Source organism: Thunnus thynnus, chromosome 22 (genome assembly GCF_963924715.1).
Source record: "Thunnus thynnus chromosome 22, fThuThy2.1, whole genome shotgun sequence".
Classification (NCBI taxonomy): domain Eukaryota; kingdom Metazoa; phylum Chordata; class Actinopteri; order Scombriformes; family Scombridae; genus Thunnus; species Thunnus thynnus.
Genome location: NC_089538.1, coordinates 8,324,729 through 8,613,086, shown reverse-complemented (window position 1 = coordinate 8,613,086; position 288,358 = coordinate 8,324,729). Strand labels below are relative to the sequence as shown.

The 288,358-nt window shown below is 39.6% G+C and overlaps 14 protein-coding genes and 13 non-coding genes across 48 annotated transcripts in view; 4 read left to right on the top strand and 23 right to left on the bottom strand.

Moving 5' to 3' along the window:
- slc8a4b (solute carrier family 8 member 4b) overlaps positions 1–91,261 on the bottom strand; it is a 101,735-nt gene extending 10,474 nt beyond the window's left edge. For 2 of the 3 annotated variants that reach the window (XM_067579555.1, XM_067579557.1), the window contains exons 1-12: positions 91,126–91,261; positions 45,316–45,566; positions 43,488–43,627; positions 43,221–43,373; positions 42,900–43,127; positions 42,385–42,801; positions 38,789–38,899; positions 38,512–38,664; positions 36,061–36,157; positions 35,671–35,862; positions 33,636–33,828; positions 4,183–4,289 (exon numbers count right to left, since the gene is read on the bottom strand). In XM_067579555.1, the coding sequence (XP_067435656.1) occupies positions 4,183–4,289; positions 33,636–33,828; positions 35,671–35,862; positions 36,061–36,157; positions 38,512–38,664; positions 38,789–38,899; positions 42,385–42,801; positions 42,900–43,127; positions 43,221–43,373; positions 43,488–43,627; positions 45,316–45,487 (1,963 nt within the window). In that variant the 5' untranslated portion in view covers positions 45,488–45,566; positions 91,126–91,261. The remainder of the gene's footprint in view (positions 1–4,182; positions 4,290–33,635; positions 33,829–35,670; positions 35,863–36,060; positions 36,158–38,511; positions 38,665–38,788; positions 38,900–42,384; positions 42,802–42,899; positions 43,128–43,220; positions 43,374–43,487; positions 43,628–45,315; positions 45,567–91,125) is intronic. The other variant, XM_067579556.1, reaches the window with a different exon arrangement.
- A 15,211-nt stretch (positions 91,262–106,472) lies between these two features.
- badb (BCL2 associated agonist of cell death b) lies at positions 106,473–112,430 on the top strand. Its single transcript, XM_067578964.1, has 4 exons — positions 106,473–106,647; positions 107,363–107,515; positions 108,724–108,944; positions 109,166–112,430. The coding sequence occupies exons 2-4, from the start codon at positions 107,371–107,373 to the stop codon at positions 109,301–109,303; spliced, it is 504 nt and encodes a 167-aa protein (XP_067435065.1). The 5' UTR covers positions 106,473–106,647; positions 107,363–107,370; the 3' UTR covers positions 109,304–112,430.
- A 209-nt stretch (positions 112,431–112,639) lies between these two features.
- On the bottom strand, positions 112,640–114,848 carry zgc:101765 (uncharacterized protein LOC450036 homolog). Of its 2 annotated transcripts, none has more exons than XM_067578961.1 (6): positions 114,731–114,848; positions 114,273–114,582; positions 113,798–113,943; positions 113,447–113,586; positions 113,200–113,358; positions 112,640–113,109 (listed from the first exon to the last, which is right to left on the bottom strand). In XM_067578961.1, exons 2-6 carry the CDS (start codon positions 114,515–114,517, stop codon positions 112,930–112,932), a joined length of 870 nt encoding a protein of 289 aa, XP_067435062.1. In that variant the 5' UTR covers positions 114,518–114,582; positions 114,731–114,848; the 3' UTR covers positions 112,640–112,929. The 2 variants fall into 2 exon arrangements, with proteins under 2 accessions (XP_067435062.1, XP_067435063.1); XM_067578962.1 differs by having other exon boundaries at positions 114,273–114,561; positions 114,731–114,820.
- Positions 114,849–114,880: 32 nt separating this feature from the next.
- Positions 114,881–125,389, top strand: LOC137174000 (membrane-anchored junction protein). 5 transcript variants are annotated; one of them, XM_067578957.1, is made up of 10 exons: positions 114,881–114,966; positions 115,330–115,437; positions 116,482–116,527; positions 116,730–116,805; positions 117,120–117,230; positions 118,135–118,163; positions 118,377–118,516; positions 122,244–122,307; positions 124,284–124,501; positions 125,021–125,389. In XM_067578957.1, the coding sequence occupies exons 1-10, from the start codon at positions 114,896–114,898 to the stop codon at positions 125,058–125,060; spliced, it is 903 nt and encodes a 300-aa protein (XP_067435058.1). In that variant the 5' UTR covers positions 114,881–114,895; the 3' UTR covers positions 125,061–125,389. The 5 variants fall into 5 exon arrangements, with proteins under 5 accessions (XP_067435058.1, XP_067435057.1, XP_067435059.1 ...); XM_067578956.1 differs by having other exon boundaries at positions 122,241–122,307; XM_067578958.1 differs by lacking the exon at positions 114,881–114,966 and adding an exon at positions 114,977–115,061 and having other exon boundaries at positions 122,241–122,307.
- A 2,228-nt stretch (positions 125,390–127,617) lies between these two features.
- gpha2 (glycoprotein hormone subunit alpha 2) lies at positions 127,618–133,786 on the top strand. Its single transcript, XM_067578965.1, has 4 exons — positions 127,618–129,753; positions 132,078–132,210; positions 132,460–132,644; positions 132,729–133,786. The coding sequence occupies exons 2-4, from the start codon at positions 132,090–132,092 to the stop codon at positions 132,831–132,833; spliced, it is 411 nt and encodes a 136-aa protein (XP_067435066.1). The 5' UTR covers positions 127,618–129,753; positions 132,078–132,089; the 3' UTR covers positions 132,834–133,786.
- A 1,710-nt stretch (positions 133,787–135,496) lies between these two features.
- LOC137174471 (glycoprotein hormone beta-5-like) lies at positions 135,497–138,844 on the bottom strand. 2 transcript variants are annotated; one of them, XM_067579769.1, is made up of 3 exons: positions 138,407–138,844; positions 137,155–137,359; positions 135,498–135,808 (listed from the first exon to the last, which is right to left on the bottom strand). In XM_067579769.1, the coding sequence occupies exons 2-3, from the start codon at positions 137,356–137,358 to the stop codon at positions 135,620–135,622; spliced, it is 393 nt and encodes a 130-aa protein (XP_067435870.1). In that variant the 5' UTR covers position 137,359; positions 138,407–138,844; the 3' UTR covers positions 135,498–135,619. The 2 variants fall into 2 exon arrangements, with proteins under 2 accessions (XP_067435871.1, XP_067435870.1); XM_067579770.1 differs by lacking the exon at positions 138,407–138,844 and having other exon boundaries at positions 135,497–135,808; positions 137,155–137,400.
- A 1,020-nt stretch (positions 138,845–139,864) lies between these two features.
- ppp2r5b (protein phosphatase 2, regulatory subunit B', beta) lies at positions 139,865–184,032 on the bottom strand. Its single transcript, XM_067579887.1, has 13 exons — positions 182,497–184,032; positions 160,564–160,760; positions 158,559–158,660; positions 157,766–157,858; positions 157,129–157,259; positions 155,800–155,859; positions 152,379–152,487; positions 148,513–148,566; positions 147,284–147,334; positions 147,026–147,145; positions 146,725–146,852; positions 145,870–145,971; positions 139,865–144,692 (listed from the first exon to the last, which is right to left on the bottom strand). The coding sequence occupies exons 1-13, from the start codon at positions 182,687–182,689 to the stop codon at positions 144,464–144,466; spliced, it is 1,569 nt and encodes a 522-aa protein (XP_067435988.1). The 5' UTR covers positions 182,690–184,032; the 3' UTR covers positions 139,865–144,463.
- A 4,573-nt stretch (positions 184,033–188,605) lies between these two features.
- On the bottom strand, positions 188,606–197,782 carry batf2 (basic leucine zipper ATF-like transcription factor 2). The gene is made up of 3 exons (XM_067580270.1): positions 196,574–197,782; positions 194,719–194,838; positions 188,606–191,677 (listed from the first exon to the last, which is right to left on the bottom strand). The coding sequence occupies exons 1-3, from the start codon at positions 196,658–196,660 to the stop codon at positions 190,511–190,513; spliced, it is 1,374 nt and encodes a 457-aa protein (XP_067436371.1). The 5' UTR covers positions 196,661–197,782; the 3' UTR covers positions 188,606–190,510.
- A 4,949-nt stretch (positions 197,783–202,731) lies between these two features.
- On the top strand, positions 202,732–206,842 carry arl2 (ADP-ribosylation factor-like 2). Its single transcript, XM_067580276.1, has 5 exons — positions 202,732–202,930; positions 203,265–203,375; positions 205,467–205,629; positions 206,062–206,142; positions 206,293–206,842. The coding sequence occupies exons 1-5, from the start codon at positions 202,866–202,868 to the stop codon at positions 206,425–206,427; spliced, it is 555 nt and encodes a 184-aa protein (XP_067436377.1). The 5' UTR covers positions 202,732–202,865; the 3' UTR covers positions 206,428–206,842.
- Positions 206,843–207,278: 436 nt separating this feature from the next.
- LOC137174793 (uncharacterized) lies at positions 207,279–248,464 on the bottom strand. Of its 11 annotated transcripts, XM_067580274.1 has the most exons (19): positions 248,401–248,458; positions 247,793–247,829; positions 247,517–247,548; positions 247,035–247,078; positions 246,796–246,852; positions 246,557–246,612; positions 246,125–246,171; positions 245,881–245,929; positions 245,614–245,676; positions 245,180–245,223; positions 244,790–244,842; positions 244,553–244,608; positions 243,418–243,477; positions 243,140–243,200; positions 241,387–242,966; positions 239,713–240,051; positions 239,474–239,566; positions 239,171–239,263; positions 232,835–236,672 (listed from the first exon to the last, which is right to left on the bottom strand). In XM_067580274.1, the coding sequence occupies exons 15-19, from the start codon at positions 241,442–241,444 to the stop codon at positions 236,542–236,544; spliced, it is 714 nt and encodes a 237-aa protein (XP_067436375.1). In that variant the 5' UTR covers positions 241,445–242,966; positions 243,140–243,200; positions 243,418–243,477; positions 244,553–244,608; positions 244,790–244,842; positions 245,180–245,223; positions 245,614–245,676; positions 245,881–245,929; positions 246,125–246,171; positions 246,557–246,612; positions 246,796–246,852; positions 247,035–247,078; positions 247,517–247,548; positions 247,793–247,829; positions 248,401–248,458; the 3' UTR covers positions 232,835–236,541. The 11 variants fall into 11 exon arrangements, 3 of the variants coding, with proteins under 3 accessions (XP_067436375.1, XP_067436373.1, XP_067436374.1); XM_067580272.1 differs by having other exon boundaries at positions 239,713–242,966; positions 248,401–248,464; XR_010925467.1 differs by lacking the exons at positions 232,835–236,672; positions 239,171–239,263; positions 239,474–239,566; ... (13 more) ...; positions 247,517–247,548; positions 247,793–247,829 and adding exons at positions 207,279–207,583; positions 207,759–207,816; positions 208,031–208,090; ... (9 more) ...; positions 211,500–211,531; positions 211,783–211,819.
- LOC137175279 (small nucleolar RNA SNORD31) lies at positions 207,653–207,725 on the bottom strand. The gene has a single exon (XR_010925607.1). It is a non-coding gene; the product is annotated as a small nucleolar RNA SNORD31 (small nucleolar RNA).
- LOC137175276 (small nucleolar RNA SNORD31) lies at positions 207,884–207,955 on the bottom strand. Its single transcript, XR_010925604.1, has one exon. It is a non-coding gene; the product is annotated as a small nucleolar RNA SNORD31 (small nucleolar RNA).
- On the bottom strand, positions 208,655–208,727 carry LOC137175274 (small nucleolar RNA SNORD31). Its single transcript, XR_010925602.1, has one exon. It is a non-coding gene; the product is annotated as a small nucleolar RNA SNORD31 (small nucleolar RNA).
- Positions 209,417–209,542, bottom strand: LOC137175281 (small nucleolar RNA SNORD22). The gene has a single exon (XR_010925609.1). It is a non-coding gene; the product is annotated as a small nucleolar RNA SNORD22 (small nucleolar RNA).
- On the bottom strand, positions 209,750–209,819 carry LOC137175272 (small nucleolar RNA SNORD30). The gene has a single exon (XR_010925600.1). It is a non-coding gene; the product is annotated as a small nucleolar RNA SNORD30 (small nucleolar RNA).
- LOC137175270 (small nucleolar RNA SNORD29) lies at positions 210,001–210,065 on the bottom strand. Its single transcript, XR_010925598.1, has one exon. It is a non-coding gene; the product is annotated as a small nucleolar RNA SNORD29 (small nucleolar RNA).
- On the bottom strand, positions 213,360–223,337 carry LOC137174795 (uncharacterized). The gene is made up of 5 exons (XM_067580275.1): positions 222,672–223,337; positions 217,082–217,420; positions 216,869–216,937; positions 216,581–216,673; positions 213,360–216,025 (listed from the first exon to the last, which is right to left on the bottom strand). Exons 1-5 carry the CDS (start codon positions 222,859–222,861, stop codon positions 215,946–215,948), a joined length of 771 nt encoding a protein of 256 aa, XP_067436376.1. The 5' UTR covers positions 222,862–223,337; the 3' UTR covers positions 213,360–215,945.
- Positions 243,034–243,106, bottom strand: LOC137175278 (small nucleolar RNA SNORD31). The gene has a single exon (XR_010925606.1). It is a non-coding gene; the product is annotated as a small nucleolar RNA SNORD31 (small nucleolar RNA).
- On the bottom strand, positions 243,268–243,339 carry LOC137175275 (small nucleolar RNA SNORD31). The gene has a single exon (XR_010925603.1). It is a non-coding gene; the product is annotated as a small nucleolar RNA SNORD31 (small nucleolar RNA).
- On the bottom strand, positions 244,675–244,747 carry LOC137175273 (small nucleolar RNA SNORD31). The gene has a single exon (XR_010925601.1). It is a non-coding gene; the product is annotated as a small nucleolar RNA SNORD31 (small nucleolar RNA).
- On the bottom strand, positions 245,422–245,547 carry LOC137175280 (small nucleolar RNA SNORD22). The gene has a single exon (XR_010925608.1). It is a non-coding gene; the product is annotated as a small nucleolar RNA SNORD22 (small nucleolar RNA).
- LOC137175271 (small nucleolar RNA SNORD30) lies at positions 245,752–245,821 on the bottom strand. Its single transcript, XR_010925599.1, has one exon. It is a non-coding gene; the product is annotated as a small nucleolar RNA SNORD30 (small nucleolar RNA).
- On the bottom strand, positions 246,014–246,078 carry LOC137175269 (small nucleolar RNA SNORD29). The gene has a single exon (XR_010925597.1). It is a non-coding gene; the product is annotated as a small nucleolar RNA SNORD29 (small nucleolar RNA).
- Positions 248,465–250,948: 2,484 nt separating the features above from the next.
- On the bottom strand, positions 250,949–255,332 carry sb:cb1058 (uncharacterized protein LOC394209 homolog). Its single transcript, XM_067579633.1, has 2 exons — positions 254,638–255,332; positions 250,949–252,376 (listed from the first exon to the last, which is right to left on the bottom strand). The coding sequence occupies exons 1-2, from the start codon at positions 255,328–255,330 to the stop codon at positions 252,248–252,250; spliced, it is 822 nt and encodes a 273-aa protein (XP_067435734.1). The 5' UTR covers positions 255,331–255,332; the 3' UTR covers positions 250,949–252,247.
- A 13-nt stretch (positions 255,333–255,345) lies between these two features.
- Positions 255,346–265,793, bottom strand: b3gat3 (beta-1,3-glucuronyltransferase 3 (glucuronosyltransferase I)). 2 transcript variants are annotated; one of them, XM_067579632.1, is made up of 10 exons: positions 265,606–265,793; positions 265,151–265,258; positions 264,643–264,823; positions 264,358–264,541; positions 264,095–264,256; positions 263,866–263,952; positions 263,311–263,514; positions 262,948–263,040; positions 259,869–260,078; positions 255,346–255,434 (listed from the first exon to the last, which is right to left on the bottom strand). In XM_067579632.1, the coding sequence occupies exons 2-9, from the start codon at positions 265,242–265,244 to the stop codon at positions 260,076–260,078; spliced, it is 1,008 nt and encodes a 335-aa protein (XP_067435733.1). In that variant the 5' UTR covers positions 265,245–265,258; positions 265,606–265,793; the 3' UTR covers positions 255,346–255,434; positions 259,869–260,075. The 2 variants fall into 2 exon arrangements, with proteins under 2 accessions (XP_067435733.1, XP_067435732.1); XM_067579631.1 differs by lacking the exons at positions 255,346–255,434; positions 259,869–260,078 and having other exon boundaries at positions 261,227–263,040.
- A 916-nt stretch (positions 265,794–266,709) lies between these two features.
- Positions 266,710–278,427, bottom strand: naa40 (N-alpha-acetyltransferase 40, NatD catalytic subunit). Of its 3 annotated transcripts, XM_067579204.1 has the most exons (9): positions 278,232–278,425; positions 278,039–278,098; positions 274,949–275,044; positions 272,873–272,925; positions 272,554–272,649; positions 271,831–271,989; positions 271,601–271,684; positions 271,020–271,097; positions 266,710–270,534 (listed from the first exon to the last, which is right to left on the bottom strand). In XM_067579204.1, exons 2-9 carry the CDS (start codon positions 278,042–278,044, stop codon positions 270,387–270,389), a joined length of 720 nt encoding a protein of 239 aa, XP_067435305.1. In that variant the 5' UTR covers positions 278,045–278,098; positions 278,232–278,425; the 3' UTR covers positions 266,710–270,386. The 3 variants fall into 3 exon arrangements, with proteins under 3 accessions (XP_067435305.1, XP_067435304.1, XP_067435306.1); XM_067579203.1 differs by having other exon boundaries at positions 278,039–278,425; XM_067579205.1 differs by lacking the exon at positions 266,710–270,534 and adding an exon at positions 270,556–270,768 and having other exon boundaries at positions 278,039–278,427.
- Positions 278,428–280,452: 2,025 nt separating this feature from the next.
- trnal-aag (transfer RNA leucine (anticodon AAG)) lies at positions 280,453–280,534 on the bottom strand. Its single transcript has one exon. It is a non-coding gene; the product is annotated as a tRNA-Leu (tRNA).
- Between the last annotated feature and the right edge of the window lie 7,824 nt (positions 280,535–288,358).

Below are 288,358 nucleotides of genomic sequence, written 5' to 3'. Positions count from 1 at the left end.
AACCCACATATAGGAACTTTTATCTTATATTTACAGTAGAAACATGTTCAACGCAGGGCTATAGCTGCCAAAAAGAATACTGAGATCATGTGCTAAGTATTATGGGGAATGTGGAAGATTAAATGCTGTAACTTCCTACCAACTATCAATTAAGGTGGAAATGTGACAATTGATGACATTAACATTTATACTAAAATTTGGACCTCAGGTCCAGTATTTGATTTGGTTTCAATTGACTACCAGAATATTTTTATAAATTCTATCTTGTGTCCCAAGTCGTGTACTATTTCACTTGCATAACACAACATAACATTTAACCAACCAGCAAAACAAATACTACAAACAAACACTGCATCAGACATTATGAATAAGATGTGGCAGTGCAATGTCATTTCCTGTAGTGAATATGGCATTTTATAACTATATTTTTTTTGTTTGTTTTTTAATTTTTGGTGTGGTTGATGGCTAAAAGGTCAAAGATGTCATACATGATTCACAAAATGAAGGTAACGTTATTTTATTATATACTTCACCATCAACTGTTTTAAAGGACCTGCTTTCATTGCTTCCATGCACATGTTTTTGAAATTTTGACTTTTAGTCACTTTTTTAAAAACTGTAAACCTACTAGTTAGTCATTTTACATATCAAAGCAGGCAAAAATGCCACATATAAGTTGCATTATCTCAGTATTATTATGCAGTCCTCGTTCCAAGGTGTTAAATGCAGAGTCTGAAAGCAGTAAGGTATTATCTACAATCAGAAGTTGACTCATCTCCTGGCATCCCGCTGTTTTCAAAAATTCATTACCAACCACTCACTCACTGACATACTGCTGCCTTCACTTATGAAATAGACTGTGTGGAATAACTGAAGTCCTTTGCATTTCAATTGAGAAATCCCTGGAAACTGGACAGTACTGTCTGTTCAGTTCACTAGTTGACTGGTCACATTAGGACAAAACGACATGTTTTTCTTAGACTGAGAAGATTCGGATGGAAGAACAATTAGCCAAACACTGCTTTATTTATTTCTCCCAAGAAAAAACTTACATCATGATGTTACGTAAACAAAATGTCATGAAGCAAATGAACTCTTAACTAGATTTCACAAAGCTATAAGCATTATTCAGCTGCTTTTACACCAACCGTAAAACCTTGCCATCAACAATCTCCATAAAGTCTGATTCATCAGTGTTTGTAAGCCATCTGAAATCAAATCATGTCATTTATTTATATCATTGGCCTTCTTTTGTGAAACTGGGGTATCATTTCAGTGAACATGTGCAAGCAATCATGAAAGACCATAATGTAAATGCTAATATTCAAACCCTGATGTGCCACATGGCAAATCCAAGCTATCAAGCATCCTATGTAATTACAAATATAAAGTAATTTCAATTTTCCCCCATGAAACGACTTTTTCTATCTCTCCATTATCATATGTTCCACCACACATAACACCATTCATCCATATGTCTCCTCGCTCACTCTTCACACACAGTGACAGTCATTAATTGAGTCAACTGTAGATTTTCTGTAATTGAAAAGCAGTGTACAGTACGTGATACAGTATGTGTGTGGCTGAGCGTGTGTAAATGTCGGTCCACTTGCTATGTGACAGTGTTATAAAACCAATTATATTTCCTCTGTAAGGAAACATGCCGCGGGCTGTTGGCTCCTCATGTCTGACATGTAGAGTGTGGACCCTCGCTCCACCACGAGGACTCTGTATGTGTGTAAGAGAGAGCGAGAGATAAAACACTCGTCGACCACCATGGAGAGTGGGGTTTCAATCCCTGCTGGGGGGGTTTCTAACTTGGCTGGCGCTCCATCAAATACAACAGCTACTGTTGGCACGTACTGTAGAAACCTGATGAGGGATCATGCCCTTGTTGTGAACAACTTCTACCGGTTGGTTGGGACACCTGTACTGAAGGGATGCTTGAACCTCTTTACTAACAGGTGAAAAGAAGTGGATGGCAAAAGCATGCGTATCATATCAACTGACAGAAATGATTCAAAAAAAGGTTTGCTTATCGATTATGTAGGGACAATCAAGCAATTTCAAGATATCATTTTGGGTTCTGGGAAATTATGATGAGCATTCTGTAGTATTTTTTTGAAATTTTAGACTATTTACCATTAGCTACACACCATCCACCTCACATACTGTTGCTGCATCTTCTCAATGGCCCGGTGCCACAAGGGATCTTAAAGGACTAGTGTGTAAGATTTGGGGGAATCTATTGGCAGATCTATTGGCAGATCAAATATTTATTGGAAATGGAATAAAATATTCATAAGTGTGTTTTCATTAGTGTATAATCACCTGAAAATAAGAATCGTTGTGTTTTCGTTACCTTGGAATGAACCCTTTATATCTACATAGGGAGTGGGTCTTCTTCCACAGAGCCTGCCATGTTGCTCCACCATGTTTCTACAGTAGCCCAGAATGGAAAAACCAAACACTGGCTCTAGAGAGGGCCTTTTGCGTTTTTCATGAGTTTTGTGGCCACTGCAGGTTCTCCTACATGCTTGGATGGGGAGGGTTATTCAGTTGGTTGCAATTTGCAACCTCACTGCTAGATGCCACTAAATCCTACACACTGGTCCTTTAAGGGAGCTTAGCCCCCCAGTTGTATTTTGTGTCCCCTCTAAGCTTTATGTGTCTATAGAAAAATAGCAAAAACAACAAAATTATTGGCTGAGATACATGTGACTATCAATTATCTGTTGTTTCAGAACCATGGACAGCGCCTTTCGTGATTAAATCATGATTAAATCAATGAATATTATTTTATGAAAAAAATTGCCCCCTCGCAATTTTTAACAGCCCCCTCATCAATTCATCCTGGTGCCAGGCCTGCCTTTTCGTTCTTGCACAGCACATATGCAGTTTATAATGACTACAGTGGCAGATTTATAACTCCATCCAATTAACAATTATTTGTAATTTTTTTAAACAACGTGTCCAGCCAGCTAGAAAATCAAGCTAATGTAAGCTCAATGAGTCGGCTGGAAATGCTGACACTAGATTACGTCTTACTCTTTCCAGCTAACTTGTTTGAAAATGAGCACCCTGTGAAAGAGTCTGAAATATTCCCTTGATGGCTATTATCGTGGTAAGAGTTTGAGGCTGAAGCTTACAGGTCCCAGCCATGTTAGCATCCTCACTCACTGATGATCCATGTAGAAAACACGAAAACAAAGACACAGAATTCTTCTTGTCTTGCAGAGCTAGTTAGTCCAAGTATTATGAGTATAAGAAAAGAATGTAAGGTCAAATCAATTGATAATATAAAATATCATTAGATGCAGCCCTACTTTTGTATAGTGGGATGAATTTATGTATATGTGTGAAAGAGCAAGATACTTTGTGTGCTAGAAATTAGATATACAGTATGGGAAGTATACGAAAATGTGGAATTTATTTCAACAGAATTGTGAAAGCAGAACAAACTACAGAAATCACCTTGAGTCACCTGCTAGAGATAATGAGGCTTTTTAACTTTACAACTAAAGCATCCAACATTTTTGAAAAATACACTGAAAGTCTTAGATGTTTTAGATTCATGGTGTTTTTGTGGATTCAGAGAGTTGAAATGGCAGGGCAGAACTGCCATGGAGAAGGGAACGTGATCAAAATTGGTCATTAGGGAGGAATGAACTGCAAATTGTGTTCAGTCTGCTCTCTTCTCACGGTTTAAGTCCCTGAAATATTTCTAATTATGACTCCAGAGTAAACATGCAAACAAGGAAGCTTTCAGGCTATTTATTCCAATGTTAAACCTATTTATGTATATGGTAATGAAGTGGACCCAGTACTGATCAGGGATAAGTTATTATTCCTGTTTTCCTGACTGTCTGTGTGATCCGACACAATGTGACAAAGAAGACGTCACTTCAAAAAACACCTCACATCTCGAGCCCACTGCTTCTCAAATCCTCTCCGAGCCAAGTCCTTCGTAGTTCAAAGTTAAATGTTTCCTCAGTTAATCTCAGTTTAGATTAGACGGCTTCAGACAATCAATGCAGGTCTCGCCCTGTTTGAAAGAGATAGGTGTGCAGGAGGTCTGAGACTGGTGGCAGTTAAATAAAGACTCCATTCTGTCTGTCACTCTGTCCTTATCCCTGTTCCCCCCCGCCCACACACACAAAGTAGACAGGCAGGTAAACCCACCATGTTTCTGTCCTATCTCCAACAGGATGGGCTCCCCCAGCTCAATGATGAAGGTCTTGTTCTTCTCATACTCTTCGTCATCAATAATCTTCACCTCGATGATCTTCCTGTTAAAAAGAAAAGAGAAAGATGAGACTCTGTGAGTGTATTCAACATCATAAACCTATTTAGCTTCATGATCTTCCTCATAATAAGAGGGTGTTCACAATGTGTACAGAGCAGACAGCTGCATGGGTAAGGACTTCTACATTGTCCTTATTTCTATACTATCTGAAGTAATAGTACCACTTTAAGCTAACTGACCTTAAGTGACAAAAGAGATTATATCACTAAAAGCAAAAAATGAACATAATTATGTTGAGAACCCTATGCAAAGATGAAGACTGATGCCAACGTTGACATTGCTCAGTAGGAAACTGCATGAGGCTGCTAACTTTCCCCCCAGGCGCTAGCTGAGAACATTTTTTCTGAAGCTGACAGGAATGCAATGTGCAGCACAGCCACAGTTGAGACATTTTCAATTAGGAGCACCCAGGGGAGAGACCCAAAATGCAACGCACATAGTTTTGAGGAGATGCATGCCTCAACTGGACCCTAACAAGTAAATTGGAAAAAAAAAGAAAAAAAAAAGAAGGCGTGGGCATATTCAAAAATAGCCGTATGTGCAGGGTGAGCAGTGATTTAGTAGACTAAGGCTGCATCTGAAATCACTCCCTATTTACTACATAATGCACTGCATTAACTGTCTGCCATTATATTTGAGTGTTTGAACTCTGAGCGTGAAATTTATGCACTACTATGAATAGTATTGGAACAAAAAAGTAGTATCCAGTAGTATCTAGTTTCTGCTCGCAAACCGCACAGAGCAATGCTCACAATAGTTCACTACTGAGTGTCTGTTATATCAGGAGTAGTGAATGATTGAACAAGGTAGAGATTTCAGACACAGCCAAGACTAAGATTATAAGATGACACTGTTATCAGAACAGTATTGTATTATTGTGATTTCAGACTGTTGCTTAATTTAAATGTAGATACTGTACATTGGACAAAGAGGTAAAAGATAATGTTACATACGGTGTCATTATATCACTTGCAGAAAAGCCAATTTGCAAATAATGGGAAGAAAGATAGCTTCTACATTATGTAAGTCCTATGCTAAGGGATGCTGCACATTACTGAATACAGTATACTGACGGATATTAACTCAAGTGTAATATTGTCGATTTCCTTTGTGGCGTTTTCACATTCATTGGACAGCGGACAGTGTCGAGGCAAAACAGGAATTAACGGAAGAGAGAGATGCCAAGAGTATGTGGATGATAATATACTGTCATTATAAGCACCACAAAATATCTGAATATGTGAAGTGCCACAATATATATACATACATACTAGGGGAACAAAGGAAACACCGGCTAAGAGTCATACTAGAAATGAAATGTGATTTATTCCCTAATTGTGCTTGTAGTTTTTGATAGTCTGCAGTAACTCCCACTGTAGAACTGACACTGAAAGTATTTCACTGCTGTGTAATTGGTGTTGTTATGCTAATTTCATTCAGTATTGGCAGATAAAGAAAACCTCCAAACCACCAAAACGCACATGACATGTTGATCGGTTGTGGTGCTTTCATGAAAATCGCATCAGTTTTACACAGAGTATATAATCTTCATCTCCACAACCCATCTGTATCTGACAGGTCGAGAGGAAGACAGAGCATTCACTTCCACCTGGTTGTGTCATCATATGCTTCACTGTCAGCCATGTTGAAGCTGCAAATAGGCTTCTCGGTTCAACAGAGAAGAACAGGAGGGAGGAAGGAGGGATGTGAGAGGGAGTGATGGAGGTGTGGAGAGGTGGAAGTGCATTGTTTTTCATTGGTGAGCTGTCACAGCAACAGTGGGTAGAACTGGCCGGATTTTACTATTTCCAGCATTGTGTCAGCCTGAGTGGCCAACTACCAACAATAGCTGTAAACAATATGAAAATATTGTTTAGTTGGATGTGAAGCAGAGGAGGAAAAACAACACCTACATCTACTATTTTTTTCCCTTTATTTGTCGTTAATGCCGGTAGCATTATAATATACATTAACTAACACTAAACTGCCTCCATATAGAATAAACTAAACAAAATTACAAGAGTGGGGGAGGGAGAGATGAAAGACAGAGGAAAGGAAAAAGAGAGTTTGGAAAAAAGAGGAAGAGGAAAGGGAAAGAGATGGAAGGAGCAAAAAAGAAAAAAGAAAGAGACAGAAAGAAAGACATCTCAGTGGAGTGTCATCTTCCCTGACATGTGAAGGGTTATGACACAATACACACACACAGTTCACAAAGACAAATAATATTTCCTACAACAACACACACACACATACATATTATACACACACACACACACACAGTTGACAAGCCCTTAATGCGTCTCATGTTGTACATTATACAAATCACATAGATTGCTGTTGGTACAAACAGACAGCCAGCCACCCACACATAAAGTACACTCATGCTTCACATGAGATACAAACACACACACACACATAATTCAGTCCAGTGTACACAACAATGGTACACATGAAAACATGTTCCCAGTAAACACTTGGGGGATTCATAAACATATGGATGCACTAATCTAGCCAATTAGCACATGCAGACAACATATATAACACACACACACACACACACACACACACACACACACACACACACACACACACACACACACACACACACTGACTGTAGTGCTTTCATTATTCATAGTCGGTGCTGGTTGTAGCAGCACTCTCATCTCTCTCCATCTCCATCTCATCCCTTGTCCGTCCTTTTTTAGCCCCTTCTTCATGCCTTTCTCTCACTTGCTGATTTTTTTTCCAGCTCTCATCACATAAACATGGCTAGAGTCTATCCCAGCATCAGCCTTCAATTATACTCGTGCATATATTGTATCTGTAATCTATATTAAGGATCGGACCTTTAACACCTTCCATGATCGTCTATGTAGTTAAAACAGGGAGTGTTTGGAAAACTGTTCATCTGTGATGCATTTGAGTACTTGTGCTCCAACACCCAAGAACTGAGAGTCAGCAACTAGAAGATTCTTCTATACGGGTCCCATGGACTTTTAATAGGGGTCCAGTAGCCTACTGTGTGTGAGGACAAGCTTTTAAGTTCAGTTAAGATTATTTTACAGCTTGAGATGGGGGACATGAACTCACACATGACTACAAAAATGTAAAGGATGGCAGAATAAACTCCAAGACTTATTTCCATTGTGGTCCTTGATGTAAAGATAGAAGGGGACTAGATGACAAAAAAACAGCACAATAAATACCACATAAGACATCATCAGTTAAACCACTCAAGTTGAAATCACTCTGGAAAAAAAGTGGTGGAACAAACAACCTGCAGACTGACATTAACATCCATAGAGCTATGTGACCAGCATGGCTAAAACTGACAAACCAATTATATGGTTTTAAGCTTACATGTCCAAGTTTACTGTGAGCTGTGATTTGATTTTCTTTTAAAAATTGTCACTTATTTCTGATGGAGCTGGACTTGCTATTTGCCAACTTGTGCTCTTGGATTCAAAGGCAACAAAACCCTGAATAACTTGTTCTGAGATATCTGTGGTTTCTCACTAGATTAAATCTTCAGCACTGAATGGGGAACCATGTCATTGTGAATTTGCATTGTTTTTTTCCACTTTATCCATAATCCAGAAAAGCTTTTTCTTCTATTGAAAGGATGTTGTTACAGTCCTACAGTATATGCAACACACTACTTCATTCTTCACTCTTCTCTCTCTCTCTGTCTTACCTTCTCTTTATATTTCTACCTTGTTACTTTTTGACACCTGCTCCCCAGAAAGTTCCTCTGTCAGACAGTAGCCTCGGTGCCCCGGACTGTCAAGATACTGACATAAAACACGGACACACACATACCAAGTTCAATGAACACAGAACTTGCACTGCCAGAAATAGAGACTGAGAAAGGCAGAGAAAAAAAAGGAGTGACAGAGTGAAAAAAGGTCAACAAAAGGTATTGTTGATTGAAAAGCCCCAAACAGAATCAAGACGGCTGTAAATCAATTTAATGGATAAGTTTTATATTGCTGCAGAGTGTGTGTGTGTTTGCGTGTGCGTGCTCGTGGCTCTAAACTTGTTCTCAAAGTAAATGATTGAGTGACAGTTTGATTTGATTAGCTGAGACCTCATAGCATTACTTAATGGACACGATCCCTCTTTATATCTCTGTCTCCATCTCTTTCCATTTTCTTCTGGCTCCAGTTCTACTTTTGATTTACAACCACTGGACGCCCTGTGCTTTTGTGTGTGTGTGTGCCTATGTGTGTTTTCAGGCAATGAAAGGCTGCCTACCATAATTTTGGGTGCTGTGAGCATGTGTGTGTGTGTGTGTGAGAGAGAGCGAGAGAGAGCGTCTTGCAGCAGCAACAACTCATTTTCTTGAGTGAGTTTGATTTATATACACACTCCAGTTTTACCGTTTCTGCTTCTGGCAGAACCTCTAAATCTCTCTTTCACACACAAACACACAGAGAGTTGTGAGAGAACTGCCTCAACACAATAAAACTGAGATTGTAAAAATGTTATAGTTTAAAGTGAAAAAATTGAACAACAATGCAGGCCATAAGGCCATTGCTATCCTAAAGTGAGCCCTGTGGTCCTTGCTGCTTGACTCTTAAGTCAGATGGGTGGAAAGAGAGATGAGGAGGAGGAGGAGATTTATTTTGAAAAGACCTTTACCGACCAGCAGGGCTGTACTGTGGAACAACAACGAAAAAAAATCAACAACACAGGATTACAGGATTAGAGGTACACTAACAAAATTTCCATTGTCACAGTTCCAGGAAGGTTGGATTAAGTGAGTGATATTTAAGTTCTAAAACCTGCTGTGTTCAGACCTGCCCAAACTAATTTCACCAAGAGGGAAAAACGACCCAGAGTCCGATTCAACTGGACTAAAAAGTGCAGGTCTGAAAACGCCCTTAGTCATCTAATGCATCTTGGTCTTAATGTCAAAAGTGTAAATACATCCAAGAATCTTTCAAGACGGACTGAGAGGTGCTGTAAATTCTTTAAATCTGGGCACAAAAGATGTGACACTGATTTAAGACTTGATTAAATAGTTTACTGGGGTACAGTATGAGTTTGTGACGGTTAAAGTTGCTGATTCCTTCGTCTGCTCCTGTGGTGTCAATGATTCTACAATTACTCTGCAGAAAGCTTGATATCAGCTGGTTCAGTTTTGTGTGGGGATGCACAGATCTGATATGCCTGGATTTGTATCAGTGGCAATACTGATCTTTTTAAGCGGATCAGCCTTGACATGACCGATCCACAGTCAGTTGTCAGTGTCATTACAAAATTGTGTTTCTGCTAGTAACATATGGGAGCAACATTCAGAATCAGTATCGGATGAGAAAAGTTTGATCTGTGCATCTCTAGTCTTGTGGTGCTTACTTCTGAGCTCTGGGGACAGTTTGGTTTAAAATAGGCATGTTTGGTGTCAGTAGTAATAGTAATTGCAAAAATAAGCACTTGTCGTGGTGCTTCCCTCGGATAGAATGAACGCCTATTTTCTTAATCTACTTGTCCTTAAATTCATGGTTTTCACTGTCCAATTTGCTTCTACAAGCATTGCCTTTTTCAAACAGAGCTAAACCTCCTACCTCCAACAACGAGCTTGCTAAATGCTGCTACTAGCAGCTAAAAGATGACAGATGATCTCTCTCTCTCTTGAAATTAAGTTGTATTTTAGTTTGGATTGCATATGCATTGAATGTACCTCAGACTGCAAACACAAATGACTTGTTTGAGCTTTGACCCATTTGGTTAATTGTTAATTGATAATCTAAGAACTGAGGCTTCTTTCTGCTAAAACGCTTCAAATGTTAATGTAATTCTACACTATCAGCTGTTACACTATCAGGAATGACTTCAGAAGTTAATAAATCAGTGTGACAAGTGTTAACATTGGGGTTAGTGGGATTTGTTTTTTACGGATAGTATTAAGTGCAGAAAGGTAAAAATGTAGAGCACAGCTGTGCGCGATCAAATGATATGACTCAGTCTGTATCTCCTCTTTCTGTCGCACACACCCTCACACACTTCTACACAGGCAGGTAGGTTGGAAAAAAAAAAAAAACCTTCGTTCAGCTCATCTCGTCTGAGCGGAGGCAACACAAACAAAACAGTTTGAGGGAGGCCAACAGAGAGAGTGAGATAAAAAGCTCTTAAGGGGAAAGATATTAGCCCTCTTAATGATATCACAGAATGCATAATGAGAAAGTGCACAAGACACACACTCCATCTCTCCCACATACACACTCGTGCTAAGTGGTCTCCAGCTGTGGTGAGTAATAAAGTTGCATCTCTGGTGTGTGTGGGCAGACAGAGATGGATAGATGCATAACATGATTTGAAGAGGGACGGAGGAAAATATAGAATGAAAGAAGGATTAGGCTATGATATGAAGTGACCCTCTGACACTGTAAAAACACAAGAATGAAACAGAGAAAAGACACAAGATTACAACCAGGACACGATTGGTTTTACATTATAGATACAGTCACAACAAAGTCTCCAGAATGAAACTAAAACTGTTGTTGCAAAGAGTTTTGGAGCTGGTGTTTGTTTACATGGGAGCAGTTGCTACTGATGCTACTTTAGGGCACATTTGACTCAAAAAGTTTTGATTGTTGAAATTAGGAAGTCAGATGCGTCGTCAAAATGATACAGGTTGCCGAGAAAGGTTATAAGGGAGGCAAGAAACAGTGGTGGACAGTCACATCAGCTTGGAAACAGTAGTTTGACGAAGGGATCACGATTTGCGCCCCGTATACGACCTCATGATCAAAATCCATTATGATCGGTCACATGGTATCAACTAAACCATCTCCCTAACAACTGAGCAACCCCTTCTGCTGAGGAAGAACACGAGATGATGTGGTTGAAAGCTTGTATTGAGATTTTTTTTTTTATCAAATTGAAGACAGATGAATGAAACTTTGTGTATTATTTTAAAACCTTCGACTGATTGTGGGCAACGTTTCTTCACAACGCAAGATTAAACTGCCATGTTTTTGAATATAGTTTCTTCATTTTATACCTGTAAGATAAAGGAACATATAAGGGTTGCTTGTTACTGAGGGTATAAATGTTTATTTGCTATTATTAATTTTAAAAAAACAACAACTGATGCCTGATTGAAACAGCAATAAAATAATAAATTAAATCTCTTACAGTACAGTAAACATTAGAAAAACCTCAGCAAACCAGAATATATGTACAATTTGTAATGCACAACAATAACTATAACAGCTATAATGCAATTCCTACACCAGAGGCATCAATGATCCCTCAGATCGCCTTGATGTAGAAGCACAAACAGTTTCAGTCCTCTCTAAACTCATGAATGAGAGCTGAAAGAACCTCAGCTCAGCCTGTAGTTCCTGAACTACACCCTCTACTGGCCTCTGGGAAAGAGAGGAACAAGAACTGAAGGAAAGAGAGATGAGAGAGGATGGAGGGCTGTTAGAATCTGAAACACTTACAGGCGGTACAGTATAGAGGATGTATGGTTGGCATGGAAACCATGGAGACAGGAAGACATGAAATGGAGTATCAAATACACAAAGTACATACTCTCATGCATGCACACACACACACGCACACAACCACACACACACAAACGTACATGCTAATGCTCTCGTATCTGCATTAAGTTGCGCAGGATTAAGCACATCATGCTACATTACCACACACACACACACACACACACACACACACAAATCTGCATGATGCTCTGTAATCCAGAGGAGCTACTCTTATCCTCTGGGAGTAGAAGAGAGAAAGGGGACAGAGGAGAGGATGAAGGAGAGGGATGAGGGTGAAGGAAGGAAAAGACTGAAAGAGGAAGAGATAAATAGAAATTAAGGATAGAAGAAGGGAGGCAGAGGAAGAAGAGAAGGAGACAAAAATGGCATGGATTATGAAGGAAGAATGGGATAAAAAGAAGGAGGAAGGAGAGAAACAGAAAAGAGTGGGAGGTGTGAAAGGAAGGAGGAGAATAAAGGTAATTAGAAACAGCTGGAGAGATTGGTGAGACAGTAAAATCTTAAGGGAACAGATAAAAAAAATGAAGACAAGGGATGATTTTGGTGAGAAACTGGCTGAGTGAAGAGAAAAAAAGACTGGACTGGATTCAGAAGGAGGGAGGAGGAAGCTTCTGACGAGGTTTGATCTCAAACGACGCCCACATGATGGGCCTGTACTACTACTTCTCCCACCGGGTTAAAAGTAGAGTGGATCAGATCGGAGCTGACACACACATACATGTACACACATGCAGAGTGGCAGCAGTACACTGCACAGTCTGCACAGTTGCACGAGACACTTGCATTTCTCCCCTGATCATCATCTATCCCCCGCAAACGCCTCGACCCTCCATCTCAATTCAAATTTAACATGCTTCATTTGCATGTATGGGTTTAGACATTGAAGAAGGCCTATGACTCTACATTGGATTTACATGGGAGGATGTAATCTGCAGATATGTGTTATTTCATTACAATTTTCTCTGATATGTTCATATTTCGAGCAGGAGAGTAAGAAGTGCTGCTCCTCTCTACTTCTCTATGTGTCCTAATTGCCAATGTTTGCATAACATCCGCCTCTCTTTCTACCTCTGTCGCGTATGTGATGTGTTTGATGGAGAGGGTCTCACGAGGACAAGGCTGCACTTAACACTTTTCAAGAGGGAGCAGAAGGAGAAATGAGACAGAAGAGATGAAGCAGAGAGGAAGATGGCATTAAATTTGAAAGGAAATAAGAAAAAAATGAAGGAAAGGATGTGAATTGGTACATACAGTAAGTACATCGTGCATGTAGGTGTGAATCAACTCTACGGTATTAAATCACCATAATACATTCATAGCAATGTACACTTCATTAACACTTTTGCAGAATTTGATTCACACTGTCACACTGAATATTTAAGGTAGGTTGAGACACGCAGCCAGTCATGCCATCACCCAACACTCTGTCAGCTATCTTTGCCTCCTCGTGTAATTTGTGTCCATTCAGAAAGAAAGAATTCAGCTGGATTGGATCCAGAGGACGCTCACAGTTTTCTTCCAAAAGGGAACCGCCCGTCCTCATGAGAGCGCATGAGTCCGTGAGTCAACTGAGAGTTTTCTGATGTGGCTCGCTCATCATGGGTCAGGGGTTTGTCCAAACACTTTCACTTTATGTAATAGTTTATGTAACAGCTTGTGTTGCTGGCCATTTCGCATCTTTCCCAGCAAGCATACTGGGTACAGCTCAGTCCTGGGAAACGGGAAAGAGACGAGGAAACGTCACCTGAACAGTGACGACTAGCTTGTTAATTATTATTCATACATAGGAAGAGTGATTATTTTAGCCCTTCAGGCATGAGAAACTGGCAGGTGTTAGTTTGTGAAAAGTGAGCAGAAATTTAAGATTTTCACAGCGACTGAATCACCTCATGCTTGTAAAACTAATTGGCTTTGCAGATGCAGTACAACCAGAGAGAGAGATCTTTTTCTGCTTTCTCATGTTATTCTTATAATATTCTCAATTTTTACATAAATAAGGAACTGTGACAGTCTGCCTACTGGTGACAGAAATCAGTAAAGTGGATTTTTTATGAACAAATTTTTTGGACTTTAATGACCGTATAATAGCACAACTTGTAAACAACTGCATACAGTACACAACATCAATCTAAGACTCTTTAGCTTGACAGTGTTACAGCTTGAAGCTGTCATTAGGGGGTTGTCGTGGTGATGAAGATGCATAATGGCCACCCTGTTCTCCCATTGTTGTGTTTCAGAAAATACAGTTAAATGTTGTGAGTGGCAGCTCTGTTCTCCCCCTACCGCAAACCCTTTTACTAGCTTTTAATTATACATTAACAGGGAGGAGAGATGCACGCAGAGATGGATGGATGGATGGAAATGAGGATAAAGAAGAAGAAAAAGAAGGGTTTGGGAGAGTAAACAAAAAGGGGAAATTTAGAAATAAAAAAACGGACCAATAAGTGTAAGGATGAAGGATGGATCAGTCAACAGGGACCAACAGATGGAGAGATTAAAGTCCAAAACAAAGACGTGGCAAGCAAAATGCATGGTGGGAAAACGATTTTCAAAGATGGAAAACAACGGCTGCGACGAGCTGGAGAGACGGAGGGAAAGGTGAAAAATGAGACAAAAAGGCAAAGATAAATAGCCAGACAAGCAGACATTACTTCATCTTAATTAATCCTTATTCATTCTCCATCTTTATACTGGATGGAAAAATGATGAAAAATAACCAGTGTTGAACACAAAGAGAGATAAATGAGCAACAGACACTTGTCCTTCCTCCTCCTCCTCCTCCTCTGTTGTCATCCCTTCTTCTTTTATACCCCCTCCTCTCTCTTTCTTTCTCTCCCATCTCATCTGTTCTCATGTATGTTTTAACATCTCTCATCATATATTTATATTCTGGTCAAATAGGGAGCTGCCATAGAGAACCAAGCTATTTGAAGAGTGCCATAACACACGCTAAATCACCCTAACACAATCAGTTTCATTTGCATTCATGTTGTTTGGATTAAAAATGTTACAATAGGTTTAATTTAACATACAGCTTTACGACTTCTGCATCAGTTTATTCCAGCTCTTCATTAAAGAAATATGTTTACACTGAACTATTCAATCCCACTCCTTGTAATTATGGCTGCATCATTTTAATAAATGACACCATGGTCAGATTAACCTCCTAGCCGCAGAAAAAAAAGAGCTGTTGGGCTCCTATTAACCCTCTCGTTCCCCCATTCTTTCTGCATTTCTACACATGGTTTTACGCTGGAAAAATAGTCGCCCCCTGGTTTACTGTGTGATAATTTGACTGAAACGGGGCTGTGTGATATCTTATATTGACTAGATTAATTGGATTTTTTGTTTTTGCATGAGGCGTAAAATGTCTACATTGACAAAACTGAGTTGTGCACAAAAAGATTACTTTTAGTCAAAAAGTAACATAGATGGTAGCGGGCTACATTAGCTGTTTTGAGTCATGACAGTCACATAAACTGTGAAGTGATAGTTACACTATATGTAGTACCGTGACTCCAGGTGGCTAGCTGTAATGAATTTAACGGTCGCATCTACGAGAAGGAGAAAACTGAAAATGACTCTGCACACTGGTCTGTGCTCTCAATTTTTTTTTTGCTGATCAGGTATCAACTCTGGTTACGAGGTCTGAAGTCAACTGAACAGTTTCCAGATTCTACATTGTACAGTTTGTCCCTGCTGGGTATGTAATATTAAGCTATAGGCTACTATGTAAGATAATTTTAAAAATATGTTGTTTCAGGCCTGCATTGACTATGCGCAGTCAAACAAAAATCAATTAAAATCATTAATCAGAGAGAAAGAGATTTGATTTACTTTTGGCCATATCGCCCATGAAAGCAAATTAATGTAGGAATATGCTACAAGAAAGCATAATTCTGAAATAATGAAGGTCTAAATTTTGACACATGGGATTCTTTTCAAGATCTCAAGATTATGAAATAAGCTAGAGCCACCTTAAGAGGGGTTAATATTGCAAACTTAATTTCAAACAGTTCTGATAGTTGTGGCGGACAGAGAGGACTTTTACAGCTGCAGGTGAAAGGAGAGGGAAAATGTGGCTAAAATTGTACCGAAAATAAAGAAATGATGAGAATTCTGAGATACAGGAACTATAGTTCACGATATTTCAAAAATACAAGCAAGATAAAAGATAAAAAATGTTATATAAGCAAATTTTAATTTGATTGAACATGGCATTTTGTTGGGAAGGGGTCATCCTCTACCCTTCAAGATGTATATTTCATGATTGTAATGGATTTTGTCATCCATTGCAGTCATGGGACTGACTTAATCCTGCATATTCTGCATGTTCTGAACAAAACTTTAATCAAATAATCACAAACCATTTGACACACAATAAGCCTGCAGCTTTCAGAGCCTCTGGAGATCAGAGAACTCGGGGTTGTTGCCCCATTTGCACGGTTGGCCCAGCCTTGATCTCCTCCAGAATTTAAGATACAGCTCTGAGGCTTTGAACAATATTTGGCTGCACAGCGTGAGTTTGTAATGAAAGAACCACTGATGAAACGCTGCTTGTGAAAAACTTAGTGGCTGGAGAATAAAGGTAGTCAGTGGTGGTCCTCACAAATATATATGTGTGAAAGTACTGTCCTGTGCGTGCTCGTAATGGCACCTTGGTTCGACTGACTGGCATTAGTGGCTCAAGGTGAGGGCCTTTAAGCAGTTGGATATATATAATCGTCATGCCAACCGCTGCCAAGCTAGCATGTGAATGCCTGCCAAAGGCTCAAACACATATACACACACTCTTCTCTCTCTGCCCCTGGCAAAGGAAAAATTATCACTCCTCTCTTTCCCTCCCCTCAATCTCCTTCGCTCCCTCCTCTCTTTCCCTCCTCTCATCCCTCCATTCACCACCCAGGATGCCAACAGTTGGCCTTACCAAATATGAACCATTCTCCTCATCCATTGTTCCTTCCTCTGTTCCTCCTGTCCTATTTGTTTTGCTTTCCTCCCTCAAGCCATCATTTGCTCTCATTCTCTCTGTTCCCACCTCCTCTTGCCCTTTCCTCTCCCTCTTGTCTTTTCTCAGAGCGATTCATCCGTCTCTCTTTCCCCCCCGACTCCGTCTCTGTCTGTCTTTCTGCCTTGCCCCCCTCCTCCGTCCATCCATCTTTCTCCCTCTCTGCTGCGCTCTCATTTACTGCCTCTACCTGAACCTATTCATCTTCCTCTGACACCTTCACTCTCCTCCTGTGTCCCCTTCATCTGTCTATCCGTCTTTTAGCAATCACTCACAATACCGGCGCAAGTGTGTTTATTACCTGGAGGTTGTGAGAGTTTTTTGTAATCATTGACCATCGGGGGAAATTAGAGCGAGGAAAGTGACTGAGCCACAAAGAATATTACTGTGCATCAAGTGGTACTTTAATATTTGTTAGCTGCTATGTGCACTAACTATCACAAAAGGAATCACTTAAAGGAATAGTCCAAGATTTTGGGAAATACATTTATTTGTTTCTGAGTGTGAGATAAGAAGATTGATGTGGCGTGTGTTATCTGGAGTTGGAACATGTATAACTTAGCTTAGACTAGAAGCAGTGGGAAAAAGCTATTGGCTCTCTCCAAAGCGAAAAAATAAAATTGTATTATTTACACACTGCATCCTATTTAACCTGCACATAAACAGAAATGTAAAAATTGCGATTTTAGGATAAGCAGATCCACTATGTCTTCTAGCTAGTTGCTAACTTTGTCTGTCTGCTGCTTGGTGCTGGCAGGTAGTGTAAAGTAGGTTCATCAGAGCCTTTTTTGCTGAAAAAAAAAACTGCCACGTGGCTGGAAATGATGTTGATGAGAGCTGTGAGAGTGAAGCAAAACCGGCTGTAAAACCGAAACAATGTGCTAAAAGACACTAAAACACTGTTGAGTCAAGGAAAACAGCAAAATTGAGCAACATTTCTTTGTGGGTTTGTTACTCCAAGTTACACCTTTCACATTACACATAGGAGTTTGACTCATTGTTAATATAAAAATATTGATTACTGCAGCTTTAAGTATTGGACAAACTAAGGTAAAATAAATTATTTAATTACACTTTACACACATCCAAAGAACAAAAGGGACTGGAGCACACAGATTGATTCACAGCCTTTAAGTGGACAAAGACATGAGGCAAACATATGTAATCAACCTAGACCATGTGTGCAGTTGTCACTAGATAACTGGTTGACCAGGATTTCAAATCTAATCTATAATGAATCCAAAGGTGGGACTTGCACAATTTAAGGCTGTGAATTTATCTGTGTGCTCCAGTCACTTTTGCTCTCTGGAAGTCTGCTGTCCTTGAACTGAGAAGCACCGGATTCAGCTGCATTTTGCTGAAAGATGCACAGAAAACTGTTTCAACTAAACTTTACACACACTTCTCCTTCTCTCCCTCTCTTTTGGTTCCTGTTTCTCCCATAGACTGTGTATTAAGATGGAGAGGTGGGATTGGAGCGAGGACCTTCCAAATAGGGAGTGTGGGGTGTTGCCTTTCACGCTCTGGAAACACGCCCCGCTTCCTCGGAAGCGAAAACTAGCTTACTGGGAACTCTGAGTGTTGCACAACTGCTGGGCCTGGGAGAGCGGGAGGCCAACAAACTTTCAATCAATGCCCATATGATAGACATCAAAGCCCACTATAAGTCTTCAAATCTTAATGGAGCAATAATTTCCAATAGGTACACCAGCATATTTACTAGAGGACCCGAATTTAGTGATTGAGACCATAATGACTTTTGAATTTCCAGAGAGAAATTGACACTTTTCGAAAGAGAGTCTATTGGAGCCAGGGATTTTTTGGAGTCAGCATCTAACAGCTGTCAGTGGCATTGCACTTCCACTACTACTTCCATATTGGCTTCAGGCGTGGTTTTGCCCTCCCTACTTGTACCTCCATCAATCTGCTTGTCACCTCTATCCTGTCTTTAACTCTATCACTCTCCCCTCTTTTTGAATCACTCTCGTTTTACTGCCTCTACAATATTTCTTCCCTCCGAGACTCCTCGTTTCTGTGCGCACTTAGATAAATCTTTGCACTCTGTAGAGCACCATGTGGGACATTTTTATTCTCCTTTTGTTTGTTTATGTTTTTCTCTCCTCTCCACATACGCATCTCTCTCTCCATTTTACCCTTCACCTCCTGTTCTTCTCTCTATTTGTATTTACCGACCATTAAAACCCGAAAGTCATCTCTACACTAAGCTTTATTGGCAAGGTATTTCTGGCACGCTGAAGAAATCGATAATCACAAGCCATGGAGTACACTAATAACTGCTTATAAAGATGCTGGAGTGTGTGTGTGTCTATTGAAAATCTGGCCTGCGCTGACCTTTTAAAAGTGTAGAACTTTTGTAAGCCCTCTTTCTCTCCAACACACACACACACACAAAAAAAACCAGGAACACTGGAGAATTTAAAGGAAAGAGGGAGGCAGGAGAGAGGATGATAAAGTGAATGGTGATAAAGATGGAGGGCAAACGATGAAGCGGTGAGAAGAAGCGATGCAGCAAAGGAGAGAGCAGGAGAGGTGAGAAGGAACGGATGGGCGAACAATAAGACGGCGAGGGATGATATATCATCCTGTAAAATGAAGAGGGAGACAGAGAAGATATCTATGACGCGAAGAATAAAAGCGGAGAGATGACAGGGCAGGAAGATGGATCAAGCTGAGGTGGAGGGCAAAAAGAAATCCAGAAAGTAGTAAAAGGAAAAAGGGATGAGTGATAGACAGATGGATGGTGAGAAAAGAGAGGAAGATAATGGCAGGATATTAGGATGGAGAAGGAAATGGTTGGAGGAAGATGAAGGAAGAGAGAAGGCATGTAGCTGATTGTTAAATCAATGAGATGAGCTGCTTAGTTTGTTGTGTTTATATGGCTATAGTGTGTATGACTATATGTGTGGTGGAGAGGGAATAGGCAATGCTTATGCTGGTGTTAATGGAGATCCTAATAAAGAAAGAAAGAAAAAAAAAGGATAAAGTGAGTAAGAGAAGAGAGAGTAAGAAGGAGAGAGAAAATGGAGGGACAATGAGTTAAATGGAGTCTTATGGAGAGAAGGAGCAGTATTGGAAAGAGGGAGGGTGAGAGATGTGAGTTGAGACGGAGAGCTTGTGTGAGTCACATCGTCTCCTCCGCAAGCTATTAGTGATTTAATCACACTGACATCACAGTGTGTGTGTGTATGGGGGTATGACTTAAGTCACTTTCAGGGACATAAACCAGACTTAAGACCAGTTGAATAGGGATGGCTTGTGCAATTGGGGACAAAAGCCGTGTCCCCAATTGGTTAAAACATCAATTTTTGGGTCATTGGTTGGTTAGAGTAAGTCTCCAGGAAATGAATGTACGTCTATGTAATGTCCCCAAAAGTGACCATGATCTGATATGTGTGTGTGTGTGCGTGTGTGTGTGTATCATACCAGATTACCCTGATCTAGTGCAGTCAGGAACTGGCTCATTATTCTTGCACAGCAGTGCGCATTCATCATGTCCGAGTCAGGTTTATCAAGCTACGGGTTGAGACCCAAAACTGGTCGCAGGTTTATCACCGGTGGCTCTCTACTAATCCTGCGCTCACTGATCTATAGCATCTATGCAAGTTATAATAGCAGTGTGATAACTTTCTGCTGCAGTTCACTGCCCTGAGGCAACAGAAAGTCTTTTTGACCCTCACATCCTCCCATTCATAAATATTCTATTTTTAAACACTGTAATATCTGATCTATCTGAGATGTAAAATAGTGACCTTGGTCAATGTTTTTTGTTACTGTATCGTCTAATTCTCACTGACAATAATGGAGACAGGGATTTGATTGAGTGGTTTGGGTCTTTTCCCATTAATAGTGAGGACAATGAGCTTGAGGGTTATCTTTTTTTTCTTTATGTTGAAGCCTTTAATCATTTTTCATTTAATGTATTTCTGTCTATCTTGTCTTGGGTTTTTAGGAAAGGTCTTTTAGCTTGCAGCCTCTGCACAAGTGTTTGTTCACTTTGAATTCATGTTGAGCTGAGTACATGTAGTTAAAGGTGTGTTTTTATAATATGTGGATGTCCTTGTGTAAAAATTTTTTTCTAAAATAAAAAATATATCATTTTAATGTGAAAACAAAATAAATAACTTACAAATACATTGTGTATCTCATGTTTTATATTTCCTACGCAGAGGCAGAGTGTTGAATATGTGATACTCATCTCTGTTTCATGACCAAAAGCGAGAGCTGCCTGAAGTGCTTCACAGAAAATGAAGACTGAGGTTCATAAAATATATTTGAAAAAATACTGAATTATTAAATAAAGAAACAAGGACGATATTCATGTTCCAATACGACTCGTGTAATACATATAGTGTTTTTATAACATAAAAAAAACGTGTGTGGGTGTGGTTGATCCATTTTTTGATTGGTATATTATCAGAATCTTCTAAAAAATATAGTAGAAATATATTTTTTCACAAAAATATTGAACACTGTTATCATAACCTACAACCAGCATTAGCCTGTTTTTCAAGACAAAATGTAGGAAATTACTTTGTTCAAAGTCCAACCCCCTTTCTCTTCATATTAAATTCCTCATTAAAGCACCTTATCGTCTGACCACTCCTGATTGCTGCATTCACCACTTTTTACAATCAGATTATTTCTCATCTTTGCCGTAAAATCTAACCAGCGTTTCTTCTTGTGTACTGGACTAGAGTTTGGTAATCCTTGCCACGGGACAGCACCGGACAGTCTGAGGCCTCATCATCATTTCTCTTCTCTTCATTAGTTTGATACTGCCATCAGAGCAGTATCCAATCATGCAAAAACAGAGGTCACTGCTCTGATTGAATTTAACAATGCCCTCTGACCAATCAGAGGGTAAACTGTTGGGTGATATGAGGTCACGCATGCAGTATGTCAGTAATAATGATCAAAGCAAAAAGGGAGAAGACACAGCAGACAGACTTCCCTTGCCAAAATTTATCAAAAGTGTGAAAAAAAGAGTTTAAGTCTAGAATTAACTGAGGAAAAAAGAGTTTTTTGAAATTTAAACTTTACTGCAAGTATTGAGTCGTGATTAAGTTCCAAAATGAGGTATTCAGGTGCTCATAGGGTTTCAATTACTGCAGCCTTTCTTTGCTTCCATATGCAAGTATCTCTTCAGCCTCTGCACTGCAGTGTCTACTAATACATTGGGACGTCTGTTGCATTGCTTTGAGGCACTACTGTTCTTTCAAAGCAAATAAACTTTTCTGAGTCTTGTTCAATGGCAGATGGTGGAAGGACTGAAGAACTGATTTACTGTAAAAAAAAAAAAAATATAAAGAAAGACATTTCTCACAAGTTTACCCTCTTCGTGACAGAAAAAAAAAGAAACAAACACACAAAACAACGAGCACTTGGTTTATGGGAATGTTGTTTCTTCAAAACCAAAGGCAGTGGTGTGAAAAAGAGGCTACGCACATGCAGATCGCTGAAAAAGTGTTTAAAACTCTGAGAAAACTTGTTACATAAATGAAAAGATGGACGCCCAGTTGACTCGCCTTGGAGGTTCTACCCCGGCCTCCACGGTCAGTGAACTGAGCTCTGAGGCCTTTAATGTGGTCTTGGCGTGGCAGGGTGGTGGCTGCTGGTCCTCCAGTGGAATAGGGAGGCCCGGGGCAGATGTGGAGCTGGGAGTGAAGGGGTGGAGGGGGAGGTGGGGGGTAGGGGGGGGTAAAGCGGGTGTCTCTGTTCCCTGTTGAGGCTCTAATCATGGGCATGGGAGGGCTGGGGACCGGCAGCCCGTTGCAGCTCACGGTAGGTCTCTGAGTCGTGATTACAGGGTGTGTGAAGTCCAAGGAGGGTTTGATCACAGGGATGCGCTGGCAAGAGTCAGTGTGCGCTTGTGCTTGTGCTTGTGCTGTGTGTGTTTGTGCGCGGGTGAGCGCAGGATCCTGACCAAAGGGTGTGTTTGTGTGACTGTGTGTATGCTTGGCAGAGAAAATTGCTGGGACTGCAAAGGCTAAAAAAACAACCACAGGGGAAGACGCAGGGCTAAGAAGTTCAAAAAAGAGACAGGGAGAGAGAGAGACTGAAAGAGAACAGAAACAGGGAATGACAGGGATGCTAAATGGTGGAATTGTATAACAAAGACATAGAGGCATGAGGATAAAGAGCAGACAGGGAGAGTTAAAAAAAAAGGCAGACAGCCAGACACAGAGAGAAGCAGCAGCGTTAGCATTTCAAAGTCGCTTCAACTGAAAGCTGTTTTGCGTTTTAGCGTTCCACCTTCCGATACCTGTCGAAACCACTGCTGTAAAACACTTAACTGCGACTTCAACTTCACCTGTCAGCTTGTGGGTTTCATCAAGACCCACAAATCAATAGACTTTCCTACAGTTAAACAGAAGCACTGAGAAGACAAAGACACTGAGACAGAGAGAGAGGAGCCAGAGGCAGGGATTAAAAATGGGTTAAAATTGTGTTTAGAGGAAGCCAGAAGTGCTCTGCAGTTGTGTGTGTTTGTGTTTGTATGTGTGTGTGTGAGGCCTTGCCAGTCGAATTACTGTAGTATGGAGAAAATGTCAATAGGCAAACAACAGACGGTGGGTGCCACATCGATTTCAATACACGGCTGAAACATGATACTCACAGGCTCACACACATGAAGGGAACGGACGTGCAAACACACACACACACACACACACACACACAGAAAGCTTCTAAAGTTGTTGAGGATGTTGACTTAAGCTACTTAAGTTTGACTGCTGTGACATTAGAGGAGATGAAGAGAAAGACGGAGAGAAAATAGAGAAGGATGGAGAGGGAGGAGGAACAAAAGGAGGCAGAGAGGAAAACGAAAAAAGACAGCGAAAGAATCTATTTTTTCTTCTTCTCTCTAATGCATCTTTATTTTTACTCTGTCATTCAACCCCTCACTTTTTTTTTTTTTTTAATCTCTTTCTGTCCTCCGTCTTTCTCTCCGTCATGCAGACCATGACTGCGCCAGAATGTGATTTGCTGTTTAATCTTCGTAATCCATTTGGCCAATGAATGTTTCCCTTTACTAATTAAAGAACAAACAATGGACGTGTCTCTCTCGCAAATGAACGCGCGCACGCTCGCTCGCGGTCGCAGAGAATGACGGCATTTTCACATCTGACAATAGACGCTAGAGAGAGGGAATAGAAGATGGAATCAATAGATGGTAGCGGATAGAAAATGAAAAACGGGAGGAGAGAAATAACATGTAGCACAGAGAAACAGCGGGAGACGGGGAGTGTAATGTAACGTTCATAGTGTTGAAACTTTCAAACACGACAGCAGAAAAACAAATCCTTAGAAGAAAACGAGAGATCAAAAAAACAACAAAGCTCCTGCTTCTACTCCCATAATTTCTCCCTTTAATCTTTTTCTTTCTTTCTATGTTTCTGTCTGTTTCTGTCGTCTCCCCTTTGTTGTGCTTACAATGGGTAGGATCAAAAGTTGCTAAGGCAACAAACAGGGAAAAAAGACAACCCTGTCATCGTTATAGAGACGGAGGAATCCAATAGAGAAGGGGGTGAGGGGATGTGGGGGTGTAAAGGGGGTTGAAAGTGTTTATCTGCCCATTAGCAGGTTGTTATTTGAACCTGAAAGGATGTAGGGAGTGTGGGATACATCAGAGGATGCAGGATTGAAACCTGTCCTGAAAGGTACAATGTGCCTTCTGACTGTCTAATGTTATGCAAAGCTCAAGGAGTCTTAATTTGTACGGTACCTTCTATACTGGCAGGCTGTTAAATCCTGCTGCTCAGTAAGTTTTAACACAGACTTTCTCCTTGTGGTTGGAAAAAAGGTGTAAATGACATCTAAGCTAGTTTAAAGTGAGACTTATGAAAGAAGAAATGGCACATTTTTCATCTTATGAATGGGGAAGTCATGCAGGCAAAAAAGCAATTGATCTTTTCTAAGGAGACTTTTTTTCGAGTTTGGTGAGGGTGGTCTACACTGCACTACTTCGATGCCAGCTCTGGCCTTCTCCTGACGACTCTGCTTTTATATGTTACCAAATTGACTGCAAGCAATCAAAATGGAAGCAACCTTAAACTCACTCTCAGCACTGTGTGACAAAGTTTAGCTTGTTAAGCAGTTCCACTGGTGACTGACTGACATGTTTTCCCCTTGGATATCGTGGCTTTATGTGCCGCTGAGATCTTTCAATACAACAAATTGTAGACTGTATATAAAGATGACGTACCAAAGTGTGACGTCACTAATTGGTTTACATTGGAGCTGGTTTAAAGCCCAGACTTACTGCTTATAGTCAGCAGCATCTTTCCTGTTTGGAGCGAGGACCTTCCAAAGAAGGAGCGCAGGGTGTTACTTTTCATGCCCGAAGCTAACGCTAGCTTCCTGGGAACACCAAGGCTAACATTAGCAAGTTTAGCTAAATTGTGCTATCAGGGCAGGAATCGTAATCAAGTAACAAGTAATAAGTAATAAAGTAATTGTATCAAAATATTATAACAATAGTTCAACTATAATTTCCAAAATGACCATCAGCCTATTGAGGGCCTGAATTTAGCGACTGAGACCACAATGACTTGTTGAAACAAATGAAACTTTGTATTTCTAGCAAGAAGCTAACGCTTTTTGAATGGGAATCAACTGGAGCCAAGCATTGTACTTTAAAGTACTTCCAACAACCTCAAGACGTGGTAGTTACTGCTTGCTACAAACCTGTATACTCAACCTGACATACTCACTGCCAATCTGCAGCTTGGGGGCTAACATTAGCTAACTTAAGCCAAACTGAAACTAGATATTCACTGACATTACCGAGTCAGTTTGCAGCTTCAATTGTTAAAACAAAGTTGCATTGTCTCATTTTGAAAATATCATGTTTGTCCAGTTACCTTTAGAAACAAAAATACACTGGCAGACACAACAACATGGCCTCAGAAATGCAATATAGACTGTATTACCAGAGGCTGTTTTTAACCACATTAAAGGGTTTTAGGGTGGATATTTTCTAATACCAACTCTGGCATATAAATATACCCAGCAGGAAGCAGCATGCATACTAACCAACCAGAGTGCATGCTTTGCTTGTGAAATATCAAACTACCACTTGACAATATCAGCGAGATTCAAAATATGCTAATATCCCAATAATAACATGTCTAGCGTCGAATTTGTGTGTTTGTACTGTATGATGGGGTGAGTGTACCATCACCCAAGATGCAAAGCACTTAGGCTGTTTAACTCTGGTGTTTGCACAATCACAACCACTAAACAACACACGCTTGGACTTTCAACAACACTGAAGAATAAAAAAAGCTGCTGTCTGAAACCAGTTTTGTCCAAATATATTGAAATGATAAGCTGTTTATTAAGCAATATACTGATAAGCAGGAAGGGCAGACATGCTGATTATTTGGAGAATGCTAGAATGCTAAAGACGTTTAGGAGTGTGTGCGCGTATGTGTGTGTGTGAGGGGAAGAGGAGATGTTGTGACACTCGCTAGATGAGCAACAAACATGACTGTGAGGAAGTGCAGCGAGCGGTTGTCCACACACACACACACACACACACACACGCACCTGCAGCAGCAAGCAAGCTTAAACACTCACACAAACATGAATGCATCTGTATGTGCGTACACAGACAGACACACGCACGGTACGCACACATACAACAAGCGGCTCTCGGGGATTTGGAGTTCAAAGGATGTTTTATTTTGGGAACAGCTTTGGGTTAGTCACCCTACTTTGGTGACAGACGGAGAAACAGGTTGCAAATATCAAACACTTTACAAGCACTGTGACACGCGCAAACACCCACCCACACCCACACGAGCATCCGCAAACATGCACTCTCGCTTTCCTTGTAGTTCCTCCGCCTCTCTCTTAATTCCAAGAAACATCTTGCCAAAGGGAGAATGTGCTGCTTAAAACTTACAAGCTGACTTCTTCACCAGCAGCAAAATATGATCACAGCTCTTCTGACAGCTTTGTCAAAAACACTAAGAACTTGTGTTTGTGCTTCATTCACACATAACAAAACATGGCAGGATGCCTCGATTACACAAGATAAACTCAATATTGTGCAATGGTAATTTTAGCTAGTGCACTTTTATGATGTTTAAGTCCTAATAGAAGAAAAAAACAGATTCTTTCTCCTTCATGTAATGACTGAAAGGTTGTTAAAGCTTTGAATTTCTCCATATGTTGATAGCAGTTTACACAGGGCCGTAAGAGCAATACTCTGATTTAAAGAGTTTAGAGAATGCTGGTTTTTTGATACTACATTTGTTTGTGGGGTTCCAAGTTATGTTGAAAAGAAAAAAACTGGAAGCTATTTGAGTTGACGGGAACGTTAAGCAGCTTTGTCTTGTTAAATTTGGGAAGTCTGGCTACACTTCAACAACACCAGCTAATGTTAGATTTGCAAAACAAACAAGTTAGTCCTCATCCTAAAAGTGTTTTCTCTTGTAACGTCAAAAGTGAAAACATTCTGTTGAAATACAGAAACACAGGTTTATATTACAATGAGATCATCAGATTTTACATTTTTCCTTATCGTTATTATAGGAATAATTAGTTACACTACTCTCTTAACTGGTGAGGATACTGACTTTCTGCCTGGGACCTGTTAGCCTTAGCTTCAGTCTTTTAGCATGATATTATGATGTTATGTTACGATGATATCACGTGTGTATTTGAGATCCCTTTTACAGAGTTCTCGTTTTAAAATTAGTCAGTTAGAAACATTAAAAAGTCAGCTGGAGACTGTGGTTTACACACATTCTTATAGCTAATGTTAGCTTAATTAGCTAGCTGTCTATAGCTCACAAAATCTGCCAGTGACAGTCATTTTAGCCGTCAAAATTGATGGGTGCTGGCCAGAAATGAGAAGCCAGTTTTTGTCTACCTCTTTAAAAAATAAAGGTTTCAAAAATGTTTCAAAAATGACTGAGACTTTAGATTGTAAATCCGCTAACGTTATTATTGTAAGCTGCATTACGTGTCGTGCTAGAGGAGAAAGGCAGCAAAGCTTGTTGTGTGAAAGTATAAAAAATGAATCCATTAGTGCAACTTTTAGGAACACAGAAAAAGGTTAGGTACAGCTATATGTGTACAATGACATATTGAAATGTTTCAGTACTCATGGCAATAATTCCCCAAGAAACTTTCATCTACCAAAAAATGCTGGAGGTGGTTTGCTACGTAATGTGAGCGCATTCACACGCACACACATAAATACACATACATAGGGCGATGCAGTAATTGAACAGATGTTGGCACAGTTTGGTGGCGACACCTGTTTGAAATTTATAATGAGCAGCCAGGGGAGAGGACCACACACACACACACGGGGAGTCGTCTGTGTCTTGGCTGTGACTCTGTTGCAGGTCAGAGGAAGGCTAAGAATAAACTGACCCTGCTGAGTCTCTCCTTCTCTGTCTAACACACACACGCACACACACACACAGTTCACTTTGAGTTTGACTTCTGCATACACATGTCCTCTGATTAACAAAAACAACAAGAGAGAGAAAACAGATAGATTGAGAGAGAAAACCAAGAGAGACTCATCAGCTCTGTTGGCAAACAGGAGAGGGATATAAAAGAAGAATTAATTGGCTGAACAGAGTGAATTCACTCGTTCCTGCAGCATATTCAACACAGTGAATAATGCAGATTCAGTTATCATATGCATGAATAGTTATGATAATATCGATTCACAGATATCACAGATATGCACTGTATATCTATACTGTATGTGACTCCCCATAGACTGATACTGAATGAATTCCACAAGCGAAAGAAGAGCGCACTGATAATAACACACTGACACAAGCACATTTTTCTTTCTTTCACTCCCTTTCTTCATCACCTCTGTCCTCAGTTAGTCATCAAATCATGAAACACAGAAATCTTCTTCTCCCTTCTTCTCATTCCATCCTTCACTCTTCAACTCCACATTGCTTTCTATTTCCTTCCCCTCCTTCCTTTGTATGAATGTGTAGTTAAGGACTGCATATCAAAACACACTTATCATTCCACTAGTATTCATGCCTCAAGCAATTTTTGTGGTGCTGCACTGTTTTCCCTCTTATGTGAATGGCAGGATGGACTCCTGGTGAGCACACTGCCTGAAATTGGGAGTTTACAATTTGAAGTGGTACTCTAATAATTTAGTATTGCACTTCCATAACGTTGGGGGATGTACACAAGACAGATAAATAAAATGAATGGCTACGATCAAAGCAGCAAAGGCATATTCCGATATTCTGAATTGTAGTCCAAAACAATGGATCCTACACTTCCCATAATGCAACTTCATAGCATCTGTCTGATAACAAGTCTTCCAAACTGCACACCATCAGTTTATTCTGTAAATTTGTAGCCTTCAAGCCCAAAGTGAGATTACCCTGATGATATCATTATGACATCATCAGGGTCATTTTCTCAGACTCGAGAAAGCACCTCTAGAGCCACAGGAGAAAAAAAACACATCTGTTTTCACAGGCTGAGTATCACTCTTTATTACCAGCAAACTGACATGTATGCATAAAATTGATGGAGTGCCCCTTTAAAACGATCCACCTTACTGAAGTGTCAAATAGGAAGATGCTGAATGAATTCGCTCCAGGGAAAACTGACCTGAAACCTGACCTTTGATCTCTAACGAAGGTTAAAAAGGGGAAAGTGGATTTCCTACAGGGTACATCACTGTATTTAACTTGAGCTGAAGCTTTCTTCTCCTTCTCTCCCTTCCTCACACCCTTTTCTTCTATCTTCCTCTTTGTCTCCCCACCTTTCCCGCGTTCAGCTCCAGTGCCTTTTAGATTTTCTGCAAGATATTTCACTACCGCCGTCATCCTCCCTGCCTTTCTCTCAGTCCGTCCTCCTACTTTTACCGCTTTACTTGTTTCCCCAAAACTTTTGAGAGAGCTCAGTCAAATAGACAGAATAAACAAGAAAAGTGACAGATTAATAAAGGGTTGCTAAAAATGCAGGAAATAGACAAAAGGAACGGGGGGGAGGAGGCAGAGCGGAGTAAACAAAACTATTATGCATGAGTGAAGGAAGACATAACTGTGGGAGGGACAAGGCAGAATAGAGGGAGAGTGTGGACGGTGAATTATGTCTGGGTTGTGATCCAGCTAAATTGCCTTGGCAGTAAGTTCCTTATTCTGAGTAAAGGGTTAGATGAAGATGGATGGATGGAGAGGAAAGAGAAGTCAGAGGAGGAGAGAAAGAGAGGTGCGGGGTGAGGAACAGACAACATGATGGGATGAGGGGTGTCAGGTAAAAAGAAAGGGGAGACAAAAGGGGGATGAAAAGTGTAAATAAGTAAAGGTGAAAGCCAGAAAAGGAGGAAGATGCTAATGAAGAAGAGTGGAGGGCGATAAGGGAGGGAGGAGAGACGTGAGATGACAGAGAGGTGAGGGTAGAGGAGAAGGTGAAGAAGGGAGGGATCGAGGGAGGATGCAGGAGGCGGATGACAAAACTCATGCTGCGTGGAAGAAAATCTAAAAATATACAAGACAGAAATATGGGGGGATGGGAGAAACAAGGGGAGAGATGACAGAGAAGAACAAGAAAGAAAGCAAGAAATGGGCATATAGAGCAAATCCAAGGTCAATGAAGGCTGAAATTTAATGCGGCTACGACAGAAAAGAGGGGAAAAAAGGGGGATATCGAGGGAGGAAAGGCACAAATGAGCACGGTGGATGAAAGGAGGTTTACATTAGTGTGGGGGAAGGGGGGATTTTTTGACAAGAGAGGAGAGAAAACACACAGGGAGCTGCAGCAGCTAGAAAAGACATGAAAAGAAGAAGAAGAGTGGGATAAATAAATAGAGAGAAAGAGCTCATGGGATATTGATAATGAGGGAGGTTTTAAGCCACCTTAAGCCCAAAGTGGAGACTTGATTGGACTTCTCATGAAGCAGCAGTGGATAGATGGATGGATGGATGGATGGATGGATGGATGGATGGATTGAGAGGATATGTACAATATGCCTGGATGAGGACCGTATCGCATATAAAAAGTATAAAAGGAAATACTACAGAGAGAAACAGACAAAACAAAACAAGGTATAAACTCAGACGAGACAGAGAAGACAGCACAGGAGAGATTAAGTGTGAGGGATAAAGAAGGAGGTGAAGAAAAGAGAGAGTGGGGGGGGGGGGGGGGGAGAGAAAAACAACAGGACGACTAGATCAATATACCAGAGGGGCTCCTCTCCTCCACATCCCGCTCTCCCTCTCCTCACACTCCTTTACATGGAAACATTGGATTATCGATCCATCGCCTCCCTTTCCTCCGCTGTCGCTCCTCTCATCCAGCTTTTCCAAGGCAACTGCTTTAAAGCCTCTCAGTTTTCTTCAGTGTTTGATCCCGACCGTTCGATTTCGTTGATCTTTCTTCATCTTACTGCCTGGCTTTTTTTTTTTAAAAGATGGACAACCCAGACGGAAAATCAGAAGGCAAAGTGAGCCAGCGGGAGAGCTCATGAGGGCCTATGTTAGAAGATCTGGAAATTCCCTGTTTGGAGAAAATATCTAAAGATTTTTAATGTTTTCCTCATCTTGTTTGTGCAATTTGTTTCTCTGTTTGACGAAAGAATCTTAACTGAAGGTCCACTTACTAGCTAGAGTCTCAAATGTATCATATAGTCTTCATCAGCAGATGGAGTTTGCTCAGTTGTCATGAAGACAGATCTGTTTGCAGTGCAGTTTACACATCTGCTTTAGTACTTGTTATGGTTTCATTTATAGCACTTTTAGGACTTTCTTTAGGACTTCATTTAAAATTTGTAGAATAATATTTCATTCTTGACTTTGGAAATAGTAGTTTGACAAAACTACAGCTGTACTTTTGTGATTACTGGAACTGTTTAGTCAAACTGAGACTAAACTTTCATGTTTCACATTTTAACTCGTTTTTATTCCGGTTTGTCCATCTTTTCAAAAAGTCAAAGAGAGTAAGGGTATTTTCAAACCTGTGTTGTTTAGTCCAGTTGAATCGGACTCTGGTTCGATGGTGCAGTACAACCGTATCGACACCCTGTGAGGAAGTGGTCTTGGTCTGGTCCCAAGTGAGTTCTGGAGCGGTTTGTTAGTGGTGGACACAGCTAACCAATGAGCAGAGTGAACATTCTCACTTTTGTTGATACATTTTGGTTTGCTTGGATTTGTGAAAAGAAACTGAATCAACGGGAAACACGTAAAGTTTAGAAACTCATCCACTGATTCGGACCACAGCAAACAAATACAGGTTTGAAAACAGTCTAAGAGACACTTATACAGCTGAGTGACAGCAGATCAACAATAGTGCCAGGGCACTATTACTGCAGCAGAGACACAATCCCATTTGACTGAGTCTTCTTATTTTACAGTAAAATAAAAGGCTAAGATAGTTAAGCCCAAGATATTGTCCACTGAAGTAAGCTGCTTAAAAGAAAACAGATGAGCAGTAATATACGGACAGGTCATTTTAGTACTTTTATAGGTTTTGGCAAAAAAATGTAATCTCTGCCTGCGTTTCGTCATATTATATCTGTTTTAAAAGCCTTTTAAATGTGTTGAATCTATTGTGTAACTGCTAAAAAAAAGAAATGATTTCAGTCATTACATGATTACATGAGTCCTGCTTGCTGAATGTAGGTGTATGTGCCCCAATCAAAAGTCCTTTCATTGTGATTCTCAGATTCTTCATAAATACAAGGCCCGCACCGCTAGTCTAGCAGAGGAAGATGCTCACCGTTTCTTACTGTTAACTCTTAACCCACATAGTCCCAACCTTTAATGTGTAAAATATCCTGTTCATACTTACCTCTATAATCCTGTTGTACAGTAGCAAACACACCAACCGTACCAACCTCTGATCTGGTGCAATCTCTACAGTGTATCTCTCTCTCCCTCTATAGCCCCCCCTCACTCCTCTCTCATCCCCTCCTGACCTCACTGTTCACTAACCGGCATTAAAAGTAGTGCTTGCGTCAATGATAGTACACAATTACGCATACATAGGCCTAATTATGCTTGAGAGGATACTCACGCACACATGCAAACACACACTGCCCTTGTGGTGACACTCCTACCTAGAGGCTGGCTGGTATCAGCTGGCAAGCCTCTTGCCCATTTGTAAAATCTAGTCTCTAGGTAGACATACAAATTACTGTTCAACCTTAACCCGTTTCTCACCTCTCACCTTGCCAATCAAACAGCACCCTAAAGGAATGGGAACTGGTCTAAACTTTGCTCCTAACATCTGAAACTGAAACAGACACACAAACAGAGTACCTGCTTTATAGGCACCAGGAGGCGCTGAGGAAACTGCATTCCCAACTGCTTTATGTATTGGTCAATTTAACACTGCTAACATCAGCATATTAAAAATGCATGTGCCCAAGGACGCAGGAGCAATTTTGCAAGTGTGTGTGTGTGTGTGTGTGTGAATGTGGACACATGTGTGTAAGCATTTTAATGCAGAGTAGCCTACCTTGAAGAGTGGCATTATTACACTGTTATCTCACTAATAGAGCTATTTATACTGTGAATGCATGTTAAATGCTCAATTAACCCACACAGTGATTTCTGAATGGGAGTCAATCACACAGAAAGGAAACTAGAAAGAAGAATGTGTCACTGGTAATCCAAAAATATGTCAGTCACCTTTAAGTGCAACAAAAACCATCGTTTAGGGGAAATTAAGGAGTATACCGGGGTTTTCCGAGATGTTGTTCAAAGGCAGCTTTGGAGATTCTCCGATGTTTCGTTTCAAAGATTGCATAAACAGTTACTGACGATGTCTTTGTACTCACATAGTCTCGTCATTTTGAAACTCCAGCTTGCCAGCGGCCAGTTCGTAGTCCTCCCCTCCTTTAGCGGTGCCATCCAGGGTTCGGTAAGGGACGGCTACCAGGCCTCGAGCCCCTGATGTCCGGAGCACCTTCACCTCCATCACACCAACGCTCTCACTCACTCTCTGACTGGCGCTCTCAAAGGTAAAGATACCTGAGGAGGAAGAAAGGAAGAAAGAAAAAAAGAAGAAGAAGTGTTGATAAATGCCCACGCTCTCACTCACTCACTAGCTTGCTCTCCAACGTGTACGGTATACTGTTTATAGTGAGAGGATAATAGATCACCACCCACTCTCTCCAGATAAAAGATAATATGCTATTAGGTAAACACCCACTCTTCACTCATCCTCCCACACTTTCATTCTCTCTCGGTGTTCATCAAAGTCCTGTAACTGAAAAAGTGGCGACACTGAGGGGACTGGAACTTTTAATAACGTTCTTATGATACCTTTTTGTGGATAATGTGGGACTACATGCTGAAGCAAAGCAATTAATCTATCTGAAATCAACACTAAGCTACAGCAAAAAAACCTGCTGCTGAGGTGCACACAATCTATTAAAATTATTTTAAATTATTACAGAACCAGTTCTCAACATCTAACTTGTGCATTTGTCACATTGTCTGTTAAGCATGCCCCACTTTGCCCAAAAGATTAAAGACAATCTTAAATTAAGATTCATTTTTCCAGAGAAATTCTTGACTTGTGTACATTTTGGTCTAAATTATAATGGCCAGAAAGAGAAAGTATAACTTTGATTTATGTTTCTATGACAATGACAGAGCTCACTATATTTGTGTTTTCTAGAGGGTGTGAATTTTGGGTACCACTCACAATGTTGGTACTGGTAATCTGGCAAAATATCTGTGTGGCACTGAAAATAGTTTCCTAATATCATTTCAGTTCCAACAGCCACACAGGCAGCTATACCGCTGGGGTGTGTGGTCGTTGCTTATAGTGCTATCAGTGATTTGAGCAGTCCCCATACGTTACTCTGTGACTTTGTATGCTACTTTATGTCATAATTCAAATTATGGTGTAATGTACAAAGTGCTGAAGTTACAGGACTACTTGTTGCTGTGAGTTTTGACAGTCTGGTCATTTGCTATCACCACAACTGGATCCATGAAAGAGAGACTAGACACAGTCCTTTGTATATTAAACACAACACTGAGTGTGCAGGAGCTGCCGATGACTCAGCATGTTTTTGATAACATGAACGAAAAGTTAAGTTGAGTGAGAATGTGTGCTTAAGTTAGCTGGGATAAGTACAAGCAAGTTAACCCAACTTGCTAGCTTCCGATTGGAACACAAACCTATCAGCACGATGGGTACAAATGTTGTAAAAGGACAGACAATGTCTGTCAACCAATGTCGTGGGAAACGCCCTCTCAAAGGCTTAAAGTATATGCTGCATTCACGTATTTGTGTATCAGTCACACCATAATTATGAGCTGTCAAGACAGAAGAACTGTACAGTACCAGGCTAAAGTTTGGACACACTTTCTCATTCAAGTGAATGGGAAGGTGTGTCCAAACATAGCCTCCTATAGTAGTTTTAATTCTGACTCAGACATATTCAACATCTTCCACTTGGGGAAAAGGACTACAGATGTGGCAACAAAGCAGTGTAAAAATTGGTAAATAAAATCCAAAATCAACACTTTTACAATTGATTCAGCAAATTTAAAATGTAAAATGTGTTTAAAATGTGCTTCATTAACTAAACTTAACAAGACACAACAGAAGGAGCTAATTTAAGATATCTAAGTGATATGACTTCGAGGCAAGCAGTGGGGGTAGCCATCCTAGAATAATGTGTTCCAAAAACAGTTTTATCTTGCACAATGCACAGTATTTGCAATATCATTTTAATGAATATTTCTTTAAACAAAGGGGAGGGGAATTAAAATTCAGTTTATAACTACAAAATGTAAAGACCAAATGTATTCTAAGTTATAAACAGTAAAGATACACAACTCCTGCGTCACTCTTACCTGCGTGATCGTCATCGTAAATGGTCACTGTGGCTGTGTGGTTGTCACCCAACACGGCTTTGGGGGTGGCAGTGGCATCCAGAGGGGCAGTGCCAATCTCAGGGTAACCAACCACTCGAGGGTTACTGAGGTGAACGTAGAAATACTCATCCTCCTCAAAGATGTCATCATCTATCACCCCGACTGTGATCTCTGTTAAAACAATAGTATGTCACTTCAGGATGTTATTTTTGGTACAAGATAGTTATGCAGAAATCATATTTTAGTAGAAGCCAGTGGGATGAAATCTGCCTCTGGTGCTGCAGATGATCTCTCTTATTTGAGCCTCAGTCTCACCGACATGTTTTTTGAAAATATGTCATGAATTATTGTTGTCACCGTTGCGTTTACCTTTGAGGGTCTCTCCTGGCTTAAACAGCAGAGTTCCCTCAGCGAACTCATAATCTGAACCTGCGTTTGCTGTACCGTCCTCTGTGCGATAATCCACCTGGGAGAGATAGGAACACAGCGAGATGGGAAGTGGGGTGAGACGAGGGGGAGGGAGCGAAAGAGCCGTCAAAGATGAAACAGAAGTGAACAGATATGAAAAGGGCAGATAAACACAAAGGGAGAGGGAGAACAGAGAAGAAGAGAGACATAGAGGAGGATAGCGAAGGAAGAGAGGAGAAGCATTTGGGGAGTTAGGAACAGAGGGTGAGAGAGAACAAGAAAAACAGCTTCATTAAACCAAGCCCTCTGGTCAGATACAGTCTGATAATAAAGACTTTGAAGCTAGTGCAACAAAACCTTCCCTGTATCCTCCCCTTTATCTCTGTCCTCTCTGCATATGCCCTTATTATTAACCCTCTCCATCCTATACAGAGGCTTACAAACTTACTTACATCACTTATAATCAGATCCTACTTTAGGATACTTATGCAGGCTTTTTGACAGCAAAGTTGAATCGGTGACTCAGTGTTGCTGTTGTAGCTACTCTCATGGCTCTGCTCTATTTTTAGCTCTTCATGAAATGTATAAGTGAAACAGCTCTAAATGTACTTTTGAATGCATCCATTACACCGGCGGATAAGCTTGGTCTGTACTGAAGGTTGAATATTTTAGGTGTTTCAGATATGAGGGTGTGCTGCTTTTTAAATGTTAGATTTTAGATAAAAAATGTGAGATATTATATATGATTGTCAAATAATGATAAATTGAGTCAAAGTTATTTATATAAGGATAGCCTATCAGTCGGTATTCAATCATAATGCTTGAGTGGAACTAACTCTTTAGAAACTGTTTCACCGTAGGTTTAGGTTAACTATTCTACAAAATAGCAGGTGAGCTAGCTGCATGAAAAGAACACAGGAAGCCTAGGAAGCCTGTATGTGGCCATTTCTTGTTATGAAAAAAACACTCTTTTACACTAGTCAAGATCTGTGTACTTTTTCTTAGACTGGCTGCTTCATCCTAAAACTGCTAAACCTTTTAAGAAAATGAAGTACTTTCTAGATTTATTTAAACATGCAATGGCTGATTTTTTGGCTACTTGGGCAGTTGAAACAAACTGTGAACCCAACACTGATATATCCTTTTAAGCTGATATGGCAAACTCAATAGCGTACTCGTTAGTGTAAATACCGTTGCTTAGAGTATTTACACCCCTGAAGATATAGAGCAATATTTTGACTTGTTTTGGTCACCTGACAAACTCTTCTTTTAGCTTTGGTTTTGGTTTCCACCAACTCCTGACAGAAATATCTGGTTGTTAAGCTGCTAAATGCTCCTTTACGTTTACCAGCTACAGTAGCTGCTAACTAAACAGCTGCCTGCTGCAGCCAAAACAGTAAAGTTGTGGGCTGTATAACCAAAATGATGAGCTGAAAGACGCTAAAAAGCTCAGTAGAGCTGAGAAAACTGCAGAGTTGGGTGATAATTCTCTCTTGTTAATTACTATGAGTGACCCCTTTCACATTATTCATTTAATCCACTGTAATTCTAAAAATATTGATTACAGCTGCTTTAAACCATATTAAACATAACTCAGATTGCAGTGCGATTGTGAATAGGTACTTGGAGCTTTTGACAGTTTCAACAAGTGCCAGCAGCTGGTGGTAGATATTAATTTCTTAAAAAATAATATTTCTTAGTCTCTAAAGCGCTGCTGTGACACTGAGCCTGGAGAGCCTCTGTGTGGGCCAAATACGCCACTTGACTTAACAAAATCAGCCTTAAGCAGACGGCAGACTGAGGTCGTGCTGTCAGCATACTTCTACAGATAGCACTGATGTTGCATCAGAGTTTCATTTGTATACAAAGAGAACAATAAAGGAGGAGCAGCCTTGCAAAACCTCTGTAGTAACGGCAGATCAGATATCATTCCACTGACACAGACTCTGCAGAAGACTTGAAAGAAAATCTCTTATTCAGAGTATCAGGCCACCGTTAAGCACAAAATCAATGAGCCTTTGCAATGGATATGTTTTCTTTGAGTTACAACCTGAGCTGAAATCTAAAATCTGGAGAGGAAAGTGTTTGCTATCGTGTCTCTTCTGTTCTTCTCTTTACCAGCATCCAACCAGAGAGGGAAACAAGAAATCTCAGAGCTTCCAAGGTGAGAACATGCTATGAGTGAGAATCAGACAAAGACTAGGAAAAGTGCCAAAGATATGAGTGAACTCAGTCCAAAACTAGATTTTTGTTTCCTCTGGTGTCTGCTTTTATCTGCCTGAGTGTCTCTTGGCATCTCTACCTCTCACACACACAAACACACACACACACACACACACACACTTTCATAAACACACTTTTATTCCTGTTCCTCTGAAGAATTGACGGGTGTTGCATTAATTCCACACACACCTTGACAGTAACTCCGGGGTCTCCTCCGTGTCTACCAACTGTCAGCTTTAGGGAGCCACAGTTTTCAAAGCACTGGTACAAAGAGGGTTCAAAATCCATCCTGACAGTGTAAGGGTCGTCCTCCTGGGCCTGGGTCTCGTGGCTGCTCACCACCTGGAAAAAACACACACACACAGAGTCAGGACCCTCGCTGTGAATATCAGGTTAAATGGCAATGAGGGGAAATGTGTGTGTGTGTGTGTGTGTGTGTGTGTGTGTGTGTGTGTGTGTGTGTGACCTTGCGAGCCTGGTCGGCGGCGTGCTTCTTGAGGATGTTGCCAGCTCCAATCATCATCCTGGTTGCTTGGATACGGTAGAATGCTCTGCTCTTCTGCTGCTGCATCAGGACCTGATCAACAAAACCAATCAATTAATAGACTGATCTACTATATTTATGATGTTAATTTATATCTTCATTTTTCCACATTAGCCCTATTTTTATAAAAGCTTTCACTTTTAGACTGACAGCTGCAGTTTAAAGGTTAAGCAATGAATCTCCCTCAAGAAACTCTTACACCTTCACACGGAGGGTAGGGGTCAAAGGTCAACTACAGATTCAATGAGTTACTGCTGTTTGTGGCACTGGTGCTTGATTCATGCCTCAAAAAGCTGCAACTGTCTGTTTTTTGACAGAGATGCTGCCAAGATGAACCAGATAAATGAGCACTTCAGTGAAATCCGACTGACAAGAAATTATTTCATATTGTCTGCGCCATTTAAGTATTAATCTCTTGGTGAAGCACCAGACTGTCCCGTAGTTTCTCTGGCTCTCTTAGCAGCAAACTTTAGATCTAATTAACCTTATCTGTTTATTCTTGATCTATAAGTAATGATTTCAATAATAATGTACGAGTGAATAGTAATTTAATATCCTAATGATCCATCAAATTGAAAATTAACAAATTGGCCACTGTAGATGTCAAGATAATTGGATTAAATGTGGTCTCAGAGCTTGAAACACAGCGATTTATTTAAATTTACGGGACGTGAGATGGCAGTTTTACCCCAGAATCCTCATAAACTCTGCATCTCTTTAAAAGGGATGCGATCCGTGATTGTTTTTTTAGTTAAAAACTTGATCCGTTTTCGCTGAGAAAGTTGGCCTAAATTAATGAAAGTTCACAAAACTATTTAAATTGCCATTCGGTGATTCATGATGACTGCAATAACACCTTTAACCTTTATCTACTCATTCAAGTTTAATCCACAGGGTAGCTGTTGTTCTTAATTACAGAACCAGGCTGCGGGAGTAGCCACAGGGCGAGGAAGGATTGAAAACAAACATCTGGGATTTTCCCACTGCACCTTGGGGTGCCTGTCAAACTCCTTTCCTTTCCTCCTTTAATACAAAAAAAATCACAACAAGATATAATTTGGAGAGGAGGCAAGGTAAGGAAGAGAGGAAAGCAGAAAAAGGGAGAGCAGCACAGACTTGGACAGCTTCTACGGTTAAAATGTGCAATGTGTTTCATGATTAGTATTCAATTCAATTCAATTTAATTTTATTTATTTAGCCTATATAGTGCCAAATCACAACAAAAGTCATCTCAGGGCACTTTTCATATAGAGTAGGTCTAGACTGTTCTCTTTAATTTACAGAGACCCAACAATTCCCCAATGAGTAAGCACTTGGCGACAGCGGCAAGGAAAAACTCCCCTTTAACAGGAAGAAACCTCAAGCAGATCCCGGCTCTAGGTGGGCGGCCATCTGCCTTGACCGATGACTCAATGAATATCATTTCTGTGAGTAAGTGTGAGTAAATATTATAGTGAGGAGGTATGTGTGTGTGTGTTTGTGTGTCTGTCCATTACAGCCATCTAATAGCAGCTCCTTTTTGTTGACGGGGATGAGATTAACCGACTTGTCGATTAATCCCTGGATGGCGCACTTACAATCGAAGCTCAACTAAACTAATGCCAAATTAACCAAAAGTCAAATAAAGAACGAAGCACTAAGTTTCCATCAATCTAGATTTTCCCAAAAAATCTTAACCCAAGGTCCACTTACTTGCTTTTTTCAGGGCACTTAACGGCATGCCAGTCTTTCTCAAAGCACTGAAATTTCTGTGCGAGATGCAATTGAGAACTCAGAATAAAGGTAGTAAGTGGATGTTGAGTTATGTTTTTTTTTTTTTTTAATGAATGAACGTTTCCGCTCATATACTGTATCTAATGTTCATATAACTTACCGGGCAAAAAATCATCTGGATGGCAGAGGAGTTGCATGTTACAGTGCTGTCAATGAGGTCAACTGGCACCTTCCTCTCTGCAGACTAGTGGTGTGTCAGCACATAATATTACTGTACATGAGGAGTGTCCTGGAAAACTCTATTTTACTCTGTGTGTGTGTGTTTATGTTTATGAGAGAGTTCATGTGTAAGCTATTTGATACTCTACCAACATAATTAACTTCTCCATAACTTTGTTTGTATTTGGTGTGTGTGTGTGTGTGTGTACTTGTCCATTTTCTAGAAATGATCGCTACATTAGAAGAGATGAGTAGAGAGTTTAAGTCTAATCAAATTTACAGAGCTAATTATTTTGTGGCTATCAATGAGAAATGCAAATGACTTTGTTAAACAACTAAGAAGCTGCTCTGGAACATCATGAGTTTTTTCTCTCGATAATAGCTGTGCGCTGTCACCTTCCTGAAGCTATCACCTAAAACACCTTGTTCTTCACAACTGAATGCGTCAAAGCGTCATTTCCAACACAATGTCACCCTCAGATGAGTCACATATGATATGTGATGCATAATGCTGCGTTGTCTACTGTTTGATTTTGTTGTTAGATGTAAAAAGACCTTGAAAAGCTCAGAAATCAAGTCAAGTGCTTCATTCATGCTTCACAATTCAGTGGCTCATTGATCAGCTGGTTGGCTACCAGCTGACTAGTAACATCCAATCACACTGCAGCCTTTGTAATCTCACACTTCTCAATGACTGCTCTAGTGATCTGCTCACGCCACCGTAGTTTGCTGTTGTGCTGTAGCTCCCTCCATCACACCAACCTCCTCCGTATGTGCTAGGTTTTTTGTATGTTGACTAAACATAAGTGTATGTGTTTGTTAAAAGAGTAGTTTAACATTTTTGGAAATTAGCTTATTTGCTTTTTTGTTGAGTTAGATTAGAAGAATGCCACTCTCATGTTTGTCCCTTAAGGGTGGAAGCAGGAGGAAACAGCTAGCCTGGCTCTCTTCAAAGTTTAAAATTTCACTTACCAGCACCTCTAAAATTCACTAATGGAAACGTATATCACACAAACAGAAAAGCTGTCAATTTGTGGATTTAGAGGGAGTTAACTTGCTGTAACGTTAGCTATTTTTTGGCAAACAGCAATAAACAGGAGCTCACTGCACACGGCAGCTGGGTGCTAATAAAAAGCTACAGCATGTAACTCCACATAAAACCACAACTTTCCCCAACAACCATTACATTTCTGTTTTCACACAGACATGTTAATTGGTGAGCTTTAGAGATGCTGGTAGGTGTATTTTTGAACTTTGGACAACGCTAGGCTAGCTGTTACCACCTCCTTCCAATCTTTATACTAAGCTAAGCTAATCACCTCTCAGTTCTAGCTCAATACTTAATTAACAAATGTAAGAGTAGTATCAATCTTCTCAACTTACTCTTGACAAAAAATTTCTCAAAATGTGGAACTATTCCTTCCTGCTTTGACTTTCTGAGAGCTTCCTCAAAGAGTAGCGCCTTTTCCACCAAAGCTAACTGTAATTATTTGCTAGAAATGATGAATTACAAGTGTCTGTTCAGAGGGCAATGTCTGATGGTTGCATATCACCACCACCAATCATTATGCATACATTATGCTAACCTGGTAATTAGCCATCTCAATCAACTGCTCCATGTCTTTATCTGGGTGCCTCTGCTTCAGCTCCTTCAGCGTCCTCGCCATGTCCCTCCTAGCCTCATCCTCCTCGTCCTTTGGTCCTCTGTCCTCCAACATCCCTCCATCCATCCCGCTGTGACAGTTCAATGCCATCTGTCCATCCAGCTCCAGCATGTCCATTTTGGTGAATCCTCCCGGACCCAGCGCTCCTCCCCCTATACCTCCGTCCATACCCCCTAAACCTCCATCTGCACCTCCTTCTGTCTCGATGATGATGCCGCGGTTCTTGTCAGCACGGTAACGCTTGCGGACGTACTTGTAGAAGAGGAGGCGCCTATCGGCCACCCAGGCCTGGACCACACAGAGGGGGAAGTAGAGGAAGGTCAGCACCGCCTCCCACACCTACAGGAGAGATAGGAAGTTAATACCTCATTACTCAACCTTCTCTTCCTCCCACATTTCCACTTATGTCAACAGCTTTCATTTCTTTCTGTCCTCACCTCCACCTCTCCAGGGGAGAAGACATTCAGAATCAGGTACAGCCAGATGTAGGCAAAGATGCTCCAGGCCGCCGTGACAAAAAACACTCTAAGGTGTTTGATTTTGCGCGTCTCTCCGTCGGGAACCACGTAGACACACACAGCGATGATGACAAACATATTGAAGGCAGCGCTGCCCACAATAGTGCTGGGACCCAGAGAGCCAGCTTCAAAACCATGGCCGCAAACCTATAGGTGGGGTGAAAATCAGATTACCGTGTTCCCAATACTCGCTGTATCAGTTAATCTAATGTGCAACCACCTAGCTTATATTATACCCACCTCAATAACAGACAGCAGTATCTCAGGGGCACTAGAACCCAAGGCCATTAGAGTGAGATTGGAAACGGTTTCGTTCCAGATCCTGACCGTGGCCGTGGTGGTCTCACCGTTCGACCTCTTTATGGTGATCTCCTTCTCCTGGGAGGTTATGACCTGGAGAGGAGACGAAAGGAGAAGAAAGGAAAGATGCCATCATGCAGTCATGAAAACTTGTAATGCTGTAGCTCAGTAGTAAAATAACTGTCTGGTTATTCACATGTCACCTACCTCTATAGAAGACATGAATCGGTCCGCTATAATGCTCATGCCCAGGAACATATAGATGAGTGCTACGAAGTAAACAATGGCCCGTGCCACTTTGTCCCCTACAGAAGGGTTCTGGGGGTTCCACACAGGTAGCACCACTCCTGAAATTGATAATCAACTTTGAGTTTTGCAGCAGAGGATCACAGGCAATATGTTGTTGGAACAATTTTGTGCAATAACCTCACTAATCTCCCTCTCTCTAATCTTGTATAGTCTGCCACAGTGGACATTTTTTAAAAGCTCAGTGGCAGTGCACGCTGATTAAGGATTATAAGTGGGATATTTTCCATATGGTCCCATTTGTCTCACTAAAATGTACTGGAATGGATCAATGCGCTCTAGTTTTAGGGCAGTAAATTGAAACATTCAGCCAATAACTCACCAGTGTTGCCTTTTTGTCAGGGAAGTAATGAAACATACATCTCTGCCATATGTGGCGGTGTTCCTTATGTGGGTGTTTTATGAATATTCTGTTGACATTGTTTAACTCTAACTAGTGCATTAGCACCTGGCTTTTAACAAGTAAATTTCTTTCCTGTTACTTGAAGAGTCTCTGGACAGAGTGCACAGAATGAGTTGGCAAAGTACGCTGTAATCAATAAATGCCAAGAGACTATGCTACTTCAGAATTTACGCTACTACTACATCAAGAGTTTCAGATCCTTCTGGTTCTCTTTTTAGAGTCCCATTAGCAAAAACTAACGGATATAAAAACACTTTCAACCCCTCAGCCATCTCTTAACTAAACACTGTGAGGAAGAAGTGACTTGAGCACACAAACCAACTCAGAACCCAAATCCCAAACACCACAAAATTTTACATTATTTATTTACTTATATTGAAGCAGTTTGTTTTAAATTGTTTTCATTTGTGTACTCTGATTTATTTTGTATTTATTTTGATGTTTTTATATTTATACTGTATATATTGTCTTCATGTGTTATGTGTTTTGTGTTTTTATCCCTTATTACACTGCTGCACAACCAATTGCCCCTTAGGGACAAATAAAGTAATTGATTGACTGAGATTAGAAACTAAGGAGTCCTCATGAGAAATATAGTAGCTACAAAAGTATATTACCACATGATATGATAAAGAGAATGGGATACACCATAAGAATATACTATAGAGCTTTAACTGATTAAGTGAAGGAATGCTTCGTCTCTTCCGCTTGTCTCAACCAGCTGAATATCATTTTTATGTATAAAGTGTAGTCTCATTTTCTCTGTACAAACCTCTTTTATACGTCCTTGATGGATAATACTACCTAGATAATGGAGGCTGTAAAAGGCTATTAAATCTGCAGTAAGTAAAATTACAAATGCATGAATGCAGTCAAGCCATACATTATAACACATCTCTTGCCTCCTTCAAAACACAGACATAACAATTGATCATGAACTTCATGCTTAATTATGGTTTCTTATATAAGAGGGAATATAATTAATTGAATAAGCCACTTTAGAGAAAAAATACTGAAAATAAGCCTATTGAGAGCTGGAGGAGACAGTGTTTTCTCTCAGATTAGGCTGAATGTTTTGTTTTTGAAATCTGCTGGGTCTCAATGATGAACTGAAACTTTGCTGATCTAGCTTTAATAAAGATTCATGATATCAGTAGCTTATGTGTCTGCTGTGCAGACAACCAAACTAGAGGCTTAATCTTCTCCCTTACTTAACCCTCTCTGCGAGCTGCAGTCACTGAAAGGGTTAAGCACACAACTCTATACCGCATAATCCTTCCTGATATGCATTCAACTGCAGCGTGCTCACAGATAAGGATGACCCACCTTCCTGACAGGGGTCTCCACTGGCTGAGCAGTTTTTCTCAGAGGAGCCTGCATGGACTGACCCGGGGTACGACAGCAGCAAAAAGAAAGAGAGCAAGAAGAGAAGGGAAGAGGAGAGGGAGAGGCGGGAGGTGAGGGAGCATGGAGGTGAGGGCATGGCTGCTGGAGCCATTTCTGCTTATGCAGACAGGCCTTCACTGGACTCTACTGGGTTCTGCTGGATCACCTCAGTGTGAAGTAACGTCCAAAACCTGGAGGTAGACAGAGACAGAGAAAGAGAGTGGAGATTGAATATTAGGGGTAATAACCTTTCAATCACCTCACCATACTGTAGTGAACATTCAAGTGAACTACTTCTGTTAGTTGTAATTGTATTAACTATTGAAATATTGCTTTTATATCATCTCAAGTGCCTTTAATTAAAGCATGTAGAAAGCAGTAAAGCTTTGATCTGTCAGTAAAATCTTATATCTGTAACTAAGAGTAACATCATTCTTTATTTTTCAGAGAACTCAATAGAACACAGTTGCAAAGAGCTTTATGGTGGATTAAAACATGTTAAACCAAATGAAAAAGCAATAAAAGCAATAACGAAAGGTCATTACATAAAAGCAAGTCCATATAACTGCTGTAAATGAAGATACAGTTGGGCCTGTATCTGTAATAAAGTTTCAATAATAAAGTCCATAATAAAGTTGAAGTAGCCAGCCTGAGCTCCTCAAGAGCTCAGATAAAAAAAAATCCATCACCTCTTGTTTTTAATCTGGACTGCAGAACAGTCAACAGGGGCCTTTTTTTTTATCTGGACCACAGAGCAGATAGTATCTTCATCGGTACTTTAGGAACAGATTGAGTTCAATTATACTTTATGATAGAAATCTTTCCGAGCAGCACAGACTATAAAGTGGCTCATACAGGGCTAGAAGGTCAGTAACACTTCATTGTGTTGGACCTTCCATCTCTTACATGTGAAAAGAGGACTCCTGAAATCAACTGTGATACTGAACGTATGCCCAGAGTAAATAATGAGGTGGGCTGATATCATCAAGGTAAGTGTGAAGGGTTTATCATTCAGGGAAGGGCACAATGAAGCTAATTGGAGTCATGGCTATTACAGACTAATTTCTATAAAATTCCAAGTTTTCAAGGCAGAAAAAAGTATAGAAAACATCCACAGAAACATCCCAAATCAGTCTTGCAGTGTAATCGACCTCTCCGCTGTCCGTCCAAATGCTCACATTATGTCCCACATATTCATAGTTTAATTATATATAATTTGCAGATTTAAAAAGATACAACATACAGTGGATAGAACGGTTATTTGTTGCCCACAGCAATGCCTGCATGCAGATCTTCCTTCGAAGAAAATGTTTAGGTTTAGGTATCATATGGTTAAGGTGAGTATTAAGAATATGGTTCTGTCTGTCAATCCTAACGATGAAGCCAAGACTTGTATGCAACTACGGAGGGGGTGATGCCTGAGAGGCTTGCTCAGGGCAAAAAAGTACCACAGTGTACTTGCTACTGCTCATGAAAGTCTTTAACTTTGATATTTCTTTTAGCTCAGGGCATTTTCTAACCTGCATTACGGTAGCTGGGCAGGGGGAAAAGACTAGAGCAAACTACATTAAAAGAAGTTGGGTAAAAGTGCTTCCCTACATTCCCCAGTGGACATTATGACCTTGAATCTTTTATGGGTGAGTCTTTACACACAAGTCATTATAGACTCCTGCACGTGTGATCAGCCAGCTGTAAAGCTGTACTTGGCTGCAGATTTCATGCAGCATACAACATTTGGCAGAAAACATGAGCCGAGCTGAGAACAAGCAGTCGACAGCAGAGATACGACAGCAATATGTTCCCACGAAGAGGAGACAAGGTGGCTTTTCATTCGGAACAGAGTTAATATGTTGTGAGTGGAAACGGACTAAAAAAGGAAGAGAAACAGCTTGAACTGGCAGTGTTAGGTCAAATGAGTGCACACACAACGCAGGGGGAAGATACACACACACACAAGAATCCACACACGTATAGACAGACACACAAACAAACACAGTGTCAGTCAGCCCTTGTAATGCAGAAGTTGCTGACCTTGTACTCACACACACACACACGCACACACACACTTCCAAATGCCGAGACACACAGACTCTCCACATTCAGGGTTAGTCAGCCTTGGATGAAAAAATTGCTGACCCTGCCTGTTTACACACAAACACATACAGCACGCGCACACACACACACATACCTATACATGCACGACTACAGTTAGTCATCTGACGTGACATTAGCGGGGAGTTGCTGACCCTGTCTTCATCTATCTTCCAAGGTCTCGCTGCTCTGACAACAACCTGTCACTTCAATACCCAAGTCGCTCTTCACCTCCGCCATCTATCCCTCTACTGCCTCCCTCCCCTCCCTCAATCTCTCTCATTTCTTTTTTGTGTTTCTTCTGTTTGTTTTTTTTTAAATAGTGAGAGATATTTGAACTTGGAGGCAATATTCTCCATTAACTATAAATCTTCACCTCTGGCTGCAATTTTAAAAATCTCCCCAAATCCTTCCCATCTTCTCCTTCCTGTCAGGCTCCCTCACCTCCTGCTCATCCTCCCGTCTTGTACTTCTTTACGTCTATTAATGTCCTGTCGTCCTCCGTCTCTCTCCGCCTACGCACACGCTCACCACTTCACGTCTCTAGCACCTCTCCATATCTCCCGCTTGCTCTCTCTTTTCACACCTCTTCTCCGTCCATTCCTCTCACGATGCTCTCCAACCTCATTGCTCCTTCTGTCTCATCAACATGACAGAAAGATGTCTGTTCACAGAGAAAGTTAAAACAGTAAGAAAAGGAAAAGTTATGCAGAATCAAACCTGACAAATGGAATTTTTGCTGTAAAATAATAAAGGATGTATAGGAGTATTTGCAGAGGATGGTTCACTAATTCATTATCGTGAAGTGAGGTGGAATTGTTTAACATTTAGTTTGGCCATTAGATTTAACCATCCAGAGAAGTTGAACACTTTCATGTTTGGTAGCAGTGAGTTCAGGACTTTTCATATAATCTTATTTAATTTTAATATAAATTATGAAAGGAAGAAGAGTGACAAAGAGGAACGAAGAGTCACATCTTCATTGTCTTGGTCCACTCACACCAGAATGTCTTAGATCAGGCCCAAAGCTGGAAAGTACATCTTAATCCTTGTGCATGTATGTGTGTATGTATCTATGTGGGTGTTCCTTATTTCCACGCACACACCATGACCTGTTCTGACTTTTATCAAGACTGACACTGATGCTCATGCGTGTGCATGTATGCGTGCAGACACGTATGTAAACACAAATATGTGCATATGCATAAACACACATAATGAGAGTGACACATGTGCACATGCAAACTGTACAGTCCACTGACACAAAAACACCAGACCAGTATCACGCCAAGGCATGTAATACACTCACCGATCCGTTAGAGGATACCGTGTCAGTGTCACGTTTTGCCTCGCCTTTCATGACAAATACACGCATGTACGACTTTCAAAGAGCCTTTTGTGCAGTTCAGATGACGTGTATATAAGGTGACAAATTTCCATATTCAGAGGTGGCAGGTTGGGTGGATGGATAGAACCTAATCTACAAGAAGTGGACTTAGTGAACCGCTGTTCGCTTTCCAAATACCAGTGTCACGTTTCCAATTGTGAGTTGGAACTCACAACTCTACAATTGTTGTGGTGTTTACTGTTGCTATGATGATGAAGGTTGCCTAACTTTAAAGGACCAGTGTGTAGGATTTAGTGGCATCTAGCGGTGGGGTTGCAGTTTGCAACCAACTGAATACCCTCCCTCACCCTCCACTTCCAACCGTGTAGGAGAACCTCATGAAAAATGCGAAAGGCCCTCTCTAGAGCCAGTATTTGGTTTGTCCATTCTGGGCTACTGTAGAAACATGGCGGTGTAACATGGCAGGCTCCGTGGAAGAGGAACTGCTCCCTATGTAGAAATAAAGGACTTAATCTAAGGTAACAAAAACACAATTCTTATTTCCATTGGATTATACACTAATTAAAACACACCTATGAATATTATATTCCATCTCTGCCGATAGAGCCTCCTAAATCTTACATACTGGTCCTTTAAAGCAATAAAAAAAGAAAGGAACAGTACTGACTTAAAGAAATGATCTGCCTGGAGAAGCAGTAGTTGAGTAGAGCAGAACAAAGTTTGCCTCAAAAGTGTATTTGAAAAATGTTAAGTATAGCATGTGCCAGAGGGGCAGGAGAATGAGATGAAGGAAGACAAAACACATATTCACACCCACTGTGAAGCACATCCAACACACATAAGCTTGGACCCGTTTATTGAAAGCAGTAAGAGCATTGACCATGGTTGTTGATTCATATCACATCAGCTGTGCTTCGCTGCCCTGCCTCATTTGGTACCATGAATCACTGCATACACACACACACACGCACACACACACACGCACACACACACACACACCGCAGAGAGCTAATGTTGTCTCAGGGTTAAATGACATTTGATTCACCACATCTTCATGGGCTCAGCTAGCATTCCTGCTTTCATCAGTCCATCCCTCCCTGTCCTCCCTGTTTGTTTTTTTCCTCTTTTACACCATCCTTCCATCCTTCCACACTGCAAATACTGCCCTAACAAGTCATGTGACCTAATACTGAATTGTGAAAAAAGAAAAGATCACATCATAGTTTTTGTGCAAATCACCTGTGACTCCTCTAACACCCTGAGGAAAGTGTGAGCTACAAAGCGTAAGTAGTGTTTTCATTTTTGTTATATCTCTTTGCCCTTCAGATTAGGAGAGTTTACAGTATATAACAACACAATAGTGACTCGGCATGGATTTATATACTCTCTGAAGACTAAAACTATATTTTTTCATTGCTTTCTCTTTCAACTTTATTAACAGTTATACTCTGTATAATCCTGTTTTGTACTGAACAATAATAACAATACTGTGATGAGTGAACAAGAATGAGATTTTATGGCATTTTAAAAAATGTATTTTATTTTTCGTTTATATTTTATTTCACTCAGTTTTATGTCTTTTTCTAATGCATTACGTAAAAAAAATATATATATAATAAAAAAAATGATGATCACTAAAATTCCCTTCTCCATCTTTCCACCCCACCCATCCGTCCATCCTCTCACTCTCCCGTCCCTCACGTCCTCCCCTCCTCTATCTATCCCTTCCTCCCTTCTTCCCTCCATCTCTAACAAAGTTATTATCTCTCCTCCACTGAGAGGGACCAAGATGAAGCCAGCGTGTCTGATCATATCTTTAGTGTGTGTGTGTGTGTGTGTGTGTGTGTGTGTGTGTGTGTGTGTGTGTGTGTATCATAGGCTGCTTTCAGGGACAAATTCCAGACTAAAGACCAGTTAATTGGGCACGGCTTGTCCAATTGGGGACAAAAGCCGTGTCCCAATTGGTAAAACGCTGATTTCTGGGTCAGTGGTTAAGGTTAGGGTACATTCATTCTCTAAGAAATGAATGTAACTCTATGTACAGTAATGTCCCCAAAAGTGACCTAAGCAAATGTGTGTGTGTGTGTGCATGCGCATGTGTGCGCGCGTGTGTGTGTGTGTGTACGGGTTGTTCCCTGCAACTTTACTGGTGTTGTGCTGTGTGTGAGACTTTGCTGGGTGTGAGCATGTGCATGGGTATGTATATGTAGTGTGTGTGTGTGTGCGCAAATGTGCATGCGTGACTGATCTTTGGCTGTAGCCGTGGAAGCTCCAGGCATGAGGGGAGGAAGGGGGGGTGGTGGTGGTGGTGGTGTGGAAGTGGAGGAGGGAGGCAATGAGGCAGAGAGGCGAACCCAGGAGGGAGCAGTTATTGTGGGAGGGGGAAGCAGCGGCTGCCTGTGGTACACAGAGCTCACAGAGCTTCTCTACTTGGCTAGGACAAGATTAGAGGAGAGATGAGGGAAGGATGAGGGAAGGAGGATGACGCAACAAAAAGAGAGAGAGGGGGGGGGACGGGGGGAAGAGGGAGGTAGTGAGAAAAAGAAACGAGAGCAGTGAGATAAAACCCAAGAAAGGCAGGGAGGAGATACTCAGAGATAAAGAAAGAGGTGGGGAAAGAGAGGCAGTGCATGCGTGAGTGTGTGTGTGTGGCTCTGGGATTACAGCTATCGAGCGGCTGAAGAACTGATGAGATGCGTAATTAGACAGATTTAAGGGCGATAGCGAGCGCGCCCCACTGGGCCGTGGATACAGCTGTCCAAGCATGTTAGAGAGTGTTGCAAAGTGCTGCCCATGCTCTGGAGCACAGTGCAGATTTAAGGCGATGGCAAACGCAACCCAGTGGAACGAACAGAAAGACATCAGGGATGCGGCCTAGCTGTCCCCTCCAAACAGTGTTAAAAGTCGCTGCAGAACGCTGTACATGCATCAGTGAGCTTTCGGGTTATGGAGTGTGTGTGTATGTGTACAGAAGAGGATGCAAAATGCAGTCAGAGATGCACAGCAGTCCTCTGCATCTTTAAAATAAGATGTTAAGACATTATAGATTTATCATTTATGACCAAAAAAAAATGCTGAATCTTATGAAAGATTTAGAAATTTAGGGCAGATTTTAAGATTTAAGATGTGAGTGAAGGCAACCCATTGAGTCTAAAAGGTCACAGAGGAAGCAGCTTTTTTAGACAATTTCAAAATGTCACACAAACTGTGGAGCGCCGCACAGATTTACAGCGCTTGCAAATGCATCCCTCTGGAGCTGCTAATGTACCTTTCCTTTCTCTACGTTCATTTTTGGAGACTGTTGCAAAAATGTTCATGTTAGTCATGTTGAGTAAAGAAGGTGCCAAATTTTGTCTAATCATTTCTGGGAGTCAGATGTAATGAAAAGTGCAAACTGTCAATATTTTACATTTAAATGATATGCAGTTGAAGATAGATTGTATTGAAACTAACAAAAATACTCGCAGACTGTCAGTAGTGTGTGTGTGTGTGTTTGTGTGTGTGGTCAGTACCCTAGTGGTCACTCAGTGTTTCTCCCTAAAGGACTGCGCTCAACATCGATCTGCCAGCAGACTCATCAATCACTCTGAGGACAAACACTTTCATGCACACATGGCCACAGGACACATGCCTATGACTGAGCAATCACACACTATGCAAAGGAAACCCTGTACTGCACGCACACAGCAGCCAAAACACACACAAACATCCGACATACAAACACAGATATACAAGCTTGCAAATTGATAAAACGTAGAATCAGCAGAGTTAAGTGCTGTACACATGCTGAGGGCACACACACACAAACACGCAGCATCGCATGTTATGTATAGATGTCAGCTTTAGTCATATGATGTGTAGAGAGTCGGATCAAGCCTCAATCCAAGGTCACAGAGGTTAAGACTGAGAGAGACAAAGAGCGCGTCTATAATCCGACAGGCTTTTCGTCCCCACTTGACTTTCTCCGTCATTCCTCTCCTTTTTGTTTCTGCTTTCACCCTCCAAAAAACTTCCTCTTAATTTAAACGCTCCCTGTTCCCTTCATGTGGGGTTACTGCCCCAGAATAACTTAAGGAACAGGAGAAGGTGAAGTTCAGTTCACAAGTAGAGAAAGGGGAAGTCTTGCTGTTCGCCTGCTCCCAGAAGAGTCTGGCTCTTTCAGCTGCAGCATACAGATTTCACCGCAGGCTACCGAGGCAATGTGGGTTAATATTCTCCTGCCTCCAGCAATAAAACTTCTAGATTATTCTCTGTCTTTCCTTTCATGTTGAATTCTTTCAATGTTTGAATGTTCTGGAGATAGGAACTCTTTTAAATGCTTTTATGATTTCTTGTCATATACATTAAGTGTGAAGATATAAGCCTGCAGCCAGAGTTCTCACTTTTTTTTTTATTTATAGTCATTTCTTTCTCTTTCTGTCCCTTTATCAGCACGCTGCATAAACATGTGAAAGTTTGTGTAGGCGAGGACATCAGCCAAATGGGGTTAAAAGGGTTTTAATGGGCTGTGACATTAATACGAGAGAAGATGATGCATGATACCATGAGGCTGGCTGTATGAGTGTGTTTGTGTATGTACATGAGGTTGCTGGGGTTTTTTTTAGGTTTGTTTGGTTGTGTGTGTGTGTGCGTGTGTGTGTGTGTGTGTGTGTGTGAGTGGCCAGGACATGAAAATGTGATAACTCTGGAGGTGGAAATGAATATTTTAAGAATACTTTTTTATTTTTTATTTTTTTGTAAATCTCAACACCAGTGCATAAATAAGCTTCATTTTAGCCAGTGTGTGTGTGTGTGGCGATGGGTGGGTGGGTGAGAGGAGGTGTGTGTGCACCTAATCAAGCAACACGCAAAGACAAATAAAAAGCAAATGTGATTTTCCTACAATCAAACTGTAGACATAATCATGCATGTTGGCTTTTTCAGAGGAAAGAAAACATCTGGTTGTGGATACTGTGAGCGCTACTGTATGCAAATATTTCTTTGAATATTCATGTATTTATAGTAGTGTGTATGCATGGTTAAGCTTTATGAGTCTCAATCATTGTAAAACTGGGTGCACAAGCTTGATTTCCACTCCCACGTTAGCCATAAATGAATGTAGACGAAAACACGCTTTGATTACCTGTTTGCATACCAACACTTCTCTCTGCTTCACTACTTTTTACTCAATTTCAGCGACTGTGTCACATCAGCGAAGGTCTCCAACAGTGCCATGGCAGCCGTTAGCGTGACTCTGGCTAATTATTGCGCTCGTATCATTAATTCCTCACACGTACTTGCGCTGGTGATATTTCAATAACCGTCATTAACAGGCCCCTTACTGACGATGTGGACAATGAAACTCAACGTCACTGGGTCATGTCTGCATGCATGTCATTCCCCTTTTCTCTCACCCCTCAATTCCTGTCATCTCTCTACTTTCATCTTTCTAATAAAAGGCATACAATACCCCAAAAACACCTTTAATAAAATTACACACCAGAAAGGTGATTCACAAGTCAGAATACAAGATAAAGTTAAACACAGAGGATTGAACTGATACCTCCCATGTCAATCACAATCTTTCACCTTATTTTGCCTTTATAAATGTCAGTTTAAGTGTGAGGAAATGGTGTACGCTTCGTTTATACATCTGGCCCTGATGTCTTGAAGTTATTCTGTATTTCTGCATAAGAGAGTTATTGTGAACAAACGACACATTTCACATCCAATTTGTTGAGATTTGCTCGGGAAGCTTGTGAGATTATCAGAACTGAAATAACTCAGACGAAAATAGATGTGATAAATCACACTCACAAATGAATAATCTAACATTTATGATCTGCTCTGCACCCGCAAATAAGACTGATTACTATTTATTTCGGTAGATTACTTGAACCTGACACAGTGCTTTTAAATACCTGATATATTAGCATGAGGACCGATTACTGCTTTATACCAAACACAACTAGAGATCCAAGTTACATCTGTGACAAAGACTGCCAACAAGAAGCGATTGAGGAGACAGTGTGTGTGTGTATGTGTGTGTGTCAGAGCCAGTGAGGGTGAAGAGTTTATCATCACAAACATCCCCTCAATGCCCTGGGCTTGTTTCAGACAAATGATGCAAGTTTCTCTTCCTTCCTTTCCCTTTCTTCCCCATCGTCCTCAGCCGTTTCTCCCCATTCCATCTTTTCTTTCTCTCCTCTCCTCCCCTCCCACTGCTCTCCTTTCCCTCTCTTGTCTATTCTCTCCTTCGCTTGTTCTCTTCCACCTTTCAAACTCCTACAACCGTTTTCTTTCTCCTCTCTTCCTCCCTCCATCCTTCCCTCTCTCTCTCTTGCACTCCCTCTTGTGTGACAAATACAATAGCAGTAATCTTAATAAAAAGGCTACAGAAAATCCCCTTGTCACCGAGAAGCCGTTTGCTTGCGCGTGCACGTGTGTGTGTGTGTGTGCGTGTGTGTGTTTGTTGAAGGAAGTAAGAGGATGAGGGAGAAAAAGAGGAAACACAAGAGCAGTAATTGGAAGTTGCTTTAACCCCCCTGATCTCTATTTTATATCCCTGAGTACTCAAGTAAGTACAAATACACACCCAGTTAGTACATACCTGTCAATGCACACACACACACACTTCATCTCTACACAACGTTCCTCTCCGTGTGCACAAGTAGTCTCACTCCTTTAAACACACTCTTATCTTTATCTTTTTACACACTTAGACCGTCACCCACACTCTCCAAACTATATAGTAATAATAAGTTTGGTATCCCATTAGTCACAGCGCTAATGGCATAGGGCCAATCATGTTCTTTACACCAGCCATTTTCCACACTCTCCTGCCTGTCGTTGTCACTTTTCAGCTTCTATATATATATGTACTGTATCTCTCTCCTCTGTTCCTCTTGTCCTCCCTCTGTCCATCTATCCTTTCTCTCTGCTTGCCATTTCTGGACAACAAATGTCTGTCGCTGGGTTTCCATTTAAGTATTTTCATAAAAATTAGTCTATGTACATCTGACTTGAATGGCTTTGTGTAAGGGGATAGAAAATTCCACAAAACCACAAAGATTAAATCGAGGAGGAAATAAGTGTTTCTGTTACAGAAAAGCAGTGACTGAACTTACTCAAGAAGTGATAGCAAGTAGCTCATGATATGTTATCTGTAAAGTAACAGACCATAATAATCTTTTGTCAAGTCAACTTCTTTTTTGTTCTCTTCATATGAAAGGGTAGTGTAAGGGTAACAATACCAAAAGAGGAGAAATACGCTTCCAGGGAACTCAAACACTGTAATTTACGTGTTTTGCATTCTTAGGGGGCTTGCTAACGTTAGCTATTGGGTTAACATTTGCTAGCTGTTCATAGTCAGTAAATAAATGTAACAGGCTGGGTGTGGAGGCTTTAGAGTTACTTAAAGGCACCTTTAACTGAAGTAGACTGAGTAACAGATGTAATGTAATGAGTAACTAATTCGTTTTCAGTAAGTAATATGTAATGAGTAATTGCTCACATTTTTCAAGTTATCATATTGGCCCAAATATGAGATTTTATTCTGTAAATTACATTTGCAAAAGTGAGGGTTGTCTCATATTCAAGGACAATTAGACAATTATGTCCATTTTTCATTGATGTATTTTTATGAATGGAGAGTGTAACAACTGGCTTCCACGGAGAGTTTTGAATTACAGGTTGTTTATAGCCTTATTGTTGCTAGGCTAGCGAGCATCTTCAATTCCGTCTTTTAGAATCAGTCAGCCTTAAATGTTTCGTTAGCTCAATTTAACATTCAGGAGTTTCTGAAGGCTCATGTAGTGAGGAAATAAATGAATGAGTGACAACAAGTCTAAAGGGTCTTTCAACATCTTTACTGCAGAAACAGATTGCAGACCGAATCATATGTCAAGGATTACTGCTGTCACAGATTATGAGGAGCTCAAAAAAACAAAAAGTCTGAAAAAATTAGTCTGAAATATGCTATTAAATTTGACTGCTTTAAAAGCCTGAGAGGAGAGTGTGAGAATGCATGACAGATAGACAAGCTACACAAATGTGGGGTTTATGTTCTGCTTTCTCATTTCTCAGGCTTCAAGGATGAGGATGACTCTCTTTTACTTGGACTAGTATTATTTCAGGGAATGTTTTCCAACAGGACTAGTGTATGGTGTGTCTTGAAAAAGTCTTACATAAGTCAACTTATGTTCAGGCCATTACAGTACTTGTCCAACACTGGTTACATATTAGTAAGCTCTTACATGGACACACGTAGGCATGTACACATAGTTGAATAAAACTGTCACAAAATGGCTTGAAAACACTGCGTATCATATAGAACTGTCAACTGCATTCAGACAGCTCAGTCTGTTATAGTTTTTGTTTGTTGTTGACTAAAAGAGTTCAATAAATGGCAAAGAAAATGAGGAAAATGTACAATATGCCAAATACACAAATGCTAATTCTTACTCCTCTTTAGCCTCTATGTAGACAAGAAGGACAACTCATACTTTAGGAATTCATAATCGAAAATATTGATTAGACATTGCTGCAACTGAATCAATCAGACAGCCAAATATACAGTATACTTCTGAAACCTGTGCCTTGCCCTCAAGTTTGTGACTCATATATGTCAATTAAAAATTCATAAAGTACAGTTGCAGTGAGATACAGTCAAAACCTCTAATTCCAGTATTAGTGCTGCAAATATTTTGGCAGTAGTAGTAAACGATGACTTGAACAGCACTTATCTCAAAGTGCTGGTATAAAAGGAGCAAACCTGTCACAAGGTGTTATATCCAAATGAAAGAATGGATGATGGGAGAGAAAAAAAACGGGAGACTGAACAGGCTCGGTGCTGTTGTGGCGTTACCACAGTGATTAATGGGATAGGAAAGTTATTATCATTATCATTGAGTATGAAATGAGTGGGTGATGCACTCAGTATGTGTGTGTGTTTGTGTGTCAGCCAGACAGGAGAAACCGAAGAGTAATGTTAGCCGATTATTCATACTAAGCATTAACTAAATCAATTAGATAAGAGGCTTTTCCTCATACATTAACTGTTAAATGGAAATGACAATAACAAGCTGAAGCACACTGCCATGCCCACACTTAGTCCCACGGAATCCTAAAATAAAGAGCGTTAGATTTAGTGGAAGTGTAAAGTGATCAAGGTTGGGCTGTGTGTGGTAGTTTCTATGGTAGGGCAGTAGGGTCAGAAGGCTTGTTGGGCGTTCAGGACATGCAATTCATAGAACTTTAGTACAAAGTCAAAGAGGTTGTGATATGTAGCACAAAAAGCTAGTAAAGCGCAGTGGCAGCTGTACATGGAACTACTCTCCAGAGACTGAAAACGTGATCACTGTTATTAGTCTTTAGAGCCGTTTCTAAACAAACTAACGTGACCGAAATCTTCATAATGAAGGAACATATCACCCAGTGCAGCGGTGGGGCTCAATGACATGCTTTTAATAGTTTCTGGACACAGAGGTCTATGGAACAGAGGAATATGATCAGGCTTTGAATACACAGACAAGACTTGTAAGTAAGATGAGTTCAATGTTGGTGACGATAAGACAAATATAGAAAATCGCCAGCCTTTATCCTTTTAATTGTTTTTAGCTTGCCATCATCATCAGTGACGGGCAACCATGTTTCAAATGGAGATAACAGCGCAAACTTTCACAGTCTTTCCTCAAAGGCATTCGTAGTGTTGCACTCATTTATATTCATTGAATACATAAAAAGTGACAGAAGTGTCTGTGTGAAGAATGAGAAAGGAGCTTCAGAGAGAGAAGTTCAAACCCTGTGTACTTTCTCTCCTCTGTGCACCCAGCAAGTCACTGCATAAAGTGTATGTGCTTGTCTGATTGTGAGTTTAAAAAAGTTACAAACAATGTCATACACAACCCCCCCTAATTTCAACCTCTAAAAGATGTGGCGGAGGAGGGTTTCAGACACAGTTTGACAATCAGACAAACTGCATATTTTTACTCTAACAACGCTATAGGCAGATAGTATTTTTCCCTTGTCCACCCAGATACTGAGAACCGAAAGATGCCAATTAACAATCTGCCCAAACGTGCTAATAAAAATCAGCGAAAACGTCCCTGCTATAATTGCAAGGGGGATTGTAGCTCTATTCATGTGCGTAAGAGTGTTACTGGGTGTGTGAGTGGGTGGGCATATGTACTGCGGGATTTAGAGTGAGAGGAGAAGGAGCTCTAATATTTCACTGTTGCATAGACAATCAAGCATTCGCACACACTTACACATACAGACAAATGCTGGTCGGAGACAATGTGAAGTGGTTGGAATGAACCTTTACTGCTATTATGAAGAAGAGAATAGTCACTGTTTCTGCCAGGCTGAATGGCTGGTTGGCTTTAGCTGTAACAGGTACACACACACACACACACACACACACACACACATCAGCTTATATCTTCTTCATACGCACTAACAATGACTGTAGAATGGAAATGATTGTGGATGGACATTTACTGTCAGTGTTGTAATGACTAGGACAGTTAAGTGATGGGGTTGGCAAGAGTTTTAACAAGTGCAATTAGTGGAGTAACACACACTCACACATGCACACACATAGTAGCACAGGCTTAGCCACAGATGAGCGAGGCTGACGGTTAAAGCCTGTTTGAGAACAAACCGCAAGGCTGGGAAGAAAGGGATGAAGACAGACAGAGAGGGGAAGGGATGGAGAAGGGAAGGCGTCGAAAGAAAACAAGACGGGGAGAAATTTAGATTAGGGGGTGAAAATTTCGGTCTTGGCAGTGAATCAATTCTCGGCATTACCAGCAGCAACGCCAGAGAGATCTGGCAATCAACAGCTGAATGGACCTCGTTACCTCAAGGTCACACACCTACCCACACACATACACGCGCATACACAGAAATGGAACTAGACAGCAGTGTGAAAGATCGAGGACACAGCGCTGTTTCTAGGGACCTACAGTTTCAACATGCTGTCAAATGAATTCGCTCTCTTCAACAACCTCAGCCACCTCTGTCAACAAACCTCACTTCTATATCCCCTCGTTGGTATCATCACAGTTTGATTCGTATACTCTCATAGTCGTAGCACTCTGCCTTTATTGACTTTTTGGGGAAAGGATAAGCCTGCAACTTGAGTGAGCATTTATTAGAGTGCAGGACTTAGAGATTCCTACACTGAAATACTGCCTTATGTTCCTCTCTTTAAAGATACATCTAGATACTCCAAAGCCCCATTTACACTTGCCATGTTGAGTGTTTCATAGTTGGATAAAATCCAGAAGCAATTACTACAATTTTGTTCACTCTTAGCCGAAGCATGTGCAGAGATTTGCAAGATCACAAATATCATGGCATCCGTCTTGCGTTTTCTGTGCAAGATGCAAATTTGTGTAGACCATGGACTTATTACATGAACTGGATTCTATTTTTGCAGATCACGCCCCATTGCCAGTTTTCCTGTGAAAGTTTTTCAGTGGGCAGACACACCGAGAAAGATTTTCAGGCTTCTGTGTTTTTAAGCCCATGGAGCATGTGCACACATGAATGGCACGAATATGATCTACTGGAGCTGTTTTCTTTCCTGATGATTTAATGTTAATAAGAGAGAATGAATATTGGACGATTCCACAAAAGCCTCCATTAAATTCATGACATTGACAATTTTACATGTTTATATATTCTTGCTTTTGACAATATCAAGACATAGCAACTATGGTGTGGTTAAACTTAGGAAAAGATTGTGATTATGGTAAACAAACTAGTTAAAGTGTGGTTAAGGGTTTAGGGAACAATCGTAGTTACGGTTAATAAAAGCGCAGGTATTAATTTCAGGTCTGTGACAGGACATGATCTTCAGTCTCCTGAGTCATTGCTATACACATACACTAAAGGACATGCTGCTTGGGACGCATTGGACATCCAGTAAATCATGAGATGAGGAATGATGGACGTATTTCTAGAGATCCATGGACTGGGAGAAATAAGGCTTATGTCAGTGCAATTTCATGGTCACTTCAGACACTACAACTGATATAGCTGCACTTGAGGTGAGAAAAAATTACACATTGGAGAGACAGATGCCTTAACACATTTTCAACATCTGTCTAGAATGCATTTAAGGTTGCAATCCATCTCTAATGCTTCTTTTTAGATTGCATTTACACTTGACTTCTTTGACAGTGTGAATGGGCCACAAAAGAAATGTGAGAGAGGTGGTATCATATGTGGGGTTGAGGGGATTACAGAGAAGACGGGGATGAGATGAAGAGACCGCTCTCCTCCATGTGATTTGCTGCGGTCTCGACCAGCTGACTGTTGCATCACTGGATGAACAGCGGGGAGTCTCGCTGCTCTGACACCCCCGCATACACATACAGACATTTCTGAAACATAAGCTCCATTATGCTCACAAGTCCCTCCTGACACTCTTTTGTCTGTGAGGCAAAAGTTGGCCGCAGAACCCACTATTTTCCAGCCGTTTGGTGTAAAACCTCGGTGGTCTACAGCTGTACTGTTGTCACGATCATACTCAAATCAGCCGCGGCACGATGACCAGGCCCTGTAGTCTGACTACAGTTTGATTATTTTGACCTCATGATTGAAGGTCTGTCTGAAGCATCACAAGTAGTTGTTTCTATTACTGGAACAAGGTAATCAGTGTTTGCTTCATTAGAAATAAATTCTGTTAATTAACGGGAGCCACAATCAATAGAGGACAGGCTGAGGAGAGGAGATCAGAAGACAACAGTTTATATTTACAATGGGGCTGACAAAAAGAGGAAGGAGAAAGCATCAAATGGAGCAGTGAGAAGAGGAATTGAGGGAGTGCAATAAAAAAAGGAGGAGACGAGTCGTCAGGAGCTAAAGCAGATATATAGCCTGACTAATATGCACGGTGTGGATTTCCATTCTAACCTTGGGAAGGAATCAAAATCCTACACACACATAGACACACACAGATGCACACAATCTTGACTCATATATAAGCCTCTGGTAAGATGTTGCATCCTGCACGAAATCCTTAAAACCCTCCAATCATCTATGAAGTGAAAAACTACAGCATGCAATATACACATCTATATCCTTCTGTGTTGAATTGTTCTATGAATTGCAATACACTGTCTGATTCTGTCTGAAATTTCTTATATAGGACAATAAAGATGAAGAAAGAGATCTAGACAAACAAAAAAAAGAGAGATGGGATGGAAGGGGCAAACTGCATAGAGCCCCCAAAAAGCTAGAAACGGCCCTGGTTCAAGCATAATCTGTGAAATGGCCTGGTGTGCCGGCAGAAATCAATTTCAGCAGCAGCCATGCAGGGCGGCCTGGCTATGGCCTTCATAGTGGATCCATTAGCCCAGCCTGGAGTAGTCAGAACAATTTCACCCAATTTGTCTGGCCCCTAATGCATTCATCTCTGGCTAGCAGGAGAGCTAGGGATGTTTAATTTTAAAATGCAATCCATCTCAGATTACCCATTACATGGTGACAAAGTGGAATCAATACTGTAACCACAAGAAAGAGCTACGTAAAGTACATCAAGTAAAATGTAAAATCTGATTATGTTAAGTTACTTTTGGACAACTTTGACTCTGAAATCAACTCAACGAGCTGAGAAACAACTATTGTGCTTGCTAATTGGAATTTGAAAACATGTAGTCATTATTTTTGTCATTGCTGTGTCTTCTTTTCAGTTTCAGACAGACAAGCGACTTAAAACTAACATTTAAATGATGTTTTTCATTTATCTTTAAGTACACATAGCAAAATTAGTCAACACTGGCCCAACACTTTGGTCCTACCTGAAATATCTCAACAACTGTTGGATGGATTGCCATGAAATTCGTTGCCAATATTCATGGTGTCCAGAGGATAAATCCTAATAACATTGGTGATCCACTGACTTTTCCTCTAGCACTGCTATGAGGCTGACATTTGTGGTTTTGAATGAAATGTTTCAACAACTACTGAATGGATTGACGGTACAGACATTCATGTTCCCCTCAAGATGAATTGCAGTCACTCTGGTGATCCCTTAATTTTTCCACTAGCGCCATCATTGGGTCAAAATAACTACAAAATTAATGACATTCCCATCAGCAACTATAATTCATATCTAGTGTAAATGTTAGCATGCTAATAAGCTATCTTAAGATGGTGAATGTGGCTAATTTATACCTGCATCTGCATGTTAACAGTGTCACTGTAAGCCTTTTAGCATCCTGACGTTAGCATTTAGCTCAAAGCTCTGTAGTGCTTAAGTACAGCCTCACAGAGCCGTTTGCGACGCTCGCTGTTGATTCTTAGTCTTGTTCATGTTTGTTTATGTCACTACTCCCTAAAGTCTGTGAAGTAGAAAAGGGAATACTAGGTTTTTCATTCTGTTGAGAAAATAAAGATTAAAAAATACAGTAAAGATAAGGCAAGGAGTAAAGTACTGCCACAAAGTATACCACAATAATCAAAAAGCTGCCAAAAAATGTCAACAAAACAAAACAATATTAATGTGGCTGCTCTAGAAAAGACTGACTTGTGTCTCAGTATTATTGCAAGAAAAGGTCTGATTTTTTTCTGAAACCCATTACTCTGGTTTTCAGACTGTTCACAGACCTTTATACAGTATGTGATATTTTACCTCCCGGTGAAATCTGTGGGAACAATCTAAACCGCTGATGAAATGGCACTGAAAATGACCAATAAAGTCATTTAAACATTTAAACTATTTCCTCTGACACACCTGGAATTGTCTCTTATTTAGAAAACGTTTTTCATGACCCTGGTGCCCAGACAAACTATTAGTGATACTTTGTGAAATGTCAAAAGCACCTGGAAGAAAAAGGAGAGATTGGAGAAATACCTATTTTTGTTCTGTTTTTTTTTTTTTTTACCCCAAATTATCACAGTGACCCTCTTCAAAATGCCTATTACCATCTCCAGTGTGAGAAAAGGCTTCAGTATTTTCTGTCAAAAATACACAAATGACAATGAAGAAGATGTTTCTTCTATTCCCTAAAAGATCTGAGAGTTTCCTGCTGGACACTTGATGATGCAGAGACTAATTGTCCATTATGTAGGTGGGAGCGTCCGATCCCACCTCGTTCCTGTAATGATAATGGCTTCTCGCAGTTAGTTGTTAATTACTGCTGCTGCCCACATGTGTCTGTGTGTGTGTGTGTGTGAGTGTGTGTGTTCGTTCATTATGCTGAGCACGCTCAATGAGTGTGTGCAGCCATGGGTGAAACCACCCCTCTGCTGTGGAGAGACAAAGAGAAAAAAGGAGAAAGAAGACAAAGTTAGATAGAGACTCTTACAAACAGGTGCGGTTAGTCCCTGAGTCACCCTCACCTTTTGCTTGGTCACCACACACACATATTTACAAAAACACACGTACACACACTCACAGTGCGTCTGTGCGGCTCGATGTGGTGTGGTGTTGTCAGAACAGCTCAGTGGTCTGCACTTGACACCACCATCTGGCTTAGCTGCGTGGAGCCACACACACACACACACACACAAACCAGAAGACCACAAAGACAACCCACTTAAATCCCTATATCTGACACTAACAGCACATAGATTAAGAACACACACTCACATGCACTCACTGTTACTATAGAAACACAGATAAAACTTTTAAATACAATATCTCGCTCAAAAATCATGCCAGCAACTAATACACACACATTCCTACCTACACATGAATAATTTATTTATGCTCACATAAATTTAAAAAATATCCAGGCTGAAATCAATTAAGATGCAGATGCCCTTCTCTCTCACAGCTCCCCAACAAATCTCCCGTGTGTCGCCTTGCCTTTGCCCAACAGAAAAATATATGAGTCTCTGGAGCTCTCGACCAAGTCCTCCATTAAATTACCAGCACTGAAATATTAAATGCAGGCATTTGAGAGACTGTAAACATCCAAACACAGGGCTGTGGTGATTGTAAAAGTTCCTGCTGTTGTTGTGTCTCTGCGCTGCACTTCCCAATATCACTTGTCATTTAGCCAGCGTGGGCGGGACTGTGACACAATTTCCTTTGAAAACAGACATGTTTTCCTTGTTGGTTAAACTCCCATAGCTATCATTGCTCCTGCTAGCTACATAGTTCATTCCAATCTAACTACTGCTGCAGCTGTCAGGACAATGAAAACGCATTACATCCTGTGCAGCTAAGAATTTTTCCCAAGAGTGAGTCACTACATACCAAAGAGACCTTTTTCACTGGAAACATGTTCCATATGGCATCCGAATATGTCTAATAAGTTTTGAGTATGTAGAGTGTCACGATATGCCCCTGCCCTGAAGCAGAGAACAGGCTGTAAAAATGGAAATTTATATTCTGTTGACCTCTAAAAAGTCAGAAAAGTTAGTGTTTTCACTGTAGGAAAGGTTGAGTAAAAGTTACTTTGAGTAATGGCTTTGAGTACATTTTAACCTGGTTTTATACAATACTGTGATGTAGTTATAACCGAAAGCAGAAAAAAACCCCACTGATTGGTTTGATTACTGTTCTGTAATGAGCTATTTGACATCCTCTGAATTCTAATAAATGTATTTTGTTAGTGGATTTTTCTAAGCGAACCTAAATTCTACTTGTGTTTAATCTTCACAGCAAATATTCACATCAAATTCTTCCTCGTTTTCAAATAGTTATCTGAAAAAGCAAACATGGGATACATCTATTTAAGGATACAAAGAGACATTGAGGGGCAGATGAAAGAAGTACGAGCATAATGGTTGGCAATCTGATTGACATCTGTCAGTTCTAGTCTTGTGTCCTGTTTCCTGTTAGTACAGAATGTACTGTTTTTTTGAGTAACTGCAAAAACACTACACAGTGACTATTAGTATATAGTACAAACTGTATACAGTTAGGATTCAGTGAACTGGGACACAACTCAAGCAGCAAATGAGAAAGCTTCTGAAAACTGGATAAAGGTTAAATCACTTTTGTACTATATCAATCAGCGCAGGGCATCAAAATGGACATCTAAGTCACAGTTGATCACTTTACCCTTCATCTAGAAAGGTTGATTAAGCACAGTTTTTTTTTAATCACGCTCAATAGTTCTGCATTGTCGGCCTCTGACAGGACTTTAGTGTCTTGTTCAAGGGCAGTGTGATGCTAGCTGTCTCCGCCTCTCTCCCAGTCCGCACACTTCCAGCCTCTCCCGGGATCCCAACTGACAATCTTGCAGTCACAGCGTCACCTTATTAACCATTAGGCCCCTGTGTCGTCTCCGCTAGAATGACTTCTGTGCAATCACATTGCCAGGCTGGGGCTAAATGTTGTATTAAATGTAATACACAAGCTACTCCAGATTCACATCCATTAAAGTCCAATATTCCGCTCTACAGTGGCGTGAAAGTAATGGCACACGTACATTTCCACGCATGACTGTGCACACTGGAGATGGCGGCAATGACTGGACTGTTAGATATGCGGCAGTATAGTGTATGTGTGTGTATTTAGCGGTTAGCGTCCAGCAGGGAAATATGCACGAGTGACTCAAGATTGTTTAAGCTTCCTCTGCTTCAGTCAGCCGTGTCTGCCTATTAAAGGAGCGCTTACCTGCATACACACAAAATATATACTGTATGAACTCTAAAGCTGGTTAAAACCCTGTCCTCTTTCTGTGCTGCCACTCCTGACTCATAAAGTTGAGAGACCTCTGTTTAAACCCTTGATGTAGATCTTTCTTAAGTGTCACATCATATAAGACAGCATGTCTCCGACTTTCACATGATGCTGATGAGCAGAGCGGGGCAAGGTCAAAGCATGCCGTGGGCAAGAGCTGAAAATATGTGCCGGTCGCCAACCACACACCATAACATAAATCATGTTTACGACCAACACTGAAACAGCATGTATTTTTCCAGACCATTTGAACCAGTTTAGCAGTGTCTTAAACAGGCTGTGCAGATAAGTGAGTCCACACGACACCTAGTTTTGTGTGTGTGTGTGTCTGTGTGTCACCTCTCATGCTAACTGCCCACCTCTACGTCTACAGCCATGCAGCTCTGTGAGGTAGAACTGTGCTTTGAGCTAAAAGCTAATATCAGCATGCTAACATACACACGACAATGTTAACATGCTGATGTTTACCATGTATATGGTATATATCATTAGTATCATTAGTTTTAGAGGTACTTGGTCATAAACCAAAGTATTGGAGTAATTTCGACCTGCTGATGTTGTTAGATGAAAAGTGAGGGAATCCCCAAAGATAGAATTCATCCTCTGGGCACCATTGTTATCTCTTCCAATTTTCATGACAGTCCATCAAATACTATTTCATCTAATAGCATTTCACAAGGTGGAGGTGTCCATCCACCTGTGTTTATTCACATTTTCAATTTGCATATAAAAAACCTGAGTGGAAATGACAAAATTCTGAGGTGGAAAAGTTGGTGTATAAATAAAAGCAAAATGTGACAATAGGAACAGATTTAGCGATTAAATCATGACACGTGTGACTGAAATGAGGTTTGACCGGCGCTCTTAATTACATCATCTCGTTGCGCCCGCTTCTTCTGAAACGCTTTAATTGTCCCAACTTGAAAACTAGTGCTACCAGCTGAACCAACTCGAAACATTCACAAAACAGCAGTGGATGGAAACGTGCATTAGTTCAATGTCTTTTTTTGATGATATTCAGGAAATTCAGTAAAACTGGCACCAATTTGGATGGACCTGGCTACTAAAAACAGAAAATGCTCTTGGTGTGACCTCTATTTCTCTGTCAGCATCATACTGCACCACAATTCACCTTTTTTGGTCTTTTTGCTCTTTTATCTGTCTCTCTCGACCTTCTTGCTGCATGTTTTGTCTGCAGTAAACATATAGATCTCTATGCTATACACTTCTCATTTCCAATATTCACTGCTTAACAGATTTGTCTTATTTATACTCTTCATCTCTCTCTATGCGTTTCTCTGCTCAAGCCTCACTTAATCCATTTCAACCTTACACGGGATTCTCCAAAAAATATGACCCTGGTTAGAATCAGTGTTATTCTTCATTAAAGAGCTGGCCTGTCTCCATTCTTTATCTCCAGCATAATGGCTTCCATCTATTCGTTTCACCTTACAAAGTCATTATAATGTTCTAATTAGATTTAATCTTGTCCCACACTCCATCTCCATAGCAATCATCCATCTATTCTCTGCCTTCTGCAGCCTCTCATCCCTCTGCTGCTTCTTTTCACATCTTTTACCTCTCACTCCACATCTTCACCTCTATATCTCCTGCTTTTTCTTCCCTCCACCTCTTCCAGCCGCCTCACTCAGTCATTCTGATGTTGTTTCTTTAGCTCATTGATCTTTTTTCTCCCTCAAAGGTTTTACTGTATTTCTTTCACATTAGTTTTTCTGTCTCTACCTTTATTCTCCACCATCTATATGCCTCTGTTCCCTCTCAGTTTTTTTTTTTTTTGCAGTTTGTCCATCCATCCCGCACCCACTTCCACCTTTTATCCGTCTTTTCTCTTTCCCTTCCACTGCCTCCATCTTTCATTTTCTTCTGTCAATTTCGACTGCTCACTTATCTTTCTTTCAATGTATTCTCTCTCACACACACTTCCTCTTTTCTTCTTTCTCTCTGGCCTTATAAATTTACACATGCAAGAAATGCAATGAATCAACACCATCTGCGCACATCAACGTCTTTGGAACATATGGCTACAAATTAGACAGCGGGTAAGTCAAGTTCAGCAAAACTAATTATGTCAACACAAGAAAGAGTTGCAATGCTAAATCATTTGGAACCAAGAAAGTCATTCTTAATTAAATATATTATATGGAGAGAGTTCAGTGGATTGTTTTCATGTAGGAGACAAAGAAAGAAAGACAGAAAGAAAGACACTCATCCATCCATTCATTTTTAATTATTCTGACCCAATCATGTTTGAAGGACTTAATTTGAATCTGACTCACCTTTCGTCCCTCAGGGAATGCATTTCAATTACTTGCTCATGTATTCATTATTGATCCTCTGGTGAACCAATGCAAGGATTCAAATATTGATCACAGTCATGATCCATATGCACAAGACGAAAACTAGGCTTGTAATAAAACCACTAAACACACTCAAAGAGCTATAAGACAGCGGTTAAAGGGTAATTTCATTAAAACCGTGAGTGTTTAAATGACCTTTGACCTGAAGCCAGCTGGACAGACATTTCTATTCCATTTGTCTCATTGTATCTTTGCCCATTTGACTCAATTCAATTCATGACATTGCGATGAATTATACATGAATGATATCAAAAGTCGCACAAATTCAACTCCAAAATTAAACATTTATGTCGTTCTTATTCTCTGTTTCTCTCTCTCTCTCTCTCGGTGTCTGCACATTGTGAACACTCACACTGACACACACACACGCACACACAATGAACAATGTGTGTGGATCTATAGCGGAGCAGCGGTGTGCGACGGACCGAGGGAATTCCAAAGGTCAAACAGAAACATGGAGCTTACTTTTAAATGCAGTCACAAGCCAGCACACACAAACACATATTCACGGTTTTCACATCCAATATATTGTTTGCCAACACAGAGACATGTAGCTTATGCAACACAAGTACAGAGATGCACATAACACACACACAAAAGAAAGAAAAGAAAACAAACACACAGACAATATGTGAAATGGAAGTCCGGATATATAAGAAAGACACACACATAAGTGCACACACATACACCTCTGAGTGTGTTGCAATCTTGTCTAAATGGCACCGTATTGAGTCGCGGGTGACTGAGTGACTCACTGTTGCAGCCGACTGCCTGTTTGGCTGTCTGCATTGCCAACTGACACACATACACAGAGAGTCAATAATCTTTGCGAGCACACACACACACACACACAGACTGAAAGGTTGTGCAGCAAATGTTCTCAAGGGTGTGCAAGTCGGCTGAAGGGATGACTCATACCTGTCTGTTCTGTCACTGTTCACAACAGGGGGTTTGACTTTGCCGTGACCCGGCTGTGTGACCTGCTCAGTGTGCACATGTACTTTTGCTACTTGGTCAAGTATTCAAAAACATCCTTGAATGCTCTCTTACAGTGTTGCTCACAGCCTTCTTGGAGTTATTTTGAGATTTATGATATTTGGGAAATATTTTTATTTGCTTTCTTGCAGAGAATTGGATGAGAAGATTGATACCGATCTCATGTCTGTGCGAAAAGTAGCTAAGACTAGAAGCAGGAGGAAACAGCTAGCACTTAACTTACCATGAAACCAAAACATGTGATTTTAAAATATACCTTACAACATGTCAATTAGTGCACTAAATATCAAACTATTCTTTTAGAGAGATGTTGCGTCCTTCATATCCACTGTACATAGAAAATTCTATCAATAGTAAAAATGTTGTCAACGGTGCAAATAAACATATATTTTTACAGGGTTAAAGCTTTAGTTAGACAAGCTGCTGCTAAACTGACACCATCCTTATCACTCATTATGGTGTTAGCTTGCCAAGCCATTGTTATACGGCTATTTTGTTGTGTAAAGTCGTCAATCGGCCAGTCATCCAGTTTGAAGAGGGAAAAATGGTGAGCTAATGGTTAGTAATGAATGAAATGAAGCACAAATAGTCCACAGTTAGAACTCACCAGGAATTGTTACATGTAAAATGCAACACCAGTAGTAACAATATAGTAACAGCAAGTGGAGCTGTTAAATATTTTGTCAAAGCACTTTTCTGTCTACCATTCAGCACCCCCCCCCTCCCATTCTGCTTCATGTGCCCGCAGGAGCACTCAATATCAGCAGCCAGGCGGGTCGGCGGATGACAGGTCTGACTGCAAGTCATCTTGTGTTGATGTCTTAACTTCAGCAGGACCAGGAGGCTTAGCTGCCTGACGCCAGGCCACTCCGTTTATAATCACACAATCTAGTCAGTTTTTTTGCTGAATCACTTGTGTTTGTGGAACTAATCTAAAATGTGGTTTCGAACTGTTTTGTTTTGTTGTATTTTTGTTCTTATTGTTTCTCACTGAAGAATTTGCAGGTTGAAGCAGTGGTCATTGCGTGACTTGCACAGTTAGAGGTCATTTAAGGAGGCTGGGTGCTGGGTATCTCGCCTTGGGCTCCAAATATGCCAGTACAGTCCCTGTCAGGAGGAGATCCAGAGACAAAAGCTTCACATCATAACCCTCTTTTTCTCCAAACACAACAGTATTCTGTTAGAGAAGAAGAAAAATACACTGAATTCAAGGCAACAGGTGTTCAGAGTGGATGTTTCATACCAAAAAAAAAAAAACCTATCATACAATTTGATGAGCCAAACTGTCTGGTTATATTCTGTTTGCAAAGGTCACATCCAAAAGCTCATTCAAGCTTGTGAGTCAGTGCGGGTGAAAAACATGATTGATATTCCACCATAACAACACCACTCTGGACTTGTTATGGATTTTGTCTGAGTCTGAAATCCCCATTCCCTGCTGAGACCCCCCCTTCCCCACCTTGCACCTTCAGGAGTACTTTGATTTAATGTCTTTCAGTCTGCTGCAGCAGGAGAGTATCTCAACCAATTTTCAACCAGAGGACATGAGCTCTGTGATAGAAAGCATCCAAGAATGAAGGCGCTGAATCCCTGCAGCTCTGAGAACAGAGTGAACTAAGAATGAACCTGCTGAAAGAAAGTGACAAAATTAACAAGCTACGTTGGTGCGACTTGGCTCCAACTTGGTTCTGTTGTTAACTATCAATAAAAGGCACAAATTCCTCCCAAAAATCCAGAAATCTGCCATTTGTAAACTGCACCTAAAACCAAACCAAACTGATTGGTCATGTGAGACGTAGGACTGGTTGTTCTTGATTTTCACTGAAAAATTAGAAATTTAAAAGAAGTTCACTTTAAAGCGATCTTCACACAGATTTTTACATGCCCACTCATCCAGAAGCCGTTGTGCTTTCTTTGTGACAATGCAAAGACAATGCAGGGCAGCTGCTGATTATTTAACACATGAACAGATAAAACAACACATAGTGAAAGTACAGTGTTGAGTTGTAAATGGCATCTTTAAAATAAAAAATGTAACCATATTTTTGTATTATTGATTTTCAAACAGATTTTTTTAATGCTTTCCACACTATCTTTTTAAATAAAAATAAAAAAATACTAAAAATATTATTACTTACTTCAACTTGTTTTATTTATCATTTTAAATAATTCTTTGAATGTATCCTTCCTCTTCAGACTGTACCGCAACATGTATCTACAGGGACAATAAAGGGGGATTCAGTTTTGCAAGCCAACTTTGTGATCAGAGAGGTGCGTTTTTGATATACCTATCATGCTTTGTGCAGCTATAAAGGTAAATTAATGGTTTGGATGCAAAGCTAACTCTGCACACCTCACTTTGTATCTGTGAATACAGAAGAACAGAGTAATTCTTTACATAATTACTGTACGTAGTGCCGTGCAGACCTCACATTCCTTACTGTTTTGTGCTTTGGCTGGTATGAAATTGTTTGAATAAATCCCTCAGGGTGAAAAATGCACATACATATACAATCAGTTGCAGGAAGACATACACACACACACACACACACACACACACACACTATAAATGAATCATGTAGTGTACACTCCAATAATATTTGAGTTCCCATCTGGTCTTGCTCAAAGACATCTTAAGCTGTTCTCACCTGCTTTGCACTCCTAAAACACACACACACACATACACACACACACACACACATTTACACAACCTACATAACCAAAGATAATTCATATTACCTAGTAATGTGGATGCCCCTGGAGCACAGACACACACACACACACAGATGTAGCACCGCTGTGTTAACAATGTAACTCTGCCTTCAGGGGGTTACACACCTGCCACAGCTTCCGGCAAACACTCACTCATTCTGTTTCACCCACACACTCTATAGCTGTCTTTCCCACACACACTCACACACACACACACACGCAAAAACAATCCCTCAGAATCCAGCAGCACATCCTGCAGCAACAATGAGTGTGCATCAGCAGTATGTCACATCCAATAATATCCAATACACTACCGAATATAGATGGCTGTATAGTGAAGGAGAAAGGAACAGTAATCTCCAAGTGTGTGTGTGTGTGTATGTGTGTGTGTGATAGAGAGAGAGAGAGAGAGAGAGAGAGAGTTAAACAAAGGGAGAGTAGAAAGTAGGTCCAATACTGTTGCCATGGTGATTAATGAGATACAAAAGTCTTTAACGTTATCATTACGGGTATGAGAGGAGTGGGTGATTGTGTGTGTGTGTGTGACGGGGAAAGAAAGAGAGAGAGAGCAAGACAGAAACCAGAGAGATGAGAACTGAAAGTGAAATGGGTTTAGTATAAGCCCTCCGGCTGCTTTTCTATCTTTGGATCGATGATGTTTTCCTGCATCAAACCGGGACATCGTTTGACAGTAGGGGGGTTAGGGAGGTCAGTAAAAACACACATGAAATCAACTTTCTACCTGCCTGCTGTTTCTCTCTTCAAATATGAATTAAACTGCAGCTCCTGACCAGCAGCTCCAGACAACACGGCTCTGAGAGCAGAGAGAGGGTCACCAAGGGACGACGGTGGCAGCGAGGTTAAAGGAGTGCATGTGGGCTTGTAAATGGAAGGTTGCCAGTTTGATTCCCATGACTGGCTTGGTAAATCAAGATTTAGAGTTAAGGCACCAAATGTGTACTACTGTAGCATCAACAGTCCCCATATAAAAACTAGTCAAAGAACTGCTATGATGAATCTGCTGATGTTCTGAAGCATAATGAAAAGTTTTAGACTGATTTCCTATCTCACAGTCAGCCATCATCTTCCATTACTTACAAAATACACAAAAAAAATCAGCTCAAAAGAAACTCAAATCTTGCCTGAGATAGGTAATCCACAACAGTAAACATTTTATAGCCTCTACTTTGTTAGAAACTGATATACATGGTAATGTAGTTGAGAGCCTGGAAAGTTTTCAAGACTCTCCTTTGTGTTGGATTCAAGTTATCCAGTATCTAAGATTTGAGATTAAGCTGCTTTTCCAAAGCAGACTGCTGAAATGACCTTGAGCACAACAAGAAGCTGAGTTTTCTGTTTACAACTTTATTTCCAGTGATGTATATTCGACAAAACAGTTTGTCATCTCAAATATGTCAAACAAGTCCCTGCAAGTTGATTTTCAAACAATACTAACATGAACTATAAGGAATGGCTCCCCAAAAGCTTTAAGCTAAATAATAAATATTTCAGTATGGACAATTTGTCAAATGACCGCAGGTGTTGCTTTGTAGTGACAAACCCACAGTGAATCATCACCTGATGCTACAGTTCCATGTAGCTCTACAGGGTGTTTTAGCCTCTTTCAGTTCATTGTTTTGGTTTTACGACCCACAACTTTACTGTTTTGGTTCACTGCTCTCATCAACCTCTTTTCCAGCTGCAGCAGGCAACTGTTTTCAGGAAGAAAGCTCTAAGGCTACATCTTTATTATTTACAACTTTATTAGATAATAACCACTGACCATATATAAATATGGACGACACGTCTCCACTTTCTACCACTATGCAAAAGTGAAGCCAAAATATCTCCTTTCCGGGAGATGCCATCTTGCTTGTGTGACGTCATTTGCAGCCAGTCTGCGCAGTACAGTCGGGAGGAATGACAGGATACGCCCCTTCAGCCATCCCACCGCCTGACAGAGGTTTGAGAGTGGCTGTCACAGCTGTCAATCATGACATCAAACCCCCTTTTTATATTGTCAAATAACTAAAAACTAAAACAAACTTTTCAGAGAAATGAATACTTGAGCAAACAACAGCGTGAAAAAAAACTACTTTTCCCAACTACTTTGGGAAAAATTTATTTGATATGCACTTCGATTTTTTAGTTTGGTTCATGTCCGTTCTGCTAACATGGAGGGGGCGGGACTTATGACCTGTACTGCAGCCAGTTGCTACGGGACGATTGAGATGCTTTGACTTCACTTTCAGGGAGCTGTTATGACGTCCATATTTATATACAGTCTATGATAATAAAATGTCAATGTTGTGTTTACAGGTTGTTCTGCTGCCCCCAAATGGCCAAGAAAATGCTGCTGCTTTAATGAGCTAAAAGCAAAACTTGTAGTATGGTCATTCACGTTATAAGTCACTAAAATTTTTCTTTGTACGAGCACTGATATTTTAATGGTAAATTTCATAATATTTTCATCAAATCCACAAAGAAACATTATACAATAAGTGAGAAAAACTGGTGAATAATGTGCAAATAAAGACTTAGGAAATAAATTATTAAAAATATGGAAAAGGTTAGGGAAACATGATAATTACAAATAGGTTATAGTGTTATTGACACTGCTAAAGAGCCTTTCCATCACAATTTCTCACATCCCTTAAATGCATGTGTGCATTCCAAAGTTCGGTTAGGGACTTCTTGCCTCCCCAAATGAGTCAAATTAAGGCTAGTCAATCGATCCCCAGATCCAGAGGTCGATGCGACCTAACTGAGGCAGGCATGAAAGATCTTTTGAAGCGTTCGACCCTCGCCCGACATCCTACTCAACCAGCAGATCTGAGAATAACAAGCATTCATTACACACGCAATCACACACTCAACTGCACACAGACACACACACACACACACAGGTTTATGTTCTCTCTCACACGCAGGTTTGCTTTAATGTCTCTACTCTCACTTTTACACATTTTTTATGTATATGCATGTCAGGTCTGTGTACTCATACGTGTGTAATTTGAGTTGGTGGAAGTGTGTGGGTGTGCATGTGAATATTCAGAGATAACACACTCCTTTGGAACAAGGCAACGCACAGCATTTATTCAGTCTTTGAAGCCAGTAATTGGCAACACGCTCATTGTGAGGGTGTGGAGATGCATGTGTGTGTGTGTGTGCTTGTGTATGTGTGTGTGTTAGTGCTTAATATCTACTTTGATCCATCTAAAAGCATGTTTGAAGCGGCGATTCAGATTTAAGCAAGCAACAGATTGTCATGCTGGTAATGGCAGAGGAGAGGAGGAGGAGAGGGGAGGAGGGGATGTGAGAAAAAAGGAGAGGGAAGAAAAGTAAAAGAGGATACAAGGATAAAAGAGGAAGGAAAAATAACAGAAAGGACATCGATAGCAGGAGAAAAGAGAAGACAAAAGCAGAAAGATAAGAGAAAAGACTAATGGTGGAACAATACAGAGATGGAGGAAATGAGAAAAGTGTCAGTGTCAGTGGGCCCTTCAGGCTCTAAAGGCCAGAAAGGTTTGGTAGTTCATCAGTAGACAGATGAATGGTGAAATGTGTATGAATGTTTCATTCTACCTCTAGATTAAGCCTACATTAGAGAATGAACTTAATGAACACGGCCCTGGGGCTAGAGGTTAATAACTACACTGCATTTATAAAGACATGATCAGGGATCAGGGGGAAAATTACTGAATGAAGCCAGTCTATGTGTTAGTTAATGAACATCCCAGAACAGTAGCCAAGTCAAACTTAAATTGAATTTGGGATATATTGTAGACTGTACTTACACTTGGTTATACTGAGAGGTGGTTGAAATAGTGATATAAAGTGAGTTGCCAAAATATTAGAAACATTCTTCAGCACTGATTGACTGACTGAAACCTTGCAGGAGTGCAACAAAAATAGCTACAAAAGACAAATAAATGATTAAAAAAAGATATCAAACATCCACATTCATCTGGTGGTACTGTTTCAATAACTGAGGAAAAATGTGACTGAAATGTAACAAGGTGCCAAGTAAAAGAATTTTCTGAAGGTTATTGTTAGGTGCAAATTAACTAAACAGCTGCTTGATTGAGACCCAGAGGTGGTCTTAATCCCAGGGATTTGTACAGCTATGTACAAGGCTTTAGAATCAATGCCTAATTAGTAAATAAACTGCGGCCCTCATGACCATAAACACACCTCTCCCAAACATTTTCAACAAAAAACTGAACATGAAAACCTTCATGATGGTAGGATTTATTCCAGGGCTGTTGTAATAGTTAGTCCATTAGTTTTTTGCTTGTGAGTGTAGCTTCATAATTTCACTAATCGAGGGTTTAAGGGGTACTCCACTGATTTAGTACAGTAGTAGTTTATATATCAATAACATTGGGGGACTGTGAGAAACGTCAAAATCAACGCAGGAGAAGTTAAGATATCCTGTCCCTTGTACGGTTCAAGCCCCAAGAACACTGGATCCTACACTTCCCATAATGCAACGCAGTATCATCTTTTGTTAGACCCTCCCTGCCAGATAAATGCTGTCTCTTTCAATGTCATGCTCCTAGTTTAAACGCAGGCTTTCTGTTATATATTTGCAGTGTTCAAACCCCAGTCAAGAAAACCCTGATGACATCATCAGGGTTATTTTTTCTGACCTTGAGAGGCTCCCTCCAACACCACAGAAGACATCATCCAACTGTTCATAAAGGCTTAGTGGTGCTCCCCATGACCAGTAAATTAAACCTGATGTGTAAAATCAGCGGAGGCCCCTTTAATAATTCCACAAATCCAGTTTCATGTATTATTTTGTCATTAGATGCATGTTTCCAAGCTTTGTTCAGGCTGTCAAATCAGTAGCATGTCAAAGGCAAAATGCTTGTTATACGTTGTTTCATGTTTTAATGATCACTTATCATCATCATACTACACATGAAATCTTTTCTAATCTGGGTATATCCAGGATGTATGTCCTTTATGATGAATTATACAGGGGCATGAACGATTATTATTGGCTGGTGGATGTCGAGGATTTTGTGTGATGTAATATGTACTAGGAGGCGTTTGATCACTCATCTACATGAATGTATTTGATCGTGAACGGTTATGTGATGCCATGTGTGCTCCTCGTGGGTGCATACAGTAATATGTTCAATGCACATAGTGTCCAGGTGTTTTATGATTTCTAATGAGCCAGAAAAAAAAAAAAACAACATAATAGCCTCCATGCAGCTGTGGAGTACATGCTCTGAGAGAGCATTAAAGCCCTCCTCTAACTGGCCCTGGCAGTTTGACAGATTTCGAACTGTGGCTTTAGATAATCCCCATAATGTAATGTATGCAATCTCATAATGCATATTACACGTTTGGTGTTACGTAATACACAATCAGCATAATCTCTCCCCAGCTTTCTATGGATGGGAAGTCATGGATATGTTTTGTTCACGCTCACAAACACACACGCATTCTGCTCTCCCCGAGAGCAAGTCATATTGCAGATGTTCATATCCAGTATCTGCCAGCCTCCGTTTGTTTGTTTTTGCCTCTGTCTGTATGTGTGTGTGTGTCTATGTGTGTGTGTGTGTGATGTTGAGAGGTACTGGCAGCACGGTGCTTAGACTTCCATCCCTTGCTAATGTCACACACCGAGAGGATAGCAGAGAGAGCCTGAGGGAGCAAGCTAGCTAAAGCAAACACACACACACATACATACACACACACACACACAATTATCATGCATAAATAGATGACTATGAACACATAGAATGAACATTTAAACTTAGCATACTGACAACAACGCACCATGCTTCCACACAGGCTGTTCTATAGTGTTCCCTGTCTCGTATGGATTTCTTTTTGCTACAGTGACTTAGTCTCACACACACACACACACACACACACACACACACACACACACAAGTCTGTGCAGGCTGTTCATTTAAGTGTTATTTTTCTGCTGCTGGGCCCTTGATGACACACACACACGCACTCACATGGAGTTCACAACTAAAAGTCGTCACACCATTTGAACACATACGCTTTCCATCACATAGACCTATACATAGAAGCACTCTCTGTCTCTCTAACACACACACACACACACACTCAATTCTAGCCGTTCTAGCCATCCTAAGGGAACCTCAGTCTTTGAGTGTTTGCACTATACGCTCACCCTGGATGCCTTTACACCTTCACCTACAGCTTTTCTCCATTTTAACACCATTGCCTTTGCTGTAGCTGAGGCGTTTACTCACAATTGTAATTACAAAGGGTAAAAGAAATCAAGATTTAAGGGGACCAGTTATCACTTTATGAATGAAGCTTCATGAACAGAAGTCCAGCTGACTTGTTTATGAATCAGTGTGTTTTGGGAAATGCCAGGAGCAAAAAGAACGAACGTTTTTTTGTGAGAAGGGGATAAAATGCTTCTCCTGCTACTGCAAGGACAAAGATTTGCGAAGGTGGTAGATGCAGTTCGGTTTATCTCCATACTCATCTGTCATCATTTCTTTATTTTATCCCACAATGGTTAACTCCTCTGATCTCCTCCATCTTTCATCTCCTTTCATGCCTTCTCTTTCACCTCTCTCTTAATTCCCCCCAAATCTTATTTTCATCATTCCTCTTCCAGCTCCACCACCTCCTCACTGCTTTCCTCTCGCAAAGAAATAAGTGCACTTTACAACTCCTCTGGCTCTGCGCTCAGCCATATTCATAAAGAGTTGGCGCTCATCCTCCTCCATTTCTTTAATTTCAAAAGTAAATACCCCTGTGGTGATGAGAAATTACTGCTCCTTCTAGTGAATGCCAAAAAGAGGTGTGTGTGTGTGTGTGTGTGTGTGTGTGGGCCTGTGAGCGATGCCAAGAAGCGGTACAGTTTGATAACAGAGCAGATGGATAACACTAGCACGTTTGATTTGTTTGTGTTCAGGAAATGGGAGCGACAGAGCTGTGGTAAAACTAATGAAGTTAAATGGAAGCGAGTCTTTCATTAGCTCAATGCTTTCCCGTATGATAAACCCCCGCGCTGGCCTTTCTTTTATTTCACAGGGCAGCGCAGAGAGGAGAACGCCCCGTGTCCGAAATGTATTTTCAAAGGCGGCTATTATTTTCAGGGAGCAAAAGAAGAGATAAAAAAACTTTATTTCCTGATTCACGCTGACACCCATGCCCTTTTGAAATCAGTTGCACTGAGGTCTGAGTGGCTTGGAGAGGACATGAAACTTTCACAACACAAAGACAAACCAGAGATAGAAAAGCCGGAGATGTGCATCGAGTGTGTGTGAAAGAGAAAAACAGAGAAGCAGAGAGACAGAGGGAGGCAATAGCATGACAACAGAGTGGATTATGGGTATTTAGAAGTGCCTGTCGTACACTCCTGCTTCATTTTATTTATTTATTTTATTGTTTTCCTGTCTATCGCTCCATCGCTTATGATCCCCATCCCTTCTTTAATCCAATCAGAAATTCACCAGACACGCCAATCCTTCTCGCGCACACACACACACACACTCCAATGAAGCTGACACTTGCAAGACCTCACAATTGCACATGCATGCACTCGTGAACACACCGTCACACACTCATTGCATGCCGGAACGCCCCGCAGTCATGCATGCAACGTGGCTGGACAGACTGTGTGCGTGTGCGTGTGCGTGTGCGTGTGTGTGTGGACTCTTATCAGATTATATAAACCAGGTTTGGGTTTATGCTGCTCTGACAGATTACACAAAAATGAATAAAAGAAGGATAGAAACAGACAGAACAGCAAAGACTAGTACAAAACAGACTTATACAAACAGTAAAGTAAAAAGGAAGCATAATATAAGATGGATGTTTTACGGCAGGACAGAGTAAGATCTCTAATGACTGAAAAGAATGTAGGACAGGTCAGTAAGAGACTGTAATAAGGACATATGGGAGGGATGGTGGAAATTGGACAGAGAAGACAGAGGAGAGGTGAGGCAGAAGGGATAACGGTAGTAAACAACTTGGGAGTGGAGTGACAGACAGATGATGAGTGGTGGAGGGAGGAGGAGGGCACGAGGTGAGGAGGCCACAGAGAGTAATGGGGCGAGCTGGGAAACAGAGGCAGCGAGATGGGGAGAGAGGGATTTGGGGGGATGTGAAAGGGTAGAAGCAGAGAGACACTGATAAGGGAAGACAGACAGGAGCAAACCTGACGAGAGGGGAGGTAATCGGAAAAAAAGATGTGGGAAAGGGAGTCAGTGCAGAGTGAGGAGGAAAGGAGAAGAGAAAGTGAAAGCAAAAAAGAACAAATGACTGATTTTAAAGCTGCACTAATCAATATTTCTATAACTGTGGATCATATGATTATGTAGCGGTCGCACTGAGTGGCGAACCCACAGAGACTTATCACCTAACAGTACATCTCCCCTCAGCTCTATGTGCTTTAGCATCTTTAAGCTAACTGTTTTGGTTTTACAGCTTGCAAAGTTAACGTTTTTGTCTTACTGCTCTCATTAACCTTGTTTCCAGCTGTTTTCTTCTTATGAGCCTTCTGTACTCTACAGCAAACAGACAAAGTTAGCAACCAGCAGATAAACATAGCTGAGCATTTTTAGCAGCAAGCAGCTCTGGCTCTGTAGGAGGATGAATATTGGACTTACATTCATTCAAGGTGGACAGAGACACGACTCCAAATGAATGTTAATGTTGCTCTGTGTCTGCTGGATGTGGAAATCTAACACCTTAGCAATATGTACTTGATAAGGTGATAATACAGTATGCCAGTGTTATGTTTACAGCTTGTTGCGCTGCCCCCAATCAGCCAGAAAAACAGTTAATGCTGCTTTAAACACAGATCTGCTGATAATTTATTAATGAAAGCGTGTCTATTCTAATTTTCTCATTCTTCTGGTTTCATTTACTTTAAATTATGTGATAATATTATTAGTACAACAACAATTTGTTCAAAAGAGCAGTATATATGAGGTAGAAAAAACAAAACACTAACCATACTGAATCATGTGACCCTCTGTTTTTGAGCATATCCTCTTAACAGCTTTAATATGTCCGAGTGGTTATACTGCTGTTTTAATACTTCAAATGCAGCTGTATCGGCTTGTTTCTGTGATTTGAGGAATGGGAGCATTGTCATTGGACATTTAGTTGTTATGTCAGGGCGGTCTAATGCACTTGATGCTCCACCTGTTGAATGCTGCTCTGCACTCTGATTGGGGGATGGAGGCCTGTACTGTATGTCTGATTAAGATATTGTACTTGCATAGTTTTCATTTAAAGGTTTTGCACTCTGCTTTGTTAACACTTATTCTAAAAGATATTTTGCAACACACAGCGGGAGTATAAGCTGCCACTTGGAATAACCTGCTGCAGCTGAAAAAGAAAGAAGTTGATCCAGTTATACAGTATTAAACATTTCAAGGTCGGACTACAGTAGTTTGTAGTATGATCGGAGAATAAGTATATTTTTATGGGAGTAAATATGTTGTAAAGTAGAATTTGTACACTTAACTAGAAAAAGGAAATGTTCAGTGTTTTAACAGGAAGTTTAGCAATTGTTTTATTTTACGTGTTACAAGTTGCTGCAAGAAGTGTGGCCTCTCTTCACAAAACGCAACACAGTGTTAGAGCCAATACACATGCTGAAAATCCTGGGTTATGTTTTTTACCCGGGGGAAATAGGGAGTTTTCCTAGGATGGAGATTTTCCAGGAAATGCTGTGATTTCAATTCCTGGTGTTCAAGCCTAACCGTTATATGTGATAAACTGCCTTGGAAATGGTGAATTTAATGCCAATATACATGGAAAGACAGAGGAAAGCCAAAGTGATGGGAGGATAGATTGAATGAGACAGACATGGAGAGAGGAGAGATGGAGAAAATTAGAGAGTGAAAGCCATGCAAACAGGATAGAGAGAGAAAGAAAGCGAGAGAGAAATAACAGGGCAGAGAAAGAGAGGGAGTCAGACATATACAGAGAGAGAGAGAAAAACTACCAGGAAACCAATGGGTACGTTTACATGCACACTAATATTCCACTATTATTCCAAATATGACGATATTCTGAATTTGATACGAGTCATATAAACAGCATACTCCGTTTGGATATTCTGAATTAGGCTTTATTCCGAATGTAGCATTTTCCGATTAAGACGTGGGATATGCCGGTATTATTCAGGTTTTAGGAGCATTCTTTGGACATGTATACTCCGCATTCGGAATATGCATCTCAACGGGGGTTTGTACCTCATTTTGCGACACATGACCCTCTTGCCTGTTTACCCCTGCGGAGGTAAAATGACATATGCTGGAGCAGGAAGGCAGACAGAAGAGAGGAATGAAAGGAGAGTGGAGAGCTGCTCTGGAAAAGCAGAGTGCATCTTCTCCATGACGAGGACAACCTAGGTACTGGATGTGCCTATAAATTTATAATATCAGTCATATCAATATCACTTATAAATATCAGGCAGCAGCTCACTAATGTTTTTCACCTTGCCGGTTTACTTCACTGCCTGCGGAGAGCTTGTGATTCCCGTTCCCACAGGGGCAGAGGGAAACCCTGAAAACCCTCTGCATGTACACGGGAATATTAGTGGAATAGTCATTTTCATTGGCCATTTAAACAGCTTAGCAGGAATATTGTCTTTTTCGGGATACCATGTAAACGTAGTCATTCAGAAACAAGCGCTTCATATGTTTCACAAGCAATAGCCACTACAAAGTGCTTCATGTTTTCCTCAGTTTTGCTTATTGCTTCAGAATTTCTCCTTAAAAAGAACACACAATGCTTTCTGCAACTGAACTCTTCAAATGAAGCCTATTCAAGCCTATCCGTTCAGAAAAACTTTAAAAGGTCACTGTATTCTTATCTGTGCCTGTTTTCACAGCTAATCGGATAAGTCTGTGATTGTCCGTTTCACGTCGTGCATTCCATTCATGAATTCAAAAGAGCAGATTGTGCTGAATCTGGCCTCAGACAGCAACTGTGAAAAAGACAGAAGCAGCTCGGGTTGTGGGTTTTTTTTTTCTTCTCCTTTCTGTCTCTTCCTCTATCTTTCAGAAATCATAACCACCTTAGTCACTTTTCTCCACTTAGCGCAGTCTCACGCTGCCAAGCATCAAGCCATCCCTGAAATGTAATTTAAGTCAACATCGCCAACAACAATAACATCTCCGAGACAGTCTGCCCTGTGAATCATCACACACACACACACACACACACAAAGACACAGACAGAGTAAGACAGTGTAAGACAGATTCACAGACACAGTTACTACCTCTCACGCACACTGTCACCGGTTTGCATGTGTGGTTCATATGCTGAGGTTACTCATAAAACAAACGGCTCCCCTCCACCTTACCGTTTTCTATTCTTAGCAGCAGCAGCAGGGTGAGTCTCTCTGCATATCAATGCCCAGCTCATCTTTAAACATCATCTGGTGGGATGACAGTGATGACGGCGCCATCAAGTGTGTTTGTACATTCATTTTTTGTGAGATTGAAGTTGCTCTGTATTCACTTTTTGCGAGTCTGAGTGTACTCATTCTAGTTTGTGAGTGTTTTTGCATATGTCTGAGTCTGCAGGCATGCTGGGCAATGATGGTAACTACTGTATATGCAGACCTGAGGGCTCAAGGACACTGAGATGATGAGTGCAGCAGCAGTCATGTGGGATTGTAGCTAATCTTTAAAGATCAATGAGATAAACTAGTTGAGGGGTTTTGGCAGACTGGTCCCTCCATGACTCATTCTGCCCAGGAGTCATCAGCCAGCAGCCATGCATGACCAGAGACTAACATGGTACATGTTAACCCTATTTCAAAAATCTGTATTAATTTGAAAGTGTTTTGAGAAAATTGTTCAATTATTAAATGACTGTTTAAATAAGCAAGTCAGAAATTACTGACAAACTACAATCCAACTCTGAACAGTGCATTCTAGAGAGGATTTTAGAAATACTGAGGTTACAGTACAAGCCCGAGTGCCCCCGTCCCCCAGAACATTTTTAATATTTAGCTGTTTTTAAACATTTTATTTACTGTAACTGTTCAGTTGTATTGTCTGTGACTTCTATTTCCAAACATTAAGAGAAAATGCATTTTCAAAGTTGTGTCCATGCTGACAATAATAAGATTCTAGTGGCCATACAGATTCTTGGACTGACTCGGTGCGGTAATGGTTTCTGCCTTCAGATAACCAATACCCCCTGATGGCTATCCTCTACCTCTGACCTAGGTATCGAACTGGCTCCCACAATCTACATGCGAGACCGCCTGCTTAGCCTGCTTTGGGAACCAAGATTCAGCCTGGCTTCTATGATCACCAGCTGTCGTTGAACCATTGAAACCTATTTATTCAAGAATGCCTGACAGCTGGATTACAACGAAGATGTGTGGGTGCAAATAGGTGTTGGAGGTTTGAAAGTACCCCAAGATGGCCCTCTAACAGGTCATCATTGGAGGAGGCCCACTCTGACGGTCGACAGCACTTGCCCAGTTTTATAGGACTGCATCAATGCCCTGGCCCTAACAGTTCAGCCAATTAAACACATTATAGTGAACCTTCCAATCTGATTCTGTGCAGAAATTATACCTCTATCACAGGTGTATCAGGATAATCTCAATCAACAAATCTAAACCTTTCCAAATCTGTTAATTAAAACATTGGATGTTTAACCTTAGCAATTCCCATCATAAATTTTCAATATAAATGAATTTAGATCTCATGTCAGCCATACCCCAGGAAGGCAGCTTCTTAATTGGAAGGAGCTACCAGAGGACCTCAGAGATGAGCACAAGTCAGGCACAAAAATAAGTAGGTATTACAAAATATTTAAAAAAAAAAAAAATAATAAAAAAAAAAAACTTGAATGTAAAAGTGAAAAAGAAGAAAACCCCCTCTAGGATTTAAAGAAGTCAAAAAAGCCTTAAAGTCAAAAAGGCCTAAAAGCAGCAAACCTCCAAAAGGCCAAAAAGCAAAAAAAGGCAGAAAAAGTCAAAAACAAAAAAAGCCCAGAGACCTCTCTGGCCTCTGCTTTTATATCATTCGTCTTGGAGCATCTACATCTAAAACTCCATATATGGTCACCAACCAGAACATCAGCAAACTATTGGATAATTATTGTTTGTGTTGCACAATACCATTCTTAGAACTCTAACAATACAAGACTTAGTCTTACTCTACATCTTTGACTTAGATGAAGGATGTAGAGTGTCTGTGTCAGGGGCAGAAACCACAGCTTGCTTTGTAGGCCACCAGCTTCCTGCTGATCTAAGCAGGGGTGTTAACTTGTACTTGCACAAAAGTTTAGTTACAATTCAGCTCAACTGAAAAAAAATTTCCATCATGTGTTTTAGTTCATTGTCAATTTTCACTGAGTCTTTGCAGAGAATTATTTTAGAGGTAGGTTTGGGTGGAGTGTGTCTTGGGTATACCATGGTGAAACCTTCAACAGCGCAATCAAGCAACACTTGAAAACTGCTCTTCCGTGAACACCTCAATACTTGAACCTTTTAACACTCTGTTGATTGTTTCACTACTTTAAACACTTATCTACTTCCAGTTGTTTCTTACTTTTTGAGTCACTGTATTCTTGCTTTATTGCCTTGATTTGCCTATAAGTTGCTTATATAGTTGATAAAATGTAATGTAAATATAGTGTGGAAATACTGAAATGTTTATGTATAGGCCTAAAAATAGAGGAATTATATACAGAGTGAGTATAAAAATACTGCAATCAGCCTGTAAAATATCAACCAAGTGTGTCTTGTCGGTTGAGGACTTTGCCTCTGCCATATTTTGCAAGAGGTGCAGTGAATATATGCCACCAATAAGTGATATATAACCACACATTATTGTTGAGAGAAGAGAAATATTGAAAGATCTAACTGTTCCTTCTATGATCACACTCCCTAGTTTGGTCAATATGTGGACTAAGCAAAATGGTGCAAGCCGCATTCAGCGCTACCGGCTGTTAAGACTCAGTCCATCATTGGCCACCTTCCCTCTGAAGGACTAAGTGTGAGGGCCAGATCGGTCTGCTGTGCAAGTGAGATCACTGTTAGTACATCTAAAACTGCTGCCCAGCTTGAAAATCACAGCATTTGGCAATAAATGTGTCAAATGAATCCCTGAAGTGATGCTTTGGGAGTGATTGGAAACTGAGTGGAATGAATGATGTGAGGCCTGGCCAACCTGTTTGGCCCCGTGAGGGAAATCAGGGTGATATTAGGTCAGCACTACTCATCTTTATTGGATTTTTTTTTCTTTAATCTCAGAGGGGTGTTTCATCCAGAATATATCTGAACTCTATATTGTTGCAGTCCTCTGTGTAAGTGATTATTGATTTTTTTAGCAGAGCATTTAGTTTCCTTTGATATATGATTGTGGTGCTTTACTTTGATCTTACATCCTTCTAGGCCTTAGTCACATTGTATAGAACTGATTTTTAACTTTTCTTTGTTTCCCAACAGTCTCCTGCTGAAGTCAACTCTTCCAAATGATATCACTTGGTCATATATGACTGCACTGACTGCACAGTTTCAGGACAGACAGACCATGTTGCAAAAAAGCACCACCCTCTGGCCTTTATTCACAGTAGACTCTCCACCAGTGCAGCGAGTGTTGAGGTGCCAATATGTGATGTGGCGTTTGGGCAGAGCAGGCAGCGTATTGGGCACCTTCCATGAATGTCAAAGACTGCATCAAATAAAACGGGATAGGCCAAAGGCTTTGTTTCGCAGCCAGACAAGAGATGAACACCGTGATATATCACTGTCCTCGCATTCTATTGTAATAGTGACTTAATTAATCAACCTGTAGGCAGGAGGCCATGCTGTTCAAAGCCTCGAGGGGGAACTCGCAGTTAGGTTGCAGTAAGATTAAAATGCCTCCTGAAATTATCTCGATTAAAGCAGAAGTCTAAACAGATGAAGGAGATAGAGTGGACTTTCTAATTTTTGGATCGAACCACTTTCCGAACACAAAATAAACTTAATTAAAATGTTTTTGGCGAGTTGGTCAGAGAGGTTGAGATAGGAGCTGAAAGTTTAATGATTCCTGTGGTGGAAATGCTTGAGCACACAGGTTGTATTTTGCTGCACACATCAGGCAAAGGCCAATATCTTAAAAAAACATGAAAATTATGACTTTCAGAATCAATAAGGAAAACATCATCAGGGGCTGAGTCTTTTTAGAGGGGGGGCATGAGGGGACCATATAAAAGACTTGGCTTGTGTTAAAGAGTCACTTAACGTCAAGCTGAAAAGCAGTGTTTCACTGCCCTCTCTAGTCGAAAATGTCAAGACGGTTTCTCTGAGGCATCTCTGCCGGATTTGGTTGGCAGTCTACTCGGTTGCGCCTGTAACCACACCCATCAGTGATGTCATGGTATACTGACATGCCCAGGAGTACACCTCTACATCACTGGAGGTCAGGACAAACAAGACTTTCAGGGGTTTGTTAGTTATTCTTTATTTAAAGAAACAGCTTACTTTTGACTCATTAGTACTACTTGTAGAGCCCAGTATTACGATCGTTACAATATTAGACGATTCTGCACCTCATGATTGACATCCGTGACATAGATTGACTTTCATGCGTCAGACATATAATTAAAACAATGTTTCTGTTTCCATTCAGTGTTTCTCACCAAAGCACAATGATTTTTTGAACCTTTTAAAACCTACATTGTTTATATACATGTTTACTTGCTATCTGGTCTTCCTTCATTACTACATGTGTGAAACCACTGGTAGGATTGTGTATTGTATCACCTGTGTCCGCATGCATGTGCATCCTTGTGCATGATGCAAACAAAACGGGGACGCACTCACTCATAAAAACATTGCTCCATTGCACTGCTAGTGGTCAAAACTCTACAGGGTACCTTTAATGTTTCTTTTTTATAACCTTGACCACAATCTTTCCGTAACCATAACCAAGTGTTTTACTTGCATAACCTTAACCATATCGTCTTGGAAAAAGAAGCTGTTAATCTTCTTTATTTCTTCTGTTTCCACTTTCCAGTCATTGCCAATTACATCTTCCACCTGCCACACCATTCAGAACACAAGAAATCTGTCTCCGGGGATAACAACCCCCCACTGACACTACTAACAGCATGAAGCACACACACAAACATAACATGCACACACACACACACACAGGAGAGAAGAGGATTATGACCACAGGGACTTTCCTATCCCTCTCAGCGAATGGCCAGACATGCTAATGCTGACAGTAGCGGGATCCCCAGGTTCAGTAACCAACAACAACACAGGTAACCAGAGACCGGTTCCAGCGATACACATAACCAGATTAACATGGACAAGAATAGAGCCAAGATGTGGGTTACCTTCTTTCCAGCGAGGAAGTGAGTGTGTTGTTTAAGTCATTAATGGATTAGTTGAGGATACAGTCACAGGAAAGGAAGACACAGACAAAGAGGTAAAGTCTTGGATATTTTTGGCATCAGCACAAACACATAGAGACTTAGAAGGTACAGAGGCAGCATGCTTATGCGCATATAGCACACACACACCTAGAGGCAAACTATAAATATGACAGGGTTAGCCTGACCAAATCAATGTCAATATTGACATTTCAATATCCTCCCACAAAGCAATGAATAAATGCATGTGTTTTTATTTCCAAACACCTGGTTTCTCTGGGTAGGCAGTCATTTACTGTCAGTGCTCATCCGGGATGAATAGCAGGACAGGTGGAACAAAATCAACACAGATGACACACAAAACAAACTGTTGCAGTGTGCGAGATAGTTACAAGCAGAAGTAAACACAAAATGAACTCTGCCGCTGAGGGAAATCCACTCAGAATCATCAACAAAGTGTCACATTGTCTCAAAAAGTTGTGTCTGCGTCATGGCCTATAAAACAAGGCAACTTTTCAACATCTTAACTCAAAGAAGTACCCTTTTTTTTAAAACTTTGATTATTAAATCATTAAATCTTGCTGCCAGAAAACATTTAAATAAATGAATACAGCTTCGTCTGTGTTGTCCAAGATGTTGCCTCATGTATCACCACCCTGCAGACATGACCCACACTGGATTGTACAGTCAGTAAATGCCCACTGGATCATAGCAGCGAGACGACACCAAAGCTGCTTAACACAAAGACTTATTGTTGCTGATGTAAGCTGAAAAATGCTTTGAGATATGCAAATTAATTTATAGCCTACATTTCCTTAGACAGCTTGGCTCTTTGAATTATTGAGTGGGCGACATGTCTTTAGTTTAATTATTTATCATTGTTGAAAAAGTCATCGCCATCATCATGCTGCCCTCAGTTCAAATACTGTCATTAAACTTCCACCACAGTCATCTTCATCACCATCACCATTATCATCTAACAACCATTTTCATCATCACCAGCACCAACGTCATCATTGTCTTCCTAACAGCAGCCTCATCATCATCATCATCATCATCATCATCACCACCACTGTGCTGCCATTCGCTCAGCTGTCATCCCTGTCAAAATTACCATCTCTAGAATCTTCATCCTCATCATCACCAGTGCCATCGTCATCATCGTCATCATCATCATCATTATCACCACCATCATCTTCCTCATCACCAGCCTGCTCCTCTTCATCCTCATCGTAATCACCAGCACATCAACACCATCATCATCTTCATCACCATCATCACCCTCATCACCATCTACTGTATATTATGGTCATTCATAAATTACAAAAAAACACAACAACGATGATGACTACCTTCATCATGATATATTCCCGATGTAATCAATATGATTAATTAAACCAACTGGTGCTAATGTGCGTTCCAGTTTACTCCATCATCATCTTCATCTTCGTCAATCCAGCCTCAGCGTTATTTCCTGAACTCAGATTCAATGTATCTTCTGCTTGGCTGTAATTGTCCCTGGTGCGTTTCTCTAGCGCAGCCTGACCCGGTGCGCAGTTCTCCGGGTATGTTCACTAACCCCTAACCCCTAATCTCGTCCTCCTCCGCCGCCCACCGCTCGACCCGCTCGACCGGGTTATACCCCCGCAGCTTTGAGGGAATATCACTCACCGTTTTCCACCGAGGCTCTCCCTCCAGCAGAGAGCATCACTCTGTTCAGCCGGCGCCGGCCAAGATCTCCGGTTTACGCACGTACGCTGTCTCAGTAGTGGAAGATTCGCGCTGTATAAAAGCTGAACAGGAGCTCTAACTGAAGGCGTGCCTGTGTACCGGACAGGGCAGCACTCTGCTGTGTCGCGCACACCTGAAAACCCCCCCGCGGTCATGCATGGCAGTCCGGTGCCCGGTAGATTCCTCCGCGGTCTCTCCGTCAGCTACATGATTGTTTTCTCTGTGATTCCCTGGCGTTCACCCTCCGTCTGAGCTGATCTCTCTGACAGGTTTTGTGCTCCTCATTTACGCACGCACGCACCAATCTGTGCAATTGACACCACTCTGCAATTAACGAAACTGTCAAAGTGATCGCACCTCGTGCATCACATTTCTCTGTATACTTCTTACACACACCGACTGTCTCCAGTCACACACGGCTCAAATATGACAATGAGAGCAACTAAAACAATTATATATAATTATAAATGCATATAAATTCACCGTATAATACACACGTTGTTTGCGTCTTCTCACCGGTTCGGTGCACTGGAAGAAGCCCAGATCTGGTTCCGTTCATTCAGTTATTCACTCATCCCTCTGTCTGTTCATCCTTCCCTCCGCTCCGTCCCTCATTCAGCAGCTGAATAAACGGATCTTCTCCTCTGAAGCGGCGGCGGCAACGACAGAGCAAGCGCACTTCACCCGTTTGCTCTTGCGCCCTCCTCTCTCTCTCTCTCTCTCTCTCTCTCTCTCTCTCTCTCTCTCTCTCTCTCTCTCTCTCTCTCTCTCTCTCTCCCTCTGTAAAGGAACATCTCCCTCCTCTTCCTCCCTCTCTCTAGTACAGAACAACAACACAGAGAGACGAGGAGAAAGATGTGGAACTAAGAAAGAGGGGAAAAAAAGAGATGGAGACTGAGGCTGGATGAGCTGATGTGAGCAAGAGTAGGGGGACAGAGAGCTGAACTGTGTGACCGTTACTTTGTGTGTGTGTGTGTGTGTGTGTGTGTTTGTGTGTGTGAGAGTTGGGGTCATAGGATGAATATTAACCAAAGGAGCGTGCACTGCCAGCAGCATCTCCACAGCACTGCACTGATAAAAAACATAGATCGTTGGAGGAGAGGAGAGGAGAAGAGAGGAGAAGAATTACTGAGCTGAAAAGCAGCAGAGGTGAAAAAACGTAAGACAATGATGGAAAAAAAGATGGATGGAGGGAGGTTTAAAGTTTGTAAGTTCAGAGCTGCAACTACTATTTGCATTATTGATCAATCTACCAACTATTTCCTGGATCAATCTTAATTTTCTGAAATGTCAAAAGAATAATGAAAACGCTTATCACAGTTTCCCAGAGCCGAAGGTTGTGTTTTCAAATTGCTCGTTTCTTCCAACTGACGAAGAAAAGAAGCACATTCTCGTATTTGAGAAGCTGCAATCAGAAAATCTTTTCTTTTTTTGCTTGAAAAATGACAAAAACAATTAACTGATTATAAAAATAGATGCAGATTAATTTTCAGATCATCAACTAATTAACAACCTGTTTCAGCTCTATTCAAGTGTTGGCGTCATTTCTTGAGAAAACCTCATATTTTGACAGGTCAAAGGTCACTGTACAGGAGATAACATAGAAAACATCAGTAATGATGCAGAAAATACAAACACTGATGTTTGTATGAATTTAAAGTGTTTCACCAGAAAACAATGTTGTTTGGATGGGAATTTATTTTGAGATTGGGTAAGTGCTGTTCCGCTTCGCCTCACCTCACTACAGAGGAGGAGGTGAAGAAGAAGGATAGCCTCAGATGAAATGAGATGAGGAGTGAGGGGCGAGAGATGGATGAGGGAGAGAAGGGCCGTGAGAATATTGGAAAAGTGGACAAGGCGAGGCGAAAGAGCAGAGCAGAAGAGGATGGAGGCCAGGGAGGAGAGATGAGAAAGGAAAGGGAGGAGGTAGAGAGAAAGAGAGGTAGGCGATGAGGGAGATGTGGAGATGGGGGGGAAAAAGGAGCGGGAGAGAAGAGAGGAGCGCTGGAGTCGCTGTAAATAATGAGAGAGAGGAGAGGAGTAGTTTTACATTATCCGTCTTTTCGACACAGTTGATCAGAGTTCTGTCTCAGTGTGAAGCATGGCCTTTACACCGCAAGCTAATTCACACCCCGAGGAGACACACACACACACACACACACACAAGGATGCACAAACAATTCCAGTCAAACTCTTACATACATCGAGAGAACATCGAGCTTCACACACACATAACCATCCACAACCAAATGTGTTCCAGCTAAATGCATAAACCGCCGAATCTGAGCTGGACAAACACACACAAACACACACACACACAACAGTACAAAACACGCATGAAAGAACAATACACATCCAGCATGCCTACATACACATTTCTATAATAGCTGCTGGGGAGAGGAAAGTCTAGAAATTAATAGAACTGAGGATTCTGTGAATAGCTGTACATGTTATATTAAAATACTTTACTAATGAATAACATGGTGGGCTGTGTTTAGAATGGGGAAATATTCTCCTTGAGAATAATTAAAAAGGCAAAGATACTAAGCTCTCTTTCATCTCCTTTGTTGGAGGAAAACGCTACAGATATTCTGTAAAACATACTTATGAATATTATATTCCATTTCTACCAATAGATCCCCTTAAATCCTACACACTGGTTCTTTTAAAGTGCAGCAAGATCTTCTCTCTGTTGCTTCTGTTAGATTTCATCAATCTTTGGTGTTCAGGGGCATTCCAAGATTTGATTTAGATCAAATATTGTTTTCTTGACCTTGTCAAATTCAGTTTATGATTTCCCCTCCTTTCCCAGAATGTCTTTTTATTGACCCCTTGAAATGGCACGGTCTTCTCGGCTTCCAGCAGAAGTTATTGTATGCGTACGAGGCCTTGCCTGATCTAGACAGACTCAACATACAATATCTTAAAGTATACAATCTGGTGTAGAAATGTATATTTTTGCATGTTCTATAACATATTTCTTCCTCCTGTATGTCTGTTGAACAAACTGGTACAAAATGGTCTTAGAGAGAAGCCCTCGCTTTTCCCTCTGCATTCAAACTTCACTAAAGAAAAGGTTTAAAGAAAGGGCTGTGCTGGAAATACTGTTTTGTATCTCAAAACGCCATCATGTTCCTTTGGAATTTGAATCAATTTTTTTTAGTTTACATGCAGTGAGATGCAGAGAAAGAAAAAGTGCAAGAGAAAGATTTAAGGCACTGGCTTAAATAGAAAGAAAAAAACGTATCCTACAATTCAATACAGGCTTCAGTGATAATGTTTTACATTGCTCTTGTTGATACATACATACAACAAGTACACACAAAGCAAAAAATGGACAAAGAAATACAACATCAATAGTCGTTTAGAGTGAAAAAGAATGTTTTTTAGGCTCATTTTTTCTTTTAAACTCCAAAAGCTACAAGTCACTGATTGTGCCTCCAGACTGAAGCACTCAGACAGCTCATATGGTAAAGCCCATTGGCTTAAAGCTACAGGGTGAGAGCCAATTGATTAGAACATAAAGGTGATACATCATTGAAAATAAGTATCTATCACTCAAATTAAGGACAGAGGGTCTGCAAACACACTTGTCTGGCTCTGATGAGTGTATTTCCAATTAATGAATTGAACTCATAGTCACTTACTCAAAGTCAATGAACATGATCCAAAGTAAAACTTGAATCTAATAAAATCATTAGAATCTGTATATGATTATATTATGAAATATTTATTTAAAACTAGAAAAATGACTCCAAAATCAAGTTTTTAATAACTAGCATCCAATATCTTCAATTCAGATTACTAAAAATGTGCCACTTGCAAATCTTTGCTCCCTAACTCTGCTGTATTTCTTCCTCTGAGCATGGCATCAAAGCATCACAGATTCAGTGCCTATTAACCCTCCCCCATCTCCTCGTAGTGTGTCTGCCTATCTCACTACTATATTGCCAAACATACCACAATGATATCTTTAGAGAAAGCTACATTTCTACCCAGTTTCTATGGCAATAAGAGAATAAGCATCGCCCGCTGTCTTACTACTGTTATATAGCTGAAAACAGTGACTATACCACAGTGCATAGGCGTCTTTGAAGGCAGCAGTGCGAACCGTTTCAGCCCGGAGGATAATTGCTGTTTTCCATGAAATATTAAGTTGGTTCTTTAAGCTCGAGAGTCATGAAACTGTAGCACATTGGTTACACTTTTGCTCGTCATATACTGTAACAGGATGATTCCTGTCTATGCTTCATGTGATCTCAACATGGTGTATTATATATATGTACACCCACGCATTTTATTTCAGAACAGGCTAACTTTCTGGAGACCAATTTTCCTTTTTCTGCAAAATTTCCTACTTTCTTACTCCAGGCTAGCAAACTAGTTCTAATTAGAGATGCATTGAATGTGAACGTCATTTTGCCCTTTAAGCTCTCTTGCAGCTGAAGCCCACAGCTCAGCTTTGCATTTCAGCAGTGAATAAAAACAGCCCCTTATCTGATCAGAAACAAATGATGGAGTACATTAAATACATCACTTTACATTAAATAAACTGGTATGTTGCTCTTGACCTCAGCCTCAGTAACTTTTTCAGGCCTATGAAAAAGTGTATGTTTCTTCTAATAAGTTATCATGTTATTCATCTTTTTCGTGTGAAATAATGAGGATTTTCACATGTGAAACACAGCTGTTACCTCAGAATACTGTATTTCAATTAGCCTGGGTCAGATTAAATTTGAGTTGATGCTTATTAGTTGGTGCTAAGATGACAGCAGTCTTCCAAAGATCCATGAAGACAGATAACACAGGCTGAAATTTAAAGTGTTACCAAAACTCCAGCGGGAAAATTAAAGATTAGGAAAATAATCAGAATCAGAATCATCTTTAATGGCCAAGTATGTACATATATACAAGGATTTAGTGGCTCTCAATGTGTCTACACAGGATAAAAGTAGAAAGTAGGCCTGCCTTTGGTACCAAAGCAGCAGGCTGTGAAACCTGTGTTGCATTTTTCAATAGAGGCACTACTTAACAGCCATAATTTTTCAGGACTGACTCTCTGGATGAACAATACATGCTGTTCTCTGTCATGTATTCCACAGACTTTGGCAGACTATCAGTTGGCACGACACAAAAGCCAGTTAAACTAGTTCTTCTTCACACTGATTTGGCCCTTGTTGCTGTTCCTTATACTCATCCTCTTTGTAGTCAATATAAGCTGGTCCACACTGGCTGCATTCAATGGACATAACAGTAACAAATACAACATATGTGATACTATTGTATTCAACACTTGAACATATTTCCTATTCAGCGTGCATTTATTATATTGTGGGGAGGGTAATTTACAATATGACAGGGACCTCCTATATACCAAGAGAGTCGGAAGATCAATACCACTCTTAAATGTAAGAGTAGTATCCGTCTTCTCATCTAACTATCGACAAGGAAGCAAATAATTCCCAAAATGGTCAATAATTCCTTAAACTTTGGGGATTTTTAAGAAACAGTGTTTTAAACAACTTTATTTGCACTAGTAAGAAGAGGAGACCTCAATGCTTTAGCAGTTGTTTTTTGTTTTTTTGTTGTTTTTTTTAGCAAAGGAGTAATCCGTTAAACCCCACCTTGTTGTTTTTACACTTTGGTTTTTGTATGGATAAAACAAATGAGATATAATGTGTTAGTGAGCTTTAGAGGTGCTGGTAAATGGATTTTGGTGCCTTTAGACAGAACCTGGATAGCTTTTTCCCCCTGTGACCAGCTGCTGGGTGAACCATAGCTTCATATAGCATACAAACATGTCTGTTAGATGTGAAGCTACAGCTAGCAGCCAGTTAGCATAAAGACTAAAAAAATAAAAATAAAAAAATAAAAAGTTGTGGTTTTACAGGGAGGTATGTGTGGAGCATTTCTTGGCCAGGCTGCTGGCTGTTGCCTCACATTTAATAGACAGATATACCGTATGTGGATTGTATATCATAGATGAATGTGAGAATGGTATCAATATTATCTATCTGTCAGCAACAAAGCAAATAAGCTTTATTCCCCAAAACGTCAAACTCTTGCTTTAAATCCAAGATGAACAATAAACTTTTGGCCTTGTTCGCCCATTTTCCATTTCGGTAAACACCTATTTCACAATAAGTGTCTTAATATGTGCAAGATGTGCAACCCAAGTTTCACACCGCAATCACATCACTTTCACTTCTTGGATTGTTCACTTTAGTGCTTTCCAGAGATCATAAGATAAGAGAGGAACTTCAGCCACTAATGCTAGCACAGAATGACATGAGTTTGTAGCAGGGTGTTGCTAAGAAGGAACCTGTGTGATAAGAGAAATTATATTTGGTAAATAAAGGCTAATAGAGGCCATAAGTCCCCAAATCCCATTTCAGAATCCTCTCATGAACAAGTGAACACAGCTCAAATATTGGACATGATTACACAGTAGCCCTCTAATCAAGCCTTTCTGCTTTATCTTGAACCTTATAACACATTGTTGGCTCCTGATTATTCATGAGCTGCCTCAGACTCATTGTGTCAGGCTACTAAAGCAATTGTAAGTCATGCTGAGTGTGGTCCAGGGGAGCTGTGAAACAGAACTAAATGATGAGGAGGAGGATTGCAAGCAAATGAGGCTTGATAATTTGAAAGGGAAAAGATGAGCATCACGGCCACACTACACTGTTTCTCTCTCACAGCAGCTGAAATATGTATAATACATTCTTCTGAGCTTGTACATACACCTGCAGTCATGTCCGCACACATGTAACTGCACAAATGGATCCAGAATCACTAAAACACACATTTCCAACACCCACCGGTTGATTGTTTTCTGTCCACTCAAGGTTATTAAAGCGTTAACGGCCAAACAAGTGCATCAAAGCATCCGTCGCTGTGGCGATCTGGCCGTTAGGCACACCGTCAATCACGACAAAAGTCAATTGCTAAGTGCTTACGTGGCACTGGGACTGCACACTCTATAATGTAGTGTCTGTGGCTGTATATCTGTGCCCTGAACACACACACACACACACACACACACACACACACACACACACACACACACACACACACACACACACACACACACACACACACACACACACACACATTTTTAGCAGATGCATACATTCAAACTGGCATTTCTTGATTCTCTATAATATGACACACATGAGCAGACGCAGCCACACTCAAACACACAGACAGATGATTCAGATGAGATGTGGACCACCTCCATCAGCCTGCAAGGTTATTGATCATCGTTGAAACGGAGCTGCTGATTAATCAGGCAGCAGAAACCAATCAGATCCATGACACACACACACACCACACAAAGGCACACACACACAAAATCCCTGTGGGTATCCTGCCTGATGTCATTGTAAGTCATATAAATGTGGAAATGAAAATGCACTTTGCAGGCAACATGATGCCAAAGGTTACGCTGAACTTTCATCCAAAACTGTATGTCAACAACAAAACAAGGATTGTTTTCTTAATGTCAGTCATTAATCTATGACGTACATTGTCACCACAGCCATGAAAAAAAAAATTCTCATCTTATCATGTCTGCTTTTTGTTGCTCTTGCCTAACTGAAAAGAAGAAAGAGAAGTGAAACATGTCATAGCGGAGAGTTCCAGTTACTGACATAATGTCCTTCAAGATTGCATCAGGAATTTTTGCAACCTCATCCATAACAATTCACACCAAAAAGCATCCTCCACTCACACCCCCCCACACACACACGTATGCATGCAACTGTTCTTTCACTGTCTCATACTCACATCCACACTGTTCAATATAACCTGGGGTGTTACAACGGTCACAAAGTGCAATATATCACTTCTGTCTCTGTTTCCTCTCGCCTCAAGCAATACTGACCTTTCACTCTGATTCGTATCACTACACACATGAACAGCACGTGGACACTAACACACACACACATACACACACATAGACATGTGTAAATGTACAGACACACATCTTGCATGTTCAAATTTGAAGCATTATAAAACGAAAGTATCCGACATTACAAAAGTATCATGAGGTGATGAAAACATCTAACAGCCTGCCGCAGGGACTGGACTTGTAGTCAAGTTGGATAATATAATGAGCTTTAAGAAACAGAGGTACTTAAGGATGAAAAATACATCAGGTTATTGGCAAATGTGCTCCTATTCCTCTCCTTGTAATGACGGCCATCTATCACAGCCTTTATTTCATTATTTATATGCAGATTTGTATTGTTATGCTAATATTACAGTTACTTATCCCATTTCTGTTCTGCTGACTGGGACTTGATGGAGCCAGCAGTGCAAGTTCTCATTAGTATTCAATGGTTTGTTAATGTAAATGCACCGTTCCCTCTGCAGTACTTTACAGCACTTTTCTAACTTTGCTTAGAAAAATGCAATCAGAGTAAAGCAAAAGTTGTACAATAGTGTGAAAGCGCCAAGATGTAATCACTATCGAACTACACCATTTTGTGTCACCAAGCTGAAACATTCAGTCACCTCAAGAACTTGCCTCCTTGTTTTTTTTAGCTTGGTCTTGTTCATGGTTAGGCTCTTAAGATTTAGTTACCACCTGACTGAGTCCAACAAGCAGCTTGTTCCTATCAAACAACATCAATTAAACAAGGGCAATGACGCCACCAGCTTGCAAGCTCCACATGAACTAGTTCAGACAGCAACCCAGATACAAAAGGGGGGAGGCAAGGATGGGGGAGAGAGAATAGGGGGGCAAAATTGATAATGTAAGACAGAGAGGTAGAGGAAGGAGGGGAAAGGGAGGAAGAGAGAGAGAGAGCACAGGGGATGATTGGTGAGGGAAGCGTGAGAATGACAGACAGAAAATGAGACGGGGGAGAGAACAAGAAGAAATAGAGACACGGAGATATAGACAGGCAGATGGATAAAAATTAATGGAAGGCACGAGGGCAGAGAATTGGAAAGTAGAGCGAGTGAACGAATGAAGAGGCAAATGTAGAGAGTTGATGAGAAGGTGAAATGAGAGAGATGGAGGAGAGAATTAAGAAAAGAGACGGGCAGTAACAATGAGGAAAACAAATCTACTAATGCAGATACCATGTACTCTCATCTGGGCTGAAAATGCGCCTTGTTTTGTATCGTGTTACGCCTCTCCATCCAATTTCCTGCCTCTCATCACTGTCAAAACAAAACAAATAAAATCTTTAAGGAGGATGGATGACCCACTCTTCATATGAAATATGGGGAGGAAAACAGAGGCATGGAGAAGAGCTACTGGGAGTGTCACCTGACCTAATAATTGTTATATACAATTTCAGTCAAAGATGTGATTCAAAGCCTGTAATTACTGTAGCAGGTTGACACCACAATTATATATATATCAGTCTAGGAGGTTTTCTGCAATACTAAAGGCTAACAATCTCAGAAATGTCATTTTCTGCTTGTTGTACTGTAGAGCAATCTCATATCTTTTTATAATACTTAATATTTAATTAATTACCAACACTTATGTCCAACCAAACACCTCGACTCATTATGTTGTTCAGTAAAAGTTCTAAACAACAAAGATTTACATACCTTAAAATATAAAATGTAATAAAAGACTTGTGTTACAGTAAATTAGGATTTAATTGGTTGATAGCGTTGGAATGACTTTACTGTATGGTACTATATAGTGGCTCTACCATAACTAAATGAAGCATGAAAATATGTTTTGCTGCAAGCAAGGCTGCACAGTGGTAAACATAAACAAATTACACAACAAAAGCCAAATTAACTGCAGACAATTAAGGCTGCATTGTGATAATGACTATATTAGAGTGATATGCAATGCTTACTTAATGCTCTGTTATTTAGTTGCAGCAAAGTGTGAATAATTGAAAATGTGAACTGGTGACTATCTATATCAGGGAAGGTGAGAACTAAGGACATTACATTCATATCATGGTCTTGTTTTCCCAGCCTGAACCAGTTAAAATGCCCTTTTTGAGTGGAAATATACTACAACTATTAAATAACTATCATTAGGAGATATAATGACAGGCAAGCGTTGGTGTACACCTTAAATTTCACATATGGAGTACAAATGTTTCAGACCAGTGCGCATATATATACAGTGGCTCTCTGAACACACACACACACACACGGCTACTGCTCCAGCCACATGAAAACAACCCAACCATAATTGATGATATTACAGGGTTGAAAGAGGGCTGTACGAGTGTGTGTGTGGCTTGTAAATTGACAAGATAGAGAACAGGCATGTTTATGGGTGTGTGTCGAACGAAGTCAGGGCAGAGGTTAATTACAGTTTTAAACCTGCTTTCATTCAAGCCATGTCTCATTGTGGAACACAGAATATACCGCTGCTTCTTACAGAAAAAAAATGAAATGTTTAGTATTAGTCTATTGCTGTAAAGGAATGATTTGACATTTTGGGAAATATACCTTTTTACTTTCTGGCCAAGACTTAGATGGATTCCACTCTCATGTCTTTTTCTTTAAATGTGCAGCTTCAGCCAGCTGATGGTTAGCTTAGCATAGCATAAAGGCTTGAAACAGAAACAGCTAGCTTGAGTCAAAAAAATCCACTTAGCAGCACATCTAAAGCTCAGTAATTTAATTGTATATCTCTTTTATAAAATTCGTACAAAAACTGAAGTATAACGAGTTTACGGAACGCTATGCAGCGGATTGTTTCTTGGTTGGGAGCAGTGACTTCCTTGCAACTGCTCGTTTTTATGCTTTAGTTTCAGTACGGACTAAACAAACAAAATGTAAATTATATTAATAAGTGAGCTTTAGAGGTTCTGGTAGGCTGATTTTTTACCTTTGGACATAGCCAGACTAGCTGTTTCCCTTTGCTTTGAGTCTTTAAGCTAGGCTAAGCTAACAGATTGACGGACCCACATGAGGGCTGGTGGCTATTTTCTCATCTAATTCTCAGCAAGAAAGCAAATAAGAGTATTTCCCAAAATAACTAAATCTGTTTTCCATTATGTTTGAGAATTTCCAAGAAACAAGTGTTAGTTTCTTGAAACAAAACTTTTTTTTTCTGAGAAGCGTTACTCATTCCTACTGTATGACAAATTTTTCACTTCTTGTAAGGGCAGAAGGATTTCAAGACTAGTCCTGGATCAAATATCTTGTTGAGCTGGGCATTTTTGTATTTTTACCAGCAAGCAAAAACACCAGCAACCTATGTTTAGTCCCAAACTTTAGTTTCAGAAGAACTCGGTCATAAGACACACATGGGTGGGGTGGATTGAATTAGAAAGCTGCCATATGTCAACCTTGTGATCACAGAGTAACTTTGCTGTACAGCGAGGGAGTGGCCCGTATATAATGAGCATGTACTGAGAGCTATGATGAAAGGGCTCAGATTGAATGAGACCGGAGGAGTGTATCCTCTTTAATGTAGGTTAAGTTCCCTGTTTCTGTCTCTTTCACCTGTGCCATTCTTCTGGTTTCTCTTTCTATGGCAGCCTCGCAAAAGTCTCGCATTTACTGCCACCTTTTCAGATCTTCTACAACTCTAATTCTCTCTCTGCACTCACAGATACTTCTCTCATCTCTCGGTCTGCCTTTACTTATGATCTTTCATCTGTTGCTTTTCTTTTTTTTTCAGTTTCTTTGTCTGTGTCTCTCCCTCTCACCACTCCTGGTACATAGTGTCTGTATTTCCGATGTGCTTCTCATCTTTTTTTGGAATTGGGGGACCAAATCGTCCTCTCTTTTCATAACCGTCTTTCTTTTCTTCTCTGTCAGCACTCCCACTTCAAATAATTCAAAACCTGCTCATAACATATTCCTCAGCTGCCTCACAGAGCTACCTGACTGAACATGGGTCTGCAGAGAGGGGAAAATATTTGAAAGGACAGAGAGTGAAGCTGTGGCGGCGGCAGCAGACAGCCAGTGTCCTGGCATTGAAATGGAAAGAACATTTCGGGAGCTGCTTGGAAACACTGCTGCATTCGCTCTCTAACAGCCACACACACACACACAGGCACACTCACATACTGAGTGGTGGTTTGGAGACAGTGTGGGAGTGCATATGCCTCTATTTCCCAAAATAACCACCAGATGAGGGGCAGGGAGGCAGGGCGAGGTTGCTGCACGGAGATATAAATGGACACTAATTGTAAGGCTCCTTCAGATTATACTCAAATCCACCAGACCTATACACAAACACACTCCCTGTCCTTCTGTGTATGTGAAAATGATCCTGCTTGTACGTGAAAGTGCATAAAATCATTCTCTCTCATTCACACACTCTCCACCACTGGAAGGATGGTAATTTTATGGCTCTTAAATGCTACAAAGTTTAGCATACATGGATTTATTTTGTGTCTCGGAAACACACACACATATTAAAATGGGTAAATAATTGTATGGCTCTCAAATAACACAGGAATCCAACCAAACTCCCATGTATTATTTCTATAATCCCTCCAAAAATAGAGTTCAAAAGAGACGAGTCTCAACAGTCATTGTCAAGAGCTGCTGCATCCTTCCCCTAGTGTATGAAAAGCTGACTGTGTGGACTCTGCATGTTTGTCTAAGCTTAGAAACTCAAATAACTCTATTTGGATGCACTAACGGTTCTGAATTAGAAGAAGCTGCATCACATCGCCTTGAATCCTGTCACAGTCTCTACGCAAAAAAACAAAACTAAAAAAACAGTTTGCTTCTCCTACTCAAGTGTCTATTACTGACTTTGCAAAACAGACTAATTTTGTTTCTAACCTCACAAGAGGCTCATAATGTGAGAGATGCAGAGGAAAGAATGACGTAGAGGAGAAGAATAGAGGCAGCTCTACATATAAATGGTAGATAATTACATGCTTGACTCTCCTGCGTCGATGTGAGGAAAGTGGAGGAGAGCAAAGTGAAGAGACAGTCAGAAGAGGATACTGTATCATACACACCCCATGTATCGCTCTATTGTAAGGTTTTCACACAATAAGGGACAGGAAACATGCTTGGATGTGTGTTTTTCACTTAAGCAAATCATTATTTCTACAGTTTAGCTTCTCAGGAAATGAGAAATTGGTATTTTGATGTGGGTTTTTTGACGCAATTTCCATGGGTAACTCTGATTCTGACCTAATGGGATGTTTACATGTTGCAATAGATGTAATAACAGTCATCAGTCAGTGAGTAGTCAGTGCAGTCAGTGAAATTAAGCAAGATATTTGAGGTTTTTCCTTTTTTTTTTTTTTTTCCAGAAGTCACTGACAAGCTGTGACGGGGAAGAAGCAGCTGTGAGATGGAAAAGGATCACAGCTAAGGAAAAGTCATGAAGACCCGTTTGTAGTCCTACCTCCCCACCTGCTGCTCATACAGGGTATGACAACAAACTGCTCGGTGGGAATTTCTGTCTTTCTGTCCTCCTCTTTCATGTCTCAGAAAGGAAAAAGAAGAGAAGCCAAGATCTGATTTAACACAGTTTTGGTTCCCTTCCTCCTTCTTACTATCAGTTTGGTGAATGTTTAACATGTCTTTCTAAATATAAATCCATTATTACTTTATTGGATGCCTACTCAGTCATGTAAAGTAACAGCCGGTGTATGTGTATACACTTGCCCCGCCCTCTTCCTATCAGACTCAACATCTGTCAGAAGCAAATCTTCCATAACTGTTGTGTAACACTGCGGCTGCCCTCCCTGTGTATTTCCTTCTGATTCACCTTTAGCCTGCATGTTTAAACACTCTATAAATCTCTCTCAGAAAGAAAGAAACCAAACCCAGACAGCAAATATTAATATTATAGATGGTGTGTATGTATGCATGAATGTTTACATATTTATTTATGTTGTCAACAGCTGATTCAAAGGTCAAACTCAACCTTTAAGCCCACATGGACAAGAAGCCCTTGAAGTGCTCAGACAAAAACTGAAATTTAAACATACAGTAAACAGTATCAGTCACACTTTCTCATTGGTGTGTCCAAACTTTTGACTGGTACTGTACAATCTCATGGCAACTCTGCTAAGGAAGATTATATGATATGATCAAAAGCTCCAAAACAGATACTAAATTGATCTTGACGTGAGGTTTTGTCAAATATTTATTAATATATTAAGGTCTTGGTTAGTAAATTTGAATCCCATTTTGCATTTTGCATTGTGTGTGTGTGTGTGTGTGTGTGTGATGCTAAGAACACAATGTCAGACTGATTAATGAAGTGAAAACAAAATGGCAGTTGACGACTGTTTCCTTAATTGGAAAAACAACTGAGCCAATCAGAGCACTGTAGGTGGGAGGTCAGAATCCATTCTGAACAAGAATGTCAACAAGTGTTCATATCAGTGCAGCTATCAATCGCTCTGTGTCAACAGAAACTGACGTCGACTGTACGGATCCACACTTGTGTATGCATGTGTGTGTGTGTGTGTGTGTGTGTGTGCATGTGTCTGTGAAGGGAAGGAAGGAAGGAAGCCCAGTGAGGCAATAGAACAAAGGGGGCAACCACTGTAGCACTGTTAATATACAGTTGATTTCCTAATTTCTTTCTGCATCTTTGTCAGTTTAGACTGTTGTTGGGATTTGTTGACATATTTGACATCCCATACCAGTAGAAGCTACAGAAATTGAAATAGACAGGGCCAAATGAACCTGCTGCAGGGTCAAATTTGAGCTGCTGGGTGCCTACAAACCTTTTATTAATCCCACTCTTTGTGCATTGTGTACAGTTTTTGTACTTATTTTCAATCAAATTAGCCAACCAATTGACACACAGTAACCCTGTAGCTTTCAATGCCCCATGTAGAAATAGAAATAGAAATTGTTTAAAGTCCCCCTCCACTCAAAAATATGTTTTTCTTCTTGTTGCTTCAGTTGGATGCTTGCACATACATCTTTCTGCACAGTGAAGCTCAGAGTTTGACACTGGAAGGCTGTTTTCTCGTTCATCTGCCGAAAGTAGAAAAATGTTCTGTGGAGCAGGCCTAAGAGCACGATTTGTGACATCACAAATAGTTTTGAAGCCGACCCTGGTCCAATAATCAACTTACACAAGTGTGATGTGGAAACTTGAAGCCTCCAGTGCACATAATATGAGAATTGACTTTTCAGTGAACAAGGGAACATTTTTTGTCCCGCAGTTAAACTTCTGAAATTAAAAATATTTGCATTGTCATAGATAATAGAATTTTTGATGAGGGAGAAGGAGTAGATATAATTTTAAGGATTTTAACAAGATTTTGGTGGAAAAATATCAGTCACAAGTTATTATTGAAAGTAGGTATTTTATATACATCTTAAAGGTGCAATATGTAAGAATCAGAAATTACTTCTAATTAATGACACTGATGGCCCTTAAGTGAGCTACAGTAAGCATCCTGTTGCTCATGCTCTAAAATTAGTCAGCTAAAACCACAGTATCACAATATATTTCACATGCTTTGCAGTAATGTTAGCTTACCAGCTCAGGTTCGACTTTAGCAGTCCAATCCATTTCTAAACTAACGTTAGCTAGTTTTGCACCCTGTTGGCACTGGGAGAGAGGAAAGGCACTTGGGAGCACACGTAAGCATCACATCCTTTGATTTTTCCCAGCAAAACTGTCCCGACCCCTTTACACAAAAATCAGTTCGTAAGTTGTTATAGACAACGGAGAAAGTCAGGGAATATCTTATTTTATTGTTTCTTCACATTCTGTTGTTATTTTTTTATGTTTTAAACTAAAATTCTTATATAATTCTTACATATTGCACCTTTAAAACATGTAACATGTATGGAGGGGATGTCTAACTTCTGGTCATCCAAAATCCAACTGCGCCTCTATAACGTTCATTACGGTAAGCCGGTGAGACAAACAAAGCCCCAGCCCAGTCCTAGCTCGCAACAGTGACGTCAGCGCGCAGCGGCGGTGGAGTGACGCGCGGCGATTGGGTGAACGCGGAGCTAAACTGTATTGTACAGTAAAAAGAGAAGACACCGACAACAACAACAACAGCTGCGGCCGTATGAGGCTAACTAAAGACACGCTCGCACTTTTCGGGCTCACGTTATAAAGATTTCGGGTAAGGAAACCTAACCATAATCATTTTTTCTCCATTCGTTGTCAGCTACAATAGCCTCGCTCCAGCTTCCGCCCTGTAGGAAGTTTCTTTTGTCCTCTTCAGTCAACAACAACAAAACAAGCGAGTGAGAGTGTTGGCCGGAGAGAGAGCTGTGTGTGCTGACTGGTTATTAAACAGTCTAACTATAAGTCGTTTATGATATGAAATGTGGGTGTGTGTGTGTGTTGTCAAAACAGCTCGGTTATCTGCTCGGTTGTTAAAGTGAATACCTTTGGACTGGCTAATATCAGGGCAGCAAAGCTAAATAGATAGCCTGCTGGGTGTGTTAGATAGGAGCAGCATCAGGGATACAATGGATGATGCCATTTTATGATTGTTGAATAATTAGCTAATGTGGTGTTTGACTGTAAAACGCTAGAACAATTGTTATATCACCACTTACATGCACCTGGATTTCCTTTATTACAGAGATATATTGGAACAAATGTTGTTTTGGTCATCATTTGTTTGGACGACGTGTCTGTTTTTCTAGTTTTGCCAGACAGGTCAAATGCTGGGCAACACTAATAGTAACCAACTGAATGCTGATTTGTGTATGTGTTTCTACTGTATGTGTACATATTTCCCTCTCTGTTCATAAAGTAATTTGTTTTGCATCGTTGGTATTCCATCTAAAAATAACATTCCTCATTTTTATTGATCCCTCCTTCTTCAGATGTCACGATGGCTGCAAACTTCACTATTTCCGACAGCGACTCAGAGCCCTCCGAGGAGGTAGACGAAGGAGATAACAACCAATCATCATCTGGGCAAGCGCAGCAGGTTACTCAAGGCAACACCCTCACCCTACCTGAACTAAGATCGGGAGGTAGGTAACATCAAAGGTTTATGGGAAATTGGAATTAGAAGAAGGGGAGGGTTTCCAAATCGGCAATAACAGCACAGAACATGCCTCAGCAATGCTGGTTTTAACCACACCCAAACATCTTACCTGCCTAAATATCCTTGAGCACCCTTATGCACAGTCTGGTCCAGATGCGATTCAAAATACATCTAATCAAAGCAATAACTTCAGTACTTCGTTCACATTTTGTCTATTCCTGGGGGCATTCATGTGCGGGTTCATCTTTAAATAGCATTTTAAACAATCAGGGCTTACAGAATACGTTGTGTGCTGACGTTTATTGCATACAATACTTGTACTGTCCCTCAGCAGCCTTTTTTCAGAAAGAAAAATCATTGTTTGTTGTGTTTCTGGACCAGTTGTTAACCACAAATGCATGCTCAAGTTATCCAACACTTAGGTTGGTGTGTGTTGTCATAATATGCTGAAATGTATCATGGCAGCGCTACATATATAAAAACACTAACTCCTGAATGCTGGTGGTCATTAATGATAGCTTGAATCTCATTTCAGTTTATTTAGAAAAAAAAGTATTATCAGTTTCTTCTCCTGTTTCATTTTATGTAATTGCAGCTGTTGCATAATGAATCCTACTCTCAAAATAGTTTGTCAATGTTTCAGACTGACTCAGCACTTATTCATCAGTTTCTCAAACTTTTCCATCTGTTTTTTTTTCATTGTTCTGACTCTTCTTGGCGTCATCTCTTAGGCCTCATTTTGCAGACTTTGAGTCTAGCTAGAGCTGAAAAAGTCATTTAATCAATCAGTGATCTACACAATATAAATGGGCTAGTATTTTCATAGTCAATTCTTTCAATCTGTTTCTTTCAAATGTTAATATTTTGCTGCTTTCATTTGTTTAAGATAGCAAAAAATTGAATGTGTTGAATTTATATTCTGGAGTGTCAGTCAGCCAAAACAAGCAATTAAAATGAGATTGCACAGTTTAAATGTTAGCTAATCGATTTTGCATTTAGACTAGCTCTACTTTAAGCAGTAAATGTTATTTGTATTTTTCCCCACAGTTTCCTTTATTTGAACACTTTGTTCCAGTCATTACTCATTAATATCCCTCTATTCCTACTTGATTCCCTTATTGCCTCTTATCCTGATCTGTTCCTTTTCCTGTGAAACATCACAAACCCCCTCTCACCCTCTTCTCTCCCATGTAGTGACAGGTCGAATCAGGCTGAACTCGGAGTCCCACGCTTCCACTGTCTCCAGAGACGAGGAGCTCCAGGCCAGAGGGGAGGATGAGGCTGGTACACCAACTGAGGGAGCTCCATTCCGGGGACGGTCCAAGTCAGCTCCCCCTGCCCTCTGGGCAGCCAAGAAATACGGCCGGCAGCTCCGGAGGATGAGTGACGAGTTCGACAGCCTGTTAGACAAAGGGGTGAGAATGAGGATGGATATTAAAAACAACAAGAGAGAGATGAAGGGCTATGTGGTTGTGTTTGGCATGGTTTGGGAACTGATAAAGGATGTGTTTGGGCTATAAAAAAAATTTCAGATCATGCCAGGATCAGGCTATATGATGCTTTGATCCAACAAACATGGATGATAAAACAACATGTAACATTTTTAATTTGTCCCTCACTTTATATCGTGCCACAGGAGATGAGGAAGGTGAAGAGCGCTGGTTCGGCCAGACAGATGCACCACTCTAAAACCTGGTGGAGCTACCTATTCAGTCACCAAGAGACGGAGGGAGAGAACAACCACCACGATAACCACACTCACCGCACTGAGTAGGCACTGAAAAGAGGAGGAAAGAGCGACACAAGGTTGGAAGGATTGAGAGATCGTTGGAAATGAGATGACAAGAACGGGGGAAAGCCAAGAGAACAACCGATGAGAACAAATCGACCTGCTCTGAGTAGGGACGGAAGAAAGGAAGGTTGGTGTGATCAAAAAAAAAAAAGAGAGAGAGAGAAAGATCACAAAGAAGATGGCAAAGTGGGACAAACAGTAATTAACACTGAGCTCGATGTGTCCCGCTCATTTTTTATATGTCATTGGTAAGCTACATTCTAATAAATTTTTGTATTTGTGATGGTTGTGATGTTAACAATATTGTTGGGCAGGCCACTGTGAAATGGTAAAAGACAGACAGGCATGAGGACAGACTGTTAGTATCTGAACCCCATAAAACGGATTAACAAAAAAAAAATAATAATAAATGAGCAAGGAGATGAGAGTATAACATAGAAAGGGATTTTAGAGGTGAACACTCAGTTAAGAGATGCTTACCATTTCAGCTGTCTCTCACATCAACACTATGCAATATACTGTAGATGGAGAGAGTAATGTGCTGAGATCACACACCGGACTGTTGGAGGCCACCTTGAACGCTTTTAGAAATTCCTTCCCTCCTCATTTTCTTGAGGAAAATCACCGATGCTCATGTGTTTCTAACGCTTGGTTCGCTCCAAATGTTTGTGCTTTCCTTGCACAAGCTTATGGAGATCACTGTAACTGTGTGTGTGTGCCAAAGTAGTCACACGGAGGAGAGCTACACATGTGCAAAGGAAGGTTTTTTTTTTATTAAAGGTGCAGTGTGTAGAATTTAGTGGCATCTGACGGGACTGACTCGGCAGAATATTCATAAGTATGTATAATCATCTGAAAATGAGAATCATCGTGTTCTCGTTAACTTATAATGAGCCCTTTATATCTACATAAGGAGCAGGTCCTCTTCCACAGAGCCCGCCATGTTGCACTGCCATGTTACTACAGTAGCCCAGAACGGACATACCAAACACTGGCTCTAGAGAGGACCTTTTGTGTTTTTCCTGAGTTTTGTGGCCACCTAAGGTTGCCCCACGCACTTGGAAGTGGGAGGGTTATTCAGTTTGTTGCAATCTGCAACATCACCACTAGACGCCACGAAATCCTACACAGTGGTCCTTTAAGTATTCAAATGGGGCCTTTATCCAGCTTCCGTTCTGGCACACGCAATCCACTACCACTCAAACAACTGTACTCGACTATCATTAACAGCTTTATATCTCAAATTTATCAAAAGAAAGAACAATCTTGTACAAGGACAATCTCTGATAATGCAGAAATAATAATATCTTTTGTAAAATGTCAGGTTTAGATTATATCTGAAGAAAATTAACATTAAACATACATATAAAAAGCACAAACCAATATGAATCTATCTTTTTAAAGCCTTGGATGAGCAAAAAAAAAAAAAAAAGAATAAATAAAACAGACTTTGGAATTTTTATGTGTAAATATTTTGTTAATATTGTATCAGATGACAGGGGTTGGGATTATAAGCAATGTGGTTTTTCGGCCAGAATTTTTATTTTACAAGTTCCTATTTTACAGGGTTACCATGCTGTTTTATACGCATGGCCAACCTAGCAATAGGCAGTGTACAATCCATGGCTGTTGTGATAAATGTTATGTGCATATTTAAAGACGTTGGTGGGGATGAATTAACTGCTGTACAAGGAGTCAACACACTAGCCGTAGGCCCCGTTTACTCAGCACTCAGTGCATTTAGAAGGTTTATGTAGAGACTTGTCACATTTAAACACAGGTGCAAACTACTTTTTGAGCTTGATTCCAGTCCTGGTGGGATGTGAATTTGTTTAAATGTGGGCTCATCTACAGTACAGTGGGGTGTGACTAAATCTTATTCTGTCGAGCCTTTGATCTAGACGTACTGATCTATTACTAGATTTGCAATTTACGCATTATATTCATGCTTTTGGGGGATTATTAGCACTGACTGCACAGGGGGGGGGCGACTGCTCAAAATTCATATTCACTTTTATAAACTAAGATCAGCACGTCTACACAGCTTGGTAAATATGATTGGGCTATATGTGACTTGTTTATCAATATGTGATTATTGGAAATGGTAATAGATTTGTTCTTCTCGTGTCTTATTCTCTTCCTCTCGACTTGTTGGGTTGAGTTGTGAGGCGCAGGCTGATGGGCTGCATTTGTACTGTCTTTGAACTGCAAGTTCATTCCATCTTTTCTTTCACAGCTTTTCAAATCAGAAAGAGAGAATTCTAGACAATCTGAACGGCACCACCTTTTTCTTAGATTCAACCACGTCTGCCATGTGTTTGGTAACATATGCATGAACCTGACTGTGTAAGATGAGTTGGCTGAAAGATTTTTGGTAACCCTTTAAATTAATAAGTGTAAAGTGTCCAGCAAAAAGGAGTGACTCCACAGTTTTATGAAATCAGATTTTAACAGGGAGGCCAAGAATAAGTGTTTTAAATAATTGTAATTGTACAATTGTGTTTTACATTTTAATGTCACTCCTGTATCTGTACTTTGACCCAAAGAGTACAGCTGGCAAAGAATAAGTCTGTGGTGTTGAGAGCCTGTGGCCAGATATGAATGCTTTACTCTCTGGAAAATAAAAAAAAAAATCAGCTGGAATTTAATATTGTCATGAACTGCCTTGAACATGTTCTGAACATGCCGTAACCTGTGATGTAACACCACATAGCCAGCATTACCGCCTTAAACTTTACCGCTCGCTGTCACATATTACGCTCAAGAAGAAGCGCAATAGCATGGAGGTGCATTTGCTGTCACAACTGTAAGAAAAATGTTACCACAAACAACAGATAGTGACTAGAAAAGAAGTCATGAAACCATTAATGGTTTTGACTTTTAGGCATTTGTGGCAGTGAACACATCCCAGAGGAAAAAACTGCCTGGGCATCTGTAGTTTTGCAACCATCCTTGGTATTACTTGAATCTGGAGAAGTGTGTGTGGAGAAAATTGAGTTTTAATATTTCCTTTTTTTTTTTTCATTTTTAATGACTTTTGTAAATGTATTTTCTCTACAGCTGTGAAACTTCTGGTATATGCTGTCCTGAATAAATAATTTTAAGAGTGGTTTTAAAGTGAGTGTCATTCTTTAAGATATTCAAATACAGAGGACGCTTTGAAAAATGTCATTAAGTTTTTCATTGTAAATTTGAGGTCATTCATACAATTCGAATGGCAAGACTAGAACATAAAGGCCCTATTATTACTACCATGGTGAAAGAACAATATGAAGCAACATATTTATAAGGAAAAGTCTCAAACTGGTGACACTTGGATAGATTTGTAAACAACAGGATTTTATTCAGTCATGAGGTCCCAAACATATGAGTACTGTGTGGAAAGGTTGCCAGTTTGTCATGGCACATCAGTCATAGTTAAGATATCAACTTATGGCCAATACTGTCTAAAATGTTACTTCAGCAGTCAGTTTTATCAGAATATTAATATAATTAATATAAGTCCTCAAAACATTAGCTTAGTTTCCCACCACTTCATCACAGCCAGAACTGAAGAAAAGCAGTGAAAAGGCATCATTGAAGTCAATGTGTGTCCCACTGGTGGCTTATCAGGCCACCTCTGAGGGATCCCAGCAGTACCTGTGTCCACAGTCCAAAGCTGACAGTTTTTTCATGTCTGTGTCGCTCAGTGTAAAGTCAAAAAGCCTGGCGTTGTCCTTTATTCTGTCTGGATGCGATGACTTGGGGAGCACTGGGACGCCCTGCTGCACCGCCCAGCGCAACAGGACCTGGTGGGGGAACAAAAAACTTGAACTGTGTTTTGTTTGTGGGCCCCTAAAAAGACATAAATCAAAATTGCTGGGGGTGTGTGTGTTTACCTGTGCAGGTGTGCGTTCACAGTTCTTTGCCACCTCCATGACCACAGGGTCAGTGACCAGCTCTCCTTTCCCCAATGAGGAGTAGGCTTGGAAACACACTCCATACTCCTCACACACACTCCTCAGCTCCGTCTGGCACAGCCGTGGGTGGAACTCCACCTGAAGAAAACATTTTTTGTGTGTGTGTGTTTGTGTACAATTTTGTATTTCATGTTATCTATCCTACTCTCGCTCTGGCGCGTTATACCTGTAGCACCGCAGGAGGAATCTTACAACTTTGCATCAATTCCCTCATGTGTGCCGGTGTGTAGTTGGACACCCCGATGGCCTTCAGCTTCCCCTGGGCATGCAGCTCCTCCAGTGTGGCCCAGCTCTTGGCTCGGTTGCCTGGGATTAAATATTAATTAGGACCTCATCATCAGTGTTACTCAAGTACAACTACATCAAGGAGGCAGAATGTGAGACTCGATACACCAGCCCAAAGCACAGAGTTATACTTTCTTCAGTTCTCAAAAGTTAAATGTAGTTCACACCTTTATTTTAAAGTGCAAAGTAACAAGAGTTAAAAAGCTTAATCGACTTGATCATAACTCCTGACCTGGGTTGCGTTGGTCACCCACCACCAGTCCCTGTGTGCCAGGCCAGTGGATCAGGTAGAGGTCGATGTAGCCCAAGTCCAGCTGAGACAGGCTGTGAAGGGCTCCCTCCATGGCCTTCTCACCCTGATCTTTGGGGCCCAGCTTACTGCAGGGAGGAAGAGAGAGATGAATGGTCTTGTGATGACGGTGTGACATCCAAGCAGACAGAGGCATGCTTTGTTCATTTAAATCAGCGAGAACAGTTAGACAAAGAAAACACTTTAAGGATTTTAATGTATAGCAAATGAGTATATTTAGCTTCATGTCAAAATACAAATATTGCAGCAATTTGTTTATCTTGTTTGTAAAAATGCTGATGCTCTTATGCAGTCTTATGTACCATGATATCCCCAAGACTACTGCTTTTTTTTTTTTTTTTTTTTTTTTTTTTTTACTGACGTGCCCTTTTGAAAAGCACTTACACATCAAACATACCTGGTTATGAATACATCCTCTCTGGTCAGGCCATGTTTGGGCAGCAGCTCCCTCAGGGCTCGGCCCAAGTCAGCCTCATTCTGATAGACGGCTGCGCTGTCAAAGGCCCGATAACCACAAGCCAGGGAAGCATCCACAGCTCTGTACACATCCTCAGCACCGCGCAGTTTGTAGGTCCCCAAACCCAGGAGTGGCATCTGAACCCCCGTATTTAGGAGGACAGAAGGGTTCGCAGAGGAGGACATCTGGACTGAAAGGCACTTATTTGTCTTTGTACCCCGCCTGTGGTCTGTAGTACAGTGTTAAAACGCTGTACGCCACAATGAAGTACAAACATTGTTACAAAGATGTTACTTTAATTGGTATTTGACAGCTTGTACATTACAATGAAAGTATAATACGTTGGAACTTCACAGCATTTGTCGCCAGTAAAAGATATTAAATTATTTTCATCTCACCTTTTGGGTCCTTTCAGCTGAATACTTAAACTTACAGGAATGTTTACAGCTACTCATTTCTGCCACACGTGGTCAGCTGACAGTCATGTGACTGGTTTGGGCGGTTTTCGCCGTCACCATAGTGACTCCTGCTCTGACGCAGCTGATTGGAAGACGATATAGCCAATGAAAGAAGCGGAAGGCGGGAATTCGCCCTATCCTGCAAATCAGGATCGGGTCAAGCGTTTGATTGATAGGTGCGGTTTTAACTGTTGACGTCTTGGTGGAGGGTGAAGTTAGTTTACTGGACGACCGAGCAATTTCATGCTCCATATTTTCTCTAGACATTACGGTACTTTTGAGGGAGGGAGCGAAAGAGAGACAGTAGTTGCCTAGGTTATATTATTATATAGTATAGTATATATATGTATAGTATAGTATAATATAGTATATATTGAAACTTATTACAGGAGTAAAGGCAGAGGTTAGGTTGCATCTGAAATGTTGTTCATGATAGCTAGCTAGCTAGCTAAACAATTCATGTATTATGCTTGTTCATTGAACCAACCACCTCATCAGTTCATTCATTCGTTAATCTGTTTATTTTATGACCACTGTAGGTCAGCCATGTCACTACAGGCCTTCCTCTTCCCTCTCCCTGAAACTCGATTCTTCAAAGCAGGTAGTTACATCTACAAGTTCAAGATCAGAGGAGGCAGCAGCTACAGGCAAGACAGAAAAAGCTATTTACATCTTACTCCACAGCCTCCTGTTTATCTAATATCTACTTTTTGCTCCAGTTGTTTTCCTTTTGGTTAGAGCAAGGTCCCTAAGAGATCACAGTCAGGTTTAACTCAAGGCTGAGTCTAAAGGGGAGCAGAAACCATGAAGACAGTGACCCGGCTATTTCCACTAAATGCTATTTTAAAACCCAAGTTTGAGATGGGATTCAGTGGAAGTAGTGGGGTGTAAAGTGCTCTAGTTGCAAGTCTTGGTGATGTCCTTCCATATATGAGCATGCATCGCAAGCTTAGGATGAAATACAAATGATTTTGAGACCAAGATAGCAACTACAGGCATAAGAGTAAGTCTCTTTCTGTCATTCTTCACATATTTTCTTCAGAGTAGAGCAAAACTGCATGCAATCTCAAAATCAGTAAGTCAAACAAATACAGGCCAATCTTCCTTTCCCCTTCTCTCCTCCAGATTCAGTCCTTTAAACCATTGCAAAACGCTCCTCAATTGCAAAAGCAGTTGGGGATACATCTGGGCTTCAGGCAAGAGAGGAAACATTGATCTCTTCCTTCTTTTCAACTCTATTCGTTCAATACTGTTCTCTAAAATGGCTACTGTTACATGTTCTGATGTGAGTTTTTCTTGACTCGATAACGTTTCTTGAGAAAGAAAAAAGGATTCCAACCCCCACAGGATCTGACAGCTTTTATTCAATGACAACATCTTAGAGTAAAGGTTCTAACACATCCTGGAAAACCCTCGTGACTAAAGAAGACACTTTTATCTAAACTATACCAGATGTTTTTGACACTGGAGACTCAGCAGCATAAGCAGTGTTATCTTTTCCTTACCGTTTGATTTTTGAGCTCAAATGTCTTCAAGCTCAAAAACCTTTTAATGCTGCATCAGAAAGGATTTTGACTGATTATAATCAGCTTTATATTTGAAACAAGCTACCAAAACTGGAACTGCTACAACTGAATAACAATACTAGTGTGTTGTGAACATATTGTAATGCATTTAACATATTTCACCAGTGGAGAGGAGGTGATAGAAAGACACAGCTTCAACCAAGAACTGGAGGTAATTATGGATCCTGCTTGCCGTCCTAGTCAGTCTGTCAGTATTCACATTTGTTGTGTTGACTAAATGATTCGATCTGTTCTTCATGAAATTAATTATCTATGTTCACTGTGAATTTATTCATTCTGACCTTTTTTTTCATGTTTCTCTTTCTCTCTTTATTTTACCTTTATTCTTTCTTTCTCTTATTCTCTGTTTTCAGGAAATTATCAGAACTGTTCTGGGCAACCTGGACAGTCTCCAGCCCTTCTCTAGCACCAACTTCAATGTCTTCCCATGTATCCTTCACTCAAACTGCATCAGTTTATTCATCTACATGTCTGTCCATCCAGTTATCCCATCATTCCTTTTTCATATCCTTCATATATTCCCTTCATCACACTTCCAGCCTTACACAACAGTATTTACACATCTCACCTTTGTCTCCTGTCCACTAAGTCATCCAGATGGACGTAACGCCTCTATACAGTATCTTAGAATCACTATAATACTAAATACCGCTCAAGTAATACAGCTACTGATAACCTACTTTCAAATGTACTAGACTACTAGTACACTGTATTCACTGTTTTTTGTTAACTGTGGCTACCAGATAAGAAGCGGTGGGAGGGAATGTCTATGGTGATGTGCAAACACAGTGAGGGGAAGCAGAGAGCCTACCCGTTTATTCTTCTCCTCTACCTGGAGAAAAACATGCAGGATGGTGAGGATGAGTGCACATGTGCTAACACAGCACAGTACACTCAGTACAGCACCCGTTCATTATTCACTCAATGTGCTTGTTTAAGTCAAGTCAGTTTATATAGCACAGTTTAAAAACAACCAGCGGTTGACCAAAGTGCTTTACACAGAGAGAAAATAAAATGTAAAGAGCAGTTACCAATGACACACAGACAATGACAAAAACACATAAACACACCTAGAAAGCTGAAGAATACAAGTTGGTATTTAGCCTTGATTTAAAACATTTGATGGTGGGAGCTGATCGAACATGGAGAAGGAGGCTATTCCACAACTTGGGCTCTGCCACAGAAAAAGCATGGTCACCTTTACACCTCAAACGACTGTTTGGGATGGAAAGTAGCATCTTATCAGATGACCTCAGAGCTCTGGGAAGAGATCTGATATATGTTGGAGCTAGCCCGTTTACAGCTTTAAGAACGAACAGTAAAATTTTAAAATCAAGTCTTAATTTCACTGGTAACCAGTGCAGTGACATTAAAATCAGAGTAATATGGCACAATTTTTTAGATTTAGTCAGCAGACGTGCGGCTGCATTTTGCACCAGTTGAAGGTGCAACAGGGTGGTCTGACTGACTCCAAAATACAGGTGAGAGGAGATAAAAGCATGGATTATTGTCTCAAATCACTAAAAGAAAACATGTTTAGATGAAGTTGTGGTCACAGGAAATTGTGAACACTGACACATACTGTCTCATTGAAGGTCACAGATCAACATGTTAGTTCTATGAACACAGATCAAGCTATGTATTGGGGCAGTTTACGCTCCATAGGCCTGATGTGCTGGTCAGCCATAAAGGACCCTTCACATAAGATACTGTTCAGGCATGATGATGTCTCACGTGGATTTATTTATCTTGTTCTAGGAAAGCAAGCAGAGAAGCAGTTGAGCCCAGTGAGTTGATCTTGTATTATAACGCATACATATTAAACTAAGTGAGAATACAGGCAGGATAGTTTATGTTTTCATATCAAATTGTTTCATACATCATATTGTATGATGTGCCTAATATTTAGCCACAGCTTGTATACACTGTACTGTATATGTCCCCTATGTATGAATGTATGTTGAAGCACAAAATAATGACCATAGTTTATGTTTTTTTAGGAGAAAGAGGAAGTGCAGCATGTCCCATCTGTTTCTCAGCCACAGTCAAAGCGCTGTAGGAGATATTCACCACTAGAGGACGCCATAATAAAGGACTTAATGAAGGACATGGAGGCTGGAAGCAAGGGTTCCACTGTTGGGTGAGTGTCTGCTGTATTACTGTGGCCTTCAGCTACATTTAGTCTTTATCACATTTGACTGTGAGTAAACACAAATTTGTGGTTCTTACAACGTTCCATGAAACTGCACTAAATGTTAGTAAGTAAGTTAAGAAGTTTATGTATATTTCAACAAAAACCTTATTAAAGTTTCAGGGCTACAGGGTGAAAATACCGTTTGCTCCAAAACATCCATCCTGTGCTAATACAAAAACACACTGGCTCCTAGTTTGTGTTTTCAAGTGTGTGTCTGTCTATATGGTGGCTATCCATAAATATGTTATCAAAACATAATGCTTTTTGTAGTTGAATCAGTTATGAGTTAAACTGAGTTATTCTTATTCTCTCATCTGGGGTTGGGTGATATAAATTTGTCTACCGTCAGAGATTTTGCCTGTTTATACTCTTGTAGCTATCATTTTAATATCTCTGTGTCTGTTAGGTCATTGTGGGCACAGTTGCAAATCACTGAGCAGGACCGCTTAATGACAATTTTAGATTTTTGTGTGATTTTTTTTTAAAATTAAAACTTCAAAAACAGATGTTTTCATCTTGCTATTTTATCAGTTTTACATAGACTTTTCCAGAAAATGTACAATAGCATGCTATATATCAATATTACGATACCATATTACACTATTTAGCATTTTATCCATATTGCTTACAATGTACTCTAAAAATGCAACATTCAACAAAAGTGTGAGGTTGCTAACTGGACAGGCTGAAGGTAAGGAAAGAGGAGGACACAAAAAGCCCCTCTCTCTCAGCTATGTGTGATATAAGAATAACAAAAAACTGTGTCTTTGTATCATCATCGCCTTAATGAAAAGACTGTGAAACAGGCATTATTGTCAGTTTTTTTTTTTTTTTTTAAAACAATGAGCAGTAACAACCATGTTTATACTGACAAAGTTAAGGATGGTTGAATTGATTTGTAAAGCTTCATTCCTTATGGTCTTTATTGCTATTAAAAGCATCACTTGTTCACGCTAGGATCACTCACGTTTGCACACACTTGTATGCACGTATTGTAGAGGTGAAGATAAGTTTTCCCATTCATAGACATCCATCCTGACAACATCTTGTCTTACAAGAACACACACACTCATACGCTCCAGTGAGTCTCGCAGTTATGAAACAGACAAGAGGCGAACGGGCGCCACCTCAATCACTCTGACAGTCAGATCAGTGGGGCTTAAATGATTATTTAAAATGCACCCCCACACACACACAAACAAGGTTTTGTCCTCCAATTAGCTTGTATTTAACTTATATAAACAGAATTGTCTCTGTTGTTTCAACGTGAGGAACACACTCAGATGCACAAACTGTGTAAACATCCTGCAAACAGCAGGGCCTCAAGCATCATTATCAGTTCACAGGAAAACAAGTTTCATTGAGCAACTCTCATTGCATTACATTCACCACACTGACCATCACACTTACACATACTTAATAAAGGTACCGCACATAAACACAAGAATACACATGCTGTAGAAAAACAATTAACTGTACGTGTTTTTAAAAATATATCAAGCATACAGTGCACACTGACAGCAGTGTCCTTTCTAATCTTAGAAGCTTCCCACAGACTGCTGAATCATTGATGGCATTCATCTGTGTGTGTGTGTGTGACTGTGTATTAGTGTCTACATGATGCCCTGGAGAGACAGCTGGTTTGTTTTTGTGTTAAACCTGCTGGAAAAATGGGAACAGAAAAGTTTCTAGGGTTTGAGTTGAGTTTCAAAGAACAAGTGTGGACGTTGAACTAACAAAAATAGACAACTTTCTGCTCATCAGCACTTTCTTTGTTTCCATACATCTTTAATGTCATTGACTGTAGTGCAGTTAATGACAAAATGTAAAGGCAGAATATTATTTTAAATATACGTCTGACATATTTTAACGATGGTAAACTCAAACTGTATGCTCAGGTCCTTTGTTCACTTTCTCTTTCACCTCCCATGTTTTCTACTTTAAAGGGGCCATATTATGCCCCTTTTCCACAAGTCAACACAGTTCCCTGGGGTCTTAATAAAATATATCTGACATGCTTTGGTCAAAATACAACAAGGATCAAGCACCACAGCTGCCTTCTCATCCTGTCTAAACACCCCTTTTCAGAACGGCCAGTTTGAGTGTAAATAAACTTAGATTTTGCTGTGATTTTAATTGCAATAAACGGATCAAAAGGATGCCGAAATAACTACATTGTGATGTCGATTTGTAAAAAGCTTGAATTCAGGACAAATTGCAAGACGACAAGCAAACAACTTTTAAAATACTTGTTTTCTGAATGAAGTTCAGATTGATCAGCTATGCTAACATTGTAGCTGCTCCATCCACACTCAAAATAATGTCACCTAAGGCGTTATTAAGGCAGCAACGTTATTGTTTATACATATAGATATCTATATACCGTGTAACTTAAAATTATATAAATTATATAAACTCACCAGCATTTAAGATGTTTATTACTGATGACAGCAGCTGAGGTGGTGTGTAACTCCGGTGTTAGCTCTGGCTAGGTTGAGAAGATAAATCCACTTAATCCCAAAAGTTAAAAAAAAAAAAACGCCGGTAAACTGCTCCGGATCAGAGCAGAATCTGGTGTTTATTCCTCCAGAGGACAAGACAACAGCAGCAGCGCCACAGGACTCTGCTTCCCAGCCTCCCCGTCTGTCGGCAAGCAGCGGCTCTGACCCCTGGTCCAGCCCCACGATGTGCAAATTTTTACACCCTTAGCTTAGTTTAGCCTAGCTTCGCCCCCATGTGACATAAGAAGGGGCATCAAATCTGAATGGCTTGTTGAAACAGAGCAGGCAAGCCCACACTAAACTGACTGGGTGATCTTATTTTACATTTTGAATGTTAGTAGCCACATCAGAGACCCAAATACATACACACAAGCACTGAAAAAGTTTTTCATAATATGGCCCCTTTAAGGCAGGGCTCCTTTAATGCAGACCCTTGTCTCATTCTTATCTTCAGCCATGACGCTTGTCGCACTTTTTGCACTATTTGACTCAGACTTTGGCAAATTAATTGAAATTGTCATTACCTTATATACTCGTAATAAGGTAAGGGATATTATGTGTATTTTTATATAGTAACTGCAACATCAGTGTCTTTGTCAATACCACATTGATGTGTATTTGTTTCAGTAAATGAATTCAGTGATATTTAAGCTAAGCTACTGTAGGTCTATTGAATGCCTTCGGTCTGTCAACGCTTTTGAATATTTGAGATGGTGCATATCTAATTTTATAATGCCGTACCCAAATTGGTCACACTCTTACTGACAGTAGCTAGATTTGTTTTATAGTACTGGTTTGACATACAAGTTGAATAAATTGTATAAATGAAATGGAGCAAAATTTAGAAAGAAAACCTAATTGCAAAGATTTGGATTGTCTTTCTCTCTTCATTCTTTACCAATAAAAAACAAGTTTTCATTTACAACAGAGTAACCTTGTTCATTTTATGTAATTTTTACATATTAAGTCTCCAATTAGTCTAAGAATCCAGATAAATAGGACTACATGTGGTATATTCTGATTCTGATGATCACTACATAACTATAAAATCAGTAACAAAACTTTATTTTAAAGTAAAAAGGAAAGTTGCTTGAATATTTAACTTGTATAGAGCTTTTGAGTTTTATGTGACAATCACTGCTTTCAAAAGAAATGTTTTTCTCTAACAGCAGGGCTCACATGGACAATCCACATGCAGAGGGAAAAGTCAAGGAAGATCCAGGACATACTGACAAGGTGATTCTTTTTTTATTCATTCATCAAGTTCAATCTTTTACTCATCACATTTAACTGGTGAACTGATTTGTCACACTCTTAAATGTCAAATAAAAAAAGACAGGTGATTTCATTTTCCCATCGTTGTTTAGAATGACTTGACAATTCATCTTTTAGTTTCCATCTTACAACACTCTCTTGTTTCCTCTCTACCACATATATAAACACACACTCGTAGCATCTCTGTCTTTATTGCAGCCCCAGGCTAACATTAGTGCAGACAGGTAGGATAACAAGTGTGATTAAGGTTAATAATAGCATTACATCAGACAGAGAGTGTACGTGTTTCAGTGCAATTGTGTGTATGTAGAAGAGTGTGTGTTTCTGGTGATGTGCTTCAGTTTGATTAGCAACAAAGTCCCAAAATTACCCTCCACCCAGTGCTCTTCTTGTCCACGGCCTTTCATGTCATCTGACCCTGTTCTTTTTTTATATACTTGTCCACTTTGACTTTTTTTCTATCTTCCCTTCTCTAGCTGTACCCCCCACCCCCCCACCCCCCCACCCCATACACACACACACACACACACACACACACACACACACACACTTGTTTCAAGTGGAAAAAATGATTTAAACTAATTATGTCAGCCCAGCGAGTTATTTATTTTCTTTACTGAGAGGGAAGTGCCATTAACAAGGCTACAAAGCTTTAAAAAGGATTAGGTTTGAACACTGTGGTGATCTCAAGGTGGTTCAGTGGTGAGCCTCACAGCAAGAAGGTCCTGGGTTGAAACCCCAGCCGTCCCAGGTCCTTTCTGTGTGGAGTTTGCATGTCCTCCCCGTGTCTGCATGGGTTTCCTCCTACCATCAAAGATATGTATGTTTGACATGTATGTTGGGGTTACTCCTGTCAGTGCCCCTGACCAAGGCCTGGGAAAAGAACTTTAGTTGGTCCCAAGGCACTGCACCGCGGCTGCTCCTCGTATAAAGGATGGGTCAAATGCAGGGGACAAATTTTGTTTCAATGTATGAGTGCTAAGAAATGACAATAAAGAAATCTTAATCTTTCAGGTTATGTGATTATTGCACAAAAAAACAGAAGAATAGTAAACAGACTTGGGAAAATATTGGGTTTTCAAATATACTGTACATTTAAATTCAAGCTCATTCAGTTTAATTCACGGTAAACAAGACAGCAGATTTACCTCTCAAAATGTGTGGGTTTTTTAAGCAATGGGCTCTCAATTTCAGACAGAAGTAGACAAAAGCAGGCTTCTGATTTTTTGTTAGCGACCGTTGATTTTACAGACTAAATGACGGCGTTTGTCAGCAGATCTAATTAGTTGTAGCTACCTACGTAGCTAACTAACATTTACTCTCTCCAGTTGAGTTTTAATGTTTTTCGCTGACTCATGTGACATTGAGAATCCTGCAAAACGGCCTTAAATATACATTTGATATACATAATGTCATGCTAACTCGGTGCCTTGTAACATTAACACAAACTCCAATACAGCATTCAGGACTGTTGCTACACTAGTTACCATGCAGAGGATTGGTAAATTATGAACAGGGCTAATCTGTAAAATAATAACATAGTTAGCTAATGATATGCTAATTCTTCACCTTGGAAGTAATTGCTAGCTACTACTATAGGTGGTAAGCTAGTTAGCCGGACTTGCTAACATTAGTGGCTTACAATACAGCAGATAAACATTTTTTAATTTATTCTGCTCTTGAATTTTTGGTTTTGGAAAGACAGTAAAAAAGACATGACTGCCCAATCTCTCCTGTATATACAGAGTATCACTCTTACTACAGTCCCATACACACCGCGTCAAGATGGGGTATCCAGTTAGCTACGGTTGCTAAGCTATTGGACAATTGCTGTTTGGATGCAGGGTCGTTAGCAAAAACTCAAATTAAATTTGCATTTCTGTAAAAAGTTCCTCTCAGTTTCACTATTATTTCAATTTCTCAATCCTCTTCTACAGAAAGGGACCAAAGGGTTTGCTGAACCCCAAGAAGAATCAGGTGTCAACACGTTCAGGGGAAGTTCAGGAGAAGTGCCTCCTGGGACAACAGAGGACATGGAGGAGGAGGAGGAGGAGGAGGAGGAGGAGGAAGAGGAGGAGGGCGATGAAGAGGGAGAAAATGTAGACTCTGTCCCCAGGTCACCTGGGAGGCCAGGAATTCTGACTCGACTGGCCAGGTTGGTATAACAGCACAGTGGTCAGTGAGCAGCTACACTAGAGAACTTCCACTAGAGTAGCCAGCAAATACTGAATGTTTAAATAGTTTGTCTATCGCATGCTACGGGCCAAAACTGACAGTTAACATAACAGCAGATCAGGAAATCTGCAAGGATATGAGTCAGACCTGTGGAGATGATTGATATTACAGAATATTTGATTGACTTTTACACAGGAGCAACAAAAGCTGATTAGTGCTGCAGATCTGCAAGAAAAAAAGTTGTCAAAGATTAAAATGGATTGGGGGAAATCCAACTTTGATGAGTAGAAATCACAATATCCCTGTGCAATGTCTGTTGAGACAAGCTTAGACGCCAGATGTCCCCAGGCACATCAAAAGTAACTCCACTTTGAAAGAACGTGCCAAACAATCTTACAAATGTTGTGTTTTTAAGGTAGTAAAGAGCAGCCATATGGACATACAGTAGCATTAACCAAGTGTGCAGTTTGTTCACTAGAACCCGTCTTTCTCTTTGCAGCCATATCTTCCCCTTCTCCTTGTTCTTCAGAGACCTCTGAGAGCTGTCGCAGAGAGACAGGAGGTTTTACTCCTCTCTGGGTTTGTTTGGTTAAAATTCTGCTCCGAGCGAGTGTTTTGGTTTCTCCAGGAACAAGATTTCATAGACTGTTCATTTTCTTATTCATTCATCCTCATTTGATCATCTTTTTTGTGTTTTTCTGAAATTTTCTCCTATTATTCTCTTGTCATACATGTTAGACTTTTCAATAGAGAGATTTTTTGTATTTTTTTTATTTTCTTAAATATGCCCTGTTGCTTCAGTCCATCAGTCCATCTTTCTGTTTGTAGCGTCATCAACAGGCAAATAAATATTATTACTCTTTTCTTTTCTTTACTATTCTGTTCATGGTTGTTTTTGTGATTTTAAGTCATTATATTGTTCTATTATGATTGCTGTTGGCTTGCTTACTGGAACAGTATCAACGTCCGTATACTGGATGGTTGTATCTTTGGTTTTTGGTTTTTATAGTGTCCTTTAGTTCCCTTTTTACCAAATACAGAATCAGAGACTGATCTCCCTTCTGCGTCTTCTATTACTCCATAGATGTGGGTATTATTTTCTCTTAGATCTACTTAAATCAATCTTATAATCACACTATGCGAGCTTCTGCCCTGATCGTGTGTTTTTTTCTATTTTAATACAATGAAAATGCAGTTTAATGCAGTTTATGGATTTATATTACGTGAAATGTGAATAAGCAACTAGTGGTTTCAGGTTTCCTCAGCGTGCAGACTGTCAAATGAGTTCACAGGAACACATTCCGAGGCTTTATTCTGGTAATTGATGGAGACAATGCCGGCTCTTTCTTAATATTTCCACTCCTCTGTTTGTGTGTGTGTGTGTGTGTGTGTGTGTATTGAGTGTGTGTCCACATAAGTGCACACCTTGAGCTTCAGTGAGTATCAACTCCACTTTCCTGTCAATCTAAATTAGTTAAATGTTCTACCCGTGCGGTTGTGAGTGTGTCAGATGAAGACGTCTTATTATCCGAAGCATTTTAAAGACTTTAGATGATCACGTACACACAAAACAAAAACAACCAAATGTGTTAATTGATTCATTTTAACAAAGGGACGTGTGTGTGCGTGTGTGTGTGTGGGGGTGTGGGTGTGTGTGTGCCTGCATGCATGCACGTGTCCATGCTTCATGTATGTGTTTATATATGGGGTAAATGGGTCAGCTGGACTGAAACATCATCTTAGAAACAGGAAAACTTTGCCTAATCCTCTCCTTATATTGTCATAGAGCACAAAATAACACACACATAATTTATCTTACACACACAATATCCTTTCAGACATAATGATACACACACATAGAGTACTTCACATAACAGACACAAGTGTATACATATACACATCTCATACGCTACTACACACACATACACCATAGTAACATACATTCAGTTTTACACACACATACACATCATATAGTCTCACAAACACACACACACACGCAGAAATACACACACACACACACACACACTGATGTTAAAATAACAGGGCAGAAGTGGAAGCGGACACATTAATGATATTATAGTTATTCAAGACGCCACGGTTTCCAAGGCAGCCGAGAATGACGGGGCCACTGAGCGATACAAACATCAGTCACCCCGCTGAGTCACACTGGAGAAATGTGTGTGTCTGTGTGTATCTGTGTGTGTGTGCATTTTAAGTATAAGAGAGTCGCCAGTTTAACAAAGTTCATTCACGTCTGTCCCATCTGACGAGGGGCTGGTGGCCATTCAGATGAATAGTCTCTCTCTCTGTCTCTCTCTCTCTGGTTGGCATGGAATCAGAAGAAACACACACTGCGGCCGTCCGTGCAAATTCACAGTCAATACACTAATAGTTTTGTGTGTTTGTGTGTGTGTGTGTAGGTGGGGGTTTAGGTGATGGTGTCACACATTCCGTTTTCCATTGACATAACTAGATTGGGAATGTTTGGGGTAGAGGGGCCATAAGATGATAATTGTGTTTTCCTTAGGTGTGTGTGAGAGAAAGAGAGAGAGAGAGAGAGAGAGAGAATATGTGTGTGTGTGAGTGTGTGTGTGCGTGTGTGTGTGTGTATGCGACAGTGGAAGCCATAGTCCACCACAGCATCTATCCTGCATTTGTAAATATCTTATTAAAATGTTAAAATGATGTATCATTATTGCTAATTATTGCTGTCTCTACTGTTAGAAGAAACGTGTGTTTACCAAATTCACATCTTCAATCTGAAAAACAGAATTTCAATGTCAAATTTTTCCTCTGTAACTAAGATTCTACAAGCATTTAATAATTCAGCCTTAAAATTAAACCATCCGTGTAAAGGGTAAATGTTTTCTTTCCGTCAGTTTCTTATCAGGTCTTTTTTTGTGTGTGTAATCAGGGCCGTAGCTGCCACTGAGGACGCAGGTTCATGTTCAGGCTATTGTTACATGTTATAATTTAAAGTTATACTGTACATAGTGGGTTGTCAAAAGACAAGTAACAATATTTTCTAGACACAGATTTGATAAATTTCAAAGTTTAATTAGGAAATTTTCCCACTTGGTAGAGTAGAAAAAAGAGATTATATTTTATGAGTTTCATGAAAAGGAACTCCTTGATATGTATATGTAAAATTTTTACAGAATTGTCATGCTTCTTAAAAATGATTTACAGATGGAGGGGCAACTTTGACCAAAGACTTCAGTATACTTGTAAAATCTTGGACGACACTGACTGTATATCAGTGTTACAGTGAAAATAAGACTTTCTTAAAACTAGTGAAAATATCTGCCAGTGCAGTGAGAATATTTTCAACCTGTTTCCAGTGCAAAAATCAACTAGTTTTAAATATATTTCTAAAGTTAAGTTTCATTATTCTTGATCCTTGAGCCTTATTCTTTCCTTAAAATACAGACATTTATTTCCAGAAGATTCTAGTTGAATTCTTTTGGAAATAGTTTGAAATGTTCTTACTGCTCTGGCAGACTTTTTGCACAAGAAAATAAGGTTTTAGGACTCAAATAAAGACAGAAATGATTTGGAAAGCTGAGCTTTTGTAGTGGACAAATAAGCTTGAAAGAATTAAAGAAGTCCTTGTTTTTCCTGCTCAAATCTGACTGAATACAGTACTGATCCTCTAAAATTGTTTGGAGGGTTACATTTTTGTCATTTCATAAAGCCATTTGTATCTGCAGTCTGCATTTCAGAGTCTGTGGCAAAAAAAACCATACAGTGGAACAGCAGTGATGACTGCACAAAGATGCATCCGGGATCCAAAGATTAGTAAGTTAAACAAAATGAGTGTTTGCATCACATGCACCGGATCACCTCCAGCTACTGATAATTGACTGTGTTTTTATCATTTAGTGAGTTCATCGCATTAAATCTCTTTGCAAGACATTGATAGGTTCCTAAAGTAAAGTCATTTATTTATATAAATAGCCCAGTATCAGTGGGCTTTAGAGTCTATGTGGGTTTTGCAGGACCACAACTCTCCGGGAGGACAAGAAAAGGCTCATTGAAAAACCAAAAGCATTAAAGTAACCTCAGGAGAGGAAATTCAATTGGAGACCCCCCCGCCCCCTCCTTCTGATGACTGGAGTTGCTGATCCAGCAAATAAGACATTTATTCATTCACCCTGAAACCCAGATTCTCATGGAAACCCACCAAAAGTGAACAAAGCAAACCAATTTTGGGTCTTTGCAATGCTTTTAAAGAACTAAAACATATGGGGAGAGACGGGGACAGTCATCAGTGGTCAGATGTGGCAATGTCTGCCCTTTCTTACCATGTCACAGTAACTGCTGCAAAAAAATCCAACAAATAATCTGTAAGAAAGACTCTATTAAAAGGATTTCTTTACCCGCTGGAAGTTGGTTGCTAAGCTGACTTCCTCCGTTGAAGACAAGGAAGAGAAGAAGCAGAGCCAGGCGTTCCCCAGAATATACCCATCATGTGCCACACACACAGTTGACCCAAACCCACAATATCTTCTGACCCGACCCTGCCCTTCCTCCTGCAGCCACAAATGGAAAACCCAGGCACACTAAGTGTGTGTGTGTATGTGTGTGTATATGTGTGTGTGTGACAGAGAGAGAGAGTTCTTAAATTCAATTTAGTGTATTTTTTCAATTGTAGTGTGTTTCAATTGGCAGTCGAGGCCTAGAATATTATTTTTTCTGTGATTTTGTGTGCGTTCATGCCTTTATGTGACTTATTTGTGTGTGTGTGCGTCTCCATGCATGCATGTATGAGGTACAGCTGTGTGTGTTCTTACTATTGTGGCAGTCCGTTGATGGAAAACTTATCTAGTTTTCCTCTGTGTCACAGCGGTCCCCCTAAAGGTTTCAACCAGAGAGGGAGGAGGGGCAGGGTGGAGGGACACAGAGATGGTTACACACTCCAGGAGAAAGACGAAGAGAGGATTTTTATTTTAATTTTTTTTATGATTTTCAAAAGACTGTTTACAAAGAGAAAAAAGGGGGACCCGTAAGAAAGGTAAAAAAAAAAAAAAAAAAAAAAGATTCACACACTCTCAGCTCTCTAATTGTGGGTGTGTCCACAGCTACTGTATAAGTGCCTTCGCTCTTACCTGTGTTACTTATATCCCAGCACGAGGCTCAGAACAGACACACTCATACACACCTGTCAGTCGACACACCTGCTCTACACTCATCCAGGCTCGACAAGCTGCGCTCTCCACTCTACGACTCCAGGTAAGACTGAGCTCCTTTTTACACCTGACTTTAAATTAGGCTCAACTGTTGGTGGGATAGACTTTTAAATCCTTTGATTTACAATTTATAGAGACACAATCTTTCCTAGAGATTATAGAAGAACAGTCTTGTACAAGCCAGACTGCACTGAAAGTGTGGTAAATTTGGGGAAAATACCCCTTTAAACCCTTTTATATCTACTAATATGTCAGACTTTGCAAGCCTGCAGGATTTTGCATGTATTCTTATTAGCTGCCACACTCCTATTTTTATATCAACATATTAGATGTAAATGTGTAAATTGCACATTTTTAGAACATTTACTTCTTTTTGTTAAGTTTTGCAGTGTGTGGAGAGGGTTTTTAGTGTTGAGGGTTTTATTTTAAAACGCCTCACAATTATTGCATTAAGCACTAGTGCTAAACATTATTATTCCAATGACATCTTAATTCAAAAAATACTGGAAGACAAAGACATGATAATATGTGTCTCTTTTGAGTCTTTGGCATTTTGGGGATTTATTTTCCCCTCAGTAAGACTGTACATACAGTAGATAATGATTACAGGAAGACTGCATTCTATTAGCGTTGCTTAATACTGACTTAAATTAGGAATTTCAAGTTCTTGTGGTTGCAAAGATTGCACTCATGCAAATACGGGCAGTTGAAGCAGCCTCTATGTAACAGCAATTGCAAAGTTTCACTGCTTAAACTATTCAAAACAAAATGGTCTAATGTGATTTCAAGGTCAGTCTTTTAGAAACTACAGACCTGAATTGTTCATATATTTTTAATTTAAGAGGACATTTTAATGTAATTTATATTGAAGCATTCTGAGCTTTCTTGCTGAATGTGTACATATTCACAAATGAAAAGTTATGTAAACAATAGTACCTTTTCCCCAAGGGTTTAGGAAAGTTTTTTAGGTCTATTTTGAGCATTTTTGTCAATATTGAATTACTGACACTGGCTCAAATTACAGCATCTTGGGCATTCTCACTTAACCTTCTTCTGCAGAAACTTTCTGAAACTGATAGATGGTGTTTGTGTTCAGGAAAGATTGGAAACTAAACGATTATAGGTTTCTGAGTGTGTCTATTCTGTACGCTGTATTGGTGGTCTTGTGTTTCCCAACCAGACTGAACACCAGCCCTCCCACCTTCACCTCCCATAGCAATTTGTAGCATATTACAACCCATTTTCCTCAAAGACAAACCAAACCTTCAGGCGTGGAAACCCCACATAAGAGGAAAAAGCCGGGCATTTCCCCCTTTCCGACCAGCTGACACAGGGTTAATTGCCACACACACACACAGTCTTGACCCGTTAATTTGGTCGTACCGGCAGCGTTAATGACGTCCCCAGGGCCGCTCCGCCATCATCACAGCCAGAGATTCCCAACGCTCCAGTTAGAGGGAAACGGAGCTGGAAAGAGCTGCCATAGTAGAGGGCAAGGGTCAGGAACATGAAATTCCCAGGAAAACATGACTTTATTGTTTACACACGTGTTGGAGCGTGTGTGTGTGTGTGTGAAGGGGGGCATGAGCACATGTGTACACAGACCCTCACTCAGGATCAAGCATGCATGTATGACACATGTAAAACATATATTCAAAGTCAGGACTTTCATTCATGTACAGTATCTGATAATGTATTTGCTGTCATGTGTGCAGCCTACGTGTGCGTCTAGTCGGTAAAGTTGTGTACGTGTGTCAGCAGGTAGCTGTTAAATGAGGCAGACTGAAAAGATTAAGAGAGTATTGTTTTTATTCACATTAGCTGTTCCTCAGCTGAGTGACACACAGGCAGATGTGCAGGATGGGAAATCACCTCGGTAGATGAAGGAGGGAGCTCAGGGCAACGCTTTGATTTGAGGAGAAAGCTCAGAAGCAGAAGATCACCTCAGGTTGTGTGGTCACTCAATCATGGTTTCTGCTGTTTCTTCAGCTCAGGAAACCACGTTAAGATGTGTCTGAAGAAACGCTGGTTCCCAACCTTTTTATGTGCAGCATGTCTGTGAGCGTGGAGCAGTTCAACCAGAGATGTTTCTTTTTTAGATTGTTTCATGTTTCATGTGGTCTAAAGAGGTAAAACTCTCCAGTATCTCACAAGAAAAAAACAAAGATTTGAGAAAAGTCAGAAAAATAAACATAATTTGAAGCAGAAATACCCCCCTCCACCCAATATTTTTAATCATTTCAATCAACGATGTTGTGTACTATTTTGTATGATTTTTGTAAAAGTTGGAACTATTTTGCATAAAAACCTCTTAAAAATTTGATGCTGGGGTCTTACATACTTTACCATTCTGTTTGGGTCCTCCAGGCTGCCATCCAGATGTCGCTGTGCATGACCTCACATCTCTGCCTGCTGGTCCTACCAGTGATGTCACTGATGCTGCTCTTCTCTCCAATTGGTTGGAGCTACGAGAACCTCACCCCAGGGTGTCACCTATATCGTAAGTTTTACACGTTTTACACATTTGTTGGCATATTTTCATGATGAAATCTGAGGAAGAGAATCTATAAGCTTCTTTTTTGGGGGGTTTATGGGAAATGTGGTCTTGAGAACAGTAGAGTCAGCAGTTCCTCTAGTTGTATATTGTAGATGAAGGTATCACAATAACTTAAACATTGATGTACTGATAAATTTCAAACACACCTTCATGCTCGCTCATCCATCTGTCCTCTCCTTCCTCCTCCTCCAGCCTTCAACGTGACCATCCGCAGTGACCGTCGTGGCACGTGTAAAGGCACCCACCTGGTCCACGCCTGCGTCGGCTACTGCGAGTCCAGCGCCTTCCCGTCCAGATACTCTGTACTGGTGGCCTCCAACTTTACCCACAACATCACCTCCGCTTCACGATGCTGCACCATCAGCAAGGACGCCAAGGTGAGGGGGGAGGAGATCTGGGTGATAATGGGAGATGTACTTCAACATTGTATCGTTTTTGACCATTGGCTTGTCTTCTCTCAGGTCAAAGTTCGCCTGGACTGCCCTCAAGGTCGTCACCATGACGAAATAGAGATCCTGACAGCGAGGGCGTGTCGCTGCGACATGTGCCGCAAGTCCCGCTACTGAAACACCAAGACAGTATGCTGCATATCAAATGAACAACAAGATAACAACCAAATTACAGTTTAGTCAGTCCAGCGGTACAAACTTTGGTAAATAACTGAAATATGAGAGGGCAGGTTTTATTTTCAATGACGCATCAGTAACTATCTTTTTTCTATCTACAGTTTGTTGATTTGCTCTGAATGTTGAAGAAAATACACTTTAACTTATTTAAGTAAAACATGAATTGGCCTTCCACCATGTTACTGTGAAAATCAGGCTTTCCTTCATCAGTTTTCTGAGAACGAAAGGAAAAATTTCAGTTGAAATCAATTCGAGCAGTAAAAACTGCGCTGATCAGTCACTCGGTTCTATAATATTGAAATGGCCATTTTGGACTTTTGTATACGTGTTAAGATGCACTGTTTGTATGTGTGAGTGTGTCTGTGTGTTTGTGCAAGGGAGGCTTTTTAGGAAATTTGACTGGGACACATTTGTGTTTCTGTCACATTCACTACACATAAACTGAACCTTTTTTTTATATATTTTTGCTTTTAGGTTTGGCAAACACTTGACTTATTACGCAGCTAGAAATGAAATTAGCCATGTTTCCCTTCATACTGAGTAAGTTTTAAAAAAGTGTAAGAGACTCCAGCATTGTAATCAATCAAACTGATTTCACCTCTCTTTCATATTTTGAAATACAGTACATTACACTGACAGTTAAGACAAGGGTGTTGGTTTACAGGTCGTCACTTAATTCACTTATATTAAACAAAAAAAGTCAAACAATTGTCAACTTAACATCAACAATAACCACTAAACACAGACAAGAGACTAAAGAATGTACAAAATTTATTTATATTTATGAATTTGAACTTAAGGACATTTTGTAAATAATATCTATTGATGAAACCAAAGAATGTTTGAGATGTCAATGAAATGAAAACAGAGAGACTGCACTGTATAATTTGTGATGAAACTGTATGTCAATAAATTTCTATTCTGCAAATGTAAATTGATTTAAGTGATTTCTTGATTTTTGTTCTTTCTTTACACACAAACAAACACATACACACACACTGTGTTAACCACATCTCGCAGTCTTAATCAGCAGATGTAGTTTCTTCAGATAACTGAGCAAACTTTAACTGATGAAGGACTTAAGATGTAGTTTAAAGCCCAGCAAAAGGGCAAAAGGCTAGTAAGTGGCCCTTGAGTATTTTTTTAAGATGTTATAGTTAAAATACTTAGTTAAAAAATAGTTTTAAAATACTACTTCCAAGGTCAAGGTGTTCTTCTTTCTCCTAGTGTGTTGTCATTCAGCAAACAGGTAAAAAAAAAAGTCTCATCTAAAGATTTAAGTAATTTAGATTTTTAAAATGACCAATAACAAAAAAGTAATAATAATTAATTGGGTCCAGCTGTCTAGCATTGTGAAGATATCAGCTATTACTGTTTTACAATCTGTGGAGAACAGATGCAGCCAAATACTAAATAAGAGCTTCAGGCAATATTTTCTTTATTTTTTCTACATAAAATGCAAACATGCCTGTTTTCAGATATACTGTTCTGAAATTCTGCATAGTTAACATCACGTACTGTAAGGAATAAGGAATCACAGAGCTCTCATTTTGAAGTCAAATGCTTTCTCTGTTCATTTCTTTCTCCTTTCTTACATACAGACATACATCACTACACACATGGTCTTCAATCTACAGAAACTTGATTGAACTTGATTGAATCTGTGTTTGGATGTATTGTTGGGTTACTAAATGTCAAATTCCTGATAATATTGATTGAGTATGATTCTTTTAACTATATTTCAGGACATTTTCTGTTATTAGATGGGCTATATACAAACCATCTCCAGAATTTAGCCAATGCTCTCACACTCTGACCCGGAAAAAGTCATTCACACACTTATTTTCTCTAGACTTGACTACTAGAACTCTCCCATCTGGCTTAAACCAAAACTCACTCTCTCACCTCTCACCAACTAATTCAGAATGCAGCAGCTGGGCTTCTTACTGGTTTTAACAGACGACATCACATCAGCTCAATTCTGGCTTCTCTCCATTGGCTCCCTGTTTGATTCAGAGTTGATTTTAAGATCTGCTGATCACTTTTAAAGCACGTCTGGGTCTGGCCCAAGCTACATAACAGAAATGTTGACCCAATATGAGCCAGTTGGGAGCGTTAGATCCTCAGGTGGGGCCTTTCTGCTGTTTCAAAGTCAAGGCTTAAATCTAAAGGTGACTTTTGCCATCAGGGCCTCTCGGCTGTGGAACGACCTACCTGAGGAGATAAGGCTCGCAGAATCAGTGACTTCTTTTATATCACTTCTTAAAACCCATTTTTATAGACCAGCTTTTATGTGATGTTGTCTTTTTATTGTTTTCATTCTTTTCATTTGTATTTATTTATATATTTGATGTTTTTTATTGTCTTTTATCTTTCACCGTCTTTATCTTTCATCATCCCTCTGTCTTCTCTCTACTGTGTTTTTGTGTTCTTTTGTCTTCTTGTTTAAACTTCATCTCAACTTTACCTTAATTTTGTCTTGCTTTTGTTAGACCTCACTGAGTATCCTGCTTTTGCTTTGTCTCTCAAAGCACTTTGTAAACTCTTTTCAAACACTTTTAAAGGTGCTACATAAATACATTTATTATTATACCACTTTCTAACATTTCTTGCTAGAGAAAGTCAGAAAGTCACACACAGTCAAATATCTTGATTCCATCATTTTAATCTGTGTCATTCATATCATGTGTTGACAACATTGTTTTCTGAAAGTGGCGTCCTGCCCCTCAGAAGGTCTCACACTCGGTGTCCTGCGTGGAGCAGACGGCACAGTGGCAGTGCAGAGCCATGGGATAGTGGTAGAGAGAGGAGATGTTGGGCTGGCAGCCCGGCAGGCGGGCGGTCATGTGACGGGTACGACTGTACGTACACACACGGTGTTGTCGGTGGATGTAGGGAGGATCCGGCACAGGTTTCTGCAAGGTTCACACACACACACACACACACACACACACATGTTATTTTTACAGATTTACCAACAAAGTTTCTATGTTCAAAGGTCGATTAACAGAAGACGTGGAGCTGGTTGTGGTTCTCGCTGTGAGATAACCTCATTCTTATTATTAAAGTGAGAGGTAAACCTTTTCATTCTTTTTACTCAACACACAGACAAATATGTTGGTGTTTCAATCGTAGTAATAGTTGTATTTAATGCATTTTACATTAATCTCAACAGTTAATGGTTTCTTATTTTATTAATTAGCTTTAGTTACCTACTGTAACCCCAAAACCCCAAATTTTCATTTTTACATTTCAGTTTTTGTACAAATTGAACAAACAAGACATGTGAATTAGTGAGCTTTAGTGGTGCTAATCCTAACCCTTTATTTTTAGCTTTGGACAGAGCTAGCTAGTTGTTTCCCTGTGTTTCCAGTCTTTATGCTAAGCTAAGCTAACCTATCCAGCCTCTGGCTCCTGCTACATATTTACGGTATAAAAATATTCTCGAATGCAACAGTACAAAATGGCATTTCTAAAGAAAAATATTCTGTACTGTCTTCCTTGTTCTAACTTGTATCTTGAGCACAGTTTTGGTCTCAGTGAGGTCACAGCGGTTGATGACACACACTCAGTACAACAACCTAGCGGGATGACATGTGATGACACGTTACTGTGAAACTGCAGCATGAAGAGCTGATATTGTTCAACATTAGTCAGAGATCTTTACAATATAAAATATTTGCTACAGTTGCTTTGCATTTGTCCACATTTTGTGATTATGTGTTGATTTCATTTGTCATTCTTGACCTTGGAAATAGTAGTTCAACTTAAGGTCCTCTTACAAGCTTTTTCTGAGCTTTCAGTTGCATCTTACCATCCATGGAAAGAAGTCCATGAGATCCAATTGAAACCTTCAGAAAAAGTTAGACAGTAGACCTTGAGTTGAGATTTGTTTAGTCAAATCAGCAAACTCGATTCACTAAAGAAGACTGATATACACAAAATGGTAGTGATCATAAGTTAAGGTCCACTTCTTGGTTTTTTCTCAGCTTTCAATTGCTTTCTTACTGTTTTCCAGAGATGGAAGTCTATGAGATGCAATGGAAAGATCCAGAAAAAGCTAATAAGTGGACCTTAAGTTAGGATTTTTGTTGTTAGACTAGCAAACACCATCAACCTGAGGAATACAGTGAAATTGCAATATGTTTCTTTTACTATGTGACAGCTCCGTTGTTGCAAATTCAGAGCTTTTGACCTCCTGAACTTTTTCACTTGGGGGTCAAGGGGAATGTGTGTGTGTGTGTGTGAGTGTGAGCGATACCTCCCAGGTGTGACAGCGCCCCCAGCAGGCCTCCGTGGTGATACGCAATCCCTTGCAGCCAGGCTTCTGGGCCACAAAGGAGAACTCTCGCACCGCACAGCCCCGGAAACTGTGGAGCGTGCTGGTCGTCACAGCAACACACACCACGGCTGCCCGGGCAACCAGGAGGAGTAGGAATGAGAGGGACAAGGGGTGCAGATGCATGCTGGGAATGATGGGTAGAGGAAGAAATAAAAAAGAGGGTTAAGTTAACTACGTTTGAGGGAGGGAATGATATTCTAGTTTTTATATTAATATTATTATTTTATTTTATATTATTCATCAGCTACAAGTGACCTACCAGGGTCTGATACAGTTCACCTTAAAGGAAAAATGCCTTTTTTTCATGTTTATATTATTAGTGAAGAAACATTGTATTGATTTAAAAAATAATTAATGTTTTCATGAGTTGTATGTCTTGTGCTCCTCCCCTCCCTTTCATTTGTCATGTCATTTTAAAATTAAAATAAAAGTTATTTTGTTCCTGAGTTTTTATAATCAGAACAGACTAAAATATTCAGTTTGGCATCTTGTGTAAAATTGATAATAAAAGGTTTAATTGCCAATATTTTACATCTTCAGGGGAAGCTCTTTACTGACTTGCCAGAGCAGCATATACTGTGACAGCCAGCATGACTCCCCCTGGTGTTTATTACAATGATGGCAGCCAAAAGTACTGATACACTGTAAAAAAATATATTTATTTTAAAGGGTAATTGATAATCCAAAAATGAACCTTCAAAACAACAACAAAAATGCATTTCAATGCCATTTAAGTGAAAAATCTGACAGTGGACTGACACTTAATTTCAGCTGCATGAAAATCATTTTTTCTCTTCTTGTCTGAGTCAGAATCGAGAGTCATTTCCTAAATGCTTGTATTTTTAAGCAAAACACTTAAACTGCACTGAAATAACTGGAATCAGCTCAACTCAGCCAGACTGTAGAACGTTTCACTTGTTTTAAGAGATATAGCACTGGAGTGAAAATACTTTCCACACTAACATTACACTATGTTCTCTTATGTGTACAAAGACTTCATATAGGCTATGAAACTACACTAACGTGGCGTAAAATAGCCTACTTTCTTATAATTATGTACACTTTTTAACCCTAAAGCAGTTAAAAGTCTCTTAGAAATGAATGATTAGTAAAGTTTTAATGCTATATACCTGTACTATACTACTTAATGAATGTTAAAAACACATCTCACCTTCTCAGTTGAGGGTCTTGCAGAGATTTGAGCTGCTGGAGTCCTGTGTGTCTCTGCTCGCACAACAACCAGTGAATGGAACCAATCTGTCTTTGTTGTTGTTTTTAGAAGGCCATTAGGGCGGACGGACACTCTGACATCATAGCAATTACAATGAAATACCATTAGAGACCCCAAGCCAGAAATAATGGAGACTCCCTGGAAAATACTGTTGCTTGTCTATGTTTTGTTAACCTCAGCCTGTATCTCTGTGTGTGTGTGAGCCAGTGTGTGTTCAGTTCTTTATCCAACTTTGCTCAGTGATGTGAAGAGTGTCAGTACTCAGCTTGACACCTACTCTGACTATGTGATTGTTGGTAATATGCAGAAAGAATTGTAATTTTAAACTTTTAACCCACAGAAATGGGTAAAAGCTACATTTCTATGACTTTAACAAGAAATGACAGACTTTACAAACTGTGCTGTTTCAGATTTTTGGATGTCATTTTGCTACTGTTTCAGATAGCCTTTGGTTTCCATTCATCTGCACAATGCAGACTTTGCAAATTGAATCTCAACACAACAATATTAATGACAAAACATCACGCTGATGGATTGAGATGGATTCCACTGTGATGGATTACATTACAATATTGCTACATACAGGCCTACATCTGCTGGATGTTTAAATAAGCAACAGTTTGCTAAAACAGTTCACCAGTTCATATTATCAGTTTAAAAGGTGATAATATGTCAGTGTTAAGTGTGCAGCTTGTTTCTGCTGCCCTCAAGTGCCCCCACAACCCCCCCCCCCCCCCCCCCCCCCCAAAAAAAAAGAAAAAATCAGGTAATGTAGCTTTATGGAGCTAAAATGTACAAAAACAGTGCCAAAGTCTCATAAAACATGAATATTAAAATATCAAAGCTGCATTAATTAATCATTTACATGACTTGGAGGCAGCAGAACAGGCTGGAAACACAACACTGACATATCACTTTATAATGCTATTACGGTGAACACGTTAGCAAACATTTGATTATTTACACATTCAGCAGAGATGGAGCAACATCACCCTTCATTTCGAATTGTTTTTCTGGCCCTTTAGCTACCAATTGCTCCACTATGTTTACCAGCTAGTCGCTAAGCTGCCAGGTAGCATATTTATCAGAGCTTTTCCACTAAAACAGCTGCTGCGTGGAGTTTGCAGGCTGAAAAACTGAAACAATCAGCTAAAGGACACTGAAGGACAGCTCTGCAAAAGCTTAATCTAACAGCAGAGTGAAAGGACAATTCTTTGAGGATTCGTCACTTTGAGCAACATCTTTCACATTGCAAACAGTCATTTGATCCATTCTTAATATAAAAATATTGATTAGCGCAGCTTTAAGTAATGCAAATCATGCCTGTAGATGAAAGGATGTAGATATCTGACCCAGGAGACAAGAAGGTGACACAAGAAACAGCGCAGACTCCCAAAGTGTTTTCTCAAAGTGAAGTTTCATTTTTAGCACATAGGTTTTTTTTCTCCATTCTACACCCCCCTGTAATGTTACGTACAGTAGTAAGCCTCTCTACATTCAAACCCCCCACCGCTGTGTTGGTCCCCAAAATATACATCATCTTCTTCTTCTTCTGCATCGTCTTAATCATCTTCTCTAAGGTTTTTCTTCAACACAACAAACACAGACCATTGGGCAGACAGTGCAAATCTAGAAATTCAGTGAAATTGCTACGTAATGCGGTTGTAGGTTTCGGTAACATTATATTCTCATTCTGTTACTGTTGCTCTGACTTATTGCCATTCTATCATTTCTAACTCTATGTCTTTTCTTTACTCTGTCTTTCTCCTCCTCTGTTTTTCATCTTCACCGGCTGCTTTCGGTGAATCGGTTCACACCTCCCCTCTGATTTAAAGCATTTGTTTAAATTTTAGCCACATGAAAATGGCCGCAGAGGGGAAACGTGACGAACCGAAAGCAGCATTATAATGGCTGTCTGTGAGGCGATACCAGAGCTCTCCACGCACATTCTCTCCTCTCTCACTGCCTGTTCTGGAGCAGTTCTAGAATGGACAACAGGACTCTAGAACAAGGAATAGTATTGTTCGTTGTCATTAAAGAATTCTAGAACAGTGGGAGCAGGGGTTCTAATTTCCCCGAGTCAGCTGACCGACTGACAATAACAATCAAGAGGGTTTTTGAGTAAGCTAGCCAAAACAAAAATCATAAAAAAAAAGCTTTCATGACAGCGAGGTCAAGTTTTGTCTCTTTTCAGTTGTGTTTTTGAGTGTATTTTTGCCTGAATCAAAACAACGTTTGAAATCCAACCAAATTCGTTCCAACCAAAATCCAACCAAGTTTGTTTTTGGTCTGCCCAGAGTGCCAGCCAGGTGGTGTTTACAGGTGTTAACTGGTATGAGGCTGCTATTACACCTAATCCATCATTGCATTCTCTGTGGGTGCCGTGAAGCAAGCCTGATGCTCCTCTATGCGCTTTATGTCTACATTCCTGTCGTGTCCAGAAACAGCAAAAGCAAAGAAAAAAAAAAGCTGCCTTAAAAAGAAAAAAAAAATGCAGCATTGTGGAATTGTACTTGGAGAAGAGACCTGAGGGGTGGGACCCCATAAGGGGGTCTAAAATAAATCTGAAGGGTCACAAGTTAATTGTAAGTAATACTAATAATACAAAATAACATTAGATTGAACAAAATTATTTTATTATCCTGACTTTTTTAAAAATGTTGCTTTTTTCTTGTTAAATACTGGATACTTTTAAAGTAATTCTTTGGTTGAAGTGCTCAAAAAAATGTGTTTTTTTAACCCATTAACCCAAGGTCCAATGTCTATCAATTAATCAATTTCTAAGTTTTTCTTTCAACTGTAAGCTGAGTTTGCTCAGTTGTCATGGAGATGGCCACATTTCGATGCTATGTTTCGAACACCTGTCAAACTGCTGAAAACTGAGCCGTCTCTTTGACAACTGAGCGAATGCCATCCACTGATGAAGACCATGGCATGTGGTTGTAACTATGGGAAAAGCCAGCAAGTGGCCCTCAGAAGTTGAAAACTGGATGTTGGATGCAAAGTCTGCCAGTGATGTGAAATGCAAAACAATAGCGTCTATGTTTGAAACCAACAACCTGCTTTGTACAAAGAAAAGATGGCAGAATAGGTGTGATCGCAGCCTGAAAGGATCAGAACAAGTCAATCAAACTCAAACCAAAGTTAAAGCGCTCAAGAAAAAAAAAGTAAAACTTGAAATGCCAAATCTGAGAGCTTCAAGTCGAATGGATTTCAAAACCTTGTTGACTCAGGCATGATTTGAAGTGAGCATTTTGAAAAACTGCTGGTCTGAAGAGTTTTTGAATGTTTGGTTACGAAGCAGCCGACAGGTAGATCTGCGTCTCAAGCATTAAAAAAAACAATCAATCAATTTGTTTTACGATACATTCGGATTCTAACCCTGTCCCTCAGGAAGGAGAGAAGCAGAGAGAGAGAAAAAGAAGCAAAGAGGGAACTGTTTTCTCTCGTTCTCTGTCACTCTGTCTACACATATCTCCTGCTCACTGATTCACTCACTGTATACACACCAACGCGCACACACACGCACGCATGCACACACACACACACACGCACACACACACACACAACCTGACCATCATCTTCAAATAAGGTTACATTTCCTGATCAAATAGAAAATAAATAGCATCAGTATCAGTTTTCCACAAAATGAACAAGATCATACAAAAACCAAGAAAAAAAACAACATAATTACAAAGCAAAATCATTTTCATCAAATAAATTTACACATAAAGTACCTTTAAGACAATGTGAATATCAAGGACGCAACAGGAGTAAAAACAAGAGTGGGGGGTAAACATTTGAGTGTGACACCCACTTCCTGTTTAACCCCCTAAAAACACACAGATTATCCTGAAATGAAAATATTGCTAAAATAATTTTTTTTTCATTTTTTTTCCCCCTCTCTTTATCCCATCACTCTATCATCATGATCAGACAAGAATAAACAGATTTTTGTTGGTTCACACCGAAAAAAAAGTTATAATCGTCATGGTCGCCATCTAGCAGCGTCAGGTCTGCTGAGCCTAAAGAAACAGACGCTCCAGGTTCGGAATTCCAACTGGATTACGGTGTTTTTCTTTTGGTTTGAGACACTTGTGGTGCGCTTCATTCGTCCTCCTGTAACATCTGTGTCGGGCTGGGCTTACTGGTCTGTCTGGTTTATTTTTTGGTTGGATGCTGGGAGATTGTAACCTTGTCAAATTAATAAAATTGCAAAACTTTTCACCAAAATATAACGAAAAAAAAAATCATTTGTGTCGCAACATCAACATTAAAGGTGCCCTGAGGAGCAGCTCTATGGAGCAATGTTTTTATGAGCGGGGTCCCTGTTTTGTTTGCATCGTGCAAGAGCACAAGGACACAATGCATATTTCTGGCGGCAGTTTCACACTATTCCACTTATCTATTTCGTGGCGTTAACGTGCAAAGAAATTTAAAAACGTGCCAACAAAGGCAGTGATGAAGAAGACAGCTAGAGAGCAAACATGAATGTAAACAATGCACAATTTAAAATATTCCAAAAATTGGCTTTGCAAACATTTTAAGAGGAAGAAAATGCATCATTTCACAGCCTCAAAGATACACACAATGCATTTTGGTGTGTAACACTAAATGTAAACAGAAACTTTGTCTACAGCAAAACTCCATAGGACACCTTTAAACAAAAAACAATTAGATAGTAATGACCTTTAAAAGTGGAATGTTTTTTGATTTTTATGCAATAACCCTTTAAAATACATCCACCGCACCACAAACATCCAAAGTTTCAAAATGCAAGAAAAACACCCACCACCAATCCAGTTCATTCCTCCCCTCATTAAGGTCTGTTAAAGGGGAATTCTGCTGAATTTCAGCACTCACATTATGGCCTCATACAGTTAACATGTGATGTGAATTTAAAATTCGAGCCAGCCTTCCCCTTTATGGTATCTGCTACACTAGTGTTTCTTCCATAATACACTACAGAAATATCCAGAGACATATGTATATATATAAAAACATTATCATCATCATCATCAGTAGTACTTAGAGTAGAGTAGAGTAGTAGTAGTAGAGTAACAAGTAAGAAGAAGGAACATTATTGTACTTTATATCATTATCATCATCTTCATCAGTGGTTTTTTAACCTTGAGGGACTTAAGGCTCGTCCTTTGGTGGAATCCGACAGAATGGGAGAGAAGTTAGCGCCAGAACCAGGTGTGTGTGTGAGACTGTGTCAAAAAGAAATTCATGTTCATGCGTGTATGAAATATTTTGGTGCATCAATTGATTGTTGGTGTGTGAGATTTGTTTTACCTGTACACACTCTCTGCCTGTCTCTCTGTAGCTCTGTCTTCTCATATTTACAGTAAATATGTACCTGCATCTGTGTGTGTGTGTGTGTGTGTGTGTTTGTCTGTCTGGTCTGTGCGGCAATAGTTTTGGGACATTTGTGTGAAATTGCTTCTTTTGTTTGTCAATGTATTGTGCTATCCACGCATGAAATAAGCATCTCTGACCAAAAGATAAATACGAGGCCACAGTACAGCCTTTGACGGTTGGTTAAATGTTAAGACAAGTTAGACACATGTTAAACTTGGTTAGTGTTGCACCAAAAGAGAAATTTCATCTCTTATTTTGAGGCTGATTTAAAGCAGGCCAGCCACCAATGTTTGGATACTGACCTGCAGCTTAATAAACTGCTGTTCATTAAAATGACAGTCTGCATTTTTGGACAATATTCATCTTCTGATCTGCAACATAATGTGTGTACAGCAAAAAGTGAACCAGTTTCACACAACTCGGTCAGAAAAAAGGTACAGTTTTTACGTTGGATCACCGAGTTTGTGCGCTTCTTTACAAAAAGCTACCACCTCGATGATACAAGACACAAAAAACTGTGGATTTATTTTGTACCTTTTTCTGTCTGAGCTTTCCCAACACTTTTACCATCAACTTTCATATCTTCTCCCTGTCCCCTAACCACCATGTTATCCCATCTCTGAGGAGCGGCATCTAGGTGGCGCACTCCCCGGCTCCAGAGGAGGCCCCGCTGGGCTTGGGCTCGGGCTGGTCGGAGTGAGCCGTCTGCGGGGACGAAGGGGTCGGCGGGTCCCCTCTCTCGCCTCGCTCCTGGAGGTTGCGCTGGTTCCTGGCGGCCTCAGTGAGCATCTGCAGCCAGCGCTCCTGGTGCTCCTCAAGGCCTCGCCACAGCTCGGCGCGCTCCCTCTCTCGCTTCATCTCCCTGGGGAAGCAAGGTGAAGGGAAGAGGAGAAGAAGAGAGGGAAAAAGAAAGAGAGATGAGCTGTTAGAGGGAGCCTGATGAACAAGCTAATGATGCATCCGATGAACTGAAGGCAGCACATTTATATTTGTCTCCATTGTCAAGCAAAGGTTGTAAAAACTGTTGAAGTAAGAAGAGAGGAAGAGTATGGTTGGAGAAAAGACTGAAGAAGGAAGAAAAGTAAAGGTAGAAAGATACCAATATTATGATTCTATTTACAGTTGTTTAACACTCAAAATTAGCTCATTTGCTTTCTTAACGAGACTGAGATGAGAAGATCGACATCAATTTCATGTCTGTGTATTAAACATGGAGCTAGAATCAGGATGTGATTAGCCTAGCTTAGCATCAATTTAGTATCCCATTTGTTTAATCTGTACACAAACAGAAATATGAGGAACAACTTTATTAGTTGACCGACGCATTTCGGCTTGTGGCCTTCATCAGGGTCCCTGAAACGCGTCGGTCAACTAATAAAGTTGTTCCTCATACTACAAGTGTTGCAGGAGTTCTCATCTTTCTAGACTTATTTCCCTTCTCTGTGCACCTTGGAAGTAGGTGAAGTTGTGCCAGAGACCCTCACTCTGCATCACAAACAGAAATATAAAACCACAGAAGTCCATGGTGGATTAATAAGCTCCAACAACTTCCCCTAAAATCACAAATTGTCATTTTACATTTCTCATTTCATACAGTTTAATCAAATTACATCAATCATGTAAATAAGTCAAATGTTGGACAGAGCCAGGCTGGCTGTTTCCCACTGCTTCTGGCCTTTATGCTAAACTACGCTAATTGGCTCCCGACGCCAGCTCTGCACTTAACACACAGACATGAAATTCATATTGATCTTTTCATCTCACTCGCAGAAAACGAAGAACAAAGCATATCATTTTATTTCCCAAACTCAGAAAAGGGATAACGAATAAGCGGAATCATGATGTGACCCGTGTTGAAAAGATGACCTAAGTGATACATACTTACAAGGTGAAATATAATGTGACGTATAATGGAACAAATACCGTCTAAAACATGACTTAAGACTATTTCTTCCTCTTGTTGTCAGTGTTGTATCCAGTGACACAAATACACACACACACACACACACACACACACACACAGAGTGAGTCATACTCACTTCTGTTTCTCCACTTTGTAGGAGGCAGTGAGGTCATCAAACAGCTTGCTGTTCATCTCCATGAAGGTCTTCAGCACGTTGTAGATCAGAGACACAATAGTCCTGCAGGGGTGGAGTTCATAAATAATAATGGATCTGGTTGATCATCTGTCCCACAGGATCATGGGTCAGGAGATAGAAATTAAAGGACTAGCCCTTGTTGGGACATGGGCCAGTTGGTCAATTTATCTGTTACCTAAACAATACTGTAGCACTTCGGTCTTTGTGTGTCTATCCATGCTAATACTTCAGGATACACTGATAGGATTCTCTTAATATACTGTATAAAAGTTTGAATTCATAGCATCTGTGAAGCATAATGTTAAGTAATCTTCATAAACATTAGTAGTGGTTACTATGCTACAGTATAGTTCTACTTCACAACATTTCAGAGGGAAATATTGTACTTTTTACTCCAGTTACTTTGCATATTAAGACTTTACATTCAAAAAACATATGGTCAGTTAATAAAATATGATGCAATATTCTCGACTGATTAAATATATAAAGCAGGTAAAATTGGCTCCACCTTGACCAGCTACAACGTTAAATTGCTGCTTAGATGTTAATGCATCAGCAATAATAATGCAACAGCACATTATATATAATAATATAACACTCTGAAAGTGACAATTCTACATAATGAGTACTTTTACTTTAAATATTTAATTACAGGACTTCTGTACTTTTACTGTATTCTTTTTCCGTCCAAGGTTAAACCCAAATTGACCAGAAGCAGAAATCAAAAGCTACTATATGGTCAAAGTTGTGGCTTATATTTGTATGTACTAATGTGTGAGAGTGTGTGTTACTGACTGGTTCCAGTGCTCCTTGGAGACTCTGTAGAGGGTTGCAAATACCAGCGGCAGGATGACTTGACAGTTCTCCTCTATCAGACTGAGGATGTATTCGTTGTTCCAGAAGTAAAGAGCCCGCTCCGCTACCTAAAACAGACACAGAGAGAATAGTTGACTTTCATTTCTCGAAGTCCTGACAGGATTCTTTTTAATAGACTAGAGTTCACAGCCACTGATGTTTGTTCTCTACAGTGACATAATAAATCTGGTTTCATAATACAGTTACACATTTCAGCGCTGTTTAAATGAGCGGTGTTCACCTGGAAGTGAGGGCTGGAGATACAGGCTGCGATCTGTTTGAAGAGCGGCTCCTGGACCCGGATGAACTGAGATGGCTCGATCACGTCCAGGATCTCCTCGATCTCCCCCAGGAACATCACCTGGACACACACGACAACGCACACATCTTTTATTTGTGAAGAACACAACAGAGACATCCAAAGGGCTCCTGGAAGTACATTTTTAAAGCAGTCTCAGTCAGTGACTAACAGCTCTGTATTCCTTATCAGCCGTCTCACCTCTTTCTGCGTGCAGGTTTTTGGCCAGTACTTGAGCAGTCCTCTGATGATCTGCAGAGAAAACCCATTAAAATAAATAAACACTGCAGCAATTAGCTCAGCAGGGTAGCTGGCTGGCATCCATATGTACCATTAACACATATTCATACTCATGGCTAGTACATTATGAAATATGTCATTAACTTTGCACTTTGAGTCTCATCTTTAATGTACTGATGTTGATGAATGAAGCAAACTACAGCTAATACTCTAATCAACCTTTGACCACATGAAGGTCTTTACAGCTGTAGGACTGACATTAATTATAGTGTTTGATTTTCTTGTGACTGTGATATTAAAGGATACTTCTTGTTTATTACAACTTGGGTCTTATTGTTTAGTTTTGACCATCATTTTTATGATTTTTATGAACATTTTTAGTCACCAAAGTAACGGCTGACAGCTGGGAACACAGTAACATCACTACAACAAAGACCAACAGGGCAAGAAACACGAGTGTTCAGACGCTCAGACAAGTTGTAAAAAGCCGACAGTTTAGCCAGATTATCTAAACCACTTTATTTGGAGGTAACACTGAGAATGAGCACACCTAAAATGTCTGTAATAATCCCTCATAGCACAGGAAAACTTTGCACACTAGGTCCACCTTGAACCAGGAAGTCAGCCTTTCAACTGTGTGGCTTTGCCATCATTTTCTCTTTAAAATAACTTTTTATCTGCAACCAAAATATTGCCTATTTACACATTCAGTAGATATGACAAACTCAAGTTCACAAGCTAGTTGCTAACGTCTGTCTGCCGTTTGGTGCTGGTACTGTGCGTTTATCAGAGCGTTTCTCTGACAGCTGTGGCTGGAAGCAAGGTTAATGAGAGCGGTGAGCCAAAACTGTTAAGTTTCAGGCCTTAAAATGAAAAGAATGAGCTGAAAGATGCGGAAACGCTCCATAGAGCAGAGTTGGGTGATAATTCTCTTTGAGCTACACCTTTTACATTAGACATTTGATCCATTGGTCATATGAAAATATTGGTTAGGGCAGCTTTAAAACTTGTATGATTGTTTCTTGACTTGCCAAAATTCTTTTTAGTGATGCCGCTGCGTTCCCAGATTCCAGCAATTAACTTTGAATATACAAAAATAAGAAGCAAGTTTTAACAGACCAGAATCATCCATTAATTTTGATTCCCGACAATGTGGTAGAAAGTATGGTGAGGTGCAAAAATAAACTTACATATTCAGTCACAGTAGCATCTTTCTCCATAAACTGCACCACACAGTAGGCCAGCTGTAAGGACAGAAGAGACGTGGTGAGAACACACACACACACCCACACACACACACACACACATGCACACACATACACACACACACACACACACACACACATGCACACACACATACACATACACACACACATTCCCTGAAGCTGACAAGGAGACAAGAGAGATCTTTGCACTTATCCCTCAGGATTACACACAGCTAAAGATCGGAAAGACAAGTTTTCCGAGGGGAGCTGTGTGTGTCACAAGTATGTATGTGTGTGTTTTTGTGTCTCCTGCAACATCAACTCTCGTCTCCTCTTATATGATCTGCAATCATTTCCTATTATTCAGCGAGTGTGTGCGTACACGTGTGTCTACATACTGTATGTGTGTGTGTGTCTGTGTGTTTTGCGGTTGCCCCCTCCACCCAGGCCGGTTGCCGTGGCGAGTGGGCACCGTGGCGACGGAGACTGTGTGTATGCGTGTGTTTACTTCGGAAGGAGTGATGTCACACACACGAAGTCCCTTAAGGGCAATCTGAGATAGAGTTTAGACCTCTTGTCTCTCCCTCTCTGTCTCTCCTCTTCTTTCCTACTTATACTTTTGCCTTGTTCACATTTTTACTGTGCTGGTCCATTTTGTGACTTTCAGATAAGTTATTCTTCAAAATAAAAGTATGCTAGACAGTCCAGTTTTATAGATACAGATCGTAGATGTGTATTGTCAGATTGTTGTTGCTTTTCTCAACTTTTTGCATTTTTGTAGGACAATCAGATTTACTTTCTTTCTTCTCTTTTTTTTGTTTCTTTCTTTGTCTCGTTCCTGACCTGTAGCTGCAGTGTCTCTCTGTCTGTCTGGCTTTCACATCTTCTGCAGCTTTCATCTCTTTTACTGTTTTTTCCCTCGTCTAATCCATTTTCCTTCTTACGGGGCACCTTTCATGTTTGTCTTCTCCTCTTGCTGCAGCCCTTACTTTCCTGTCCTTCACTCGCACCATAACATGGTTACAGAGGCAGAAAGAAGGAGGGAGAGTAGGCTAAAAAAAGGGACTGGTGAAAGGAGGGATGTCAAGCTTGAATAAAAAGAAAAGCAGGAAAGAGAGGAGGATTAAAATAAAGGTACTAAGCGGTCAAACTATTTAAAGTATTAGCAAGGCTTTAGAGAAACTGCCTGGGGTAAATATGATGTTGGATTCTGTTGTCAGGCCGGGCTTTGTGGGTGCAGGAGGCCGTTGTTAGGCTAAGGATTATGAACACTGCGGTCTTTTTTAAGGCTGAGATTTTACCAGTATTGATTTTTCAAGGTGACAGGTCAAAAATGGCTCTATTTTTGGATGAAGCCATTCTAGAGAGTTATAATGGTGGCATCTTGCCTGTACATTTTTTGCAGCCTTCACATCAAAAAGTAACCTTCCAGTGCTTTTACAATTCTTTAATCTACATTGTCAGATAGAAACATGGTTATTGACAATCTGTGAATGGTGGTTATGTTTCCCAAAGCCAGAACCGGAGAAAAAGGTTTGTGCAACACCAACCCATGAAGGCAGAGGAGACATGCTGTCAAATTCCGTGGTGCTACTGACCTACGAAAGCCTACAAAAGTTGTTTCAAGGTGTTCTTCCCCCTCCTTTTTCAACAAGCCAACTAACTGTTGGTTTGTCCATTGGTAATTTAAGACTCTTGTCCCTTTACAACATTCAACATTTGGGAGGACAGATTGTGCTGTTCGTATTCTAATCGGAACGTAGCAGCTAGCAAGCTAAGCAAAGGTATGGTTGCTAGCATTCGCACTGATTTCCACTAGACATTACTTTTCATTTGTGGTAGTTTACTGCTGAGTTCTGTTTGTCTTACATTATAAAAAGTTAGTTAGTGATAGCTGTCTCTCTTCCATGGGTCCAATTATGGTGATAGCAAATGACCTGACTGTCAAAACTCAGAAACAAACAGTCCTTGAACTTCAGCACTCCGTACGTTAATCTGTGAATCAAATCACGACACAGAGTAACTAATGTGTTAATGTCATGGAGAAACATAGAGAGTGCTCAAATTATAGGTGGGATTAAGTTGACAATGTCTGCCTGTAAACTAGTTTACTGCCTGTGTGGCTGTGGCATTGTAAGTTAAGTGATATTATGAATTCTTCTTAGCCAATTAAATTATCAGTAGTGATTACTGACTAACTAAATAACACCCCTTAACAGTAATATAGGGAGCGCTGTCACTGCAGAAAAATATATAAAACTCATTTTCAATACAATTTTGACCAAAACTCAAAACAAACACCTATGATATATGAAGACTACTGGTTCCTTATCAAAAAATGAAATTCATTTTAAGTTCAACTTTAAAATAGGAGCCTCTGATGTGAGCTTAATGTGTGAATGCATTGCATTTGCTTTTTGCTATTTGAAAATCCAGGATTATTATTACTCAAACCATGTTGCGGCTACACACTTTAGCTCCAACAGATGTTATTTCATTACAGCGACATGAATAAAAATGAGCAAACCCTTCACAGACCACAGGAAGGATGATTCAGATGTATTTCACAGCGCTGAAATACCTTTAAGATGATTACAAGGTGCTGCTGTGATATTATATTTTGATATTTGGATCCAGATCTGGGTCACTGCTGCACAGCCACACCTACTGAGTGCAAAACTGCCGTCCACTAGCACTGTTTCCCCCGTGACCCTGTCAAACTGAGTGTATATGTGTGTGTTTGAGTGTGTGAATAATGTATGTGTGTGAACCACTGGGAGAGAGACGGGGAGGAGAAATGTAGGGCACGGTGATGCTGAGACCCAGAATACACACACACACACAAAACCACACACACACACTTCAGACCACTTTGTGGAGAACAAATTGTACCTTCTGCATAATCAAATAATGTGTGACACAAATAAAACACACACACACACAATAGACTGGTGACCGTCTGTATCATCAAATATTATGATAACCCAAACACACATACTCATACAGGCACACACACAAACCAAAGACACCAAAGGCACACACACACACACACACACACACACACATACACACACACTGTGCATTCAAAGGTGAGTGCATCTCTCTGCAGGATTATCTGTGACTCAACTCTGCCTCCTAGTGGTTGATGTTGCATATTGCAGAAACCATTGACTATGATTTGTGCTAATACTTTGGCTTAGAGAGGGATTTGTGTACATATAGTTGATTTCTCAAGGTAAGAAAGACAACTGGCTCTCTTCTTCCTGGATTTTATCCTCATACACATTTTATATTCAAGCCAAAAAGTTTTAGACTCTGCTAACAGTTGCATAAAACCCAAAAGACCAATCAAACTTTTCATTAAGAGACTGGTGATGCCGACAGTAACCAAATCCCAAACCCTACAACACAATTCAGACTAAAAGGTACAGTTAATGATCCAGTAAACAAACAAGCCAATCTGATTCTATGGCAGGTGGAGAATTAAAACCTTCACTAAAGCAAGTTTAAATCAGGAGACAAGCTGCAAATCCACTTTTATGAATGTAAGTAATCTGGGTTTCAGTTAAAAGTTTTGGGTGGCTTTCACAACCAAAATTTAGAGAGCTCTTTTGCTTGAAAATGGATGGAAATGATGTCCACAACATTGGGACAAAATATGAGCGTATAGCCTCAGTGTTGGTGTTAAAAAATCTATATAAACACGTGGAGCGGCGTTGTGATGTCACATCATGTCAAACATGAGTGTCACTGCTCCAACGGGGAAAATGGTCCAAGCTGATCCGAGCTAATCAACAGAAACGAGTGGCAGTGGGAGCCATTCTTAAACAAAAATGTACAATGTCACTGACCTGTGCGTGGAAGATGGAAAGGGACTTTGCTGTGTGTAGCGGGATGAGAACTCGGACCAGGAACTGCTTATGTTCAGCTTTCAGAGGCAGAGCGAAGCCATTTATGATGCTGGAGGAGAGGAGAGGAGAGAAAAGGAGAGGAGAGGAGAGGAGAGGAGAGGAGATACTATGTCACAAAAAAATCAATCTAAATTTGTTTAGCCAAACAATGTTTTTTCCTCTTTTCTATCCCATTAATTACCTTATGACCCCTCAGATTTCTTTTGTTATCTGTTGGAGGGTTCACCAGGTTGGGAACCACAGATTTAGGGGAATATGTCAAATACTTGTACATGCTGATTAGATGCTTCAGACGATCCAGATCAGCTCTTACAGTAGTATTATCAAATTCGAGAGAGCTAGTACACACTGAATATTGCAAACTTCCAAAAGTTTAATGAGGCAACAATTTTGACGATGAAGGTCTTTTTTAGGCAAAGATCCTGTCTTCTACAAGAACATCCAGTTTCCATACTCAACTATTGTGCAACAAACAGAATATGTTTTCATGATGTTAGAGGATTGTTGGAAGAGTAATTGAGGGTTCTGGAGATACCGTCAGAGCGACGTTAAGTCTTGTTATATTGCTATTTTGCTATATTGTTATTTTGAAGAATGATGAGTTTTTATTTTTCCAAAAATCTGATGCTTAACTGTTTGACTCTTTGACTCACTTTGTTCTTTTTGACTAATGGTGATACATGAGTTCATTACTATTTTTGTTTCCATTTCCAAGTGACTGGTGGTCTGCTCAGTTCACTACCACGCTGACTGAAATACTGTACTTTGCCTACTGAGGGCAAAATATGAGTAGAGGAAGAATGGGAACTAAACTTGGAGAGCCTAAAACTAATTTAGCATCTCTCTGAGCTGTCATTTTGCACAAACTGCTCATCTGTCTGTCTGCCTTCATTTTCTAAAAGCATCTTTGTCTGCTTAATAGAACATTTCTTTGCTAATATCTCCCTCCTGACGTTCCTCTAATCTCTCTTTCTGCCTCCTTCTCACCCTTTTTTCTGAATATCTCTCTTCTTCCTCTCTCTCTTTCTCTCTTTCTCTACAATGCATCCTCCCTCGCCCATCTCTCTCTCCCTCTCTCGCTGTGTGGGAGGAGCTATAAATACCACTGTTACCACCAACATGAATACAAACCTCTCTCTCTCCTCTCCTGCTCTCCCTCCTCCTTCCTCCACGCCTGACTCACTGTTCACTCACTCATCTTCCATCCATCTCCATGTATCCCTCTCTCTCTCTCATCCCTCCCTTCCTCCCTCTTTTCTCGCCTTGGATTCAACCCTTCGCTCTACATTAACCCTGTCGTTCTCGAACCTAAATCGAAATGACGCTCTAAAATATTAGAAGCAAAAAAATCGTCTCCATAAAATGCACTAATTGGGAGAATCAGGGTAAAAGCCGCCATCAGTTTTTAATTTCATGTTTTGATCACTAAAGGAAGATGGAGGTGACAGGTGAGAAGGAGAGAATCAGTTTCTCCTCTCAGACCTTTATGTCAGGAACAATTAAATCAATCATAATACTTTTGCTGAAATATTCTGGCACTTACCAGCATTCAGACAAACTACTCAAGTCTCTCTAAATCTCTTTGAATCTGAGCCTCGTTTCAATTTTCTCCCTTTTCTTCTATGTTTAACATCAATACAGATTATTTACAGGCACGTCTGCCTCATTAGTGTCAGATATTGAAAGACAAAGACATTGTGCACAAGCTAGACTCTAGCCACCAGAATGCCCTTGAGAAAAATGAAAAATGTATTGGCTCCAATACTGATTTATTTACTTTCTGCTGTGTCTTCTTCCATCATCTTCTGTTTGGTTTGTCTTTCTCCTTTAAATTGTCGATGTCTTCTTTCAACACTATCAACACTTTTGTTTGTGTATCAAAAGCAACTGAAGTTTGTCAGTATCATGAGCTAATGTCACAGCTATATTCTCAGTCTCAACCTTGAGTCAGGATTGATAAAGTGTCATTATTGTTGGGAGATACATTTATTTCCTTCCTTTTTGAGAAGAACGCAAATAAGTACACAGACAGTAACTAATCTCTCCTTTTATGTAGTTTAACAAGGCTACCTAGAGCTAGTTTAACATGTAGCTAGGATTATTACTCAGCATCATAGTGCTAACAGCAAAAGCTAGCTGGTGAAAATGTTCTTTAGAGAAAGACACACAACTCTGAGATGAACAAAATGACAGTCATTCTCTGTGGTTGCTATAGGAGCAAGCTAACACTGTTAGCACTTGCTCGTTAGTTTAATGCTGAGTAATAATCCAAGCTCAGGCAAACTCCAGTCTCTCTGAAGTCTCTTAAGTCCAGCCAGCCTCTTTCAATTCCGTTATGTATAACAATAAGTGCACAGAAACATGTCTGTGTAATTATTAGAGGAGAGCTGATCTGTGATTTGAGCTCAGATTATTATGGCTCATTACTCAGAAGAGCCAACAGCAGATAGCTGGTTATTAAGAGTCACATCAGCAATTTGATTCTAAAAATGTTAAATCAAATTATGAGAAGACAACTAACAGTTTTTTCTTTGCAGTCGCTGAGTAACAATCTAAACCCATAGCCCAGTCTAGCTAGTTAGCCATTCATGCTTAACAATCAAGTCATAAATAAACTGTCGATAAGACAGTTTCAGAGGTGTGATAGACTTGAGTATGAAAGCAAAAAGTCACATTTCCCAAAATGTTGATTAGTTTGCAGTGAGGGAGGAACACAAGCTAGAGAATATCACTCATATTGTTTGTGTTCACCCTCCATTTTCTCTCTCTCTCTCCTTATCACTGTCGTCTTTCCATCTGTCATCTTTCCATCCTTGTTCCCATGGATTTGTGTGCGAGCATCGGCAAAGAGCAAAGACATGTTTATGAGTTTGGTTTCGTTCCTTGTCCGCCCTTCATGTCTTTCATCCTCATACTTCTGTTACAGGCCTCAGAGACAAAGCAACATACTACATAAAACTGAGTCATTTCTCATCTATGTCTTTAACCCCCTTCTTGTTTCCATCTCTCCTTCCTGCCACCTCCTACCTTTACTCATTTCCCTCCCTTTCTCATGCTTCATTTCTTGCTCCGCTGGGTTTTTCACCCGCAGTTGTCTTAACCTGATAAGACAGGGAGCGATTATAATTTGAAAAATGAAAACTGTATGCATACTGTTTTTGTGTTGAGCAGTTGCAGCGGTTGTTATGCTTTATCGACATTCTTCTTAGTTGCTTAATTTGCTGGGTTACCAGCTGTCCAGCTGTGTGTGTGTGTGTTTGTTATTCAGTTTTCTTCCTAATGCATTCTCCAGACCTTAACACTTCACCAAAGCAACAAAGTATGCTCTAAGGTGTGTGTTTGTGTGCTTGTGCGTACAAACCTGCCAAGGATTTCCAGCAGCTCTGCGACTCCGTTGAAGTGCTCAGTTTCATATATGAACCTGGAGAAACAACACACACAAAAAACACACATGACTTACAATTATACATTAGTAGATGAAGCAACTGTCTCCAGATCAGCAAAAGTAGAAGCAAGTAAAAAAGGACTACAGTCATTCAAATAGTAAAATTCCCATGGAACTGATCCGTATCTTTGATGTACCCTGTCTAGAATACACCTCTGTGACCTCTGTAAGGTTATTATGTGAGAGAGAAACAAGAGAAATAGAAGGAAGTACACATGCAGTTAAGGAGATATGGTATGCTTATACTTTATCTTTTAACTGTCATAAGGCACAAAAAATGATACTGAAACCAATTAACTGAGATAGAAACAAAGGTCTCCTGTGCTTGAATTATATTGCAAACAGGATAAAAGACAACAATTCAGCCACGCTTGGTGACGGGAAAAGAAGAAACACGACTGTATATCACAGCAATCTTGTTAGTAAGAGCTCTTTCACCAATCATTTGTGTCTCAACATAATGATTTAGCTCTTACGATAGATGCAGGATAGAGATACATGGCTGATACAGTAAGTGACATGACTGCAAATGTGCACAGTCATGTTTGTGTGTAGCCTGTGTATGGCAGGATATGTATCTGAGCAAGACAATTGATTTAAGGTCCCTTAAACGCTGGTACTCAGCTTGTGAATCTCTTGTGACAATAAGCTACTCATTCCCTGCTATCCTCCTCGTTCTTTCTTGCGTCACATTCAAGCCAAATCATACAAAAAATAATCATAAGCAGCCCATTAGGAAAACTATCAGCCTTCACAGTGTCATGGTTACAAAGCCATCAACACTAGCTTTCAAATTTAAGAAAAATCTAATATTAACACTATATTGATTCAGCTCAGTATAAAGGAGATGGATGCTGTTTGTTTGTATCTGGTTTTACTTGTTCAAGGCTCCCTAAAAATATATAAAACAATGAAAATAGTTCATTTCTGTTGTGACTGCAAGGCTATCGAGCTTTACGTGTTCTGATGACATGGTGTGAATGCAGCTTTAATCTCAGCAGCCAATGATAGTCCGTCATGACAATAAACATGAATTCTGATATCATGTTTAAAGTAAGAATCTTCCTGTTTAATGCTGTAAAATCATCATTATTTGAAAAAACTGCATTACGGAGGTCACAGAGGCAGCTCTGCTCCTTGCTGATGCTTTTTCTTTGTTGGGTAATGTTTGATTTATTGATGTTGAAATGCTATAAATATCGCCTTTAAACCCCGAGCATTGGATTGGTGGATTGCTGCCTGTACCTGAGGAAGATGTTGTTGATCTGTTTGCGGATGTAGGCTCGGAGGCCCAGTAGTTTTCCATAGACACGGTGCAGGATGGTCTTTAGGTACTCCCTCTCCCTGGGGTCCTCACTGTCAAACAGCTCCAGGAGCTAAACATGCACACACATGATATAATTGCAAACACAAATACAGCATTCACACTCTAATCTTCTCACTTTTGCAACCAATCCCTAACCCTACACTAATGTTAACTATTTTTAACCTTAACTATAGACCTAACCCTAAAACAGCTCCTCCAGGAGGTAAAGACTAGCAAAGTGACCTCTAATGTTATGGTCTTTGGTATTTCATGGTCATAGAAATACATTTGAACCACACACACAGCAACATTAATATTACATCAACCATTTTATGTCCTCATAAATTCTAAAATAAAGTAGGATATGAAACATAAAAGTTGTACGACAACAACTGTGGAGTCAATCTTTATAGGTGCCCCCAACCTAGATACAAAAAAATTGAGAGCACTTCAGCGGGGGTAATACTAGCTTCTTCATTTATTTATACCTTTCCATTTGTGAGTATTTTAGAAACATCTCTGAGATTTGAATTTGACAAACTGCAATTTTTGAGGAGGGAAAGGAGAGAGGATTACCTGCAGGACAAACTTCTGGTCGACGTAGCGTTTGGCCATGGAGGGCTGGAAGTCTGGGCTCTCCAGGAAACGCAGAAAGAACTCGTACACCAGCTAACAGAGGGACAGATGGTAGGAAGTCAGGCGTCATTTAGGCAACATGATGGTTGCTTCAAATGAAAGGTGAGAAAACTGCACCACATTTAGACAGTGATGCTTTGTACCAAATGATAACGACAGAGCGAGACAGGGAAAAGGATCTAACGTTGCTGTTTCATGACAGCTTGGACTTATGTCTTGAATCTTCTCTTGCTAAAGACGGAGAAGTGACTGTACGCTACAGCTAAATGTCATCTAGACAAACATCACATCAAGTCTGTTGAGGAGATGGGACAAGCTCCATTTTGTGATTCAGGCTGATAAAGCAGGTATATTTTCCCTTAAAGTGCAGTTTTAACTGATCTAAGGCTCAGGTATGGCGTGTTTGTGTACAGATAAATGCTGAACGCTGCATTAAAAGCAACACCTGGTGGGAGTTGTGTGCATTATGACAATGTCCACCCTCCTAAATATAGTATATAATATATAGAAGGACCCATTTGTCATGGCACTCGCTGACACTGCATTTCACTTTAATAACAAAGTAAATTCATTACAGCAGTGATTTTTGGTAAAAAAAGGCCAACACATTTTGCTGAACATATCCTTTCACATAAGAGCAACTGTTGTTTTCTCCCTTTACCTCTGCAGGGGAAATGCATAAACTCATGTAAATCCACAGAATCTCATCGTAATTTTATCACAACAAGAGTACCTGCAGATGCGGCCAGGAGGCCTCAAGTGTCGGCTCGTCTTCCTCGGGGTCAAACTCTGGATTCTCGCTGGGCGGGAGAGTCCGGAAGATATTTACCGAGATCTGGAAAACCACAAATGAGGAGGAGGAGGAGGGACAGAAAATAGGAAGTGGAAAAGATGAAAATGGATGAGGGGTGAAGATAGATGCAGGATGAATATTTGGTGTTATAAAACAATATAAATTATCAAATAAGTCTTAAGTTTCTAAGTGTCCCATATTAAAAGAAAACCTAAGCATTAAGAGGGTTTCCACTAACCGGAGTCAAGCAAATAAAATACAGCTGTTTTAGGTGGGTGGCAGTATTGTGCTATTATGTCAGTCGGCAGCTGATGGTAAAAAAAAAAAAATCTTGGTCTTCATGAATTGTTTCTTTCACATCAGCTAATGTCGGCCATATTTGATGCTGTTATGAGAAGAAAAGCCTATAAGTCATGCAACCTGACTGCTCGCTATGTCATGATTTATTCAACAAATGCATTTACATTGCCCACTTGTGCATGAACTATATTGCAAAAAGCAAACGTGGTAAATCCCAGCGCCCCAATTCAGCAGCATTTTTTCCTCCGTCCTTCCCTTCTCTACACCGCCGCTTGTTTTAGTGAAACGTGTAACTGCGGGAGGCTATGGGCTCATTTCATGTGACCGTTTAAACCTCACTGGGATATAAAAAGGTTCTAATCATTCAGCCAGTCTTTCTCATATATGGTTCTCTTGACATTTAAATCCTATAAGGTTAAGACACATCAAAGCTGTGACTCTTAACGTCACCTGACCTGTCATCTCTCCATCCTCTTCCTCTCACTGCCTTCTCTCCTAATGTCACCCTCCTTCCTCCTCCTTTTCTCCACCTTTCTCTTCATTATTCTATCTATAGCATACATTTTATATATATTGTTTGCCTTAGTACAGCCTCACAGAGCTGCTAGCATGACTGTGGACATCTTGTTCTTACATTAGGAGCCAATTTCCATGATTTCCAATTGTGAAGTAACTTAAATTAGACAAAAATGACCCAAACTTTACAAAACATGTTGGGAAATGCTCATTTTAAATGTTTTCAGTTTGCTCTCTGTTATCGTTGTCCAGGACCTTCTAGCCTTCCTTTCTTTTCCAGCCTCTTTCTCCTACATTACATTCGCTCTGTGGTGCATTTACAGTCCTGTGGGCTTCTTCTAGTATTGATCATCTAAGAATTTAAGCTTTTTTAAACTAGTGGCCACATATTAAAGCATTCCTCCCCTTTTCCTTTGTCCCCTCTGTCTTATCAGGGTTTTCATATCCTCTGCATATAGTGATTCCATAGCATAAGCTATATCCTCTGTTGGCCTTCCTTTCCCATGTACTAGACACCCTAAATCTCTCCTTCCTCTCCTCCTCTTTAGATCCTCTGGGACCTCTGGTGCTGTTTTGGTGGCCACACTCTCCACCACACTCCTAGCTTTCTTTTCCATCCCTCTCTCTCTCGCCATCTGTGCAGCCCATTGCTTCTTAGCACCCTTTGCAACCGTTCTATCTCTCCCTCCTTCCCCTTATCTATCTCTCCCTCTCTTCCTTTCTCCTCTCCTCTCTCACCACCTTTGTTTATAGCCTCTGGTGACTTCACCAGAGCTCCTCGGCTGGATATCACACTGTCTGCCACCTCTGTACCATCATCCTCTCATCCCTCTCTCCTCCTATTTTCTTGCCGTGGGCAGAGCTTCCAGGTGTTGCATTTGATGAGGATTGATTCACTTGTGGAAACGTTTTTTTCTGGCTTTCTATATTTCTTGTCCCTCCATCCATTCAATTATTGAACCCTTTGCTCATCCACCATAAAGTTGTTTGTCACTGTCTGTGTTACAAATTTTTGGCGTTTGGATACTTAGCATTTATTCATCTGTCTTTCATTTCAAATCCTTCATCTATCCATCCACTAGTCCATAATTTCAACCCCCAAACCTCCCTCCTCCCTCTCCCCTCATACCATCTTAATAGCCTCTGGGTAGAGAGGCTCTATGAGGACTCCTCTGCTAGTGGCCACGCTCTCCACCAGCTCATTGAGTGCCGCACGTTTGATCTCCTTCCCCTTCAGGTCAGCCACGCAGTCCAGGAAATCAAACAGCACACAGCACTGCTGCAGCTTCTTACAGAACAGGTCATGTAACTCTGCCACCGGGGCGTCTGGATGATTGAGAGGTAGGAAGAAAGAGAAAAATAGACATGTTAGACGAGTAGGTTAAAGGACAAAAAGAGGGCGATGCTGCTCAGCTAAAATGGATGGCGTTCCCGAAAGGCACTTTGTTTGATAGTGAATCGTTTGGGCCATTTATGAAAGTGGGAGTGTGAGGAAGCAAGCTGGAGTATACAGAGATGTATTCTAAAGGCTAGGTCTTCTCTCAAAGGTAATGAGGGAAAAAGAGCAGACTATTACTCTACAAACACATTTGTATCTCAGTCCTATTACCTGTCAGATTCGTTCTCCAGCTCTGTTCGTCAAAACGAAACAATCTCCTACTGGCCGACAGATTAAAACCTTGCACCTCCAAAATCTCCACTTCTCATAGATATAGAGAAAGCATCTAATTTCCACGGATTACTGAACAAGTACAATGAGTTTTAAATTGATTCCACATGCCTGCGGGGGTGTGAAACTTAGCAGCTCGGCCTGTAAAGCATCATGCAAAAATGTAACTCAAATTAAAAAAAAAAAAATGGAACAAACACCAAGATAGAGTCAGAAGCTGTGACAGCAGCCAAATGGGAATGCTCGGTTCTTTTTCTGAGTAAGCAGATGATTGATGACTCAGTAGCTAAATACAGCAGTGAAATATCCAGACTTTAGATTGCTATATAAGCAAGTGAGATGTATGTGAGGTTTGGTTTGAACACTAATATGCTGATCTACATTGAAACAAATGACATAAAAAATACGCTGGAAATATAAAAACAAATGTTATACATAAAGGTCTGTGACGGATTTGTGTTGAACCAAAGACTTTTTGTTCATGTTGCAGATATTTCAGACTGTATTCATATATTCATTACATGATATATGTTCAATTTCCCATAATTACCAAGAAAATGAAGAGAAGGTGAGATATAATGGCAGACCCTAAAGGACCTCATTACTGGATTTTTAACTGTATAACCACTATATCCAGCTGGACCTAGGTAGACCAGAATGTGGCACCAATTTCTTTTTCTTTTCCTTGTGCTGAACCATTTTGCACTTTTGACAAGTTTAGATGGGTGCACAATGCTTTGACACATGTGCAAAATAGTGTATTTTAGTGTGGTCTGTAATTCACAGTTCTCCTTTTTCTTTCAATTGGGGAAATTTGTCACTATTTCTACCCACAACACTATTAGGGGCTTATTTTTGATAATATACATACATTTAGCTATAAGCAAATATCCTCTAACTTCAGTTTATTCATTATCAGTATCAGAAATTGTTTTATCTAGTATTGAGGGATTACTGTATAAAACACATTACATTGACATTATTTATCATTCCTAATAGCACACTTTCAAGCAATAAGTGAGGGAGTGACCCAAAACAGCATAAATTGTGACCCAAAACCTGAACGAGACACCAATTTCTGTGACACCACAAAGTGAATACTGGTCCTATCGGAGTTACCGTAATTATGAGTTTCCAACTTGTAAACAGAGTTCATGTCACCAAGTTGTAGTTACAACTGGGAAATTGGGATTTATCTGAAAGTGCGTCACGTTAGCCAGAGTCCATCATCTGATGTAATTAAACCCAAATTTTGTTGATATAATGTAATCAATGTACAGTATTTTAAAGCCTCATAGCCAACTCAGTTATCAAACAACCTTGAAAATGGGAATCTTTGCGATCCTTCCCATCCTTCTGACATAGCATGAATGCAGCATTAGTCTGGCCACCCCGATGACAATTGTTTGGCTTTGCCATTGGTAGCACTGGGACCAATTCCTTTCTATTTCCCTAATTTAGATAGAGACGGGATTCAACACTATTAGCATACAGAAGAAGTATTTGCAGCTTTAGTAGGGCTTCTGCACACAAAATACCTGGACAGAGGTTTTTCATTTTCACAACAAAGAAAAACACTCTGCTATCAAGACAGAGGTCAACCTGATAAACTGGTAACTCAATGTGCTTACAGGCTCGTGCAAATAATCTCCCTCTGTCCGTGAAAAACAATACATGTTACCAAGAGGATACTGCACAATGGCTGGGAAGCAGTCTAGACTGACTGTGCAGTTGGACAGAGGATGATCCAGTACTCACAGACACACACACACACACACAGTGGGAGCGGATTAGGTTTAACCCTTCTTAACCCCTAGGTGGGAGACACAGGAGGGGTAAAGGGGCTGACTGGAGCTCTTCCAGCCCCCAGACCCCCTCACCTCTTGTGGGCACACCAGGACCATCTGCTCTCTTTGGCACAGAGCTGCACAACAATAGACGAGGGCTGCCCTTTGCTTGAGGTGTCGAGAAACTAGACATATATTCTGTGAGACCATGTGGCTTCTTATTCCCTCAATTATGACGAACTTTACAATCCATACTGTTAAACTGTCTGTATATTCTATAAGATATCTTTGTAATATGAGAACATCCACAAGAGTAACTTAAATCCAAGATTATGATCCTGATTTTCGGTCTAACAACTGGTAAACTGTTTGTGATCTTTTCCCTGAGTAAAAGCAATGGCGTGCACTGCATACATTTTTCAGTGACTTTTCTGTAACCTTCCTGGCAGCCAGCACAGTGTCTTATTTTGACCACTTTACATCTACTGTTCACCTCTATGAGCCTGTTCATTGAGCTGTGCTGAGTAGTCAATTTGTTCTTGAATTGCAGCCATTTCTCAGTGACTGGACAAACGTGTGACAGCCATGTTCACATGATTTTCTGACTATTTGTGATGAAAATCAAGTGTTAAAAGTTTAAAAGGGTGAACTGTTTCTTCTTCTGAGTGTGAGTCTAAATCTGAAAGGCAACCACAAATTGTATTTGTGTCTTTTGGTTGGGTCGAGATAAATGCTATTTGCAACTACCACTCTCCATCTTTTTAGAGTATCATCCTTTCCTTTCTTTCTCCACTCCTCTATTTCATTTCCCCCTTCTTTGCTCGGCCCCATCTTAATCCGCCTCCTCCTATCCCTCCTATCTCTTTGTCCTTCTCTCCTGATTCCTCCCTCCCTCCCTCCTGCTCTCCCTCTGTAGACAGACTGTGAAGGTGAAATCTAATCCATTTTTAATGGAGAGTAATTGTATGAAGATGTGCCGTGCTGGGACTGAGAAAAAAAAAGAACAGAGCGAGGTGAAAAGATGAAGGGAATAGAAAAATCACGTATGTGTGTTTGGGACACAAGAGAGTGAGATGGGAGGTGAGAAAAAGAGAGGGAAGGATGAAGGAAATGAAGAGACTTGGTGGGTCATGTGAGAGCAAGTGTGGGAGAGAGCGAATGAGGGAGCTGAGATGAAAGTACAGGGAGTTGACAGGCACAGACGGAACCACAATACATGTTTTGAGGCAAAGAAAATGAATAGAATCACTGACATGGGGTCGGTAAACAGGCACAAACTGTTTTTTGGGTTGTGTTTGCTAAACTGGCCACTGGTGTTACCTTACTGTCTGTTATTGTGTCGCATGCAGGTAGAAATGTGTCAAAAAAATGGATAAGTGTGCAAGGAAAATGTCTGAAGGCACGAACAGGCAGTGGAAAAATAAAACTATTCATACTTATTATATATTGAGCAAAAGAGAATTTAATTTTTTTACTTGTGGCTGCGATATTATTAGGTCATCGCGGGTCACTCAAGACTCATTTATTCAAAGCAGCTTTTAATATCACATCAGTGCATTGATTAGAATATTAACTGAGATCTTAATCACAGCAAGTGAGTCCTTTTTGAGTCAGCTAGTTTCATGTTTCTGACAATCCAAATTAGTGTTTTGAATCACTAACGTGCCTGTCTGTGATTATAGATTCAAAAGTACAACTCTAAATGCTTGTAGTGAAATCAAATTTCATTATATTTCATATCTGGTGCGGCCATTTACGCAAGAGCGTCTTTTATCTGCAGTCATAGTCGATAAATGTTTTGAGTTTTTGGCTCTGAAAGCAAATATTGCACGTAATACTTCAATTACTGTGGTTGCAGTGTACAGACCCCCTTCTGCCTCCTCCTCAGCTATTGATGAGCTAGCTGATCTTTTAGCTCCTTATATAAATTCATTTTAGGGGATTTTAATTTAAACTGGATGAGCTCTGACTCTGATTATCTAAAAGAAGTCTGTAAAAAACTTTAATCTCTCACAGCTAATTACTGATCCTACCGGGCCAAACTTAAATGACTTCTCTAAATCGACTTTAATTGACTTAATTTTAACTAATAGAAATGACAAAATCACTAAATCGGGAGTATTGAGCTTGGTTTTAGTGATCATTGTCTGACAGCTTGTATTAGAAATACAAATATAGAAAAATAATGCCCTTGCATGGTGATTAGTAGGAATTTTAAACATTTGTTGAGAAAGCCTTTCTGTCTGATCTCTGTGAAAGTGACAATCATGATACTTTTAAAATCCCTGATGTTGACTTAGCTCTTGACCACTTTTGTAAGTCTTTTAACTCTGTAGTTGATAAGCTTGCACCCTTTAAAAAACATAGGGTGCAGAACAGGTCAAGTCCCTGGTTCTCTGCTGAAATCTCATCCTTGCCGAAAGAGAGAAATAAAGCCTGAGCTCTTGCCAGGCTTACTGGCGAGCCTGGTCACTGGCTTACTTTCAGACACCTTAGAAATAAATGCACCGTCGCAATAAGGAAGGCTAAAGCTAATTATTATTTGCTTTTAATTCCAAATTCATATTCAAATCCATCAAAATTTTGGAAGGCAGTGAATTCTCTGAACCGTAAGTCTTCACTCTCATTTCCTCCTCTCACGTCAGCTGATGGATCCTCAATATCAGATTATAAAGAGATTTGTGTTGCTTTTAATAAAAAGTTTTTAGCTGCTGGCAACCTCTTTCAAGAAACTTTTACAGGACCCCCTCTGCCCACTACTTCTCCTGACTCTCAGACGATGCCAATGCCTCGTTTTACGCTACAGCTCTTTCTCTTCCGATGACATGGCCACTACCTTATTAGCATTGGATTTGAAATATTCAGTTGGCGACGATAAACTTGATCCTTACTTCTTAGAAGCTTGTGGCCCCAATTGTAGTAAGCTACAGTACATAACATATATTTTTAACCTTTCTGTCTTATCTGGTACAGTTCCCACGGTTTGGAAGGCTGCCTATGTGAGTCAGCAGTGTGAATTAATAGGATCTGTTAAATCTGAATTTGTTCAGGTTGCAAAAGGTGTCCCACAAGGCTCAGTCCTTGGTCCTGTTCTGTTTGCTCTTTATGTAAAAGATATTGTTTCTGCTGTAACTGGATATAATATTCATCTTTACACTGATGATCAAATTTGGTGAGTAAACTAAGGCAAAAGATTGACATTTTCCCTTGTTGAGGCAACTTTTTTATCAGTTTTAGACTATGGTGACATCTTGTACAGGCATGCTTCAGTTGCGACTTTAAAGCCCCTTGATGCTGTCTACCATTCTGCACTCAGGTTCATTACTCATGATGTTTATAACACTCATCACTGCATCCTGTACTAAAGGTTGGGTGGTCCTCTCTCTCTGAGAGGCATGATTTGCATATGTATTTGTTTATTTGCAAGGCTCTTATTGGAAAGCTGCCTTCTTATATTACTTCCATGCTAGTTTGGTCCACTGGACCACATTACACTAGGACTAATGACTTACACTCAATGTTCCTCGTATTCATACACAGCTTGAAAGAACTGCTTTTGACATCTTTGCACCATCAACCTGGAACACACTACAACTCTGTTTGTACCTGTTTTAACTGATTTTGTTGTTACTTTATTTATTAGTTGTATTTATATGTTTGTGTTAATTGTCTTCTTTCTTGCTTGACGTCATTGTAAATGGGGGCTTTGCCCTCCATGATTTTCGAGTTTAAAATACAGACAAAAAAAAATCAAAAGGTCTAAAAGGTTGAGGTTTATAATCTTTTTGAAGGGAGGCCTCCTCCACATGGCACAAAAAAGTTACCACAATCATAAATGCAACTAAATACGAAATAAAGAATAAATAAGAAAGGCAGGTATACACACCTGATTTTTAAATGCTATTATTTCATATATTATGTTAAGCTATCAGTGCTGATACACAGTGCTTAGAGTTTTGTATTCTTCTTTGAATTTCTATAGTTCTTCATATGGCTGTGCAGATAAAGAATCAAAATGCATATCCACAAAGAATAATTAAATATTCATTTTTTGTCTTTTGTTTCTCTTCAGTTATTACCTGAATAATTTACAGCTCTACATTTTCTTTTTTAAAGCTGCTCTCAACACTATGTTTAAATAAACAATGGATTTACATGTTACCTGTAACTGAGGACTTGAACTAAAACTTGATTTCATAGTAAGTGTTACAGTGGAAATCATGATATATGAGATTGAATTACATCAGAAAGATCTTCAGTTAAGCAATTTGCTCTGCAGTTTGGTCACTCATTAATTGACATAAATTAAAAGACATAAATGTGTTAGCCATTAACAGATGTCCGTCCTGCATGTCAAGTCTTGCACATACAAAGACTCTTTGGGCTTTACAGGCCCACGTTAACAATAGTTCCCCAGCCCTGGCTAAGAGGAAGATTAAAAAAAAATCCTTTAGTCTAGTAGATATTACACTGAGAAGCTTGTATCACAAAACAAGCAACTCCTTGTGTGTGTTGCAATAAAAATTCCTTCTATCCCTGTTTGGATAAGTTCCCTTCACCCATATTTTTCTCTCCTGGAGCAGTGTATCAATGTGATGTAAACAGATGAATCATCCCAGTTTTTCAATAGTATCTCCTAAAACAGTCCAAATGATTCTACTGTCTGAACTTTATCCTCTACAGACAGAGAATTTAAAAATGCCAGAATATTGCATTTATATGCAGTTGTGTACCAACAACACCATAAAAAGAATGACTTCTACAACAATCTGTATATCTGAATAAAAGCCCTACATTTAGGTGTAAAGAATAAGGCTGGCAGTGTGCTATATTTTCTTATTATCAACAAAATCCCATGAGAAACAAATATCTCTCATTACTTTCCAACTTCCCTTCCCTGTCTGTGGCACTCAGCCCAAAGACCAACCACTCCTAGTGAAGATAAAAACACTTCACAAATACATAGTTTCATTTACTTTAATTTTCTAGGACAACTGGGCACTGTAGTTTTTACAAAACGTTACCAAAACATGAATAAACAGTGTGTTTGTTGGGGACTATTTTCAGCTGCCGATTAACACACATTTGGTGCACTAGTGAGTATTTACAGCAGTGGGGTGGGTGTGGAATTAACTCAAAATAAAATTCAGTGCCCATAATCACAGCAGTTAAAGAACATGTCATCCAGTTCAACAGTGTAGCTCATTACTGTGTATTTAATAGTTTTTAGACAACTATGACACAGAGAAAGAAGCTACATCAGGCTTTTGGCTACATTTCTTAGCAGGATCAATTGATCGTTAGTTCAGGTCTGCACATGGGATTTGTTGACTGTAAGACAAATATAGAGTATAGATTATCATCAGACTGATCCTTTAAATACGTAGAGGAGGAAAAGATGGGGGGAAAAAGCAACCTGAAACATAGAGAGGAAAAAAAACAGCATGTGACGTAAAAAAGATGGTGAGAGAGGAGAGGAGAGGAGAGGAGCGGGGTGGATTTGGTAAAAGGAGCAGCAACATATAAGAATGAGCAGTGCCAAACACTCTGCAACAGCATCAAAACACAAACACACACAGCTGCACAAATCTAAATATAGAGCTGCTGGAGAGAGACAGAAAGAGAGAAGAGGAAAGGAGAGGAGAGAAGAGGAAAAGAGAGGAGAGGAGGGGAGAGGAGAGGAGAGGAGAGGAAAGGAGAGGAGAGAAGAGGAGAAGAGAGGAGAGGAGGGGAGAGGAGAGGAGAGGAGATGAGAGAATCTCGGGAGGAAACAGGAGGGAGGAGAGGGGAGTGGTATGGGGTTAAAAGATGACATCATCCCCTTCCTCGTCCTCTCATCTTTCCATCACTAGGTGCCTCCCTTCTCCTCCCTCCCTCCCTCCCTCCCCTTCGTCACTCCCTCCATCTTTCCCTTCCTCTCCTCCACCCATCTATCTCTCCAAGGCTTTTTCTTTTTGTTAAATGAGCGAGTACAGCTCTAGTCTTTAAATAACAGTTATTCTGTTTGGGTCTGAGTGTGTGTGTGTGTGTGTGTGTGTGTATAACAGAGAGTCACAGAAAGCAAGGAGGACAGCTTCTGTTTTAGCTACCATCCGAGCCGCCTCTGCACCTCTGTCATTAAGCACACACACTCATGCTCAATGCACAGACACAGTGACGCAGAGAGGAAGAGAGGATGGGGAGGGAGGGGAAAGGGGAGAAAGAGGCAGATAAAGAAGGAAAGCAAGAGAAACACGGTTATAAATAGTATACGGGAACTACAGCAGAGAATTGAGAGAAGTCAGGGCAGTATAAATATCACCTTAAGGGGTTTAAGTGACGTGCTGTAAGTCCATCTCTAAATAATCTAATCCGCCTAATAACACACGTTCTGTCCACATCATGACAAACATGTACACCATTATCCATTATCCCGCTCATAAACAGAGTGATTAGAATGGAAAATGAGGGGGGATGTTATCACATGTGATTGACTACATCCCCCTCCTGTCTCCCATCCTCAGATTTATAAGAAGAGTGAGGAGAAAGCAGCAATTTACCTGCTGAGAAAGAACAGGACGAATCACCCCGCTGCTTTAAATTAGAGCAGGAAATACTTGGAAGTCGTCACTTGGTGATGGTACTGGGAATGGGTAATGAGACCGGCTGGGTATTATTAGCATACAACATGTGAATAGAGTTGTATGTACAGTCTGTTACTGATAATCAAGTCTGTCCTGCTGACAAAAATGGACACATAATGGACATGTTTGTGTTCTCTGTCGAGGATGAGGTGTTTTATGCCTCTCTGTCAGCCTGTCTGTCTGACAGCAGGAGATCTTGCCATAATATGAACAGATTTTTATGACATTTGGTGGACAGATCGGTCTTGGGCCAAGAAACAAGTCATTACATTTTGATACATACAATTTGCACTCCACTCACTAAAATAATGAAAATAGAGACGAAATCCCATGATCTATTGAATGTTTGCAGGTTCAAAAACTTTTCAAAAAAAGTTTCACCTAAAATTACAGGAATTATGTCTTTGCATTCAGTATTGATGGAACTTTGTGACTGACGTCTAGGTTTTGAGAGAGTGACAACTTTTTTTTTTTATTTGTTGGGCAAAGATGCACAGATGAGACATTTTGAGTGCATAAAAAGAGGATGTAATCATAATGGCACAAGCTTCCAAAATGTTTAACTCTATCTTCAGACAGAACACAGACAGACGGATAATTTCTTTCTACAATATCTGCAAATGGCAACTACAGTATGGTTAAGGTTAAGGAACAATCGCAGTTATAGCAAATTAACAAGGTTAAGGTAAGGTTAAAGCTGCACTAATCAATCTTTTTATATTATTAATATATCAAATGACTATGTGTAATGTGAAAGGGGATGCTTGTAGTGACAACCCCACAGAGAATTATCACCTGATTGCAGGTACCTTCACCTCTACACAGTGTTAGTGTCTTTCAGCAAGTTGTTTTGGTTTTACAGCCTCCAATTTGGTTCAGTCTCACTACTTTATCAACCTCATTTCCAGCAGCAACAAAGCTCAAACAAACCACCGCACACTACTTGCCAGCACCAAACAACAGACAGACAAAGTTAGTAACTAGCTAGTGAACATAGAGGAGGATTTAGCAGCTAAAGACCTAATTATGTTTCTTAGGAGTTGGCTGAGACTACAATAGACCTAAAAGGGAAGTAACATTCATCAGGATGCCAGAGAAACAACTGTAAATGTGTGCTAATGTTTCTCCATATCTGCTGGATGTGTAAATAAGTAACTCATTGCTAACATGTTAGTCATATCTACATTATACTGTAAGGTGATAATATGTCAGTGTTGTTTGAACAGCTTGTTCCACTGCACACAAAGGAGGAAAAAATCAATTCAGGCTGCTTCAAGGTCTACTTACTGGCTTCTATTGGAGCTTTCAGCCACATCTCACACTCCTCATCAGCAAATTGAAGTTTTTATCACATGACGTACTGTAAGTGTGGAACCTCGGTCACATGATAACAAGTGGTCGTATGCAGCATGGAGAACTGTACCAACTTCAGTTTGCTATGAAGAATGAAGAATGTGAGATGGTGTTGAAAGCGCTGAAAAAAGCTAGTAAATGGACCTTCAGTTAAAGCTCATTGATTTTAAGAGATATTATGTCAAAAATAGTGACATTTAAGATTCCTGCGAAATCAATTTCACCTAAAAAGAAGCTGTCTTTAGGTTCAGTGTTGATGGAAGTTTGTGCTTACTGACTTCTAGTTTAACAAAAGTTTGGTTAAAAACACAGGTGTAAAATACCTTAAAACCGGACGTAATTATTATGATTATGATTCCAAATTACAATAAGACATCTACCATCTGAAAAAATATAAATCGGTGAAGTAAAACTCATTAATGAAAAACAATGAAAGTGACAGTTAGTGTATCTGAAGACCTTTTACAACAACTTGTGTTTTTGATGGCAGTAGATTTCAAAACATGGCAGAAAGTCTTTATGCACTGTATTCAATGGATGCATAGACAGAAAAGTCCCATTCTCTCTGTGACAAAGGCTGTGAGAGGAGGATAAGTCATGGCAAAAGATTAAGAGGCGTGCTAAGCCCATCTTTAAATAATCCAATGTTTCTAATAATACACGTTTCCACCACACAGCATACTGGTTAGAGACTGTCTGGGTGTTACAGGCTGTGGTTCATAGCTGTACGATGCGTTGGCTGTAATTTTTGTTGTTTACTCTCCCTATAATCAGCTGAATCACTATCAATAAATAGATTTCCATGAGCATCAATAAAACCAGACTTTCACAGCTGTTTGAGTTACCTCTTCTCTTCTTTCCAAAAAATCCAAATTCTCCTTGACCGCATGACTAGCAGGCACTTTAGATATTAAAATGATCCCCTGAGAGCAATATTTGCAGCCTGAAATGCAAACACAAATTGGAGACAGTTCGTAAACAAATATGGGAGACGGTTATCCCAGCTGGAGACATCCTCGACATTTGATTAGCGGCTTTGTAACGCTCACTTGTTGAATAATAATTTGTCGGTTTGCTCTGCAGCATATAGGCTACATCACACAGTGTTTTCCTGCTGCTGCTGCTCGTCACAGACAAGGAAATGTGATTAATGAAAAAACAAATTCTCACATCTCCTAGTCCTTGATTAAGGCGATTATGTCCAACAAAATACACTTTTTCTCAGATATTCTGGACTGGCTCACAACATGTCACCTCTGCATGTCCAGTATTTGATTTTCTTTGTTTACTGCCTCCGAGACAAAAGAGAATATTTAATAGTGAACGCCCACAAAGGTGAAACTTGTGGTGATTCAATCAAAGAGCTTATTTGCCCGAGCATCAGCGTATTCCTTTAAGAATCAACTCTTTCTTCCGTGACACAGCAGTGGTTGTGCTTATTGCATCGCTAGCCGTTTCATTACATCCTCTCCCCTGCAATATCCTCTGGCTTTTTTTTTTTTTTTTTTCTTATCTCACCATCGCTCCTCCTCCCACTCTTCCTCCTCCACCTGTCAACTTAATGTCCACTCATTTCCTCTTTGCTCATCCACTCCATTTCTACCCCCCCCCCCCCCCCCCCCCTCCCTCACTTTCTCTCCCTCTTTCCCTTTTAATTGATCTGAGACAGTCATAGAGCAAAAACTACTCCATGCCTTCTGTAACCCAATACCAGGCCCATCCAGCTGGCCTCTCCCTTCCACACACAAACACACACACACACACACACACACTCACAGTCATCCAATCTCCCACATACAATCTGTATGAGAAGGTGACTGTTTTACAGTAAACAGCACATTTAAAACAAAGCCTGCCATACGGCCATTACTATAATGTGGATACACACACATGCTGGACAAATTTAAAAAATGAAAACACACACAAACATCATATCTTCTCATGCAGGTTAACATGTTACATATTTGTCATTTCTGACAAGTACAGTAGAGTATTCACATTATGGCCTAAAGATGTAATATCCAAGCAAGGAAATGCGCCTGATTAATGGAGGGCTCTTTGTCAGAAACAGTAACTCGAGGTCATTTTCACTACATGAATCACTATTTCTGCAACATTCGTCTGTTAGGGTTACATACAGCATACTACAATAGTTTTCTTTTTTCTCATTACACACAGTTCTAACTGAAAGTATTTACAGCATCTAAGCAAACTTTAGATACTGTAAATATTACTGACTTTATGTTTCCTCTCTACTTTTGCTACTGTTAGACTATGTTTTAGCATTTACCATTATTCCATAATTGTTACATGTGCCCACACTGTTCAGCAACAGTTATATTTAACCACTGAGTTATTGTAAGAGAAAACAGTTACTGAGCACTGTTAGCATTCCTCATTCAAGCTAATGTTTTCTTATTATTTTTGTTGCTTTGTTTATTTGTTTGCTGTTTTTTGTCTAAAATTAAGGCCTGCTTGCACAAAAATGACAATAACTTCACAGAGTTTATTCAAGAGCTATATTTGTGCCACTCCTGTCATATCTGTCTGCAAACTATGCCTCTTTTGGAGCAGTTTATACTCTGACATAGCTGGGTGCATAAGAGCGGCTGGTGCGACACAGCTAATAAGTTACCAGAGTTGATGTGAAAGATTCACATGAATTTACTTCTTCTCCACAAGGGAATCCATTCATCACTGTGATTCTATTGAAATAAAATGATCTGTTGTTGTGACAAGATGTTTACAGTAAGAGAGTTAAAGTGTTACAGAATGGAAATGTTTAAAAATGTTCCTGTTCAATGAAAAGAGGCTTTTTGAACATGAGTTTTCACATTTAAAAGCTTACTTTACTGTCTTTGTGCACCTCCATAAGGCTGAAACAGCATCTCCTTAAATCTTGCTCACTCTATTCTGTTTTATGAGGTGGTATTTAAGATTTTATAACGCATATGTCTGATGGCATGTTTTCCTTCTAATCCTCTCATTGTTAGCAGTGAAAATGGCCCACTTTTGAGTGCATTATGAAACACTAGCAGCGGTGTATTTTTGTTCTTCAGCAGACAGCAGTGGGAACATTACGCATTTCATAGCAGTCCATAGAAACAGAGGAACTACAAAAACACACTTTTGACCTGTTAACCAGCATCCAGTGGGCTGATAGCAAACACTGGACACATGTTAAGATGCAAAACTGAAAGAAACCCTTGTTTCAAGGCTACAAAAAAGATTCACCATTTGATGGTCTGCAATAAGGATCATTTCTGACTTTTTAATAGACTACAAGCACATGAACTGATCATTCACAATAACATTTTACCTACAATCTCTAACAACATTTATTTCCTCCTGTTATCCCACTCTGCATCAGCACACCATCTGTTCCTCTGTGCAACAGAGCCTGATTCACTTACGTTGTCTGTAGTGCTTGTCTTCTATCTGCAGGGTGTTTCGTGGGTTTTAGAGATGCTTAAATGCTAACGCCAGCCAGCAGGATGGTGTTTCGTGCAGGTACAGGAGATTTAACACTAACACTAAGCTCACACAACATCCTTTAGGGCCCGACAGAGTTATTTGAAGCCACTCAGCAGTTCTTTGTAAAGCCACAACTGCTGGAAGCCACTGATTGAAACATCAAGGACAGAGCTCATCACGCATGGCTATATTGTTGTATGAATATTCCTTTTGCATGGTTAAAATAGCAATTAGAAATGCTGGTGCTAGCTTGCATGCTGGATGTTGTTTGCACGCAACGTCTATCTATTAATTACTTGATGTGAGTGCTTTCCTATTGATTATTTTTTTGTTGAGCTGTTTCGAGGATTCAGCACCAAGATAAGCGTACTGGAGCTGAGCGTGTTGATTCATTTTCAAAACAGCAATTAGGCGTGCTGCTGTTCTGCGGCTCTGCTGCTTTCACATTGGTTTGGGAGATAATAATAAACAACTATCATCAATTTTTGATGAGAATAAATCCAACAACACATTTGACTGTAAGAAAATTGGACTATTCTACATTTTTTGGCTTCATCTGCTGCTGTTTTCCCGTTCTGACTGCAGGCCTGACAAAATTCAGTTTCTCTTTTAACTAGGACGATAAAAGTAGAGCCTCTCGTGACATGCAGTTTACAGGAATAGTTTTAGTATGATCATCTTGTGACTCACTAATACAGATACATTTTTGCTGATGCCCTAATTTTAAATTTAGAATATGAGGCACATTGTAGGATTTTTTTAGTTAATAAAACAGGCACGCCATGACCTTTCTTGTATTGGGTCTCCTGTCCTGTCAGCTCAGGTCTATAGCGTTTACTATGGTCAAAAATGCAATCTGAGCTTTGTAAAACAGTTCAGCAGCGCAGGCTGGCAGGATGTGCCGCTGGGCCGAGCTGAGCAGAAAGTCTGTTTTTGTGTGTTTTCTCTCTGAGCTCCTGCTGAGGTAGCTGCTGGCTGCAACAATGTTCCCCAAAATTTCAAGATAGACCAGAACATGTCCCATGATCACCCTGCATACATATAAAGTTTGCAGAATGACAAAAACACACTCAGAGCTTAATAAATTCTACAATGTTTTTAGTACGGTTTCATCCTCACTCAGCTCAGAATAGATTAACTGACTTATTGAATAGTAAAACCCACAGAGGTCAAACCTATTCCCAACCTACATCCCTTATCGTGGTCATTTGCTACCCGGATTACATTTCTTCTAGTAATAACATTTCTATGCACTATGTGATACAATTTCTACCCTCAGTGAAAATATTTTTACTCACAATGATGATGTTTCTATCTAGTAATGGTGATATTTCTACACACAGTGACGCCTCTAATGTGATGGGTTTTTCTACTGGTAATCATTTTTAAAGATCCCCTGCAGACATGTTTTAAAACATATAAAATACTCTGCTTTGAATGATAATTTGTGTCCATGGTTGTTTTTACATAAAAAAAAGTTCAATTACCTTGTTAGAAATTCTTAAAATGACATATACTTCTTCTCCCTTATTGAAAAATTCAGAATCTATAAATATGCAAATATTTTTCATTTCAGAAGTTTCACTGCTGGACACAAGATGTCTCCTACTTCACTGTAAAGTCCATTCTCAGTGTTTGTGCACTGGAGGCTTAATGTTTCTACATCACACTTGTGTAAGTTGCATATTGGACCATGATTGGCTCCAAACTAGTGGTGATGTCACAAATCCTGCTCATTTGTACACGCCTTAGAGTCAGATTTTCAGTGAGTGAAGAGAATCTTTTCACTTTCAGCAGATGAATGTGAAAACAGCCTTGAAGTGTTAAACTCTGCACATACATCATTCTGCACAGTGAAGGTCAAAAACTGAAGGAATAAGAAAAAAACACATTTTTGACCAGAGGTGACTTTAAATATGTTTCTACCTGTGGTAATGACGTATTTCATATCCCTCAGGTGGATACTTTTTCACAAATACAGTCACACTGTGTGGATCATATTTTCACCTGGATGACTCATACTTTAAGTCAAACACCAATTGCAGTGCATGCTGAGTGCATATATAACGTGTATTAACAAACACACAGTTTTTATACATATTTTTCAAGAAGATTCAGACAAATTTTATGTTTCACAAATCACAGAGAAAACAGCAAAGGGAAATTTGGGAAATCTACAAATAAACTATAGAGGGATTTGTGGCCAGGCCTATCTCAAGGTCAAAGGAATCTGGTGCTGCATGATTGCTAGATCCTCAGAGATAACTGGTTCAATAATCTCAGAAATCATCCTGAACCACATTCATGCAAATTGTCTTTGATGTGTGAAGAAGGCATAAATCTTTATCATAAGTTTGTTTATCTGCTGACTAGATTTTGGACAGGAATGTGACCTTAGTCTGATTAGCCTGCCAGCGACAGCACAACACCCGTGACTGGGAAGCCTGACTGGTGTCTGTAGCCTCAGGGGAGAGCATCGCAGCTGGGGAGGAGCGCTGAGCTAACAGCCTGTGCTCTGGTTAGACTGAGAGCTGCAGTGTAACTGAAGACACAGAGGAGGACAACTAGGAGAGCCAAGGACCAAGCTAATAATCCACTTTGATCAAGATGCAACAAATAAAACCAGTTAAATATAGAATATAACCAGTTAGTTGTCTTCTATAGTTACATTTTTAGAGAAATAATTTTCTAAACAACTACATTAGCAGGTTAAGTTGCTAATGCTACACAGACAAATAGCTGAACAGCTAGCTAGCTAGCTCAATAACTAAAGAGACAAATGGCAAAAATTGAAAAATGCAAATATTTACTGTTTTCCTTAATCCCATCATGCTTTCTCCAAGCACATTTTTTTTTTTATTTTATTCGACCAACAATCCAAAACCCCAAACTATTCAGTTTGATATCTTAGAGGACCAAGGAAAACAGCAAATATTCACATTAGACAGATACTGTTTCTCATTTTGTACAAATGTAAACTGTACAGAGATGACAGCCAGTTAGCTCTACTGGACCAGTTTCCAGAAACATTACTTCCACCACTATCTTTACTGGACACCATCCTCAATTATTTCACTATTTAATGTGAAAATTAAAGTGGAGAGATACAGGGAGGAGAAGCTTCCACCGTGTCTAAAAACATTTTTGATACCCATCTGGTGGCTTCCTACTGTGTGACAGCAGATATTAAATATTTTAATTTGCATGGGTCCCAGAGAAACACCAAGTTTATTGAGCCCTGGTGCCTCGGTTATGATTTAATAATCATCATCTCATTTGGGGCCCAGTCTAAAAATTTCAGCAGTATTTAAATTAAAGCCTATATTTCTAACAGGAAAATTTAGACAGTTACTACTGTAAAATAATGATAAAGGCAGTATTTCATACTAAATAGTTTGTAGTAACATTAAGAATACAGAAAGACAAGGTTCAGGCTCACAAAACTGAGAGGAGTGCTGTGTTTTTACGAGACAAACCTTGAAGGAAGAACTCACTCATAGATCACATGTTTTAAACAACTACATCCATTGATATAGAAATAAACTGCACACAGAGTGCAGCCACTTTGAAGTCCACAACTGGTCTAAGAACACAGTGTCCAGAAGGGGTTCATGCATGTGTTTGTATGTGTGGATGCACATATGCTGCAGGCCTGTGGCCAAACATGTAAAGGGGATTATAGGAAGCCTGTACCCTTCATCTGTCATCTGTGGGTTCATTGGCTGCCTTGACCATCCCTGCTGCTCTTTTATAGGTAAGTTTATTGTTTACTACGATAGTGTGGTCATCTCACCTGAAGATCATCTAATCCGTGTCTATGGTTTATTCTTGTATCACTTAACAATTCGTTTACTGAAAAAATCCTTCAGATCCTTCAGATATTCTTTACTGCAACTTCGGTGTGTCTCACTTCGGTGCATAAACTGTGTGCAGGAAATATCAGTAGCACAGTTATTATGCTGTGACACTAATCCCCTTTAGGGAAACTCTTCGAGGTTCGGAGGTCAGTGTCGACTACAGAACAGCAGCCCTGAAAGTCACTGGACGGAAAGTCAATGTGTGGATCAGTGACATTTCAGCCAGGTGGATCCGTGCTTGTGCAGGGTTTGAAGATTGCTCCAGGTGAATGGCAATCTGTGCGGGTGATGTCTATGCATTTCTAATTTTGGTGATTTTCACAAATAATAAGTAAGCCTGCTAACAAATAGTATTAAAGCATTACATGTAAATGCATGAGTTGAGATTTCAACCCAATGAGAAATTAAAATGAAATTACGCAATGAGTAATGCCATAAATATCTACGATAAATTTTCTATGATATCTGTGCATGGCAACTACAGTATGGTTAAGGTCATAGGGAAAGATTGTGGTTACTGATACAGTAAATGCAGGTCTGTGTACATTAAAACTCTGGTCTCCAGCATAAAAGTCAGATGCGCTACACACACACATCCACCACACCCTTAATGCTCTGCACTGGCTCTAAATGTTGGCATTGGTTGCTAATTTGTGAGATGCAGAATCATCAAATTTAAACATTATTTCCAGGATACTGGGCTGCATCTATCGTAGATCTGGTGCCAACTAGAAATCTTGCCACATACAACAATGCTTCTCAACAACCACCACTAAAGAGAGCACTCCATGCTATACTTTCCATGTTAAAAAGTCATTTTAAAGGCCAGTATCTTTCAAACACTACTGATGACAGATTTGCAAAGATACGAGCTGTGACTGCATTGCATTCTGGTCGACTGAGTTTACTGTCGATGCAGGAATCAGCAGCTCTGCCTCTTCTATGATGGATTTCTTTATGTCCTGATTGTTGAAATTTGTCCAAATTATTGTTGCTCTTTCTGAGACTAATATCTAAAACTCAGTGTTTACTATTGGAAATTTTAAACATCTCCTGCTATTGATCTCCATTGTATCTGTGCTGAAAATGTACATATTTGGCTAGTCATCTCTGGAAATAAGACAAATAAAAGATAAAACAACAAAATGGATCCATAAGAATGCACTGAACTTCACCAGTAGCTGTTTCTTGACAGCTTTTTCTTTTGTCATATCTTCTGTGTTGTTATATGTCCATGATGTTTCATATTCAGCATGAAACTACAAGCGAGAATGAAGCTCTGCTCAGAGTTTAAAGTGAAAGAGATGTGCCGCCGTTAACAGGAGGAGGAGTTGAAATTAACAATAGGAATGTGATTCCCTGGAGGGCAAAACACCCACAAGTCTGTCTACACTTGGCCTACATACTGCCCGTTACAGACTTCCCCACACCAGGCTTTTCTCCTGCGCCTGTGCTGCAGGATCTTACTATCAGTTCCTCCTGGGATCCAGAAAGAGTGCCGCAGCGGTGCAGCAGCCACGTAATAACTGGGACTTGTGTCAATGAAGGCTATAGGACGTATGCACAGAGAGGTCTGAGCCGAAAGTGTTGTGGAGTCGCGTCCAAAACCCTCCATCGTCATGCCGCACACGTCCATCACTCACAGACCAGAGAGGAAGTTAACGCCGGGTAAATGAGGTGTAAAAACACACATAAGAGCTTAAACACAGGAGCATGCACCTCATACCATCTCTAAAAGCAGAAAGGTCTTCTCTTCATAGAGGGTTAATGGAAAGAGATTGCAGGCTACATGAAAAGAGGAGTAACCTTATAAAGAGTGGTCAGAGGCATATATGAGGACTTCAAATGTGCCCTTGTGCTTTACACACAGGCGAGAGAGAGAGATAAAGAAGACAACGAAGGTGAGGAACAGGCACAGATGGAGATGTAGAGCAGCTCTTGAGGAAACAAGCATGACAAATCGTGGAGGGACGGTGGTTTTGACTGAATGAGCCAAAAGAAGAGATGGAAAAATACAAACGTGGACAACTTTGACATGAGCTCGCTACCTGCATGCAATGTCTCACCAAGGAAATGTCTTTTCAGGGTTCTAGTCTGAACTTGAAGAGACTTGAGAGGTAATTTTATCAGTGATGAATACCTTTTCATGATACGCCCATTCACTATTGATGCAGAGGTTTACTCTAGGGCTGCAACTAACGATTATTTTCATTATGGATTCATCTTTTCAATTCATTTTTATATTAATTTATTAATGTGTAAAAGGTAACAAAGAGTGAAAAATTCCCGGAGCCCAAGGTGATGTTTTCAGATGTCTTTTCTTGTCAACAAAATAGTCCAACACCCAATGAAATTCCATTAACAATGTTATAAAACAGTGAAAAGCAGCAAATTGTCACATTTGTGAAGCTGGAAGCAGAAAATGTTGGGTATTTTTGCTCAATAAATTGCTTGATTCATTTTCTTGCATCATCCCTATCTTGGCTGGAGAAAAACTAAATCAAATCTATCTTCTGCTTCTTTTCTGTGGTTGTCTGTTTCTAACCACACCAAACCCCACCCAGGCCTGTCTGTCTGTCTGCAGGTTGAGCCCTGAGTCTGTAGTGGTCTGGCAGACGGAGACAGCACTACACTGGATTTGAAAATGAAAGAAAATGGGTCCAATGTCCTTTGTAGCATCGTGCCTTCAGTCTGAGATGATATCGAACAAGCTCCCATAGATCAAAGTGGCCTCTGTGTAGTAACAGCAGCTCTGGGATTAGAGCTATGGCAACAACACACCTGCAAATAGTACAGCTCCGACTGCCTATATGTAGGGATGTCATCAGTCTGAATGTCAGGATCTTTACATACCATATATCCAAATTATACAAGTTCTGTTCCTTAAATGATGTATTTTTGCTTAAGGGTTTGTATTGTATTTTTTATATGTGTGCACAAGTGGTTCAAGCTCAGTGATTCTGCATACATGAATTTGAACTTGGACATCTGGGCATTTCTTAGCCACTGTCTTCCAAAAAAAACACAAAAAATTTAAAAATAAACTAGATTATAAGAATAAGAAAGAATACTGTGTTAGTTTGAGAAGGCTGTTGTGAAACCCTTTGAAATGTAAAGCTATTGGAGGCAACATACAGTAGTGTGTTGAGTGGATGATTGACAGAATTGACAAAAAAAGGACAAAAATTCTCTGTTTCTAACTCCTCAGACATGAGATTTTGCTGCTTTTCTCTGTTTCACATCATTATAAACTAAATTTCTTTGGGTTTTGGTCTGCTTGCCAGAGAGACATTTTTGAAGACTTCACCTTGGACTCTGGGAAACTGGGGTGGCCATTTTTCACTGTTTTCTGATATTTAATAGACAAGACGATTCATCTGGAATACAACTGGCAGATGAATGAATAATGAAAAGAGCAGTAACACTTTATTTTATGGGTCCCTTAGTTTCCGACTGATTTGCAGGATCTGTGTTCTCAATAATTTCCTATAAACATAACTGCTTTGTAACTGTTCATTATTAGGACATTTCTTTGAGAGAGGCTGGGAGAAAGTCAGTGGACATAACTTAATGTAAGGGGTTATGTCATTTGGTAGTAAATGGGAAACTGAGTCATTATACGATTTTTAAGAAAGAACCTAATATGCAACTACACACTGAAAAGTAAGTTTTATTCTGTCAGTTAAAAATTGTTAAGAATCTAATTTATTAAGATGTTTTGCAAATTAATTCACCCAAATAGAACGAGACCAACAAAACCAACTTAGCGCTTTTTACATTTTTCTTACAATTTATTCCAAATTGCGCTTAAAAATGTCCTAAAATTACACTGTTACATACTGTAACCGCAAATTACTCAAAAAATGTCCAGGAAATTTGTATAAAATTAAGGCAACTGTAAAATGAAGCGGTACCAAAAGAGCCATTGCCCTGGTGCAGAATATTCCAATAGTGGGCCTTAAAAAAAACCCAAACCAGATCAGCTCCTGTCAGTTCAATAAATCAAAGCCATTGCTATCACCTCTGTCAGTCAAAAAGGACAAAAACAGAAAAGACAATATGAATCATTGGACACCTATCAATAGAAAATACAATACACCAATAGGCCTTCTTCACAGTACTGATCAATAGGTGTGTTATGTAAAGTCATCTGATGTTTAAATAATGAAGAAGACACACACAAAGTGAAAATAGAGCCTTTGATGGTGACCTTACTGGACTTTTCATCCCATGGTATCACTATAATATATTCTTGACATTGACCCACAGGACGGCTGCCACAGTAAATCAGTGCCTCACCTTTGAGCAGGGGCAGCGGTGTGAGCTCCACCTGGGAGCTCTGGTAGCGGAACTGGGAGGAGCTGTGGGACCTCCTCTGCCGGGCTCTGCGCATGGACCTGCGCGGGAAGCCGTCCACCTTCTCCGCTGAGGGCACCGAGAAGCTGGTGGTCGGCGAGGACGGGCTGGACGGAGGCAGCTTGGTCGTCTCCATGATGGCTGTAGATGGCGGTGGTGGTGGTGCTACTGCGTGCGTGCGTGCGTGCGTGCGTGCGTGCCTTTGCGCGTGTGAGTGCGTAAAGAGGCGTTTAAGAGGATGTACGGGTGAATGGAGGAGAGGATGGAGGAGTGGGTGGCTTTCTGAATCACAGATGGATTATCAATTGATCAGAATGAATAGACTCTCTGGAGTGGTGGTGGTGGAGGAGGAGGAGGAGGTGGTGGAGGAGAGGGGAGAGAGATACAGGGGGGAGAAGGTGCAGAGGCGGAGGAGAGGAGAGATATTTTCTGGATGTCCAGTCCCGTGTTGTGCGCCTCGCTGTCTATATCAGAGCCGGACTGGAAATGGCAGCAGCGGCAGCAACATCCCTGAATCTTCTATTTTTCACGCACAGATGAGAAATGGCTTGTGTATCATCCCCGTGGAGGAGCAGAGCCTGCACAGCTTCCAGATGATGCTCAGACAGGCGCGTCTCCTCACACACACATACACGCAAACACACACACGCGCACAGACACACACACACACACGCCTCTCTGCTGCTGTACTGGCGTCACACACAGACTAAATTTGGATGTTTATTTTCTACGATTAACCTATTGATCCTATAGCTCCTTATGTAGAAGAAAAATCAGTGTAATCAAGCACAGATGATCCTCCTCCTGCTTATCCAGAAAAAAAACCCCACACACAAACACTCCGGGTCAGTTTATAGCATATAACCTTCTCATCGATGAGACTCCTTATCAATAAAATCAGTGATCGGTCCTGGCGGTGGATGACGGTGATGATATCATAAAATCATCAATCTGGGCCCACCTCGGCTGCCGCATCACTGTTGTCCTTCTCGCTCGTTTTTAACGGATCCTCTGTTGACCGTTAAAACGGCCGCACCTGATTAATATTTTTTTTTTGGTTTTTCTCACAGGTTGATGATGTTGTTCTTCTGGCGGTTTAAACCCCTCCACACAGCCTCCTCCTGCCGTCCTCCAACCGTATCAGGGCGGGGAAACAAACGGTCCCTCACAGCGCCGACATGTGCAGGTCCTCCGCCAGCAGCGGCCGATGCAACACCGAGCCCCGCTGCGCCCTCTGCTCCTGTCTCCACCTCCTCGGTTAGAAAAAACAGAGAAGAGAAATAAAATAAAAGCAGCCGCTCCTCCGCGCGGCGGCAGCTCAGAGAGGAAAAAAACTGAAGGCCTGTGTTATACAATAGCACCCCGTCTGTGTCTGTCAGACTGACGCGTTCTGCTCCTGTCCCCCTTCTCGGTTCCCGTTATCCGGTCGTCCTAGAGTCTCAGAGAGCTGCGTCAAGACGCACGTAGTGAGCCCGGAAGACACAGGAAGTAAGACGACCTGTCTGTCAAAATAAGAATACAATACAATACAATACAACTGAATACAGTACAATAGAAAAGAACAGAACAGAATGGAATAGAACAGAACAGAACAGAACAGAATGGAATAGAACAGAACAGAACAGAATAGAATAGAACGGAATAGAACAGAATAGAATAGAACAGAACAGAACAGAACAGAATAGAATGTAATAGAACAGAACAGAACAGAACAGAATGGAATAGAACAGAACAGAACAGAATAGAATAGAACGGAATAGAACAGAATAGAATAGAACAGAACAGAACAGAACAGAATAGAATAGAATAGAACAGAACAGAATAGAATAGAATAGAATAGAATAGAATAGAATAGAACAGAACAGAACAGAATAGAATAGAACAGAACAGAACAGAACAGAATAGAATAGAATAAACTTTATTGTCCAGCCCAGGCAAGAAAACTGTCGTTGGTCTCACCAGTAAAGTATAAACATACACAAGATGAAAACATCACATTAACAGAACAAAGATCTCAGTTGTACATTAGTTCATTCATCTCCATGTTGTACAGCTAAGTTTACTGTTTCTTGACCACATTAACTGCATCTGGGATAAAATAACCCTTGTAGATCTTTGTCTTTAGCAGGACTTTCTGCAGCGTCGCCCTGATGGGAGCAGCTCACACTCAGGGTGGAGGTGATGTGTTCTGTCAGGGATGATTGACAGGACTTTCCTGTGTGCAGCTGTGCTGTAAAGGTCATCTAATGGCTGTTGTTGGTGGTCTACTATCTTCCCTGCTGTCTTAACCCTGGTCAGCTTGTTTCTATGTACTAAAGGCAAGTATCCATTAGGGGTGTGCCCGAATACAAAAACATTATTCGGCGAAGCACAAATAGTAGGTTTTTTATGAATATTTGTTTCATACAAATATTTTAAACATTATTTGTATTCGGAAAGAAAAAAAACCCGTCAAATATCAGCGCGCAGGTCGGTCACATCATTATCTCAGTCTCTCTCCTCTGCTCCGCTGTTACGTCTGTCAGCATGTTTCAACAAGGAGAGTCACATCCAACCGCTACATGACACACATTTCCTAATTTGAACATCACTCCCCGGAGTCGGGGGTGTTCCCCAGAGATAAAGCTGTGCTATTGACACACGCAAAGTGCTCCCAAGGTACTCTCCATAACCTGTTTTTCCCTTTCTCCTTTCCACAAAGTTAGGTTCTAAAAAATAGGCAATAAATGAAAAGTGCAAAGCAAGAATCACCTTTGAAGTTCTTTCCTACTCATTACATGGTGTGCTGTCTCTGTCTTATGGGTGTATAAATAGCTAGAGGTCTGTCTGCAATTAGGCGATGAGTAGAGTTTTAGCTCAATAGTCGGAACAGTCATCTATGATCTGGGAGACTCCAGTTTGACACCCAGTGTGGGGACCTCCTTCGTGAGGTAGTTTATTCATAAATACTTTAACACTTTAATTTTCTGAAATTAAAAGCGTAATAAAAACAAAAACAGGATTTTTAAGCCTCTTTCCAGTTTTATTCAAATACAAATACTAATACAAATAATCTACTGCCTCAACAAATACAGATACGAATACAAATACTGGGCTCTCTGCACATCCCTAGTATCCATGCCAGACAGAGATATTAAAAACAAAGATGCTCTCTATTATACACTTTTTCCAAAACATCAAGACTGACCTCAAAGCCCTTCAGTTTCCTAATTAAAAAAACAGTCTCTGACCACATATAAAATCATTACATATAAAATCAACATTGTCTGTGAAACTCAGTTTGTCATCTATGTGTGTAAAAGAGTGAATTTGATAATAGAAATGTCCTATTTTTAAAAAATCTTTTTCCTGTCCATTATAATTATAAAAAGACACCAATAGGCATTTTTCACTGTACACATTTTGACAAGTCACAGTATCAAAAGCACAGCTGTAAATACTAAAATGAATGATGGCTGAGTTCCATTAGCTGCTTCAATTTCAAGGTCCTGGTATTGTGCATGCTGGCTCACTGTCACACTGGTGTACTGGGACATTTGAATAAAACTGAGCTTGTTAATGTTATTAGTAACACCTGTGTTTTTACTGCTATGACAAGTTAAAAATTAAAGTTAATGTTAAGTCAGCTTGTTTTTAAGGCCACTTGTTCAAATGTAACACTGTGTTTTCAACGCATCTCTTCCAGCACAAAGTTCAAATTTGGTCCTATGTGGGTATACTATGGCTCAAAGCAGTATCCCCTTACAGTTTGGTAACTGTGAACCTGCTGTGTTTGATTTACTGGCATAACAAGATGTTTTGTCTTGTAGTAACATCAGACTATCAGCATGTGCAGAATGATTTATGAGGAATAAAAACAGCCCTTTTCATTTTTTTTTCAGTCATTCCCTCTCAAACTCAGCATTTATATCAGTGTTGCCACTGTCTAAGTAACAAACTCTCACGGCATTTATTAGCATCTAATCGCCTCATTAAATAAGTCAATGCCCAAAACGTCTGAACCTGTAGGTCTATATTTAAACAGACAAGGAAAGACTGTAGCAGGTCACATAATAAGAACTGAGCATTACAACCTTAGAAAGATCAAGAAGGCCATTTACAACTGAAGGGTTATGATCTTCCCCTACCCATGTGTGACTTCTTGTTTTTATTTTCTCTTATATATATTTTTTATACTCTTTATTGAAATCGTTCATATAAAGTCGTGTACAACTGCATGATTACCAAGTATTGTTTCAGAAAAGTGCCCAATGTGAAACCCCAGTAGATGAAAGGAGAGATTAAGTTCACAGAACAAAAGGATTAAAGAAAAATACAAAAAATGAATAGTGCTCCATTTTCTGATGTAGTAGATAATCTATGCATTGATTTAATATTATTCCATTCATCTTTTTTATCATATAAACAAAATTTGCCTCTTATTGTGTATGTTTCTTGTTCCATACATTGAATTTGCCTCATCATTTCTCTCCATTCTGGCAGCTGTGGACATATTTTTTGCAGTCTCTTCTTCATAATTAATTTCACAGCCGTTATTCTTTATATTCTCAACATTGATCCACCATCTCCTTTGTCATTCTTCTCAAAAATTACAAAATTATTGTTATTACAATATGAAAATTGAAAATGAGTTTTGCTACCGGCTTGTCTCAGCTGGAATAATGAGAGTATTATTTTTAAAGCTTGGACCGGATGCTCTCGTGTCTCCCTCTGACTGTCTTGACATTGGCTCCTCAGCCTAAAGGTGGTGCAAGGAGAGAGAGGAATGAGGCTCCTCACTGCGGATGACGCTATAGGATGGATTTATTTATTTATTTGTCTTTATTTACGTGTCCCGGCTCTGCCTCTTAAACCCGGGTCATTATAAGCAGATGCGTCATTAGCGCCCCGCTGCTCCGCTCTCACTCCGTCACCTCTGCCGAACCTCTGGATTCATCCCGTTATCAAATGTTCGCTCCTGTGCTCCATCGGTGCTCCTGTCTGACTCGCCGCCTCCCCCACTCCTCCTCCCCTCCCTCTCCCCTCCTTTTCCCCATCTTCCTCCATGCGTGTGTGTGTGTGTGTGTGTGTGTGTGTGTGTGTGTGTGTGTGTGTGTGTGTTTGTGTGTGTGTCTACTTGGCTTTGAGGATCAAGTCACATCCATTATTCTTCTGTTTGCTAAGCCACTTGTTCTCTCTCTCTCTCTCTCTGTCACACACACACACACACACCAACGCGCACTCAAAAGCGCAATTATCCATGCGCTTTTATCTCACACCTTGACTGGCAGTGAGTGTGTTCTGCTGTTGTGTTTGCGCTGTGAGCCTTGAACCTCTTTACTGCTCCTCTCACCATAAACACACTCACACAGTCTTATAGCCTATATCAAAGCGAGAGGAACACCGTGCGCCTGCGCCCCTTTCTCTCCTCCTATATTCCTCTTCCTCACCCCTCCTCCTCCTCCTCCTCCTCTGTGTTGTGTCGCAGGTGAGCTCAACCGGTTGCCTTCTGGGAAAAAAAACACCGGCAGTCAGTTAAATGTTTGACTGTCTGCATCATATGTGTTGTCACCTGAGAATATTAATACAGTCTGTTAGAGGACAGACTGAAAACACTGTGTTTAATAGTAGTTACTCATCTATATGTAACGAATTATCTTTTTTATATTCCATCCATAAAAAAAACTGTCAACTGTTACGTTATACTATATTAGAATATCAAAATATTTAAAGAAGTGAACACTAAAACGAATGAGCCAAACAAAATGCTTTTATTATTCATCTATTACAACCTGCTTTACAGCATAAATATATTTATCTGATGCATGATAAATACAAAGCATACACAAAGCCTGACACTAATTCATATGCTGGTAGAGTAATCATTCATATACTATATAAAAATGATTGTATCTGTATTGAAGCTAAGTAATCTACATATTAGGGCCGTAGCTACTACTGAGAACACTGAGGTCATTTGCTTTTCCTGGGAATTTGTGAGTTTTAGCAGCCTGAAGGAGTTTACATTCTATAATTATACTTTTATATTCTGGTTTCTGTATTTTTTGACTCAATATATTAAAATATATTCAAAAAACAGGGGAAAACATATAGGGGTGGCTGTGGCTCAGGAGTTAGAGCAGGTCATCCACCAATCAGGTTTGATCTCTGGCTCCTCCAGTCCACATGTCCAAGTGTCCTTGGGCAAGATACCGAACCCCAGATTGCTGTGTGAGTGTGTGTGTGTGTGTGTGTGTGTGTGTGTGTGAACAGGTGAGTGAGCATTAGAAACATTGCACTATATCGCTCCTGATGACAGTTAAGTTGTTTTTTATTTTGGGGTGGGTCTGGGTGGGATACATTACAGGACCTACACATGTGACCTCAGTATTTCTAAATCCTGACTGTGGCCTTGCAAAATTAAAAAAGAAAGAATCATTTGAAAAACCAAAACAGTCATTTTAATGCAATCAAGGTGCGTAAACCCAGCTAAATTTCCTATAACTTAAAAAAAAATTACAACCCAGCAGTTGTTTGTATGACAGGTTTGAGCAGCCTCTTCGTCCTCTTATTGTCAGCTAGAAGGATAGAAATAGAACTATATATTATTTCTCTTTCTCGTCATCTTTTCCTTTTACCATTTCCCCCTCAAAGATCAGTGAAATCCAACATGAACATCTTACAACAGCTTAGTTTGTAATACAGACTGGTGAAACATTTACAACAAGCTTTACAACATTGTTACAAACTAACACAATAATATCTCATACATACATATATTTGGCTGGATTTTGTCATGTAGTAACTGTAAATGAGGGTTGTTACTTGTCTCAGATGTAGTTTACTTAAATCATGGCCGCATTAACCCACTAGAGGGCTGTTGGTGGCCACACGTTTATTTAGCAATATGAAAATACAAAATATCAACTGATACTGGGCTTCAGAGCAGTTGGTAATCCACTCTTGCATTTAATTTTATGAAAAAAAATTTTTTTGCACAAAGCAGAGCTTGGTAAAAGATGTAAATTAACAATGTATCATATAGGAGCATGATTACAGTAAATAGAAAAATATGCAATTATGTGATTTGAAGAACAGAAAAAAATGAGATAAATTGATTTTACTTTGTAAAAAAAATGTTGAAAAATAAATAATTATATATGATTAAAAAATTAATTCAGTAATTGACTAACTTTAATTTTGTCCCAGATACAAATATTGGGAAGTCATCTTAAATAGCAGCAGAATATTGAGACTGTATGTGAATCGATGGTGTGTCTCATTATATATTTTAAATGTGATTAAAAAAAAAATAAAAAATCCTCTACTTAAACCGTTCTGTTCAGCCATCCCAGAGTTGTGTGGCAAACATTGGCTCTGTGTCCACAGGAAGGCTCTAAGAACAGATTGAAATTTCTCCTCATGACATTTCCACGAAGTTACAAGGAAGTGAGCAGTCCACCCTATCTAAAATTATAGATTTCAGATGTTGAGTCAGTTTCTTGTCTTTTGATTAAGAAAGAGATAGCGCCCTTTTCTGATTTTCTTTCATTCACAGTGCATTTTCTTGTAAATTATCGACTCTCAAATCGCTCTATTATTTGACAGAGTTTTGGCTAGCAAAGAGTCAGACATTGTAGCAGGTACAGGGAAGGATTCCTTGAAACTTTATCAGGGCACTTTTTGCCATCATTTAAGGGGAACTCCACTGATTTCACATGTAAAAGTCAGTTTATTTATCCTACTCATCCTGTGAAAACACCTATATAATGTCCAATGCACTGCAGGTGCTTTGTCAAGTGAGGAAATAACCCCTGATGATGTCATCATGATGTCATCAGGGTGTAGCCCAGACATGTGTTTGGCCCTTAGTTCATTTTCTGATACCAGGTTTTCATATATGAGTACATCTGGTTGTCTGATGTAAAAATCTTTCAGCTTATACTCATAAAACCTTGCATGTTGGCATTGTGTAGTGCTAAAGGTTGCTATTCCCACTTAGGATCCAATCATTGACCTCCAGGAGCTCAGAAAGGGAGACATCGCTTAAGGGATCACCCAGCAGTGGCAGCGAGGATGGAGGTTGAGCAAGAAGTCCATCAAAGCTCCTGGAGGTAGGCTGAGGAACATTAAGAGGACTGGGGACAGTGAGCAAGGAGAGCAGAGACGCAGAAGTAGGCGTCATTTGTTGGATGTAACTTGGCTTTATTTCGAAAGCACGGGCAGGGGAAGGATTCTGGTTTGCCTGCTGGGAAACCGAAAGAGACTGAAAAGCAGGCTCTTGAAGAGGTGATGGTAAAACAATACATGGTGGGCTTGAAAGTTTTGGATTTCTGCTGAATTGACATGGATGAAGCTTGGGCACATTCATGGGGAAACCTTGTGCTGCTAGACCTGTGTTTTCTGCCACTGGAGGTCTTAAATGGGAGTATGGGGGCACTGCATTCGATGAAGCAGTTTGAAAAGAGGCTTTCATTAGAAAGGCATCCGGTACTGGAGAATGAGGTGTAGAGGGAGTTGGGTGAGAGGAGGGAAGCAAAGTAGGGCCGTTTATATGGAGAAGAGCATTCGTTGACGCTGAAGAACGTTCATGAATGTCTTGCTCAGATGGAGGCTGAGCAACTGCGGGGGAAATCGGGTTTGAAATGAGGCTGGCGCACAGCGACGTCAGGGCAGCATTTGTTGGCCTTGAGGCAATTAGAGAAGGAGGCTCTTCACTAAACAAAGAGTGTGGGGCGGCAACTGAAAAAGAAACAGCCATTGCAGTGGAGGAGGACGAGGTGGTGAAGAGTTCAGCCGGTGACCCGGAAGACGGTGAAGGTGAGAGACGGGTGTTTTCAAGGCAGTCATGGGTGTGATGACCCAGGCTGGGAGTTGAGGAGGTAGAGAGCAAAGGCACAGCAGCTAAACTGGAACATGTAGTCCGGGGAGGGTTCTGGGGAGGGCTGGAGCAGTTGTGAGGGAGCGTGGCGTCAACCGACGATGGGGAAACAGAGAGGCAGTTGGATGAGCTGGACCTGGACGCTCTGAGGCAGCAGGAAGGCTCGTGGCGATCCAGAGCCGTCGTATAGAGAAGGACTTCTTTTTTCAATGCAGCTATCTCCTTTTGAAAGGCAGAGTTTGATTGCTCCAGTTTCTGGAGTTCCTAAGAAACGGAAGGCAAAGGAAAGAAGGAAAAACAGAAAGAGAGATGACAAATAGTTAATCTCAAGATGAGTCAGGTATTTATCTTTATTATTCATGAGAAGTGTCCTCATCACCAATAAAAACTGACTGAAGACATATATCAAAAGACAAATAAACTCAACCACATCCCATCCACATAAAAATATCCCAGCAGACCTGGCTTATCCTGTGATACTGTTGACACATTGATTACAGGCAATACTGATGACTCTTTCTTTAAGATTCCTCTAATAGAAAGCACAACCAGAGAGCCAAAGGAGAACTGAAATATTACTGTTAAGTGACATTCAGCAGGAAGTGAGTGGGCAGTGCGGTCAGAGCGATGAGGCTGTTCAGAAATCACATAAGAAAAAAGAAAAAGAAGTAATTTTTCTTTGCTGGTCAAGTGTGTTTAATTTGACAAATAAAAAAAGTCTAAGGTCCCCCCCAGTCATGTTTAACGACATTAACAAATCCTCTGCTTGGAATTATAATTTGTGTTTGTTAAGGTTTTCCCACAAAAAAAGTTTAATTACCTTGTTAAAAATCCTAAAAATGACATCTCCTCCTTCTCATTCATTAAAAATCCTGAATCCATGAATATGCAAATATATTACATCTCAGAAGTTTGACTGCCACACACAAGACGTCTTCTACTTCACTGTAAAAGTCCATTCTCAGTGATTGTGCTCTAGAGCCTTCAAGTTTCCACATTACTCTTGTGTAAGTTGTAAACTGGACCACGATTGGCCCCAAACTAGTTGTGATTTCACAAATCATTATCACAGGTATGCGCCTTTAACTCAGAGAAACTTTCCACTATCAGCAAATTAATGTGAAGAGTGTCTTCAAGTGTCAAAGTCTGCACATACATCATTTCTGTACAGTAAAGGTCAGACCTCCAACTGAAGAAACAAAAAGAAAAACACATTTTTTGACTTTTTAATGTGTCTAGAATTGTTTGCTCCCACTTTGTTAATCAACTAAACTCAATAAGCATGAATAACGCATAAGGATCAGCATTTCTCTTGTGTGCAATTAAGTTTCTCCTATTTTCTCTTAAGGTCATAAAGTTGACATTCAAAGCATCACGTGCGCTGACCCTTTAAACCTTGAACTGCTGACATCGACTGTCTCCTTTTTGTAAGTAACTGGTTTGCTTCTTCAAAATCAACCTGAAGGACAAGGAGGAGCAGAAGTGAAAGAGAAGAAGAGAGTGAAAGTGAAAGTCTGGACTCCCTCCAAACAACACACACCTATTCACAAATCCAGTAAATGTACACTTATCCAACTGGTTACGACAGGTAGGATTTTATGTGGGAGGAAGAATAAAACCAACTGTAATGGGCATGAAAGAAGAAAAGCAGGAGAAACATCTTCAGCCATTAACCATATCTTATGGGTGTGTGTATCGAGAGCCTTATTCAGAGTAATGAATCACGTGACAGTTTTATGAAAATCTGATGGTAACTTTTGTTATATTTATAGAGAAATAAAACTACAATAAGATTATTGACACTACTGAGGAGCAAATTATTTCTTGAACTGCAGAACAACCCAGAGGACAAGCAGTCATAGTTTTAATGTTAATCAGTAACAACCTTATCCAACCATTCACCCTGAAGTGAATTATTACACTTCCCTATTTTAAGAAATGACTCCTTCCACCTTGTTTAAAATAGTTGTGTGTAAAGGTATAGAGCCTGAAACTAAAATACATCATCAAGAGTGGATCACTTAAAGGAATAGTTCAACATTTTGGGGAAAAATGAGCTCATTCACTTTCTTGCCGAGAGTTATAGAAGAAGATCGATACCACCCTCGTGTCTGTGCGCTAAAAAGGAAGCTAAAGCCAGGAAACTGTTAGCTTAGCTTAGCATTAAGACTGGAAACAGGAGAAAACAACTAGACTGGCTAAAAAGGTAACTAAATCCTCCTTCCAGCACCTCTAAAGCTCACGAATTAACACGCTGTGTCTTGTTTATCTATTAAAAAAGCAAAGTGTAAAAAATTGTGGTTTTGTGGGGGATTACGCAGCGACTTACAGCGCAGCGACTTACAATCTGTTATTTTCACACTTAAGTTGTATGAATTAATCAAGATATAACATGTAAATCTGTGAGCTTTGCTGGTTTCCCCCAGACTAGCAGTTTCCCCCTGTTTCCAGCTTTTGTGCTAAGCTAAGCTAACAAACCGCTGACGCTAGTAGCTTTATGTTTACTGTGCAGGTAATGATCTCATTATCAATCAGCATTATGACAAAAAATCTGAAAACTCTTGGTGACGCTTCTTCAGAATGAAAACAAAACATTTCAACTTCAATATCATCAAAGATGCAGACTGTAGTTGGTTATGAGTCAGATCTTTGACTATCCTACAACACTGGATTTCTACAATGTGTCCTATTAAAGCTAAAGTTTTTACTTAAAGCCGAAAACAAAGATTTTTGACAATGAAGAGGTGCTTGAATAAACTGCATCAAATCTTGCTTTTTCACAGCGATATTCAGAGAGGATATAATTATGTCTGATGGAATACATATACATATATATACACTATATACATAAATAGTTGTCTTTGGTTCACATGTGAAGTTTCTGAGTCAGGACATTATTTCCATTCAAATCCATTCAGAAATTTAACTCACAGAGCCTGTTCTACGTGTCTGTGTACTTACCTGTGGAATTTGACCCTCAGGAGAATTAGACACATGAGTGTGTGTGTGTGTGTGTGTGTGTGTGTGTGTGTGTGTGTGTGTGTGTAGAGCGGAAAGGAAAGGGAGGGCACATCAGAGGGAGTGAAAGCCCTTCTCTTAAAGCGGAGTATTTCCAAGAAACGGCTACGAGCATGCTGCCAGATTACACAACACACACACACCGCTAGTCACACAGCCTCTGTGTGTTTCTGTGTGTGTGGGAGAGAGAGAGAGAGAGAGAGAGAGAGAGAGAGAGAGAGACAGAAAGTGGCATGTTGTAGGAAGAGAGGGACAGAAAGAAGTTAAGAAGTGAATATTTCATATACCTCATGGAGCTCATCCGCCCTCTCTGTCTGTTTTTTCCGGCTCTTCCTCGCTGCTTCTCTGTTCTTCTGTCGTCTTTTAGTCCCTCTGTTTTCCGTCCCTTGTCCCTCTCCCTCTCTCTCCTGTCAAGATGAACAGCCATGAACATCCACCTTTTTTAAGGCATCAATAACTTTTTGATATTGCATAATGTTTTGAAACCTGTCATAGTGCACAAGGTTATGAGACAAACTTATCACATGAAATGACATGTGGTCTCCCAATGCCAGCCTGTCAATAAAGAAGTAAATAGACCTGAACTTGGATGGAGAGGAACTTGTTGTTTTGTAGTGTGTGATGTTAAAGGGGAAACTTTGGTATTTTTCAACCTGGATCGTATTTTCCCATCCTCTTGTGTCTACGTGACTAATTGTGACAACAACAAGTTTTGAAAGTGGTCCAGTATTGAGAGTATTAAGAGAATTAAGAGAGCTGCATCTGACAGCTGCAAAACAGCTGCAATGTAATCCTTTGGGGCAACAGCGCCTCTTCCATGTACGTCTATCAAAAGTGCTTGTTTTTGCCAGTGACAGGCTCAGATTGTTCTTATAAGTGTCTGACAACATTCTGGAAAGAACCACACAGAAAAATAAAATGTTTTTCTTTACCTTTCATTTGATCAGTTCTGTTTGTTATTGTGTCTAAACAAGTCTCGCTCAAGGAAAAGTCTCATCCTGAAATCTTGTTATCAAGGAAATCAGCTAAATATTCAGCCATGACAGAGTTGGAGACAGGAGTGCTGGGAGGAGTTTGTTGTGTTGGAGTACAGAAAGTGTAGCTTAGTCTTATCTAAAAGATTATCAAAGTCATGGCTGAATATTTAGCTGATTTCAACAACAACTGAACTCTGGTGAGATTTCAGTGTGAGACAGTATTTTAGAGCAATTTCAAAACTTATTGTCCCCATTAGTCACTTAGACACAAAATGATGAGAAAATATGGTCCAGGTTGAAAAATACAGAAGTTTCCATTTAAAGTGGGTGCTTGTTGAGCACTGGAGCAAAGTTATAACAGACACAGATAAGCAACAGATGAAGTTCAGACATGAACTTCCTCCATCACTGAGTCTGACTCACATCAAAATGATACAAGAACAAGGAAAAGTGATTAGGATTTTTCACAAGAACATGTCAGCACCAGGTATAACATCTGAAGATGTGAATAATATGTCAACCCTAAACCACATCTGGTTATTTTCTTTACACATATGAGAGGACAGGTGCTAAGTAGCCAGGTTGGGGGAAAATATATGCATCAATCAGTGTTCACTGACTCCTATGAGGTGCAGGAAAGGGGAAATGCATTAAAGCCAAGTGAAAGATCGTTATCAATTGTCATAACTGGCGCCAACTATTCCAACAGCTGCAGATATTCTGAGATAGAAATTTGCACGTTGGTATTTGAAACTCCACAGTGAGTCTTGGAACTACTTTATGGTTTTCTGCTTTTTTTTTTCAGTCCATTTTTATTAAGGTAATGGTGATAAAAATGCCTTATTCTTGATGAAAATGCAATACTCTTATAATAGGGTCTATGGAGTGACTTATTACTACTTACTCTCTAAAAATGTTTTATTTATAAAGCTTTACTTTTAAAAGACAAGTTGCATCAAATAAAATTTAAAAAATAATTTGTTCAAGTGATTATTTTACTTTACTTAATTTCTTTTCTTATCATAACATTAATTCATATTCTAACAGGACCTGTGATTCTGACTGTAGGTCTGCAGTAGTATGTTCTATTTATTTATGCATTAATTTCTTGGCTTGCTTGCTCCAATGACTGTTTGATTGATTGATCAGGAGAAGGAGGACTTACCGAGCCAGCAGTGTTGCTGTTGCACTCAGCTGATAGCGAGCCGGGGCTGTTGGGCTCGTACCCGGTGTCCATGAATAAAGGGGACATCTCTTGCACCCCCTCGACACGGCAGACCCACTGGTTGGTTGAATGATTTTTCAGCAGCAGGATGAACTTTCAGCCAGTCGTCACCGGTGCAGCATGTTCGCAGGTAAAACCGCCGCCTGTCATATGAACTCTGAAGTCAGCGCACCACCCGCGCGCGTCTCTGCAATTTGTAATAATTTTTGGATGACTCGGGACGACCGAAAATATAGGTAATGCTATATTTCTATGCTGCAATCCAATGGTGATGGTTGCTTAGTGACTTGTTTCTCTGTGACCGCTCAGTCGGCGTGTCTGATGGGTTTTGAGCGCAGGGGTTCTGGCAGACAGCGTCTGATGATGCAACATGATGGGATGCTTTCAGTTTCTTTTTATTTTAAACTGACCCTTTGCAAGGTAAGGGTGGCGGAGGGGGGCGGTGCTAAATGTTCCTTTCATTTTCAAATCCTGTATGGGTACATTTAAGCACTAGTAAAATTATTTTTAGCTATTATTATTATTTACTTATCCGTTTATTTTAAAAAAAAATACTAGAAATACACCCTGTGGTAAAAGTGTATTTCTAAGAAGCAGCCATATGAACATGACAAATTCACATTTACCATGTAACAGATGTTTTATTCAATAAAACATTTATTCTGACATAGTCTAAACCCTAAAAAATAAACTTCTAAAACAGCTCTAGGCTCTTTTTGTTTGCAAATTTCTTTATTTCCCTGCCTTCATGAAGTTTACATTAGTTTACTGTCCAGTGTCTGTCTGATGGGTAATGTCTGGTCGACTAATGAATTCTAAGATTTCCAAAAGGTCCTGAGGGCAGTACATCGGAAGGATTGGGAAGACGGTTTGGGACAGGAAATAGTTTGGGGGCTGGTGACCATATTAGGAAGAAGGGTTGTGCGCTTCCTTCACGTGCAGGGAATTTCTAAAAGTGCCTTGCCGGGAATGAGATGGCCAAGCCCCCAGCACAGCAGCCAACAGCATTTACCAGTTCTCCACAGGAAATGATGCAATTCAAGGTATAAAAAGGGCATTACTTCATACTTCTCCCACACGCTTACAGACAGCCAGACATATGTTGTCAATATCTCAGAATCTCCTGCTGACATAAACATTTTCTAATGAAATGTCCTATTATCTCTATAGCTAAGTTGCTCTTGTAGATCAATATTTTCTTTCAAGCTGGGGGTGTTATTTGTTAAAGTCTTAGGGGGAGCACTTGTGTAGAGGTGATATGAATGAAATTAGAGAAATTCTTCTGAACTTCTTTGCAGTCACTTATGACTACTTCAAAAGCTGAGTAGTAACAGTATAAAAAAAATGACTCAGATCTCCCACAGCTGTAGAGTATAATTCAAGCTTCTTTATAAGATTAATCTCCATTATTTTAACTGCACTCTGACAGTGTCTAAACAACAACTGAGCTTTTTAGTATGAATGAGGAGAAAACGGAGAGGTTTTGCATTGCAGAATGTTTGCACACTGATTTATTTTACATTTCCGGACCACAGTGAAAGACAAGCTAACAGAAATTCTTCTGAAGTCAGTGCCCTGTTGTCTAAATGTCTCTGCCTTCCTCACAAAAAACACATGTTGTAGTTACTTCATTATCTTGCATGATATAGGCTTTTTCTTCTCCATTGAAGTCTATTCATTACTGTCTAAATGATTTAAGAAATGTATTTTTCAAAAAGGCTCCAATTCTCACCCATTTATGTGGCATTTGTGGAAACAAAACAGGCCCAGGACCCTCACTGACACAGACTCTATCCCATCCATGGACGCTACATTAACATAAGATCTATAATCTTATATTGCATGTCTGTGAACCCGTCACATCTAACATGGCGCATTACATTAACGCAATTATTTGTATTCTTTGTATTATTACACTTGCACATTAGATATACTGTTTATACTGTGACCTTTTGCACATTCCCAGTTAACATCTTGTTCTTTTTTTTTTTTAAACTCAACAGCTCTCTTCACATAGAATAGATTGTTACTTCTTCTTTGTTGACAAAGTCTATTTATATACTTATAACACTTCTGTCTTTTGAGGTTGTATTTTTCTTACTTTGTACAGATACTTTTTCTCTTCTACTCTTTGATTGTCACGCACCACAATAGCAACACAAATTCCTTGTATGTGCAAACTTACTTGCCAATAAATCTGATTCTGGTCAATATTCTGTATATTTTCAAGGCAGTCAAATGTGTCCAAATCCAATATCACCCACGCCTTAAAATGCGTCTGGCGAATCAACCCACCTTGAAATTTCAGCAGAAATCATTGCAATCATTTTTGTTCATTTACAATCATCATTTGTTCAGAATGAGCAGCAGCTCTCAGAGGTTAGTCATCAAGGCAAAAGATCAAAGATCAGAGAAGATCTCATGATAGAAATTCACATTCTGCTTTTAAGATTACAAAGGATGGGTTTAGAAGTGCAGTTTTGTTGGGTCCTTGCTCATATAGGTGTTAAAGGTAATGAACATGCAGATTTTTTTTTAGACTTTATTAAAGAAGGACCATGCACAACAAACAATCTCAAAATTAGAAGAGATGATTAATGCCAGATTTAGCTATTAGCTAATTTCTATCTGCAGTCCCTGGGAAAGTACCCAGAGCAATCACCAGATACTTAAAACATTCATTTACATGCAACATCATTACATACTAATAATTATACAGACTAATCTAAAAACGCAATCAACATATAAATACCAGCACATTCATCCTGTGCAACTATAGAACTACAATTCATTACAAATTAAAATCTGAATCATGGTGAAACTAATGTGGGCGTGACTAGTTGCTCAATATCCCTTTTTTTTTTTTTTTTTGCACCATGGGAAAAAGAATGAAAATCAGTGCAAGTTTTAAGCTCAGCTGAAAGCATAATTCAATGTTTGATGGCTGTAGATGAAAAAGCAGATTGTGCAAAGGCAGTCCGCTGCAGTTGGATGTGTAAGTCAGGGTTTAGAGCAGATCAAGGTTCTGGTTCTGCTCATTTGCTCAGAGCAGAAGTGAAAACAGCTCTTCAACGGTAGAGGAGCAGCATTGTGAATTATCTGGAATACCAATCGAATTTCTGAAAACAGAACGAGATTTTCAAAACTTAAACGGCTGTATTTGGACAATATGTTACAATGATTTAATGATTTCCTATCAAAAACTTTTAAAGTTTGATTAAAAAGAATATCAGTTGGTTTCAGCACAGTCTCACTGGCCTGGGTCCAGCAGGATATACAATAATGAAGATGTGAAAAAATCATAGCATGCAAAAATGTTTTTGGTGCTTCTGTTGTTGCTAATATGTCTAAATTTAACAATGTTATTTTTTTTTTTTTTTACTCATCTTTTTAATATGTCTTTCAAAATCATACCTTTACATTTAATCTCATTTTTTATTATTTGTCCAATAGCACTAAGCATGGACACACAGTTTTTGTTTATTAGCAAAATACATTGTCACTGTTTTTTTGTGATCAAGGTAAGACACGAGTCATTCAGCCACTTAGCAACTTCATGAAGCATTAATGAAAGCTTAGTGGCCACTTGTTCAGCATCTCTCCCATGAGTGTATACGACTGTGTCATCAGTATATATCTGAATATTCACATCCTCACAAACAGATGGGAGATCATTGATGTATAAACTGAACAACAGTGGCCCAAGAACAGAGCCTTGTGGCACACTTATTGATGACAATTCATTATTTATACAAACACATTGTGAACGACCAGATAAATATTTTTCATTTGAATTTGATATAAATATTGGATGATTGTATCAAATGCTTTATGCAGGTCAAGAAACACAGTTCCTACCACTCCTTCTTGATCTAATCTAGTCTTGGTTACTTCCACGAAATAGCAACATGCAGACTCAGTCGAGTAATTATTCCTAAATCTGAACTGCATAGGGTGGAGCAGATCATTGTTAAGATATGACACCAGCTGTTCTGCAACTACCCTTTCAACCTCCTTTGAAACCAGAAGAAGTATGCTAATTGTCCTATAGTTGCTTACTTCTTTTTTGTCACCATGTTCATATACTTGGGTTACAACTGTATTTTTAAAAGCTAGTCTAAGAAAGACTGTGTCAAGTTCGTGGTGATCCCTTGCCTTAGAATTTTATAAAGTTGAGATTATTTTTCAATTTCATTTGAGTTCTAAATTTTCACTTTCTTTTCCTCTTTTTTTGTTCTTTTCCCATAAGTTTATCAATACTTCTCTATAGCATTTGATAATTCCCTTTTGCCTGTCGAATATTATCTGAAAAGAAATTTGCTTCCTCAATTGTGTTGTAACTGTATTTCTGAGACTTTTGTACATTAATTGATCTGTTTCCAAACTTGATTTTCAAGATTTATTTTAAGAGCTGCATCCCACTTTTTCATTAATTGCTATAAGGCATTGTTAAACCACGACAACTGTCTAACCATCTGCCTCTGGGGCATTGTTTTCATAGCTATGGTTTGTTTTAATGTAGACCTGAAATTATCACAAGTCCACTCACAATTTTTAACATATGTTATATCAATCCACTCAGTTTGCCATATTTCATATTCCAATATTCCCTGGTCCCGCTTTAGAATACATGAAAAATATTTTTTCCCTTCTGTTATATTTCTATTTTTGCATCTTGGATAGTTTCTTAGCAACTAAAGTGAGATTGTGACCGGAAATAATGAGATTGTATGTTTTTGAGATGCAGTCCACTTTATTTGTAAAAATTAAATCCAATAAGGTTTGCAAGGGTTTTGTAATTCTTGTTGGACTTATAATCATTGAGTCATCTGATATCTAATCTTACTAATATCCTTTAACTTTTTTCTGCATTTTTTATCTAACCAATTAACGTTAAAATCACCCATTTTAAACTGGCAAAGAAGGCTCTTAAAGTATATGACAACAAAGTGATAAAAGTAGCATATGTTAGGAGAGAGGCAAAATCATTCATTAGAACAGCCATAATTAACGTCTGGCAGAAGGACATACAGACAATAAAGGGAGACATTATTATAATATACAGTCAGTTCATGTTAAACACTTTAAAGGAGGTTATCATAGAGGAGGTAATCATTACACGATTAAGATTCGGGCATGCAGTCAATCAAATCTGTGTCAGTGGTGTAACACTCAGGAAGATGTAGAGCACATTATCATGCATTGCAGTAAATAGCCTATAATTCAGAGAGGGAGACATTAAGAAATATGAGACAGGTCAGGGAAATCTGAATTCAGAAGGAGGTTGATAGGTTATATAATATAGGCAGTATTAGGAAATAAGTGTTGTGGAAATTGTCTGAAAACACTAAACACACATGAAATAATACACAAAACACTGCTGGGTTGATGATTAAAAAATATTATCGAACAATAAGGAGACAGAACACACAAAGATTTGCATCAGTTCATCTCACCGAACAAAGAGTAAACCTATTCTATCATAGTGTTAGAAGGAACAGAGAAATGATCTGTGATCGGTCAATGTATGAGCTTATATGATTACAGCCAATGGCAAACAGCCACGAGGTATAAATGTGCATGCCCATGTATGCTAGATAAGAGCCACGTCTCCCAAAGACACAGGAAGGGAAGAGCCTCGAGCTATATGTGGCCTTTGACCCCTTAACCTGTCCTGTTTATTCCAAGACCCAGAATGTTACCTTATCTGAGCCTAAGCCAGAACAGAAAGAGAGAACTGGGCCTCCTAAAACACATTCCTTCTCTCAAGTACGTGCACACATTAACAGAGTAAATGAACATCCTTACACAACTCTGCACATTCAAATGATAAGCCAATCCTTTGGTCTTTCATTATGTTTACATAGGGTGTGTGTGTGTGTGTGTGGGTGTGTGGGTGTGTGTTTCTATAGTATTATATAGTATTCAGATGTTTTAATGTCATGAATGTGCACACTCCGATACAGTAGGTGGCGGTATGCACCTTTAAAGTTAGTTTGTGATCAGCCAATAAACGCAAAGAAGAGCCCGCTTCGAACGTCCCCTTTAACCAATCAACGCTCGCCTTGTACCAGACAGGCCAATTGGAGGCAGTGTGGGGCGGGATTATCGTTTACAGTCACTTCCTAGTGCGCAATGATTTTTGTGGATGCTCAACATCTTCCACACAAAGCTACAAACCAGTAAAAACTAATCTGTTACAATAACTACAGCTGAGCGGAACACTGTCGTGATGGGTTTGCTTACGATTTTGAAGAAGATGAAGCAGAAGGAGCGGGAGATGAGACTGCTGATGTTGTATCCTGTGTGTAATACAGTTTAACTTAGCTTAGCTGGAAACAGTAGCGTTCATGTGCTGATGCTCTGAAATAAACTATATATATATATATGTATAACTTACTGTATCGACAAGAGGCGCGAACAGTGAATTATATTAATTTTCTGGTGAATTAATATAAGACAATAATTGTGTGTGACGTTTGTTCGGGGTATTTTGTGCTGTATCATGCTACAGTTAAGCTCCCATTAATAACAAGTCAGCAGCAGCCAGGTGTGGCTCCGTGTGTGTGTGTGTGTGTGTGTGTGTGTGTGTGTGTTTGTGTGTGTTTATTCTTTAACCTGGCTCGTGCAGAGGTCTGGACAATGCCGGGAAAACGACCATCCTAAAGAAGTTTAACGGAGAGGATGTCAGCACCATCTCTCCCACACTGGGCTTCAACATCAAAACACTGGAGCACAGAGGGTAACACAGTACACTACAGTACAGTATATCCTGGCTGTTACAGGAATTACTACACATTATAGGCTACACACACACACACACACACTTTTCTCTCTCATGCAAAGGTTGCTTACCTTCCTGTTTTTCCACCTCTAGTCATTAGCCAGATTTAGGGTAACTAATATTTAATCAAAGATTCCTATGGCCTATTAAATATTAGAAAATAGGAGGGGATTAGAGATCCAGACCCAGATGTAATAGTAGCAGGGAGAAGACTATCAGTAGTGCTTGAGTTTGAATGTTTAGGCATAATAACAGATTCATAACTCACATTCAAAACGTTGAACAGAATCAAATTCAATTTGGCATTTTTGACACATTAGGAACAATTTAACTAGAGGCCTCAAAGTTTTACATCAGTGATTCTCTTACACATGAACTACTGATTTACCAGCTGGACACAGACAAGTAGGACCACATTTTATAAGCAGGCTATGACAACACTGGATAAAAAGTCAAATTCATATCATCATTGTAAAAATGTAACTAAACATGATTTCTTAAACTGGGAAAACATGATCAAATTTGCAGATATTTTACCTGTGTATAAATTTTTCATGGCCTGGCCCCTCTCTCCACTCAATGAATTCATTACACAAAATCAAAACTCATCTAGCAGAGCTACTACTAGAGAGGATTATAAAATACCACATAGAAAAAGTACCTTTGGATAGTCAGCCTTTTCCTATCGAGCAGCACATACCTGGAACAGAGAAGTAAGGAACATGACATCTCTCAACAATCAAACATGCTGTCATAATCTGGAGTAGTGCTTATGTCATTTTTTACTACTTGTCTGTGCTTATGTGCTCTTGTATGTTTTTATTTTAATGTTCTTATAATGCCATCAACCTGCCAGGGTCTGCAGATAAAAATTAGCCTGTATGGCAAAATCTGACACATTAACATGAAGGACCCAAGTGTTCATGTTAATGAATGTGCATTGTCCCTTCTTAAATGAAATAAACATAAATGCACATCACAAATTCCCAATTAGACATCTAATTTCTTGATTTGTCAGCTCAGTTGCCAACTATCAAATTAATCGCCAGCTATTTTGATAATCGAGTAATAATTTCGAATTTTGATTTTTATTTTTTTAAGAAAAAAATGTCCAAATTATCTGACTCCAGCTTCTCAAATGTGAATATTTTCTGGTTTCTTTAGTGTTGTGTGCATTGTGGACAAAACACTAAGGACGTTTTGGGAACAGTGATCGACATTTTTCACCACTTTCTGACATTTGGACCAAACAACTAATCAATCAACTGTTAGTTGTAGCCCTAATATGTAATATAATAAATGACTTAAATGGACGTTTAAGTTGACTACAATCAGACCTTTGAAATTTTACATCAGTGCTTAAATTCCCTGGCTACTAAGAAACCTTTGATTATTATTAACTCCTGTTATTTTCAGTCAGTCCCCTTCTTATCCTGCCAACAGCCAGAACAAATCATCGTTTGTTTGTTTTTCTCCTCTTGTTTTGACTGTACTGTATTCTTGTTCAAACCAAGAATCTGAGGCATGTCTATAATTAGTTCACAATTCTGCTGCACCATTACTAACAAAGAGTCCACTGTGCTGGCTTTGTTAAATTAGCATCCTATTAAATATAGGAATTCAAAATCCTTCTAATTACTCTCAAGCCACTTCATAATTTGGCTCCACCATTTATTAGTGAATTGCTGAAGCCATATAGATCCACTTTGCCTCTCAGGTCATCAGAACTGGTTGTGCCTCTGCTCAATAACCAAGCTTTTGCTGTCCTGGCTGAATATCTGTCCAGGGGTCTGAGCAACAAACTCCTGAAAAATCTTACCTCAAGCCTTATTTATGAAGCACATTTGTCATAGTTTGCTCTTATAACAATCTTATTTGTCTTTGATTTAAGTATTTATAACTGCTTTTTTGTTGTTTCAGTTGTTTCTGTGTTATGAACTTAAATTTGTGTAACTGTGCGGGACAGTGTGACTCTGGTTTTAGAAACTGCTGTATGAAGTTTCACTTACTCCACACTCCTCTGTTCTAATTTCTGTCTCTGTTTTCTAGGTTCAAATTGAATATTTGGGACGTAGGGGGTCAGAAGTCACTGCGCTCCTACTGGAGGAACTACTTTGAGAGCACAGACGGGCTGGTGTGGGTGGTGGACAGCGCAGACAGACTCCGACTGGAGGACTGCAGGCAGGAGCTCAGTGCACTGCTGCTGGAGGAGGTATACACAAACACATTGACACACACACACAGGAGTTGTAGGGAAGCACATCTACAGTAATTAGGGTTTAGTGGTTAATTGTGGATCTTTTATGTTGTCTTTGTTTCATATTGCCCCCTTAATCTGCAGCCTCATTTTGGTCTTGTGTTTAAAGCTGAAATGTTTAATGCATCATTATTATATTCAGCTGTATTGTTAAGTGTGGAGAAACATAAAAAAAAGATGATCTTTGGTGTAATGTAAACATGCAGATAGTAAAATATATTAGCATACTGTAATTACTGTATCACATACAGGTGTCAATTGAAGCTGATCAACATGTCTCCTTAAAGCTACAGTATTTAATCGGAATCAATGTGCACTTCAAATACTGCAATATGTCAAATGAAAGACAGCGTCAACATGTGCTGTATCATCCTTTCCTCCCTGCAGAGGTTAGCTGGGGCCACGTTGCTGGTGTTTGCCAACAAACAGGATTTACCAGGAGCCCTGTCAAAAGAGGCAATACGAGAGGTGAGCTCCTCTCACATTATTATTGTACTGATACAGTATTGATTCATACTCTTGGTATCAGACTGTAGTTGATTTAAAAAGAAATTGTAAATCTAATTATTTCTTCATTATTTACAGCAATAGTCACTCCTCTGCTGTGTTTTCCCACAGGCGCTGGCTCTGGATGAGATTAAAAGTCATCACTGGTGTATCATTGGTTGCAGTGCAGTAACAGGAGAGAACTTGTTAGCTGGAGTGGACTGGCTACTAGATGATATCGCTGCAAGGATCTTCACCGCTGACTGACTGTGTGTCCTATTTAAAATGGCGAAACTGCAGCCTCTTGTTTGGCGAGCTCTGTCATGACTTCTTGATCAGACTGCAGGCATCAGAAGTATTGACACAGAGCTTAACAGCAGTCTACATTTTGTTCCCTCACCTGCTGTGTGCAGTAACCAGACAACAGCGCTTTCTGTCTGTGATCACTGGAACAACACACAGCTGCACATCCTTTGCTTTTAGTGTTATGTTTGAGGGAAGGAGACACATTTAACCAGCGGAAATGTGTCTAATTGAAACAAACCTGAATGAATTTTGTTTACATATAACTATGTATGCAATGTGATGACTGAACACTTCTCACGAGTCCCCACTTTTATACTGTGGTACATCAGATGATTTGTGCATCATGCTTTTTTTCTTAATAAATGTAAATGCTTAAGTTATTGTGTCGATGAAATCAATGACTTGTAGAGGTTTATTATATAGATCCTCAAGCGACTACTCACTATATTTCATCCAATATTATAGTAGTACTATGTCATAACACATTGTATTCAGTATTTGTTCCCATCTCATGTAAGTCTACTATAACATAAGTTTTCCTTCATGTCTGTCAACCATCTTTAAAAGCTTGTTACATATGTGCTGCTGAAGGTCAGTTGCAGCACAGGAGCTAAATTTTCTGTGTGTAAAGAACACTATGTACTCTGAATCCACTCAGACTATTTAAACTGTCAGGAACCAATAAAATGACTCGTTCCACTTAACCCTATTTAGACCTAATAGTTTTAATGTGGCATTTCTGACTTTAGTGTCCTGATGTTTTTTGTAGAACTTTGGGCCTGTGAAGACACTGAAGTATTGGACTACACAAGCTAGTTTGACACTTTTATTTGAAATTTGCACCATCAAAACAGTTCACCAGAAACTCAGTTCAGTCAATCAGGAAGGTATTAAATAATAAAAGAAAGCAACACTTGTTTAAAGTACAACACTTTAAATTCTTCCAAAATTATCAGTCACAGCAACTTCTATTCCATGAATGACCAAGGTACCTGGTATATTTAAGTACTGCAGGCCTATAGCCTGTATTGAGCTCTAGAGGAACTTCAACTGCAGCTGTCAGCAGCATAAGATGGTTGATAGATCTTCCATATTGGCACTCAGATCTGTCCAGCGTCTGCAGAGGAGAAAAAAAAATCTTAGAAAAGGGGTGGAAGACAGCTGAACTTGGTTAGAGCTAAAATAGTTTTGATCAGAGGGGTACCAATCAGTCATGAATCTTCAGACTGGGGCGGTAAAAGAAACTCATCATTTCTACATCAGCTTCGGAAATTCCAGTCTAAAGTTCTTACCAAGCACTCCAAAGCAGCGGACAGTGGAGCAATAGATCCAGCTGGTTTGGGCAGAGACCTGAAACACGAGAATGTACTTTTAAAATGTGTGACTAATACGACTAAGACACTGAAGCTTTCAGTCTCATGATCAGAGGGGTACCAATCAGTCATGAATCTTCAGACTGGGGCGGTAAAAGAAACTCATCACTTCTACTTTAAGACTGGACACTTGAAGATTCAACACTTCCAGATTCTGAAACATCTTCCAAATCAAAAAGACTACAACTTACCAACTGTGGCTGCCGGTGAGCACAAGACCAAGAGAATGTGATGACTTCATGCTGCCAGACCTGAAAGAAAAACATCTTGTTATGAACCAGATACATTGACAGGTCAACTAGAAGACCCGAACTTTTCAAAACTATGTTCAGCATGGCATGCCCCAGTCGCCTACTGGTAAAGACCTTTGCAATGTCTGCAGTTCAATTCTAGCAGAGGATCTTTGCCGCATGTCACCTCATCTCTTTCCCCTTTACTTCATGTCTTCTGTCTAAATTATGTTCAGCATTTGTCCACTTACAACCTTTTACCATTAGAACTAAAATTGCTAAATTTCACCTTTGTGAAGTCACACAGAAACAATGCATTCTCTTGGCTGCTAATGTTTTGGAGTATTGTGGTGTCTTAGGCTGGAGACACCATGGCCCTTACATTTTGTCAAGGACATGCCTAACTAGAAATGAGTGGGTTTGGGAATGGGTTGTCAAATCATTGTTATACCTGCCAATTTACCTGTTGCAGGCGTTTCAGCACTGTTCCAAACACTGTGGACCACAACAGCGTCAAACCTGCAACAACAGAAAAGGGTTTAGTCAATCCAGTTCGATTAGTGAAGGAGGTGATTTCTTGAAGTCTCTGGATCAGAGGGGTACCAATCAGTCATGAATTTTCAGACTGGGGCGGTAAAAGAAACTCATCACTTGTACTCAAGAAAGGCCAGTAAACACGACAGCACTGACAGATGCTTACCTCAACTCTGGGACAAGCTCGAACAATCCAGAAGACCTCTAAAACTTGATGTCAACCTAGAAGTTTAAGAGCAAAAAGAAGAACACTTTACACCTGCCTGCTGGTACACAGAATTACTGTTGAGGAATGTGATAAGCATAATCATACATCCAGGTAACAAAAAGTCCAATCCATCAGAACCTCCTATGAGGGAACCGGAAGATCACCTTACACCTGGCATAGCTCAAACCAGGGTTCTCAGTGTCTTATCGGGCCAATAGAGGTCTGATGGAGGGGTATGTTGGAAAGCTTGGTACCAGGAAGGTAAGACGACTGATGAGAGCAGATCATCCCTTCAGCATTCCACAGTGTTCATGTGACTGTGGTGGTTGAGGTTAAAACGTACCTCCATCATCTTGCTTCATGGATAGTTTGACAGGCAGCTTGGTCCTAAAGGTGCAGACAAGTTATTCAGGTTAGTGTGCATCCTTTTCACCAAGATGCTAAAATTGAGCTTCAGTGACTAATTTTCACTAATTACATTCAATTTGATGCAATTTGTAACTAAAAACACACAAGTCTAATAATACCAGAACTGTGTAATCACCCACATCAAGTCTTTCATAACTACATCTAAAGTCAGTTGTCACACCCATCTTAAGCTTGTTCCCATTCAGACTGTTGGTAACCCCAACAGGTTTTCCCCTTATTGCCAAGGCAACACCAGTGGGTCCACCTTTTCAGGTCTAGCGTTGACACAAGGCGTAAGACATGTGCGGGTGTCATCATGAAGGAAACCGGATGTGACCGTGGCCTTCATTGATTTGGACTTGATGTTACTGTGTAACAGACAGACTCACCTGTGAAGACACTTGACGGAGGAAGAGAGGATCACAGCATCTTCCCAAATGTCCAAAGGCAGGTACCTGTGACAGACAAGAAACCGTCAGGTCTGAGCACAAAATGTCAGCGTTGCACACTACTTCATTGTTGACCTTCACTGATGTCAGATATTCCATTTCTCAACAGCAGTTCAGACGAACGAGATTCCAAATATATCTCATCATTTTCAGCAGGTCTGAGAATTTGGGCTACTGGTAACATATTTCCACAGTCATGTGACATCTTACCTCCAGCTAGAGCACCTCAGTGATGTTGCTGAAGCAGTCGCTGCACCATCTGTTAACAGAACACAAGTTCACTCAATACAAATTCAAAGCCAATTTAGAGTTAAACTGGAGTTGCAGTTGCAGTTTCTCAGAAGTTCATGTCGTTTCACATTGGTTCAAAGTGAGCTAAGTATCATCATCATTGGAACTGCATTACTGGTGACGTCATGTAATCTAGAAATATAAAATCTTACCATGAAACTAATGGTGTCCTCATCTTCAAGGATCCGCTGAAGAGATCCTGCAAAGAAACGCAACTTAATACAAAGCAGAAATAACTTCAGGCGGCACATTTAAGACTTTAATGTTTGATCAGGGCTTTGGTGACAAACTGCCATGTGACATTAGTCGTCCAGCTGTTTGATGGGTATTACCCCATGTCATCCTTTCAAACAGTCAGAAACACCTTGTTTTTCATTTTAAGAATGCAGGAAACAAACTGCAACATACATTGAACCCTGAGGAAGCATTGGGTTGTTAGTTTTTGTTTTTTTAGCTAATCTGACCAATTTTGATTTGGCCAAAACCTTTATGTTTTAGGTGCCTGGTAGGAAAGGTTTTTCTGATAAGTGTTTTTTCACAAAAACAAATCACATTGAAACTTACATGTTGAGATGGTCACCAGGCAGCATCCTTCCTCAAACCTCTAGTCAAACTCCCACCTAGCAGAGAAACAGCAATAAGTAAATCTAAAGCTTAGGAATTAAAGATTTAATACAAGCTCCATCAAAGGGCAATCAGATTAAAGGTTGACATCAGTAGATTCAGGCATATGCTTGTCATTAAAAGTAATCATCATTTTTATGCCCCAGTACACAATATGGACTTCAAAAAAAAAAAAAAACCAACGTACCTCTGTGCATGTTTCAGCTGCTTTGGTGAGTTCAGTGAGAAGATCGTGCAGACAGACCTACAAAGATGATCAGTGGTTAGTCAAAAAACCCAAGTTTACACTGAGCTTCAGTATCTTAAAGGGCTGATCAGATTAAAAAGGCTAGCATCACTTGAATCAGGCATATGCTTGTCTATTTGAAAACTCATCAGTTATGACCCTTGTGGAATTTGGACCTGGAGTTTTGTACTTGTTACTCACCTCTCAAGGCTGAGCCTTAAGCTTTCTGGACCAGTGCTGCTCATCTGTTGAGGAAAAGAACAAAACTTCAAGTTTCCATGGAAACAGTTTCTTAAGTCAGAGACCATTTCTGAAGACTACTTTAGGAAATTTTAAGTGTTCATTGGAGCCCATGTATGCCACTCAGAATCTGGTAAAGAAGTTTCTTCAAAGGCTGATTCAGTAAGAGAGAGTTCAGAGATTCATCACTGCAGCACTGAGCGCCTTGAATAGACCCCAGACTCAAAAAAAAAAAAAAAAAAAAAGGCCAAAAACCTCTGTTCAGGAAGGCCTTTCTAACTTAGCCATTATTTAGTGTTGTTTAATGTAGCACCTTGAGTTTCAATATAAATGAAAAGTAAAAATTAAGTATGATTAACTAAAGGCTGGTCAATAGAAAAGTTACTGAACTGAAATTAACTGAGAATAAAGGTATAATTAAAATATTCAGAATATTTTTTTTGAAATTACCTTTGTTGAGTTTCACTATGTTCCGCTGACACCTGAAGAGCAAAAATAAGCATTTTGTGGGTTTAAATGGCAGATTCATGTGCACACTTCTAAATGAACAGCTTCATGCTACTCAGTATTTTGAGTAATAAAGTTTCCTCAAGAGATTCAGTGAGAGAGTTCAAAGAGAGCATCATTGTAGCATGAGACTTCATGTCATGTGTCATGCTATTCCAATCATATCACTTTTATTTGCTTTTAACACTAATGCGTGTCCAGTTTAACAAAATAAAGGAGAAATTACCTCTGCAGCAGGCCTGCTCTGAATGTGTCTTCACCACCTGGAGGAGAAAGTGTGCAGAGATATTTTAGCTACAGCTGCTAACATGACGCTAACATGCAGCGTGCTCAGGACGGCATGAGGCGTTCAAAAGCACCTTTATTTTACAAAGCGTCTCGCATCAGAATAAAAAAGTGCAATCACAGTCATTCAGTACAGGTCTGTGAAAGTTTTCATCATTAAGAGACGCTGCTAGCAGCCCCGCCAACAAGGAGGAGCGGTCATTTCTAAAAATGGGCATTAAATCACGTTGGGCTTGTTTTTTCTAATAAATACTACATGGAGCATTTAGAAAATATGTTGTCGTTCATGTATATAAAGTCAATCTGATTAAATTACTCAGTGTTACTGCAGGATGGTTGTGGATTTAAGCTAATGCTGGCCGGTGTTGCTGCTAAAACACCACTCGAGCAAATAAACAAGTTGAAACAGCTGTGTCTCCACTGCGGTACAGTATGTTTTATATTAAAAGCAACATCTTTCAGGTCCTTCTTTTCCTTCACTTTATCTAATATAATGAAAAAGTTTGCCCCTGCATGTACTAACAGAAACGTGTGCGCTCTTACCTCGACCAGACGAGAACAGGAGGAGAAAGCTGGCAGTGTGGCCAGATCTCGCGAGAGAAATATATTCTTCTTCTTTTGTTCAATAGCGAGTGGCAACAGCGCCACCCACTGTGCTGGAGTGTGAGCCAGAGTTCCCTATTTCCATTAGGACTGGGAGGAAAAAAACTAAATCATCTCCAGGTCAGCTTACCTGCTCTAACTGTTTCCCATACATCTTTATACCAGCTTCTCACTACCTTTGTCTTTTCTACTGAAAACTTAAATCTCTATGAGTATGACCATTTCTCAACCACCCTCACTGCTTCTTGTGCCTGGCCTTGAATTAGTGTTATATTCTTCCCCCTTTTCCATATCGGCCCATCAGCAGCAAATAATGATTTTTAAAATGTCACAACATATGTCAGAGAACACATCATTTATCATAATGGAAAAAAGTATTGGGCTGATCACAAGGCCCTGAGGAGTTATCTGCCTTATACTGAGTAGATAATGCTGTTCCAATTTTAACCTGAATATATCTATCAAATAAAAAACATGAATCCAATTAAAAGTTCTTCCTGTTATTCTCATTTTATCTAATTTAATCATTAAAATGAATCGTTTCCATACAATATCATCAGCTTTCTCTACATTAAAAAACACTGCCAGTATGGATTCTTTATTAATTTGGGATTTTCTCATTTCTGTCTCTAAACAAATTACTGGATCCATTGTTTCCCGCCCTTTCTGGTAAAGAGAAATCAATCCTCTACTTTCTATACAGAATGTCATTCTCTCTGTAATTATCCTTTCCATTATTTTCCCAACGTGTGAGGTAAGTACAACTGGTCCATAGTTTGTTGGACCTTCCTGGTTTTATTATAGGTATTACATCTGTATCTTTCCAACTGGTAGGTAATCTTCCTTCTTCCCATACTTTATATATATATAAAGTGGACTGCAGTACAGCAATGCCCCATTTTTCACCATGGCTGACCATGAGGCAAGAAAGAAATGTTTTTTAATCTATTAATCTATTAATCATATTGTTCAAGTACATAATTTGTGTTTAAACTGTGTTAAAGGTGAACCTGTGTAGGAACATCCACATTAATAATACAAAATCCTCGTTTGATCACAGCACCACTTCCCTTTTTATCCTTCAACTGTGCCGAGAAAAAACATAGAAACACTTTTATCAATCTCACGTCTGAATTAGTGTGTTACGATACAGGGATCTTATACTCTGCTTTGAATCGAAGCCACAGACAATGAAATACTGATAAATGCATATTTATTTAATAAAACTGGTTAACAAGTGAATAAATGATTTATTAGTGCAAACAGATAAATGAGTAATCAACCAGAATGAGCGTGATATGTGCTCAATGGTGAGTTATAAGTCATGAATGACTGATAGTGGAAAGTCAAATGATAATGTAATTACCAGAAAATTAGTTGAGGCTGACGTAAATCAACTAACCAACTTCTCTAAGAATTTGACTGGAGAGCTCAATTCAAACGACACCAACTCTTAATCATAGAAGAAGATGGAGATGGTTTATGGAATCAAATAATGGTCAATAATATTTTGAGCTTGTGAAATGGTTTGTGAATGTGTAATAAAGTTTTGCAGCTGTAGAAATATTTTGTGCAGGTGTGAAAAACTTCTGTGCACAAAGATATAATGTGCACGTGTAAAAATGTTTTGCAGCTGTAGAAATATTTTGTGCATTTGTGAAAAAGTTTTGTGCACGCAGATATAATGTGCACATTAGGGCTGTCACAATATCAGATTTTGACAACACGATTATCGTGGCCAAAAGAATTGATGATAACGATATTATCTAGATATCTAGAGAAAATGTTGAAAAAAAAGTTATCAGTCAGATCATCTTTAACTTTGTTAATAGCGCATTTTGCCTCTTTTCTGACAATTGAATTACACTCAAAATATGAGTGTAGGGAGGTGGAGAGAAAGTCAGTAACCATAATTGTACATAGTTTGAAAGAAGTTTGAACAAACTGAAGTATAAGATTTTTATCTCCACCTGAATATATTTTGGAAACAGATGCCTGCAGAAGCTGTAGAAATATTTTGTGTATGTCTAATTAAAATTTGTGCAGGAATTTTTTCAAAAGTGTCCGACAGTGAAGTTACATGAGAGATGGACACACAGATTGGTTTACAGTCTTCTTTACCAGCTTCAACCAGTCAAGAGTCATTGTAAACACACAGATCAGCAGCAATATATCACTGACTCCACTGCTGTACAAGAGGTGGTTGTTACACTTAAGTCATACATACAAAATATGAATATTGTTCATCCAGTTAATCTATTTAGTATGGGCATCAGTTCTGGTCAAACTATCAGTGCTGCTTTCTGAAAACAGAAACGTGACAAAATATTTCAAAACAATACAGGGCAGGTGTTTTTGGGTGGAGACGGATATTCTCCTGTGCAAAACAGAAAATACTCTGTCCTTGTTCTCAGGTAAACAAGCAAAAAGCATTGCAGTACAGTAGACTGACTGAGATTAATCTAAAAGCCAGTTTCTCAATGTTTTTCAAGTCATAAAAAGTTGTCCTACAGCCCTGGAACAGCGTAACAGTGAAGTTATCACAAAAACAAACAAAAAAATTCACATACAGTACCATTTTAAAATTATTCTGTATATTTTTGATAAAAGTTTTTCTTTCTTTTCCCCAAACTGTGCTTCTTGAACCAAATTGTAAAATCAAGTCATTATTGTTAAAAATGTGTAATTCTTTAACTAGTCCATATGGGGAAGTTGATGGAGTTTTTTTAATAGCACTTTGGTAAAGCTGGTGAGGCTAGAATAGTTTTCAATCAATGAGGTGATTCACGGTCGTTCTCTCAGTGCAACAGATAATCTGCTGATCATCACTACACCTCTTGCTGGATATTTTTTTGCTTTCTGAAAACAGAAAAATAACAAAATATTTCAAAACAATACAGGGCAGGTGTTTTTGGGTGGAGACGGATATTCTCCTGTGCAAAACAGAAAATACTCTGTCCTTGTTCTCAGGTAAACAAGCAAAAAGCATTGCAGTACAGTAGACTGACTGAGATTAATCTAAAAGCCAGTTTCTCAATGTTTTTCAAGTCATAAAAAGTTGTCCTACAGCCCTGGAACAGTGTAACAGTGAAGTTATCACAAAAACAAACAAAAAAATCACATACAGTACCATTTTAAAATTATTCTGTATATTTTTGATAAAAGTTTTTCTTTCTTTTCCCCAAACTGTGCTTCTTGAACCAAATTGTAAAATCAAGTCATTATTGTTAAAAATGTGTAATTCTTTAACTAGTCCATATGGGGAAGTTGATGGAGTTTTTTTAATAGCACTTTGGTAAAGCTGGTGAGGCTAGAATAGTTTTCGATCATTGAGGTGATTCACGGTCGTTCTCTCAGTGCAACAGATAATCTGCTGATCATCACTACACCTCTTGCTGGATATTTTTTTGCTTTCTGAAAACAGAAAAATAACAAAATATTTCAAAACAATACAGGGCAGGTGTTTTTGGGTGGAGACGAATATTCTCCTGTGGATATTTTTCAGGCTTCTGCTGCTTGGTTCATCATCATTTGGATGTTGTTTGGCACCATCTCTCCTTCTTGCCCCTTCCTACGATTCTCTGAGAGAACATGACAACCAGTTTGTGACACACTGAATTCATGCTATTTCAAAGGAAGCTTGTGTATACATTATCACCACAATGATATTTTATGATATATATATACACACATCACAATAAGGCAAAAGTCTGCAAAATAACAAAACTGATTTTCAAAGAAATGAACTGTGCATCATTGTTGTGCATTATTGAACTGCAAACTCTTCACTTAAAAACTTAATTGTCCGTTTTTAGATTTTATTGTATAGAAATGACATTATAAACATTATATTAGCATGTATGTATGCAATGTTATTGCCCTGAAAGTCAATGAACGATAATATTGAACAAGATAATATTGGGTTTCAGTATAAATGCCTTAAAATATTACTCAGACATAGTAAATGTGGAGTCTCAGTGTTTGATCTCACCTCTGATTTCCTGCAGAGCAAAAAGCCAAAGAACCTATTGTGTTACTGTTAATCCTTCATCATCTAACAGAGATCTGCTTCACAGTGATCACAGTTCAGGACTTAAAATGTTGATAATAAAATGCTGTAAAAATGTATAACTTACTGATCATTCCACGTTTCACCAGCACTCCAACAATAACAATGAGACCAACAATGGGAAAGGCAATGGCATAAGAAGTCCTCTCCTTTGCAGCATCTGAAGAAATATAAGAAAGTGTTGAGTTAAGAAAAAGGGCAGGCTTAAGATTTTTATGCATTTTTTTTCCAACAATATGGTTATCCATTCTGATAATTAATTATTAAATGGTTAAAAAAGAGGATATAAAAAAACAAAATATCTCTTTGGTGTATCAAAGAAACTATAACTTTCTGGAATAACTCAGACATTTACCACGATGTGCCTCAGTATCATCTTCCACTGGAGGTCCATTTGTGCTAACGTCATCAATTCTCTTTGGTACTGTTTCAAATAAGATTCAAAACTGTTTAAGTACTTTTTCAAATGGAAAACGTCTTAAATGAAAACAGAATTCTACATTTTCAGTGTATAAGGAAATAAAAAAAAACAAAATGATCTGTTCAGTATTAAATGCAGGGTGCTCACCAACACTGACGTTAACAACACATCTGGCCGTTAGTTTTGGAACAAAACACCTGTATCGTCCACTGTCATTCAGCTGTACTGAGGAGATACGCAGTGTCAGGTTTCCTCTGCTCAGGCCGTCATGGTTGAAAGTTGTCCTGCCTCGGTATCTCTCCATCTGTGCATCATGGTGGTCCTGCATATGTCGATAGGAGTAGACTACCTTGTTGAGGTCAACTCTCTTCCAATCCACTGTGTAAGCAGACACGTTTTTTGGCGGGTCCAGCTGACATGGTAGAGTGACATCATCACCCTCTACTGCCTCCATTGGCTGAGTTGGGCAAATGGCAGAAGTCGCTTCTGAGGAAACTAACATAACGTTTAGATTGTTTTAAATCTAAATAAAAGCGTAATACTTTTTCCAAACTTTATTTGCATTATACAGATCTATGGGGGCAAGAGCAGGCAGCTGCCACCCCCATTATAAGGCCACGTTAAAACAGAAAACGGCAGTGTGTGAAAAACTGCAGCCGCCCCCCCATCCCCACCCCCAAATTAAATACTGGTATTGGATCGGTACTTGGTATTGGCCGATACCCAAAGCTCTGGTATCGAGGTATCAGTATCGGAACTAAAAAAGTCGGATTGGTGCATCCCTAAAAAGAACTGCACTGGTCATCCAGAAAAAAGTTTAACTGGGCTCAACTTTTGCTGCAACGCAAAAGGTGCTGCGTTTTTCCAAGTTGTGGGAGGAAGTTGAAACTCCTAGAGAGAACCCACACGGGCACGGGGAGAACATGCGAGCTCCACCCAGAGAGGCCCAAACCAGCCAGCGGCTTTGAACCCAGAACCTTCTTGCTGCGAGGCAACATTGCCAACCACTGCACCACCTGGAAAAATGTCTTTCAGCTCCAAGAGCGAAATCCTCACTCAGACTTTGGGGGGTGGGACATAAAGGGTCTGTATAAGATAAATACGTTTTTGGAACTGTAAATCATGCAAAGCTACTCTTGTGGAGTCCAAAAATAAAAATTTAGAGCTAAAATGAACATAATAGGTTCTCTAAAATAGTACTCGAATTTGGTAAATGTGGAGTCTCAGTGTTTGATCTCAGCTCTGGTTTCCCGCACAGCAAAAAGCCAAAGAACCTATTGTGTTACTGTTAATCCTTCATCATCCAACGGAGATCTGCTCAACAGTGATCACAGTTCAGGACTTTAAATGTTGATAATAAAATGCTTTAAAAGTTTGTAACTTACCGATCATTACACTTTTCACCAGCACTCCAACAATAATAAAGAGACCAACAATGGGAGAGGCAGTCCTCCAGTTTGCAGTGTCTGAAGAAATATTAGAAAGTGTTGAGTTGAGAAAAAGGGTGTGTGTGTGTGTGAATGTGTGAGAGAGAATAATGATGCATCCAGTTGTGTATGGAAGCAAATAATTTCCATAATAAGTGAGTGAATGGTTGAGTGAGAGAGCAAGTGGCAGAAAAGTGACGGTAAATTCGAGCTGAGCAGAGGAAAGGGTTAGCAGTAAGTTTTCAGTCTGGTAGTAAATGTACAGTACAGGCTACAGTGTGTCAGTTAATAAATGCTGCAGCTTGTCAAGACCAAGAAAAGTCACATCTGTTGTTTCCCCACCTGCTGGAAAAATGAAGGAGGATAGCTCCAAAGTTAGCGATAATGGGTTAGCCTAACCTGAAGATGCTAAACAGAGAAATAGAGAACGGAAAAATACGTGGTTGCTGAGTCTTTCGACTTTTGCTCTGATTGCAAGGCAAGCAGTGATAGTGGATCAAATCATTTATGTACTGACAAACAAGAACCATACACGTAAAATTAACATTATCATGTCATGTCATGTTTTTAGTCTGCTTTTAAAGGAAGACATGGTGTAACAGACCTGAGTACATGTCAAACTTCACTTTTTAAAATAAATAATAACCTCAAGAACGGATTAAGAAATAAGGGTGTAAAATGGCAAGAGTAACTTGTATAATAATAATAATAATAATAATAATAATAATAATAAGTTTATTTAGTATAGCACCTTTCACAGAAATGAAATTCACAAAGTGCTTCACAGGAACAAGAGTTGAAAATATGACCATAAAAACATACATAGTGTAAAAACATATGCCACAAGTTAGAATAAAATAAAATAAAAATAAATAAATAAATAAATAAAAATTAAAATTAAAATTAAAAGATCGTGGAGCAATGGGAGTTAAAAGATTGGACTAGACAATCTGTTTCTGCTTGAGGAAACGAAACTGCACTTGGGTTAAAAGCTGCAGAAAATTGCCCAGCAGTGAGGTGATTTAAGATGCGAGAGCATTTCAAACTTTTACTGGGCAGAGAATCTAGTTTAAAAGACAGGATGAACAAAACACAACTATGGTCAATAATAGGCAGCACCTCAGAACAAACAGTCAGTAAGAAAGATAAAGCCAGGAGAAGATTTGGCCATAATGGTGTAAAGTGACCCTAAACAGTTATAAAGAAAAAGAAAAAGAGCATGACTGGATAGGGCTGAACTGGATATGCCTAGGCATAAGTTAGCTTGCCTTGTAATTTATTATAATAATGTTAATTATATATACACACACACACACATATATAAATACATTATATATATATATTAAGGTATATATATATATATATAAGATCGTATCACGGATTTGAGTCACGGATCAGATCATTTTTCGGGTCAGCAAAAAAAAAAAAGGGGGGGGGGGGGGGGGGCATATAAAATTTTGCATTCCATATATTCTGTAAAACATTTAAAGCAAGGAACTTTTGTCAATGGTCAGAGAAATAGACCATTGACAAAAGTCGCCAGCCTTGGTTCACTGTTTCCGACATCATATCGCTTTCGTGCCCCTCGGTTCCATTTATCATTTCCCTCTTTTTGGAGGGCAACCACTTTCTTCACTTGTAGCTCAACTAATACTTTGCTGTAAGAAATAGGCGTGTGAGTTACTTTGACGTGAAGCCAGACGCTGCTGTTATCACGTTTAGTTCTGCTGTGTGATAGGCTGTTAGATCTATCGATTTAAAAATGTTCGCACTTTATCATCGTAATCGATAACTTTTACTGTAATCCCATACAGAGTATTTGTTGTAGCCCTAATACAGCACGCGACATGCTGTCAACAATATTGTTGTGTGAGTGTTGTTTGAGTAACACAGTGTCTTAGTGCTCACCTCGGACTTGCATCTTCTCAGTCCGCTCTCTGTCCTCCTCTTCTGCCTCTGGTCTTCCTACTGGAGCGTGTGCGGGAAGTACAGTACTGTGCATTAGTTTTAGGCACCCTAGATGTCTAGATTCTTATCCATTATGCTATGCAATCAGGGAGGAGTCTGATCGGTCCCAAATTTATTCATGACACAGCACACAGCCAGAGTCATAAACAATTATATTCAGCAACAAGAAAAATGATGAGTCCTGCAACAGATGGTTTGGCTCCCACAGAGCCCTGATCTCAACATCATGGAGTCAATCTGGGATTACATGAAGAAGCACCTGAGATGGCCTAAATAATAAATCCACAGAAGAACATTCTTTCTCCAGGATGGTTACAACAACCTACCTGCAAGTTACCATGAAAAACTGTGTTAAAGTGTACTGAGGAGAACTGCTGCTGTTTTAAAGGCAACGCTGCTCACAGCAAATATTGATTTCATTTAGGTTTCTGCTGTTTACTCAACTTTGTAAGAGGTTAATTGATAAATTAAAACAATTTATAGCAATATTTTGTAAGCATTCTCACTTTACTTTTAGTGCCTAAAACCTTTGCACAGTACTGTATCTTCTATTTTTGTGAAACACCACTAACTAAGTACTAATACAATCAATTCTGCTTCCAACCGACCGAGTGTAATATAGAAAACACAGAAAAGTAACTGACAGTGCAGTTTCATGAGCTTGAACCTGTGTCAGTGGATGTTTTTTTTTGTTTTTTTTAATAAATTGCATCAGATATCACAGCATGTGGATTGCAGTACGTTTGGGGGGGTGCAAATAAAGGTTATAATACAGAAATATATTGTATGTGGGTCTATATTAATAAGTTTCATTCTGATAGAAAAACGAGATTTATTCTCTATTCAACTGTGGTGCCTTAAAATACATCAGCAACCACGTTCAGGTTATTAAGTCATTTCACATATGCTTGGCTATGTTGCAATTGGGCCTACTAGTACAGAGAAAATAGATATAAAGTAAGGATGTCAATGATTAATCAATTATAGGTTAATTGCCGTTAGTGATTTGACAGATTATTGCACAATGTCTGTATGTATTGTGGCAAAAAATCCCCCTGCGGCCAAAAAGTATATTCCCCATAGACCACCATTGGGAAAGAGATGTCTGTAAAACCTCTTTATTTTCTTTAGAAAATAAACAGAGGTTTTTCCCTTTTACTTGACAACCAAACAAAACATTCTCTATTTGCTTTCCCACTTTCCCAGTATGGTCATAGGGCCTTCACAGCTGGATTGTCTCATTCCCTGTACACTATATCTGCTGCTTATATCTTAGTTTAAGTGGTATTTCTCCCGTCTGCGCTTGGCTTGCTATAGCTGGAGAAGTCTTTAACAGCACAATCTCAGTGTCTGAGTTTGTGGAACTTACAGCTTCTTTGTTAATGTCTTTGCTGCTGACTTTTACACTACACTTCCATAATCAATCACTGATCTTGTTCAAGCGACATAAATGCTCCTCAAAGCACTTCTACTTGCTCCCCATTCAGACCATGTCTGACATCTCATCACATTTAGAACCATCTTGCTTTTTTTATCCTTTTTATTTATATGATCACTCCAGGTCAGTTTACCTGCTCTAACTGTTTCCCATACATCTTTATACCAGCTTCTCACTACCTTTGTCTTTTCTACTGAAAACTTAAATCTCTATGAGTATGACCATTTCTCAACCACCCTCACTGCTTCTTGTGTATGGCCTTGAATTAGTGTCATATTCTTCCCCCTTTTCCATATCGGTACTGGTCATCCAGAAAAAAGTTTAACTGGGCTCAACTTTTGCTGCAACGCAACCCAACATCATCCAGCAAGGTGCTGCGTTTTTCCAAGTTGTGGGAGGAAGTCGAAACTCCCAGAGAGAACCCACACGGGCACGGGGAGAACATGCGAGCTCCACCCAGAGAGGCCCAAACCAGCCAGCGCTTTGAACCCAGAACCTTCTTGCTGCGAGGCAACATTGCCAACCACTGCACCACCTGGAAAAATGTCTTTCAACTCCAAGAGCGAAATCCTCACTCAGACTTTGGGCGGTGGGACATAAAGGGTCTGTATAAGATAAATACGTTTTTGGAACTGTAAATCATGCAAAGCTACTCTTGTGGAGTCCAAAAATAAAAATTTAGAGCTAAAATGAACATAATAGGTTCTCTAAAATAGTACTCGAATTTGGTTAATGTGGAGTCTCAGTGTTTGATCTCAGCTCTGGTTTCCCGCACAGCAAAAAGCCAAAGAACCTATTGTGTTACTGTTAATCCTTCATCATCCAACAGAGATCTGCTCAACAGTGATCACAGTTCAGGATTTTAAATGTTGATAATAAAATGCTGTAAAAGTTTGTAACTTACCGATCATTACACTTTTCATCAGCACTCCAACAATAATAAAGAGACCAACAATGGGAGAGGCAGTCCTCCTGTTTGCAGTGTCTGAAGAAATATTAGAAAGTGTTGAGTTGAGAAAAAGGGTGTGTGTGTGTGAATGTGTGAGAGAGAATAATGATGCATCTAGTTGTGTATGGAAGCAAATAATTGGCATAATAAGTGAGTGAGTGGTTGAGTGAGAGAGCAAGTGGCAGAAAAGTGACGGTAAATTCGAGCTGAGCAGAGGAAAAGGTTAGCAGTAAGTTTTCAGTCTGGCAGTAAATGTACAGTACAGCCTACAGTGTGTCAGTTAATAAATGCTGCAGCTTGTCAAGACCAAGAAAAGTCACATCTGTTGTTTCCCCACCTGCTGGAAAAATGAAGGAGGATAGCTGCAAAGTTAGCGATAATGGGTTAGCCTAACCTGAAGATGCTAAACAGAGAAATAGAGAACGGAAAAATATGTGGTTGCTGAGTCTTTCGACTTTTGCTCTGATTGCAAGGCAAGCAGTGATAGTGGATCAAATCATTTATTTACTGACAAACAAGAACCATACACATAAAATTAACATTATCATGTCATGTCATGTTTTTAGTCTGCTTTTAAAGGAAGACATGGTGTAACAGACCTGAGTACATGTCAAACTTCACTTTTTAAAACAAATAATAACCTCAAGAAAGGATTAAGAAATAAGGGTTTAAAATGGCAAGAGTAACTTGTTTAATAATAATAATAATAATAATAATAATAAAAATACATAAATAAATAAAAATAAAAACACAACAAAAAACACAATCAAACAAACTCAAGAAGACACAAAAGCCAATTTAAAAAGATGGGTCTTCAATAGTCCAAACCTCTTCACCGGTCACATTTCTATATGATGCAGTCTGAATATTGTGTCATATATTTCATCGAGTATATCTGGTCTGTTTTGGGATGACATGGACTGCAATGATCCCAGAGCTGATAATGAGTCTGAGCATAATATGACCTTTTTTTTAGCTTATTTTGCTCTATCCACTGCAATGCCGTTACAGTAGCTAACATCTCAACTGTATATACTGTTAAGTGATCACATGTTCTTTCCTTAATATTTATATTTAAATTAGGGACAACAAAAGCAAACCCAGTCCTTTCATTCTTAGACTCTTTTGATTCGTCTGTATATATTGGAATAAATTATTTATGTGTTGTTCTTAGTCTTTCAGTTTCTTTCTAAGGACACAGGAGCTTATGACTTTGGGTTTTTTTTCTATTTTACTTGACAACCAAACAAAACATTCTCCCTTTGCTTTCCCACTTTCCCAGCATGGTCATAGGGCCTTCACAGCTGGATTGTCTCATTCCCTGTACACTAGCCCATTGAATCATTAGCTGCTTGTATCTTAGGCTCAGTGGTATTTCTCCCATCTGCACTTGGCTTGCTATAGCTGTAGAAGTCTTAATAGCCACACAGCACAATCTCAGTGTCTGAGTTTGTGGAACTTACAGCTTCTTTGTTAATGTCTTTGCTGCTGACTTTTACACTACACTTCCATAATCAATCACTGATCTTGTTCAAGCAACATAAATGCTCCTCAAAGCACTTCTACTTGCTCCCCATTCAGACCATGTCTGACATCTCATCACATTTAGAACCATCTTGCTTTTTTTATCCATTTTATTTATATGATTACTCCAGGTCAGTTTACCTGCTCTAACTGTTTCCCATACATCTTTATACCAGCTTCTCACTACCTTTGTCTTTTCTACTGAAAACTTAAATCTCTATGAGTATGACCATTTCTCAACCACCCTCACTGCTTCTTGTGTATGGCCTTGAATTAGTGTCATATTCTTCCCCCTTTTCCATATCGGCACTGGTCATCCAGAAAAAAGTTTAACTGGGCTCAACTTTTGCTGCAACGCAACCCAACGTCATCCAGCAAGGTGCTGCGTTTTTCCAAGTTGTGGGAGGAAGTCGAAACTCCCAGAGAGAACCCACACGGGCACGGGGAGAACATGCGAGCTCCACCCAGAGAGGCCCAAACCAGCCAGCGGCTTTGAACCCAGAACCTTCTTGCTGCGAGGCAACATTGCCAACCACTGCACCACCTGGAAAAATGTCTTTCAACTCCAAGAGCGAAATCCTCACTCAGACTTTGGGCGGTGGGACATAAAGGGTCTGTATAAGATAAATATGTTTTTGGAACTGTAAATCATGCAAAGCTACTCTTGTGGAGTCCAAAAATAAAAATTTAGAACCATACACATAAAATTAACATTATCATGTCATGTCATGTTTTTAGTCTGCTTTTAAAGGAAGACATGGTGTAACAGACCTGAGTACATGTCAAACTTCACTTTTTAAAATAAATAATAACCTCAAGAAAGGATTAAGAAATAAGGGTGTAAAATGGCAAGAGTAACTTGTATAATAATAATAATAATTATTATTATTATTATAATTATTATTATTATTATTATTATTATTATTATTATTATTATAGTTTATTTAGTATAGCACCTTTCACAGAAATGAAATTCACAAAGTGCTTCACAGGAAGAGAGTTGAAAAGAGTTGAAAATAAGACCATAAAAACATACATAGTGTAAAAACATATGCCACAAGTTAGAATAAAATAAAATAAAAATAAATAAATAAATAAATAAATAAAAATTAAAATTAAAATTAACAAAACACAATCAAACAAACAACTCAAGAAGACACAAAAGCCAATTTAAAAAGATGGGTCTTCAATAGTTTTTTAAAAGCTTCTGCAGAGACTGCTGACCGTATTTGTACAGGGAGAAAGTTCCATAGGGTTGGAGCCACAAATGCAAAGGCACGATCACCTTTGGTTTTCAGCCGTAAGCGAGGGACAGCCAGTAGGTCCTGGTTGGAAGACCTGAGTGACCTACTGGCGACGTAGGGATGGATAAGTTCCATAATGTATTCTGGAGACTGTCCATACAGGGCTCTATATGTAATAGTAAGAACCTTAAAATGAATCCTAAAGCGAAAGGGCAACCAGTGCAAAGATCTTAAAATAGGAGTGATGTGAGTCATCCTGCTGGACCTGGTTAGCAGTCTTGCCGCTGCATTTTGGACCGTTTGTAGCTGTCTCACAGACGCTTTGCTGAGACAAGTGAAAATGGAATTACAATAGTCCAAACGGGATGATATGAACGCATGGATGATCATTTCTAGTTCTCATCGTGAGATGATGGACTTGAGTTTGGTGATATATCGTAGATGGAAAAACAGACAGTGAACATTGAGCTTAGTGGATTTCCACAGTCGCTCTGCCCTCCGACATCTACGCCGGAGACAACGAATGGTGTCATTTAACCAAGGAGTTGAATTTATGGATGGAATAGGACGCAATTTATAAGGAGCCACTTTGTCCAAGATTGTGGAGCAATGGGAGTTAAAAGATTGGACTAGACAATCTGTGTCTGCTTGAGGAAATGAAACTACACTTGGGTTAAAAGCTGCAGAAAATTGCCCAGCAGTGAGGTGATTTAAGATGCGAGAGCATTTCAAACTTTTACTGGGCAGAGAATCTAGTTGAACAAAACACAACAATGGTCAATAATAGGCAGCACCTAAGAACAAACAGAGTCAGTAAGAAAGATAAAGCCAGGAGAAGATTTGGCCATAATGGTGTAAAGTGACCCTAAACAGTTATAAAGAAAAAGAAAAAGAGCATGACTGGATAGAACTGGATAGAACTAGATAGAACTGGATAGAACTGGATAGAACTAGATAGAACTGGATAGAACTGGATATGCCTAGGCATATCCAGTTTAGCCCAAAACCTATTTTAGAGATTTTGGGTCTGCAACAGATGATGTAAAGAAATTATAATGGTGTAATTGGCTAGTATAAAGAGGTTGGACAAAAGGTGCGACCTATGGAGACCCAAATGGTATTAAAGACCACGCCCTAAGGCTAGGAACTCAGAACATATGTGGTGAGCCTTGTGTGCACTATATATTGTTCTCCTTTTTTGCCGGCATTAAAGTACATTTTGCTGCTCAGAACTCTGACTCCTGATGATTTTTCCTTTTTTGAACATCAAAGAAAAGTTTTGTCCTTGAGCTGATCTGAAACTTTTTTCAACTGAGATCCAAAGATTTATTACAATAAGGGTTCATTGTTTAAACTTTAGAATAATTTCTTAACATAAAAAATATAATAACATAATCTAACTTTGCAAACATGCTTAATCTGTCGAACAAATTAACACAAGTTAGCTTGCCTTGTAATTTATTATAATAATGTTAATTATATACACACACACACACACACATATATACATACATTATATATATATATATATATTAAGGTATATATATATATAAGATCGTATCACGGATTTGAGTCACGGATCAGATCATTTTTCCGGTCAGCAAAAAAAAAGGGGGGGGCATATAAAATTTTGCATTCCATATATTCTGTAAAACATTTAAAGCAAGGAACTTTTGTCCATGGTCTTAAATGAAAACAACATTCAAGATGTCCAATGTTTAAATAAAATCTTAAAATATATAAAATATTCAAAGCTCAAATGTTAAAATGTTAAATTAAATTGCAATATGAAACATGATACCTTCCTCTTTTAAAAATGGTAGTGAATGAAACAACAGCCTGTGTCCACATCATCAAAACACGTCTTGTCCTGCAGCTCAGTCTGTTGAACGAGCCACCAAACATTCACCAACCTCTGCTCATCTGCAGCACATTAATCATTATGTAAATAACGTTATACCTGGAGATGTCCCTTCGGACCCGTTAGACGCTGGTTTGATCGTTGCTCCTCAAAATCCCTGTTAGCGACACGCTGTCTGTTCATGACTTGTACTTACAGCAGTTTGTTTGCTTTGTCTAAAATGACACATTACATTTTGTAATTAATCCGCGGTTCACCTTTTTTTTTTTGCTAATCCGAAAAATGATCCGATCCGTGACTCAAATCCGTGATACGATCCGAACCGTGAGTTTTGTGATCCGTTGCACCCCTAGAGACAATAGCTGCCAGGCAACATTGCCAACCACTGCACCACCTGGAAAAATGTCTTTCAGCTCCAAGAGCGAAATCCTCACTCAGACTTTGGGGGGTGGGACATAAAGGGTCTGTATAAGATAAATACGTTTTTGGAACTGTAAATCATGCAAAGCTACTCTTGTGGAGTCCAAAAATAAAAATTTAGAGCTAAAATGAACATAATAGGTTCTCTAAAATAGTACTCGAATTTGGTAAATGTGGAGTCTCAGTGTTTGATCTCAGCTCTGGTTTCCCGTACAGCAAAAAGCCAAAGAACCTATTGTGTTACTGTTAATCCTTCATCATCCAACGGAGATCTGCTCAACAGTGATCACAGTTCAGGATTTTAAATGTTGATAATAAAATGCTGTAAAAGTTTGTAACTTACCGATCATTACACTTTTCATCAGCACTCCAACAATAATAAAGAGACCATCAAAGGGAGAGGCAGTCCTCCTGTTTACAGTGTCTGAAGAAATATTAGAAAGTGTTGAGTTGAGAAAAAGGGTGTGTGTGTGAGAATAATGATGCATCTAGTTGTGTACGGAAGCAAATAATCGCCATAATAAGTGAGTGAGTGGTTGAGTGAGAGAGCAAGTGGCAGAAAAGTGACGGTAAATTCGAGCTGAGCAGAGGAAAAGGTTAGCAGTAAGTTTTCAGTCTGGTAGTAAATGTACAGTACAGCGTACAGTGTGTCAGTTAATAAATGCTGCAGCTTGTCAAGACCAAGAAAAGTCACATCTGTTGTTTCCCCACCTGCTGGAAAAATGATAATGGGTTAGCCTAACCTGAAGATGCTAAACAGAGAAATAGAGAACGGAAAAATACGTGGTTGCTGAGTCTTTCGACTTTTGCTCTGATTGCCAGGCAAGCAGTGATAGTGGATCAAATCATTTATGTACTGACAAACAAGAACCATACACATAAAATTAACATTATCATGTCATGTTTTTAGTCTGCTTTTAAAGGAAGACATGGTGTAACAGACCTGAGTACATGTCAAACTTCACTTTTTAAAATAAATAATAACCTCAAGAAAGGATTAAGAAATAAGGGTGTAAAATGGCAAGAGTAACTTGTATAATAATAATAATAATAATAATGATAATAATAAAAATAAATAAATAAATAAAAATAAAAAAAACACAATCAAACAAACTCAAGAAGACACAAAAGCCAATTTAAAAAGATGGGTCTTCAATAGTCCAAACCTCTTCACCGGTCACATTTCTAAATGATGCAGTCTGAATATTGTGTCATATATTTCATCGAGTATATCTGGTCTGTTTTGGGATGACATGGACTGCAATGATCCCAGAGTTGATAATGAGTCTGAGCATAATATGACCTTTTTTTTAGCTTATTTTGCTCTATCCACTGCAATGCCGTTACAGTAGCTAACATCTCAACTGTATATACTGTTAAGTGATCACATGTTCTTTCCTTAATGTTTATATTTAAATTAGGGACAACAAAAGCAAACCCAGTCCTTTCATTCTTAGACTCTTTTGATCCGTCTGTATATATTGGAATAAATTATTCATGTGTTGTTCTGAGTCTTTCAGTTTCTTTCTAAGGACACAGGAGCTTATGACTTTGGGTTTTTTTTCTATTTTACTTGACAACCAAACAAAACATTCTCCCTTTGCTTTCCCACTTTCCCAGCATGGTCATAGGGCCTTCCCAGCTCAATTGTCTTATTCCCTGTATACTTGTGAATCACCAGTTTACACTACACTTCCATAATCAATCACTGATCTTATTCAAGCAACATAAATGCTCCTCAAAGCACTTCTACTTGCTCCCCATTCAGACCATGTCTGACATCTCATCACATTTAGAACCATCTTGCTTTTTTTATCCTTTTTATTTATATGATCACTCCAGGTCAGTTTACCTGCTCCAACTGTTTCCCGCACATCTTTATACCAGCTTCTCACTACCTTTGTCTTTCCTACTGAAAACTTAAATCTCTATGAGTATGACCATTTCTCAACCACCCTCACTGCTTCTTGTGTATGGCCTTGAATTAGTGTTATATTCTTCCCCCTTTTCCATATCGGCACTGGTCATCCAGAAAAAAGTTTAACTGGGCTCAACTTTTGCTGCAACGCAACCCAACGTCATCCAGCAAGGTGCTGCGTTTTTCCAAGTTGTGGGAGGAAGTTGAAACTCCCAGAGAGAACCCACACGGGCACGGGGAGAACATGCGAGCTCCACCCAGAGAGGCCCAAACCAGCCAGCGGCTTTGAACCCAGAACCTTCTTGCTGCGAGGCAACATTGCCAACCACTGCACCACCTGGAAAAATGTCTTTCAGCTTCAAGAGCGAAATCCTCACTCAGACTTTGGGGGGTGGGACATAAAGGGTCTGTATAAGATAAATACGTTTTTGGAACTGTAAATCATGCAAAGCTACTCTTGTGGAGTCCAAAAATAAAAATTTAGAACCATACACATAAAATTAACATTATCATGTCATGTTTTTAGTCTGCTTTTAAAGGAAGACATGGTGTAACAGACCTGAGTACATGTCAAATTTCACTTTTTAAAATAAATAATAACCTCAAGAAAGGATTAAGAAATAAGGGTGTAAAATGGCAAGAGTAACTTGTATAATAATAATAATAATTATAATTATAATTATTATTATTATTATTGTTATTATTATTATTATTATAGTTTATTTAGTATAGCACCTTTCACAGAAATGAAATTCACAAAGTGCTTCACAGGAACAAGAGTTGAAAATAAGACCATAAAAACATACATAGTGTAAAAACATATGCCACAAATTAGAATAAAATAAAATAAAAATAAATAAATAAATAAAAATAAAAATAAAAAAAACACAATCAAACAAACTCAAGAAGACACAAAAGCCAATTTAAAAAGATGGGTCTTCAATAGTCCAAACCTCTTCACCGGTCACATTTCTATATGATGCAGTCTGAATATTGTGTCATATATTTCATCGAGTATATCTGGTCTGTTTTGGGATGACATGGACTGCAATGATCCCAGAGCTGATAATGAGTCTGAGCATAATATGACCTTTTTTTTAGCTTATTTTGCTCTATCCACTGCAATGCCGTTACAGTAGCTAACATCTCAACTGTATATACTGTTAAGTGATCACATGTTCTTTCCTTAATGTTTATATTTAAATTAGGGACAACAAAAGCAAACCCAGTCCTTTCATTCTTAGACTCTTTTGATCCGTCTGTATATATTGGAATAAATTATTCATGTGTTGTTCTTAGTCTTTCAGTTTCTTTCTAAGGACACAGGAGCTTATGACTTTGGGTTTTTTTTCTATTTTACTTGACAACCAAACAAAACATTCTCCCTTTGCTTTCCCACTTTCCCAGCATGGTCATAGGGCCTTCACAGCTGGATTGTCTCATTCCCTGTACACTAGACCATTGAATCATTAGCTGCTTGTATCTTAGGCTCAGTGGTATTTCTCCCATCTGCACTTGGCTTGCTATAGCTGGAGAAGTCTTAATAGCCACACAGCACAATCTCAGTGTCAATCAATCACTGATCTTGAGTATGACCATTTCTCAACCACCCTCACTGCTTCTTGTGTCTGGCCTTGAATTAGTGTTATATTCTTCCCCCTTTTCCATATCGGCCCATCATCAGCAAATAATGATTTTTAAAATGTCACAACGTATGTCAGAGAACCCATCATTAATCATAATGGAAAAAAGTATTGGGCTGATCACAAGGCCCTGAGGAGTTATCTGCCTTATACCGAATAGATAATGCTGTTCCAATTTTAACCTGAATATATCTATCAAATAAAAAAAATGAATCCAATTAAAAGTTCTTCCTGTTATTCCCATTTTATCTAATTTAATCATTAAAATGAATCATTTCCATACCATATTATCAGCTTTCTCTACATTAAAAAACACTGCCAGTATGGATTCTTTATTAATTTGGGATTTTCTCATTTCTGTCTCTAAACAAATTACTGGATCCATTGTTCCCCGTCCTTTCCTAAATCCACTTTGGTAAGGAGAAATCAATCCTCTACTTTCTATAGAGATCATCATTCTCTCTGTAATTATCCTTTCCATTATTTTCCCAACATGTGAAGTAAGTGCAACTGGTCTGTAGTTTGTTGGACTTTCCTGGTTTTATTATAGGTATGATCTGATATGGTTGTCTCTGGTAGCACAGCGTTGAAGATGTCTTGATCTGTGGAAGAGCGGCCGTTTTACTATGAAGTCTCCTAACTGACCACACTGACTTTCTTAATAATAACTCAAAAAATTATTTCACTGGCCAAAATGAAACTGTACTTTAAGACATTAAGCGCGAAAGAATTTCAACATAAAGTTTGTTTTTCTGAAGTTACAATATTGAACGTAGCTAAAAAGAAAAGAAAGTTAACTTAAGAGAAGAAAGTTAAGATGGCGGAAGTCCATTCCTTGGAGATCCAAGAACAGAGAAGCATATGGGTGTAGGTTGACAGTATTTTGTTCTGGCCTACGGTATGGGGCATGTTTTTGGCTGGAGATGTATATTCTCCAATGCAAAAAAGAAAATCCTTTGTCTAAGAGAAAACATGTGATCTCACCTGAGTTAATTAAGTCACACATTTAAACATGAATAAAATAGTTCAACATGTCACTCGAATATTCAGAGACATCCTATCTATGTCACACCTGAGTGAAAAACAAAAGGGGAGGAAAAGTGTGTTGGTATGTGTCGGCAAGGTTAGAAGGAGAGAAAGAATTTGGAATAGATAGGATTGTCCCAACTCATCAAAACAAACTGATAGGGTTAAATTGTGGTAAAACAGTCTCTCCAATGAAAAATCCTTTAATCTAGTGTTTCCTGAGACTTGACTTGCTAAAGAATGTAGTTGTTTTTAGTTTGTACCATAAATCTCAGCTGGAGAGTCTCTGGAGGTAGGATAGGAGGGACTGTTCTGGGGAGAGTCAGAACTGACACTTAAATGTTGAGAAAGGACTCAGACCCCCTGACCATTCCATGTTTAGCTTTGAAGGCATTTCCAAACCAAAGTTGAATATACATCCACATTCTTGAGTTTAGAGGTTTTCGTTGATTGAGCCCAGACCTTCTTTGGGCTTTCACGGACACTGGCAGAAAACAAAGGTGTCAGACTCTGGGAAGCAGGAGTGGACCCAAACGCAGAGGCCGGAATGCAGATATGATGAAAAACTCTTTTAATAGTGGATGGTCACGGACAGGTAAACAGGGCTGAACAGAACTAGCAGAAGGAACAACACAAAATGATCCAACAAGGACTGAACAGAAAACCAGAACTTGAAGAAACTGAACTAACAAGGAGATGAGGTGCAGGTGGGGAGATGGGTGGAGAACTCGAGAGGGGAATAAACATACAGGGAACTGATTGGCTGAGGACACACAGGGAGCGGGGCAGGGCTGACAAGGCTAACACAGGGCAGGTGTGGGGAAGACAGCAGGGCAGGGCTAACGAGTCCAAATGCAGGGCAGGTGTGGAGGAGTACATGAACACACAAGGGAAACAGAACAAAAACCCAGAAAACAAACAAACATCTACACTAACCCATCCAAAACCAACCACAAACACAAACCCAAGCACACAACCCAACAAACCAATGATGCAGTCCTCCAAAACCCACCACCCAAATCACACAAGAAAACCCCCATGAACCGAGGGGCCAAACAGACGTGCAAAACCAGGAGACCCCACAGAACACAACATAAGACCAAAAAAACACCCAAAGTTCAGGCAAGATGTGACACAAAGGGAGGGATACTGGTTCACCTACCCCTGAGATACTATATTACACATGTCAAAATATCATAAGAAAGAATTATAGCTTTTACTTAGCTTTTACTACCATTGGAATGGTCAGGGGATCTTAATGCTTGTTTAATACAAAATATATGTGCAATGTGTTTTATAGCATCATCTTATTCGTTGATATGAGTTAACCATTCATGAAAAAAAAATAAACTCATGTTTTTTGTTGAAAAAAGGTTTATTCTTATTATAAAAGACTTATTCTCATGTCTCATTCTTACTATTAGGTGGTTCTCGTGTTGAAATTCTCTGTCCATTGGAATGGACAGAAAAGACTCAAAAGTATTTTAATCTTTTATTATTATTATTATTATTGATAATGATTTATGAGTGCATTCAGAGTAGAAGTCCACCATTACAATTTCTTTTGTGTTTGGAACATAATTGGGTTCTGAATGGCTCTCGTGGGTTATAATGCAAGGCAAAGATACAGCACATTTCATGCCCAAAAGCAACGCATAGTGCTTTACAGAGTACACAGGCAAAAGCACAAAAAACAAATGATAAAAACAGTAAAAGCAAGCAAGCCAAGTACAAAGCTAACAAGAGCATGTAAAGATTAAATAACAGGTCCGAGAATCGACCCTTGCAGTACAGAGATGCTGTGATGTATAACTGCCAATTGATACAAGTACAACAACACTTTAAATTCTTCCAAAATTATCAGTCACAGCGACTTCTATTCCATGTATGACCAAGATGCCTGGGTATATTTCAATACTGGGTGATTTACTGCAAGTAGAAAAAACAAGGATGCAAACTCATCAGGGGTGAAAAAAGTGACAAAGATGCAAACCCCCTACACAACGCCGACATATTATCTTGAATGCTTATACTCTTTGGTAGATGCATTTGTGGCAGGCGACCACAACACCGACGCATGAATCCTGTGCACATATATTCTTTGGTAGAGGGGGTATGACGTCATTGACAGGCAAACAAATGAAATGGACCATTACCTTGATTAAAATTACAGAATTCTCTGGTTTGAAAATTGTTGGAAACATTTGGGATGATGTAAGTACACAACTCAACAAACTATATAACATAGATCTAGTCATTTTTAGACATTTTAATGCACAATAAATACATATTATAGCTTTAATACAATATGTAAAATTATGAGATTTCAGCACCACTCCACTTGCTTGTCTCAGTTTTTACTCTTTCAAATAATCAATCATCTATATAACTCTTCAGTACATTTTTTATTATTAATATACCCATAAGATTAAGGAAAGACAACACACCTGAAATTGCTATATTTGTTCTGACTTGTTTCATGAGTTTGCCTAATTTTCATAATTTCAAGATTAAAAACTAAAGGTTATAATACAGAAAAATATTGTTTGTGGGTCTATATTAAGTTTCATTCTGATAGAATAACCAGATTTATTTTGTCTCTATTCAACTGTGGTGCTTTAAAACACATCCACACCCACGTTCAGGTTATTTAATTTCACAAAGGCTTGGCTATGTTGCAAATTGGGCCAACTAGTGCAGAGAAAATAGATAATATAAAGTAGGGATGTCAATGATTAATTGATTAACGGTTAATTGCCGTTAATAATTTAACAGATTAAAAATATATTAACCCATAATGCAGAAGACAAGGAATATGTAGTGTAACTGTTAGAAAATGTTGTGTAGATTTGCTGTAGTTTGCTGTTGCGCCACCAGGAAGACCCTCTTACATTTTAATGAGATTGAGTTACAGGTGTGTTTGATGACCACTTGTAAGAGCCGTATGAACTGTAAAACAAACGCACCTCCCTGCCTTCAGAGGAAGAAAGAAGTCACAGCGCGTCTCAATCTGCTCACTGTGTCATGTTGATGTACACTAAAGCACAAAGTTGTGAAAACTCCATGAAGTTGTTATTTGGCAGATGTCTGGTTAAGCTATCTAAGGCTTACGCTAATGCTACACTAGCATCTTGATCAGAAGCAGTTGCTCGGTTAATGCAGGCTGAGAGTTGAGTGTATGAGAGATTCAGTTCAGATTTGAGGGGGTATGTTTGCACCAAAGATTTGTGTTTTGTCAGTAGTGTCGCTTCACAATCGCCGTGGTCTCGGAACATATTAGACAAACTGGTTTTGAACTGCCTGTGAAAGTGTTTCCTTCGTTTTACTCGTAACTACAGTCATTGTGTACTGGGTTCATGTAGACATACAGAGATTAGGCAAGTGTGTGTGTGTTTTTGCAGGTTGGTTTCCAATGTGAAACAGCGGAGATAGAGCATAAGGGGGAGACAGAATTTACCAAAGGAGGAGAGAGAATAAATAAATAAATTGATAAATAATAGAATAGATAAATAAGTGAATGAAATATAAAGTAGCAACGATGCTACTGGAAGGCAACACTGGCTGGGCACTGAGGCTAGAGTGGCGCCGGGGTGGATCCAGAGTGGGCTGGGCCAGGCCAGGACAGCTGGGTCAGGGGAGAATTTTATGTTTTTATTGTGATTTCCCCTTCCTTTTAATGTTAGTTTGTTTGCTTGTTTTATTTTATAATTTAAGCTAAAATAAGCTATTTCCCCCTACTCTTCTTCCTTGCTTACTTTGCTCTTGCCTGCTTTAGGCCACCACCGGGCCTGTAGGAGGTGGCTGGCTTATTGGAGGTCAGAAACCCTTTAGAACAGACCTCACCCCTATGGGAAGGGTCCGTTCAGCTGGGTCCAAGGAGCTTCTTTCTATTTGGAGAGGGGGATATCGGGGAACAGGACCTCAGACCCCAAGCTATCCCAAACCAGCCCAGTCCCCAAGGCCCCCAAGCCCCCTCAGCCACCAGAGCCCAGCCCGACATGGTTCCATCATGTAGATGAAAAAAAAAAATAGAAAGGAAAAAGAAGTAGGTGAACAGAGTGGGTTGTTGGGTGAGGGGAGATTTACTATAATTGTTGATTGTATGTTTGTGTATGGCCTGAATGTCAATCTATTTAAATTTCTATTTAATTTATCCCAAAAAAAAGACAAAAAATCATCATTGAGGTGATTAATGGTCTTCTCTCAGTGCACATTTTTCAGGCTTCTGCTGCTTGGTTCCTTGGGTTTCCTTTTGAACGTTGTTTAGTGCCATCTCTCCTTCTTGCCTCCTCCATCTTCTGAGCTTCCTCCTACAGTTCTCTGAGGGAACATGACAACCAGTTTGTGACACATTGAATTCATGCTATTTCAAAGGAAGCTTGTGTATACTCCTGACATAGTGTGTAGAATAGCTGGGCAATATGGTTGATATCATCACCACAATGATATTTTATGATATCAACTTATTGTGTTACTGATACTGGCCTGCTAAATGGCCCGACAGGCCCGCCACAGGCCACAGAACGTAACACTGTGACAGCCAGGTGGTAGAAGTAGTCGTGAGAGAGCGTAGTTGGCAGTTACACATTTTGTTTGGCAGCAAGTGCATTTAGAGCGGCTAAATGACAGAGCAGCAAGATGGATGGTGGAAAAAAGAGGAAGGGTGGAGCAGAGAGGGAAAGAGAGAAAAAAAGGAAAAGAAACGTGCTAGCTAGCTAACGTTTGCTAGCTAGCTAACGTTTGCTACCTAGGTAACGTAGCTAATGTTAACGATGTGTCATCATCGTCCCCTGTCAATGTTAGAGCTGCCAAGAAACTGGACTATCAATAATAAAACTGTGGTAATTCCCTTTCTAATTTTCTCAAAAACATTGATGGCATATTTGGCATATCTAGTCTAGTTAATGTGGTCAATATTATTTGAAAATTCATGCGTTTTGGTGAAAATTTCAGTCAGTGAGTTCATACTTTGAGCTCATAATTTAAAATGATTGAGACAACACAATGTCTTCTGTCACACTATTCAGGCTGCTATAATTTGTTGTTTGCGTTGGTTAAAGGGCTATTTTTAACTACAATGGGTAACTGTTAGTGTATATCAGTAAACTGAGTAAGGTATTGTGCTCTTGCTCTGGTCTTTGAATAGGTGGAGAGATTTGTTAACTGTATTATATTAGTACATTAAAATATATGGTGTGCTGTGCTATTGCTTTTTTTCTTTTTGAAGGTGGAGAGAGTAGCATTGGTGCCAAAGTAATAGTAGTAAAGTCGTCTCCCTCCTTAATGATATGTACGTTTGGTTTTATATTTGAGGTTCATAACAGTACATTGTACAAAGCAGTTGTTGGCTCATTAGTTTGTTTTTCACATGCACTAAAATTCACCAGAATGCAGGAAATCAAGTCTTTGTAACTAAACTTTTCCTAGTGGGGGACCCCCAGAACCCCTGCTCAATAAGTGGCCTGATCGGGGCTATATTTCACGCTATATTTCCTGGCCTAAATGATTTTCCCAGTCCGGCCCTGGCCTTAAACCATTAAGTGGTTTATAGACAAGTAACAATATTTTGAAGTCAATTCTCTGTGACACTAGTAGCCAATGCAGAGATCTGAGAACTGGTGTGATATGTTCAGCTTTATTGGTCCTTGTTAGGACTCTAGCAGCAGCATTCTGAATGAGCTGTAACTGCCTGAGTGCTTTTTTGGGGAGGCCTGAGAAAAGACCATTACAGTAGTTTAACCTACTGGAAATGAAGGCGTGAATTAGAGTGAGTTTTTCAAGAACTTGTCTAGACATGTAATTCTTGTTATGTTTTTAAGATGACAAAAGGCCGATTTTGTAATAGACTTGATATGAGAGTTAAAATTTGAATCAGAGTCAATAATTACCAAGATTTGACTTGGTTTTAAGGCTTCAAAGAAAGGGAATCAAGATCTGCACCAAATTTCAGCCTTCCTTCTTTAGCACTGAAGACAATTATTTCTGTTTTGTCTTTGTTTAGTTGGAGGAAACTTTGGCACATCCACTCATTAATTTCATCAATGCACTGATGCAGCTAGTCAAGAGGAGCATAGTCACTTGTTGACAGATATATAATATAATTGTATAATTGAGTATCATCCGCATAGTTATGATAAGCATCATTGTTCTTATGCATAATTTGGGCTAATGGGAGCATATAGAGGATGACCAAGAGGTCCAAGAATTGAGGTGCGTCATATTACCTCACTCAGATATGTAGTGAACAATGGAAACAAAGTACTCCCTGTTTTGCAGATTACAGAAGCATCCAGGCTATTTTTCTTTAGTAGAGGCTTAATGATTGTAGTTTTTAAGGCCGTTGGAAAAATATGTGAGTGTCAAGGCAGCATGTTGATGGTTTTAGATACTGTACAGTTTCCTCTAGAGTTTTGTAATCAATGACATTAAACTGTTTCATGTTTATCAAGTTATTTTTATGTGGAATTAGTGGTGACACATCTTTGTTCAATGTGGAACTGCTAATAGTTGTCTTATGTTTTGAATTCTGTCTCTAAAGAAAAAAGCAAACTCATTGCATTTATCAGCTCAAAGGAGTTCGGGGGCTATCCATGCTGGGAGGTTGGTCAGTCTATCAACTGTGGAAAATAAGGTGCGTGCATTGTTAATGATGGCCGAGAAGAAAGATTGTCTAGCACTTTTCAGTTCCAGAATTCAGAAGCCAAAGAACTTATTGTGTTACTGTTAATCCTAATCATCTAACAGAGATCTGCTCCACAGTGATCACAGTTAAGGACTTAAACGTTGATAATAAAATGCTGTAAAAATGTATAACTTACTGATCATTCCACTTTTCACCAGCACTCCAACAATTACAATGAAAAAAACAATGGGAAAGGCAATGGCATAAGAAGTCCTCTCCTTTGCAGCATCTGAAGAAAGTGTTGAGTTGAGAAAAAGGGCAGGCTTAAGATTTTTATGCATTTTTTTCCAACATAATGTGGTTATCCATTCTGATAATTAATGGATAAATCGTTAAGGAGATTTTAAAAAACAACAACACAATTCCCACAGTCAAAGAGAATGTAGGATATGGTGTATCAAAGAAAATATAGTTTTCTGAACAACTCAAAGACATTTACCATGATTGTCTGGCTTGGTCACATCTTCCACTGGAGGTCTATTTGTGGTAGCGTCACCAATTCTGTTCAACATGTTCTGTTGGTCCTTTGGTACTGTTTCAAATAAGATATAAAACAGTTTAAGTACTTTTTCAAATGGAAAATGTCTTAAATGAAAACAGAATTCTACATTTTCAGTATATAAATAAATAATAATAAAACTAGAATGATCTGTTCAGTATTAAATGCAGGGTGCTCACCAACACTGACGTTAACAACACATCTGGCCGTTAGTTTTGGAACAGAGCACCTGTATGGTCCACTGTCATTCAGCTGTACTGAGGAGATACGCAGTGTCAGGTTTCCTCTGCTCAGGCCGCCATGGTCGAAAGTTGTCCTGCCTCGGTATCTCTCCATCTGTGCATCATGGTGGTCCTGCTTATGTCGATAGGAGTAGACTACCTTGTTGAGGTCAACTCTCTTCCAATCCACTGTGTAAGCAGACACGTTGTCTGGCGGGTACAGCTCACATGGTAGAGTGACATCATCACCCTCTACTGCCTCAATTGGCTGAGTTGGGCAAATGGCAGAAGTCGCTCCTGAGGAAACAAACAAAACAACGTTTAGATTGTTTCTGTCTCTTCTGGAAGAGGGATCATCAGGGGCAGATCTACAGGGGTGCAAGAGCAGGCAGCTGCCACCCCTACTATAAGGCTGCATTAAGCCAAAAAACGTCAGTGCGTGAAAAACCACAGCCTTCCCAATCATTTAAATGGGGCCAGTGCGTTGACATAGTAGGGGTGCCACTGCAAAAGGCACAGAAACTTTTTTTGGAATGTGCCAGCCAAGCAATTCCTATAGGACTGAATGGGCGCCATTTTTAGTCAGGTATCCAGCTGTTATAATACATCCATGATTATTCGACGCAGTCGATCATGATGTTTCAAAATCGAAACTCACAAAATTTAACTTCTCATCTAGAGCACTGGCACGGATGTCTTCATATTTATCTAATAGGATACAATGTGTTAAAGTTCGTGACGCACTGTTTCAGACCCCCTTTTTATATTGTCAAATACCTCATTATAAACAAACTCATCAGAAAAATGAGCACTTAAACAAACATTAGTGCGATAAGAACTACCTATAATGACCAAAATCATCTTTGGGAAAAATCTATTGTACTTTGATATTTTTAGTTTGGCCTATGTCCCATCTGCTAACATGGAGGAGGCAGGACTTATGACCTATACTGCAGCCAGGGGCGATTCAAATGTTTTGGCTTCACTTTTGGGGAGTGGTAGTGAGAACAAAACCTCTGAATGAGAGAAAAAATGTTATATTATGATTATTTCACGGCAATCACGTTTTAACGCACAAATAAATAACCATCAAACAGTCAACAAATGATTTATTGTGGACACAGACGTTCTTAGTTTCAGTTTCATTTTCCTCCTGCATTCCTCCATTACATCAAACTAGCGGTTAATACAAGGACAAAATGACAAATTTGTGTTGGAATTTCAAATCTGACGCTTGCAGTGCGCCATAAGAGCATCAATTGACGCGCGTCAGTTATCGCTCCTAGTGCGTTTAGGCCTTTAGTTTTAGAAAAGTTAGCAAGAGCTCGGCCAAGCATGTGCCGCTGCATTGCATTACCACGTGGAACTGCAATGGGGCCTCATTAGCCCCCAATGATGCAGTCCAATCCAAAAACCAAAGTTGATACCGGAATGTATGAAGCACAATTTCTCCCGACAGCTAAAAACTTGATGCAAAATCAAGTTATTACTACTATTATCATCTACAGCAGAAAAGGAACCCTGTTCAAGACCGTTATAAATGTTTCATTCATTATCCAGCCCCGCGGAGAGCCTGAATGGTCAATACGAGAAACACTCGTCCATTAATTATAGCAAACAATCAACACTCACCCCTGACAGGAATAGTAAAGTGCAGAACTCTCAGGAATACAATGAGTAACATCATCATTATTCAACGCAAACGCTGTGAATGTATGAGAATTTCATCACTTTGACAGACACCCTTCTGCCCTCCCCTCTCCCCTGGAGATCCCCTGAAGATCCCCTGACTGCTAGGCTGATATGACTGTCTTCCAGAAGCTGTAATGGGTTTGATTTTAAAGATAGAGTGAAGATATGAAATTACAAGACCTAAAGCATCCATTAGTACCAACCATGCCTGGATAGTCAAGAATGGAGCTACATAGTGCTCCAAAATTAGGCAGATGATACTCACTTTTCGTTCTGGGATTAATTTCAATGATATTTTGAGAATAGTAGAAAGAAATAAAATTAGTTGAGACAAGGTTTGATGAAAACAACTTGTCCTTAAATGCTAGCAAAACAAAGTTCTTAATTTTTGAAAACCGTGCTATAAATAGAGGTTAAATTATGGATAAATGATGTAGAAATGGAAAGAGTACAAAACATTTCTAGGTGTGATCATGAGTTATGTTGAAAAATGCATATCAATCATGTAAAATCAAAAATATCAATACAAGACTAAGGATCTGTTCAATCAGCACACAATAGCAATATTCTAAACATGTTTGTAAATAGAGACAGCAAATATGTATATTAAAGGAATATTTGTTTTTTAAAAAAAAATGAAGGGCACAAATATAAAAAATAAATGCATTTTAATACAAGGAGTGAATGTATGGAGCAACTTGAGGATGCATTAAAAATGTGTAGTACAATACAGAGATTTAAAAGACTTTAAAAGTAGGGTAATTAAACATAACACTTGTTTGATATCCCATGATAATCTGTTTCATATTTGACATCTTGTGATATGATGTTGACTGTATCCAAGTGTGTGACAATGAGAGGTTGTAAATGTAAGCCATGTGTACATATAGTTATGATCTGGATGGTGTAGCATAAGTCTCAATAAGGTAAAAAGTTGTTGTTGATGAGCGTAGGTGTCAAACTTTGGTTTCAGCCTACACCTTTTTGGTAAAAATTGTATATCCTTTGTGCATTAGGGGTAAGGATACACTATACGTGCAGGAGATGTATATCAGTATTAGCTATGCATACAGTGTTTTTCTGTTTCTTTTCCTTCCCTGTTTTATCTCATTTTAATACACGGAAATAAAGATCAAATCAAATTTTGGCAAGGGAAAAACTGGCATGGCCATTTTCAAAGGGGTCCCTTGACACCTCACCACAAGATATCTGAATGAAAAGGGGTATTTTTGCATACTGGGGTCCCTAAACAGTCTTGGAATTGCATAAATTGGGCAAGACTAGAAAGGAAGGGGGATTGAGATGGGTTCCTCTGCAACACCCCCAATACCAACAGTGCATCCTCCCTTCCATGTACTCATCATTCTCCCTTTTTTTTTTTTTTTTTTTTTTTTTAAAAAAAAAAAAACAACATGTTTTCATAAGGCTATGTTGAACTCTAGAGGAACTTCAACTGTAGCCGTTGGCAGCACAAGATGGTTGATAAAGCTTCCTTGTTGGCACTCAGATCTGTCAAGCATCTGCAGGAGGAAAAAAAAAAAAATTAAAGGGGTGGCAAGCACCTGAACTCTGTCAGAACTACAGTAGTTTTGATCAGAGGGGTACCAATCAGTCATGAATCTTCAGACTGGGGCGGTAAAAGAAACTCATCATTTCTACATCAGCTTTGAAAATTTAAGTATGAAGTTCTTACCATATGTACACCCCAAAACAGCAGGCAGTGGAGCAACAATCCAGCTGGTTTGGGCAGAAACCTGAAACACGAGAATGTACTTTTAAAATGTGTGACTAATACGACTAAGACACTGAAGCTTTCAGTCTCATGATCAGAGGGGTACCAATCAGTCATGAATCTTCAGACTGGGGCGGTAAAAGAAACTCATCACTTCTACTTTAAGACTGGACACTTAAAGATTCAACACTTCCAGATTCTGAAATCAACATCTTCCAAATCAAAAGACTACAACTTACCAACTGTGGCTGCCAGTGAGCACAAGACCAAGAGCATGTGATGACTTCATGCTGCCAGACCTGAAAGAAAAACATCTCGTTATGCACCAGAAACATTGACAGGTGAACTAGAAGACCCGAACTTTTCAAAACTATACTCAGCATGGTGCGCACCAGTAGCCTACTGGTGAAGACACATACCACATGACCACAACTTCTGCAGTTCAGTTCCAGCAGAAGATCTTTGCTGCAGGTCAGCTCATCCCCCCCTTCCCTTTGTTTCATGTCTTCTGTCTAAATTATGTCGAGCATTTGTCCACTTACAACCTTTTACTATCAGATCTGAAATTGCTAAATTTCACCTTTGTGAACACAAAAAACAACGCATTCTCTTGGTTGCTAATGTTTTGGTGTATCATAGTGTCTCAAACATCTTACCCACTTAAAGTTGGACTGTCTGATCCATTTTAATGGTTCTAAACAGCTCTTTGATTGTCAAGGTGCCATTAGGTTGTATCTGAAATTGGTGCCACCCAGATCTTTTACATGGTGTACTTCATTTATTCATGATTTATAGATGCATGTGCATTTTAATTTTGTGGCACATTGTATTATCTGCTCAGTTAAACACCTGAATGATGCTTTCCTAATTCAGGTCCTATGGTGCAATATTAAGTTTTACAAGCAGTTTCCAACACTACTAAAATTTTACAATGCATTCATAACACCCTCTGTATTCCCCGTTAGATCATGTCTAAACTGTTAAAGGATGCCTGAAACTCCCACTTTCCTTTCCGCATTTCTATGGGTTTAAGTGTCAAACCACCATCTTAACACCCTGATTAAAAGTGTGTAATAGATACACTGCCTTGCACATTCTGGTTATATGACAGACATACAGGCTGTAAGAGTACAATTTTGATTCTGGGATCTGTGATCAGTGACTTTTCTTCAGTCATGCCACAGCTGTCTCACTCCATCAGAACTCCAGAAGGTCACCTTACACCTGCTTGGAGCAGACAGGGTCCTCAGTGCCGTACTGGGTCAACAGGAGGAGTACTGGGTGGGATGAGGCAACACCCCTTGACTGAAAATTTCGACGTAAGACATCATCATTTCCGCAATCCCAGAAACATTGTTATACCTGCCAATTTACCTGTTGCAAGCGTTTCAGCACTGTTCCAAACACTGCAGACCACAACAGCGTCAAACCTGCAACAACAGAAAAGGGTTTAGTCAATCCAGTTCGATTAGTGAAGGAGGTGATTTCTTGAAGTCTCTGGATCAGAGGGGTACCAATCAGTCATGAATTTTCAGACTGGGGCGGTAAAAGAAACTCATCACTTGTACTCAAGAAAGGCCAGTAAACATGACAGCACTGACAGATGCTTACCTCAACTCTGGGACAAGCTCGAACAATCCAGACGACCTCTAAAACTTGTCAACCTAAAAGTTTAAGGGAAAAAAGATGAACACTTTACACCTGCCCGCTGGTACACAGAATTACTGTTTAGGAATGTGATCAGCATAATTTTTCAGTCATACATCCAGGCAACAAAAAGTCCAATCCATCAGAACCTCCTTTGAGGGAACCGGAAGATCACCTTACACCTGGCATAGCCCAAACCAGGGTTCTCAGTGTCTTATCGGGCCAATAGAGGTCTGATGGAGGGGTATGTTGGAAAGCTTGGTACCAGGAAGGTAAGATGACTGATTAGGGCAGATCATCCCTTCGGCATTCCACAGTGTTCATGTGACTGTGGTGGTTGAGGTTAAAACGTACCTCCATCATCTTGCTTCATGGATAGTTTGACAGGCAGCTTGGTCCTAAAGGTGCAGACAAGTTGTTCAGGTTAGTGTGCATCCTTGTCACCAAGATGCTAAAATTTCACTAATTACATTCAATTTGATGCAATTTGTAACTAAAACACACAAGTCTAATAATACCAGAACTGTGTAATCACCCACATCAAGTCTTTCATAACTACATCTAAAGTCAGTTGTCACACCCATCTTAAGCTTGTTCCCATTCAGACTGTTGGTAACCCCAACAGGTTTTCCCCTTATTGCCAAGGCAACACCAGTGGGTCCACCTTTTCAGGTCTAGCGTTGACACAAGGCGTAAGACATGTGCGGGTGTCATCATGAAGGAAACCGGATGTGACCGTGGCCTTCATTGATTTGGACTTGATGTTACTGTGTAACAGACAGACTCACCTGTGAAGACACTCGGAGGAAGAGAGGATCACAGCATCTTCCCAAATGTCCAAAGGCAGGTACCTGTGACAGACAAGAAACCGTCAGGTCTGAGCACAAAATGTCAGCGTTGCACACTACTTCATTGTTGACCTTCACTGATGTCAGATATTCAATTTCTCAACAGCAGTTCAGACGAACGAGATTCCAAATATATCTCATCATTTTCAGCAGGTCTGAGAATTTGGGCTACTGGTAACATATTTCCACAGTCATGTGACATCTTACCTCCAGCTAGAGCACCTCAGTGATGTTGCTGAAGCAGTCGCTGCACCATCTGTTAACAGAACACAAGTTCACTCAATACAAATTCAAAGCTAATTTAGAGTTAAACTGGAACAGAAGCTGTAATTAAAATGCAGTTTCTCAGGAGTTCATGTCGTTTCACATTGGTTCAAAGTGAGCTAAGTATCATCATCATTGGAACTGCATTACTGGTGACGTCATGTAATCTAGAAATATAAAATCTTACCATGAAACTAATGGTGTCCTCATCTTCAAGGATCCGCTGAAGAGATCCTGCAAAGAAACGCAACTTAATACAAAGCAGAAATAACTTCAGGCGGCACATTTAAGACTTTAATGTTTGATCAGGGCTTTGGTGACAAACTGCCATGTGACATTAGTCGTCCAGCTGTTTGATGGGTATTACCCCATGTCATCCTTTCAAACAGTCAGAAACACCTCATTTTTCATTTTAAGAATGCAGGAAACAAACTGCAACATACATTGAACCCTAAGGAAGCATTAGGTTCTTGGTCAGATTAGCTAAAAAAACAAAACAAAGACTAATTCTGATTTGGCCAAAACCTTTATATGTTTTAGGTGCCTGGTAGGAAAGGTTTTTCTGATAAGTGTTTTTTTTTTTTTTTTTTAAAACAAAAACAATCACATTGAAACTTACATGTTGAGATGGTCACCAGGCAGCATCCTTCCTCAAACCTCTAGTCAAACTCCCACCTAGCAGAGAAACAGCAATAAGTAAATCTAAAGCTTAGGAATTAAAGATTTAATACAAGCTCCATCACAGGGCAATCAGATTAAAGGTTGACATCAGTAGATTCAGGCATATGCTTGTCATTAAAAGTAATCATCATTTTTATGCCCCAGGACACAATATGGTCTTCAAAAAAACCAACGTACCTCTGTGCATGTTTCAGCTGCTTTGGTGAGTTCAGTGAGAAGATCGTGCAGACAGACCTACAAAGACGATCAGCGGTTAGTCAAAAAACCCAAGTTTACACTGAGCTTCAGTATCTTAAAGGGCTGATCAGATTAAAAGGCTAGCATCACTTGAATCAGGCATATGCTTGTCTATTTGAAAACTCATCAGTTATGACCCTTGTGGAATTTGGACCTGGAGTTTTGTACTTGTTACTCACCTTTCAAGGCTGAGCCTTAAGCTTTCTGGACCAGTGCTGCTCATCTGTTGAGGACAAGAACAAAACTTCAAGTTTCCATGGAAACAGTTTCTTAAGTCAGAGACCATTTCTGAAGACTACTTTAGGAAATTTCAAGTGTTCATTGGAGCCCATGTATGCCACTCAGAATCTGGTAAAGAAGTTTCTTCAAAGGCTGATTCAGTAAGAGAGAGTTCAGAGATTCATCACTGCAGCACTGAGCGCCTTGAATAGACCCCAGACTCAAAAAAAAAAAAAAGGCCAAAAACCTCTGTTCAGGAAGGCCTTTCTAACTTAGCCATTATTTACTGTTGTTTAATGTAGCACGTTGAGTTTCAATATAAATGAAAAGTAAAAAATTAAGTATGATTAACTAAAGGCTGGTCAATAGAAAAGTTACTGAACTGAAATTAACTGAGAATAAAGGTATAATTAAAATATTCAGAATATTTTTTTTAAATTACCTTTGTTGAGTTTCACTATGTTCCGCTGACACCTGAAGAGCAAAAATAAGCATTTTGTGGGTTTAAATGGCAGATTCATGTGCACACTTCTAAATAAGCAGTTTCATGCTACTCAGTATTTTGAGTAATAAAGTTTCCTCAAGAGATTCAGTGAGAGAGTTCAAAGAGAGCATCATTGTAGCATGAGACTTCATGTCATGCTATTCCAATCATATCACTTTTATTTGCTTTTAACACTGATGCGTGTCCAGTTTAACAGAATAAAGGAGAAATTACCTCTGCAGCAGGCCTGCTCTGAGTGTTTCTTCACCACCTGGAGGAGAAAGTGTGCAGATATTTTAGCTACAGCTGCTAACATGACGCTAACATGCAGCGTGCTCAGGACGGCATGAGGCGTTCAAAAGCATCTTTATTTTAGAAAGCGTCTCCCATCAGAATAAAAAAGTGCAATCACAGTCATTCAGTACAGGTCTGTGAAAGTTTTCATCATTAAGAGACGCTGCTAGCAGCCCCGCCAACAAGGAGGAGCGGCCATTTCTAAAAATGGGCATTAAATCACGTTGGGCTTGTTTTTTCTAACAAATACTACATGGAACATTTAGAAAATATGTTGTCGTTCATGTGTATAAAGTCAATCTGATGAAATTACTCAGTGTTACTGCAGGATGGTTGTGGATTTAAGCTAATGCTGGCCGGTGTTGCTGCTAAAACACCACTCGAGCAAATCAACAGGTTGAAACAGCTGAGTCTGCACTGCAGTATAGTATATTTATATTAAAAGCAGCATTTTTCAGGTCCTTTACTTTATCTAATATACTGGAAACGTTTGTTCCTGAACGAGTGTTAACAGAGACGTATTTGCAGAGACATATTCGCGCCCTTACCTCAGCCAGACGAGAGCAGGAAGTGGAAGGAGAGGCGGGTGCATCTGTGCTTTATGTCCGCCTGCAGGACTCCTCCCAGCCGCCAAGCCCTCCTATGATGAGCCAATTTTGTTTCCTAGGATGGCGAAGTCATAGCCCGCCCTACTCTGCCTCTGATTGGCTAGTACTGGTTACCTTCGTTGGTTGGGTTGGTTAGGTTTATTAGAGTAAGCCAATCAGAGGCAGAGTAGGGTTGGGTCAGGACTTCGCCATCCTAGGAAAAAAATCCTCTACGATGAAGACACTTGGAAAAAAACGTCTTTGTCACTTTCTACATCATTTCCCTTATTTAAAATACTGTACATATCCACGAGGTGGCAGCAAACACACTAAAATATGGTATTACTAAACCATAATCTTTCCTTAGCCCTTTCCAAGCGATTTTGTACCTTAACTTACCCAGACTTTAACCCCAGCGTTGTCTCGTCATAAAACATAATTATTTTATATAATGACAAACAACGCGCACAGTGAAGAAAAAACGCATATAAATCTCGCGAAAGTTTCGCAAATATAGGGTTACCATCTAGACGCAACTGTCACACTGGATTGCTGAACAATTTACAGCAATGGTTCTCAAATATACTCTTTCATGCTCCTTTGGAGGCAGAAAACTAATTAAAACACAGTGAAATGTGCAAAAAGTTGGGAGAGTATTTCTACGGGAGCAGAGTATTAATGTTAAATGATGTTTAGACCTATCATACCTTTAAGCTCTCAAAAGGCACCTCATTTTTGTGCACAAGCCCGAAAACAATGTACCCAAAATTAGAAGGTTACTGGCTGGTCTTCAACCCTTTTGATTACAGTCATAACCCTGGTCTCATCTAAAAGGTAAATCTTTATATTTTATATCCAAAAAGTCAAAATGAGTGTAAGTGATCCTTAAAATGATGCCACCAAGGCTAAAGTGTCACACAGGTGGGATAGTAGTGTCACTTAACAGGTTAAGCTGCCTTTGCATCCTGCTTGTACCCAAGCAAAGACAAGATACTCTGTGGCTCAACACGGCCTTACTGTATCTGTTTAGGCTAAACTGCAGTGTCTGGCCCTACTGGCTTGATAGACAGTTTCACCTGAATGCCATGGTCTGCTGAGTAGTCCAGTCGCCATCCCTGCTTGTCTAGTTCCACTATTTTTATAAATTGTTACTAGCTATATTAGAGACTTCTCCACACCACTCTCTGACCTAACGCACCCTTAAACACCTTTAAACATGATATCTGCTTCAGCGAAGCTACAATGCTCGGCCCAGCTGACTTGATAGGCAGTTGTCCAGCCACCATCATTGTTCATCTAGTTCCACCTGCCTTTCAAATAGCCTCTAGTTTGCAGCATCTCTGGTATAACAAACTTTTCCATGCTTGGACCATATCGCATGACCTGTCTTACCAAAGAAATGGTAAATGGAAAGTGGTTTCAATATGACGTTGTGTGTGAGTGTAAGTGTAAAGCCAAGATTATGTGGCAGTATGGTCCAGCATCCCAGAACCACCAGGTTTTGTGATTTAAAAAAAAAAAAAACATCACTTTTTATCAGTTTTCATTGCAGTGTTTCTTCTCTGTATCCTTTTTGAAAAAATCAATACAAATATGTTAATATATTGTATATATATACACACAAGATAGAGCTACTCACCTCAGATCATTTTATTGCTACTTATACATATATGTATATCTTATTTATCTATCCTATATGCATTGTTTAAATTTAAACTCAGATCTTTCATTGCAGTTGGGTCTAACATGCTCATACCTCTTCTGATTTCTTATTCTTAAACTTCATTTTATTTTTTTGGTTTTTTTTTATGCCCTGATCCTGTAGAGCCAGAGTAGGGATTTCAGGGACAACTACCTCCAAGATACATGGGAGTTCAAAGGGTCCGTTTTAAAGGGTCAAACTCCAGCAACACTTGGAATAAAGAGATCGCGAGCTGAAATGTGTTGGTCTCACCATAAAGCTGTTCTTTTACTACAAATAGTGTTGGAGTTTTGGCCCTTTAAAACCATAAATATAGGAATAGAAAGTTTCATCTGCTTTATTTTCAATGGTTGAAATGACATATTAACTATACAAACTTCTGTGAGAGTCTGGGTAAGAAAGACACAGGAGCTGTGAGAGGATTTATCTGCTGATGTCCCCATAGTGACCATCTGTAAATACACCACACTATAAGAGCAGGATGAAAATATACAACTTGTCATGACATATCCAGTGTTTCTATCTGAGATATTTTGTTGACAAATTAAAGATAATTAAGTCTAATGAGTTCAGCAGGTAAAAGTCAAATCCTCATATTACCATTAGTCACTTTTTTGACGCTGCTCATTGATTCATGGCACCAGTTGCCATGGTGTTCTCTTACAATGATATAATTCTGTGTATGAAATCTCATTCATTCTGAATATCGTCTATATAATAATGACTCTGACATGAGCGAATTAAAATATGGAAAGCTCAATTGATATTCATAGTGACAGTTCTACATAAACATGAAAATACAACTGGTAAAATATATTCAGTCTTTATTTACTCTCACATAACAAGCGCTTCTTGTTATGGTCCATGACTTCAGAGGCTTTGATTAGGATACAAAAAGGACTCTTATAAAAATTACCACATTTATATTTACCACACTTGGGGTAATATAAAATTTATTTATATATATATATATATATGTAGTGGACAACAGGAAATTATAGCAGGCTTATTGTAAACATTATATTTTTCATTTCAGTGGGGTTTAATCATAGATTCATAGGAAAATCTCCTGGACCATTTAGATTTTGTCTATGTGTCCCCAGTTGCTGTTATAGTTTAGTTCTTGAATACTATTTGACCTTTAGGTTGGGGTACTCTTTTCAAATGAAAACACGTGTGATGTGCAGATGCAACTGTAACAATAAAAAGACATACAATTGGTCTTGTTTTTGACATTGATTTATGACTATAAACTATTTTCTTCAGTTTTGCTTTCTCTCACATGCAAACACTATCCTGTCTCTCGTCTCTTCAGGTTAATCGACCTTCATAAAAACACACAGTGAGAGATAAACTTTATCTCATGAGGAAGTCAAACAGACAAGCTGTCCTATATTATTTCTGTGCACACACAGATAGGAAAAACCACGTGTTTAAAGGGTTACAACTGGTAAAATCTGAAGTGATTTGTGTGTCCCCCAGACTCTTCTCATTAATGATTAGCTGCCAGAAAGCAATGATTAACATACAGAAATGTTAATATTTCCAGAACACATGTCCACTAATCAGTCATTGCGATTCGCTGAAAATGTTCCTTTTTTTTTTTTTTGGTTACACATCAACACTTTTTACTAGTTTCATAGTGCTAAACCAAAGGAAGCAGAGCTCTTAATAGTGGACATGATGTAAGGCGCTAAGATGTTAAGACTTGCTTACACCACTGGCTAAAATCTGAAATTAGCAACATAGAATAAGGGACCCAGAAGCAGCTGAACTCAGTCACCTAAAGACAGAACTTTTCCGTTCAAGCCAGTCACATCGACTTCACTGTAAAATCAACAGCTCGGCTCCCACAGTCAAACTAACAATCTGCATTACTAGGCAGTAAACTTGATGCTGAGTAATTAAAACTCTAAATAACATAAATAATTTGTTTGAAATGTTTCCGAGGCCTTATGCATGACTGAAACACATCATGTGACTGTAAAAGTCCCCAGTGAAGGTAAATGTCATACAGGCGAGATTGTCCGAAACACTGCATCAGGATTTCAGCATACAAGATATTTAGAAATGGTTTGGGGTAATTGTCCATGTCGCTCTCTAGTTCTACTTTTTCCTCATTGATGAACGTGAAGATGATGATGGTGAGGATGATGATGTCACAGGCGTGAGGGTGACACTGTAGAGGTTGGTAATGAAGGCCTCCCAGCCGCGACGAAACGCTCTGTCCAAGGCCTGATGAGTTTAAAAGAAACACATAAAGGTCAGTATGCCAAATAGATTATCAGACATATGCTTGACCTAAAATAATTACTATGTATGAATCACGAATGAGAGCACATTTAAATATCCATCCCACAGTATCATTACAGTTCTGTAGAGATATTAGACACATAGATTAGGTGAAAGCAGGTTATGTTGTGTTGTACTGCTGCTGACGAAGGAGAAATTTGTCTACGGCTACGCTAGCAGCTAAGTGAGGCTGTATTTAGGCAGAGCGTTGAGCTAAATGCTAATGTCGGGGTGCTAATATGTTTACCGTGACAATGCTAACATGCTGATGTTAAGCAGGTATAATGTTTATGTTCACCGACTTAGTTTAGCATGTTAGCATGCTAAAATTTGCTAATTAGGACTAAACACAAAGTATAGCTGAGGCTAACGAGAATATAATGAGTATTTTGTCATAAACCAAAGTATTGGACACATAAAAATGTTGACCTGATGATGGCACTAACAGAAAGGTGAAGGGTAACTAAGTGAGTTGATTACTTCATGAGGGGGACATGATGAATGTTACTACCAATCTTCTTGCAATCCATCCAATAGTTGTTGAGACGTTTCACTAAAAACCTCAAACGTCAACCTCATGGCAGCACTCATGGAAACGTCAGATCACCAAAATCATTCAGAATCATCCTCTGGGGACCAAGACTGATGTACACACTTGTAACTGCAATACATCCAATAGTTGTTGAGGTCTGGACCACAGTGGTGAACCAGCTGACCGACTGACATTGCCATGACTACAGCCACTATCGGCAAATGGCTAATGGCCAAAAATGCTGAGATTGTGGGACATTTCTGTTATAATTTTGATCCTTTCTCTTCCTTTCTATCACTTAATTTATGGGTCTGTATTTTCCTATTAATTTCCTTGGAAGTTTCCTTTAAAGAACGTTATAGTTTAGTACTGATTAAAGGGGAAATGGAGACAAAGTTCTGAGACTTTTAGTTAGAGTTTAGTTAGTTGTGTTTATAAGTGGCTGTTGATCTCTAGAGGAATTTTCTATTTATTACTTATTCATTAGTGGAAACTCTACTCCCCATATATGTTAGTTGTATGCTCCCTTGTAGACATGCATGTTCAGCTGACCTGCTGTGCACTGACCAAGTACCAATTGAACACCATTAATTACATAGTTCTTTCCAAGGAAATTACTGATGAAAATACAGCATAACCCATTTCTCTTACATGACATATTGTTTCAGTTCCACCCAGAACAAATATCCATCACCCTGGTTATACTTTTGCAACCCCTCCCATTTATCTTGGAGGTTTTCCGACCCCCTGGGTGGGAACCACTACCCTAAGGCTGTTGCTATTGTAACTGGTAATTTTGTGCCATTCACAAATATTAATTTACAACCAGCACTTCTAAGCTACAGAGACGCTCATTTTTCAACATATTCTGCTGACCCTTATACACAGAAACGAAAGTTCTGCGGACAAACTGAGTTTCTTTGCTATGACTGTCTTGTAATCTCACGGCAGGTCAGACTCCGAGGCCCGAGGGTGCAGCTGATTGGTTAACAGCAGTGGAATGTTTATGGTGTGGGTTTAGTAGGCAGGTCAACACTGCCGTACTTCGTTCCACTGATCAAAGCACATGATATAGGAGGCACAGGAATGTCCCCTATGTGTATGTGCGATTCAATGGAAGCAGAAAATCTTTAGAAACATGTGATTCAGGTGAAGGTACATACAGTACGGTACACTTACACCAGTTTACTTGCACAGCTGTTCCACTTATGTTAGTGAAACCTCTGTTACAGCTTAATGTTTTCATGTCATTAAACATGACGCAAAGGAAAAATCCTGTGAGGTTACCTAATGTGTTGGTGACATGCACCAATGACCACTGTACCTTGACCCTGCACGGTGGAAGTCTATTATTAAGGCGATATGATAGTTTCCATGGTGATTAATAGCCCCAGTGTGCAGTATGTGGAGGATGTCGAGGGAGAACTTTACCCCTCTGTTCCACAAACTCTCAGGACTCTGTTATGTAACCTTGAGGGGTTTAAAGTTTAACCAGGTGAGGGAAATCTGAATATGGAAATTATTTAAATGTGAGATACAGAGGCTTTTGAAAGCAGAAGTTGATAAAAGTTTTCTTATGCAATATGCTGATAACAAAATTACAGAAACAATACAAGGCTCTCATTTTCTATTCCTTTGTCTATCTGCCTCTGTCAGTTTCTGTTTCTCTCACCTTGCGGTAATTCTTCCTCTTCACCACCTTCATCCCCTCCTCTTGCTCCCTCTTCATCCTCCTCTCCTCCTCCCCCTCCTCCTCTCTCCCCCTCTTGTCTCTGATCAGGACCTGGTCGTCTGCCTCCTCTCGAACCGGAAAGTGAACGAGCGCAGGCTCCTTCCCTCTTCCTGCCTTCTCATTTTCTCCCTCCATCATCTTCAGTTTCTCCATCTCTACCTCAATCATCACCCTGGTGTCCTCCAGGACTAGGCTGTCATCTAGTCTCTCTGTGCCCAGGCTGGGCCTCTCATCTCTGGCTGTGTCATCCTCAGCTCTCTCCTCCTTCTGCTTCCTCCTGGAGCTTCTTCTCCACCTGCTGCTGCGGCGGCTAGGTTTCCTGCGCAGGAGACTCTTGCCGTCGTCTTCCATCATCCCTTCATTTAAGTCGAATGCCTCGGCTTCTTCCCTTTCATCTGCCCCAGGAATGTGCACCACACTTGGGCTCGAGCTGCTTACAACTACCCCCTCTCTGCTGCCATCATCCATCCCATCCCACCTTTCCTCCACTTCAAACCCGCCCACCTCCTCCCCTTCTCCGGTGGTCTCAGGCTCATCAAGACGACCATAGAAGCCGCTGGATTTGTCCAGAAACTTTGGGGCCCGGATGGAGCTCCGCACTGAGCTTTTCCTGGAGCTCTTGCCAATTGTCATCTTCTCTCTTTTTTTGTCTCTTCTTGTTTCTCTTTCACCTCTTGTGCCCTCTGTTGCTCCCTCACACACACACGTTTTCTTCTCGCTGGCTTTTTTTGTTACTTCTGAAAGAGAAGGAGCAAGAGAGATTAGTTTAAAGCCGGTATATAATCCTACCCTCAACTACACTCTCTGGGTCTCCCTGTTTCACACACACACAGTCTTAATCATTTCATAGCCACTGTCAAATTTCATATTAGTCAAAGTTCAGGAAAGGTGACAGACAATAAAAAAGAGATAAAAGTGGAGAGAAGGCCATAAAATGACCACAGATGGCAGATATTTCCAAATCTAATGTCAATGTCATGGCTATGTGTGTGTGTCTGCATGTTTAAAGTATGTGTAGATGTTTTGTGTAGATGCTACTGTGAATGGTATGCTCTGTGCTCTGAGCTACATACAGTATCTGCCTTGCAATCTGTCACAAGACGCTCATGAAGCAAAATAACTATCGGCTTTTGCAGTTTTGTACCACTAGTGTGTGTCTGTGTGTGTGTGTGTGTGTGTGTGTGTGTGTGTGTGTGTGTGTGTGTGTGTGTGTGTTATTGAGGCTGGAGGTCAGAGTCAGTGTTATCAGGGTTGTGATGATAACTGGATGTCAAAACTTGAGACACAATGTTCTTACAACTGAAGACAAACACACACATGCAAACACAGAGTCAGACTTTGACACTGATTTGGCCAGTTGGAGGCTGAACGGCAGCCAAAATCAATTACATCATATTGATCAACTATCAATGTCAATGTCAGCCTAACTGTTGTCCCGTTCTCAATTATGTTAAAAGGGTACTGTACCAAATTCACCCATTTTAACAGATATGAAAAGAAGCCAAACTCAAAAGTTGGTGTAGACTAAAAAACAGGGGTGTCAATGATGTCACAACAGGTGTTTGTCACCTGATGTGACATCACTGATTTGGTTGTCACAAGAAATGAAACATACTTTATGGTTTTGACCTAAAGAGAGAAGTGCAGAAGTGATTCAATGATAATGACCCTTTAAACCTTTTCACTCACCAACCCTACATTCCTGCACAAATACTGCTCTAATGGATTACACTTCTGATTCTTCCTGTCTGTATCTACATTTGACATGAATCGTGAAAAGATTCACAATTATAGTTGCTTATTATAGTTACTTATTTATCGTCACCCTACGGTTTTCCATTTATAGGAAAGAAAACCTACAGCATCTTTTGCAAAGACAAGGACTCAACAGTTCACGCTGCAAGAAATGATTTGACATTTTGGGAATTATATTTTCACCCTCTTGCTGAAGGTTAGATGAGAAGATTGATACCACTCTTAGACTGTATGTGTCCGTTAAATATGAAGCTATAGCCAGCAGCTGATTGGCTTAGCTTAGCATAAACGATGTAAATAGGAGGAAACAGGTAGCCAAGTTGTCCAAAGATGCAAAATTTGCTAATCAGCACCTCAAAAGCTCACTAATTAATGTGCTACAGTATATACATTGTTTAATTTATACAGACACTAAAGTGCAAATGCAACAGGTTGTAGGTTTTTTTTTCTGGATGGGTTGGGGGGGAAATGAGTCAGACTATTTCTTTGCAAGGAGTGGTGACTTTCAGTGACTGTCTCACTACTCCTTTAAGAAGAATGCCATCTTTACTTAATTTGTTATATACCTGATGAAGGTCATTTAGACCAAAACATCATAAGTTAATATACCAACACTAAGCATGTTTCCCATAGTGCCAAACTCCTTTTTAAGGAAGACAGACATACCAGGATACATTTAGTTCTACTCCCAAATATGCCTTAAAGTAAGGTGAAGTTTCCTATGTGAGCCTTAGTGATTAAGATCCCTGCTTTGTGTCCAGTGATAAACTCTCTCTGTGAGATATGTGTGAAGCAGGCACAGATATGCCAGGTGTAGGTAACACTTCACACAATCTGCATACTCCGTCAATAGCTCAGATTACAAAGTAAAGATAGATTACTGAACAGGAGGAGAAGAAAAAAACAAAGGTGAGTGTGAATGTGAAAAGGAAACACAAAGACAAAAGGAGAGAGCTGCAGACCTGCTTTTAAAATTCAATGACAAAATGTTGACAATGCAGAGAAAGCAAACAAAATGAGTAATAGAGCAGCAAGCAGGTTAATGCTCGGAAAATCAGATCAATTTAACTTAATGTCATGTAATGGAAATAGAAGAAAGAGAGCTGTTAAGTGAATGTTGATTTCCCTTTTAAAGTATCTTAAAGACACATCATATTTAAATGTAAAAGTATGTCATAATGTAGCATTAAGCAGTTCTTTCAACATAAGACAAAATGCTGAAAAGAAGGAGTTGCAAGTCTTACCTGATCTCTTGCTGTTGTCTCTTTTCCCTCTGTGTGTGTGTGTGTGTGTGTCAGCACCGGTGAGCAATATCTCCTCTGTGTGTGTGTGTGTGTGTGTGTGAGAGAGAGCCTGAGTGAATGACTGAGAGCCGGGAGCTCAGGATACTCCCCTCACACACAACGTCACGCATGCCAACCCTGCCCGAACCTGCTGTTCTGTCGTCACCAAATCACACACCAAAAAAAAAAAAAAAACCACACACACACATGCAGTAAAGCACTCTCACCGTGAAGGACTCTCTCTTTATGTCTGGACTCTTTCTACTTACACACACACACACACACCTCCTCTTTCTATTGAATTAGAGATCAAGTTCTGATTGAAAACTTGTAACACAAACATGAGATACACATGCCTGCACACACACACACACACAGGCAACATTTCAGCTCACAAACCACCAGAAGCAAACATCCTATTCTGGTATCAGAGCCTGTCATTTATTAACCATGAATGTCCTCAGCTGTCATAATAGATAAACCTGCAGGGCAGAGATGTGACTTTCAATTCAACTTTCACCTCACAGGCTGAGCATCCAACCACCTTCAATATACAAACTTCTGACACACTTCATAACACACGTGAATGATGAACATTCATTAAAACAAGTTGAGAATATGTTTGTCATTTCTTCCTAAAATTCTCTCTTGTGTTCAGATGTTTTACATTTATGACAACCCTTTAATTAGTTTCCTACCTGTAGCTCTACAAACCACATTGATACTTAAAAACAATAAATATCTGATAACAATACAGTATATCACCTGATATTCCTTTTTTTTTTACAAGATACATTACTGTTGGGCTGTCCTGTCGGCCACGTCGTTCAGTCAGTCACCATTCAGTGTCATCATTACATAACTTGACTTGTCCATCAAAAAGCACTCACAAGTTTAATTTGTGACAGTTAAATATCCCTCCCAGTACATTTTTGCCACGGTTGTCAAATCAGAAATATCTATGTTATAACACAAATAGCAGCACATACATAGTTAAGACTTTTTAAACTCTCAAATATTGATACCAGCCTCAAAACTCTTGGTTCTAGTCATCATACACACCAATATATATGTATATATATCTGTGATAACCCCACACTAACCCTCCGATATATCAGTCAGGCACGAATAAAATTGCCTCAACCTCAAAACATTTTTTTGTCAGTTCAAGGCAGATGAGTAAGATCATAGGTTTTGTTAGAAGAACATGAAAGTGAGTTAATTTAATGAATGTTCCTGACTTAACAAAACAAAATTGAGTACCATACATTGTCAAATTGTCTGGTCAGATGACATTTAATGACTTTTGGATGACATTAAAAGGCCTTCTCACGTTAGTAACTCATTAACAACTATAAAACATCCATAAAACCATGCATTAAAGGCATAAAAATTCTTTATTTGCACGTCCCCATGAATAAATCTTTATACTTTACCCTCCCTTTTTCAACTATTATTTTAAAACATTAAATTATTCATTATAATTCATGTCTAAATAACATCTGTAAGTGTTTTGCTTTGCTTTGAAGTGTACTATGGCCCAAGTTCAAAATGGCTGCCACTTGAAGAAGAATAAATATATCCACTAATGTGTCCAAAACACTACTCTTAGGGTGGTGTAAGCTAATGGAAAGTATGCATACATATAGATAAAATGATTTAGCATGGTGTTACTGAATGTTATCTTGCTATTTGGTTAGTAAACACCGTGTCTGGGTGGGACTGGGAGTGGGAGCAGTGTGTGTTTTAGTGTGTATGTATGTGTGTGTTGGCTAATTATCTCCATGCCTGTTGTTGTAAGGTCAGCGTCAGAATGTACAGTACCCACACGCCTTCATGTACATGCTCACACATGCATACTGTGCAACTGTGACCACACATGATTGGGGAAAGAAAAAAAAACCACACACACACACAGTCAAACATACACATTACATGAAGTGTAATAATTTGAGAAAGCATGACAGTGTAGTTGATAATTTAAAGGTTACAGACAGTAATAAAACTACTTTCTAGTGTCAAAAGTAGTCTACAGGTGTGTACGCAAATGCACTTGTATATGTGTCTGTGGATGAATCATCGTGGATTAAACATAGTGTTGGTCTGACTCTGACTTCATCTCCTCTTACTCACCTCCCAGTGCACCTTCATCAAAGTGTATTGTGTGTTGAGGTAGGCTCACACCTCCCTAAGGCTCCATGTATAGTCACCGAGTGGGCGACTTTCATCTGGAGAGGGCGTAACAGCTGTCAATCACACAGGCCTGTAGAAACCTCAGCTGTGTTGAGACATGGGTAATCATCGATGACGGTAGAGGACGCTGGGAGCAGGTTGCCATGGTCACTGTCACACAGAAACAAGTTAGGGTTTGAGCGCTGCAGCTGGATGATTAGTGCTGACTGTGATGTGGTGATTACAGAAAAAAATCAGGTAAAGAAAGTAAAGAGAGAGAAGCCAAAAACTGCACTAAAGAGACACATGACAGTGTGACACTGTTAAGTCAGAGCTGCCTCAGGCTACTGAAATATATTACCTGACATATACAGACAGAGAACAGACGTGCTGTTGGCTGGGTTTCAATAAAGCACATTCAGCGCACAATCCAGACAGATATTCAAGTTCTTGGCTGAGTCAGCAACGTTTTAACAAATCCTAACTGTGTCACATGAGAAAAAAGTGACAAACACCTTGCTACTCTTGTAACTTGCAACTTCCCAGTCTGAGATGGTCCGAAGAGTGGCCCATTTACCCAATTTGTTGTTTTGTTTTGTTTTTCAAATAAAATTTCATACACCTGGATGAAGTCCAAGAGGCTGATATCTCTGGATAAATCTGGACAAGTCAAACTAAAACTGGCTGCATGACAAGATACTACTTAATTTGGGTGGACTGACCCTTTAATAAGACTGTAACAAAGGTGAAACTCAAGGAAAGTGATTCTGAGGAAGCTTCACAATGCCTCTTATTTTGCATCAGTAAGGACTCTCATTATTGGATTTAATCTTTCACGGGAACCATAAAAGGTATTTTAGTTTGGGGGTGTGATGAGCTCATACTTATAGAAACATTCAAAGTTGAATGAGTGCCAAATGTTTAAATGGCTGCATTTATATATTACTTTTATCCAAAGTGCTTTACAATGTTTCTGCTGCTCATTCACATTCACGCACACACTCACACAATGATGCTATGAAAGGTGCTGGCACAGCCATCAGGAGCAACTGGGGTTCAGTATCTTGTCCAAGGACACTTCGACATGCAGGCAGGAGGAGTCGGAAATCGAACCACCGACCCTCTGATTGGTGGGCGACCACCTCCTGATCTACCTCCTGAGCCACAGCCGCCCCAATGTAACTGTCTGAGTAGCTGCTGTATTACTGCATTATAGTAATTATTAATGATTTTGCCAGGAAACACTTGAGGAGTTAAAGACAATTACTGACAAACAAGTATCACTGAAATTTAAAAAGAGCAAGAAACAATAACAAAACTTGTTTTACATGATCTAGGTTTATTGTCAAGGCCAGGGACAAACATTATCACATTGTACAATGTAAGGAACAATTGATTACAGTAATAAATACATTATACACCAGTAGAGAACTGACTTACAGGCACTAATTACACATAAGCAGGCACTAGCTGTTTTTTACAGTATCATACAACAGTAGCCAAAAAGCACTTTTTGAGCTTTTGGGTTATTTTGCTCTTCATTCATCCAACCTCTGAGGATGTTGTGGCAGATAATCAAGCACAGCTCGAGTAGTTCATTTTATATTTGAAGCTTTTTTTTTTGGTCAAACATAGTTGTGAAATACAGCTACTGTAAAGTACCAGGGATTTCCTGCCTGTTAAAGGCAAATTGAAGTGTTATTCTGACCATCAAAGTGTGGAGATGTAACACGGACGGTGTGTTTTGTATTCTGTTATTGCATAAGGAATTTATATTCAGTAGTGCTGTTCTCTTATTTGTGGCTTCTAAATGGATACCACAAACCTTATGATTTCTAAAAAGCATCACTAAAAATATACATATAAAAATGCTAGTTGGAACTAGTGTCGTGCTTTAACCAGCATTTTGCGCTCTGAGCTCTATCTCTACGACTACACAGGGTGTGGAGCCTCCGCATATCCGTATTTGTTATGTTTGTGTTGCAGGACGGTGTTGCTAAGTTGCACCAGTTGTGCCTGTAACACAAGTGTATGAGAGTGAGATAAAGACAAGGCAACGACTATTTAGTTGGATTTTTTCCCCAGTTTGATGCATTTTGTAGCTGCTGTTTATGTAATGGATAATGTTTACTGTCAAAAAATTGGCACTATCTTTGCTCTACAATACTATTATCTTGACAGCAAATTACCACATTGTGATTACACGTGTTGCAGAAGGATTATTATCATGCGTATGATGATGATGTCGTTTTTGGCGTGTGTTTAAAAAAAAAAAATTCTAAGTATCTATATGGCTGAAAATACAGATTTATAGGGACTAATCACGCAAAAACAGAAGCCATGCATGAATAAAGTGCTCCGTTGTTGTATCTCAGTCAAAAATTGGTCAAGATGTTGGTGGCTGCACTGATGAAGGTACAGGAACCATTACAGGGGACAGAAACAGGAAGCTGAGCCAGACCTGGTGTAGTTCACCATAAAAAAAACATCTAACTGCTATCAAGAATGAGTGACACCGTAGGATTTCCACTGAGCACAAGTAAACATGTAAAACTCTACCAATGATACATAATAATCCAGCTATAATCAAAAGTGGACCGGTTGTGTGACAGCATGGCTCTGCAAAATATAAGACTGGCGCCCCCATCTGGTGATTATTTCAACTCCAGATTCCTCATCCTCTTCACTGCTGGACAAAGACGAATTAACTAACTCACTAAAACTAAGGGAGACCTAAGGAGACTGATATATACACTAACGTACAGTCAGCACAGTTGCAACAACACACACACTCACTCAATACACACACACACACACTCACATTACATTTTACCCGACACACACAAAAAAAACAGACAGTCAAAACCAGGTAAATTTAAATGTCACCTCTAACCAATATTTTCTTCTTCTTTTTTTTTTTTTTTACAGTATTTACAACGCAGTAACATATGCAGCATTAAACAGCAGAGTAGGCTGTGTGTGTGTGTGTGTGTGTGTGTGTGTGTATGCGTGTGTTTGTGTGTGTTAGTGTTCCTCAGACCTCCACAGCCGGGTCTGAACCCAGTCCCTGAGCCTGCAGAGCCTCCTCTCTCTTCATCTTGGGTTTCTCTGTCCGTGTGTGCCACACAAGGACCTACAAATCACACACACACACGCGAAATGAATGGATATAAAATCAAATACAAAATTGTGCCTAAAATCACACATTTCATGTCCCAATTAACCTCTGAAAAACCTCTTTCCAGTTTCTATAATACATGTAACTAGTCTACAAAGACCATATTATAAATATATTCAGTATTTCATACATTTTGGACTTTCCCAGCTTTCCTTTTTGATGATTTACAAGTTTTACTGTCTCTCACTCTCACACACACACACACACACACACACACACTCGTACTTTAGAGCAGTTGTCCGCTTTGGGCTCCAGTTCATCCATGGTAACCAATCCCTGAAGGAAGCTGCTTTCCAAGAAACCCATTGGTGCATCTCCATCGAAACAAGCCTCCGGATTGGCCAGGACCAGTTTGAGGGACACAGCGAAGCCGGCCATGTCCATGGGGAAGGGGCGACTGGGACGCCAACCAGTATGAAAGCGAATCACCTAAGAACAATCATCAAAAATACAAACAAAATACTCTAGTTGGTGATAATCTGCTTTCAGTGTTTCTGATGACGTATTAAGAGGCATACTAGATTTCTCCTGGAGAACACAGATTTCTTGGCCATGTACAGTATACATGCAACCAGGTTTCTAATCGGCTATGTATAAGTGTGCATGTGCAGGACAAAACAATGCAGACAAAGAAAGTTACCACAGAACAGCTGGATGAAAGGAGAGATAATTAAACAGAGCATGTGTTTTTAATCCAAAGTCAGATGAAAACTAACTAACACAAGTCATGAGATTTGATTACAGCGTCATTAGTTCCACAACTGTCATAACAACACCTACCTTTCCTCCTTCCACCACAGGCCTCTCATACTTCATCCCTCCAACCAGCCCCACCGGCCAAACCGACACTCGCTGGGTACTCCTCATCTGACACGAGACAAGAGGAACATTTGTTTTCCTTTTCCAGTCACGGCACATTTAACACTCACACGCGTCCTCAGCTGTAGACTTTGCAGACATCAGTGACAACTTAAACTAGTTCCTGCTGAGAAATCCTAAAAATAAACACCTCCTCAAATATCTGCAGGCTGTACGTGTTATCATCATCAGCGAAGTAAACCACTCCCTGCTGGTTGTATCCTCCCTGCTGAGCCCTTCTGTCTTCTCTGAGCCACCGGAGACCCTCGTTCCTCTGCTCGACTCCGCGAGGCTTCAGCCAGCTGGGGTCACCCTGGTGTGGAGAAAAAGAATTCAGACTGATAATTGTTAAAACTGTTCATAATTAAATGAGGAGAATGTTTAAATGTGCGATGCTGTCCTGTCTCCACCCACCTCCTGCAATTTGCGGTCCTTGGCGGTGGGCATGTGTAGGTGTGTGTAGGTCAAGCCGCTCTTGACCAGGAGGTCGGTCACCAGAGGAGTCTTGTGCGGAGAGTCCTCCACCACGATCCAGTGAAGCTGAGGAACATGGAGGAAGGTCTGAGACAGACGAGTCAGCTCAGCCTTCTGCACCAGCCTGGACAGACAGAAAACACAGTGACAGTGTGTTTGGGTGTGAAAATGAAATGGAGGGTAGTGAGCAGAAAACGTAGCTAGGAAATCTGCCCGTCAGGCTACCTTGCGTATGTCGGGGTGATGACAAAGATGGTGGGAAGGGTGGGCTTGGCTGGCTGTTTCTGAGGCTGTTTGGTCGCCTCCGACTTCCTCATCTGCTCCTGAAGACGGTGCAACTCCCCCCGCAGCCGAGATATGGTACGGTCTTTAGGTATGTCGTGCTCTGTGCAGTCACAGCGCTGACCTGCATAACATTAGGAACAAAACAGACGGTTTTATGTACAAAAGCAAGGAATTTTAACATTTTTAATCTGCTGTGTCTGATTGGAAAAAAGTTGTTTTTATCCTTTCATTTTTAACTGTATGCTTCCTTTATTATATGTCAAACTATCCATCTATCTGTACTGTTGTAGAGGAGTGTGCCGTGAGATGTTTGGCCCTGATTTGATTTGTACCACAGTAACTAGAATTTTACCCACATTTCTTCACTTCTCCACATTCAGACAGAATTGATGCATTGATGAACACAGTTTTTCCTCCACTGCTAATGGATCAGGTCTTGTCCACTTACCAAGCTGCATCAGTGCATAGACGAGGCCCAGGAGGGAGACCATGAAGTAGAGCACAAACACAGTCTTCAGCTTCAGCTTCATCCTGGTTGCCATGGTACCCAGACCAGCTGAAAGGGTGACTAAATGTTACTAGATACAAAGCATTTTTGACTTATTTTACTTTAATTGTTTATTTGTGTCTCGGACATGCTAACATAAACACCTAAAACTGTTTAAATGTATTAAAATGTGCCAAATTTCAGTATCTCAACGTTTAGCTGAATAACTTTGCCATTCAGGAAAATTATGCTAATTTCTGCGAGGCTAAAAGCAGAAACGTAGAGGCTAAAGATGGGTTAGTGTGCGCTATCGCTGAGAAGGTCGGCTAATATGAAAATACATGTAACTGGAGGGTAAGTCAGTGTCAGCTAAGCTATGATTTAACAGTAAATAACTTTCATGTTGAAACACTCACCAAAGGCGGGAAATGGCGGAAGACAGAAGCGCTACAGACAGTTATGAGCTTAAACCTTTATGTCATCTTGGATTAATGTGAGAAAAAGACACCTCAGTGCATCAAAACATCCATTCATTCAGCTTAGCTTGGACATTTTTTTTTTCTTTGCAGCAATGCACCAACAACTTCCGGTTTTAGCGCCACGCACTAAGGAGACCCCTCAAAACATGCAAGCACACAAATAGTTCCGCATGGATGCAACACATGTTTGATTACAATATATTAATACCTTTTTCTGGTAGAAAAATAAATGGGAAAATGTTATAGGTACCCTTCAGTATATTATATGAAGACATACATCAATTTCCACCAAAAAAAAAGAATAAAAAGATGAAACACTTCTCACAAGACTGAAATGGTTGTTTGAAGAAGAGACTTTTAAATTGGCAACTTATTGATGCATGGGTGTTCAGGAAGAAAACCTTGTATCTGTAAGAGATGGATGATTATTTTGGATGTTGCTCATTGTTATTACTATTTTTCTTTGCTATATTTTGGGTTTGTTTTTTGTTTGTTTGGGTTTTTTTCTGTTGGTGTTGTGGATTTGGTGTGACTCCTTTTGATTAATTTGTGACCAGCAGCACAGCTGGAAGCTGTTGTGTTATAAACATGCATGCTTAAAAATAGGTGTCTTACATTCCCAAGAGGGATGAGCCGTGAGATGGTTGGACACTTGAATAAAAAAATCATTCATTCACTCATGATATATCAAATTTATTAGATAGTAAGTCAAAACTATTACTCTCTTTCCTAACTCATAATTTTGACATACTATAACATACTTTTTACTTAATAAGTCAAACTATTGACTTAATATCATAATTTTGACTTACATTACTAACTTTTTATCTATGTTACTTCTTTCTAGGCAGAAACCAGCTTCCATATTTTTCTCTTCATTTCTCTTTCAGTGTATTTCACATATAGATTTTGTATGTCTTTTATCTTCTGATTAAAGCGTCTTTGAGTAACTTGAACAGCCTTCTATAAATGACATGTATTATTATTTCCTCGATAAGGAAATGAAAGATCAAATAAATAATAAAAGACAAGGGGCAGCTCTTGAAAAGTCAAACAACTTTCCTTTATTTGTAACATACAAATAAAACACTGACAAGGCAGAATGACTTAGTTTTCCCTTTCATTGTCGTTTATGGACAGGACTCTAACACTCACTCTCAAACATGGAGTTTTTTGTTTTTTTTTAAATTTCACATCATGTTTAAAAAAGTGTTTTTACCTGTAAAAGGCCTAGAAATGAAAATGAAGATGGATCCACAACAGCTTATATATATACATAGAGAAAAGACCAAGAGAAGGATCTGTGATTGGTGCGGGTATGTAACCATTTTCTAAAATATAAGAACTCACTGACTTAAAATAAATTGGTTAAGTTTAGGCTCATTTTCCAACTTAAGATATTTTCACAAAAGCATTTTCACTTCAATGAGCCTCCTTTAAAGACAGCCCACCTGTCTGGATCGAATGTGACCACTGAGCACTGATCTAGAGTCAGTTCACACTTTGTGTCAAGTTTCACTTCCATGCAAAATTTACAGGAGTTCAGGAGCCTTTTTCCTTTTACTGCAATTTATCAGAAAAGCTAGAAGCGCCTCCTGAAAAGTAGCGTCCTGTTAATGTTAAAAGAATTCTTTTAAAGGTTTATCAAATCAGAGTTTCTTTCATTAAAATGACACACGAACAAAAACCGACTCTAGGTCACACAGTGGAACAATCTGATCCAGCAAACAGAACTGACAACATGGCTGTTAAGTAAAACAGATGAGGTTTGATTACGTTTGATTAACCTGAGAGAGAGAGACTGTCAGTCAGTTGATAAACTACCACTATGTACAACATCCTCTTTTTATTGTAACCTATGCAGTAAAAAATGAATTACTGTACTTATCAGAAGGTAGTCTAGAACTAAAAACGAGCAATATGTTATTTAATTGTTCTTGTTCATGATCATTGTTCAACCAAGCATGAAACACAATGCAGTATGTCTTCTTCTGGTGCTGAATAGTTGGACCATTTCTCTTTTTTTTTTTTTGTATTTACTCAGAAACTGGAAACAACCAGAAACTTTCACCCCAAGATCATCCAAGAGGGCTTTTTTTCTTGTTTTGTTTTGTTGCTAATACATCCTTGTTCCCGTGTAGGAAATCGCATAATAAACAAAGTGTCCGTCAACTTCACATTTCAATCTCCCCTGTTTCACATACTTTAACCAGGCGTCTATCTGTTTGAAATCTCGAGTCAAGCCTTTATATAACCTGTTTTAAAAAAAAAACCCATCCACAGTAGTGTCAAGGGATATCTTTTCACCCCTCCAGCCCACACGTGAAATCTGAAGAAACTGACTAAAGTCCTGGAATTAAGGGTTTTATGGTGGTTTCTAAGTCTAACCCAGTCTACTAGCACTCTAAAGATACCCTGAAGGTTTTGTAAACAGATATGGATTCAACAAGACCCAAGTGGTTACAGCAGCCTAGATTAACTAGTAATGTGGTCTCTAAAATCCTCAGCGGGACCTAAAAGCATCTTGGCAGTCATTTTTTTCACCATTACTCAAATCTGACAGTAATGACTTTGTGCCGAGATGCTTTGAAGAAACGTTGGCTTCAAACTTCACACGACTCCTCCTTTCACAAACATCTGAACCCACACACTGATGTTCAACTGTGTGAAATATTAAAGTCACGCCGTCAGACACGCATGAGGATTTTAGACACGCGTTCAAACAGTGCAGCTAACGTTCAGAAGCAACATCGCTGTTGTGTGATCTTCATTTAGATTATGAGGTTAATTTAATTTTTTTGAGTCTTGCCATGCAAACTAATGACGGTGGGCTGGGAAAACAGGTGATTACTGAGGAGAAAAAAAAAAAAAAAGAGCAACATCCATTAAAAAAAAAAACACCTCCAGTACTCTGCAATAACTTCCACCATTAATCCATCCATGTTCCTGCCTCCAAGTTAATAGCTTTCATCATCTTCCAGATTAATGACGGCCACTGTACATAATGAAGTGGTGACTTCTACCAGTCCTCATCCCTGTGAAATCAATATGATTTGCTCATGCTAACAAAATATAGAAGAGGGATGGAGGATGGTTTTAGTAGTTTTTAAATACAGTTGAAAGTAGCGTCAACATCGACTGGTTTTTCATCAGTACCTCTTGGAAACGAAGAGAACAAAGCGGGAGTGATGCAACTTTACAAAGGTGACTGAGGGTGAGAGAAACATAAACGGGTCTGCTGTCATCATTCAGTGTCTTTAGGACATGGAGGGAGAACTGAGACACGAAGAACAGGAGAAAGGAAAGGAGGATGCTTTTTGTTTTGTTTTGGTTTTTTTTGTTACAGAACTGAAGCAAGCGAATCTCCCATTTGTGTTTGTAAGCACAGAAACGAGGAAAAGATGGAGACAAAGAGTGGAAAAAATGAGCAAATGAAGCGTTTTGATGCGTTTTTCAAAAGAAGCGGAAAACTGTTTTCAGTTGTACCTCTGATAAGGAAACACGGGTGGAGGCTAAAGCAGCTGAATGAGCGACGGGGTCGTACTGGAATTATTTGGATGCAGATTTTACAGCAACAGATGATGAGACAAGTATGATTTTTTTTTTTTTTTTTTTTTTTACTAATTCCACTGGGAGAAAAGAGAATGCATAATCAAGAAAAAAGGCAATCTCTGACATCTTGTCTCGTAAGTAAAAGAAATAAAATAAAAGCAGGGAGAGGTCTACAGTTAGACATCACCTGAATATAACAGAATATAATAGATTGGTAGTGCTTATAGTGTACTGTAATCATGTAACAGTAGTATCACGAGCCAACGTGGTTCAAAACAGTGCAGTTGCTGCTAGCTGCAGTGCTTTCATTACAAAAATAACCTACAAGCCGCATGTGCATATAACTTGCATTATAACAGATAATGTTATGGTGCAGCAGGGGCTCTCCCACTGTTTTTTTTTTTTTTAAGGGACACATAACTGAGTCTATCAGCCTGATCTTGGAGCCTGGTTCAGTGAAACAAGCTTGTAGTCTCAGGAGTGTGATCAGGAGCTGTATTACAGAAACTGGCTAACTCTATAAACCCTTTCTTATCTGCTTAGTATCCATGGTGATTTGAGTTAGGGCATGATTTATCAATTTAGAAGAATTTACTACCTCAGATAAATTCTGTCTCAGCCTTGAGAGATCCTGACTGGAGACACTGAGTTTCTATAAAAACAGCCCCGGGCCAGCAACCCATGTTAAGCACTGCAGAATGATTCAATACAGTATAGCACATCAGGAGATGAGAGCAGGATGGGATGAGGTTCATTGCAGTGGTAGAGAATGTCGGCAATGTTTAGCTTGTTCTTTACTGGGAACCACTAATAGTCATTAATTGGGATGAGAGAATGGGGGAAAAGATAGCTTGGACATTGAACCAAGAAGTAGGAAAAAAATTTAAAAAAACAAAAAAAAAAAACAGGAGCTATGTGTGAAAGCTCACACTGCATACTGCTTTTGTAGCAGGAACACACAAAAGACACATAAATCTCAATCCATAATGCAACATTAATATCTGTAACCAGGTATGGCGCATTTCCACCATTGGTTCATTTTTAACGGCCACAGAGACGGCCATTCAAACTCAAAACGCCCGCCAAGTAGCAGGCAGCTCAAGCTTTCACACACAGCCATGAAAGTTGCTGGCTTTTAACCAATCGGCGGAGGTCGCTGCGGTGGATCAGTGGCAGCAGCCGCCGCAGTGCCCGCCCCCGTGGGTGTGTCCCACCGAGGCCTCGCCGTGTTTGGTCCGCCGGCTCAGGATCTCGTAAGAGCAGTCGTCGCCGCAGCAGCCAGACATGCTCGGCGAGGTCTCGTCGATCTCAAACCTGGAGGGGTGGAGAGAGATAGAGAGAGATAGAGAGAGATAGAGAGAGAGAGAGAGAGAGAGATAGGGGTTCGTTAAAAAGGACGAAGCAGGTCGGAGGAAAAATGTAAATAATTTTGTGAAGCGGTTATTTGTCTTTTTCTGCTTTCATATTCTGTTCATCATCTTGCAACCCTTCACACTGAACTTGCGACCCCCTGTGGGGGTCCTGACCCACAGGTTTGGAACCACTGTTCTAGAAGACAAAAAATGTGTTTTGGACAAATTGCAAATCTGTACGTTCAATCACAGTCTCCCTCATGTTTGCCTTCTCTTTCATATGCAGAAATTTTAGCTCTCTAGAAGCATGGAGATTACAATTTTTCACCTTCGATCACACTCAGAGTTCACATTCACAAAGCCCTTAAAAAACTAATCATGTTACTTCTGTTTAAAGTTTATCTCCATCTCTGAAAAGTAAATCAATTGCAGAGTCAGTATACTCACTGTAAAGCTTCTCTGAAGAACTGATAAGCCCCGTGGTTGTGTTTAAAAACTGTCAGCATCACTTTCTTCATCTGTGTACTGGACAGAAAGAGCAAGAAATAAATAAAAAAAAAACTTTTACCTCATTTTCACAACTGCTTTAAGGCAGGAAATATTCTATGTTTTCTTTTTTGTCAACAAATCCCCTGAAACTACCAAATGTGTATAAAATAGTCCCAAACAAATTCACTATTTACTCCTGTTTGAGTCACATTTACTGAAACTACAACATCCAGCCTTCAAAAATAAAAAATTAAACCATTTGTGACCCGTTTACAAAGACTTATGTCTTCAGTAGGAAACAATTGGTTTGGGGCTGAGTGCCACAGATGGATTAACATCGGATTTGTTGACAATAAGTTAAATATAGAATAACAGCAGCCTAATCCTTTAAGTCAAGCTCAACAGTAGTGTGACACTGTGTAGTTTAAAGTAGTTATATGACAAAATGACAAAAGTGTCACTTGATTGTTTGTTCACACCCCGGGCCCCAAAGGCATCTGAATTTCACACACAGTCATAACGGCGGCTGTTGTTTTTACCTGTTAGCGATGAGCTGTAGTATCTGGATGAGGAACTTGCCGAGCCCTTTCCTCCGCACTCTGCTCTCTAACTGCACCTCATAGCTGGAGAGTCGAGACAACACGTTAGACCAGACAGAGTTCGGATGGACTAGCAGGGTCATATTGTAAAAAAAAAGCTTCATTCCACCTTACCGTTGAAAATAAAAGCAACAGCTAGGAATGTACAAACTCAGGGATCGGCGTCTTACCAATATAGTACCTCCTCCCCACACTCCACGTCGAACCGGAAGTGAGAGAAGGCCACGGGGGCGGAGTCGCCGTCGCGGGCCAGCAGGTACCACGCTCTCTCGTCGTTCATCTCCTCCCTCTTTTCCCTCTCCTTCCAGCCCCACTCGCTCTGCTCATACCTACGGCACGGCGGCAAAGAAAATTGGGTCAGCTCGAACGAGACCCCCCGCGCGCTCGTTTCACCCTCACATTTCTCACCCGTCATTAGGCCCGCTCTAAAAAAAGGATGTGTTTTCTAAATGGAACAAATTAAAGTTTCAACCGACTGCACCCGTTTGCCAAATTGAACACCGCTCGAGTTCTGGCAAACGGAGAGAAGATAAATTGTCGTCATTTCTCGCCCTCTATCTCAAATCGGTCTGCGTTACTTCTCAGCTTCTACCACGGCTCTCCTTTCCACACGCTCCTCCGTGTGTCTAATTCATCCTCATTTACAGCTGCTGGGTAAAAAAAAAAAAAAACACTGATGCACATCTTTGGTAGCTGTTTGATGTCGCTTTCCAATTCTGCTGCACACAAAAAGAATTTCTGGCTCGTCTGCACTTCTTCTTCTCCCCCCCCCCCCCCCCCTCTCGTTTTTAGCTGTAATCTACCAATCATATCTATGTGAATCTGTCCGTTCATATCTATAAAAGACGGGGTCACTGTGTTCCTGAACTACGAGAGCAGAACGGATGTCTTACAGTGTCTGCATGTTGGCTCTGGTGAGTTCGAAGGCCCACTCCACAGACAGCGGGTTGAGGGAGGTCACTCTCTTGCACTCTATCTGCAGGTTCAGCCTGTACGAGAGGACAAGATAACAGGGTCAATAATAGAGTACGAGTGTATGCATGCTGAATGAGAGCGAGGGAAAGTAACAAGGAGGAAGAGATAGAAGCTAAAATACCACCAGTACAGTTCTTTTTTTCAACAACTCTCCCCTCTGTGTAGGAAATGAAACAAGTATGCTGTTCATGAAATGACTGAATAAGTCCTTTATAAGACTTGAACAACAATACGTACCCGTTTCTGTCGTACTTTTTGAAGGCTGGGAAGGCAGCCAGTGGGTCATCAAGCTGTGAGAAGAAGAGGCAAAATTAACTTTTGAGGCTTTCGAAAATACAAAATGATCAACTGTCTTCCCCCCTCCCCTTCCAGGCTCAAGTCTCAGCACGTCGCTGTTGGATTTTTTATTGCGCACATGTTGTTTTTCTAAAGATACTGTGGCTTTAAGTTCACCTCTGTTTTGATTTTCAACTTCTAAAGAGAGATCATTACTGTGGAGCTGAAACATCCATTTAATAGCTGTTGAGACGTTTCACTCGAAAAACAAAAACGTCAACCTCATAGCGGTGCGAGCGGGGGATCACCAAAGTCGTTAGGATTCATCATCTGGGAACAATGAACATCTGTATAAAGTTTCATGGCAATCCATCCAATAGCTGTTGACATATTTCAGTCTGAACCAACCAACGTCGCCATCCCTTCAGTCACAGTGTGGCTAAGAATGCCAAACATTTACTTGTTCCAGTCTCTTAAATATGAGGACTTTCTGCTTTTCTTTGTCTCGTATGATAATAAACTAAATATTGTCGGGTTGCTTTGAACTGTTGGTTGGATAAAACAAGATATCTGAAGCCATCACCATAAGAGGCAATAATCAGAAGATTACATAATAATGAATTCCCCTTCGTTCTGTTCCTTCAAAAATCAAACCAGTCGAGAACACTTGTGAACGTCCCCAAAACCAGTCAGCAAAAGAGACTGTATTACTAAGATAAGTATCCCTTCCTAAATAGCTCAATCAGAGCCATACAGGCAGGAAAATTACAGGGCTATTAGCATTATAGCACCATTAGTCAGTTATAATAACACTGGGCCCTTGGGTACAGACATGTAAACTGTGCAGCTGAATTTGGGTAAAACTGAACGAAAATATGATACAAATAAATATCAGTTCAGTCTTGGTATCAGCAGACGCTCGATATTAAAGGATCAAGATAAAAAAAAAAACGGTTGTTTATGACAGAAGCTCTTGTGTAGGACCCCTTTGTCCCTGTAATGTAATACATCTATGCCCCTCCTATATTAGGAGCGAGGGAAACCTACCAGAATCAGGTTAAAAATCTTAGCAATGAATGGACTATTTGTTTATATGAGACAATAGTCCGAGTCAGAATTCATTACTGTTGGCAAGAATATAAACAAAAATAAATGTGACTTTGGGAGAATTTCTTGCATTCCTTCTCAGGTGGCGCGTCAACAGTGGGACGGGGCGGGGGAGAGAGAGATAGAGAGAGAGAGAGAGAGAGAGAGAGAGAGAGAGAGAGAGAGAGAGAGAGAGCAGCGTGCAGCACAGGGCGCCCCATTTTGGGACAAAGTGACACAGAAAAGTAATAAGCCCAGCCAGGCCTGTTGAGAGCTCGTTGAGGAAGCCTCTACGGCTCGGCTCTTAACAAAGCGTGTGAGTTTTGTTCTCCTCTAGGCTCCCGTAAGCTTTACTACACAGTTCTCCCACCTCAGCCTATGTTGCTGTAGCCCACCTCTGAGCTGCGGGAGCTGTCTGCTGTGTGTGTGAGTGTGTGTTCTACTTCACGGGTAGGTTTTAATAATGCTGATTAATTATGCATAAAGAAACATATGGCAGTGTATTTGGCTTTTCCTGCCATGTGCATATCAATTACGGGTGTAATTAGGGCAGACGGGACATTCCCAGCTTTCAATGGAAGAAAATGTATGACTTTAACTGAACAGAGGATTGGGGAGAAGAAAAAAAAAAAAAAGAAATTACAGCTCACAATTCAGATTTTAAGTGCCAAACTCGACAATCTGAATCCACTGGAAAGCCTACAACAGCATGAAAAGGGGCCAAGTGGTGGAAGCTTTTATGTGAAGCACTTCACAGCACCGAGAGGACATTTATTTTTAACAACAAAGCAATGCCATTATCGACTGTCAGAACTATGAAGCCGCATATTTGCAATTTGTGTGGCAGTCAGCAAGCAGCCAACACCTCAACCTCTGTTTTGTTGATCATTTTAACCCCCCCCCCAAAATACCCTCCACCTGGCCTTCTCCTCACAGTCAAAATAAAATCACCTTATTGGCAGCGTCCACCTTAGCGCAGACGGCGTCCATAGCCGCCCTCTCTTCCAGACGCCGGGCTTTCTTCTCCTTCGCTCGGTTGGACTTCCTCTGCACACAGGAAATGAGGACGGGATGAATGGAGGAAATGTGCGGAGGCGGCAGCGGACATGAAGGAACAGGTGAGAAATGTAAAGGAAGAGGAGGAGGATCGAGAGGAGAGAGGACACGTGTAGATGAGGGCAAAAGGACGGGAAAAAGGGGAAAAGAAAGCAAAGAGGGAGAAGAAATGAGACAGATGTGTCAGAACTGCATTATTTATTCCCCACGACTCCTTATTCACCCACTCAGGGCACCACTCACCCACTGACAGACAATTAATTATAACTATGCAATAAAACACACATGAGTGCAGTCTTGCATATAGAAGAATGATGTCTGTACTTCATAATCCTCATCCATCCTCACTTGTTAGCCAGCAAGACACACAGAACAGTAGTAATCCATTTATTTAATTTATTAAGGATTTTTTTTTGTGTGCGTGCTTTTTTTTTGTGTCACTTAATCAATCCTTTTCTTTATTTCATATAATACATAACACATTTAAACTGATCCTTTTCATGTGGATATCCACTGTGGAGCTGTAAGAATAATTTAGTGTTGGCTGGCTCTGATTAAATATGATGCCATTCTTCATTGTGTCTTTAACCGAGCGCCGATATGAGAAACATCAAGTCTGTAATCTCTAGTGATTAAATGAAAGGAAATTTCAAACTTGGTAAAATTACACAGCATAAGGAGCTTGTCTAATAACTGGCTGAAACGGGGGGGAAAAAAGTCAGAGCAATTGTTAGCTATTCAGCTGAGTGTGATTAAAGGACAAGGTAGACTAGCTTGTGAATCATCGTCCCTTTCAAACGATTCAAACGGTGAATGAAACTAAATGAATACTACAATTCAGTCTGGAGGGAGTCTGCCTCTTGTTAATACAATTTATGCAATGAATAGCCCTTGTTAGAGCCATAACTTCAGCCTAAATCTGGAGGGAAAATAAGTCAAAGGAATGCACAAATACATCTCTGTCACTGCCAGTATAATTAGTTACAACTGGATAAAGCAGAAACTGTAGCTGCCTTGTATGTATGTGTGTATGTATGCATTTGCAGACCCCCTTAAACATTAATGTCCTGAAGTACTGTGTGTTTCTGTGTGTGTGGGCCACACGTCAACATAACAAAGACTTTATGACACAAGAACAGAACAAACTTCACGCACAAGAATCAAAGTGAGACAAAAGAATGAATCATGCCAAACAAACACTGATGTACATTAGCAACAGTTACACATATAATAAAGAATCTTATGAGTATAGAAACATCAATAGCAGGTTAGAAAGAGCTTTTACATTCATATCAGTGCTTTTCCGATGGAGTGTTTAGATCGCTCATGTTTCATATTGCTCTCAGAGTGGGATTATAGTATCGGAAAAAATCCTGACACCAATACTCTAATTTAGTCTGCTCTTGGCTTGATGTCCGCTGCTAGTATCAGCACTGGTGCAGCAATAATTCACACAAATTACTGCATCTATGCCTTTGCAACAGCCAGACCACACACACTTCAAAAGCTGGTATGAATGCTCCAGAATAGCACGCTATTAGTTGTTAAAAAAGATGTGTTTAATTACCGACATCTGTAACTTATAGAGAAAATTAATGCTTATTGGCTCTCGGCACAAGTGGTTTGACACTTTGAGTTAATTTTAGGGTTTGTTGCTGGTGAAATGAACCAACTTTCATGGCGTTAAATACTGGAGGTGTGCCACATCACCTGAAATTAAAAAGAACACACCTTCTCTGACATTATAAGAAAAAAAAACACTTTGGTGAAGAACTACAGTAACTTTCAGGGGGGAGAAGCAGGGGAGCAATTTCACACAGCAATAGCTACACATTTAGTAAGTGAGGCTGTTCTTTAGGCCCATTATCTGCGCACTAAATTGATCATGTGACAAGATGCATCAGGTTCTGGGTGGTTTACCACCTCCACAATACAATTTCCTTGTGGAAAAACCGCACAGGTCTCTGGTTTCAGCCTCTCAAATGTGAGAATTGGCTGCATTTGTTTTACAATCAGTGTAAATTTAATATTCTTTCTGACTATTTCAAGACATCACTTTGGCTTCTGTGATATTCTGATGGGGATTTTTCACCATTTTTACATTAAGACTAATCAATTAATCAAACAAAAACTCTGCAGATTAACTGGTAATGAAAGTTGCAGCCTTACTGCACAGTATCACATTTGAATGCAGACAAGAAGGCAGTACCCATCACAGGAAACCTTACAGCATGTTAATCAAGGTTGCAGTGGCGTGTTTACAGTGCAGAAATGGTGCATTGATGCCTCTTGGATAAAAAAACAATGTCAATGGACAAACAAGCAGGCATTAGCTCAATCACTTCATTAGACCCAGACCTGGACAAGGAGAGGTAGCAATAAGGGAAAGGAATGCATTGAATTGCCAACTTTTAGCTGAGAGCATGAACTCTGTACCAAGCACAGAGAGGCTGCAGACTGAGCTGGTGCTGTGGAAACACGTGGATCGGTTTATCTGGAGTGAAAGTGGAGGATAAAGTCAAGTCTGCTTACAAGGGGGACTGTGGTTAGATAAAAAGTTGTGGAAACTAACTCAGACCAGGCCTGGCTGAAACCGACAAGCACATTATCCAGTGTATTATATCCTGTAGGGCTTCAACAGCACACTCTGGCTTGCTTTGGTAAAAAAAAAAAAAATGTACACAAGAAAGTGATTAGCATTCACAGCTAAGCAAAGCGGCCGTCATTAAAAATAGGTATTTTTAAGTGACTTACACAGCTAGCAGGTTAATAATATCTCAACACACACATAAGGGGAAGTTAATTGAGCACAGCGACGAGGACAATGCGGTGATAATGCTGAAAAAGCCAAATATCTGCGGCTAACGCAGCCAACCAACACCTACGGCTACAACCATCCTCTCCTTTCTTCCTTTCTTTCTTTCTCACCATCACGCATTCACCTTTCATTGTATCACCTCATGAAGCAAAACACGTCAAACTCACCCCCATTTTTGCGGCCGTGTGTTATCGATCACTGCTGCTGAGTTATCAGTATTATCGTGACTGCAGACAGAGAGAAGGCGGCCAGATTAATATGACAATGATAGATAGATGGTGTGCTAACGCGGCTAGCTGGCTAACTACAGCACCGAGCCACGGCTGTAGAGAGAGAGAGAGGAGCCGCAGTTAGACGCACATCTGATTAAAACGTCTGTGGAAATATTTAGCTGCTTTATTCCTCTTTTAGTCGGATTGGCGCCAAGACTGCGAGGCTGAATTTATTTCAGGTCCCGTCTTTGCTCTTTTCTTTTCCTCTTCTCTCCGTCGCGTCCAACCATGAGGCCTTCACGTGCTCCTCCAGAGCTCCGACTTCTCAGACTCCACTCAGCCCCAAACGGAAAAGAAAAGTACCGTCAACACAAAGCGACTGCTCTCAAACTTTTTGTAAAGAAAAAAGATCATATTTTATTCAAGGGTTAACCCTTTTTGTTACATTTTATTGTACTTTTAAGTACACGGCCTAGTTAAAGTGCAAAGGAGTACTATATTTATTATTTTTAACAAAGGTGTGTTTCCTAAATGTTGATCAGAGAAAACATTAAAGTGGGTAAAAGCTCTGATTTTTGTGTGTATTTGATTTTTTTTGTCACAAACAAAACAGGCACAAATTCGACTGTTGATGGATATTTTAGGAAGCAGCTCATGTAGTAAAATTAAGTTTAGTTCAGTTGCACTTTACAAACAACATAAACACAGATAATAAAAGTGAATGACATGTAGTAAGAACATGTATTGGCAATATTAAAAAAAAAACAACAACACCAGTACCAAAAAAAGGAAAATAAGAGACACACAAAATAAACATAGTAATGCAGCACAATTTTTAGCAACTAACGTTGGAGAAAAGTAAACACAAAGTGACTGCTCTTAAACTTGTTGTAAAAAATTAAAATTAAAATTTAAAAAATCAAATTTATTCAGGGGTTAACCTTTTTGTTCCATTTTGAAGTACTTTTAAGTACGTAGCCTGGGTAAAGTGCAAAGGAGTACCATATTTACCTACTTTTACCTACTATATGCATATAAAGTAACATATCTAATAACATGTAATCATTGAATATTTATCTCAGCACTCTTCTCTTTAAACCTTCCTCTTCAGTCTGGCTTTTGATCAAGAATGATTGATAGACATTTTATTATATCCATGTTGTAAAATTTGTATTTTATTTCATCTCTTATTTTATTATTATTAATATTATATTTTTAGTCCTCTTAATGATTTTTTGCCTTTGTTTTGTCTTTTTAATCTATTTTATCTATTTTTTAAATCTAGTTTTTATTTTACTCTTGTATTATTAGTGCTATTATTATAGTAGTAATTTATATATATATATATATATATATATATATAATCTGTGAAGCACTTTGAACTGTACTAACCTGTATGAAAGATGCTGTACAAATAAAGTTTGATTGATTCACTTCTTTGCGCTGTTTGTCATGTTTACAGAAATGGTTTCACTTGTATATTGTCATTCCTTGTGTGTTTATCTGAAGATCGTGTGTTGTTATTCTGTGTAAGTACACTGAGAGCCACTAAACTGGAGTCAAATTCCTTGTATGTGTAAACATACTTGACCGATAAAGATGACTCCGATATTTATCATTTTTAAGTTGTGTCCTAAATGTTGCTCAGAGAATGCACTAAAATGAGTGAAAGCTCTGGTTTTTGTGTTGTATTTGACTTTTTCCCAAATTGTCACAAACAGCCACAACTCGACTGTTGATGGATAATTCAACCAACAGCTCTGTTCATGTATTAAAATTTAGCTGAGTTTAGTTCAGTTGCACTTTACAAACAACATAGACACAGATAACAAAAGTGAATCATATGTGAGGATAAAAATGTGATAATAAGTCAAAGTAAAAAGCACATCAATACCAACAAAAAGGAAAGTAGAGACACACAAAATAAACATAGTAATGCAAAACCATTCAACTAACAATAATCATATTCTTAACAAAGAAGAAAACGTTTTTTTAATCATCTAACTGGCACTTTTTCATAAACAAAGAGGCACATTTCTTAAAACTGATAACAAAAAACAGAAAGGAGCAACCTTTTACTTGGGTTATTTCTCACAGTAAATATTACGAAAAATTTGTGGCACAAATTTTTACCATTAATTGTAGACACCACTTTAAAAATGAATTCATTTAAGAAGCAATATACACGGTATATTGAATTATCTATTATCTATAATTATCCAGTGTATAGCCTGTGAGGTCGTTCATGTCTGCCCCTGCGTCAGGGTCATGCTTCTTACATTGATCCGAACTGCATAACATATCAAACCACGTCCTTTGATTAAGAAGTTGAAGATAGTTTAAGACCTGGTGTTTACAGAAAAGGTTCCTGGCAGCGGTGGGATTCGAACCCACGCCCCCGAAGAGACTGGAGCCTTAATCCAGCGCCTTAGACCGCTCGGCCACGCTACCACATGTGGAGAGCGCCATCGTGTTGCCTATCTGCTGTAAATATTTCCGACAGCAAGTGAAGGCAGCACTACTTTAGCGCGAATGTGGTTTCCTTGTTTGGAAAGTGACGACAGAGGGCTGGACTGGGTCAAGAAACGCACCACACTTCACCTTTGACCTCTGCAGTCGTTCACATTCCAAATGTTATTATGAAGCCATCATAAAGACATATAAAATAACATATTATTGTAACCATCAGCGGTGCAGGGAGCCGGGAGTGAGATGTTATATGTGATGCAATTAAAATAATTAGATTACAACAAGCTCAATGAGCATCTTGGAACACAGAAACTTAAATTATATTCCAACGGCAGTCTAATTTTAATCACATTTCACCATAATCTCATTTATTTAAATATAATTTCTTTCAGATGTGCTGCTCGTTGTAAATCTTATGACAGGTCACCTGTTAAGAACATGAAAAATGAAACATGTAAACATGGAAAACCAGTGGTGGGAGAAATATTAACACCCTTTACTTAAGTAAAAGTAATACAGCAATGTAAAAATACTCAATTACAAGTAAAAGTCCTGCATATAAAAGTAAAACTACATGAGTATTATCAGCTTGATGTAGTTAAAGTATTGAAGTAAAAGTAGTGGTTTTGTTCCTCTGACCGATATATTACTATATATGACATCATTAGATTATTAATACTGAAGCATCAGTGTTTAAGCAGCATGTTACTGTTGTAGCTGTTGGAGGTGGAGCTAGTTTCAACTACTTTATATACAGTTAGCTAGTTTAGTCTAGTGGTTCCCAACCTAGGGGTCAGGCCCCTACAAAGGGTCACTACATAAATCTGAGGGTTCCTAAGACGATTAATGGGAGAAGAAAGAAGAAAAAACAAATTTCTGATACACAAATCTGTTTTCAGCTTTTTAAACTTTTTCCTCTAACCTTTGATTTTTGATGAAGTATTTGATCATTTGAACATTTATTGAAATGAAACCATGTGAGAAGTTTAAAAGGAAAAATCACTATTTGGTGGAGCTGTTAACAGCTCCGAGACATATAAAATGTGACCCCGACTACACAATGCTTTTTGTAAAACGTCAAAGCCAAAAAAGTTTGGAAACCACTGGTTTCATCTTTAACAATGTGTTGTATTTTAAAAGCTTGTTATATTATCCATTGTGTCAAATCTTCATCTGAAAAGTAACTAAAACTGTCAAATAAATGTAGTGGAGCAGAAAGTTCAATATTTCCCTCTGAAATGTAGTGCAGTGGAAGTATAAAGTAGCAACAAATGGAAATACTCAAGTAAAGTGCAATTACCTCAAAATTGTACTTCAGTACAGTATTTGAGTAAATGTACTTAGTTACTTTCCACCACAACTGGGGGGATGGGAGTTGTTACAGGGTCAAGTAACATATAGATTTGTTTAATTATTTGTTTTTTATTGTTTATCAATTTATGTATTTGACTGAATTTCTTGCATTTACAGTTGACATGTATGTTTGCTAAGATGTGTATAGGCAGTATGTGCATATCTGTCTGCAAGTACTGATTTATGTTCTTACTACTCTCCTGCAGAGGCTTTGAGCAAACTATTAAATATGGACACAGTGAGGAAGATCCACATCTGAACTACAGCAGAACAAGATATTCTGACCAATTGTTTGTTTTATTTTAGAGACAGACTCTGTTAAAAAAAATATTTGAGATAACCAGCCGTTCTCACAGCAGACATTTTGACTTGTCATAGTAGGAAAATCACAGGTGTTACTAACAACATTAATGATGGCTTCATTGAATTCAAGTAGCCATGACAGTGTGACAGTGTGATCCAGCTCAACCAAGAGCTCGATACAACCTGAAACCGAAGCAGCTAAATGGAATTCTGCCATCACTAACTTCATTATTTACACCTGTGCTTTTCCTACTGTGACATGTCAAAATGTCTGCAGTGAAAGAAAGGCCTTCACACCCAATTTAACTTGAACTGAACAGACAACAGGCGATGTAGCTGTATGTGGGTAAAATCACCATGCGCTCTATCAAGCGTCCTAGTAGTTATTCCATTATTCATCGTCGATGGAGCAGCTCCAGGGTTTGTCTCCGTCTCTAGATTACATCATTAGTGCTAAACTCTCTGTCATTTAGCAAAGAGAGATAACGATATGAAGCTCACATAACGATAAAAGTGAGCTGCATATTACAAAAATGACGTTAATTCTATTTTAGAGTGGATTTTCCTTTTATCACCATATTAGGCAGATTTTGAGGCAAAGAGGTTAAAACTATTATGAGTAAAGGTAACAGATTTTGTCACCATTTGAATCATATTGTAGGCTAATTACAGTTAAGGCTTTGTTAATTTTGTTGTTTATCAGTCATTTGCAGTAGATAATATTCAGGGCTGTAGCTACAGACATTACATATGTTTATAATATAATTCAAAGTGCACGTTTGAATGGAATATACCAACACTTTTTAGACTGTGTGTCCTGTTAATTATAGAAACGTATGAACAAATAGAACAATTTGACAATTAACATCATTTATCCCTGACGGACCATCTCATAGTGAAACTGTGGGACAAGTTTTCAAATGAGTAAAGAATTTAACACCCAAAAAGAATGAATTCTGCATGAAAAATTATCCAAAGTAGTAGAAAAACATACAGAATTGTTAGGTATCTTCAAAATATCTGAGGTTTGAGGGGATTCTTGGACTCCAGTATTTCTTAAATACTGGCTAGAGCCCTGATTATATTTAACTTTACAAATATATCCTTAACAGCTTGGGAAGTGGGGTTTGGGGATTTACAGTAGTAGTTACATGAAGAGTTCCCGGGGATCCACTTCTGCAGATTTCAAGTCTCCATTCAGTTCCCATCCTAAAATTTTAGTGAGATATAAACATAATATGTGAAACAGGTTACTCAGATTTCTCAGATGTGGACTCTATGGTCAAAGAGGGACCCATCTCTGGCTCACCGGTACTAAAATGATCTTTAAAGAACCCCAGAGGTTGAAACCAGCTCCTGGTATATCCACAATGATTTAAGAAGCAGTTTGTAACGGTCACCACTAGGTGGCGTCATGAGGTATAAAATCACTCAATTGATGTTGCAGCCTTTTATATCTTTCAAACCTAGAATTAAGACTCCAGACAGGATAAAATATGAGTATGGTAATTGAACATATAGGTTTTTATTTGAACTTTTACTGCCTTTGCCTCCATTTGAGCATTCCTTTACTCCTGATGCCTGGTCTAGCAAAAAAAAAAAAAAAGGCACAGTAATTGGCTGGTGAAGCGTAAAACAAGGACACGCTGCAGTATCTTCACTTACCCTGCAGCACAGAACATACAGCTGCATATTCTTTTATAAGGTGCAACACACAAAAATGTAGAGGAATACTTTATCAGAGGTACACTATAGGAATATTATAGGAGCACAGAGTGGTTCCCAGGGAGACAAAAGGATAAGTATGACAAGGTCACTATAGCTGGAACTCACTATTGAGTACAGAAACACAGACTTAACCCTTTAAAGGAACATTACAGCAATATTGTGATATTTCTTTGGTATGTTGCTGGTCAGTACATCTTCTACTCTAGAGGTGCAATTATTATTTTCTCAAGATGTCAGAAAATAGTGCAAAAAACATCCATCATAATGTCTCAGAGCCCAAGCTGACGTATTCAAATTGTTTGTTTTGTTTGACCCAAAAACCCAAAGATATTCAAATAACTCTCATATATTACAAAGAAAAGCACCAGATCTTCACATTTAGGAAGCTGGAAGAAGCAAATGTTTGCTTTAAAAATGACTGAAACCATTAATCAATAATCAAAATGGTTGCAGAATAATTTACTGATTAGTTAATCAACTAAATGTCTGAGTTCTTATTTGTGCTGAGATTTTAGACCCACTTAGATTTTCCTCTCTCATGAGCCAAATGTTCTGTTTGTGGAGTCCCAGTGCCGTGTGTAACAGCTCAAAAAACATCCTCAATATTGTTTTACTGGCTTTATACTTCATGACTTCTTGATACTTATCTAATTTTAACAGAATTGCTTCTAAAACTGACTTTGAAGTGACATGTTTCAGGTTATTGTTATATATTTGGGGTCTTAGAGACACCAGCTGTAGAACATGGTTAAATTTAATGGATTTTTATATTCTCTGTATCTGTGACTGGTGCTGACAGTACATGTTTACACAGCACTTCCTATTCCAAATCCCAAATAAGTTTCATATAACAGTTTCATAAGAAATCTAATGAGGAGTTTGACCTTTCAGGGGTTTAATTGACCCCAAATATAAGTAACGTCACTATATAGGATAACATACTGCACCTGTATTTGTCTGTGAATCACTTTTTGACAAAATGAATACACAGTATATCTGATGCATAGCTAATATAATGTATAAAACATGACATATTTCCTTTTTTGGTGTAGTAATGATGCTTAATGGTAATTTATGTATTTTGTCACCTGCTTCAAATGTGTAAGTTTGTGGCAAATTGAAAGGTTACAACTTAAAATAATATAATAAGGTAAAACAAACAAACAAAAAAAACAAGGAAAGGAAAAGGGGCAATGGTTGACTCTGTAATTCTTCTCCTCATTATAATTATTTTACATAGAGCAGTGAGACAACAATGAGAAAGTAAAGCCAACGTCAACAGAACAAATACAGACTCAATACATCACTGACTACGACTGTGAGTTCGTGGCTTGGTGGGATATGAGATGGCCACCTACATAATGCCACTTTTTCATAATGCAAATAAAGGCCTTGTGTAGGGGGTTCTCTCTCTCTCTCTCTGTCTGTCTCTCTCTCACACACTCACACACACACACACACACATAGAGCAGCCCTCCCCATCACACAGATGGCCCCGTCTCTAAACCCCGCCTACAGTCTTTTGTCTTGGGGGAATCTGTCTCTTGGCCTTCAGTAGAAGAACTATTTATTTCATGTGTCAGTAGGGGGCGCAACGAGGCTCTGAGAGTTGATACAGAGGCCTGCTGGTCCTTGAGATACATCTCTTTCTTCACATGCATTGAAGGAACATATATACCGTATCATATATAACAAACCCACCCAGACCCTACAGACAGAAACTCTCTTTGTCTTATATATACATATGTGTGTGTGTGTGTGTGTGTGTGTGTGTGAGTGTGTGTGTGTGCTGGCAGGAGTGGATAATGAAATTCAGGATGCCCCCCTCCCACCTCCACCCACACGTATAGTATATACTGATACACACACACACACGCACACGCACAGATCCCTCTTTACAGCTCAGCAATGTGTGTGCGGCGTTCTTTCCGATAGATAGATAGAAAGAGCAGCTATAGGGAGGAGGAGGGAGATGTAACAGGAAGACAGATGAGAGCAAAGGAGGAGGAGAGATGAAGAGGAAAGAATGAAAGGGGGAAGATGATAAAGACTAGAGACGATGAGGATGAGGAGGGGAGAGGAGAGGAGAAAGCAATGGGTTGAGCGAGGAAGCAGGGGGGTAGGAGAGAGGGAGAGGGGAGGAGGGTGAGGGAAGGAATCAACAGATGCAGTGTGGAAGGGACCAGAAGAGAATGGAGGATGAGGACGAGGCCTTTCTCAGCACAGCGAGTCCTGCAGCACAGAATTAGGCTACAACACACAAACCCGGAATCCACTACTGGAGATTCTCATGAGATGAAATGCATGTATGCATTTGGCCTGAAAATGTCTGTTATCTGTGTCTTGTAGTGGTACTTCCATATCTGCGCAGTAATTGGAAGTGATTTATGGCTGACTGTATTTGAACTGTGTCCACAATATGGACCTGACAGCTTTTATATCTGGTGGTGAAGCAGTGTGAGCCAAGTTTGTCTCAACACATGAAAAAACCTAAAAGATTCATATTGCTCTGGATTTCAGCTGTGAGTTTTAGCCTCATTTGAAAGTCTTAAAGCTGATTCATAGACATTTTCAACCTGATAAGAGTACAACTCTTGCTTGATTCACAAGATAGATATCGAGGATATTGTTTGTGGCTAATATTCGTGGTCCCCAAAGGATGACAGTTTGTTTGGATTCATGTCTAATTGACAACTTCCTGACCTTTCATCTATAGTACCTCAGTTAGGCCAAAATATTCATTTGTACACAAGTCAAACCAAACTTTATTTGGCAAATCAGCAGCAAATTTATTGAATTCAATCATGCTCTCAAGAGGATGATCCCTTCCATTTTTTCCACTATGTGAACTTTAGTGCACATAGACACAAAAACAAAAAACTCTGTATTAATATTCAGAGAATTTTACAATCCCACTTGAAATATATAAATTCTTATTAAATATTACACACATATATGTTTGAGATAGTGATAATGGATAGAAAGAAAATGTTTTTGTTGATAAACTTGGCAAATAGCCAAAAAATTCAAGTTTACTTTCACTTTAGTCAATCAAGCGCTTCATCACACCTCCAGACCGTTCACTGCTGGTGAAGGTGAAAGGGCAAAGTGCCCGTCTTAGCTGAATCCTTGATGAGAGCAAAGCGTTGTTATTGAAGTGTGTGGATAACAAAAAAAAAAGAGAACATACTTTATATATACTTACTTTATATACAGTCAATGGTCCCACACCAGAGCTGGAGTGAGAACTGTGACTCGTACAAACACTTTGAAAAATACCTGGGTCTTTGTTGTTTTTTTCTATGTGTGCCACAATTTATTTTTTGTTTGTTGTTTTCTAATTGAATCTGTGGATAGAACTACATTGTAATTTGAATTTACCACCTCCTTATTACCTGGTTTACTGTTCAATATGTGCAGTCAAATCTACAGCAGTGTCATGTGTTTTTATTTCACTACATTTTGACAGACTGTCTTTTTTCCCCCTTTTTTATGTCAGACTATGTTTTGATATTAAAGCTTCATATTGTGATTGATGGAAACCATTTCTGGTTGATGTTTGTCTTGTTTTCTCCTCATTCCGCTTATCATATGTCCTATAGAAACCTTCGTGTTTCAGTACCCTTGCAGCACATTATTACTGAGGCAACAAACCAATATCTGGTCACAAATTTTGTGATGGACATATTATCAGGGACTCCAAAGCTCCCAAAAAATGAGGTGAAATATTTTTCATGCCATAAATGGTTAATGACAAAGAAAAAACAATAAAAACTACATGCCAAGAAATTATGCATGGAATTCTAGAAATAAAACACCTATATTAATGAATAAATAAAAATACATCTTACACTTTTGTATTGTGAGTTGTAGTGAACACTGCAGTCTGATGAGGCCACCAGCAGGGAGTTTTTACTCTTATTGTCTGGAATGAGGCATCACAAGTTGAATGCTAATGAGAAAGCAGCAACAACCAGAACTCAGGACAAACTTTTCCCTTTAAAGATAATTTCTAGGCCTTGAGACCATGGAGACGTAAATTTTGCAAAAAAGGGTCACAAATCTATTCATTTTTAATCTTGCGTGTACCTCATGACACATGACAAATACAACAGGGACTTAAGCTGTAACATCCAGTGGGTAAAAGTCTATTAATTACGTCTTTTTATTACTTACTATGATCCATTTACGTCACAGAAGGATTGTGTCAGACTATAATGAGTCATATTAATGTGTGTCATACAGCGGCATGTCTAAAGATGCAGTAAGAGCTCATTCTATCACATCTGATTCTACACCGTCCGTGCATCTCCTGACATAACAGACAAACTCAGAGTATCCAGAGGAGGGAGGGAAAGGAGGTGAGGGTGAGGTGTGAGGGGAAAGAGGGAGAGTTATGTAGTAAAAAGGAAGAAGTGAAGG

Excerpts from the sequence above, each read along its gene's own strand:
- badb (XM_067578964.1), top strand. The coding sequence starts at position 107,371 with ATGGCTGCAAACTTCACTATTTCCGACAGCGACTCAGAGCCCTCCGAG. Across the intron at positions 107,516-108,723 it reads ACCTGAACTAAGATCGGGAG|TGACAGGTCGAATCAGGCTG; the intron begins GTAGGTAACATC and ends TCTCCCATGTAG. Across the intron at positions 108,945-109,165 it reads ACAGCCTGTTAGACAAAGGG|GAGATGAGGAAGGTGAAGAG; the intron begins GTGAGAATGAGG and ends ATCGTGCCACAG.
- zgc:101765 (XM_067578961.1), bottom strand. The coding sequence starts at position 114,517 with ATGTCCTCCTCTGCGAACCCTTCTGTCCTCCTAAATACGGGGGTTCAG. Across the intron at positions 113,944-114,272 it reads GAGGATGTATTCATAACCAG|TAAGCTGGGCCCCAAAGATC; the intron begins GTATGTTTGATG and ends TCCTCCCTGCAG. Across the intron at positions 113,359-113,446 it reads TTCCTCCTGCGGTGCTACAG|GTGGAGTTCCACCCACGGCT; the intron begins GTATAACGCGCC and ends TGTTTTCTTCAG.
- LOC137174000 (XM_067578956.1), top strand. The coding sequence starts at position 114,896 with ATGAAAGAAGCGGAAGGCGGGAATTCGCCCTATCCTGCAAATCAGGAT. Across the intron at positions 118,517-122,240 it reads AGCAAGGGTTCCACTGTTGG|CAGGGCTCACATGGACAATC; the intron begins GTGAGTGTCTGC and ends TTTCTCTAACAG. Across the intron at positions 122,308-124,283 it reads ATCCAGGACATACTGACAAG|AAAGGGACCAAAGGGTTTGC; the intron begins GTGATTCTTTTT and ends CCTCTTCTACAG.
- gpha2 (XM_067578965.1), top strand. The coding sequence starts at position 132,090 with ATGTCGCTGTGCATGACCTCACATCTCTGCCTGCTGGTCCTACCAGTG. Across the intron at positions 132,211-132,459 it reads CCCAGGGTGTCACCTATATC|CCTTCAACGTGACCATCCGC; the intron begins GTAAGTTTTACA and ends CTCCTCCTCCAG. Across the intron at positions 132,645-132,728 it reads CCATCAGCAAGGACGCCAAG|GTCAAAGTTCGCCTGGACTG; the intron begins GTGAGGGGGGAG and ends GTCTTCTCTCAG.
- LOC137174471 (XM_067579769.1), bottom strand. The coding sequence starts at position 137,358 with ATGCATCTGCACCCCTTGTCCCTCTCATTCCTACTCCTCCTGGTTGCC. Across the intron at positions 135,809-137,154 it reads GGCGCTGTCACACCTGGGAG|AAACCTGTGCCGGATCCTCC; the intron begins GTATCGCTCACA and ends TGAACCTTGCAG.
- ppp2r5b (XM_067579887.1), bottom strand. The coding sequence starts at position 182,689 with ATGGAGACGACCAAGCTGCCTCCGTCCAGCCCGTCCTCGCCGACCACC. Across the intron at positions 147,335-148,512 it reads ATGCTACTGTGACTGAATAT|ATCATCAGAGGACTGCTCAA; the intron begins GTAAGTTTATTT and ends TTTTCTCTGCAG. Across the intron at positions 145,972-146,724 it reads TCCAAGGAGCACTGGAACCA|GACTATTGTGTCTCTGATCT; the intron begins GTCAGTAACACA and ends CCACCCCTGCAG.
- batf2 (XM_067580270.1), bottom strand. The coding sequence starts at position 196,660 with ATGTCCCCTTTATTCATGGACACCGGGTACGAGCCCAACAGCCCCGGC. Across the intron at positions 194,839-196,573 it reads ACAGCAACACTGCTGGCTCG|GAGAGAGAGGGAGAGGGACA; the intron begins GTAAGTCCTCCT and ends TCATCTTGACAG. Across the intron at positions 191,678-194,718 it reads GGGCGGATGAGCTCCATGAG|GAACTCCAGAAACTGGAGCA; the intron begins GTATATGAAATA and ends TCCGTTTCTTAG.
- arl2 (XM_067580276.1), top strand. The coding sequence starts at position 202,866 with ATGGGTTTGCTTACGATTTTGAAGAAGATGAAGCAGAAGGAGCGGGAG. Across the intron at positions 202,931-203,264 it reads GAGATGAGACTGCTGATGTT|AGGTCTGGACAATGCCGGGA; the intron begins GTATCCTGTGTG and ends TGGCTCGTGCAG. Across the intron at positions 205,630-206,061 it reads GTGCACTGCTGCTGGAGGAG|AGGTTAGCTGGGGCCACGTT; the intron begins GTATACACAAAC and ends TCCTCCCTGCAG.
- LOC137174795 (XM_067580275.1), bottom strand. The coding sequence starts at position 222,861 with ATGCCAATTATTTGCTTCCATACACAACTAGATGCATCATTATTCTCT. Across the intron at positions 216,938-217,081 it reads TGTTGTTAACGTCAGTGTTG|TACCAAAGAGAATTGATGAC; the intron begins GTGAGCACCCTG and ends TATTTGAAACAG. Across the intron at positions 216,674-216,868 it reads TGATACTGAGGCACATCGTG|ATGCTGCAAAGGAGAGGACT; the intron begins GTAAATGTCTGA and ends ATATTTCTTCAG.
- LOC137174793 (XM_067580272.1), bottom strand. The coding sequence starts at position 240,220 with ATGATTGGGAAGGCTGTGGTTTTTCACGCACTGACGTTTTTTGGCTTA. Across the intron at positions 239,567-239,712 it reads TGTTGTTAACGTCAGTGTTG|TACCAAAGGACCAACAGAAC; the intron begins GTGAGCACCCTG and ends TATTTGAAACAG. Across the intron at positions 239,264-239,473 it reads GACCAAGCCAGACAATCATG|ATGCTGCAAAGGAGAGGACT; the intron begins GTAAATGTCTTT and ends CACTTTCTTCAG.
- sb:cb1058 (XM_067579633.1), bottom strand. The coding sequence starts at position 255,330 with ATGACAATTGGCAAGAGCTCCAGGAAAAGCTCAGTGCGGAGCTCCATC. Across the intron at positions 252,377-254,637 it reads AGAGGAAGAATTACCGCAAG|GCCTTGGACAGAGCGTTTCG; the intron begins GTGAGAGAAACA and ends TAAACTCATCAG.
- b3gat3 (XM_067579631.1), bottom strand. The coding sequence starts at position 265,244 with ATGGCAACCAGGATGAAGCTGAAGCTGAAGACTGTGTTTGTGCTCTAC. Across the intron at positions 264,824-265,150 it reads CTATGCACTGATGCAGCTTG|GTCAGCGCTGTGACTGCACA; the intron begins GTAAGTGGACAA and ends AATGTTATGCAG. Across the intron at positions 264,257-264,357 it reads AGGACCGCAAATTGCAGGAG|GGTGACCCCAGCTGGCTGAA; the intron begins GTGGGTGGAGAC and ends TCTCCACACCAG.
- naa40 (XM_067579203.1), bottom strand. Across the intron at positions 272,650-272,872 it reads AAAAAGTACGACAGAAACGG|GCTGAACCTGCAGATAGAGT; the intron begins GTACGTATTGTT and ends CCTCTCGTACAG. Across the intron at positions 271,990-272,553 it reads AGAGCCAACATGCAGACACT|GTATGAGCAGAGCGAGTGGG; the intron begins GTAAGACATCCG and ends GCCGTGCCGTAG.